Consider the following 264,463-nt stretch of genomic DNA (forward strand, 5'->3'; position numbering starts at 1 on the left):
AACATTTTGGGTGAAACCCTTCGTCTGGTCTGGTTTGTATCTGGGCAGCAGAGCATCAGATAAAGTTTGCCTTCAGTGAAACTTTGTTTCAGTCCCCACAGATGTTACCTGACTTGCTAAAATTTTCCAGTCTTTTTTCATTTATTGCAGCAACAAACAATCTGCTGGAGGAATTCAGCATGTCCAACTGTAGGAAGAGAGGAGTCAAGACCCTGGTGCAGGTTTCAACCTGAAATATCAACAATTCCTTTCCCTGTACAAATGCTGTTCAGCTCGGTGACCTCTCCAACTGATTATTGCTCCAGATTCCAGCATCTGCTGCCTCTCTTTTTCCATGCATTAATTTAGCTGCTGCTGTATTAAAGAGGCATTAACTCCAAAAAATACTAAGGAAGTTATCCCCAAAACCAAAACAAGGCCACAGGAGCCTCTGATGCAAAACACACGTTTCAATCCCTCATTTGGCCAAGTGCAGCTACCTACACTCCAGCTTGGGCACTAGCCTATAAAGCACCCAGGACACCTTTGGGGAGCGGTGTCTCAGAAAGGCAGTGTCCATTATTAAGGACCTCCAGCACCCAGGACATGCCCTTTTCTCGCTGTTACCATTAGGTAGGAGGTAGAGAAGCCTGAAGGCACACACTTATTGATTCAGGAACAGCTTCTTCCCCTCTGCCATCCGATTCTTAAATGGACATTGAACCCTTGAACACTATCTCACATTTTAAGTATAGTTTTTGCACTATTTTTAATCTATTCAATATACGTATTCAAAGTACATGTTTGGCACAGCATTGTGGGCCGAATGGCCTGTATTTGCTGTAGGTTTTCTGTGTATACTACAATTGATTTACTAATTTAATATTATTTTTTCTCTTCTATATTAAGTACTGCATTGAACTGCTGCTTCACGATACATGCGGGTGAATGATAAACCTGATTCTGAGATGCAAACGCTGCTAATATCAAGCAGCACGTTTGTAGACAATCTACAGCGAGGCGAGGCCAATGCAGGTTCGTCCGACTCCAAGTGCCGACGAGGAACAGCATCACATGGAAGCAGAAAAGTGCCACCGCATGGCTTTACCTAACTTTCGTTTATATTATTGGGCAGCTAATATATGTTGTGCTACCTTTTGGTCTTTCTTCCATGGCCAACCCGAGTGCCCTAACTGGGTGGCGATGGAGCTGAGCTCCACCAAAGAATTATCTATCTCTGCACTTCTTGGCTCTGCACTCCTTAGTAGTCTGCCCAGATCAATAGCTAATCCTCTTGTTAGACACACATTGCGCATATGGGCTCAGATCAGGAAATGCTATGGTTTCCAGGGGTTTTCCGTTTCCAGCCCTATTGCTCATAATCACCTTTTTTTACCTACTACATACGATTCAGCATTCCAGGTTTGGTATAGGAAGGGCATTAGATATTTTGAAGATCTTTTCATTGATAATCGCTTCGCTTCTTTTCAGCAGCTCTCTGTTAAGTTCAATCTGCCCAATGCTCATTTTTTCAGATATCTCCAAATCCGACACTTTATTGCTCCTTTAATTCCTAACTTCCCTGAAATGCCTGCGAAAAATGCTATGGACCTATTTCTTTCCATGAATCCACTAGGTAAAGGCTTAATATCAATCATCTGAGATAAACTAGCGGCCTTACGACGGGCCCCCATGGATAAAATCAAAATGGCCTGGGAGCAGGATTTAAATATCTCCTTATCTGAGGAGAGCTGGGATTCAGTTCTCAAATCGGTTAACTCAACCTCTCTTTGTGCTTGCCACTGGCTTTTACAGTTTAAGATTGTTCATAGAGCCCATATGTCTAAATCTAAACTATCTCGATTCTACCCTGACATTAGTCCGCTCTGTGATAAATGCAAGAGGGGCGTGGCCTCTCTCATCCATATGTCCTAGCTTGGAGAAATTCTGGAAAGATGTCTTCACTACGTTATCGTGTATTCTGAATCAGCACCTAGAACCAAACCTCTTAATTGCTCTGTTCGGTTTTTGGGACAAGACAGATTTATGTCTGGGTCCGACCAAATGCCGAATATTATCCTTTGCCTCTCTTCTGGCTAGACGCTTGATCCTCCTCAGATGGAGAGATGCTGCCCCGCCCACTCATGCTCAATGGCTTAACGACATCATGGCCTGTCTGGACCTCGAAAAAATTCATTATTCAGTTCTCAATTTGGATCTAAAGTTCCATAAGGTCTGGGGACCTTTTATCGAGTACTTTCATAACCTTCCTCTTGACTAGGGTTTTTTTTCTCTCTTCGGTCCCTTGCTTTCAGCTCCTTTTTTTTCTGGTAGAAGGCATTATTATCCTCTGTTGCTGAGTGGATTCACAGTCTGGGAGCTTGGCTGTCCTGACTTATACTCTCTATATTGTGTTGTGGTTGGTCTGGAGTTGCTGTTGTTTTTTCTTGTGTTGTGGGGCTTGGGGAGGACACTAAACTTACTTGTCTTTAATTTAGGTGCTTTTTTTTGCTAAATTCTCTTCCTTTGTAACATATTGTTATGGTATGCTTAATTTTGCACTGTTTTAATGTTCCTCATTGGGATTTGGGGTTTTTAATTTGTAAAATGTTTTGAAAAACTATAAAAAAAATTAAAAAAAAAGAAAAGTGCCACCGCGCATGTCCCTACTGTATCCGGGACGCGCGCCTGAAACGTCTGCGGACGTACTGACACCATAGTTAAAGGGCGTACCGTTGGGAGCCATGTTGGGAAGGTCAAAACGGAAGCTCCAGCGGTGGCCATGTTGTGAAGGGATAAGCAGCTGGTCTGCCAGCGCCATGTTGTGAGAGACGGGCCATGTTGTAAAGGGCGGGGAGGCTTAGCGGCGGCCATGTTCTGAAGGACAGACTGTAAACGAACGGCCATGTTGTGAGGGGCGGGCTGTGCCTTTGCGAGGGGAGGGAGCTGCTCTCTTGCCTGGCCGCTGCACCATGAGCGGCGGATGCGCCTGGTGGTGGGGCTAGGATGCCGTTTGTGCAGCTGGAGAAAATCGTGGCAGAAAATGGATGCGTCGAGTGTGAGTGAGGTGAGAAGCATGAGGGGGCGTGCGGCAGAGGGGAGTGGGCCTGGGGCTGCGGCCAGCTGACTGAAAACCCGAGTCCGGCCATGCCCCGATCGTTGCTGCCTGTGCCCGGCCGTGTTACTGCGGCAGGAAGGTTGGTGCCTGACTCGAAATCCGTTCCGGAACAGGCATCACCGGGTCTGCTCTCCCGGTGCTGGGCACCCATTGACGGGATCGTGCGCCTGTCGCCGGCCCGGTCTCCCGCACTTGCTATGGAATAAGGTTGCTTCCTCATTACCGACACTGTAATCCAGGGGATTCCTTTCATAATGCACTGGACTTTTAATATAACTGCATGTTCTAGTTAATGGTTGAGCTGCCGCTTAGTATTCTTAGTATGCTGATGTCTATTCTATCTGATCTGTTCTCGCGCTTTCTTTTTACCCCTAATTACACTCCCGAGTTCCCATCAAGCCCTGTGCCGTTCCCCTCCCCTGTCTCAGATCTGTTTCTCAGTTGTTGGCCTCCTAACTCCTGGGCCAGTTTATGGGGTTTAGTTTCATTCTGGAGGCTCGATCACAAAGAAGTCTTCAGTACTGGATTCAGGTAATGCCGTCTTCTTGAAGTGTACTTGCTGGATTAGGCTTTAAAATACGTCTCCTTCTTATATGTTTATGAAAGGTACTATTTTGTAGAAGAGCGAATTATCTGAAGATGTGGCTAAGCAACACTCCTAAAAGTAGGCTTTCTGGTCATGATCCTGTTGAATTCCTCCGTGCAAATTGACTGTTGCATTGCCTATAGCAACGTCCTCATTTTAAACAGTTGTGAAGTACTTGGGGTGATCTAAAAGGGATATATGAAAGGCATAATGTAAAAGTATGATTTATGTTTCACACCTCCCCCTTGCTCACAGCACCCTAGGTATTCCTAATCTTGGTCACAATCCTTTCCATGTTGATAGTCCATTCATAGAATGTCTGATTTTCTCCATTCCTTTATATTTTATATGATTGCAGTGGTCACTTATAATGGCACATGATCATACTCCTACTAACTGCCCAATCTAGAATACTTACTGTACTCCTAATTGTTCATTAGAAGTTTCGCCATTATATTCACAAAATACTCTGCAGATGCTGGGGTCAAAGCAACACACACAACATGCTGGAGCAAGTCAGCAGGTCAGTCTGAAACATTGACTGTTCGTTTCCACGCTTTACCATCATACTTGCTGGAGGTTCATTGTGAAACTATGTTCTCATGTCCATCCTAAATGAGCTTTCAGTGCTTGTCTTTATGTTATTTGGGTTTCTGTGGCACATCATATACAGGTAGTAACCTGCCTCAATGACTATCGTCCGCTTACACCCTACATCCATGTGGATGAAGTGCTTTAAGAAGTTGGTGATGAAACATAAACTCCTGCCTGAGGAATGACTTGGATCTGCTCCAATTTCACCACTGTCACATGTTGACAGCAGATGCCATTTCATTGGCTCTTCACTCAACCCTAGAACATACAGACTGCAAAGGTGCCTACGTCAGGATACTCTTCATTGACTATAGTTCAGCATAAAATCCCCTCAAAACTAATCAATAACCCCTCAAGACCTCTGTCTCAGTACCTTCTCATTCAATTGGATCCTCAGTTTCCTCACTTGCAGACCTGAGTCAGTTCAGATTGGCAACAATCATCTTCAGCACAGGTTCACCACAAGGCTGTGTGCTTAGCCCCCTGCTCTACTCTCTTTACACTTGACCGTGGGCTAAGTGTAACCTCAATGCCATATTTAAGTTTGCTGATGACACCACTGTTGTAGGCTGGTGATAAATCAGCATATAGGAGGGGGATTGAAAATCTGGCAGAATAGTGCCACAGCAACAATCCCTCACTCAATGTCTGCTAAACTAAAAAGCTGATTATTAACTAGAGGAGATAGAAACCGGAAGCCCATGAGGCAGTCCGCATCGGGAGATCAGAGGTAGAGAAGGGTTAGCCACTTTTGCATTTACGTTTCAGAGTATCTGTCTTTGGTCCAGCACATAACTGCCATTACAAAAAAGGCACAGCAGCACCACTACTTTCTTAGAAGGCAAAGATTCGGCATGTTATCTGAAACATTGTCAAACTTCTATAGATGCAAGGTGGAGAGTATACAGACTGGTTACATCAAAGCCTGGTATGGAAACTCCAATGCTCTTGAATGGAAAAGTCTACAAAACGTAGCGGATACAGCCCACGCCATCATGGATAAAGCCCTCCACACCACTGAGCACATCTAAAAGGAATACTGTCATAGGAAAGCAGCATTCATCATTGAGGGCCCCCACCATCCAGATCGTGCCCTTTTCTCACTGCAGTCACGAAGAAGATGATACAAGAACCTCAGGATCCATGCCATCAGGTTCAGGAACAGGCATCACTTCTCAACAGGCTTTTGAGCCAGAGAGGATAACTTCAATCACCCTAACATTGAACTGCTTCCACTACTTACGGACTCACTTTCATGGACTCTGCATCTCAGGTTCTGAATGTTTATTGCTTATTCATTTATTATTATTCTTTTTTTTCTTCTTGTATTTGTTTGGTTTGTTGTCTTTTACACATTGGTTGATTTGTTGTGTCTTGTGAATTCCCACAAAAAGACTGAATCTCAGGGCAATATATGGTGATTTTGATAATAAATTTACTTTGAACTTTTTGTATTTTGTGTGGTTTCCTCTATGACATCTTTTTGATGTCAAAGTGCCCCCTTTTGAGGTTGTTGCTTCTTATTGTGCTCCTTCCCCAAAGATTCCCCAAGATTTCAACCTCTTTGGTATGAATTGCACAAAAGCCGCTTCTAGCTGCATGCTGCTGCTGGGTTGAAAGTAGTTTATGGTACAAAATGGGAGAAAAAATTTGAAATTAAGTAGTTTATCTGTGGTGAAGAAAGATTTCCATCATTCTGGTAAACCTGACAACAGGAACCTCTCCTTTAGAATGGTCAGACCTACTTTTTGATGGCGTTTTCAAATTCTCAGGCTGCTGTACAGATCTCACTTTTGTGTATTCTCACACTCAGGAAAGAAAGTTGCATTCAGAGGGAGTGAAAGAGAAAACTGCTATTTTGTAATTTGGCCACACTGAGCTTCTCATTGATGCTTTTCAGTATTATGAAAGAACATACGGCAACAGGATTAGAAGTTGACTTCTCTGTTACATCTTAACAAAAATGAATTTTTTTATGCAGTTACAGACTCTGATAATACAAACACATTATGGGATTAGTTGTACATATACTTTGTGTTTGGGTATTTAATTTTTTCATGGTACAAATGCCATATTTTTAGTGCTGTAGCCTCGTGCCTCCAGGCATCTGTGTTCACGACTGACATCAAGTGCTACGTGTTCATTCTCTCAATCTTTACATCCTGCTCCATCTTTCTCTGGGTGCACTGGTTTCTCAGAGACATAGTCAGTTCAGTGGCTACTTTTTTATGGTAAAAAGAATAAAATTGGGGTTTATGGGCATGTGTGAGAGAAGGACTTCATTGCAAGAGTACAGGGAAATAAAGAGAAGGAAAATGGGATTTATGGGACATCTCCCCTGTTCTGACTAATCACTGGGAAGTGAGGGAAATTCTTTGCTGTGAACTTCTGCATGTTGCAAGGATATTGTCAAAAACTGATAGTCGTCTAGGTCATGCTCCCAAGCTTAGTCTCAGTTTGATAATTCTGACTTTCAGAAATATTTAAAATTAATTTTAAAGTTTTATTCCGAAAAAAAAAACAAAAACTTGAAAGCTGGCTTAATAGTTAAATATAAATTAATGCTTTAGTAACATCTTGCACTAACTTAAGTCATTGCCAGCTCAGACCTGTGGAACATTGTATCTCTTACCTGAAGCACCAGTAACTATTCCTTTCCATTTGGATCAAGAGTAGAGTGCCTGTAGCTCCTTCAGGCACATTCTCTGGTGGGTGTATGCTGTTCAGCCCAAGTTTCACCTCTCAAAGTTCAACATTGTGCAGAGCCAGAAAGTCATAGAATTTGTGTTGAAAACGCTTGTTTGGAAATCTCAGAATTGCTGTGTTAAGAGAGTAATGGCAAGAAATGAGACAATTGCGCTATGATTATTTGACAAAATCTGGCCTGTTAAAAGTAAAGCATTTAGTTCTTATCCAAATATTGTTGTAATTTTGCTATGGCTTTCATAGTATAGGTAAACGAACAAACTATTTCCTACTCAGCAAGTACTTGGGAGAAACTTATAAAAAATGTCCTCCCCTACTGTGTTAGGATGCTCAGTGAATGGCACCTGGTATATGTCACGTTTAACAAGCAGCAGACCAGCTCTCAGTCACTGCCTTGGAAACTTTTCAGCTTCTACAGAAGGGATATTAGATGAAGCAAGAGGACTTTGAACCTGTAATTTCTCCAAGAAGTTGTGGAGCCTTTGCCCAGTTTATGTCTGAAGTGAGATTAGTTTTGCTGAGGTAGTTCCAGGAAACTCCGTAAAGGAGGTAAAAAAGTTTTATTAAAAGTGTGAGCAAAGAAAAGGTCAGGATAATAAAGAAGAAATTGAAAAACAAGTGGAAATACAATGATTAACATTTTTCTGCAGTGTTTTGGGAACATCGTGTGTTTTACTAGATTAATTTGGATTTGTCTTGTATTTATATACTTTATTTAAGGGCTTAAGTTGTGCTCTAGTTTAACATGTATACAGGTGTGCGCTACTTAACGTCCATTTGGGCAACATCCAATCACATATACGTCCGTTAATCCTGATCGGAGAACGTGACATAGCGGATGTAAGCAAGCTCGTGTATCGCGCGTCACTTGAGTGTAGTAGCATTATTGCTCTGTTTAATTTTCTTTCAGAAATATTACTATAAAGTGCATCATGGTTTCCAAACGCAGGAAAACTACTCCTAGTGATAGCAGCAGTTTAAAAAATAAAAAAGATTCAAAAGTTTAAAATGAAATTAAAAAGTTATTTCTGAATCCAGAACAAATCCTGTGCTTCTCACTATTAAGATTTGTCCATGGCCTTGTCTCGGAAGAGCAGATTGCAATATAAAATGCATGGAAGGAATGGTGTCAGCTTTCGCAATTGAGGCTGCGTTCATCTTGAGGAAAAGGTGTTTGTTTTCTTGGATTTCTGTCACACATTAGTTACATTCTAGGAAGGAGGAACAGGAGAGAGTTGATGAGGATCACCAAGGCTTTTTACACATCTAGAATAAACATACAAAGTTAGGGGACTGGGAATAGTTTCAAATTGATTTTAGTAGAAATCTGCAGATGCTGGAAATCTGAAACAAAGATAGAAAATGGTGGATGCATCTGAGGAATCAATATTTCAGGTCAAAAACCCCTAATCAGAACTGGAATTCTGAGAAGGGAAGTATATGTTAAATTGCAAAAGGATGAAGGGAGAGAGAATGGGTGATGCCACTGACAGGGTGAAGATGAGTTGAACAATTACCTTTGGAAACTTCAGTTCGAGACCGAAAAGTGGGAAACATATTAAAGCAACCTGTCTGAAATGTAACACTTGCTTATCTTCCCTCCTTTCCAGTTCCATTGAAAGTCTTTGACATGAAACATTGACCCAGCTTCACCTTCCCAGATGTTTCTTGGTCTGCTGAGTGCTTCCGGCATTTGTTATAAATTTGAATTACTATAAGTGTCCATCAGACATCAAGATAAATAGGTCCCATTGGTGCTATGCTTTGCTATGGCCTTTATAAACACAAAAATAGTTTACTTGTGCCCTGCATTCTGAACATTTTAAAAGATAAAAAGCTTTTAGGTAGCATGTTTAAGAAAGTGTGATTAACAAATAGCTTAAAAACTAGATCTGTATGTGTTTCTCTTTTCCACTCTTTTTATGAAATCAGTATATACTAGTGGTCACCAACCTTTTTAAGCCCAAGATCCCCTACCTTGGCCTTAGAGAAAGACAAGCTCAATCCCAAAATCGATTAGTTATACGCATCCGGGCAGAAAAGACCGGATGTAAAACCCTGCAACCCGGAAGTAGAAATAATGTATGAACACCAGGGGTCACCACCCTTTTTTGCACCACGGACTGGTGGGTGGGTTGTTAAAGATGACCGGAATACAGCGATACTCGAAGCAGGTTCCTTATGTCCAGTCTATTCCGCAATTTAGTTTACGTGGCTATCAGCACTTAGCTGCTGTCCCGCTTGCTCACGTTTTTTCTGCTGAAAAATCTCAATGGGTTTGTCTTTAAGCGCAGGGTGCTTGGACTCAAGGTGCCGAAGCAGTTTTGAGTGCTTCATTGCCTCATTAGACAGCCTCCGGGCCCAAACTCCAGCCTCCCGCCCATCGCCAGGCACCCTGGCCAGGTGCAGCTGTTCCTGTACCGGGGCCGTGGCGGTTGCAGTCTGGAGAGAGCAACAGGGCATGTGTCCACCCCCCTTGTAGGATCTATCGGCCGACAAAAGTTTGTCTCGAGGGATGATTTTCTGTAGATTGCAGCGAGGTAGCTGCTCTGATACTTACAGAACCCTGAGCCTGAATTAAGTTGTCTGCGAATATTTTAGCACCGGGTTCCCCACGAACATTTGGTGTGGTAAATGGGTTTAGAGGCGGCACCCATCTGTCCATGCTCCAGGCCAGTAGTGATGGCGCTTCCCTTCGGCCGGTTACCCGAGGTCAACCAGTGATCCCTGGTGCGAGGGTATCACTGTGGTTAGGTGACTGATGACCTCGTGTGCGTTCAAGTTCAATAGTGGGCGTGACAGGGAATGAGGAAAGGTGCAGCTGACTCATATCGTTTCCGTGCGGCCTGGTGGTTGGGGACCACTGAAGTACACTGTAGTGCGTGGGGAGGGGTGGGGGAGCTACGCGCATGCGCACTGGGCAGAAAGAACGGAACTAAAACCCTGCAACCGGGAAACAATCTCTCAACAGTATTTGTGTATTTCTTTTTCTTTTTTTTTCGGGATCAGCTGGGAAAGTCTCAAAGATCGACCGGTTGGCGATCACTAGTATATGCAGCGAATTCTGATTATTGGGCCATCGGTTAATCAGCCTTCATCGTTTATTTGGGACAAATCTTAAAGAACAGAAGAAGAATTGAGAAAATAGCCAGGATTCATTGTGTTTATTTGGGGCATTATACCACTTAATTGGGACAGGATACTTGCTGAAGTTTCAAACTAGTGTCAGTTGTGTGCACTTGTGAGGCTGTTAGATACTACACTGTGCTAAGAGTGAACAGTTTTTAAATAGTGTCAGTTAAATATGTTTGTGTTCAATAAATAGTGAATTTTGTCACTGATGGTTGGTGAGAAATAAGCAGCAAGACAGTTCAGAACATTTTTTGCTGACTGTGGTTTCAAGCATTCAGGCTTGGATATGCTAGAAACGGCTGGGAGTAAAAATTTAATTATTTCACTACTTCAACAGCCATTTTGAATGTTGCAATGAAAATGAAGATTGGAGGATGCAGTTGTTGAAAGCTTTGTATGAAGGTATTTAAAGAGCAAACACGAGGAAATCTGCAGATGCAGATACCTCCTCTTATTTACCCCTTGATAATGACCCCACTAAGGAGCACCAGGCCACTATCTCCTATACCATCACCAACCTTATCAGCTCTGGGGATCTCCCATCCACTGCCACCAACCTCATAGTTCCCACACCCCGCACTTCCTGTTTCTACCTCCTACCCAAGATCCACAAACCTGCCTGTCCAGGTAGACCTATTGTCTCAGCTTGCTCCTGCCCCACTGAAATCATTTCTGCATACCTTGACACTGTCTTATCCCCCCTTGTTCAATCTCTTCCCACCTATGTTTATGACACTTCTCATGCTTTGAATTTTTTCAATGATTTTAAGTTCCCTGGCCCCCACCATCTTATTTTCCACAATGGACGTCCAGTCCCTATATACCTCCATCCCCTACTGAGATGGTCTCGAAGCTCTTCGCTTCTTTTTGGATTCCAGACCTAACCAATTCCCCTCTACCACCACTCTCCTCTGTCTAGTGGAATTAGTTCTTACTCTCAATAATTTCTCCTTTGGCTCCTCCCACTTCCTCCAAACCAAGGGTGTAGCCATGGGCACCCGTATGGGTCCCAGTTATGCCTGCCTTTTTGTTGGCTTTGTGGAACAGTCCATGTTCCAAGTCTATACCGGTATCCATCCCCCTCTTTTCCTTCGCTACATCGACGACTGCATTGGCGCTGCCTCCTGCACGCATGCTGAGCTCGTCGACTTCATTAACTTTGCCTCCAACTTTCACCCTGCCCTCAAATTTACCTGGTCCATTTCTGACACCTCCCTCCCCTTTCTTGATCTTTCTGTCTCCATCTCTGGAGATGGCCTATCTACTGATATCTACTATAAGCCTACAGACTCTCACAGCTACTTGGACTATTCCTCTTCCCACCCTGTCTCTTGCAAAAAAGCTATCTCCTTCTCACAATTCCTCCGTCTCTGCCGCATCTGCTCTCAGGGTGAGGCTTTTCATTCCAGGAGGAAGGAGATGTCTTTCTTTTTTAAACAAAGGGGCTTCCCTTCGTCCACCATCAACTCTGCTCTCAAACGCATCTCTCCCATTTCCCGCACATCTGCCCTCACCCCATCCATCCGCCACCCCACTCGGGATAGGGTTCCCCTTGTCCTCACCTACCACCCCACCAGCTTCCTGGTCCAACATATAATTCTCCATAACTTCCGCCAGCTCCAACGGGATCTCACTACCAAACACGTTTTTCCCTTCCCCCCACTTCTGCCTTCTGCTTTTCACAGGGATCGCTCCCTACAGTTATAATAGTATTGTTAGTGTTCCATTTGTTTTGTATTTCCATTTAAATACATCATTTGTTACTCAGTTAAATCTCCATGTGGCAAACCTGGTTCTCACCCTCAAAAATTTTTCTTTCTCCTTTTTCTCCTATGGTCCACTCTCAACTATCAGATTCTTTTTTCTCCAGCCCTTGACCTTTCCCACCCAGCCAGCTAGCCTCTTTCCCCTCCCCTCACCATTTAATTCAGGCAACTTCCCCCTTCTCTCTCAGTCCTGAAGAAGAGTCTCAGTGCGAAAAGTCAATTGTTTACTCTTTTCCATAGATGTGGCCTGAGGCAGGAACCGGGTATTGATAGTAGATGATCAGCCATGATCTCAAAATGGCGGTGCAGGCTCGAAGGGCTGAATGGTCTACTTCTGCACCTATTGTCTATTGACTTGCTGAGTTTTTCCAGTATTTTGTGTGTGTGTTGCTAAACTGTAGCTTGTCTTCGTAATACCTTATTAACTATTTCCATTAAAATGGTTGTTTGGGGCAGTCACTTAATTGGGCCAAAATGTACTGGTCCTGATTTGTTCCAGTTAACTAGAATCCACTGTACTTGGTTGAGAGGCAGTGGAGTGGTATAATTGATTAATTATGAATTCACTGAAATAAAGCAAATCTACATGTAAATTGTTCTGTCTTTCTCCATTGTATATATAGTATGCTTTATATTTCATTTGTAGTAAAGTGAAATAGCAACAGTGACCCTGAGGAACAGATGGGTAGCATGTTTTGGAAAGGTGCAAAAATGTCATGGGGACAAATTTGTTAGATGTATCCAGGAAGGACTCTTGATACTATGTAGACAGGCTGACTAGAGGAGTGGCCATATTGGATTTGGTGCCAGGCAATGAACCTCGTCAGGTGTCAGATCTCTTGGTGGAAGAGCAATTTGGAGACAGAGCACAACTCCCTGACATTTACTTGGACAGGAATGGAAGCAGACAGTATGGGAAAGTATTTAATTGGGGAATGGGGAATTATGCTATTAGGCAGAAACTATGGATAGATATACTCAGGGAAAAGCATAAAAAATGTGGGGGTTCTGGATACGTTTGTCCCATTGAGCAGGGAAAGGATGATGGAGTGAAGGAGCCATGCTTGACAAGAGATTTGGAACATCTCGTCAAGAGGAAGAAAAAATCTTACTTAAGGTTTAAGAAGCAAGAATCAGACTCCCAAGAGTTACAAGATAGCCAGGAAGGAGTTGAAGAATGGATTTAGGAGAAATACAAGGGGCAATGGGAACACCTTGGCAAGTAGGATTAAGGAAAATCCCAATGGCATTCAACAGAAATGTGAAGAACAGGATGGCCAGAGTGAGGGTGGAACTGATTAGGAATAGTAGAGGAAACGTGCCTGGAGTCAGAGAAGATAAGGGTGGTCCTTAATGAATACTTTGCTTCAGTATTCCCCAATGGCAGGGAGCCTGGTGTTTGTGAAGACAGCGTGAGGCTGATATGATTGAACAGGTCGGTGTTTAGGAAAAGATATACTAAAACTTTTGGGGGGAAAAGACACATTAGTTCCCAGGGCTTGCTAGGAGATAGCCCAGGTTACCTCAGGAAGTGAGGGAAGGGTTGGTGCCCATATGGTGATGATCTTTGCACCCTCACTGGCCTCAGGAGTAGTACCAGATACCAGATGATTGGATGGTGGTAAATATTAATCCTTTGTTCAAGGAAGGGAGTAGGAATTACCATGGGAATTATTGAATAGTAAGTTTTATTTCAGTGGTGGAGAGGATTATTGGATAGAATTCTTAAAGACAAGAGTTTATCATTATTTGGAGAGCCATAGCCTGATTAAGGATGGTCAGTATGGTGTTGTGAGGGGCAAATCATGGCTTATGGGCCTGATTAAATTCTTTGAGGATATGACAAAGCACATTGATGAAGTTAGAACAGTGATTGTGGTGTTTATGGATTTTATTAAGGCTTATAATAACGTTCCCCAGGGTAGGATCATTCAGAAAGTCAGGAGCATGGGATCTTGGAAAACGTGGCTGCGTGGATACAGAATTGGCTTGCCCATAGAAGACAGATGGTGGTAGTAAATGGAGTATTCTGCTTGGAGGTCTGACCATCGTCGTTCCACAGTCATCTGTTCTGAGACCCCTGCTCTTTGTGATTTTTATAAATGACTTCGAGGAAATGAAAGGATTGGTTAATAAGTTTGCAGATGACATGAAGATTGAAGGAGTTCTGGAGGGTTATTATAGGTTGCAACAGGTATTTTGGCTGGATGTAGAACTGTGTTGAGAAGTAGCAGATGGTGTTCATCCCAGAAACATTTGAAGTGATTCATTTTGGAAGCTTTGAAGGGAGAATGCAGAAATTATGGCAGGATTCTCGGCAGTGTGGATGAGCAGAGAGGTCTTGGGGTTCACATCCATAAATCCCTCAAAGTTGCAACACGAGTTGATGGGGTTGCTAAGAAGGCATATGGTGTGTTGACCTTCATTAGTAAGAGAACTGAGTGTAAGAGTGGTGAGGTGATGTTGCAGCTCTATATAACCCTGGTTGGAACACTTGGAATATTTGTGTTCAGTTCTGCTCAAGTAGGAAGCTCATGGAAGCTTCAGGGAGGGTGCAAAGGAGATTTGCCAGGATGCTGCCTGTACTGGAGGGCATTTTTATGATGATCAGTTGAGCAAGCTAGGGCTTTTCTCGTTGGAGTGAAGGAGGATGAGAGGGGACTTGATAGAGGTGTACAAGATGATAAGAGGCATAGGTTGAGTGGATAGCCAGAGACTTTTTTCCCCAGTTTGGAAATGGCTAATACCAGGAGGCATAATTTAAGGTGCTTGGATATAGAGATGATATCAGAAGTAGGTTCTTTAGACAAAGAGTGTGGGTGCATGCAATGCCAAGTCAGGAGTAATGGTGGAGACAGATCCATTAGGACATTTAAGAAAATCTTAGATAGGCATATGGATAATAGAAAATAGAGAGTTATGTAGGAGGGAAGGGTTAGATTGATCTTCAGTAGGTTAAAGGGCCTGTATATTGGCATAATGTTCTATGTTTTATGTTCTTAAATGCTGTGTTACAGCTGGTAGGTTTTGTAATTCTTTAGGAATATGGTAAATTTTGTATAATGCTATAACTAAATTGTTTTATTGTTTTGGGTTTCTGTGGAGGTGTGAAAGCTGATGCATTGGAAGAACCGTCAATTGATTTTGATCAGTACAGTGAGGAAGTCTGACGCAGGATTGATGAAATGCGTGGGTGAAGTAACAAAGGACTGCTTGCACTGGCTGTTAATATCTTGAAGTATATTTAAAAATTACAGCTTGAAACAATTTATATTCCTTGCCATATCCCTGGTCTGAAATAATTTTTCTGCATTCATGTTTCAACAGGTATTAAGCTTAGCCATTTTTGACTGAGAATTTATTCTGCACAGGTCTAGACATTCAGTTTCAGCACAAATCAGGAAGTATTTAAAGACATGGACGTCTGTTTTGTTAATTAGCATCTGTATAGTCGACATAAATTGAAAATGGTGAATAGCCAATTTAATTTGCAAAGGATGAAAGCCAGTTTATCCACAAAGATTATGCAGCCGTACAAATTGATGTCATGTCAATAAAGGTATTCTGCATGAGTAGATTTTACTGGATACTCCAAGGTTCCAGTTGGTCACTTTTGAGTGTATTTCTCATCATGCTGCTAAGTGTGAGGTGAAGGATTTATGCTAGTGATAGCCAAATAAATGCCACCAAAAGCCTTAATGTATGCAATCAATTCTACCTGGACAAATGTTTTTTTCCTTAAAATTAAGTGAGCATTCAGATCTAAAAGTGCTGTTGATACAGTAGTGCTAGAAAGTTTGTGGATGCTGTAGAATTTTCTCTATTTCTGCATAGGTATGATCTAAAATGTGATCAGATCTTCACCTGAGTTCTAAAACTAGATAAAGAGGTCAATTAAATAAAAAACATGAAAAAACATTATATATGTTCATTTATTTATTGAGAAAAATGATCCAATGTTACATGCATTTGTTGGAAGAAGTATGTGAACCTCTGGGGTAATACTTTCTACAAAAGGTATTTGGAGTCTGGTGTTCCAATCAATGAGATGAGATTGGACGTGTGCGTTGTAGAGGTGCCCAGCCCTATAAAAGAGACACACAAAGTCAGGTTACTGACGAAGCCAGCTCTTCTCAAGAAAGATCTGTTTATATACACCATGCCTCAATCAAAACATCTTAGAAGAGAACCTTAGAAGAAGAATTGCGAGATGCATGAAGATGGAGAAGGCTACAAAAGGCCCGAGTGTTCTTCAGTCCACGGTAAGAGAAATTGTCTACAAATGGAGAAAACTCAGTACTGTTGTTACCTTCCCTCAGAGTGGGCATCCTGCAAAGGTCACATCAATGGCACAACGTGAAATGCTGAAGGAGGTGAAAAAACCCAAGGGTAACAGCAAAAGACCTGCTGAGGTGTTTAGAACTTGCTAAAGTCTCTGTTCATGTGTCCACTATAAGAAAAACACTGAACAAGATTAGTGTTCATGGAAGGACACCTCTGCTCTCCAGAAAAAAATTGCTGTATGACTCAAGTTTGCAAAAGACCACCTGGATGTTCTGCAACACTTCTGGGACAGATGAGACTTTGCAATCGTTGTGGGAACAATGAATTCAAAATTGTATAAAGACATTTTACAGGAGTATGTCAGGGTAGCAGTCCATCATCATTAAGCTTAATTGAAGTTGGATAATGCAACAAGACAATGTCTGAACGACAAGAGTAAATCAACAACAGAATGGTTTAAAAAGAAGAAAATTTGTGTTTTGGAATGTCCGATTCAAAGTCCTGACCTTAATCTTATAGAAATGTTGTGAAAGGACCTAAAGCAAGCAGTTCATACAAGGAAGCCCACCAGCATCCCAGAGTTGAAGCAGTTTTGCAAGGAGGTATGGCTCCTCCAAGACAATTTGCAGGACTGATCAACAGTTACTGGAAACGTTTTGTTGAAGTTATTGCTGTACAAGGGGGTCATAGCAGTTACTGAAAACAAACGTTCACATACTTTTTCTAACAAATGCATGTGATATTGGATCATTTTTCTCAAAAAATAAATGAACAACTATAATGTTTTTGTGTTAATTATTTAATTGGGTTCTTTTTATCTAATTTTAGGACTTGAATGAAGATCTGATCACGCTTTAGGTTATTTATTGCAGTAATAGAAAAAATTCTACAGGGTTCACAAACTTTCTAGCACCAATTTATTCTTGTCCATGGGAGATGAATTATTCCAGTTTTTCATAAAAGTTATGAAAATTGTGACTGTAGTATATGCTGTAATGTAGTTCATAAAGCCAAAGTGCTTAATTGTCCAGTATCATTGCATGTACATTTACTGTGCCCCTTTCCAGTGCTCTTGCTTTTCAACTGATAGAGTGTGTTTATCCTGCACTCCTCAGCCTTTCGACTTCTACTGCACATTGACAACAGTGCATTCAGAGCAACTCCGTCACAAAGCAAGACTCTAGGTTGAAACCCTCTGTCTATTTTAGAACTGTCCTATGCATGTCTATGTTAACTGTCTGGCTGTTTTGTTAAGGCTCCAACCCATTACAATAAAGGAAAACGCTCAAAGAATGTGTGTGTGTGAGAGACTGACTCACTCACTCCATTGGTAGTGTCCCAGCTGTCTATGTGATGCACAGGCCACAGCTGTACATTATGGAGAGCAAGCTGTTGCCTGTGTAGCAACCTCCCCCTCTCTACACAGCTGATGGATCCAACGGAAGGGCCTCACAGAAATTGCCAGCCAGTGTTGCATTCAACGGTAGGACTGCCTTCGGGACTCCAGCTCTGGAATTTTCCTCGGGGTGTACTTCCCATGACTGGATATAGTGGCAAGGTGTGGAAGTTTGAGATCAAGAGTTTTCCTTCTAGATGAGTTGCCAACCACGGCTTTCAAGCCCTATCTGCCCGAAGTGACTGGTTTTAAGGTGCCGGTAACCTGCCTTTACTCCTCCTGTCAGTCTTAGTAGCTGAGCCACATGTGAAGACCAGGAGCTGGACTTGGTTGTCAGAGGCTATTTGAGAGGCATACCACTGAGTGCATTTAATATCCTCACTATCTTCGATGGCTATAAAAACCTTAAACAACCAATATATCATTATGTTAAGAGTGAAAGGATAGCTAGGGTGAGAGCAGGTCTCCTTAAGTATTGGTATTGTATTCTATGGGTGGAGCCATAGAAAATAGGCAAGGTCTCAAATGAATACTTCTCACCTGTATTTACCCTGGAGAGGGACATGGACGGCACTGTGTTCAGGGGAAAGAACAGTGATATTCTGGAGCACATTAATGTTATAAAGGCAAAGTTTCTGGAGTTCCAGAAAAGCATAAATATTGGAAAAAAGTCATTGGGCCCTGATCAGGTGTAGTCGGCTTTTCTTATCTGCAAGTTCCACATGCGCGAATTCAACCAACCACGAATCGAGAAAACCCTCACGTCTCGTTTGTTCACTGCTTTGTTCCTGTGAAAAAATGGCTCCTAAAATGCCATTACGTGGTCAAAGCAAATCCTCAAAGGCTAAGAGGGAGTGTAAAGTGCTACCTCTGGCCGAGAAAGTAGATGAGAGCAAGAGAAAAGAGTTTAAGGCTAGTTAAGGGATAGCTTAAAGCGATACAACCTCAAGAACATAAAGATCACGGGAGAATCGGCATTGGCTAATGCTGAGGCCACAGCAGCATTCCCAGAGGAGCTCAAGGAGCTCATAGAAGAGAAAGGGTACTTTGCAAGATTTGTTTGATGATGCAAAGAAAAAGAGAAGACAGCTTCCTATAACAATGTTTCTAACTGAAGCATCTGCAATTCTGAAGTCTCAACATTCAACGCTAGAAGATCCTCAGCTCTCAACCTCCACAGTTCCTGACTTTAGCCTCCTCCAAAGCATCCTTATTCCATAAACAAAACAGTAACAACTACTATACAGGTATTTCAAGTTTTATTTGTTGTTTGATCATTGTTCACCTCGCGTCTCGTTCGTTCGTTGCTTGTGTTATGAGCGAGAGGAACATGTACAGTTTTTTGTCAATATTCCCTAAACATTACAGTATAACAACTATTTATATGGTATTTATATTGTATTAAGTATTATAAGTAATCTAGAGATGATTTAAAGTATACCGGAGGATGTGTGTAGGTTATATGCAAATATTATATAAGGGACTTGAGCATCTGTGTTTTTTGGTATCCGCGGGAGGTCCCGGAACCAATCCCTCGTGGATAAGGAGGGCTGACTGTATATCCTAGGGAAGCAAAGGAAGAAATTGTTGGTGCTTTGGCAGAGATATTTGTAACTTCTTTGGTTATAGGTGAGGCACTGGAAGACTGGAAGATAGCTGATATCAAACATTTATTTCAGAAGGAATATACCAAAGAACTAAAGGTCAATGGTAGGAAAGTTATTGAAAGAGATTCCAAGAGATGGGATTTTTATTTGTAGTTGGAAAGCAGTGTGGGAAATAATATCCCATGAATCATGGACCTTTAAGACCTTTAATGAGACGAAGGTGATAGATAGCCTAGTGTCTTGGTGTGAGGACAATAGCTATTTCCTTAGTGTCATCAAAACAAAAGACACTGATTATTGGCTTAAATTGGGGCTAAGCACATACCCCTGTTTGTGTCAATGGTGCTGTGGAGAAGGTGGTTGAAAGTTTCAAGTTCTTCGGTATAAATATCAACAATAATTTGCTGTAGTCTAGCTACATAGTCACTTTGGCCAAGAAAGTGCATCAGTGCCTTTACTTCCTCAAAGGCTCAGAGCCTCACTAATTTTTATAGGTGCACCATAGAGAGCACCCAAGCATCTGAGCTTGGTATGGCATCTGCTCTGCCCAAACAGCAAGAAATTACAGAAGGTTGTGAACGCAGCCCAGTCTATCAGAAAAAAAATTCCATTCCTCTGTTGACTCTGTACATCCCACTTCCTCAGGAAAGCAGCCAACGTAATCAAAGACCCTCTTCCCACCCTGGTTATTTTCTCTTATCATGCCCTTCTGTTGGGCAGAAGATACAAAAGCTTGGGAATGCATATCATAAGGCTGAAAGACAGTGATGAACTGACCTTGTGTTCAATAAATAATTCTAAATTTCTCAATCTACCCTATTAGACGACCTGCACTGTTAACTGTTAACACTGTATTCTGCATCCAATTACTGTTTTTCACTTTCACTACCTCAGTATACTTATGTATGGAATATTCTTTATGGATGGGATGCCAACAAAGCTTTTCATTGTATCTTGGTACTTGTGACAAAAACAAACCAATTAGATGGTCCTGGATAGTAGGCTGGTCTGGAAGTTAGATCACAAGGCAGGATATACACAGTGAATGTCAGGGCCCTGGGGAGTGTTGTTGAACAGAGAGACACAATAGAAGGTACAACAGTAAGTACAAATACATAGTTCTCTGAAAGTGACAACAAAGGTAGGCATGATGGTGAACAAGGCCAATGGCATGTTCGCCTTCATCAGCTGAGACATTAAGTACAAGATAATGGTTAGGACATTATCATCACCTGAAAAAGATGTGATTAAGCTAGAGAAGGTGGAGAAAAGATTCACAAGAATGCTGTCTGGATTGGGAGGACTTGAATTATAAAGCAATTGGTTAGTTTGTGTCTGCTTTATTGGGAACAAAGGCTGAGAGGTGACATGATAGAAGTATATAAAATAATGAGAGGCATAGATAGCTACACTCTGTTTCCATGGTAAGGATGTCTAAAATAAGAGGGAATAGTTTTATGGTGAGAGGAAGGATTGTAAAGGGAACCAAGGGGTAAATATTTCACATACAGTGGAAAGTATTGGAATGAGCTGCTAGAGGAGGTGGAAGAGGCAAGAATCGTAACGACATTTCATATGCATCCAGGCACATGATTGAATGTGTGACACAAAAGGATATGGCAGCACTGGGCTGAGGAGCCTCATTATGAGTTGTTTCTTGACGTCATCCCTCTGACTAAGCTTTTGAATTACCCTCTTGCAGAACTGTGGCATGACCTGCATCTTGAAATATTTCTCAGATCAAAACTCTACAAAGACTGTAATGTAATTTCTTATCACACATGATTTTATTCTGACGTCATAGTGCAGCTGTGTATAAGCCCGCTTGACTACTGGGTTAAAGTCTTACTGTAATTAAAGGATCTGAAGTCTATTAAGGCAAATTCCTCTGAAGAATCTATTGAAGTTAATTAAGAGGAAAAGGAATTGTAATAGTGTAGGCTTTGTGCCTCCAGAACATTGTTAAATTTTCACAGCTAATTGTTGTCACAGCCATACAGATATATAGAAGGTTAGCAGTAAAAGAAATAACAACTTACATATATGTTTTAATATTGTTTTGCATTTGTGGGTCTGGTAACTTTGCATATTTAATGTCTTGAATTAGGTTCTGTTTGAAGATTATCTTTTGAAAGAATTTTTGCACATGCAATGTGTTGACTGCAAGCATTGATTATTACTTTTAATATATTGAGACTTGTTTGGATGTAAGTTATTTCCTTGAAGTAAGGCCATTTGTGTATTTATAAAGATGCATCTTCATTTTCATAAATTATTTAATGCATAAATAACAGCTTTAATGTTTGTATGAACTGCTTCACACCTGTGGACATGGCAAACTATCATTGAATGTTGCTGCAAGTAAACAGGCCTTTTGGTCCCTGAGCCCCAACCAACCATCAAACCTCCATCTGCACAGATCCAACTAACCCCATTTTATCTCCAAATATTTTGATAAACTCTTAAGTTTTTACCACCCACTAATGCACTAGCAGCAATTTATAGAGGCAGGTTAACTAATCAACCTACTTATATTTGAACAGTGGGAGGAAATTGTAGTACATGGAGGAAATCAAGTAAGTCACAGGATAAATGTGAAGATCTCACACACATGTATTGGAAGCCAGAATTATTAAGAATTGATACTAGTTTTATTTTGCTGGCCCTTTTGAGAGAAACCTTTCTTATGAAGTATTAAATGTACACATCAGTGGCAGGTATTGTTGTCTCTTCTGATTAAATGAATTTTACATTTATTTTACATTGTAGCAAAGTGGGAAATAGTTTTATCTTGTATGTCTTGCTGTCTGGTTGTAAGTTGCTACTGATGAAGGGTCTTGGCTTAGATTGTCAACAGTTCACTGCCCTCCAGTGATGCTGCCTGACCCACTGTGTTCCTCCAGCATTTTGTGTGTGTTCCGCAAGATTTCCAGCATCTGCAAAATCTCTTGTCTTCATTTAGTTGCCATAAGCTAATGGATATGCATATATGATTTTAGGGTATTAATTTTCAATTAATTAATTTAATTTTCACGATGATGTTGAAGGTTGTCATTGTTTCCAGTAACTTGATAGATAGGACAATAAGAAAGAGTCTTGGATTTATATAACTTCTTTCATAGTTTTATTAGTGTGAGCTGAATCTAACAGTATTTGACAGGCAAAAGAAAATCTGTAGATGCTGGAAATCTGAACCCTTCGGGTCCTGCTGAAGGGTTTCGGTCCAAAACATCAACTGTACGTTTTTCCAGAGATGCTGCCTGGCCAACATTTTGTGAGCAGGATCTGGCAAAAGCAGATTGGGAGCAGGTGCCTGTGGATAAATTGACAGTTGATAAGTGGAGTCTTTTAAAGGAGAGAGTGAGTTCAGGACCAGTATGTTCTGGTAAGGGTATAAGTCAGAGAAGACAGGATTAGAGAATTGGATGCCAAAGTATAGTGATGGTTTGATCAGAACAAAAAATCAGATGTAGGCAACTGGGATCAAGGGAGCCTTTCACAAACAAGAAAATCTGCTGCAGATGCTGGAAATCCAAGCAGCACACAAAATACTGGAGGAACTTAGCAGGCCAGGCAGCATCTATGGAAAAGAGTACAGTCAATGTTTCGGGCCGGTCTGCTGAGTCCCTCCAGCATTTTGGGTGTTGCTTGGATTTCCAGCAGATGGGGTCATGAAGTAAGATGAAGAAAAATCCTGAGACATTAAATGTTAATGTTATGTGACTCAGAGGTGTTGATATTTCTTCAGGGCTGGATGTTGCTATAGGAAGTAAGGAATGAGATAGCTAGCACCTTGATGGATCAGATCAACACAAGTATATAGAGTGGTGCAGAAGGCATACTTGCCTTAAGAGCTAACAACATAGAGAACATAAGGTGAGATGTTATGTTGCAACTTAACAAAACACTGGTTAGACTCAGCTTGGAGTATTGTGTGTACTAGTTGTCATATTATAGGAAGGACGTTATTGCACTGGAGTAAGTGCAGAGGAGAATTACCAGGATGTTGTCTAAATTGGAGGACTTTAGTTATTAGGAGAGTTTCAGTAGGGTTTGTTTTCCTGAAGTGAAGGAGACTAACTTGATAAAGGTATATGAGATTTTCAGAAGTATACTTTTAAGGTGAGAAGAAAGAGTTCTAAAGGTATTTTTAAAGGAATGTTTATCTTTACATAGTGGTTGATAGCTGGAACTTCTTGCCAGAGGAGACAATGAAGTCTGATACATTCAAGTACATTTAGCAAACATTTTTACAGGCACTTAAATAGATAAGGCATAAATGGAGACAGACCTAAGCAGGGTTAGTGCAATTGGTCAAAAAGCACAACCTGGTTGCAGTAGACTGAAAGTCCTGTTTCCATGCATCACAATTCTGTGATCTCTGGATATTTCCAAGTCTTCCAATGACATGCTTTAGAGGTGTTATCTGTGTTTTGTTTATCATTAGCAATAGTATATAGTTCACATAATAAGTTATTTTCATGAATGATATTTAAGAGTACTGCAACATAGATATTTTACAGTTAGTTGGGGGGGTGGGTGTTAATGCAAGGTCTTGTTCCAAAGTGTGGTACCTCCAATAGTGCATGCTCTCCATTGTAAAGGATATAATAAGACCTTAAGATATAGGATCAGAACTAGACAATTTAGTCCATTAGATTTTTTTAAACCTCATTCTCCAGCCTTATGCCCATAACCCTTATCCCTGCTTACCAATCAAGAACCAATCACTATCTCCCCAGTCCTTTGCAGCATTGAATTTCACAAAATTCACCATCCTCTGGCTGAAGAAATTCCTTATCCCAGTTCTAAAGTGACGTTCTTTTATTCTGATAATGTGCCCTCTGATCCTAGACTCTCCTGCTGATGAAAACATCCTCTCCATTTCCAGTTTATTCAGGCCTTTCAGTATTGGGTAGGTTTCAGTGAGATCAACTGCTCACACCCGCTCATCCTTCTGAACTCCAAATGCAGGTGAAGAGACATCAAACATGTCAAGCCTTTTGTTCCTGGGATCATTCTAATGAACCACCTGTGGACTTTCTCCAGGTCCAGCACATCCTACCTTAGATATGGTTCAAAAATTACTCACAATATTCCAAATGCAGTCTGATCAGTACTTTGTAAAGCCTCAGCAACGCATCTTTGCTTTTATATTTTAGTCCTTTCAGAATGGCCACAATGCCATCAATTCCTTCATCAGATCAAGGAATAAAATCCTTTTCCTTCTGTAGCAATTGCTATTTGCCAGATTGATATTTACTACACATTACTCAATGAAAACTAACCTGTGAATAAGTTGAAGAATTCTATGTTGTTACTCTGGGATTTAACCACTTTTCTAGATTTGCAATTCTTTTCAACATCTGATTGTGGTTCTGAATTCCGTTGTGCTAATATAGCTTTAAAATAGTTTTGATACTGTGAGAAGTCAAGCTTAGCATTAAAAATACATTTATGAATAGATAGCAATGTTACTCATCCTGACAACAATGACTAAAAATCACTTAAAATTTTTGGGATGTAATTCCGTTAGAAATTGTCAGTATTCTTCAGCATTTGTCTAATAAATTTCTGATGAGTGAATAGTTGCTCTGATGAATTCTTCAAAATGCAACTGATAAACACTGGTTGTATTGAATATTTTATAATTATCCCTTTCTTGGATGTTGAATTAGTATCTGAATGTAGGGAAATGACTGCACATAAAATTTATCTTAATGCCTGTTTTGTATATTGTGTAGTCATTTCTTGATTTAAAGCCATGGATTGTTCAAAGCATCTAATTATGAATTCAGTGCACATTAAGTAGCATTAAGAGTGGGCTGCAAACGTTTTATGTAGCTTTAATTTGATGTTTTGAATAACTAGGACTGGTAACTTTCATGTTGCAGAATTTATTCACTAATGAAGAAGTATTTTCGGGTTTATTATGAAATTCTCTGCAGCTGTTTAACAGGAAGCATAATACGTTATACTGATGTTGCTGCTGATGGCAATGGAGTATTTTAGTTTATAGAATAATTACAAGTTTTTGGCTCTGCTGGCTAAAGAAGAATGCCCCAGCTTAATCCAGGTTTATCTACCCAAGTCTTTTTGATGTATAGAACATAGAATAGTACAGCACATTACAGGCCCTTCGGCCCACAGTTTTATGACGACCCTCAACCCTGCTTCACATATAACCCTCCCACCTTAAATTCCTCCATATACCTGTCTAGTAGTCTCTTGAACTTCACTAGTGTATCTGCCTCCACCACTGACTCAGGCAGTGCATTCCACGCACCAACCACTCTCTGAGTTAAAAACCTTCCTCTAATATCCCCCTTGAACTTCCCTCCCCTTAACTTAAAGCCATGTCCTCTTGCACTGAGCAATGGTGCCCTGGGGAAGAGGCTCTGGCTGTCCACTCTGTCTATTCCTCTTAATATCTTGTACACTTCTATCATGTCTCCTCTCATCATCCTCCTCTCCAAAGAGTAAAGCCCTAGCTCCCTTAATCTCTGATCATAATCCATACTCTCTAAACCAGGCAGCATCCTGGAAAATCTCCTCTGTACCCTTTCCAATGCTTCCACATCCTTCCTATAGTGAGGCGACCAGAACTGGACACAGTACTCCAAGTGTGGCCTAACCAGAGTTTTATAGAGCTGCATCATTACATCATGTCTCTTAAACTCTATCCCTCGACTTATGAAAGCTAACTCCCCATAAACTTTCTTAACTACTCTATCTACCTGTGAGGCAACTTTCAGGGATCTGTGGACATGTACCCCCAGATCCCTCTGCTCCTCCACACTACCAAGTATCCTGCCATTTACTTTGTACTCTGCCTTGGAGTTTGTCCTTCCAAAGTGTACCACCTCACACTTCTCCGGGTTGAACTCCATCTGCCACTCCTCAGTCCACTTCTGCATCCTATCAATGTCTCTCTGCAATCTTTGACAGTCTTCTCGACTGTCCACAACACCACCAACCTTTGTGTTGTCTGCAAACTTGCCAACCCACCCTTCTACCCCCACATCCAGGTCATTAATAAAAATCACGAAAAGTAGAGGTCCCAGAACAGATCCTTGTGGGACACCACTAGTCACAACCCTCCAATCTGAATGTACTTCCTCCACCATGACCCTCTGCTTTCTGTAGGCAAGCCAATTCTGAATCCATCTGGCCAAACTTCCCTGGATCCCGTGCCTTCTGACTTTCTGAATAAGCCTATCGTGTGGAACCTTAACAAATGCCTTACTAAAATCCATGTAGATCATGTCCACTGCACTACCCTCATTTATATGCCTGGTCACCTCCTCAAAGAACTCTTATCAGGCTTGTTAGACACTATCTGCCCTTCACAAAGCCATGCTGACTGTCCCTGATCAGACCATGATTCTCTAAATGCCCATCGATCCTATCTCTAAGAATCTTTTCCAACAGCTTTCCCACCACAGATGTAAGGCTCACTGCTCTATAATTACCTGGACTATCCCTACTACCTTTTTTGAACAAGGGGACAACATTCGCCTCCCTTCAATCTTCCGGTACCATTCCTGTGGACAATGAGGACATAAAGCTCCTAGCCAGTGGCTCAGCAATCTCTTCCCTCACCTCGTGCAGCAGCCTGGGGAATATTCCATCGGGCCCCGGGGTCTTATACGTCCTAATGTATTTTAACAACTCCAACACCTCCTCTCCCTTAATATCAACATGCTTCAGTACACCAACCTCACTCATATTATCCTCATCATCATCAATTTCCCTCTCATTGGTGAATACCGAAGAGAAGTATTCATTGAGGACCTCGCTCACTTCCACAGCCTCCAGGCACATCTTCCCACTTTTATCTCTAATCGGTCCTACCTTCACTCCTGTCATCCTTTTGTTCTTCACATAATTGAAGAGTGCCTTGGGGTTTTCCTTTACCCTAATCGCCAAGGCCTTCTCATGCCCCCTTCTTGCTCTTCTTAGCCCCTTCTTCAGCTCCTTTCTTGCTACCCTACATTCCTCAATAGACCCATCTGATCCTTGCTTTCTGAACCTCAAACATGAGGAAATCTGCAGATGCTGGAAATTCAAACAACACACACAACATGCTGGTAGAACACAGCAGGCCAGGCAGCATCTATAAGGAGAAGTGCTGTCGACGTTTCGGGCCGAGACCCTGATGAAGGGTCTTGGCCCGAAACGTCGACAGTGCTTCTCCTTATAGATGCTGCCTGGCCTGCTGTGTTCCACCAACATTTTGTGTGTGCTGTTCTAAACCTCATGTATGCTGCCTTCTTCCACCTGACTAGATTTTCCACTTCACTTGTCATCCATGGTTCCTTCACCCTACCATTCTTTATCTTCCTCACCGGGACAAATTTATCCCTAACATCTTGCAAACGATCCTTAAACATCAACCGCATGCCCATAGTACATTTCCCTGCAAAAACATCATCCCAATTCACACCTGCAAGTTCTAGCCTTATAGCCTCATAATATGCCCTTCCCCAATTAAAATTTTTCCTGTCCTATCTGATTCTGTCCTTTTCCATGATAATGCTAAAGGTCAGGGAGCTGTGATCACTGTCCCCCAGATGCTCACCCACGGACAGATCTGTGACCTGACCCGGTTCGTTACCTAATACTAGATCTAGTATGGCATTCCCCCTAGTTGGCCTGTCAACATACTGTGACAGGAATCCATCCTGGACACACTTAACAAACTCTGCCCCATCAAAACTCTTGGAACTGATCAGGTGCCAATCAGTATTAGGGAAGTTAAAGTCACCCGTTATAAACAACCCTGTTATTGTTGCACCTTTCCAATATCTGCCTCCCAATCTGCTCCTCGGTATCTCTGCTGCTACCAGGGGGCCTGTAGAATACCCCCAATAGAGTAACTGCTCTCTTCCTGTTCCTGACTTCCACCCATACTGACTCAAAAGAGGATCCTGCTACATTACCCACCCTTTCTACAGCTGTAATAGTATCCCTGACTAGTAATGCCACCCCTCCTTCCCTTTTTCTCCCCTCTCTATCCCTTCTAAAGCACTGAAATCCAGGAATATTGAGAATCCATTCCTGCCCTGGTGCCAACCAAGTCTCCGTAATAGCCATTACATCATAATTCCACGTCTGTATCCAAGCTCTCAGTTCATCACCTTTGTTCCTGATGCTTCTTGCATTGAAGTACACACACTTTAGTCCTTCTACCTTACTACCTTTACACCCTTTATTCTGCTTCTCTTTCCTCAAAGTCTCTCTATATGTTAGATCTGGCTTTACTCCATGCACTTCTTTCACTGCTCTATCGCTCTAGGTCCCATCTCCCTTGCAAATTAGTTTAAACCCTCCAGAACCATGCACCCCCTTGAGTTCAGGTGCAACCCATCCAATCTGTACAAGTCCTATCTTCCCCAGAAGAGATCCCAATGATCTAAAAATCTAAAACCCTGCCTCCTGCACCAACTCCTCAGCCATGCATTCAACTGCCATCTCCCCCAACTCTTACCATCACTATCACGTAGCACTGGCAGCAATCCTGAGAACGCCACCCTTGAGGTCCTGTTCTTCAGCCTTCTGCCTAGTTCCTGAAACTCACACTTCAGGACCTCTTCAGTGTCTCTTGCATCAGCCTTGTACCAGCACCTGCAGCAGTACATTTTAGGCATCTACCATTCTGTTTTTTAAAAAAACTATTTCTGCCATCTCTGCCGAACTTCCCTCCACTCAACTTAAAAGAGTGTCCTCTGGTTTAGACCTTTGCCACCCTGGGTGAAAGGTGATGGCTGTCTGTGCTCTCATAAACTTATAAACCTCTATCATTGCCTCTCTTAATCTTATACATCTTTATCAAATCGCTTCACAGACTCCTTCACTCTAAAGAGGAAAACCCTAGCTCCCTCAACCATTCCTCAAAAGACATATTCTCTTATCTTGGCAGCATTCTGGTAAATCTCCTCTGCATCTGCTGTAGAGCTTCCATGTTGTTCCTATAATGAAGTGACTAGAACTGAACACAATACTCCCAAGTGATTTCTAACCAGAGTTTAAAGAGCTACAGCATTACCTCACGGCTCTTGAAATCAATCCCCTCACTAATGAAGGCAAGCACACCATAGGCCTTCTTAACCACCCTATCAACTTACGTGCCAGCTGTGACTTGCACCTCAAATCCCTTTGTTCCAACACATAGCTAAGAATCCTGCCATTGACCTTGTACTCCGCCTTCAAATTCAACCTTCCAAAGTGTATCACTTCTCACTTTTCAGGTTTGAACCCCATATACCATTTCAATGCCCAGCTCTGCATTCTGTCCATAATCCCATTGTAATCTTCTACACTCACCACAGTACCATCAACCTTATATTCCTGTGGAACACCACTAATCACCAAACTCTTGGCAGAATATGCTCCAGTTACTACCACCATCTGCCTTCAGTAGACAAGCCGATTCTGAATCCTTGCATCCCATGCCTCCTGACTTTCTGTGCAAGCTTACCATGGGGAATCTTATTGAATGCTTTACTAAAATCCATATACATCACATCCACTGCTAGACCTTTAGATGTGCTTTGTCACATCTTCAAAGAATTCAATCAGCCTTGTGAAGTATAATCTACCCCAAAATCAAATTATGCTTCTCCAAATGCTTGTGAATCTTGTCCCTAAGAACCCTCCCTAATAGTTGGCTCACCATTAATGTAAGACTCACTGATCTGTAATTCCCAGGATTTTACCTGTCACCTTTCTTGAATAACATTTGCCATCCTTCAATCCTCTAGTACTGTTGTTGTGACACAAAGATCATTATCAGTGCCCCAGCCATCTCTTCCCTCATTACTTGTGGTAACCTGGGGTACATCCCAGCTGGCCACAGGGACTTGACTAATATTTTCCAGAATCTTCAGCATTTCCTCTTTCTTTACTTTCGACATGCTCTAGCACATTGGCCTGTTCTGTGACAAATTTGAGGCAGTCCTCACATTTGCCAAAGTCCCTCTCCCTGGTAAACACTGAAGCAAAGTACGAGGGGTGAATGATATGTTCATGGTCTAAGGTAGAAGGAGTCAATTTTAGAAAACCTGGCACATTTATTTTTCAACATAGTCCCCTCCTACATTTACACATTTAGTCCAGCGGTCATGGAGTATACAGATCTTGGACCTCCAGAAAGTGTCCACAGATGGGTGGTTGATAAGCTGGTAGGCTAAGGTAGAAGGGGATGAGTTATACAGCTGTCATTACAAGCACATGTAGGACAACTCTTTGAGTGATTATGCAGAAAGTTTGAAGTTAATAACTCATTTCCTTCTACCTTGGGCCAAGGACTTACCAATCACCCGGTTATTAACTTTTGTTTGGTCATTTGACTTGAATTGAATTGACTTTTATTTCTTACATCCTTCACATACATGAGGAGTAACAATCCTTACGTTACATTTCCGTTTAAATGTGCAATCAAAGTAATTTATAATAATTTATCATAAATAGAACAAAGTTCTGTAATAAGAGAAACCAAGTATTAGAAACAATTGGAGAAATGTATTATGAGTAAGAAATTGTTCGTGTTGCTTTTAGTCTTATAATGTTTGACAGGTATGTCTAATTACCTTGTAAGTTTTGTATAGATCCACTTCCTTGATCTGTGCAACTTCAGAACTTCTTCATCTCTCTTCCTTAGGGAGGATTAGTCAACTGTGGGTGACAAAGGAAGTTAAAAACAGCATTAAAGCAAAGGAGAGGGCATATAATAGAGCAAAAATTAGTGGCAAATTAGAGGATTGGGACGGTTTTAAAAACAGACAGAAGACAGCTAAAAAAAGAGCATAAGGAGAGAGAACATGAATTACGAAGGTGTGGCGGTCCACACACATGGGACTTGAACTGCCATCGGGAACCACAGGCAGACGCGCGGCTCGCCTGGGGCAGACCTTACAGGGACAGTCTGACGTCGAGTCTGCCCCGCTTGTCGCAGGGACCCATGGGAGGCGTGAGTTTGAATCTGTAAAGTCATTCTGAGTTCAGCTCTCTCTACCTCTGTGTGTTCCTTTAGTAGCGCTTTGTGGAGACAGTGGAGCAATAATGGCAGTTATTTCTGGGAGTAATGCAGAAGGTGCAGCATTGGTTCATTCCAAAGAGGAAGAAAGATCCTAAGAGGAGTAAGGGGCGGCTGTGGCTGGTGAGGGAAGTAAAGGACAGTATAAAAATAAAAGAGAAGTATAACATAGCAAAGATGAGCGGGAAGCAGGAGGACTGGGAAGCTTTTAAAGAGCAACAGAAGATAACAAAAAAGGCAATATGCAGAGAAAAAATGAGGTACGAAGGTAAACTAGCCAGGAATATAAAGGAGGATAGTAAAAGCTTCTTTAGGTATGTGAAAAGAAAAAAAATAGTTAAGACCAAAATCGGGCCATTGAAGACAGAAACGGGTGAATTTATTATGGGGAACAAGGAAATGGCAGATGGGTTGAACAGGTACTTTGGATCTGTCACAATCTCCCAGATGTAATAGTGGCCAAAGGAACTACGGTAATGGATGAACTGAAGGAAATTTATATTAGGCAAGAAACAGTGTTGGATAGACTGTTGGATCTGAAGGCTGATAAGTCCCGGGACCTGATGGTCTGCATCCCAGGGTACTTAAGGAGGTGGCTCTAGAGATTGTGGACGCATTGGTAATCATTTTCCAATGTTCTATAGATTCAGGATCAGTTCCTGTGGATTGGAGGGTGGCTAATGTTGTCCCACTTTTCAAGAAAGGAGGGAGAGAGAAAACAGGGAATTATAGACCGGTTAGCCTGATGCCAGTGGTGGGAAAGATGCTGGAGTCAAATATAAAAGAGGAAATTACGACACATTTGGATAGCAGTACATTTGGATCAGTCTGAGTCAGCATGGAGTTACGAAGGGAAAATCATGTTTGACTAATCTTCTGGAGTTTTTTGAGGATGTAACTATGAAAATGGACAAGGGAGAGCCAGTGGATGTAGTGTACCTAGACTTTCAGAAAGCCTTTGACAAAGTCCCACATAGGAGATTAGTGGGCAAAATTAGGGCACATGGTATTGGGGGCAGAGTACTGACATGGATTGAAAATTGGCTGGCTGACAGGAAACAAAGAGCAGCGATTAACGGGTCCCTTTCGGAATGGCAGGCCATGACCAGTGTGGTAGTGCAAGGTTCGGTGCTGGGACCGCAGCTGTTTACAATATTCATTAATGATTTAGGTGAAGGGATTAAAAGTAACATTAGCAAATTTGCCGATGACACAAAGCTGGGTGGCAGTGTGAAATGTCAGGAGGATGTTATGAGAATGCAGGGTGACTTGGACAGGCTAGGTGAGTAGGCGAATGTATGGCAGATGCAGTTTAATGTGGATAAATGTGACATTATCCACTTTGGTGGCAAGAGCAGGAATTTAGATTACTATCTAAATGGAGTCAAGTTAGGAAAAGGGGAAGTACCACAAGATCTAGGTGTTCTTGTACATCAGTCAATGAAAGCAAGCATGCTGTGAAGAAAGCTAATGGCATGCTGGCCTTTATAACAAGAGGAATTGAGTATAGGAGTAAAGAGGTCCTTCTGCAGCTATACTGGATTTTCAGAAGGCCTTTGAGGCACGTGATAAACAAGATAAGAACCCATGGTATTACAGGAAAGGTACAAACAAGGATAGAACATTGGCAGGAGGCAAAGATTGGAAGTAAGTGGTTACTTTTATGGTTGGCTGCCAGTGACTAGTCTTACTCCATAAGGGTTGGTGTTGTTTATTTGGATTTTTAAAAGACCTTTGACAAGGTGCCGCACATGAGGCTGCTTAACAAAATAAGAGCTGATGGTGTTACAGGAAAGATACTAGAAGATTGATTCACTGGCAGGAGGCAAAGAATGGGAATAAAGGGGTCTATTCTGGTTGGCTGCCAGAGACAAGTGGTGTTTTGCAGTGGTGTTGGGACCGTTTCTTTTCAGGTTATTTGTCAACAGTTTCGGTGAAGGGTTTGATGGCTTTGTGGCCAAATTTGCAGATGATACAAAGATAGGTGGGGGTGTGGGGTTGGCAGTAGTATTAAGGAGACAGGTCTGCAGAAGGACTTGGACAGATTGGGAGGATGGGCAGAAAAGTGACAGATGGAATATAGTGTATGGAAGAATATGGTCGTGCATTTTTGTAGAAGGAATAAAGGAGTAGACTATTTTCAAAATGGGGAGAAAATTTAAAAAACCAAAGGTGCAAAGGAACTTGGTAGTCCTCATGCACCTGAAGGTTAACTTGCAGGTTGAAGTCGGTGGTGAAGAAGGCAACTGCAATGTTAGTATTCACTTTGAAAGGACTAGAATATGAGAGCAAGGATGTGATGTTGAGACTTTATATAAGGCATTGGTCAGACCGTACTAGTATATTGTGAGCAGTTTTGGACTTTATCTCAGAAAAGAAGTGCTGGCATGAAGAGGGTCCACAGGAGGTTCATGTGAATGATACCAGGACTGAAAGGGTTAACTGATGAGTGTTTGATGGCTCTGAGCCTATACTTGCTGGAGTTTAGAAGAATGAAGGGGGATCTTATTGAAACTTATCGAATGTTGAAAGGCGTAGTCAGAGTGGTTGAGAGTGGGTGAGTCTAGAACCAGAAGGGACAACCTCAGAATAGAGGGACATCCACTGAGAACAGAGATGAGAAGGAATTTCTTTACCAAAAGGGTGACGAATCTGTGGAACTCATTGCCACGGTTAGCTGTGGAGGAGGCCATGTCATTGAGTATATTTAAAGTGGAGGTTGGTAGGTTCTTAGTTAGGGAGTCAAAGGTTATGAGGAAAAGGCAGGAGAATGGGTTCGAGAGAGATAATAAATTAGCCACAATGTATTGGTGGAGTAAGCTCGATGGGCCAAGTGGCCTAATACTACTCCTATGTGTTGAGGTCTTGCATTATATTATTAGGAAACTGTAGGCAACTAGGAATCTAATGCAGCCAAGGTCATTTACCAGAATACAGTACTGCCAGTAAATGTGGTCATGAAGGCTTCACATTTCTTACTTAATCGATGACCTCATGTAGTTTAGGAGAGGAATTCTGTGGTTCTTATCTGCCATGTTTGTGATGGCTTTGCAAGCATGTGGCTGACCGTTAATTATTCTCTGAAGTTGATTAGAAAGCTACTAAGTTACAGAAAACTTACCACCAATAAAATAAGCTGGATCAGCAGTAGATATCAGCCTTACCAGTGATGCCCACAGCCTCATTTCTTTCTAAAGAAATTAACTATTGAAGATATTTCAGCATTTTAGTTTAACTATGCTGAGGATTTTTTGCCACCAACTCCTCATAATATGAATCACAATTTCAAATAAAAGTATTTTACTGAATTTCCAGAGCTGTCCAAAATTGTATTTTTTCAAACATGGATAATTTGCAGCCGCAAGTACTAAGCAGTGCATGTTTTTCAGACTCTCAGCTTCCTATGGTTCAAAACTAGTGTGTAGGTGGAATTTGCAAAGGGACATAGATAAAGTGTGCGGGCAAAGCTCTATCAGATGGTTTCAGTTTAGGGAAAAATTATGTCATTTATTTTAGATTCAAGAATGAAAAATCAGACTATAAACTGTAGAGGAACAAAAAAAATTGCATGTCCATGTCAAGAAATTACAATGTGATCTGATGTCTTTATTTTGCTCTTGCAGTGTGTGCAATCTTAGTATTTATTGACCATTCTATTGTTGACATTGTGGGTTAATGAGTTATTAAGCTAGGCAGCATGGAAAAAGCCCTTATAAACTCAAGCCTTCTAGTCCCTGTAACGTCTTCATGGTTTTTTTCTGCACCCTTTCTAGCCAAATGACATTTTTCTTATATAGCTGGGTGACCGGAACTGCTTGCGTTAATCCCAAATGTGGCCTCTCCGAAGTCTTATGCATTTCTACCATGATGTCCCAAAACCCAGATGTTATTGTTTTAAGATGAGGGGGGTTTATGTGATTATTGGACTGTATTTCATATTGATTTCCTTTAGTTTTTCGATGTTTTCTTTCTTGTGGTCGATTGGCGGGTGGGTGATCTATGAGTTCTTTGTGTATGTGTGGGTGGTGGCGGGGGGGTTGGTGCTACTATCGCTGTTCTTTTCTGCGGAGCGACAGGGTCGGGGATTGCTATTGTTGCTGATTTTTTTCCTGTAAGTGACAGGGTTGGGGACTGTTATTGTCACTTTTTTCTGTGAGTGATGGTGTCTGGGATTGTTATTGCCGCTGTTTTTTTTTGCTGTGGGGGTGGGGGGATTTTTGGAGTCGAGTCTGCGAGTTTTGTTTCTTTTTTTTGTGCCGGGGATGGGAGTTGGTGTCTTTCTGTATTTAATAGCTATCTGGAGTAGACAGATATCAGTTTATTGTACATGCATATTTTGACAATAAAATGAACCTTTTGAAAGTTTAGAGGAGAGTTATCAAGCAAGATGTTTAACACAAAGAGTGATAGAGTGCTTTCATGGGTGGTGCTGGAGGCAGATAGAATAGCAACCTCTGAGAGATGTTTAGACGGATACGTGAACAACCAAGTTTAGTAATCAGGATAGCCAGGGGCATAGTGAAGGCAGGGAAAGAAGTACAGGCAGTCCCCGGGTTGCGTACGAGTTCCATTCCTGAGTCCGTCTTTAAGTCAGATTTGTACATAAGTCGGAACAAGTACATCCTGTATTATTTAGTGTCAGTTAGCCAAACGTTTGTCTTAGTATATAGTATATATTTTACCTATACATATAAAACACTCAAGAAACGTAAGTATTCCAATAATTGAACCACTTCATTGCTTAGTAGTAATCGTAGCTTTCATCTGGGCAGGGCCTTTCACATGCTGTATTATTCTCACTTTATACGTTATCCTTTAAAATTGTTCCATTTGTTGACCATTTGTAGCCTAACGCTTTTCCAGTGACCGATGCCGTTTCACCTCTTTCCAGACGCTTTATTGTTTCCACTTTATTTTCAATCATGATCGCTTCCTGTCAATGGAACAGAAATACTGTGGGCGGCGGGTCCTGAGCTCTGCTGGCTCCTGAGGTTCGCTGGGTCCTAAGGACCACCGCATTGAGACAGGCTAAATGGGACAAGTGGGGGCTATGCTGGGTTTGGGTATTTGATCCTCCACAATATTCCATGTGGGAATTTAAACTGGAGGTGACAGTGGTTTTTTTTACGAGGTCGAGTTGCAAGCTCAACATCAACCTGGCACGGGAGTGGTCTGTCACTGGATCAAACTCAGGATCCTCCATTCTCGAGCCCGGCGCTGATCTCACTGCGCCACCAGCTGACCGGAACGCTGGGGGGGGGGTGGGGCAGGGTCAGGGTGAACCTTACTAAGAAAATTTTAAGCCAAATACAAAGTTAAACACTGAACACAGTGTCAACGGCGACGTCTTAAAATGGCGGACAGCGTTCTCCTTCCTCGGTTTGTTAGTACGAGTTGTCCGTAAGTCGGACGTTCGTAACTCGGGGACTACCTTTACTCAGTAAAAATGTATTTATTTCAATGCACGAATACAAGGAGATGATTATTGACTTCAGGAGCAGGAAACCAGAGGTCTTTAAGCCTGTCCTCATTAGGGGATCAGCAATTTTAAATTACTCTGAGTTATCATTTCAGAGCATCTGTTCTGCATCCAGCACTTACGTTCATTATGAAGAAAGCACAACGGTACTTCTTCTTTGTTAGAAGATTGCGAAGATTTGGCATGACATCTAAAACTTCGCCAAACTTCTATAGATGTGTGGTGGAGGGTATATTGGTTAGTTGCATCACAACCTGGTATGGAAACACCAATGCTCACCTGTGGAAAAACCTACAAAAGGTAGTGGATAGGGCCCAATCCAACATGGTAAAGCCCTCCCCGTTCACTGAGCACATCTATACAGAGCATTGTGGCAGGATAGTCAGGGATCCTCACCATCCAGGTCATACTCTCTTCTTGCTGCTACCATGAGGAAGGAGGTACAAAAGCTTCAAGACCCACACCACCAGGTTCAGGAGCAGTTATTACCCCTCAAACCATCAGGCTCTTGAACCAGAAGGAATAACTTCACTCATCTTCACTTGGCCTATCACTGAACTGTTAACAGAACCTATGGGCTCACTTTCAAAGACTCTTCATTTCATGTTCTGAATATTTATTGCCTTTTTGTTTATTATTATTTTATTATTGCTTTTTATTTCCTTTTTTTGTATTTCCTTAATTTATTGCCTTTTGAATACTGATCTTTCATTGATTCTATTGTTGTTATTTTTGGATTTTGAGTATGCCTGCAAGAAAATCAATCTCAGGGTTATATTTGGTGACATATATGTAGTCTGATAAATTTACATTGAACTTTTGAACTTTGAGGTCAACTTGGTGAGCTTGTTTGAAGGGAAATGAGGAAGTGGCAAGTTGGGAGGCTTTTAAGACTGATGTCTAGAGTCCAGGTACAGCATGTTCCTGTTACGGTGAAGGGTAAACCTAGCAAGTTTAGGTAACCTTGGCTGATAAGAGGTATTAAGGCTCTGATCCAGAAAAAGAAAGAAATGTACACTGAGTTTAGGAGGTCAGGGATGAGTGAATCTTTTGATTATAAAAAAAGTTTTAAGAATATTCTTAAGAGGGAAATCAGAAGGATAAATAAATGATATGTGATTGATCTGACAGGGAAAGTTAAGGGAAATGCCAAGCAATTCTATAGCTGTGTTAAGAGTAGAATGGTGGCTAGGGAAAGAGCAGGTCCCCTTGGAGATCACCACAGCCACCCACGTCTAGAGTGACGAGAGATGGCTGGAATTTTTAACAGATTTTTCCTCTCTCTGTTTACTGAATAGAAAATCATGGTGACTCCGGAGATAAGAGAAGCAAATATAGATGATTTAGAGGACATTTGTATTAGAAGGGAAGAGGTATTTGCTGCTTTACAGAACATTAAGGATAAATTTCCAGGGGCTGACTGAGTGCGTCCTTGGACTTTGTGGGAGGCTGAAGAAGAAATTGCTGAGGTCCTTGTGATAGTATTTGCTTCAATATTAGCCAATAATGATGTACTGAAGACTGGAAGATAGCTAATGCTTTTTTATTGTTTAAGGAGAGCGTCAAATTCATGTAATTCCTTCTACTAAATTGCCCACCACTGATGTTGGGCTGACCAGCCTGTAGGGTTAGGGTCTGATTAGGAGGTGTCAGAATGGTTTTGTGTATGGGAAGTAATGCTTGATGCACCTTTTAGAGTTTTTTGAGGGGATAACCAAAGTGTAGTGGAAGATAGGGCAATGGATGCTGTCATTTGGACTTCAGTAAAGCCTTGAGCAGTGTCCCACATGATTAGCAGTTCTGGAGGGTTAGGTCTCATGGAATCCAGGAGAGTTAGTTATGTTGATGGTTGTTTCTTGAAATGGAAACAGGTGATTGGTATGGTGTTGCAGTGGTGGGTATTGGACCCTTTCCGTCTGTTATTTATAGAAATGATTTGGATGCAAGTAAGTAGCTAATAGGTGATAGCTTCTTTGATAACAATGTGCTCATTTTGGACAGGGAGGATAGGTGGTTTGAAAGAGGGGTTAACGATGCCATCTTTGTCAAACTGCAAAACCTATCCTGAACAGAGGGGATGGGGTACAACAACACCTATCAGCAACTTACAATCTTGTCCTAACATTCCTACCCAGGCCTCACCACGACAGTTCTCACCTCCATTCATGCAAAGATAAGACCAATGATGCTCTCATTATGTCTTTTAGACAACACCGCAAGTCCAGTTACCTTGATTATTACTACTTGATGTCAACCATCATTCCTAATGATGATATCCTGAATTGTAATGGCTCCTTAAGGTTGTCCTAGCTGGGAGTGGAAGTGAGGATAAGCTCCACTACCTATTAAATGCTCCCAACTGAGCCTAGCTCTTGGCCTTCATGTGTGACTTACCTATTAAGCACAGCAGAGCCATTTCTACTGACAGGAGGAAGGGCAAAGGTGAGTTACGGCGTCTTAAGACTTGTTGCTTCAAGCAGATGAGGCTCATCAGCCATGGTGGCAGCTCATTTAGGAGAGGGAAAACTTTGATTTTAAACTTCCATTGCCTTGTGGTTATACCTGCTCATGGGGAAGACTTTGGGAGCAAACCACAAGGAAAATTCTGGAGTTGGAATCCCTGAGGCAGCCTTACATTGAGTTGAACACTGATTGGCAACTACTGCAAGGCCGCTGGTTCCAAACTGTATCAGTCCCTATAATTCCTTTGGATTCATGAGCTTCATGGAGAGGGAGAGCCTGCTACACGGGCAACAGCTTGCTGTCCATATCATACTCCCCTGCCGCGTATCATATACACAGTTATGACATAACATCCGTGGCCAACCCTGTTCAATGGAGAGCGTCAAATGGCTCAATACAATCTCCCTGGGTCATGTAATACACAAGGAAACTATTGAAGTCGTCATTCATCTTGGAAGAAGCTATCAAATTATTTTTGTTATCTCTTCTCTTACAGCTAGTATATTGATTTTGTTTTTTTTCTACACAGATATCATATTCTCATTGTTGAACCTTTGGAATATTCTACCTTGGAGAGCTGTGAACTCTGAATTATGAAGCCTTTTGAAGCCCTATGTAGATTTTTGAACTACAAAGGAACTAAAGGTTACAGGAATTGAGTAGGAATGTGGAGTAATGATCTAAATTTACCAGGCTGTAGAACTATCATAAGGAGTGTATAAACTATTCTTATAGTTCTTAAACACCATTTTTTACAGACATACATTCCTGATAATTTGCAGCAAATAAAATTACTTTCAACACCTCTGCTTTACTTCTAAACTAAAATAAGCCATAAACTTAACAAATATCCATCTATAAATTTGTTGGTGATCCAGCCATTGTTGGCAGAGTCTCAGATGGTGACGAGAGGATGTACTGGTGCAAGATAGCCCAGCTGGTTGAGTGGTGGTGTAGCAACAACCTTGCACTGAACATTAGTAAGACCAAAGAGCTGACTGTGGACTTCAGAAAGGGTAGAGTGAGGAAACACAAACCAATCCTCATAGAGGGATCAGAAGTGGCGAGAGTGAGCAATTTCCATTTCCTGGGTGTCATCATCTCTGAGGATCTAAGTTGGTTGCAACATTTTGATGCAACTACGAAGAAGACAAGCCGGTGGTTATATTTCATTAGAAGTTTGAGGAGATTTTCTTTGTCACCTAAAACATGCTGAAACTTCTATAGAGGTACAGTGGAGACCATTCTGAATAGCTGCATCACTGTCTGGTATGAGGGGGTGGGGAGGGTGGTTGTTGCTACTGCGCAGGATCAAAGTAAGTTGCAGAAAGTTATGAAATTGGTCAGCTCCAATCATGGATACCAGCCTCCATAATATCCAAGACATCTTCAAGGAGCGGTGCCTCAGGAAGGCAGTGTCCGTCATTAAGGATCCTCCACGCAGGGCATGCCCTCTTCTCATTGATACCATCAGAAAGGACGTACGTACGGAAGCCTGAAGGCACACACAGCGATTCAGGAATAGCCTCTCTACTGCTATCTGATTTCTAAAAGGACATTGTACCCATGAACACTAACTCGTTCCTTTTTTAAAATTTATTTTTGTTTTTGCACTACTTGTTTTAACTATTTACACACACACAACACACACACACACATATACACTTACTGTAAATCACAGTTTTTTCTATATGTATTGCACTACATGTCACAAAGTTAACAAATTTCAAAGCATATGCTGGTGATATTAAACCTGATTCTGAATATTATTTAGGAATGCATAACATTTAGAAAATTGCAGTAACTACAGATGTATAACCGCAGTCTTTTCAGTAAGGACGTGTCTCGTTTTCTCCTTTTTAGGTAAATGGTCATCAGATGGTGGATGAACCTATGGTGGCAGATGAAACCTATTCGCATTATGTAAGTAAAGTTTCTGCAAAACATTTTGTAGTTATGTTGTATTGTCTGTAATATAACAGTTAATTTCAGGAATTCATTGGACAAAAGAAAATGTAATGCAAATGGTCACAGTATCAAAACCAATACTTTCCAAGTTCCTTTTCTAAATAATCTGTTGTCTTTTCCACCTGTCCCCAAACCTCTAAAACAAAGGTATAACAATTAACTGTGTCAAATCTTTGAGCTACGTTTTCCGATAACTTGGTTGGTTTTGTTAAACAGGTTGAACTACTAGTCAGCTGCTGTGTAATTGAATGATGGGACGGATTTGAGAGGATGAATAGGTTATTCCTATAATATCTAGTAATATCTGAATATCTAGTCATATATCTTCTGTTCCAAACTGAAGTTGCATCATTATCATAGTTGGGCTAACTTAACTGTCCTTTTGAATTAATCTAATTAAGATTGCGGGAAGTGCTTCGACTCTTTGAGTCCCCACACATCTTTTACTTGTTTTCTTGCCACCTTCGTCTGACCATCTGCATTTAACCATTTCTGCTTAATAGATGTTTTTATTTTAGGTAAAATGAGTTCTTTTGAAACTAATTCACGGTTCACAATTTTTTTTCAGTCTCATCTAAACGTGATGAATTATTTTCCTTTCTTAATATATATGCAGTATGGTGGTTCAGTGGTTAAAATACCAGACCAGCAATCTGAAGGCTTAACAATCCAGAGTCTCAATTGAAATCCCACTTTGGTTTTTGCGGGGTTTAGGTAAATCAACCAAACTTTTCCAAAAGATGGAGAAAAAGTAGTCTTGGTTATATAACCATGAAATTATCAGACTCTGGTTTAAAAAAAACAAAGATGTTTCTTTAAGTGTAGCGAATCATATTAGTAGTTCATTAATGGCCTTCATAGAAGAAAATCTACCACCCTTATGCCTTTATGTAATGTATAAAATAACAAGGTGCTGGACTCTAATCTGCCTTCTGTGGACTTATGTAATGTATGGTTTTTACATCCTGTGGTTTCACCTGTTTTTTTTTGGTCTGTGTGAGGAGAGGGGGTTTGCTCTTTTGTTTTTTGTGCAGGGGCGGGAGGGTTTGGGGTCAATGTTCTTCTGTTCAATTTATTTTGTGTGGTGGAGGGGAATTTGAGGTAATTGTTTTTATGTTTTATTATTTTTTGTGTGGGTGGTTCATGTTCTGTTTTGTTAGTTTTTTGTGTGGGGGATTGGGGTCAATGTTCTTCCATTTTTTTATTGTTTTGTGCAGGGGATGGGGATTTGGGGCCGATTGGGTTTGATGTTTCACTTTGAATAATTTCTGTGGTTTTTCTTTGAGATTTGTCTTCTCCAGATAGCCACAAAACAGAGTTGTGCACTGGATACGTACTTTGATATTAAGTGAAACTTTGAATCTTTGTAATGACCCAGGAATCTCTGTATTTTGATACATAGCCACTATATCAAAGCACCTTAGTATAATTATGACTAGGTCAGCTGGAATCAGTCTACACTCAGTCTATTTGATCTTTCAAAGTCCTCTCACAAACCTCTGGGCACTGGTGTCTTAATTATAGAAGCTGTCCCGCGGATAAATCCAGGCACACAAGATTGGAAACGTGAATAGAGTCAACCTGCTCCTCATGCCTGCTCTGTCACTTATTAAGATCAAGGCTGATCTTTTACCTCACACTCACTTTGCTTGCATTATACCCGCTTCCCAAAATTCCAATAAAATCTTAAGATCTATGGATTTCCAACTTGAATATAAAGCAAGAAATAAATTGCTAGAGGCAAGTAAGGCAGCATCTGTGGAAACAAAGAGGTGGTCAATGTATTAGATTGTGACATTGCATCAAGGCTGAGTGAGTAAAGGAGAGATAGCTAGTATAAAGAGGGAACGGAAAGATCAAGGCAGGAGCTGATGGGTGATAGGTGGATCAATGTGTAGTGAGATTGATGGGCAGATAGAGCCTGGTGGGAGAGAAGAATGGAAAATAATAGAGGCTAGGAGGTGATAAGTGGAAACGAAGAGCTGCAGATTATGGAACCTGGTAAAACAGAAGTGATGTGTGGAATCAGATAAAGGAAGAATGGTGGGAATGGTCAGGAGAGGGGTTAAGTATCTCAGTGGGGAATGTGTGGGTGATAGGCACCTGAAGCCAGGTTGGAGAGGGTAAAGAAACTGGCTAACATGGGACATGATGTTTCGGAAAGAAGTAGGTGTGTGAGAGAACCTAGGGAAAGGAACAGAAGGGGTTCAGTTTAAGAATTTGATATTCGTACTGTTTGTTTTAAACTACCAGACAGAAAATGAAGTGCTAGTCCTTCTGGTTTGTATTAGCCTCATCCTGACAGTGAAGGATGCCTAGGATAAGCAGTCATGTATGGGAATTGGGAGCTTTTGCTTCTTCATGACCATTGGCGATGTCCTGCAGGCAGTTAACAAAATTACTCCTTTCAGACATGATTTGCTACTAAGCTGTGTGCAATCAGAACCTGTGGTTTATATTTTGATGGTGTGTTTTTCGGCTGATTCAGCAATCTGGCACTTTGTTGTTTCTGAAGGAGTTCGGTGAGGTTTAGAGTAGAGTGTGCGGCCTAGAAACTTGAAAGCTGGGAGGCGGAACTTGAGACCATGATCAACTCCATTGCTTTTCTCCGATGAGGCGTCGAGCAAAGTTGAAGTCGACAAGAATGGAAGATGGCCAGGTGCTCGGCATCTTCTGCCTGCGTTTGACCGGTCTTCCTCTCCCTCTCACTAGCTGCTGTCGGAGGAACGTGCAGGAGTCTTCTGATTCATTTTGTATGTGTTCCTGAATTCTGGTTACTCTCTTTTTTGCTGTTTAATTGGGGTGATCTATGCAGACTGGGGCACTTCATCGAAGAATGACCCTGTGGCCTATAGTGGGTTAGTGGCATGACACTGAATGGACTAAACTGAATACTACTGGATTCCTGGTTTGGTTTTTGATATTCCATGTTTTGTTCATTGGCTTTTGCTGTATGTGCAATTTGTTCTTTTTTTGCGTGTTTGGTGTTTGATGTAAATTTTGAACGCGTTCCATGGTTTTTCTTTATTTCATGGCTGCCTGTGGGAGGATGAATCTCAGGAGTTGTATTTTGTATTCAAAATAAAGGTAAAGGTAAAGTAATAAAGGTATAAAGGTAAAGTAATAAAGGTACTTTGAACTTTGAGCTCTAGAAGTAAAAATAGCTTGCAACCAGAAGCTCAAGAAAGCCACTGCAAACAGAGCATAAATGTGTGTTAGTCCCCGAAGGAAGGAACAGTGCATCTCAGAGCAGTTGGGTGCAGTCTTATAAAGGTAAAGATAAAGGTAAAGGTAAAGGTAAAGTAATAAAGTAATAAAGGTACTTTGAACTTTGAGCTCTAGAAGTAAAAATAGCTTGCAACCGGAAGCTCAAGAAAGCCACTGCAGACAGAGCATAAATGTGTGTTAGTCCCTGAAGGAAGGAACAGTGCATCTCAGAGCAGTTGGGTGCAGTCTTAATGCTGCTTTTCACTGATGTGAACTCAGAGGCCCGCTGACAGTTTGCTGAAGCTCGAAGTACTGAATGTTGAGTATCATCATTGAATGGTGTTATCTTTTTCTGCCAAAGTAGAAGCCATCTCATTTTTCCACTTTAGGTTCCATTTGCTAGATCCCTGCACGGTGGGCTGTCTGGTCAAGATTAAACTGGTTTTGTTACATTGCCAGGGACCCAGGTTTAATCCTGACCACAGGTCGTATCCATGTGGGGTTTTCATGTTCTTCCTGTGACCATGAGGGTTCCAGCAGACACTTTAGTATTCCCCACATTCCTAACTGCATGGAGGATGGTAGGTTAATTTGCCACTATAAATTTCCCAAAATTTGTTTGATATTGATAGAATGTGGGGAGAGTTGATCAAAATGTGTGGAGGATGTAGGTTTGATGTACCTGTTTATGGTCAACACAGATTTGGTTAGCCTGTGTAACCATTTTTGTGCTTTATGTTGCGATGCCTCTGCATTTTCTCATCAATATCCATTTAAAGTCCCTCTGCATCCTCATTGCTGCCCACATTGTCCCTTAGCTTTTTAACGTTCCAAGTAAATTTATTATTAAAGTACATATATGTTACCATATACCAGCTTAAGATTCATTTTCTTGTGGGCATACTCAATAAATCCATAATAGAATAATAACCGTAATATAATCAGTGAAAGACAGCACCACTTTGGCATCCAACCAGTGTGCACAAGGCTGCAAACTGCAAATACAAAAAGAAAGAGAAAATAATAAATAAATAATCAATATTTTGAGAACATGAAATGAATAGCCCTTGAATGTAAGGCCATAGGTTGTAGGAATGTTTCAATGATGGGGCAAGTGAAGTTGAGTGAAGTTATCGCCTTTAGTTCAAAAGTCTGGTGGTTGAGGGGTAATAACCGTTCACGAACCTGGTGGTGTGAGTCCTAAGGTTCCGATGTCACTTGGCCCATTTCTGACACCTCCATCCTCTTTCTCGATCTCTCTGACTCCATCTTTGGAGACAAATTGTTGACCGACATCTTTTATTAACCTACTGATTTGTATGATTATCTTGACTATAGTTCTTCCCACCCTGTCTCCTGTAAAAATGCTATTCCCTTCTCTTGGTTCCTTAGTCTCTGCAGTGCATTTTTCCCTTCCAGGACATCAGAGATGATATCCTCCTTCAAAGTAAGGGGTTTTCCCCTTCCTCTACGGTTCATGCTACCTTCATCCACATCTCCAATTTCCCAAATATCCACATTCACCCTATCTTCCCGCTGCCTTAACAGTGGTAGAGTGCCTCTTGTCCTTAACTCCATTCCATGAACCTCCCCATCCAACACATCATGCTCCACAACTTCCACCATCTCCAAGGGATCCTACCACTAAACATACCTTTACCTTCCCTTCCGCTTTCTGCAGGGATTGTTCCCTCTGTGTTTCACTTGTCCATTCTTCCCTCTCCACTAATCTGCTTCCTCCTCCATGACCTAGATCAACACATTGACATTGAATGGAGGCTTGGGTGCTTCAAGGACTCCATATCAGGTGATGCCAACTTAGTGCCACCCACGTTGGAACGGCTGTGGATGAGATGCCAAACAAAGATCGATCCAACCCCTGCTGCTGAATGGATAGACTTGCATCTGCCACTCCCGGGCCACTTCAGTTAGAGGTGTGAATACCATATGAAGCAACAACACCTCCCTCCTGGCATTTAATCCTGCTAATGGCCAAAGTGCTACATCTGCCTGTTAGCTCCTCCATCACCTCCAATTTGGGCCTCAAGCAGTCCTTCCAGGTGAGGCAATATTTCACCTGTGAACTTGCTGGGTTGTCTGTTGTGTCCGCTGCTCCCATGTGATCTTCTGTACATTGGTGAGACCCATCTTAAATTGGGGACCACTTCATCGAGCACCTTTGCTCCATCTGCCAAAAGCAGAACTTTACGATGACCAAACATTTTAATTCCAATTCCCATTCCTGTTCCGACATCTCAGTCCATGGCATCCTCTTGTGGCAAGATGAGGCCACCTAGAGGAGCAACACCTTGTATTCCATCTGGGTAGCCAACGACATGATCCATAAATATCAATGCCTTCTTCAGGTTTTAAAGAAAGCCTCCCACACCCCTCTTCTATTTCCTGCTCTGGCCTCTCACCTCTTAGTCTGCCTATCACCTCCCCCTGGGTGCTGTCACCCTTCGCTTTCTCTTACGGTCCACTCTCCTCTCCTATCAGATTCCTCCTCCTCTACCCTTTTACCTTTCCCACATGCCTGGCTTCACCTCTCACCTAGCTATCCTCCTTCCTCTCACCCACCTTTTTATTCTGGTGTCTTCCTCCTTCCTTTCCGGTCTTGAAGAAGGGTCTCAACCTGGAATGTCAACTGTTTATTCACTTCAATAAATTCTGTCCGATGTGTTGAGTTCCTCTAGCATTTTGTGTGAGTTGCTTTGCGTTTCCAGTGTCTGCAGACTTTCTCATGTTTAAGATCCTGTACATTCTTCCTGATGGCAGCATTGAGAAGAGAGCATGCCCTGGGTGGTGGGGTCCCTGATGATGTTGCTTTCCTGCAACGATGCTTCATGTAGTGGTGAGGACTGGGTTGTATCTACTACTTTTTGTAGGATTTTCTGTTCAAGGGCATTGGTATTTCCATACCACTCTGTGATACTCCAGTCAATATACTCTCCATTGCATATCTCTAGAAGTTTTTCAGCTGTCATGCCATATCTTTGCAAACTCTTAATGAAATAGAGGTGCTGTGGTGCTTTTTTCATAATTGTACTTTGTGTTGGTCCCAGGACAAGTCCTCTGAAATAATAACACTGAGGAATTTAAAGTGATATGCAAACTCCTATAAAACTTTAATATTATTTCTGTACAGCTTGGTCCCGGCACTGATCCCTGCAGCACACCAGTAATCACAGCCTCCTAAATCAAAAGTGGCCTTTTTATTCTCATTGTGTTTTCTTTCACAATATCCATGCCAGTAGATTGTGTTCTAATTTTGTTTTAATATTCTCTTATGTGGTTGCCATATCAGGATGCTTTACGGCTTGATATGGGAGATGCCTGTAACAAACTGTAGAGTTGTGGACACAGCGTTACACCTCATTGAAAGCAGCTTCCACTCCTTGGATTCAAGTTGCAATTCTCATTGCCTTGATAAAGCAGCCAGTGTAATCACAGACCCCACCTATTCTAGACGTTAGTCCTCCTCTCATCAGGCAGAAGATACAATAACCAGAAAGCACATTGCACCAGACTCAAGAACAGCTTTTATCCTGCAGTGAAAACCGTTTAATGGTTTCCTAGAAAGATAAATGCCTCTTGACCTCACAATCCACCTGATTATGACCTTGTGCCTTACTGACTTCTTGCACTGCTTTTTCTCTGTAATTGTAGCACTATACTCTGTATTCTTTTATTGTTTTACCATGTACTAACTCAATGCACTATTGTAATGAATTGATCTGTTTGAACAGCATGCACAACTGGTTTTTCACTGTATTGGACAAGAGTACCAAGTTAGCATCAAATGCCTTCTGAAAGCCTGAAAGGGCAATGTAAATCAAATCTGTCTGTCTGCAGTCCAGTGTCTACTCTTAATCATCAATATGGTAATGAAAGTTATTGTTGATGTAGCACTCAGCCACCAATGACCTTCTGAACAATCAGGTTCCCCAAGATAACTTTGCTCCAGTTCTCCTCACAGATGGGGCAGCCCCATAGGTGAAGGATAACTTCTGGTTTTACAGATTATAAGATGACTGATGACAGTGGAACCTGCTAATTTTGGAGCTGATATAGTATGATATAGGTGTAGTTCCTTCTCCTTTTTGGACTTCTACTTGCACCCAGCAACATCCTCAGTGCCATCCTGGATGCTTGCCCGTTTTGAGTGGTTATAGGTGTAGGACCTCCTCAATTTGGTGAAGATGATAAACTTTTCTTGTAGACTTTGATACCATTTTTGAAGTACTTCCTTTGTCCTTGCAGCAATTTCTCACTGATTCTTAGACTAGTGTGCCTGTTTTGGACATTCGGTATCTGGCAGGAGAATAACGTGGATGTGTGTGACTAGAACATGTTTTTACTGCTGCCTAGTCAACTAAGAGCTTTATGCTAAGTTTGAAGTAATAAACTTTGAACACTCAAATTATACTGGTGAATTTCATTGCTGTTTGCTTTTGTTGGTAGGTGCTTCCAAAGATGAAAGAAAATATTTGCAATTTCCAGTGTCTTGTGAGCCTTTATTGTTAGCAGGTTGTGCTATTCTATGAGGGGGGATTGGCAGACACTCCTTGTTGAGGATGTTTCGTGCTATATTCTCGTACTTCAACTGACAAGTTGACAATAATGTAGAGTTTGGCCACTGACTGTGCACATAAATATATTTTTACTGTTACACGGTCATTGAGATTGGAGTGACCTTAGTTTTGAAGTGGTGTGACATACATTGAGCAGTTTACATTGGTGAAAAACTTATTTCCATATTGCTTTCAATAGGAAGCCATTTGACCCTTCAAGTTTATGCATGCTCACCGATTTTCCAATAACATTTTGGAGATAAGAAGTGCCATGCTACAGTAACAAAGATAGAGAAAAGGGATAGAATAATGATTGTCCTGTGTGACACTAGATGCATTAAAATTGGATCTGTGGTAAAGTTGTTAGTTGCAGTTATGAGAATCAAGCAATGCAAAAAGGAAGCTGCTTGTAGTTTTTAAGGGCCTGTCACCTCAAATCCGGGGCATGATGCAATTGTTCTTCTGGCAAGTCATCATCATCTGTATCATCAGTAACTTTCCTTTTGTTATTGGGTTAAAAGTAAGACTGTATAAATTCAAATTTAATTTGCAATCCATGCCTGCAAGTAGGACCACCACTGCATCACAACCTATTCACTCCAAAGGTAACAAACTCAGCCTATCCATTATCTATTAATAATTGAGACCAGGCAACATACTGGTGAATATTTTCCGTACCTCTCCAGTACAACCACATCCTTCCTATAGTGTAACAAACAAAACTGCCCATAGTTCACCAGCTGTTGTATTACTAATGTTTTATTTGGTTAAGTTGCATCCTACCTGCATTTACATTCAATACCTAGGATAATAAGGCCAACTCTCCAATGATCTTATTTGCCTTTTGCTGTGACCTATAGAGTCTTGCCATTCATTTTTATTCAAGATGAAATTCCATCTACCATTTTTCTGTCCATCTTACCAACAACACTGAGCAGCCAATAATTAGTCTGTTCGCTTTCAATACCTTTCCAGTCTTTGTCTTCTGAGAACTAACTTGGCATAATTCCTCCACTCACATCCAGATTATTAACGTATATAACCAGCAAGGGTCCCAATACTGATCCCTGTGATAAATTACTGTTTACAGACAACTGCGTCATTAAGCCAATTTCAGATTCATTTTACCAAATTGACCAGTATCCCATGGGGTCTTACTTCCTGAGGGCAATTCTCCCCCTCCCCTCTCATCTGGGACCTATCAAAGGTCTTATGGAAGTCCAGTTAGATTCCATTAACCATGCTGCTCATTGATACACTTAAGTTAACTTTGCTGAGAAGTTTGACTTAGCTGTATTTTATTGGTAACATTCTTGCCTCTCAATGTGGAAGTTCCACGTCAGGAACAGATCACATAATTCAAAGTTTATGTTTTTTAATTCAATGCTGAAGTAATAATATAACATCACTTTTGACTGAATTTTTCATTTGTGACTTGGGGAATGTATAACATCACATGTACCATTCAAGCATAAATTGAGAATTCTGGCAATGCTCTGTCCAGTGCTTGTACTGCAGCCATGGCATCAAATATAACTGGATATTATTACATTACTAGTTTTTTGGAATGCCTTCTCATGCAGAGTGAATATGAAAATAGTTTAAAAAATAAATTGCTTATCAATCAAATATGGAGGTACATTTCAACTTTTATTTTTATATAATTGTAAGGAAATGTCTGTCTGTAGTGATAAAGATTTGTTCTTCCAGTATTTATGTCTTTTTCCTTGTTTCATGCAAGAAAGTCTATCTAATCCAGTGGATTCCAGTTAATTGGCACTTAATCGGACCCAGTACATTTTTTGGCCCAATTAAGCAGCTGCCCCATTAGTCAAAGTTTCAGGGAAACTATTGCCTGGACTGACACCAACTTACTGCCCTCTACTGTGCCTATTGTCTTGTTTATTATTTATTGTAATGCCTGCACTGTTTTGTGCACTTTATGCAGTCCTGGGTAGGTCTGTAGTCTAGTGTAGTTTTTTTTCTGTGTTGTTTTCACATAGTTCAGTGTAGCTTTTTGTACTGTTTCATGTAGCACCATGGTCCTGAAAAGCGTCTTGTTTTTTTACTGTGTACTGTACCAGCAGTTATGGTTGAAATGACAATAAAATGTGACTTGACTTGACTTGTAAACATGTAAAAAAGACAAACTGAGTCACAAACTATGTATTTAAATTAAATTCCATAGAAAACACATTGGAAAACTACCAGTATACTGCAATACTAAATAGGAGGAATTCATGTAGTGTTTGCAATGAACAAATTCAGTGCAGACACCTAGTGTAGATTATGGACTACCTCCATACAGTGCTATCAACAAATAGTTCCTCCAAATCTTCATTTCCATTGTAATATTCAAGATGATTGTCGATACCTTTAAATTGCTCATAGTTCCTCTGTTGTTGAAGTAGTGAGATCATTTCATTTTCACTCCTGCTTGTTCTGGCATCTCCAAGCCTGAATGCTTGAAACCGCAGTGAGCCAAACAGTTTGGAATTCTCTTACTGCTTATTTCTCACCAACATGTAAGTGACAGAAAGCACTATTTTTTGAACACAAACTCATGCAACTGATCCTATTCAAAAACCGTGCGCTCTAAGCTCGGTGTAGCATCTAAAGGCCACGCAAATGTGTGTGACTGATGCTAATTAGAACCTGTTTGGCAATAGTCTCCTGCCCCAGTTAAGCGGCATAGAGTCCCAAATAAACAAAGGAAATCCCGGCTATTTTCTTGATTAGCTTTTGATCTTTAAGAGTTGTCCTGGACAAGCAGCTTCCTTGATCAACTGATGGCCCAATTAAATGAAATCCACTATATACAAAATTGAATAATGATGCAGGTGCATATTTTGTTGTCTAAATGGGATTCACTGAGATTTTTACTTTTGCACTGAAATAACTGCTTAATTATTAACTTGTTAGCATTATTTGTGGAAAAGAAAGTTTTCCTGTTGTCTTTGATCAATACCCAGAACTAATTGTCATAACTATTTGTTTGATAATTGTTGTAACTTACTTTTTGTGAAATAGAGTCACTTAAAATCAAGGCATTTAAGGATAAGGCATAATAATGTGATGTTTTTTGTAATTTATGCACAAGGTAATGACTGTATGTTGTAATTTCCTAGTGTGTGGGTGTCATGTAGAACACTTAAAAAACAGAACTCGTTATTATTGACACATTTCCAATGGCCCATCTGCTGGGGTCAGTCAAAATGACGATGGTAACAGAAAAATCCAGCACAAAGCTTTAATTATCGTTGCAGTTTGTTGGGCTTTGGTGCATTTGAATTAGTTGTCTCTAGATAATAACACTACCAACAGTTAATAAAATACTGCAGTGACTGTAATGAGCTTATTCACATCCAAAGATCATAGAAAGCAGCATATCAATGCATGTTCTTCTTCTTTTCTGCAAAGGTTTCATTCGTACTTTGCTAGATGCTATTATTGATAATAATGTGAAGTGCAAAAGTTCCAATTTTATAGCGATATCATTGCATGTTTTTTTCTGAAAACTGAATGGTTTTTGAAATTCTGCATTTTCATCAAGCCTGGCACATAGTGTTAATTTGTGAATGGGCCATTTTCAGTTTCTCTGCATCTGTAGTTGGTTGACATTGATCAGATTTTACTGGGATGGGATGTCATTTGCAGAATCAGACAGTATTGGTTGATTTGGTTCAATTACACACTAAACCCCGAATGACTTATTAGATAGATAGATAGATAGATACTTTATTCATCCCCAAGGGGAAATTCAACATTTTTCCAGTGTCCCATACACTTATTGTAGCAAAACAATTATTACTATTAAGTTAAATTATTACTACGAGATAATTATTTTAGGGAGCCTGGTATTTGGAAATTTGCTGTATGATGCTGAGATACTTTGTAGGATGATCATTATCAGTGATAAAACCTGAAGTCATTGGGTATTTCAGGTCCTTCAACTTCAGACAACCTTACCAGGGTTGATCAGGCCCTGGTTTGTTTGGTAGCAGCATTGGTCTGCGGGTCACATCTCTTGATTTATAGCTATCTGGAGACTCGGGTCAGCAGCCTCTGTGGTGGTCCTGATGGTTTTTTTCTTTGCAGTCCCCATAATGCCAAAAGTGGGTTCTACATAGTGAGCAACCAGCAAAGCCTCTACACACCACTTCTATAGGCTCACATCATGTCCTCCAACCCTATCTCTGGTATTGCTCCGCCAGCTCCTGTTATTTGGTTGTCTTACTCTTTAATGTCTCCTCAATCCAGTCTTCCTAAGGCACTGTCGGTTCTGCCATAACCACCTGCTTTAAGGTTTCAGACAGAGTTACCATGATATGCCTCTTTGATAATGATGCGATGAAGTCAAGGATCTTTAATTGCCTGCCAAGATTGACTTTCAGTTGCCAGTCAGTCACCATGGCATGTAAACCTGCTGGTTAGCTATCTGGGTTGAGGCTGTATTTGGGCTCCAGCTTTGACAAAGGCTATAATGGGCTTTCTGGGCTGACAGAGGTGCATACTGTTGTTAAAGGCCAAGGAGATAACTTACTGCCACCTGGTCCTGGAACCAGCGGTAGCGTCCTTCTACCAAGGCTTTTGGGCAGCTGCTGAGGATGTGTTCCAGGGTACGTCTGCCAGGACAGAGAGGACATGATGATGCCTCACTTTTGCCCCAACAAAAAGGTTTGCTGGACTAGGCCTGGATCATGAACGATGCACTGAGGTTCTGCCTGTCATATGTTGGACTAGGAGTCATCTGCTTCAGTGCACCCTCTCACCTTGTCAAACTCTCTGCTGCACCATTCCAACCATTCTATTTCCTGACCAGCTGCCCAGCCCCACCTGCTTGGTGAATCCATAGGGGTTTGTAATATTCCCTCCTCCCCCAGGATGCTAGAGAGTTTGGCAAGTGGTGGTCTCTCTTCTTCCCTCGATACCCCCATACTGTTTAGCCAGGGATCGGATGCAGCTGGTGTATTTTGGTTGCCCTTGTGTAAAGGCCTTTGCTGGCTTTCTCCACTAGGTCGTTTCTCTCAGTAGCAAAGCTGGCAATGATAGTTTACATGTTCTGGAGTTGTCTATTGACATTTCCTTTGGCTATTGCCTCAATGATTTGGACTATGCCCTCAAGCTGCACCCACTCCCTCCATTGGTTTGCTGGAGGCAAACTAACTCGATGGTGTTCTGCTAGTCTGCCTTTAGTGGGAGTTTCTTGCACTTGGAAGTTCTGGGCACTGTGGAGTGACTCCAGGCTGGGCTCCTCCTGTGTTTCACTAAGAGTAAATCCTGAGTGCTGCGTTGCTCTCCTCTGGAGGTATGTCTAGGGTATGAATTGTGTAACCAACCTCAAGTTGCATTGTATCTTTGAAGGAATTTTGCATTTTATGTCATTCTTAATATTAAATTACTTCAGTATTCAGGAATAATGAGTTGATTTCAGATTAATATTGCTAAAATGTTTTCTACCTTTTTGTTTCTCTTGACCATTACAAGTCCTGCCATGTTGGACCAAGGCCTTCAAATATCTTGAAACTACTGATTGAAGTTTAGTGTTTAGTCTTTAAGAAGGTGTTACTCTTGGAAAAATGCATATGTTTTATTTTTATGGAACCAAAAGATTGGGTCCTAATTTAGAATGATGAGTTGGCATACATTTTGTGATGCTTTCTTGAGTTCATTTGACCTGAATAATCTTATGTTGTCAGCTGCAAGTCAAAAGTATATAAGTGAAAGTGAAATAGATTTATTTTGAAGTATATCACACTGAGGTTAGAAAAGGTGGGAGAAAGCTTGTATGGAGCACAGTCATCAACATAGATCCATTCAGCTGAATGGTTTTGGAGTAGTGGAGAAAACAGGCATTTCAAATTATAGTTGGCCTCTATAATGTCCATGAAAAAAATTCTGAAAATACATTTTTTTATATTACATCCCTTCCAATAGAAATAGTCTTTTAGTAAATCTGCATTTATGATTCAAGTTTGTAGTGGGCTGTAATGTGGGTGTTTGTGCTTTTATTTCCAGATTTGAGTCATGAATCCTTCAATCCTGAAACAGCTGTCTGTTTGTTCAATTTGCTTTTCTAAGTAGAAGGTATTTAGTGCATAGTGGCTAGAATTAACTCCTGCCTGAGCAAAGACCTGGACCCATTGCAGTTTGCCTACTGCCACAACAAGTCTTCATCAGACAGAATCTCACAGGCTAAAGCACTTGGACAAAAGCAATACATACATCAACTTGCAGTTTATTCATTACAGCTTGGTTTTCAACACCGTCATCCCATGAGAACTAATCAACAAGCTTCAAATTCTGGACGTTTGTACCTCCCTCTGCAGCTGGATGCTTGACATTCCTTATTGGAAGACCACTGTCGGTAGGGATTGGGAATAACATTATCTCTTTGCTGGTAATCAACACATGTCACATGTGCACCTCATGGATATGTGCTTAGCCCACTATTCTGCTCTACTCTACACTCATGACTGTGTGGCTAGACATAGTTCAAACATTATCTGTAATTTTGCTGATGATACTACCGTTAGCAGAATCTCATATGGCAACAAAGAAACATATAGGAGCAAGATCAGCTACTTGTGTGGTGTCACAAAAAAAAACTTGCACTGAATGTCAGCAAGGCCAAGAAATTGACTGTGGACTTCAGGAAGGGAAGTCAGGAGAAAACGCAACAATCCCCATTGACAAATCAGTGGTGGAAATAGCAGCTTCAAGTTCCTGGGCATCAGAATATCAGAGAATCTATCCTGGACCCAATATATTGACACAGTTACAAAGATGCATGTAAGCAGCTCTATTTTATTACAAGTTTGAAGAGAATTGGTTTGTCACCAAAAGAGTAACAAATTTCTGCAGATGTAGGTGGAGACATTCTGACTGCTCCACTGCCTGGTATAGAGGCTCCAATGCACATGATTGAAAGAACCTGCAGAGAGTAGTAGACTCAGCCAGCTCAATCATAGGCACAAGCCTCCACACCAATAAGGCCATCTTCAAAAGGTGGTATCCATCATTAAGGCCCCTCACCTTCCAGGATACACCCTCTTCTCGTTCCTACCATCTGGGAGGAGGTACATAAGAGCCACACTCAATGTTTTAGGAAAAGCTTCTTCCCCTTCACCATCAGATTTCTCAATGGACAATGTACCTCTTTTACTCTGTCTCTCTTGCTCTTGCTCTAGTCTGTCAGTCTGTCAACTGCAATTTATAGTGAGTTATATGTCTTGAACTGTAGTGCTGTCACAAAACTAAAAGTTTCATGCCACATGACAGATAATGAACCTGATTCTGTATAGTGTGCACCATTATGTAATGGAATTTTGTTTGTTTTGACATGGTATTCAGATTTTCCTGTGTTTGCTTCTGCATTTTCATTCAGTGTTAACAGATATTGTGCTTCGAAAAGTGCAATAAATCACCAGGAATAAAGCACAATGAAGGAAGTGCACCTTTATTGTAACATGGGACAAATAAACCACCATCTGTTAAACCACCAGCCATCTTTTTTTGAGTAATATATAACCTAGAAAGCTTACTAGAGATTGGTTAATCACACTGGATAATAATTTTTTTCAGAAGTGTTGCTTCCTCAGAATTTTTCTGTTTATGATAGACTGCTTGAAGATGAACACAAATAATTTCAGAATAATTATATCACATAGGAATTTGGAGAAACAACAAATTAACTTCTATTGAATATAATGTGTTTAACTGCATAATGCTGCTGATGCCTTGCAATAGTTCAACTAAGTTAAAGATATTTTGTTAATGATCTTCATTTGTATTTAGTGTCTGAGGCTTCTCGCCTCAGTGTCCAACAATAATTCACCACCATTGATGGATTACAGTTGGGATTGTGGCGGCTCATTTCCTAGCGTATGCGAACCGACTCACAATTAGATAGCCTACGGGGGTTTGCGAGCACAGAGCTTTGGAGCCTCTTCGCCATGGGGGGCCGGTTGACAGAGGCTTAAAAGTGAGGCTGAAGTTTTCGAATAAAGTTTTTCCTTCGACTGCAGTTACCGACTCCGTGTCGTAATTTTAGCGCTGCGTGTAGCACACCGCTACAATTGGTGACCCCGACGGTCCAAACGATTTTTGGACCAGAAATGACCGACGCCGCCTCTGTTCATGCGGTTTCGTTGAAACTGCCGGGTTTCTGGACACAGCGCCCGGACCTATGGTTCCAGCAAGCCGAAGCCCAATTCCACGTTCGCCGGATCACCTCAGAAGACACCCGCTACTACTACGTGGTGGGCTCCCTCAACCAGGACACAGCTGCCCAGGTCGCGGAGTTCGTACAGTCGCCCCCGGCAGACGGCAAGTACACGGAATTCAAAGCTCTGCTCCTCAGGACTTTCGGACTCTCACGGCGCGAGCGGGCTGCCCGTTTACTGCACCTGGATGGCTTGGGTGACAGACCTCCATCGGCTTTAATGAATGAGATGTTGTCTCTGGCCGAGGGACACACAGGCCTCATGTTTGAGCAGGCATTCCTGGAGCAGCTGCCCGAGGACATACGCCTGCTGCTGTCCGACGCGGATTTCAGTGACCCCCGGAAGGTGGCAGCCCGGGCGGACTTGCTGTGGAACGCCAAAAAGGTGAGCGGGGCGTCCATCGCACAGATCTCCCAGCCACGCTCCCGGCAGCAAACCAGTCCAGGCCCGGCCGCAGAGCCCACTAACCCCAGGCCCAATGACCACTGGTGCTTCTACCACCAGCGGTGGGGCGCAGAAGCCCGCCGTTGCCGCCCGCCCTGCAAGTTCCCGGGAAACGCCAGGGCCAGCCGCCGCTGATGGCTACGGCGGCTGGCCATCGGGATAGCCTCCTGTATGTGTGGGATAGCAGGTCGGGACGCCGCTTTTTGGTCGATACTGGGGCTGAGGTCAGCGTTTTACCTCCGACGAGTTACGACACCCGCAGCAGGGCACCGGGTCCCCCCCTGAGGGCCGTGAATGGCAGCACAGTAAGGACCTATGGCACCCGTCAGGTGCAGCTACAGTTCGGCTCCAGCCAGTTCACGTGGGACTTCACACTGGCCGCCGTAGCCCAACCGCTTCTGGGTGCGGATTTTTTGCGAGCTCACAGCCTGCTGGTTGACCTGCCCAGGAAGAGACTGGTACACGCCGAGACCTTTCAGACGTTCTCCCTGGGCGCGGCCCAGTTGCCAGCCCCTCACCTCGGCTCCATCACGCTGTCCGACAACAACTTCACCAGGGTCCTGGCGGAGTTCCCATTGGTTCTGGCACCGCAGTTCACAGCAGCCATGCCCAGGCACGGCGTACAGCACCACATCCCGACACAGGGACCACCCCTCCATGCCCGTGCTCGGCGGCTTCCCCCGGACAAGCTCCGACTGGCGAAGGAGGAGTTCCAGAGAATGGAGGAATTGGGGATCATCCGGCGGTCCGACAGCCCCTGGGCTTCCCCCCTGCACATGGTGCCCAAAGCGACGGGGGGCTGGAGACCGTGCGGCGACTACCGCAGGCTGAACGAGGCTACCACACCGGACCGCTACCCTGTGCCGCACATTCAGGACTTTGCGGCAAACCTGCACGGCGCCCGGATCTTCTCCAAGGTCGACCTTGTCCGAGGGTACCATCAAATCCCGATGCATCCTGACGACGTCCCCAAAACGGCTCTCATCACCCCGTTTGGCCTCTTCGAGTTCCTCCGCATGCCGTTCGGCCTGAAGAATGCCGCACAGACGTTCCAGCGGTTAATGGACGCGGTGGGACGGGACCTGGACTTCGCGTTCATCTATTTGGATGACATCCTCATAGCCAGCAGCAGTCGTCAGGAGCATCTGTCCCACCTCCGTCAACTCTGCGCCCGACTGAGTGAGTACGGTCTTACAATCAACCCTGCCAAATGCCAGTTCGGACTTGATACCATTGACTTCCTGGGCCACAGGATTACTAAAGACGGGGCAACCCCTCTGCCCGCTAAGGTAGATGTGGTCCGCCACTTCCCCCGACCCACCACGATCAAAGGCCTTCAGGAATTCGTAGGTATGGTCAATTTCTACCGCCGCTTCCTCCCTTCAGCTGCCCGGATCATGCGCCCCCTGTTCGCCCTGATGTCGGGTCCGAGCAAGGACATTACCTGGGACGAGGAGTCCGCCGCCGCTTTCGTTCAAATGAAGGAAGCTTTGGCTGACGCCGCAATGCTAGTACATCCCAGAATGGACACCCCTACCGCCCTCACAGTGGACGCATCAAACACGGCAGTCGGTGGGGTGCTGGAGCAACTCATCGCAGGTCGCTGGCAACCCCTGGCGTTTTTCAGCAAACACCTGCGGCCACCCGAGCTCAAGTACAGTGCTTTTGACCGGGAACTGTTGGCGCTCTACCTGGCAATCCGGCATTTCAGGTACTTCCTAGAAGGCCGGCCCTTCACCGCGTTCACGGACCACAAACCGCTTACCTTTGAGTTTACGAAAGCATCCGACCCCTGGTCATCCCGCCAGCGACGCCACCTGTCCTACATCTCTGAATACACAACGGATGTCCGGCACGTCTCGGGTAAGGACAATGTCGTGGCGGATGCGCTCTCTCGCCCTACCGTTCATGCCCTTTCCCAAGGGGTAGACTTTGAGGCACTGGCAGAGGCACAGCAGGTAGATGAGGAGATTCCGAGTTACAGGACTGCAGTCTCTGGTTTGCAGCTCCAGGACTTCCCCGTGGGCCCAGGTGAGAGGACCCTACTCTGTGACGTCGCCACCGACCGGCCCCGTCCGGTCGTCCCCGCAGCCTGGCGGCGACGTGTTTTCGACTCCATTCATAACTTGGCGCATCCCTCCATCCGGACAACTGTCCGGATGGTTTCCAGCAGGTTCGTTTGGCACGGACTCCGCAAACAGGTCAGTGAATGGGCCAGAACGTGCATGCACTGCCAGACGGCCAAGGTGCAGCGGCACACCAAAGCCCCACCGCAGCAGTTCCATCCCGCCCACCGGCGTTTCGACCACATTCATGTGGATATCGTGGGCCCCCTGCCAGTGTCGCGCGGAGCGCGGCACCTCCTGACTATCGTGGACCGGTTCACAAGATGGCCAGAGGCGGTCCCGCTCACCGACACCACCTCCGAATCTTGCGCCCGAGCCCTGCTCGCCACCTGGATATCCCGCTTTGGTGTACCAGCCCACATTACCTCCGACAGAGGCGCCCAGTTCACCTCCAGCCTGTGGTCAGCTATGGCCAGCCTTTTGGGGACTCAGCTGCACCACACCACTGCCTACCACCCACAGTCGAACGGGCTAGTGGAGCGTTTCCACCGTCACCTGAAGTCGGCCCTCATGGCCCGCCTGCGAGGAGCCAACTGGGCGGACGAGCTTCCCTGGGTCCTACTCGGCATTCGCACAGCGCCCAAGGACGACCTGCACGCCTCGTCGGCCGAGTTGGTATATGGCGCGCCCCTGGCCGTCCCCGGGGAGTTCCTACCAGCCCCAAGGGGGCAAGAGGAAGCTCCCGCAGCAGTCCTGGGCAGACTTCGCGAGAAGCTCGGTAACCTGGCCCCCATACCCACTTCACAGCATGGGCGGCACCCGACCTGCGTACCCAAAGACCTACGGAACTGTAAGTTTGTGTTTGTACGAAGGGGCGGGCATCGGCCGCCGCTGCAGCGGCCATACGAGGGGCCGTTTACGGTGCTCCGGAACAACGGGTCCACGTTCGTGCTGGACGTTGGGGGGAAGGAGGAGGTTTTCACGGTGGACCGCCTCAAGCCGGCCCATGTGGACCTGGCGCAACCGGCCGAGTTTCCGGCGCCTCGGCGCAGAGGCCGACCTCCCAAGCAGGTTCTGGCCCAGGCTGTGGACATTGGGGGGTGTATCACCGGTTCTGGGGGGGGGTTATGTGGCGGCTCATTTCCTAGCGTATGCGAACCGACTCACAATTAGATAGCCTACGGGGGTTTGCGAGCACAGAGCTTTGGAGCCTCTTCGCCATGGGGGGCCGGTTGACAGAGGCTTAAAAGTGAGGCTGAAGTTTTCGAATAAAGTTTTTCCTTCGACTGCAGTTACCGACTCCGTGTCGTAATTTTAGCGCTGCGTGTAGCACACCGCTACAGGATGGTATTTTTTCTCCATGACCGCAATATCCTGGTGAAACTTTTCACCATGCTCAGCACTAATAGCACCAAGATTTGCAGGGAAGAATTCTAAATGAGAATGTAGAAAATGAATCCTCAGTGATATGTTGCATTTCATGGTTTTATATGCTTGAAGCATGCTTTCTATCAGCTGCATGTAGATTGGTGCTCTGTAGATGCCGGGAAAAATTTCAACGACTTCCTTGAATGCCTTCCATGTGATTTTCTCCAGTCCCACTAGAAATTCTTCAAATTGCCTGTCATTGATGACCTGTTTGATTTGTGGATGCTTTCCTTAATCTTGGCATCAGTTATTCTGAGAAGCATCTGTCTCAAATATCAAAATCCTTCATAGAAATTTTTGTGCCTAGTGATAGCAACCTTACAGTCCTGAACCCAATAATTATTACTAAAACCTGTCCTGCCATGCAGCAGCTGCGCTGCCTAAGCATGCCTGGACAAGGTTGGAAACATTCCAGCTTACATTATAGGCAACATTTTAATTGACTTGAATTATGAATTAAAATAATAAACATAAGTTTATTAAAAAATGGTGCATGATAGGGAAATTTCATGGTAATTTTCATGATCAGTAGCCCAAAATTCATAAGATACACCTAAAGGTATTCAGGAAGCAATATCTTTGTTGTCCAATGTCATTAGAATGACAAAATTATTTTTATCTAGGGCTTCTGCATCCTTTCATAACATCTTAAAGAGCTGAGGGATAAATGTTGGCGAGGATGCTGAGGGTTGATAACCCCAATGCTTTGTTTAAATTGTGTCAATCTTGCAAGTGAAGGAATAGACTGGGCCTCAACTAAAGGTTGGCATCTCTGACATTGTAGTGCAGTATCATCTTAGATGTTTGTATGAAAGTGGGATTTGAATCCAGATTTTTCTGTCTCAGATGAAAGTGTTATCAGCTAAAATGTGGCTGATTAATTACCATTGGGATATTGGTCCAAATAGCTAATTTGTAAGTGAAATGTTTCCCATCCTTTCATTACTCTTCATTACAGTTTCCCATCCTTTCATTTCCCATCCTTTGTTTCCCATCCTTTCATTACCCTTCATTACAGTTTCATTACAGTTTCCCTCATTTTGCTTTGTTTCACAGTACTTGTGGTTAGCATAGTTTGCAATATTTCAGTCAAAGATGAATCCCATTGCCAAAGGTAAAGCTACAGAAACAAGAATAATCTGTGTATTGCATTTTATTTTTGAATCCTGGTCCTGGCTCTTTAATAAAGTTACTTCTGATTTTCTAGATGTAATGTACTCATTAGACAGTCCCCGTAGGATCTGAAAACTCCCACCGATGGGCAGAAGATGCATTACTGGATTGGGAGGTAGTATAGGAGGTGATAGTTCCCTCTAATTTTACTGGCCTTGCACCTCCCAGTGAAGAAGTTCAAGGTTCCTTGTGCCCTTCTGGAGGCTGCTCTTTAATTTTGCTTGGTCACAAGTCAGGAATCCCATGAGCCAGCAAAAATATTACATTTTTTGCAAGGAGGCTTTGAGAATGTCCTTAAAACTTTTCCTTTCCCTCATAGTAATCTTAAGCTGTGATGGAACTTGTTTTCTATTGTCTTTATATTGAGCATGCATGTGATGTGGTCTGTCCACTGTCAAGTCAAGTCGAGTCACTTTTTATTGTCATTTCGACCATAACTGCTGGTACAGTACACAGTAAAAACGAGACAATGTTTTTCAACGAGACAACTGGAGCTAGGTGAATCCAACTTGAGCCTTGAAGCTGGGATATCGGTCAGGGAGAGGACATTGATATTGGGTTACTTATTCTGCCAGTGGATTTGGAGAATGTGGTTGAGATAGTATTGGTTGTATTTCTCCAATTCTTCGAGAGGTATCTCCTTTTGGTACTCCATGTTTGTGAAGTGTATGGGCAGCAGAAATTCTTGCTATCTGTAGACTAAAATCTGTCTGCCAGATTTAAAACAACTCAGTGCTGTGTACTTATGCTTAAAAAATGTTATACCATCTTTATTGGAATTGCTGTTTTGCCATTTGCTTTTTCCTCAGACATGATCCGGATGAATAGGTTTTGAGGGAAAGATTGGGTTCCCATATATTAGAAGCTACTTGATTAAATAAGGGCTGACACTTTCACAAAGCTGTAAGAATGGCATCTTTATCCATTTCCTGTTGACACCGGTAGACATGAATCTTACCTCAACTTATTGTTTCTCCCATTTGAGTCTGGGCACCCAAATGTTCTTGAGCAAAGCTTAATTTGTCCGATAGTAGGTGGCTGTGAGAATGTTGGAATTAGAGCAGCAATATTCAATGACCAGTGTTTCTTTCTAAGAATATGAAAGGTAGTCTTATAAACTTATTTCTTTTTTTGTGTGAACTTGCTTGGTGCCTGTATAAAATATTCTTCTCTTTTTAGGCATTTTTCACTCTAACAAAAACACATTCCAATCTCTTAATTTTGCAGGAATTTTTGTTTAAATATGGTTCTTACCTGTTAGGATGTTTAATCATGTTCTAAATTTTGTTTTTCAGGATGAAGGAAGATTCAAGGAGATTCCAATCACACACCACGTGAAGGAAGGGTGTGAGAGGGCTGATCCCACACAGTTTGAGTTGTTGAAAGTCCTTGGTCAGGGATCTTTTGGAAAGGTCAGTGTTTTTTGCAGATTTAGGTACAGTACGTTAAAGAGAAAAATTTCCTTCACTTGTTAAATAAGAACTTAAACTTCTCCACCTGATTCAATTCTATAAAGTTTACTACACAATTTATTTTCAATTGTGTACTTTATAAGAGGGAGCATAAACAAATAATGAGTTGTTTTAAATGTTTTTTAATATTGTTGCTGCAGTGGAACTGTGTGATACTGATTGTTAAAGCAGATACAACATTAAAATGACAGTAGGTTGAGAAGCAAAGCATGGTGTTCAATTTAATCAAAAAATATTGCTAACTGCAAACAATATCCTGAAACATTTGAACCCCTAATGTTTAAAACTTGTATAGCTTAGTATGTGGGACTATGGTAATGTGCTGGAGCATGCTGATTGGCTTGGAAAGAACAAGTACATTAGATCAATTAGGAATATGCTTTTGAAGGATAGCAATTGCGACAGGATTCTTGACAATTCAGGTTACCCTCCAGAGTAACTCAGTCTTTCAGAGAATAATGAAGGTTAAGGATTAGCTCAAAATGGTACTAAATAAAAATGCAATGTATTTTTATAAGGAAGCAGAGTAAGATAGCTCCAGAAGTAGGTAGTCACCAGGGACTTCAAATTGATAAAGTAAAAAGTATGGTGAGAGAGAGGGGAGGTAAAGAGAACCCTCACTGTTATTACTCAGGTTTAATTTTTTAAAAATGGCTGTGACATTAGTCTTTGTTAAGCTCTCACATAATATTGAATTTAACATATTTAATAAATCTGTACTTTAAAAGAAGATGTATATGGTAATTGTTGTCACAAATAAGTCATTAGGTTACATTAGAATTGAATTGGCCAGTCTTATATAATTATATTACTAACACTTCAGCTTTTGAGAAGGTTCCCTGACTTAGATTTTTCTTCTTTCGTTGGGGAAGCTAGTACAGTTGACCACATGCATTACACCCATTTGGAAAATGGAAATTCACCGTTACGGAATTCCTAAACCACTATCCAAAATTTGAGGTATAGAGTAAAACTTGCTCTCATGAAGTAAATACATTTAAATAAATATGTACTTAGTTTTAACTCATGTTTTTGATTCACGTGCAGATGAAGCAGGTTTGCATTAGAAAAACATGATATGACCGATTTCTAGAAACATAACCCCTCCGTCCCTGTAATGTGGGGGTTGCTTGTATGTAATTTTAATGAATCATAACCTAAGTGGGGTTATCTGGTGCAGACTAAACTCATAATTTTTCCAAATTTTTCTCTTGCCTGTATGCAATTAGATGTTTGTTTAAAAACAGTTGTATAATGCAGTAAAATACAGGTCAGGCATTATTTGTGGAGAAACAGTTAATGTTTTGGGTCCAGGACCTTTCACCAAAACCTTAATTTTCCAGAGAATCTGGCTGATCTGCTGAGTGTTTTCAGCATTTTAGTTTTTGTTTCTAATTTCCAGCATCTATAGGTTTTGTTTTTAAATTGTGTATAATGCAGCTTTCTGCCTTCACAGGAATTTGTGCTATAAAGGGTTATTGGGGCACTGTATATGGAAAGATGCTCCGTAGGAGACTGTCTTTGTGGTTGGGTATATTGCTCTATGCAAGTTTTGCATGCATAAGAATAATTCTTGAGTCCAAGAGTACAAAATCATCAGGCTTCTAACCAGTCCATGTGGATCTTGCACCTCTAGTCAGATTGTTGCAATTATTATAATTATTGATCCTTAATACTCTCTAGGATTCTATCAATTGTGATATATATTCGATCCTTATTAGCCCCCACCATCCTACGATGTATTACCTCGCACGCAATGCAAATAAGTTTTATTTACTGTTGTCCTACCCAGTTTACCAGCTGATCATTATAATGAAGCCTTCTATAATTCCCATTTTTAACTGATTCATATACTTGTGTTAATATTGCCTGCCATATTTTGAATTTATCTTTCAGCAAAATTCTAATGTTTTGTCTTTGAACTTTTCTATAATTAGGTGTTTTTGGTTAGAAAGGCAGTTGGCCCTGATGCTGGACAATTGTATGCAATGAAAGTATTGAAGAAAGCTACCCTAAAAGGCAAGTCTGAATTATTTCACTATTTAAAAAATAAGTGAAAATGTAGTGATTTCTGACATTCTTTATTGGAAATATTTTTAAGTTTCTAAAGGCCTTTATCCCTTCCCAGGTTTAGCTACTTAGTCATAAAATTATGAAGTTCACAAGTCCATATTATGTCCAATTCCAAAGACTTGAAGGTGAAGTGAACTCTGACATGGCATTTGCCTGATTGATGGGGTCATTCACTCATGATATTGTTGACACTTCACTCTCAGCTGCACATGCATTTTAGCAATCATTGGATGAGGATCTTTGATAATAAGATTTAATGAGCACTACTTACCTTATTTTTATTTCAGCAAGTTTTAGTTCTGGATAGGGTTGAGAATTTGGTTTAGTGTAGAGCACTTTATCTGAAGAGTGAAGGCATTGCAGATAAAACAAATTGAATGTTCACCAATTGTGATGTCTTTCTGCTGCTTAGCGTACATGTGTAGTCACTGAAAATCATAGGTATATTTTTAATTTTCAGTTCGGGATCGTGTTCGCACAAAAATGGAACGAGATATTCTAGTGGAAGTAAATCATCCATTTATAGTTAAATTACACTATGGTAAGTACCAAATGCTCATCAGATTAATTTTTTATCTTTTAGGCTGCTTTCACATTAGTTATTTTATTCGAACTAAACATTCAACTGGGTTAAATTTTGCTGTCCTTGAGTTGAACTGTTATTTAACGTGTGTTCTTTTTTTGCTTATTACCTACAATTATTCATACACTTAGTGTTGTGCAACAAGTGTATTATTTCATTGGGGAAGAGTCAGAACTTGGATGAAGGATAGAGAGAGAGAATGTGTATTGAGCAATTAATCTGTAAAGAGCCACAGCTGACATACCTACAGTTGATGAAAATCTGTATTATATTAAGGGTCATGAGAAGAATAACAAGAAAATTTGCTCTTCCTATAACTAGTCTGCTGAATCTTAAACCAAGGAATCCTTGATATTTAGGAATTATCTGATGTATTGTAAATAACCTGGTTAATGGTGATTCATCTCCTGCTCCAGACATAACATGGCTGGTCCAAAAGAATTCTTTCACAATCTTTCCATTTTGGCTGCCTATGATTTTGGTTTTTGATGTTTGCTTGAAATCTGGTCTAAAAATTAAATGGTGAGGAAATTTATTTAGGAAGAAGGAAGCAGAAAATGAAAAAAATTCATCAGTAACTGTTCTCTTTTTTTCACTTTCTAGAAGATTTTCATGCACGTTACAAAACTAACTGGTATAAGATGAAGAATAGAATAAAAATAGTGGAGTAAATTTTCCTTTGCTATATCTGAATCAGGTTTAATATCACTGGCTTATGTTGTGAAATTTGTTGTTATGCAGCAGTAATCCATAATTTAAAAACTAAGTTACTGTAAGTATAAATTAAAATTAAAATGTTAAGTGTGTAAAAAAGAGAATAAAAAAGCAGTGAGGTGTTCATGAGTTCAATGCCCATTCAGAAATCTGATAGCAGAGGGGAAGAAGCTACTCATCAATCATTGAGTGTGTGCCATTAGGCTTCTGTACCTCATCACCAATGGCAGCAATGAGAAGAGGCTATGTCTTGGTTGAAGAGGGTCCTTAATGATGCTGCCACCTTTTTTGAGGTGTCACTCCTTGAAGGTGTCCTGGATGCTGGGGTGGCTAGTGCCTATGATGGAGCTGACTGAGTTTATAGCTTTCTGCAGCTTATTTCAATCCTGTGCAGTAGCACCCCATACCAAATGGTGATGCAGCCAGTCAGAATGCTCTCCATGGCACATCTGTAGAAATTTGTGAGTTTCTTTGGTGACATACCAAATCTCCTCAAACTCCTAATGAAAAATAGCCTTATTTGTAACTGCATAGATACACTGGGCTCAGGATATATCCTCAGAGATGTTGACACCAAGGAAGTTAAAATTGCTCACCCTTTCCATTTCTGATCCCTCTGTGAGGACTGGTGTGTGCTCCCTCATCTTACCCTTTCTGAAATCCACAATCAGTTCTTTGATCTTACTGGTGTTGAGTGCAAAGTTGTTGCTGTGACATCACTCAACCAGCTGACCTACCTCGCTCCTGTACATCCTCTCACCACCATCTGAAATTCTGCCAACAGTAGTTACATCAGCAAATTTATAGGTGGCATTTGAGCTGTACCTAGCCACACAGTCATGCGTAAAGAGAGAGTAGAGCAGTGGACTAAGAACACACTCATGAGGTGCACCAGTGTTGATTATCAGCCAGTGGAGGTGTCAGTTCTGATCCACACAGACTGTGGTTTTCCGCTGTGGATATCAAGGATCCTGTTGGAGAGTGAGGTAGAGAGGGTAGGTTTTGGAACTTTTTGATCAGACCTGTAGGAATGATTGTGTTAAACGTTGCGTTGTATTCAATAAACAGCAGCCTGATGTAAATATTGTCCAGGTGATCCAAGCCACATGAAGAACCATTGAGATTGCATCTGCTGTTAACCTCTTGCGGTAATAGGCAAATTGCAGTGGGTCTAGATTCTTCTTAGGCAGGAGTTGATTTTATTCATAACCAACCTCTCAAAGCTCTTCGTCACCATAGCTGTGAGTGCTACTGGACAATAGCCATTAAGGCAGCTCACCCTATCAGGTACACCATTGAGGCCTGTCGCCTTGTGAGGGTTCCCCCTCTTTAAAGAAGTTCTGGCATCAACCTCCAAGTCTGAGGTCACCAAATGCTGCAAGGTTCCTCATAGCTGTCGTTTCATTCTCCCTTTCAAAGTGTGCATAAAAAGTGTTGAACTCATGTGGGAGTGAAGCATCACTGCTGGAGGGTTTGGCCCGAAATGTCGACTGTACTCTTTTCCATAGATGCTGCCTGGCCTGCTGAGGAACTCCAGCATTCTGTGTGAGTTGCTCGGATTTCCAGCATTTGCAGATTTTCTCGTCTGCCATTCATGATGTAGGAAGTAATGGCCTGCAAACCCTGTTCTAATTGATGTGCATTGATTCTGCCTCTAACCTCAATCAAAATTTTCTTTTGCTCTTAAGTAAGTCGTTCCTGGTCACCTTGTATAGTGCTGGATCAGCAGTCTTGAATGCCACAGATCTAGTCCTCAGCAGACTATGAATCTCCTGGTTCATCCATGGCTTTTTATTTGGGTGTGTACAGTATGTTCTCTGTATGAGAGCACACTTATCCACACAGATTTTAATGTCATCAGTGACAACTGTGATGTATTTATTCAGACTTGGGAAGATGAATCCGTGAATCCGTACAGTCCACTGATTTCAAAGCAGTCCTGTAAGTCCTCCAGTGCCTCCCTTGTCCATACCTTCTTGGTCCTCAACTGATATGTTGCTGATAATTACTTAGAGACCTTTTCAAGGTGGCCTAGTTAAAATACCCCAAAACGATGGGTGCGTGGGGAGGAGTTACCGGTGTTTTTCATGAATCGATGGTCATCTAGGTAAATGTAGAGAAAGAATCAGTAGTTTTGAACCAGTTATATTTGCCAAGCAATCGTGCACTGAAATTATTTTGATTTAACAGAAATGGTTTGGGTAATTACTTAAATATTGCTGAGCTGTGAGTTTATTAATTATTTTGTCGTTGCATGTTCAAAATACCTTGCAGCTTCACTGCAAACAAGATGATGTGTCCTGTTCTTTCTAGTATTATGAAAATTTACTTAATTGTGTTTCCATTTGGTTGTACATCTTTTTGCTGCCATTGGTCTGAAATCAGCATCGTCCAGAAATTTACTAAATTTTGAGCATGAGCAAAAGTTAATGCAAACTGTGTTTCTACTACCTTCTGTGCTAGTTTAAATAAAGTGATTGGGTCTCCATCTAATAAACTGGTCACATTGGAGAATGAATTAGTCGCTGTTGGCCGTTTTTGCCAGTTGAGTTTGTTACAGAGTTTGAAAGATGTACAAGGACAAAAGTAGATTTATTTTAGAAGCTTGTAAATATAAATTGTTCTGTAAATTTGTTCAAAGTCATTTTCAGTTACTTAACACCTAATAGACATTTAACACCAGGGTCATGTATTGATGCTCTGGATTAAAATTGCTTGAATGCTCTGCTGAATGCATTTTCAAATATTTTAATCAAACCTTTGAGTATATCATGGATTTATAAATCTTGTTTCTAAAATACACTAATGGCAAATACTGCTTTCAGTAATAAGTAAATAAGTTTAAGCAGAAATGAGAGAAAAAATCCTCAGTTACTTGTGAAATTTTGCCGATTTCAGTCAAAGTGAAAATTCTAACTTTGTATTTTTCTTTTTGTCACATCATGTTTTTATACTTTTGATCAGATCTCCCCTGACTTAAGCATCTCTTTCAACCAATAAAATTGATACATGGAAATGCACAGGAGTGAAAATTGCAAAGGTGTTGGGCCAAAGTGGCTTGTAAAACAATGAAAAGCTATAACAAAATGGGTATTTTTGGAGTAAAATGTTTGATAATTAATATGTATAACTGGAGAAAAATAAATTAAAATACATTTATAATCTTGGTTTATAAAATAAAAAAATCCTCGAGGTTTGTTTGTAAGTTTGGCCTGGTCTTGTATTTTGTATGTGTAGAACTCAAGATCATACCAGCAAAATATGTTTAAATAATTAAATTCTGGAATATATTTGAAAATGAAATGTTGACCACAATAACTGGACAAAGAATAGAACATTCCAATAAAACATAGCCAAATCACTTTCTGAAAGTGAAAAACAAAAGAGATAAATGACAGATGTTTTGACATTCATAATGTTCATTAAAATATTTCCAGTGGTGGAAACTCTTCTTTTATAGATATTTCCAGCATTTTCATTTGTTGCTGATGTGCAGTGTTTATGAATTGTATATTTAAAATTAAAAACCAACTGAAAATATTTTGTTGCTAGTTAATGCATTTCTTTCATTTCATGATTTTGCAAGATTTCCCCTAATTAGTCAATTAGTCGAATACTGCTGTCATTGGTCAAGCCAAATAGGGAAATCTTTTGTGTTGAGGGGAGTGGGGTAAAAGTGTGGTATTTGAGTATTCTGTGTAGTGAGAGAATAGGACCAATCAAGTGTGACAGTGGAAAAGTGTGTATGGAACTGGAGATGGCAGAGGTACTTAATAAATACTTCAGTATTCACTACGGAAAAGGATCTTGGCAATTGTAGGGATGATTTGCAGCAGACTGAAAAGTTTGAGCATGCAGATATTAAGGAAGAGGATGTGCTAGAGTTTTTGGAAAGCATCAAGTTGGATAAGTCACCAGGACTGGATGGGATGTACCCCAGGCTACTGTGGGAAGCAAGGGAAGAGATTATTGAGCCTCTGGCAATGATCTTTGCTTCAGCAATGAGGACGAGAGAGGTTCCGGAGGATTGGAGAGTTGCATATGTTGTTCCCTTATTCAAGAAAAGGGAGTAGAGATAGCTCAGGAAATTATAGACCAGTGAGTCTTACTTCAATGGTTGGTAAGTTGATGGAGAAGATCGTGAGAGGCAGGATTTATGAACATTTGGAGAGGCATAATATGATTAGGAATAGTCAGCATGGCTTTGTCAAAGGCAGGTCATGCCTTACGAGCCTGATTGAATTTTTTGAGGATATGACTAAACGCATTGATGAAGGTAGAGCCGTAGATATATATGGATTTCAGCAAGGCATTTGATAAGGTACCCCATGCAAGGCTTATTGAGAAAGTAAGGAGGCATGGGATCCAAGGGAGCATTGCTTTATGGATCCAGAACTGGCTTGCTTACAGAAGGCAAAGAGTGGTTGTAGACGGGTCATATTCTGCATTGAGGCCGGTGACCAGAGGTGTCTCTCGGGGATCTGTTCTAGGATGCCTACCCTTTGTGATTTTTATAAGTGACCTGGATGAGTAAGTGGAGAGATGGGTTAGTAAATTTGCTGATGACACAAAGGTTGGGAGTGTTGCGGATAGTGTGGAGGGCTGTCAGAGGTTACAGCGGGACATTGATAGGATGCAAAACTGGGTTGAGAAGTGGCAGATGGAGTTCAACCCAGGTAAGTGTGAAGTGGTTCATTTTGGTAGGTCAATTATGATGACAGAATATAGTATTAATGGTAAGACTCTTGGCTGTTTGGAGGATCAGAGGGATCTTGGGGTCTGAGTCCATAGGACACTCAAAGCTGCTACGCAGGTTGACTCTGTGGTTAAGAAGGCATACGGTACATTCATCAATCGTGGGATTGAGTTTAAGAGCCAAGAGGTAATGTTGCAGCTATATAGGACCCTGGTCAGACCCCACCTGGAGTACTGTGCTCAGTTCTGGTCGCCTCAGTACAGGAAGGATGTGGAAACCATAGAAAGGATGCAGAGGAGATTCACAAGGATGTTGCTTTGATTGGGGAACATGCCTTATGAGAATAGATTGAGTGAACTTGGCCTTTTCTCCTTGGAGCGATGGAGGATGAGAGGTGACGTGATAGCGGTGTACAAGATAATGAGAGGCATTGATCATGTGGATAGTCAGAGGCTTTTTCCTAGTGCTGAAATTGGTAGCACAAGAGGGCATAGTTTTAAGGTGCTTAGAAGTAGGTGCAGAGGAGATGTCAGGGGTAAGTTTTTTTATGCAGAGAGTGATGAGTGCATGGAATGGGCTGCCGGCAGTGGTGGTGGAGGCGAAAATGATAAGGTCTTTTAAGGGACTCCTGGATGGATACATGGAGCTTAGAAAAATAGAGGACAAAGGGAAAGCTTAGGTAGTTCTGAGGTAAGGACATGTTCGGCACAGCTTTAAGGGCTGAAGGGCCTGTATTGTGTTGTAGGTTTTCTATGTCAGATGCAATGCAATGCAATGAATAATCAATTGTCACTCAAATCAACTTGTCATTTGCTCGAGCAAAATGGGAACATGTAACAAAGATACAAGACCAGTCTGAATTACTGCACCTTAATTCAATCATTTAGTGGTTTCAAATGTTCTGCAGAGTATTTAGGCTTGATTGTAATTATTTTAAAATGAGTTTTTACATGATGCTCTTGAGCTGAAATTATAACACTTCAGTTTAACAGAACATTTTGAGTCCAATTTCATGCTAAATATGGCATGTGATAGAACTCTATGCAGTTTAATCAGCAAATTCATTTGTGTAATAAAACAGTTTGAAATATTATTCATAGAGTTTAATTGTCAAAATTGTTAAGTGTCTTACGAGTCGGCTGCCTCAGTTCTGGGTGGAGGCGACTGAGAAGTACACTGGTGAAGACTTTCCATTGAGAAAGAAAAATTGTTCAGGAGGACTACATGGTTAAATAAAAGTTAAATCTAGTATTGTACTTCAAATGTATGCATCAGTGGTTTGTCAATATAAGAGCAGCAAAGAATGATGGAAAGAATTGAAGGAAGGAAAAATTGAAAGATTTGCTTATTAAACACCTAGGTTTCCTCGGCTACATAAATATAGGGAAGGCAATCTTCGGTCCTGCCAAACATGTGAGATTGAGGTGCAAGCCCACACCAAGCCCCCTGTTTGTGTGGATGCTGAGTAATTTGTTGCCCTGTTACAAATGAGTGCCATGAAATAACAGAGAGTTCACAGCATACAATTAAAAGATTTAACTTTATAGTTCTTAATTTGACTAAAGGGTCTATTTTAATGAAGCAGTCTAATGTGAACAAGTTGGAGCTTACAGTTTCTCCAGATCACCGTTCCTCGATCGATCTCAACCCGGGCTTCATTGATCATGGTCCTGCTCCGCTTCTCTCTTCATCCTTCTCGAACCAAAACAAAACCCCAAGCCCAGCCTTAGTGTCCCTCACCAGAGAAACCTCCCCTTAATTTCAACCATCCTAATTGGATGGCAGACATTGCTCTTCATCTCTGATCATCAACAATAACTCTAACTTGAGCTGAAAACAAGCAGCTCACACAGAACAGCACAAAATGAGATACCTACAGCATAACTGTAAAAAATATCAACCAGGGCATTACACACTGCAATGCAGAAAGTATTTTCAGCCATTGGGTCTATACCAGTTCCCATCAGTTGTTATTCTCTTGTATTTTCCTGCTTCTTCAATTTATTCCCTGCCACATGCTCATCACCTCCTATTTATTCAAGGAGTTATAGTACCAATCATGAAAGCATGCCCTTTAGCTCACTCAGTCTCTGCTGTTCTTCAAATATCCATTTGTACACCAAACTTCATTCCCCCTTACATTCCTGCATTACTGTCAACACTGCAGTTTGCTTCCCCCCAACCCCCCAATCATATTCTGCTGCTATGACTCATCTGCACATTTGGAACAATTTACACCATCCAGTGAATTTACCAGCCAGTCTTTAGTGTGTCAGAGGAAACTGAAGCACCTAGGGGAATCTGAAGTTTCCACAGGAAGCGAAGTCATTTGCACATATTCGAGATTCCACGGATGCTGGAAATCTTGACAAAATGCTAGAGGAACTCAGCAAGTTAGGCAGCATCTTCAGAAGAGAATAACAGTCAACGATTCGCACAGAGACCCTTCATCGGGACTGGAAAGGAAGGGGGCAGAAGTTGAATAAAAAGGTGAAGGGAGAGGGGAAAGTACAAGTTAGCAGTTGATAGATGAGATCAGTGAGAGGGAAGGTGGATGGATGAGGGAGAAGGATGAAATTAAAAGCTTTGTCTATCCTGCTTGCTTTTTCTTCAAAAAATTACTACAGGTTTGTCAGGCAAGATCTTCCCTTAAAGAAAACCATGCTGACTATGGCCTATTTTATCATATCTCCAAGTACCCTGAGACCTCATCCTTAATAATTAACTCCAATGTCTGAGTAATTTCCTGTAGTGGAATTACAGGAAAGATTCTAGCATGGAGGCAAAGAGTGGGACTAATGGGACCTTTTCTGGTTGGCTGCTGGTAACTTGGTGGTGGTTCAGGGGTCTACATAAGAAATAGGAGCAGGCGTAGGCCATCAGTCCCCTCTAGCTTGCTCCACTATTCAATAAGATCATGGCTGATCTGACTATGGACTCATCTCCATAACCCTTAATTCCCCTACTATGCTCTATCTATCCAACTAAGGTAGCCTCCACTGCTTCACGGGCAGAGAATTCCACAGATTCACCACTTTGAGAAAAGAAGTTCGTCCTCATCTCCATCTAAATCTACTCCCCTGAATCTTGATGCAATGTGCCCTAGTTTTCATTTCACCTACCAGTGGAAACAACTTTTCTGCCTCTATCTTATCTATACCTTGCATAATTTTATATGTTTCTATAAGATCTCCCATACTTCTGATTTTCGATGAGTACAGTCCCAGGTGACTCAATCTCTCCTCATACACTAACCTCCTTATCTCTGAAATCAACTTGGTTAACCTCCTCTGCACCACCTCCAAAGCCAGTATATCCTTCTTCAAGTAAGGAGACCAGAACTGCACACAATACTCCAGGTGTGGCCTCACCAGTACCCTGTACAGTTGCAGCATAACCTCCCTGCTCTTAATTTCAGTCCCTCTAGCAATGAAGGCCAATATTCCATTTGCCTTCTGGCTGCACCTGCAAACCAATGTTTTGTGATTCATACACAAGCACTCCTAAGTCCCTCTGCACAGCAGCATGCTGCAATTTTTTTTAACCATTTAAAGAATAATCTGTTTCATTTTTCCTTCGAAAGTGGATAACCTCGCATTTACCAACATTGTACTCCATCTGCCAGACCCTTGCCCACTCACTTAATCTATCTATATTTCTCTGCAGACTCTCCATATCTTCTGCACAATTTGCTTTTCCACTCAATTTAGTATCATCATCAAACTCACTATACTCAGCCCCCTGTTCCAGATCGTTAATGTATATTGTGACCAGTTTTGCAGGCCTAGCACCGACCCCTGTGGCACACAGCTCACCACTGATTACCAACCAGAGTAACACCAATGTATCCCAACTGCCTGCTTTCTATTAGTTAACCAGTCCTCTGTCCATGCTGACACATCACTCTAACTCTATGCATCCTTAATCTTATGGGTAAGTATTTTATGTGGCAACTTATTGAACACTTTCTGGAAATCCAAGTAAGTAACATCCATCTCTTCCCCTCTGTCCAGTGCGCTCAACGAACTCCAGTAAGTTTGTCAAACAGGACCTGCCTTTGCTGAATCCATGCTGACTCTGTCTGATGGATCTATTTCTTTCCAGATACCCCGCTATTTCTTCTTTAATGATAACTTCAAGCATTTTCCCAACTACAGATGTTAATCTATCTGGCCTATGTTACCTGACTTAAATACATCAATTTTTGAACAGTGACGTGACATTTGCCGTCTTCCAATCTACTGGGACCTGCCCAGAGTCCTGAGAATTTTGGTAAATTATCACTAAAGCCTCTACTATAACTTCTGCCATTTCTCTCAGTATCCTGGGATGCATTCCATCAGGATCAGGGAACTTAACTATCTTCAGGCCCACAAGCTTGCTCAGCACTACTTCTGTATTGAGGTCCTCACCTCCAACCGCATCCGTAACATCTCCCTTTGGCATGTTAGATGCGTCCTCCACTGTGAAGATTGATATAAAATAGTCATTCACTTGGCCATTTCTTCATTACCCAATATCAATTCCCCCTTCTCGTCCTCCAAGGGGCCTACATTCACTTTAGCCACCCCTTTCCGCTTTACATAATTAAAAAAAAAATTACTATCCGTTTTTATATTTTGTGCTGGTGTATTTTCATAATCTAGCTTCCCTTTCTGTATTGCTCATTTAATGGTACTTTTGTAGCGGTGTGCTACACGCAGCGCTAAAATTACGACACGGAGTCGGTAACTGCAGTCGAAGGAAAAAACTTTATTCGAAAACTTCAGCCTCACTTATAAGCCTCCCTCAACCGGCCCCCCATGGCGCAGAGGCTCCAAAGCTGTGTGCTCGCAAACCCCCGTAGGCTATCTAATTGTGAGTCGGTTCGGATGCGCCAGGAAATGGGTCGCCACATAACCCCTCCCCAGAACCGGCGATACACCCCGCAATGTCCACAGTCTGGGCCAGAACCTGCTTGGGAGGTCGGCCTCTGCGCCGAGGCGCCGGAAACTCGGCCGGTTGCGCCAGGTCCACATGGGCCGGTTTGAGGCGGTCCACCGTGAAAACCTCCTCTTTCCCCCCAACGTCCAGCACGAATGTGGACCCGTTGTTCCGGAGCACCATAAACGGCCCCTCGTATGGCCGCTGCAGCGGCGGCCGATGCCCGCCCCTTCGTACAAACACAAACTTACAGTTCTGTAGGTCTTTGGGTACGCAGGTCGGGTGCCGCCCGTGCTGTGAAGTGGGTATGGGGGCCAGGTTACCGAGCTTCTCGCGTAGTCTGCCCAGGACTGCTGCGGGTTCTTCCTCTTGCCCCCTTGGGGCTGGTAGGAACTCCCCGGGGACGACCAGGAGTGCGCCGTATACCAACTCGGCCGACGAGGCGTGCAGGTCGTCCTTGGGCGCTGTGCGGATGCCGAGTAGGACCCAGGGAAGCTCGTCCGCCCAGTTGGCTCCTCACAGGCGGGCCATGAGGGCCGACTTCAGGTGACGGTGGAAACGCTCCACTAGCCCGTTCGACTGTGGGTGGTAGGCAGTTGTGTGGTGCAGCTGAGTCCCCAAAAGGCTGGCCATAGCTGACCACAGGCTGGAGGTGAACTGGGCGCCTCTGTCGGAGGTAATGTGGGCTGGTACACCAAAGCGAGATATCCAGGTGGCGATCAGGGCTCGGGTGCAAGATTCGGAGGTGGTGTCGGTGAGCGGGACCGCCTCTGGCCATCTTGTGAACCGGTCCACGATAGTCAGGAGGTGCTGCGCTCCGCGCGACACTGGCAGGGGGCCCACGATATCCACATGAATGTGGTCGAAACGCCGGTGGGCGGGATGGAACTGCTGCGGTGGGGCTTTGGTGTGCCGCTGCACCTTGGCCGTCTGGCAGTGCATGCACGTTTTGGCCCATTCACTGACCTGTTTGCGGAGTCTGTGCCAAACGAACCTGCTGGAAACCATCCAGACAGTTGTCTGGATGGAGGGATGCGCCAAGTTATGAATGGAGTTGAAAACGCGGCGCCGCCATGCTGTCGGGACGACTGGATGGGGCTGGCCGGTGGCGACGTCACAGAGTAGGGTCCTCTCACCTGGGCCTACGGGGAGGTCCTGGAGCTGCAAACCGGAGACTGCGGTTCTGTAACTCGGAATCTCCTCATCCGCCTGCTGCGCCTCTGCCAGTGCCTCAAAGTCTACCCCTTGGGAAAGGGCATGAACGGTAGGGCGAGAGAGCGCATCCGCCACCACATTGTCCTTACCCGAGACTTGCCGGACATCCGTTGTGTATTCAGAGATGTAGGACAGGTGGCGTTGCTGGCGGGACGACCAGGGGTCGGACGCTTTCGTAAACGCAAAGGTAAGCGGTTTGTGGTCCGTGAACGCGGTGAAGGGCCGACCTTCTAGGAAGTACCTGAAATGCCGGATTGCCAGGTAGAGCGCCGACAGTTCCCGGTCGAAAGCACTGTACTTAAGCTCGGGTGGTCGCAGGTGTTTGCTGAAAAACGCCAGGGGTTGCCAGCGACCTGTGATGAGTTGCTCCAGCACCCCACCGACTGCCGTGTTTGATGCGTCCACTGTGAGGGCGGTAGGGGCGTCCATTCTGGGATGTACTAGCATTGCGGCGTCTGTCAAAGCTTCCTTCGTTTGAACGAAAGCGGCGGCGGACTCCTCGTCCCAGGTAATGTCCTTGCTTGGACTCGACATCAGGGCGAACAGGGGGCGCATGATCCGGGCAGCTGAAGGGAGGAAGCGGCGGTAGAAATTGACCATACCTACGAATTCCTGAAGGCCTTTGATCGTGGTGGGTCGGGGAAAGAGGTGGACCGCATCTACGTTAGCGGGCAGAGGGGTTGCCCCGTCTTTAGTAATCCTGTGGCCCAGGAAGTCAATGGTATCGAGTCCGAACTGGCATTTGGTGGGGTTGATTGTTAAGACCGTACTCACTCAGTCGGGCGCAGAGTTGACGGAGGTGGGACAGATGCTCCTGACGACTGCCGCTGGCTATGAGGATGTCATCCAAATAGATGAACGCGAAGTCCAGGTCCCGTCCCACCGCGTCCATTAACCGCTGGAACGTCTGTGCGGCATTCTTCAGGCCGAACGGCATGCGGAGGAACTCGAAAAGGCCGAAAGGGGTGATGAGAGCCGTTTTGGGGACGTCGTCAGGATGCATCGGGATTTGATGGTACCCTCGGACGAGGTCTACCTTGGAGAAGATCCGTGCGCCGTGCAGGTTTGCTGCAAAGTCCTGAATGTGCGGCACAGGGTAGCGGTCCGGTGTGGTAGCCTCGTTCAGCCTGCGGTAGTCGCCGCACGGTCTCCAGCCCCCCGTCGCTTTGGGCACCATGTGCAGGGGGGAGGCTCATGGGCTGTCGGACCGCCGGATGATCCCCAATTCCTCCATCCTCTGGAACTCTTCCTTCGCCAGTCGGAGCTTGTCCGGGGGAAGCCGCCGAGCGCGGGCATGGAGGGGTGGTCCCTGGGTCGGGATGTGGTGCTGTACGCCGTGCCTGGGCATGGCCGCTGTGAACTGCGGTGCCAGAACCGATGGGAACTCCGCCAGGACCCTGGTGAAGTCGTTGTTGGACAGCGTGATGGAGCCGAGGTGAGGGGCTGGCAACTGGGCTGCACCCAGGGAGAACGTCTGAAAGGTCTCGGCGTGTACCAGTCTCTTCCTGGGCAGGTCGACCAGTAGGCTGTGAGCCCGCAAAAAATCCGCACCCAGAAGCGGTTGGGCTACGGCGGCCAGTGTGAAGTCCCATGTGAACTGGCTGGAGCCGAACTGTAGCTGCACCTGATGGGTGCCATAGGTCCTTACTGTGCTGCCATTCACGGCCCTCAGGGGGGGGAGCCAGTGCCCTGCTGCGGGTGTCGTAACTCGTCGGAGGTAAAACGCTGATCTCAGCCCCAGTATCGACCAAAAACCGGCGTCCCGACCTTCTATCCCACACATACAGGAGGCTATCCCTATGGCCAGCCGCCGTAGCCATCAGCGGCGGCTGGCCCTGGCGTTTCCCGGGAACTTGCAGGGCGGGCGACAACGGCGGGCTTCTGCGCCCCACCGCTGGTGGTAGAAGCACCAGTGTTCATTGGGCCGGGGGTTGGCGGGCTCTGCGGCTGGGCCTGGACTGGTTTGCTGCCGGGAGCGTGGCTGGGAGATCTGTGCAATGGACGCCCCGCTCACCTTTTTGGCGTTCCACAGCAAGTCCGCCCGGGCTGCCACCTTCCGGGGGTCACTGAAATCCGCGTTGGATAGCAGCAGGCGTATGTCCTCGGGCAGCTGCTCCAGGAATGCCTGCTCAAACATGAGGCATGTGTGTCCGTCGGCCAGAGACAACATCTCATTCATTAAAGCCGATGGAGGTCTGTCGCCCAAGCCATCCAGGTGCAGTAAACGGGCAGCCCGCTCGCGCCGTGGGAGTCCGAAAGTCCTGAGGAGCAGGGCTTTGAATTCCGTGTACTTGCCGTCTGCCGACTGTACGAACTCCTCGACCTGGGCCGCTGTGTCCTGGTCGAGGGAGCTCACCACGTAGTAGTAGCGGGTGTCTTCTGAGGTGATCTGGCGAACGTGGAATTGGGCTTCGGCTTGCTGGAACCATAGGTCCGGGCGCTGTGTCCAGAAACCCGGCAGTTTCAACGAAACCGCATGAACAGAGACGGCGTCGGTCATTTCTGGTCCAAAAATCGTTTGGACCGTCGGGGTCACCAATTGTAGCGGTGTGCTACACGCAGCGCTAAAAGTACGACACGGAGTCGGCAACTGCAGTCGAAGGAAAAAACTTTATTCGAAAACTTCAGCCTCACTTTTAAGCCTCCCTCAACCGGCCCCCCATGGCGAAGAGGCTCCAAAGCTCTGTGCTCGCAAACCCCCGTAGGCTATCTAATTGTGAGTCGGTTCGGATGCGCCAGGAAATGGGTCGCCACACTTTGTTGCTTTTTAAAGTTTTCCCAATCTTCTAGGTTCCCACTACTCTTAGTGATTTTGTATACATGAGCTTTCAATTTGTTGCCTCCTTTTATTTCTTTAGTTATCCAAGGTTAGCTCTCTCCACCTCTCCAACCTTACTGTCCTTGCTTTTAACTGGAATATACTTTTGTTGAGTACTGTGAGAAATCTCTTTGAAAGTCCTCCACTGTTCCTCAACTGTCCCACCATATAGCCTGCGTTCCCAGTCTACACTGGCCAAATCCTCCCTCATCCCATTGTAGTCTCCATTGTTTAGGCATAATACATTGGTTTTAGATTGGACTCTTGCACTCTCCATTTGTTTTGAGAAGTCAATCATACTGTGATCACTTTTTCCAAGAGGATCCCTAACTACAAGGTCATTAATTGTACCTGTCTCATTGCACAGGACCAGATCTAAGATAACATGTCCTCTTGTAGGTTTGGTAACTGTGAGATGATTTTTTTATGTTATATATCAATGACTTGGTTGATCTGGCTTTGTTGCAAAGTTTGCAGACAATGCAAAGATAGGTGGAGAGGCTGGTAGTTCTGAGGAAGTAGAGAGGCTACAGAGAATTTAGACAGATTAGATGAATGGGCAAAGAAGTGGTAGGTGGAGTATGGTGTCAGGATGTGTATGATCATACCCTTTGGTAGAAGAAGTGAAAGGGTTGACTATTTTCTAAATGGAGAGAAAATACAAAAATCTGACTCACAAAGGTACAAGAGTCCTTGTGCAAGATTCCATAAAGGTTAATTTGCAGGTAGAGTCTGTGGTGAAGAAGGCAAATGCAATGTTTGCATTTATTTCAAGAGAATATAGAAGCAAGGATGTAATGTTGAGATTTTATAAAGCATTAGTGAGGCTTTACTTGGGAGTATTGTGAGCCGTTTTAGGCCTCTCATCTTAGAAAGGATGTGCTGAAACTGGAGAGGGTTCAAAGGAGGTTCACAAAAATGATTCCAGGATAGAACGGCTTGTCATTTGAAGAGCTTCTGATGGCTGGAATTCAGAAGAATGAGGGCTGACCTCATTGAAACCTAGCAAATGGTGGAATGCCTTGATAGAGTTGATGTGGAGAGGATGGTTCTTATGGTGGGAGTGTCTAAGACCAGAGGACACATCCTCAGAATAAAGGGGTATCCTTTTAGAACGGAGATAAGGAAGAATTTCTTCAGCCAGAGAGTGGTGTATGTGTGGAATTTGTTGCCACAGGCAGCTGTGGAGGCCAGGTGTTTATGTACTTTTAAGGCAAAGATTGATTGGATTTTGATTGGTCAGGGCATGAAGGGATAGGGGGAAGGCAGGAGATTGGGGCTGAGAGGGAAAATGGATCAACCATGGGGAAACAGAGATGACCCAATTCTGCTCGAATATCTTATGGTCTTAAGACCTCAAAACCCAGCACAGTATTATGGTCAGCTGGACAGGAGAGATTCCAGACAACATCCCCAGCAGTGGGGCTCTATTTAAATTGCACTATTGGGCTAACTGTATCATCTGTGTGCCTGTCATCCGACTCTGCAACAGACGCCCCCCACAACCCCACCCGAAAAGAATTAATAGTAGAGTTTACTATATGGACAGAGGAAAGATGCAAGAATATTCTCAAAGCCTTCTTCAAAACAAAAAAAATGCATTATTCCCATTGATTCCTTGGGAGTCCCTGGCCTGAGCTGATTCAAAATGGAGAAGAAACATCTGGGATGGCACTGAAGACCTTGAGTGCATGTGTCATGAACACGTGGAAACTCCCATGTAAACGACAGAAGTAAAACACCACCTAACAAATACTGCCTGGGCTTTCAGCCACTCCTGCCTCATCATTAGGTTCCACATTGGCTTCACAAGTCACCTTGTGCACCACAGAATTAGAGTGGAAGCACGTTGTCGTGCTCAATCCAAAGACACTGCCCACTAAGAAGCAATGTGCGGTTCTGGTCCATGATGACAGCACCAGATTTCATTTCTCTTGTCTTGATTCTCTATCATATTCCCATTCAGGTGCCTATCTTATTCCACAATTTCAATGAATTCAAACTTAAACTCAATGAACACAATCTTGTCTTTCAACTAATCCTATTTCACCTCTTGGGACAAAACATTGAATTCAACCATTTCAAATGACCAGTCTTCCCAGTTTGTATCAGAACTGCCTGGTTTTCTCCCACTGCAGATGTTTCTCACCTGCTGGATTTTTCCATACAATCAAACATTGAGTTTTGCATGTTATAGTTGCAGCATTTTTCTCTTTTTCTCTTCACCTCCTTGAGATAGATCTGATGCAAACATCAGATCTGATGAAACAAGCCTTCACCATCCTCTTTCTAACTGCACCAACACTATGTTAGGTAGTATTCATAGGTTTTCATAATATCCCACACATTCCCTTTCTTCCATCTCTCCCATTTTTTTTTGTAATCTAATCTATTTCACTATGTGTTGCCACATTAGCACCATTTGGACACCACTTCAAACATGCTTCTTTCCTAGCTGTTCCTGGTTTTGATAAAAAGTCACAGACTAGAAATGTTATGTTTTCATCTCACTTATTGGTCATTTTAGGACAACTTTTTGAATATTCAACTAAGGTTTCCCAAAGACTACAGTCTACTCTGATGTTTTTCAGCATTTACCTGAAATTACAATTTTTATCAAAATCCAATTTTCAGATCTTTTTAAACTTTATACATATACTTTTAACTTAAAAGTGTTAACATTTGTCGGTTTTCAGTAATGTTAAAATTAGCAGGGTTAGAATGCAAAGCTTTGGTAGGGTGCCTAACTAGTAACCGGTTGAGTGACATTGAATGAATATTTTGTAATCTGGTTGGATACTTCGTGAGGCGCCATCCAGATGAGTTTTTATCTTGCTTCAAAATTGCAACGAATTGCATGGTAATTGATGACACAAAATGAATTAAAGCATTTTGGTTGGGACCCCCACTTCCTCCAAGTGGTTTTGCCCTTTGTTTCTTTATGGGCAATTGATGATTTGTGGATATTCTAGCAAATATTAAATGTTGAGAATTAAAACACTATTTTGTTTTAAATCTGCTGCTGTTATAAAATAAATTTGGTACATCTTTGCTCAAATTGGTACTTTCCATTTCAGCCTTTCAGACTGAAGGAAAACTTTATCTAATCTTAGATTTCCTCAGAGGAGGGGATGTATTTACACGTTTATCCAAAGAGGTGAGAGTTCAGATTTATTTCCTGTTATTTTTGTACCAAGGAAAAATGTAATTTTTTTGTCCTGCTTCTCTTTTCATTTCCATCCACTCTCAGTTATGGGGGCTGTATATATTTCATTCTGTTGTTATCACAATTAAATCACATTTGTGCCTCTGTCAGGAGCATTTGGCTAGGGAAAGAAGATCAAATATATTCTTGATTAAAACTGTTTTACTCTTGTGCTTATAGATGTACAGTTTAATGTTCTAAGGTCTTAGAAACTGATAAAAACAATATAGATTCTCATTTAGGTCATGTTTACTGAGGAAGATGTCAAGTTCTACCTCGCAGAATTGGCCCTTGCTTTGGATCACCTGCACAGCTTGGGAATAGTGTACAGAGATCTAAAGCCAGAAAAGTAAATCAATTTTTTAATATTTATATTGTATATTTTTAATAATGTTCTCTATATATATTAAAACAGTAAACTTGCACATTTAGTAATTATTTTACTGATAAATACTGTGTATATTAACAGATTGCGGTTTGAAATTTTAATTCCAAATTGAAGTAATATTAATATAGACTGATATACATTATTGATTGTTCATAAATATTTACCAATAAAATTATGAATATGCTGATATGTTTTAGTATTCATTCAAACTTGTGTACATGTATTGGAGATTGTGAATTTTAATTTCAGCATTTTACTTGATGAAGGAGGACATATCAAGTTAACAGGTAGGTACATTCATCAACCAATGCATCAGTTATATGGATAATTGTTTACATAAATGAACTAATTGAAAGGTGACCAAATGTTTTGAACAACACACAAAGTGCTGCAGAGTGCAGCAGGCCAGGCAGCATCTATGGAAAAATGTACAGTTGACGTTTTGGACCGAAACCCTTCATAGAAAAAAAAGCTGAGGAGCAGATTTAAAAGATGGGGGGAGGGAAGAGAGAGCCACCAGATGATAGGCGAAACCTGGAGGGGGAAGGATGAAGTAAAGAGCTGGGAAGTTGATTGGTGAGAAAGGGAAAAGGAGATGGGAAATGGTGCATGGGGGGAGGGGGTTGCATTACCGGAAGTTTGAGAAATCGACGTTCATGCCATCAGGTTGGAGGCTACCCAAACAGAATATAAGTGGAGGACATATTGGAATGGGAAGTGGAATTAAAATGGGTGGCCACTGGGAGAACCCGCTTGTTTTGGCGGATGGAGCATAGATGCTTAGTGAAGCAGTCTCCCAATCTATGTTGGGTCTCACCAATGTACAGGAGGCCACACCAGGAGCACTGAGCACAGTAAATGAACCCAACAAACTCACAGGTGAAGTGTCGCCTCATGTGGAAGGACTGTTTAGGGTCCCTCCCAGCTCTTTACTTCATCCCTCCCCCTCCAGGTTTCACCTATCACCTGGTGGTTCTCTCTGTCTTCCCCCCACCTTTTAAATCTACTCCTCAGCTTTTTTTCTCCAGTCCTGCCAAAGTGCTTGGGCCCAAAATGTTGACTGTACTTTTTTCCATTGATGCTGTTTGGCCTGCTGAGTTCTTCCAGCATTTTGTGTGTATTGCTCGGATTTCCAGCATCTGCAGGTTTTCTCTTGTTTGTCAATTGTTTTGACATGTTTTTAAAGGAATGCTGTCTAGGATTTGGTTTAGACATGTGGCAGAAGTATTCAGATTCAATTTGCTACTGATGTAGTTTGAATCCAGGCTGCAGTATTTTATATGAAAATGGAGGGAACTTAAGCAAACCTGCCAATAAATGACATAGCTATAAATACCTTTCTTTTACTTCTTTCTCAATAAATATTAAATAAACTGTCACTGTCAATCCATTTAGGTAGTACATGATTTAAAAAGATCCTGTCTATAGAGGTTATCAACAGGGAAGGATACAGTCACAAATTCATATAACTAACCCCTATTCATTTTGACTTTTAAAACTCAAGCTCCAATGGTAGGAATTAATGGAAGGAATCACATTATAAATAAGTTAGTTGATCAAAATTGTGTTAAATCATTGTCTTATGATTTAAACAAAAGCAGGAAAAGATCCTAAGCTGCCTGTTGTATCTGACTCTTTTAAGATAATGAGCTGATGAATTGCAAGTATTTTTATTCCACATGCATTTTATTTATTCTACTTAACACTTCCTTGTTTTGCTGGGTAAAGTTGACCATGTGACATTACTGAAATGACCACCCACTGCAGCCATTGCACCTGTGTGATGGACACCCTTACACAACTCCCTGGAATTGTTCAAAGCGATCATTTTCCCAGACTTTGCAGAATGTCTTAATGAGCCTTGGAGGCAAAAGTTATCAATACCTAGTCAATGAAACATTAACACCAGACAAGTAGTTGCAAGTAAGATGTATCATGAGGTCTCTATGAACTCTGTCAGCATTACTGTTGGCTCGAACCATAATTAAAATGGTTAGCCTTTCAGTTGACCAGTATCCACATCAAATATATTCAGCACAGGTAGGTGGAAATGTTCTTTCCGTTTGTAAGCTGTTTTTCAGGTGGCAGTATTTTTGATACTGAGACATGGTAGATCTTCCAAAGTTGAAGCTCAGCAACTGCATGTCATTGAAATTCTATCATTTCCTTTTGTGTGCTGTTGGGCACAGTCTCACCGATCAGAGAGGTCCAGTGGAGCTCCAGGGGGCAGCTTCATCCTCAGTGGTGAATCACTGACCCCAGGCCATAGTGCCCCAACACTATAGCATTTCGACTTCATTGTAATAGTATTATTCTCCAGACCTACCAGGCTGTCACCCTATAAATGGAATCTTCCATACATATTGAGGTCTCCTGTAGGTCTTGGACAGTTTATCTTATTGAAAAATTACAATACTGTTGTAACATGGATTAGATAACTGGTATAGCAGCAGGCACTGGGAAAGTCCAAGACTTGTCAACTTGCCTTTCCCACTCTCTGGGCTATAAGGACACTAACAAGCCTCTTTATTGCAACTCTAGAGGTAGTGTATAATGGGGGTGATGGAAACCAATAACTTATCAGCTGCTGAACAAGACATGTTGATTGGTAGGTTAATTTACTACAATACATTGGCCCTACGTGGTTGTGAGTTGTAGAATCTTGGAAAGTTGGAGAGAAGTGCAGAAAAAGTGATTTATTTATGATAAGTGTAAAAAGGTGGTTGTTGGTTGGTGCAGTTTCATTGGGTTTCTATACTGCTATCTTTTGTTGTCTCTATGACTTTATTAAAAAGCTCATAAGTGCCAAAAGTTATGTGAGTAAATGCCAACAAGCTTTTCAAGATTGCCCCAATAAATTTCATGCCATGGAATCAAAAGAAAGCCATTGCCTTTTTCTTCATGGTGGCAGTACGAAAGATATATCAGCAGCTGTCAAATCTGGAAAACATGAATTACTCATTAGATTACCATTGAATGATAACAGCATGAGGAGGCTATACTGCTTATTCTATCCATACCAGCCCTTTGTAAGGGGAATCCGGCTTGTCAGGTTTTTTTACATATTGTACGTATACTGCGCTCTTCTGAAAACTGCAGATGAATTTGCTTCCGCCTCTCCATGATACTGTATTTCAGACTCTTAACAGTCAGTGCTTGATGAAGCAGTATCATCAGGCAAGCAATTGCTAATATGTATCACAGTTTCTTTGTGAACTCCTGTCAGAATTAATGCTAGCTTTAACTACAATACTCAATTATTGGTGAGTCATCTACCCTTCCTTCAAAAGTTCAAAGTAAATTAATTATCAAAGAACGTATATACATATGTCACCATATACAATGCTGAGATGCAATATACTTGTGGGCATGCTCAGTAAATCCAGTTAACATAATGGAATTGTGAAGGGTCACACCCAACCAGTGTGCAAAAGACAACAAACTACAAATACAAGAAATAATAATAGCATTAATAATAATAAATAAATAATAAAATTGAGAACCTGAGATGAAGAGTCCTTGAAACAGTCCATAGGTTGGGGGAACAATATAGTGATGGGGGCAAGTGAAGTTATCCCCTCTGGTTCAAGAGCTTGATGGCTGAGGTGTGCTAACTGTTGCTGAACCTGGTGGCGTGGGTCCTGAGACCCCTGTATCACCTTCCTTACAGGAGCAGCAGGAAGAGAGTGTAGCCTGGGTGGTGGCAGTCCCTGATGATGGATGATGCTTTCCTGGAAAAATGCTGTATGTAGATGTGCTCAGTAGTGGGGAGGGCTTCACCCATGCTGGACTGGGCCATATCCACTACTTTTGTTGGGTTTTCCATTGAAGTGCATTGATGTTTCCATCTCAAACTGTGATGCAGCTAATCAGAGTACTCTCCAACACACACACACACACACTTACACACATATAGGTTTGTCAAAGTTTTTGATGCAATGCTGAATCTTCGCAACCTTCTAAGGAAATAGAGGCACTGCTGTGCTTTATTCATTATTGCACTTGCGTGTTGGGTCGAGGACAGGTAATCTGAAATGTTAACACTGAGAATTTTAAGTTGCTGAGCTTCGCCACTTCTGATCCTCCAATGAGGACTGGCTCGTGGCCTCTGGCTTCCTCTGCCTGAAGTTCTTTTGTCTTGTTGATACTGAGTAAGAGGTTGTGGCACCACTTAGCTAGATTTTCAAACACTCCCTATATACTGTTTTGTCACCACCTTTGATTCGGTCAATGACAGTGATGTCAGCAAACTTAAATATGGCTTTGAAGCTGTGCGTAGCCATACAGTCATAAGTATAAAGTGAGTAGAACATGGGGCTAAGCACACTGCCTTGTGATGCACCCGTGCTGATGGACATGTGAGGAAGTGTTGTTGCTAATCTGAACTGACTAAGGTCTGTAAGTGAGGAAATCGCTGTTGAATTTAGAAATTATTTTGTACGTAAGAAATATTGGAACTTACTTTCCATGTAGTTGCTGTATTGTTACGGCATGTTTTTTTTAAATTCATGCTCACCAAAAGTCACTTGGTAAAGTTTGGCACATAATGTTTCTCTTGTAGTGTTATATAGGCTAATTTTAGTAAAGGGCAAATAAAAATACCTTGTCTTTTCCTAACTGACATAACCTCCCTAACTCACATCATAATCAATACCAACAGTAAGTAGCATCTGGATCTTTAATCTAGTCATAATTCATGTTTAATCAGTTGTGACGCTTGAAAGAGTTGAAAGCTGTTAATGCACAAAGTATTCACATTTTGACATTATTTTGTTTATAGATTTTGGGCTAAGTAAAGAATCAGTTGACCAAGAAAAGAAGGCATACTCATTTTGTGGTACTGTGGAGTACATGGCACCAGAAGTAGTAAACAGGAGAGGTCACACACAGAGTGCAGATTGGTGGTCATTTGGTGTGCTAATGGTATGTGTGAGATTTTGCTTTAACTTAGTATTGTTCTCTTTGGTGCTTTGATTGATGAAAATGGCTGTCTATTCTGGTATTAATAAAATCAGTTTAGTTCCATTTGTATGTCACTCACTCTATTTGGATGTATTGGTATACGTTGGGTAGAAGGCAAAACCTTTATGGAAATTTTGGTTGGAAACTTGAATTGTTTATGCTGAGCAAAGGGTTTGCACTTCTAGTGTGGAATCCCTAGTTGGCTGTGGTTCTAATTTTCCTGAATGCTTGGGTTACAGACTAGACCAACTTTAGCACCCTGGCAAAGTTGAGCTGTTTCAGAGCATTGCTTAATTGGAAGTGCAAACTCTCTGGGAAAATAATAATGAATTATTTCCCATTAAAGATGGAACCATGAAGTTAGTAATGAAATGCACATATTTTTATGCTATCAGTATGTTTATAGTTTATCACATTTGTATTTATTCATTGAGATACAATGCAGAATAGGCCCTTCTGCCCTCTAAGCCACTCTGCCCTGCAAACTCTGATTTAACCTTTTTCTAATCACAGGTTAATTTACAATGGCCAGTTAACCTACTAATCTGTGCGTCTTTTGTCATTGGGAGGAAACTGGAGCACCCGGAGAAAACCCACACATTCCACAGGGAGGACGTAAAGAGTCCTTACAGATAATGTCAGAATTGAACTCCGAACTCCGACTCCCCGAGCTGTAATAGTGTCTTGCTAACTGCTAGTGTCCTATATATGTCATATCTAAACATGCTGTGCTGATGTCATTATTTATGTAGTAATTATTACACTGTTAGTGATTAAGGAAGATAATTACATTCACTATAAATATTGAAGCTTGATATAGCTTCAGTGTCAATGTCATTATTTTGCTTTTACTTTTTAGTTTGAGATGCTGACTGGTACATTACCTTTCCAAGGTAAAGATCGGAATGATACAATGAACATGATACTCAAGTAAGTTAATTCTAATTTCATGTGTTTCATATTTAATGGTTTGCTGATTCTGCTGAACACTATTTTGTGATTTTTTGAGGAAACAGAAGTTTTAATATTGGCAAGAACTTTGAGTGAGTATGTCGTAAACATATTGGTTATCTGTCGTTTCCGACAATGACGTTACCTCTGAGGGAGGAGTTTTATAGTGAAAAGGCTATTGTGCTGGGGCAGTTCCACTCTCCCGACCTCAAAAATCTTGATCCAGTGCTACAAAAACTCATCACAACTGGAGACTTCCCCGGCATGACACCTTCTGTGCCTTGTCACGCCCTTCATTCTCCATGAAGAATTGCAGCACTGCCTTCTTGGCCGTGAATCTTGCAGTTGATCTCATTCGCCCAGTCTGCTGGAACTAACTTCACATGCTGGGGTAGGCATATCCCTATCTCACTGGGGTTGGAGGTTCCCAGCTACGCTCACCCGGTTTAGCCCACCTGTTGAAGCAGTGTACCAGGGTGAGGCCACTGTTGCATTTACTTGGAGCTACAGTAGAGAGCTGGGTTGCAGGTGAGGACCAAAGGTGGACGTGCTACCCCACCCTGGGCACTATAAACATGTACGTACAGTTATAAAGTCATATAGTACAGAAACAGACACTTTGGCCCACTAGAGCCATGCTGACAATCAAGCATCCTTTCCCAGTAATCCCATTTTATTCTGCCCACATTCCCATAAACCTCCACAGATTCTTCCAGTCATTACAGACTATGGGCGTTTTACTGTGACCAATTAACTAACCAACTTGCACATCCTTGGGGTGTGGATGAAAAGCAGAGCACGTAAAACAAAGCAACTTATCAGGTCAAGCAGCATCCATGGAAATGAGCAAACCTTCGACATTTCAGGCCGAGACCTTTCTTCAGGACCAGAAAGTAAGGGGGAAGAGGCCAGAATAAAAAGGTGGGGGCAGTGGAAGAGGGATAGCTAGAAGTTGATAGGTGAAGCCATATGGGTAGGAATGGTAGGAGAAAGGGAAAGAGGAGGAGATCTATGGGAATTTGATAGGCAGGTGCAAAGATGTAAGAGGGCAGAGTGATGAATATAAGGTGGGGGGGGGGGGGTTTGACCAGAAGGAGAAGTCAATATCCTTGCTAAGAGGTTGGAGGTTACCCAGATGGAATATAAGGTGTTGCTCCTCCACCCTGAGGTTGCCTCATCATGGCACAAGAGGAGGCCGTAGACACCTAAAATAAAACCATGTAGTCATATAATAGAGCTAGAATTAGTGAGAAATTAGAGGACTGGGAACCTTTACAATGCAACAGAAGGCAATTAAAACAAGCTATAAGAAACAAAAAAAAATGAACTATGAAGGTGACCTAGCCAATAGTATCAGAGAGTATCAAAAGTTTTTTTTCAGATATTTTAGAGAGACGAGAGTGGATATTGGACTGCTGGAAAATGACACTGGAAAGGCAATGATGTGGGACAGTGAAATAGTGACAAACTAAATAAGTATTTTTGCATCAATCTTCACTGTGAAAGTTCCGAGTAGTATGCTGGAAGTTCAAGAGTGTCAGAGGGCAGAAGTGAGTGCATTTGCTATTCCTAGGGAGAAGGTTGGGAAGCTGAAAGGTCTGAAGCTGGACCAAATGGACTACATCTGAGGGTTCTGAAAGAGGTAGCTAAAGAGATTGTGGATGTACTAGTAATGATGTCAAGAATCACTGGACTCTGATATGATGCCAGAGGACTGGAAAATTGCAAATGTCACTGTACTCTTCAGGAGGGGAAAGAGGCAGAGGAAAGGAAATTACTGGCTAGTTAACTTAACCTCAGTGAAGTCAATTGTAAAGAATGAAGTTTCAGGGTACTTGGAGGCATATGATAAAATAGGCCAAAGTCAGCATGGTTTGCTCAAAGGAAAATCTTGTCTGACAAATTTTGTCCAATATCCACTTTCATCTCTCTTTTAATATATCTCGAAGGAAATAACACCCAGGATAGACAAAAGAGTATTAGTGGGTGTTGTGTATTTGGATAAAGCAGTGGCTGATTGGCAGGAGGCAGAGTGGGAACAAAGGGAGCCTTTTCTGGCTGGCTGTTGCTGTTCCACAGGGGTCTGTGTTGGAACCACTTCTTTTTACCTTGTATGTCAGTGAGCTGGATAACAATTGATGGCTTTGTGCCAAGTTTATGGACGAAACAAAGATAGTTGGAGGAGTAGGTCGTGTTGAAGAAGCCATAGAGGTACAGAAGGACTTAGACAAATTAGGAGAGTGGGCAGATGGAATGTAGTGTCAGGAAGTGTATGGTCATGCATTTTAGTAGAAGGAATAAAAGTGTTGACTGTTTTCTGAACTGGGGGAATATTCAAAAATCTGAGGTGTAAAGGGACTTGGGAGTCATTGTGCAGGATTCCCTAAAGGTTAACTTGCAGGTCGAGTTGGTGGTGAGGAAGGTCAGTGCAATATTAACATTCATTTCGAGAGGTCTAGAAACAACGATGTAATGCTGAGGCATTACAGAGCATAGAATAGTACAGGACATTACAGGCCCTTCGGCCCACAATGTTGTGCTGACCCTCAAACCCTGCCACCACCTTAAATTATATAACCCCCCACCTTAAATTCCTCCATATACCCGTCTAGTAGTCTCTTAAACTTCACTAGTGTGTCTGCCTCCACCACTGACTCAGGCAGTGCATTCCACGCACCAACCACTCTCTGAGTGAAAAACCTTCCTCTAATATCCCCCTTGAACTTCCCTCCCCTTAACTTAAAGCCATGTCCTCTTGTACTGAGCAGTGGTGCTCTGGGGAAGAGGCGTTGGCTGTCCACTCTGTCTATTCCTCTTAATATCTTGTACACCTCTATCACGTCTCCTCTCATTCTCCTCCTCTCCAAAGAGTAAAGCCCTAGCTCCCTTAATCTCTGATCATAATCCATACTCTCTAAACCAGGCAGCATCCTGGAAAATCTCCTCTGTACCCTTTCCAATGCTTCCACATCCTTCCTATAGTGAGGCGACCAGAACTGGACACAGTACTCCAAGTGTGGCCTAACTGGAGTTTTACAGAACTGCATCATTACATCACATCTCTTAAACTCTATCCCTTGACTTATGAAAGCTAACACCCCATAAGCTTTCTTAACTACCCTATCTACCTGTGAGGCAACTTTCAGGGGTCTGTGGACATGTACCCCCCCAGATCCCTCTGCTCCTCCACACTACCAAGTAGCCTGCCATTTATGTTGTACTCTGCCTTGGATTTTGTCCTTCCAAAGTGTACCACCTCACACTTCTCCGGGTTGAACTCCATCTGCCACTCCTCAGCTCACTTCTGCATCCTATCAATGTCTCTCTGCAATCTTCGACAATCCTCTACACTATCTACAACACCACCAACCTTTGTGTCGTCTGCAAACTTGCCAACCCACCCTTCTACCCCCACTTCCAGGTCGTTAATAAAAATCACAAAAAGTAGAGGTCCCAGAACAGATCCTTGTGGGACACCACTAGTCACAACCCTCCAATCTGAATGTACTCCCTCCACCACAAACATCTGCCTTCTGCATGCAAGCCAATTCTGAATCCACCTGGCCAAACTTCCCTGGATCCCATGCCTTCTGACTTTCTGAATAAGCCTACCGTGTGGAACCTTGTCAAATGCCTTACTAAAATCCATGTAGATCACGTCAACTGCACTACCCTCATCTATATGCCTGGTCACCTCCTCAAAGAACTCTATCAGGCTTGTGAGGCACGATCTGCCCTTCACAAAGCCATGCTGACTGTCCCTGATCAGACCATGATTCACTAAAAGCCCATAGATCCTGTCTCTAAGAATCTTTTCCTACAGCTTTCCCACCACAGACATAAGGCTCATTGGTCTATAATCACCTGGACTATCCCTACTATCTTTTCTGAACAAGGGGACAACATTCGCCTCCCTCCAATCCTCCAGTACCATTCCCTTGGACAATGAGGACATAAAGATCCTAGCCAGAGGCTCAGCAATCTCTTCCCTCGCCTTGTGGAGCAGCCTGGGGAATATTCCATCAGGCCCCAGGGACATATCCGTCCTAATGTATTTTAACAACTCCAACACCTCCTCTCCCTTAATATCAACATGCTCCAGAACATCAACCTCACTCATATTGTCCTCACCGTCATCAAGTTCCCTCTCATTGGTGAATACTGAAGAGAAGTATTCATTGAGGACCTCGCTCACTTCCTCAGCCTCCGGGCACATCTTCCCACTTTTATCTCTAATCAGTCCTACCTTCACTCCTGTCATCCTTTTGTTCTTCACATAATTGAAGAATGCCTTGGGGTTTTCCTTTACCCTACTCGCCAAGGCCTTCTCATGCCCCCTTCTTGCTCTTCTCAGCCCTTCTTAAGCTCCTTTCTTGCTACCTTATATTCCTCAATAGACGCATCTGATCCTTGCTTCCTAAATCTCATGTATGCTGCCTTCTCCCACCTGACTAGATTTTCTACTTCACTTGTCACCCATGGTTCCTTCATCCCACCATTCTTTATCTTCTTCACCGGGACAAATTTATCCCTAACATCCTGCAAAAGATTCTTAAACATCGACCACATGTCCATAGTAGATTTCCCTATGAAAACATCATCCCAATTCACACCCGCAAATTCCAGCCTTATAGCCTCATAATTTGCCCTTCCCCAATTAAAAATTTTCCTGTCCTCTCTGATTCTATCCTTTTCCTTGGTGAAAAGGCACATAAGGCATGGTGAGGCCTCACAGAGTACTGTGAGCAGTTTTAGGCCCCTATCTAAGAAGTATATGCTGACATTGGAGATAGTTCAAAGGAAATTCACAAAACTTATTCTGAGATGGAAAGACTTACATATGGGGTGTGTTTGATAGCCCTGGGCCTGTACTTGCTGGAACTTAGAAGAATGAGGGGGGATCTTAATGAAGCATGTCAAATGTTGAAAGGCCGAGAAAGAATGGATGTGGAGAAGATGTTTTCTATTGTCGGAGAGTCTAGGACCAGAGGGCACAACCTCAGAATAGAGGGACATCCATTTAGAACGGAGCAGTGAGAGCAAACTTTACTACATATACCACTATGCCACCCTAGATGATTGTTCGGTCCTTCACAACAGAAAAGCAATTATAAAATGAAAATGTTCCCTTTCATTCTTAACTTTTTTGGAAATTATGTGTTCTATGTTGGTATAATTGGCATTAGTTCCTAGCTAAAAAAAAAATGGTCGTTTAAAGGAAATGTGGAACATTGGACAGGATCTTGCTGCTTTCTGGAATAAGGATACAATCATTCCAAATTCACTTTGCATGTACAGAGAAATTAAAATGCAAGTCTAGGCAGTAGGTTTCAATGAACTGTCCTTGCAGATTGTGCTTGACCTTGAGACATTGGTCCCTTTTAATCAGATTTGAATGTTATATTGTTGGTTTGCAAATTGCAATTCTAAATAGTTGGTCTGTGAAAAACACATTATTCTGGTCTCGAGAACAGTGAAGTTTTTAGATTGTGACTTCGCTATTTGGAACTCTCTGCATTCCCACCATCCCCCACTTCCGCTGTACCCTTTTGTCTTTCACACGTTAATCTATCAGGAGACACAGTTACCTAATTTATATGACAAAAAATTTGTTATTCTAGATCAGAATTGCAGCTTATTCTATAAACAGATTTAAATGGCACCAAATTACATATTTATCTGAAATCACAAAATGAGAATGAAATTTCAAAATCCGTCACTGCTGCCTGCTCTTTATAAAATGTTTTTTTTTTGTCTTTTTTGTAAGACAGCAGCTGCTTAGTTGGATTTCCATGCACATCTACATAATTGATTCATAGTGGTTTTGTACATGAGAATTAACTATCATCAAGTCATTCTTGCAAACTTACTCAGAAATAATCCCAATCAATTTTTGTCAAGTGAATGTAATTCACTATGATTTATGCTGCACAGTGGGTCTTAAGTTTTTTGCATTTAAACTGAAGTTATTATGAAATGTATACATTTGGTGATTTTGCATCATGAATACTGTGCTTGAAAATCTTTTTCTTGAGAGTAACAGTTGAGCCTGTTTTCGAGTAACAGTTCATTTCAGGACCTAAGAATTATAGTGAAAGCAAAAATACTTACAGTAAATTACATTCATACATTATTTATATAAAATAATGAATCTGTCTGCTTTTCCCAAGAGCTAAATTAGGAATGCCTCAATTTCTTAGTCCGGAAGCTCAAAGTCTTCTCAGAACACTATTCAAGCGAAATCCTGGGAATCGATTAGGTACTACTTCAACACTTTTATCATTGTCCTTCTCTGTAGTAATGCATGTTTCTAGTTATTGTTGGATATTTAATAGTTGTTAATTGTCTTATATTTGAATTCATGTATGCATGTTTAAATTGTCATTACTCTATGCTGAAAGTAGTTTTTTCAGTTTCATCAGTTTTAAAACCTTTATAGTTTCATTTTTTAGATTATTGATCCAGGAATATGAAAGTAGTGTTCAATTTTCTGGTACCTATTGTGTTCCTTTTACAAATATATCTGCTTGAACACCACTTCTTTAACTCAGGGTTACTTAACAATTTAAAGTGTCAAAATGTGTGTATGTGTATTAGAGAGTGAGACTGACTGAATGAGCTGGACTTGGTGCAGACTTTGACGCTGCCTGTGACAGTGAGGCATTGGTGCATGAAGAAGGTGTGCAGTCTTAACAGCGAGTGATCACCTTAGTTGCTTTTCTTGTGATTGCAAGACTTTGTTGATGTGAAATGCTGCAAGCCCAGTTAATTGGTTTATTGGTGAATGGCGAAGAAACTGCTTGGCTTAAGTCATAGTGTGGACTAGGCCTCGAGCTGTGGTGTCACCTGTTTGCAGCCACCCAGAGGAAGGTGCTGGAGTTGGGCACTCCTCAGGAGTACTGGAGTCATGCAGCCGCCAGTGTTAGCTAAGCAGAAGCTAAGCTGCATTTTGTTCAACTGCAGAATGCTGCACATTCAAGGACTCAAAGAATTAGACTTTTTTTTATGTGACTATTTTACTACAGTCTATATGTGCCTTGTGTTGTGTGCGACTGTTGGTACTGTGTTTTACACCTCGACCCTGGAGTGACACTGTTTTGTTTGGCTGCATTTATGGGTATTCATGTTTGGTTGAAAGACAGTTAATCTTGAACACAGATTTATTAACATAATTTGTTCTATACGTTTCTCCTTATGTATGAAGTAATAAAGTCTAATTTTGCTTGAGTATATCCTAGTTATATTGAGCCTTGTGTGGATTGGCACACTAACCACGCAGAGTTAGAGGTTTAATTTATTTCATTGGGCACCTTGAATTTATTGCAATATTTGACATGGTATTAATGCAGTTGAAATTTCTTTGTCTTTTTAAGAATTGACTTGAATCTAGTTATGAATAAAAACATGCATTTTCTTTAGTGTTTAGATGTTATTGGAGTATTTTCCATTAAAACTGATAAATTGGTTTATTATTGTCACATGTACCTAGGTACATGAAAAACTTTTTTTGCATGCCTTTCATCACATTGAGTTGAGTTTGGCCTCTGCCCTCCTGCAGCAATGACTACAAATAAACATCACGTAATCTTAATTCTTGTAGGAGCTGGCCCTGATGGAGTTGAAGAGATCAAAAGGCATCCATTCTTTGCCACCATTGACTGGAATGTAGGTGTTTCCCATTCCAACAAGCAAGATCAAGGTCACAAAGCTGTTAAATGTAATGTTTTTTACTCCTGACAAAACAAAGTTAAAATCTAAATTTTCATGGATTTAATTTACTTAAAGAATTCCTCTACTGTTATTAAACCACCTATGTTAATACATTTTCTGTGCTGGGAGTACAAAGCTTAGTCTCTGTATGTTTATTATTGAGATACATGGAGAATAGACCATTCCAGCCCTTCAAGTCATGCTGCACAGCAATCCCTGATTTAACCTTAGCCTAATTTCGGGACAATTTACAATGACCAGATTGTCTTTGGACTGTGGGAGGAAACCGGAGCACCTGGAGGACACCCACGCAGTCATGGAGAGAACATACAAACTCCTTACAGACAGTGGCAGGAATTGAACCCCAGATCACTGGTTCTATAAAGCGTTGTGCTAATTACTACGCTGCTGTGCCATCCGAAATGTATGTTCTTGTACATATAGTATAAGTCAATGATTAAGTGTATTTAATAAATACGATTTTATTTTGATGTACACTGAAGAACCAGTTTGAAGCACGTATTTATACACACTGTACGCACTGTAATTCAAGTTGTAATGATTGATGCATATAAAAAACAATCATTCTCTATTTCTTAGAAACTGGTCAGAAAAGAAATTCATCCTCCATTTAAACCTGCTTCTGGTAAGCCAGAAGATACTTTCTGCTTTGATCCAGAATTTACAGCTAAAACACCAAAAGGTAGAGATGATTGCTTTCATTATTGTTATGACATTTGTGTAAAATGTAAGTCTGCACCTTCCCAGTTCTGAAGGGTTTTTTAGCTTTTTGGTTTACAATTCATAGCATGAATACATATTGATGGAAGTTTAGTGATTGTTACAGAGATATAGATGTCTCTGAGATACATGTTTGTAGATTGCCTGCAGAACACACTGGGAGATACAACTAATGCTACTGCAAAATCATCCATATGCTTTGGGAGGATAAGCAAATCAACATCAGGGTCTTTTCCCTCCTCAGCGTTCCAGTACTGAGGCTTTAATTACGATCAGTCAGTTGTAAGCAACATGTCACTTATGAATGCGATTACAAACAGACATTCTGCTGTGAGCATTATTATGGCAAGAGATTACTATGTGGATAGAGTAAAAGAATATAATTCTTAAGTTGCAATATGTATAACCCCACAGACTTGTGAAAATACCTGCTCCATGACCATTCAAACTGTGTGTTGTTCTTGCAGAAACATGGATCCTATCCAATTTACCATCAATCTTTAGGCCATGCCACTCAGGGACTTGCACTAATATTATTTTGTGACTGAGTGTGCTATTTTAGCTGTATGTGTTTTATGTGACTATGTAATGTGTTTTGCACCTTGGCCCCAGAGGAACTGTGTTTAGCTGTGTACATGAAAGGTAATTAAACTTGAATTTGAAGCAGAGTATTTGGGGCAGTATTGACTCAAATTCCATTTACTAAAAGCATACTGAAACCTAGCATCAGTAGAGAAAGAGCCCACCACCTCCCAAACTGCTCACTCACCCTGTCGGGCAATTTGTGGCAGAGTCTGTAGATCCACTTCATGAGCTATCTCAGAGCTGATGGAATGAAAATGGGTGCAGTGTGCACTGGATCCTGTGGGACCACCCAATAAGGAGGGAAGTAATTTATTTTATAACTGGAAGATAAATTTCTCATAGTGAGTCATAGAGATACTGCATGGTAACAGGCCCTTTGGCCTACCTGGTCTACACTGACCAACAAGCACTCATATGACATTAATTGTGCCATAATCCAAATTCTCCCCACATTCCTGTTACAAGGATTACCTTTTAGTAATGATGATCGGTTAGGCGTAGTGAGAATCTGTGTTTGCTGACAAATATCTTCACGGTCTCAACTGAAAATTTATGCAACTGAATATCTCTGTGTGAAATCTACTAAGTTTCCCTGACCGTCCATGAACAGTCGAAGAATAGAAAAGGTAATACCAGGAAAGGAGACTACGCTGGCCTGATCTAATCTCCATGTGTCTGACACAGGGCTGTTTAATTAAGCGATCTGCAGTGGTTCATCTCTGGAGAGTTATCACTGCTTTGCATTCAAAGCCTTTCATTTTTATACTCTTTCCTCACCAGTTCAAATGCCGTGCTTCAATCTTGTCATCTCATAGACACCTAACTGACCTGGGTCACTTTCTTATTGGCTCTGGTCGAGGGCTACAACCAGTATTGTTCTGTGGCCTTTGCCCTCAGTCTCAGCCTTTTGTTCTTTTCAGCTCTGACTGAGCCAAACAAGGTGACCTGGTCTGAGCTACCAAGATTACAGAATGCTCCTCCAGCAAGCCTGTCACTTTACATAATAAATAGCTACTTGTCTAAGAATGGTCTCAGGTTTAGCAGGTTATTAACACAAAACTCCTTGCATCCACATTCTATTGCTTTGATTAACTTAAATTATCTCAGAGCAAGAAATCAGTTCAAACAGTTCACAAAATGACTGCAAGGACAGTCTCACAAATTGGCCGCCTCCATTCTTGTTCACTGATTGTTGTTCTTTCTGACCCACATTCCCATCAAGCTACTCCCGGATTTTCCCATTCATCCGTGCATGATGGGAAATTTACAGTGGTCAATTAACCTACAAGCCTTCACATTTTTGGGATGGGTGAGGAAAGCAGAGAAGCCAAAGAAAATGTGCAAACTACAAACAGACAGTAGGTCAGGACTGAGTTCTGGTATCTGGAGCTGTGGGTCCACAACTTCATCATTATAGCATCCCAGTTATTTGTGATGCTGACTAACAGTGAGGTTTGTCTAACTGGTCTATAATTTCCTTTCCTTTGCCTTCCTCCCTTCTTAAAGAGTGGAGTGACATTTGCAATCTTCCATTCCTCTGGGACCATGTTAGAATCAAGTGATTCTTGAAAGATCATGACCAATGCATCTGTTGTGTGTATGCCTTCAGCAACCTCTTTCAGACTGCGGGGTGTAATCTGGTCCAGGTGACTTATCCACCTTAAAACTTTTCAGTTTTCAGTTCCTTTGTAATCACTCCTGCTCCCTGACACTCACAGACCTCGGGCGCTCTACTTGTGTCCTCCACAGTGAACACTAATGCAAAGTATTCATTAAGTTAGCAATTTCTTTGTCCCCCATTACTACCTCACCTTCATCATTTTCTAGTGGTCTGATACCAACTCTCACCTCCCTTTTACTCTTTTATAGAACTGAAAAAACATATAGTATCCTATTGGCTAGTTTGGCTACTTTTCTCTTCTTATATCTTTTTTAGTTGCCTTTTGTTGGATTTTAAAAGCTTCCCAATCATCCAACTACCCACTCACTTTTGATATCTTATATGTCCTTTCCTTGGCTTTTATGCAGTCCTTAATTTCCCTTGTCAACCATGGTTGCCTAGCACTACAATTTTAGAACTACTTGTTGTGTGGGACGTAACTATCCTGCTCCTTGTAAACTATTCCCAGAAACTTCAGCCACCTCTGCTCTGCTCTGCTGTTGTAGTCGGGGGGGAAAAAACAACTGAGGGAGAATATTGTTTGTAATCTGGTTGTATCAACATAAATAAATTAGTAACAAACAGGAAATGGAAAAGCAAGTGATTATAAGCATTTACCCCTTTAAATTAGATTCAGATTCTTTCTGGAATGCTGTTTATAAATTATTTATAATGATGAAAGTTTTCAGACATAGGTTTAAATTTAGAGAAGAGTGCAACTGGGGTCAAAAGAACCCAGTCTCTCCAAAGAACAGTTCAACAAAGTGAATTTTACGTCAGTTTATGCTATTTTACACAATTTAGTGTACTATATTATGGAGTCATGGAGTCATACAGCATTGAAACAGACCAGTTAGCTTACCAAGTCCTTGCCAACTATCTAACCCTTTAACTAATCCCTTTTTTTTGTTCTCCCCAATTTCTTCCCACCAGTTTCTCCCACTCAGTAGGGGCAACTAACCTACTAATCCTCTCATACTTAAGGTGAGGGAAGAAGCCTGAGTAGTCACAGGAAGGATGTGCAAACCAGTGGTCAGGATTGAACCTGGGTCACTGGTGCTATGTAATGGCAACTCTACTGACCACTGTGCTTGCCTATTTGTAGTGAATGAAAATCCATCAGGGCCAATGTACAGCAGACATATTCCTAGTATAGTATTGATTTTATTGGATTTAAAAGCCAAAGATCATCTGTTAAAGATCCAACACAATTATTATTTTGTGTATAAACTCTTTCTACATTTTCATGGACTTCTTCAGCCCAGTGCTTTTGCAAAGCTATAACCAATATAAAACAAATTATTTAATTCCTCAGTGAAAATACTTGACAAGTTTAATCAGATTAGATACAGCAAAAGGCATTTATCTGTAAATTTTTCCACATTATAACTTGAAGGCAGAATCTCCAAAGTGGAATCAGTGGTGGTTAGCAGTTTATCATTAGAGATCATTGATTGTTAAACTGTTCTAAAAGCTCCAAGTGACAATTCATCAGAGATTACCATAATATATAACTTGTATATATTTGCAGTCATGGTTAAAGCTGTATGAGGCCATGGACAAAATTATTTTTAATCTGTGGACAGAAATATTTAAACTAATACGTGATTATAAGTAAACTTAAAATAACATTTATTAAACATTTGTATTATAAAGTTGTTGTTCCATTTTAATATCACGGCAAGACTGAATTTATTTTATGCGATGTAGTTCACTGCACTGCAGAGATATTTACTTATTGAGATACAGTGTGGAATTGGTCCTTCAAGCTGTGCCACCCAGCGATCCCCAATTTAACCCCAGCCTAATCACAGGACAATTTACAATGACCAGTGAACCTACGAACCAATACGCCTTTGGACTGTGGGAGGAAACCCACGTGGTCATGGGGAGAACATGCAGGGACAGGAAATGATCTAGGATTGTACTGCAAATTTTTTTGTCTTGAAAAAAATTAAGAATTGAATGTTTTTTCTTGATTTAGATTCACCTGGTATTCCACCAAGTGCTAATGCACATCAGCTGTTCAGAGGGTTTAGTTTTGTGGCAACCAATTCAATGGAAGTAGGACAAAGCACCCCTCTCGCGATAGTACAACCTATAGTGCAGGTATGGCACATGACAAATAAATATCTCATGTGATTGTAATGATAAATAAGTTATTGCCAATGTTTGACAATATTGAGTTTTAACATTAAAGCTAATGTCTTTCGTGTAATGGAATGCCAAAGTGAAGAAAAAATCTAAAGATTTAACTAATTTCTTTCTGGTTTAAATAGCTGCATGGCAACAGCATTCAGTTTAATGATGGATATGAGCTCAAAGAAGATATTGGAGTTGGCTCCTACTCAATCTGCAAGCGCTGTATACATAGAGTTACGAACATGGAGTTTGCTGTTAAGGTAATGAATGAATAAGTGCACATTCAATTTATTGCTGCATGTCCACTGTAAAGCTTTAAAAATTTATCCTCTTGGAGAAGGGAATTCGGTTGTATTCAACTGGTTTTAGCAGCAAACTCTCCAGCTTAACTGATTTATAGTTTACCAAAGTTATTGGTGAGTTGTAGGTAAAGGGAACAATGTGTGAACCTATTGCCCCTATTCCTCCAAAAAACACAAGACCTGTTTGGTGAAGAACGCATTCAAGACAAACTTGGTCTTGCTAGTTGAGATCATTGATCATGAATTGTAAGAGTTTAAAGAAAAGCCCAGTGCTGTGATACTTTGAGTCATTTGTAATACGTTGCACATACTTTATACAATGTATAAGGATTAAACATGTGTGTCTTAGAAATCCCAGATGAAGCCAGACATGGTATCTATTTGTTTAAGACTTTAGAGTATTGGGTATTCTGTTACTGAGCTCTTGCTTTGGCAACCATTGGTTTGAAGGTGACTCAGTTTCATTTGAAGCTTCTGTCAGTTTACTACATCGCGAGGTAATTCCATGGAGCTGGAACGTAATAAATAAATGTTGCAAATTCTACAATATGCTAGTAAACCTGAGAATATCATCAAAGTTCATGGTACAAATGCAAAATAATCTGGACAGGCTCATCTACTGATGGAATTATCTATCACTGCCATCTGCAACTGAGACTTTTAAAGGGAGTCATATGGCATGGAAGCAGGTCCTTTAGGCTGAATCACCTATGCTGATCAAGATGCCTATCTATGTTTGTCCATTTTTCCTGCATTTGGTCCATATCTCTCTGTTCTTTTTCTGTTTACCTGTCCAGGTGCTTTTAAATACTGTAATTATACCTGACTCTATGGTCTCATCTGGTAGGTTGTTCCCATATACCTACAAGCCTTTGCCCTACCCTACCCTAGACCATTTATGCCCCTCATAATTTCATAAGCGTCGCCATATAATCACTAATTTCTGTACATTCTTCTAACCATGGCAGATTTTACGCCCTTCTTCTCACATCACAGTCCTGTAAATTTTCATTCCCATTCTTTAAGAAAAGTATATCCCTTCTTGGATGAAGACCTCAAAAAGAGTTCAGTTTCACCACACACTTACTACTACGGAGAATCAAATGTAGAAAATCTAAAAGAACTGCAGGAAATGCTGAAGAGTCAGCAGGTCAGGCTACATCAGAGTTTCATTTCAAGACTTTTCATCAGAACTGGGAAGGTGATGAAAGAATCTCATTAACTGCAGGGAGTGTGGGGGAGGGGATAGGCTGTCATCAAAGTTGTTTGGTGAATGAGCAAACGGAATGGTCAGTGAAAAACGTAGACAGAAGAATGTGGGTGTTGTGAAATGCAAGGAAGCAAAATGTCAGTTCTCGAAAACCTGAATAATTAAGATATCAAGAATTAGATTAAGGAAAAATAGGGTAGCTTATTACAGGAATAGAGATAAGGAATTCCTATAGGAATATTCAAAGTATTAGGCAAGTAATTAGGAGGACAAAAAATATACACAGAATAAGCAATATTTGACTTCCTACTTTTCCTTGCTGATTGTGTGGAAGGTTGTCTTAGGCTAAAAAGAAAGTAATATTTGTAAAATGGGTGAAAAATGGCGGATAGTGTTAAATCCAGATAAATATGAGGATATGCATTTTGGGAAAGTTAATAATGCTATGGCATATACCATGAACAGAGGCACAGAGTACATGTCCGTAGATCCTTAATAGATAAACACAGGTAATAATATGGTTAGGAAGGCCTCTGTATCTGTTTTGTAATATTTTGCAAATTTTGCTCTCTGCAAATTTATATTCATCCCCAAATTTAATAGGTACATCATTGCCAACTGAATCTTCAACATACAGGGCCCAATCCTAATATTTTCTGCCTAAACCTCTCCAGCAATCTTGTTCTTTTTTCCTTTTGAAGACAATCCCCCTTCCAAACTCTGCTTTTTTTCCCCATGTGCTCTTATGAAATGCTAATGGACATTTTGCTAATGGCTCTCTTTCAGTGGATGAATTGGGTTTGTGCTATAACTTTCATCCATGTTGTTCATGATAGCAAATGGTAGTACAATCTGTCATTTGCCGACCAGTCATCTGGTATGCTAACTAGTTGCTTGCTAGTCAGATCCTGCCAGTCAGTGCCTGTCCATTGAGTTACTCTTATCCTTTTGACTATTTTTATCTGCCATTGAAATCATGTTTTAAAACTCAACTTTAAGACCTCATAGATTTGTCAGGCATTTCTAATCATTACAAATCCATGCTGGCTGTCAGATCATCAGAATATTTTTACAGTAGTCAGTTACTTCATCCTTAATTAAAGCCTTTGAGATTTTTTAACAACAGATGCAAGGATAACTCTGTTTTCTCTTTCATGTCTTTTTAATAATGGATTGATATACATAATTATTCAGCCTCATGGGACAGTTTCTGAATGATGCCAAATTCCATTTCCAATTCATATGTGATTGTCTAAATCCAGCAGGAAGTTTTCAACCAATGCTTATTTGAGTTTGTTCTGTAATATTTCTACAAATTCAGCTATTTAGAAGTTTTGCTTAACTGAATTTACATAATTTATGCATTTTAATATTTCAGGTCGATGACTCTTTCATGACCTGAGTATTCCCAGCATTTTCTCTTTGTATTTTGGATTGCCAGCATCAACAGTTTTTCACCTTTTTTTTATTGCCCACAATTAGACAATTAAGTTGCAGGGTATGATTATAAAAACAAATGCTACAAACGCAGACCAAATGCTGTAAACAAGGATTTTTATTACTTCTCAGTGACCTCCTTTCAAGGTGTAATGATCATATGATGATGGATGTAGAGCAATCAATGGGATAAAGGACAAAAACAGGTCATTCTGCTTAATCACTTCATGTTGGCATTTAAAAGTTACACATACGTTGCAGCATACACTAAACACTTCGATTGCAGCAGTGACCAACACAGTCTAACCACACTGTGGCAGTCCTATATTTTACCTTGTTTCTTCTGGATATCAACGTAGCATGGCTCTAACTTTGTAAACCTTAACAATCTGTGCGTCTTTGGAATGCGGGTAGAAACAAAAGCACACTCCATTTGAGCCTTCACTTCTTTTCATTTAAAACTGTTGGTTTAACACTCATTTTCCTTCTCATATGCTTATCCCTCCCTTGAATGTTCACTCCATTCTGTGCTGTTCGTTTAACCTGCTTCCTGTTGTAGCGAGTTGTCCATTTTCACCACTCTTTCAATGAAAGGTATTTATTTTGAATTTCTGCATTGGATTTTTAGGATAGCATCTACTATGTACTTAACCATGTGTAAATATTATTTTTACATCCATTGTTTTGAAACCCATCGTACTCTTAAAGACCTGTATCAGGCCATTCCTTGGGCTTCTTTCCTCAAGAGAAAAAAGACCCTGTCTGTTCATCCTTTCCTGTAATATGTTCCAGTACATTTCAGAAATCATCCTTTAATTTATTCTGCAATGCTTCAGTACCTTTTCCATAATAAGGTTAGCAGTGTTGAATGCAGTAGCCTTAAGTGTGATTTAATCTAAGTTCAGAAAAGGTTTAGCATAACTTCCCAATTTTCCAATTCTGTCTAGGAAAAATTCCTAGTACTGCATTTTCTTTGTATATTCTTTACCTATAGTACAGTTTTGCACTTTCTGTATTGAGATTTCTCTGTTATCCTACCCCAGCTAGTTTGCAGTTTCAAGTAATGTGACCACTATGTTCTTCCTATCAAAATATACTACTTTAATTAATCCATGCTGTGTTTGATTTGTTAATTATTTTTCCATTTCGCAAGCAACACTCCTCCTAATTTGATCTGCCTTGCAATTTTAACATTATGTTTATTCCAGAGCCTTAATCATTATGTAAATTGTGAACAGTGCTCTTTGTGGAACATCAGTACCCACCTTCTGTGAATATCTGTCCTCTATTTCCATGTTCTGCTTTCAGACCTCATACCTGTAATCCTTCCTTCCTTCCATTTGCTTGCACTTGGCCACCTCACCTGATTTCACTTGCCCCTTAAGGACAACGTTAACCAGACAGTCAAGATACTGAATGCTGCCATCAGCAAACAAGAAACTGCCCACCCTGACATGTTTCAAATCATGACTTCAATCAGGCTTGTTTGAATAAACCTCTGCTCAATTATCGTTAGCATATAACCTGCAGCACCCCTGGTCCCAACACACTCAACCATGGCTATACTACGATCAGGAATGCCTACTGTTCCATGCCTAGACTGCATTTTGGGAAATCTGATCACTTGGCTGTCCTTCTCCTACCTGTATACAAGTGAAGGCTAAAGAGCAAGGCTCCACAGATAAGGGCATCAAAGAGGTGATAGTAGGAGGCAGAGGAGCGGCTGTGGGATTGCCTTGAGTCGATGGACTGAACTAGTTTCAAGAACTGATCAGAGAATCTGAATGAGTACAGCACAATTATCATAAACTAACAATTGTAGATGAGTGTGTTCCAACAAAATCATTCAGAGTCTTCCCCTGGATAAACCATGACAACCACAACCTGCTGAGGGGTAGATCAGTGATATTCAGGTCTGGCGACCAAGCAAGTTACAAGAGGTCCAGGTATGATTTCTGGAGAGCCATCTCATGTGCCAAGTTGCAATTCCAGACCAAGCTTGAGCCACTGGAGGATGCTTAACAGCTGTGGCAGTGCTTGAATGCTATTACCTCTTACAAAGTGAAACCAAGCAACGTTGGTGACAACAAGGCCTTTCTCCCAGAAGAGCTCAATCCCTTCTATATTCGCTTTGACCATCAAAAAACAACTCCCACAGCCCCAGCATAATGGGTCCATGGCAGACGCTGTTTCATTATGGAAGACTCTAGCAGTGAGTACGAGGGAGAAGGTGCTCAAAAAGCTGAAAGACCTAAAGATACTTCAGTCACCCAAACCAGATAAACTGCACCCTAGGGATCTGAAAGAGGTAGTAGTAGAGATTGTGGAGGCATTAGTAATGATTTTTAAGAATCATTGGACTCTGGCATGGTGCCAGAAGGCTGGAAACTTGCAAGTGTCACTCCATTTTTTAAGAAAGGAGGAAGGCAGTAGAAGGAAGATTATAGACCAGTTAGCCTGACCTCAGTGTTTGGAAGATGTTGGAGTCAATTGTGAAAGATGAGGTTATGGAGTACTTGGTGAAACAGGACAGGACAAAGTCAGCATGGTTTCCTATGGGAAATCTTGCCTGACTAGTGGTGTTCTGCAAGGGTTAGGATTGGTGTTGGGACCACTTTTTATTCCATATGTAAATGATTTAGATGATGGAATAAATGGCTTTGTTGCCAAGTTTGCAGATGATACAGCGGACTGAAAAGCTTGAGCATGTAGATATTAAAGGAGGATGATGTGCTGGAGCATCAAATTGGATAAGTCATTGGGACCGGACAAGATGTACCCCAGGCTATGGTGGAAAGCAAAGGAGGGTATTGCTGAGCCTCTGGCGATGATCTTTGAATCATCAGTGGGGACGGGAGAGGTTCCAGAGGATTGAAGGGTTGCAGATGTTGTTCCCTTATTCAAGAAAGGGAATAGAGATAGCCCAGGAAATTATAGACCAGTGAGTCGTGCTTAAGTGGTTGGTAAGTTGATGGAGAAGATCCTGAGAGGCATAATATGATTAGGAGTAGTCAGCATGGCTTTTGGAATTAGGTACAGAGGAGATGTTGGGTAAGTTTTTTTTTTTACGCAGAGAGTGGTGAGTGTGTAGAATGAGCTACTGGCGACGGTGGTGGTGTTGGATACGATTGGGTTTTTAAGAGACTCCTGGATAGGTACATGGAGCTTAGAAAAATAGAGGGCTGTGGATAACCCTAGGTAATTTCTCAGGTAAGGGTGGGTTGATGGGACTGTATTGTGCTGTAGGTTTTCTGTGTTTCTATGAAAGGAATATTGGTGGAGGGGCAAGTAGCGTAGAGAAAAATGAAAGGCTGCAGAAGGACTTGGACAGATTTGGAGAATGGGCAAGAAACTGGAAAATCAAATGCAGTTTTGGAAACTGTATAGTCATGCACTTTGTAGAAGAAATAATTGTGCAGACTGGTTTCTAAATGGGGAGAAAATCCAAAAATCTGGGATGCAAAGTGACTTGGGAGTCCTTGTGTAGAACAACCTAAAGGTTAACTTGTAGGTAGAGTCAATGTTGAGGAAGACAAATGCAAGGTTAGCAATAATTTCAAGAGCTTTAGATTACAAGTGCAGTGATGGGATGCTGAAGCTTTATAAGGCACTTGTGAGGCCACATCTTGAGTATTGTTAACAGTTGTGGGCTAATTATCTAAGAAAAATTGTGCTGGCGTCGGAGAGGATTCAGAAGAGGTTCACAAGGATGATTCCAGGAATGAATGGGTTATTATATGAGGAATGTTTGATGGCTCTAGGCCTGTACCTGCTGGAATTTGGAAGGACGAGGGGGAATCTCATTGAAACCTTTCGAATGTAGAAAGTCCTAGACAGAGTAGATGTGGAAAGGCTGTTTCCTACAGTGGGGGAGCCTAGGACAAAAGAGCAGAGCCTCAGGCGTGTCCATTTAAAACAGAGATGCGAGGAAATTTTTTTCAGCCAGTTGTGGTGGATTTGTGGAATTTATTACCACAGGAAGCTGTTGAGTTCAGGTCCTTGGGTGTATTTGAGACAGAGATTGATAGGTTCTTGACTGGCCACAGCATCAAAGGTTACAGGGGAGAAGGTCAGGGAGTGGGGTTGAGAAGGGGAAAGGGAAAAGCTTCAGCCATGATTGAATGGCGGAGTAGACCTGATGGGCCAAATGTTTTAATCCTGCTCCTATGTCTTATGCTCTTATGGTGTCATGGTCAATGGCTCTTCACTCAACTCTGGAACATCTGGACAACGAAGATTCATAAATAGGAATGCTCTTCATTGACTAGTGCTCAGCGTTCAACACTTCCATCTCCTCAAACCTAATCAATAGGCTTCAAGACCTTGGCCTTAATAGCTCCATGTGCGATTGGATCTTCGATCTTCTTACCCGCAGAGTCCAGTCAGTTGAGATTGGCAACATCGTGCCTCCTACAATCTCCATCAACCAGGTGAACCATAAGACAGTGTACTTAGCCCCGTGCTCTACTCACTTTATACTTATGACTGTTCGACTTAAGCGTAGCTCCGATGCCATGTTTAAGTTTGCTGATGACACCAATGTCGTTAGATGAATTAGTGGTGTCATTGGTGGTGACGAATCAGCATATAGAGGGAGACTGAAAATCTGGCTGAGTGGTGCCGCAATGACAACTTCTCACTCATTGTCAGCAAGACCAAGGAGCTGATTACTGACTTGAGGAGGAAACTGAAGGTCGATGACCCAGTCCTCATCAGCAGATAAGTGGTGGAGAGACTCAGCAACTTTAAATTCCTCGGTGTTATCGTTTCAAAGGATCTGTCCTGGACTCAGCTCATAAGTGCAATTACAAGTAAAGTACAGCAGTACCTCCAATTCTTTAGAAGTTTGCAATGATTTAGCATTTCATCAAAAACTTTGACAAACTTTTATAGATAAGTGGTGGAGAGATTATTGATTGGTTGCATCACAGCCTGGTATGAAAACACCAATGCCCTTGAATGGAAAACTCCTGCAAAAAATGGTGGATATGGCCCAATCCTTCACGGGGAAAGTCCTCCCCACCATTGAGCACAGCTGTGTAGTGTGCTATGGCAGGAAAGTAATATCCATCATCAAGGACCCACACCATCCAGGGCATGCTCTCTTCTTACTATTGCAATCAGGAAGAAGGTACTGGAGGTTCAGGATCCACACCGCCAGGTCTGGAACAGTTATTACCCCTCACCCATCAGCCTCCTGAACCAGAGGAGATAGCTTCACATGACCCATCGCTGAACTGTTTCCACAGCCTATGGACTCACATTCAAGGACTCTTAATCTCATGTTCTAAATATTTATTGCTTTTTTTCCTCTTTCATATTTGCACAGTTTGTTGTCCTTTGCACATTGGTTGTTTGTGCATCTTGTTGGGCAAGGTCTTTCATTGATTCTTTTGTATTTCTTGAACTTGCTGTGTGAGTATGCCCGCAAGAAAAGGAATCTCTTTCATATAGTGACATATATGTACTTTGATAATAAATTTACTTAGAACACTCAACAGACCCTGCCTCACTCTTCCATTTCACCTCTTTACACTGGCTTTCTTTTCTGAAGGCTCTCAGTCCTGAAGTGGGGTCTTGACTCAATGTTAACTAACTACAGATGTAGCTTGACGTGCTGAGTTCCTTCAGCAGTTTTTTTTGTTCCAGATTTCACCATCTTTGTGTCTCTACTACTTTTCTCTTGAGTCTGAAGTTTGTACTTTATTAGAACATAGAATAGTAGAGGACAGTTGTTGTGATGGAAAATAACTGGTTCTTTGAGTCTCAACAGTAGAGGCTTGGACACACACAGTTTTAATAATAAGGAATTTATTTACAAGGGGAAGTCGGGTCAACACAAGCAACTACAATGCACAGGAAGCGGTGTGGGGACAGGGTATGGTTACACAAACAAAGAACAAAGGAAAAGCACAACAACAGCTATCCCCCTTGACCTTGGATAGCTGCGGCTCCCTTACCAGGACAAACGATAGACCTTCCCAAGCATAAATCAATGCACTTACCTCCAATGTGGTGGTCTGTAAGAGAGGGCTAGCCAAGGCCAAGTCTCAACTTTTAAAGCATGGGGCTGGGCGAGATAATCCAATTAAGGTGACCAATAATTTAGGTGTGCATTGATTAGTTGGGAGGGACCAAATGTTGATTGGCATGTGGTGTGTCCTCCGACCAGCCAGGTGGCAGTGCATCTGTCACGTGGCTGGTATCTCTGGATACAACAGTGTAGGCCCTTCGACCCACAATGTTGTGCCAAACATTTAACCCACTCCGAGATCAATCTAAAGTTTCCCTTCCGTATCACCCTCCATCCTTATTTGATCCATGTGCCTGTGTAAGAGTTTGTTAAACCACCTTAAGTGGCTTCTCTACCGCAGTTGGCAGAGCATTCCATACACTTGCTAATCTCTATGTGGGGAAAAAAAAACAACCTCAGATATCCCCCCATACACCTCTATCAAGTCAGCCCTCATTCTTCTTCACTCCAAAGACAAAACCCATAGCTCACTCCACCTTTCCTCATAAAATGTACTTTCTAATCCAGCCAGCATTCCCATAAATCGCTGCACCCACTGTAAAGCTTCCAGATCCTCTCTTTAATGAGGTACCAGAACTGAGCACAATACTGCCAAGTGTGCTATAGCCACGGTTTTATAGAGTTGCAGTGTTACCTCGTGACTCTTGAACTCAATCCCCTGACGAATGAAAGCCAACACACTATATGCCTTCTTAATCAACCTATAAACTTGCACAGTAACTTAGAGACCTTTGGACACGAACCCCAATATCACTCAGTTCCTCCACATTGTTTGGAATTCTGCCATTCACCTTGTACTCTGTCTTCAAATGTGACTATCCGAGGTGTATCACAGCACACTTGTCTCGATTCAATTCAGTCTGCTGCCTGTCAGCCCGGGTTTGCATCTGATCAACACCCTGTTGTAATCTACAAGAATCTTCTGTGCTGTCCACTTTGTGCACTTCGTGATAACTGCAGACTTACTAACATGACCTTCCACTTTCTCATCCAAGTAATTTATTAAAAATCTCAAAGAGCAGGGGTCCCATATTGGATCCTTGCAGAACACCGCTGGTCACTGACACTTCACGTATTACCATCCCTATGCCTTCTAGGGGCAAGCCAGTTCTGAAGCCATGCTTCTCTGGATCCCTCGCCTCCTGAGTTTTTAAATGAGCCTACCATGAGGAACTTTGTTGAACATCTTCCTAAAATGCTTAAAGTACCATATCCTTTCATCAAATTGATTTGTTACTACCTCGGAGAATTCAGTCAGGCTAATAAGGTGTGACCTATTCCTCATAAAGCCATGTTGACTATGCCTATTTAGACTGTGCTTCTGCAAATGCTTATAAAACCTGTCTTTAAGAACTCTCCCCAATACTTTGCCCATCATTGATGTAAGACTCACTGGTCTATAATTCTCAGGATTATCGGTATTCTATTTTTTAAAGCTATGAAGTCTCCCACCCACCAATCTTCTGGTACTACTCCTGTGGCTAGTGAGGACTCAGAAATGATTGCCAAAGGCCCAGCAATCTCTTTCCTTGATACTTTTTGTAGTAACCTCAGGTATATCTTTTCTGACTCCAACGACTTAACTGCCATAGAGTCATAGAATACTGCAGCCCAGAAACAGGCCTTTCTGCCCATCTAGTCAATGCCATGCTATTAATCTGCCCAGTCCCGTTGATGTCCTAATGTTTTTCAAAATTCTGCCACATTCTCTTAATGATGATATATTTCAGCATATTTGCTTGATCTATGCTGTTGTCACTTTTGTCAAGGTCCCTTTCACTAGTGCAAGGGTCGGCAACGTTTACCACTGAAAGAGCCAATATGGACCCATTTCCCACAGAAAAGAAAACACTGCGAGCCACAAAACCCGTTTGACATTTAAAATGAAATAACACTGCATACAACGGTTTTTTTTTGCCTTTATGCTATGTATAAACAAACTATAATGTGTTGCATTTATGAAATTGATGAACTCCTGCAGAGAAAACAAAATTACATTTCTGCATGCAACAAAAACATTTTGAACTCCGAAAAAAAGACGTTCAGTTGAAGGTTACTCCATAGTTAGCCTACCTTGGATCGAAGAATTAAAAGAAAGCGTGCACTGGCGGGTGTCAGGCATTGGCAGTGGTGATGTATATTAATAGCGATAAAAAACACGTTGTAGCGGTGTGCTACATGCAACGCTAAAATAAAGACACTGCAGTCAAAAGTAAATTTATTCGAACTAAACAGCCTTGCTTTAAAGCCTCCCTCAACCCGTCCCCGTGGGCACGGATGCTCCAAAAGACACGTACTCACAAACCCCCGTAGGCTATCTCCCTTAGCCGGAATGGTGGCTAATTGTGAGCCGGTTCGGATGTGCCAGGAAATGGGGTCTCCACAACATTTTTAGATTGTACAAGATCACCATAATCTTCAAATTTCGAATTACATTTCAAAAACTAACAAACCACGGGGAGCCGCAGCACAGAGATGAAAGAGTCGCATGCGGCTCCGGAGCCGCGGGTTGCCGACCCCTGCACTAGTGAGTATTGAAACAAGATATTCATTAAGGATCTCACCTACCTCCTTTGACATCAGGCACATGTTTCCTCTTTTATCCCTGATTAATCCTACCATCGTTCTAGTCATCCTTTTACATACAAATAGAATGCCTTTAAGGTATTCCTTAATTCTATCACCAAGGCCTTCTCATGTCCCCTTGTAGCTCTCCTAAGTCCTTAAGCTCCTTCCTGACTACCATAAACTCTCAAGAATGATCCTTGCTTTCTAAATCTTAAATATTTTTCTTCTTCCTCTAGAATCAGAATTCGGTTTAATATCACCGGCATATGTTGTGAAATTTGTTATTTTGTAGCAGCAGTAGAATGCAAAACATAATAATAACAAAAACTAAATTACAACAAGAAATATATTTTAAAAATGTTAGTTAATTAAATAGTACAAAAAGAGAGCAAAAAATGAAGAATAAGTATAGTGGTAGTATACATAGGTTCATTGTCCATTCAGAAATCTGATGGTGGAGGGGAAGGAACTGTTCTGAAACACTGAGTGTGTGTCTTCAAGCTTCTGTACCTCCTTGATGGTTGTAATGAGAAGAAGGTGTGTCCTGGGTGATGGGAGTCCTTAATGATGGATGCCACCTTTTTGAGGCATTGCCTTTTGAAGGTGTCCTTGATGCTAGAAAGGTTAATGTCATGATGGAGCTGGCTCAGTTTGCAGTTTTCTGCAGCTTTCCACAACTTTCTTGACTGAACATTCTACCTCCATAGTCAATGCTACCATCCTTTCCCTCATCAATCCAGGTCACCATGCATGTGCTCCCTAGACAACCTCCACATTTCCTCTGTATATTTCCAGGTACATCTGTTCCCAGTTCATGCTCCCAAGATCTTGGCTAATAGCATCATAGTTCGCCTTCCTCCAATTAAGTACTTTTCATACTGTGTGCTCCAGTCCCTGTCCATGGTTAGGTTGAGAGTCAGGGAGTTATGGTCACTGTCTTCAGAATGTTTATCCACTGAGAGATCTGTCACTTGACCAGGTTTATTGCCTAGTACTAGATCCAGTATAGTCTCTCCTCAGTCAGCCTCCATTTATTGTATAAGAAATACTTACTGGGCACACCTACCAAATTCTGCCCCATGTAAATCTTTAGGAGGTGCCAATCAATGTTGGGGAAGTTGAAGTCACACATAAGAACCCTATGTTTGCACCGTTCCAAAATAACATGTTTTGTGCATCTCGACCTCTTTGTCTTTATAGTGAAGATAACAGACTTCTGCACTGTAATGCTGCTTTTTTGAAATACAAATGCACCATTGTTTGTCTTTTAAAGACCAAGTCATTCTTTTAAATGACTTGACCAAGTCAAGTCATTTAAAAGACAAATACACACCCAGCAATTCAGGAGCAGCTTCTTCCCCTCCGCCATCGGATTCCTGGATGGTCATTGAACCTTTGGATGCTATCTCACTTTTTTATTAGATATTTCTGTTTTTTTGCTGTTTTTGGTCTATTCAATATATGTATACTGTAATTGATTTATTTATTATTATCATTTTGTTTTTTCTTCTATATTATGTATTGCATTAAACTGTTGTTTACAAATTGCATGATACATGCCAGTGATAATAAATCTGATTCTGAGTGTTTTATATAAAGTTTCAGGCAAGTAGTTGGAAGATAACACTTGTTCTGGAGGTTTCTCCTTATGCTGAGTGTAACGTGAACTGTATATATTCATCAGCAGCATTTCAAAAATATTTCTCAGTAAACTATCGAAGTCAAAATTCTAATGGTTCCAGGCTCTTTAGCATTTCTCCAACTCCTCCTTGTACTTCTACTCATTGCTCCTCTTCCGTTGGTTATGCCCACCATTTTAATTAATAGCTCATTTCCTTCTCCATTCACTTCCAAACTCACTTCTTTAAAAGCCTTTCACTGTCTGCTCCTTTCACTCAGCGTTAAATTTGTCTTTGTGGTTTTGAGAATGTTTTAGCAATTGTATTGTGGCTTTGTTTTGTTGCAATTCCCTATAAAACCACACGAGGACAGTAAAGAAACAATTGCATGATTGAATAGAAACTGCAGGATTTAACTTAATTTTAGGGAGTCATTCTATGGAAAACAGTTGAAAGCAACTTAAATTTCTTTCCTGGACATTGATCTGAATATCTTACCAGTAATATTACTATGTAACATCAGTCACCTGTTTGCTGAACTTGTCTCTACTGCAGTCCTACCACCTCTGAATAACTGCACTCTCCATTTTTTGTGTTTGTTAATTAAACTCTCTTAAATTTGCAGATAATTGATAAGAGCAAACGAGACCCTTCTGAGGAGATTGAAATACTAATGCGCTATGGACAGCATCCAAACATCATTACTTTGAAAGATGTAAGCTATTTGCTGAATTATTCTGCAATATATCTCATCATTATTTTTGAGCACATTTGGCAGGTTTATTCCATCGTGAGTTTGTCCATTAAATAGAATTCTTCCAACCTGAAGCCATCAGATTTCTGATTGTCTAACTGCGGGCTTGCTAGCATACTGTTTCTGCTGTTGAGTGCCAATGTAATAAATCTACCACATTACTAATTGAAGTAATTTTGTACAAATGGGCCTCATGGAACAGTGTTTGTACTTAAATGGAGAAAATTAGGAAGTGTGTCATTCATCTTAATTTTTGACCTTTCTTGATCTGGCACTCCGGAAGCTTATGATTGGAATCCCATCGTTTTCTGAGCCAGATACTATTTTGACTTTGATAACTGTCACTACTCTGGAAATCCCCTGCCAGGTGGTGCCTTTGTGGCACTGCACACTTCATGAAGAAGACACACCATCCTGTCAATAGTACCTTTTAAATAATATCTACTTAATAATAGTATCACCTCGTCAATGGATACAATAGTACTTAACTGAAGTATTGAGAACTGCAATGAAAGAAACTCAGATGGACAGATAAAAGTACACATATTTTGCCTTTGAGAGAACTCCATACATCTGTATTTGCATGTACATCCGGGGATTCCCAACTTTTCCTAAAATATTTTAAATACAAGACTAGCATAATTTTCAAAATATTTAATCGCTATATAAAATTGGATTCTCTATCTGGCAAAGTCACTGCAGGTTGATACCCTTCTACAGCAGCGGATAAATAGAAAAGATACTTTGTTTGTATATGTATATATCAAAGGGACATGCAGCCCTTGCAGTTTGTTCCGCCATTCATTTTGGAAGATGGTATTTTCCCATTTTCCCTAATATATTGAATTCTCAGATTTAAAATATTGTTGAAGCTTCAGCTGTCATTTTCAAGTTTCTACCTTCACTGCATGCTCTAAGTGATTTTTATTTAGCTCCTGAAAGACCTTAATTTAATTTTTAAGGTAAACCTCGGATCCTACAATCTCCGCAGAAATTGTTTCTTCCCTTCTTCTGAGTCAGTTCCATTCAATATTTTGATATTAGTAGTCAGGCCTCCCTTAACCTATATTTTTGGGATAGAAAGAATTCTATATATCTTAAATTTCCAAATGTTTCTTGCCAGGTTCCTAAACAACACCAAGTCCTGTTCACTTAACAGCACAAGGCCTGCTGATCTACACTGGCCTTAGTTAATGATGTTAAAATTCTCATTCTCATTTTCAAAACTCTTCATTACCATGTAATACCATATTTCTGTAGTCATCTTCAGTTCTTCATCTCCTTCAATTTTGGACTGTTTATTTTATGATGTCATCGTTTGTGTTGGCGTCTTCAGCAGACAAACCCCTTTCCCAAAATGTCAACAACTCCTTCCTCCTCTATCTCTTTGACTAAGTTTTCAGTCATTGCATTGACTTTGGAACTATTTAACTGCTTTAAGGTGCTATATACGTGGAGATAATTGTTTGTTGAAAAGTTCTATGACTTAGGAAATGTCTAATTGTTTAATGTATAGTTTTAAATTGCACTGTTGTATTTGTGTAAATAAATTGTATTTGTATAGATTTAGAAATAAAGGCAAATGCCAACTTTTTGTGTGGTATTTAATGCTTGAACATTAACCATGATAGGATTTAATTTTATTTGTTCAGATGCTCTAATGAGATCTCTGTAATTACTGTTAAATTTGACATGTATACTCCAAGGATTTTGTTGTTAAGAAATTTGGATGTAATTCTTTCATGGCTGCACATACAGGTATATGATGATGGCCGGTATGTTTACCTTGTCACTGAACTATTGAAAGGAGGTGAACTACTTGATAGACTCCTTCGACAGAAATTCTTTTCAGAACGAGAAGCCAGTGCTGTGCTCTTCACAATAACAAAAACTGTGGACTACCTTCACTGCCAAGGGGTAAGTCGTCATCTAAAGCAGATTGTCATTTTTCAAGTCAGTGATCTTATTCTGTTTAGCTTTATGTTTTGATATAAAAATATAAGCCTACATATGAAGAGCTATGACTTGATTCTTTTTAATTGAACACTTGAAATACAGCACTTTGATTTCAACTGAGTAATATACTCCAGTTTTTGATTCAGCTTTTTGATGATTATTGAACCAAATGGTTTTATTGTGAAATTAATTTTATTTTGGTTTATTCTTTTAAAAGGCCATGAGAAACCTCTTTTATACACTGCAAACACTTGACCCTTTGTGAATCTTCAACATTCAGTAATTAAACATATAGCATAAGCTCCATACCAAATTATGGAGCTTAGCTTAAACTCCAAATTTTCAAGTTATAGAATGATGCTCCACTTCAGAAATTTGAACAGACTGATTATAAAGAACGGTTCAGTATACTGGGGATCCAGTTTAGAAATCACACAGGGTACTGTCACTTGGAATCTGAACAGTCAAAGTCAAAGTGACTTTATTGTCATATGTGCAGGAGCAGTGAAAACGGGTATTTGCGGCTGTAAGTTTTTCTTTACGTCCAAGCAATGTGCAGAGGTTACCAATGAGAGTTAGTGTTAGCAGACTGGCATAAGTAGTTTGGTCGCTCAACATAGTGATACTGGATTCCAGAGTGCATCTGGGTGATGTGGCCTGGCAGCTGTTGCTGTTGAATGTGACTTGAATCTCTCCTGTTGGCTACATGGCTGTCCCAGCCTGTGTGGCAACAAGCTCAATGGTTGCTGCTGCCTATTGAGATTGCTGCCATGGAGGAGCATTTGGGCTGGGAAGGGTTATGCAATCAAACAGAGAAGGGGAGAGAGCATTAGTAAGATCCAGTTGATCTGTCAGCCCATTCCCCAGCCATGGTCAAACTCACTGTGCTGACCAGCGTACAAGCCTGCACCCTGCTTCTCAATACTGAGCAACTACAGTGTTTCCCTCAGCCTGTCTGCCTTCTGTGCACTCTGTCAGCGACGTACTGCATACTGTGCCGTAAGGTGATGAGAGCTCTTAATCGTTGATGTAAGACAGTAGGCAGAAGGCTGGGCTCTCTGTCAAATTCAAAATGGTGCAGCAGGTAGGAAGGCAGAAGTGAGTACCTGGTTCCAGGCACATTGACAGTGTCAGTAGCACCTCCCTGCTCCCCATGTAACATACAGTTGTCTCTTTCAATGAGGATTTCATTAGTGCTGTTGTTCCTGGGAATGCATCCAGGACAAAAAAAAGGCAAAATATTTATCATCCAACTGTTCAAATTTTCTTCAAAGGTATCCCCCTTCGATAAAATTTAATGTGAATATCTTTCTATGTTATAAAAAAGCTTTTCATGTCCCAGGTAGATGACACAGGGCTGCTGCCATATAACTCCAGCAGCCTGACTTCCACCAAGATCATGTGGAGTTAACCCATTCTCCCCTGGTTTCCCCCAGATCCCCAAAGATGTGCTGGCTGGAACATTAGTCATGGCATTGAGTTCAAGATTCAGGAAATCATATTTCAGCTTTATAAAACTGATTAGACCACATTTGGAGTATTGCATTCAATTCTGGACGATCCATTATAGGAAGGATATACAGGGTCTGGAGAGGGTGCCAAAGTGGTTGGCAGGGTGCTGCTAAATTAGAGGGCATGTGCTAAAACAAAAGGTTGGATAAACTGGCATTTTTACTCTAGAATAGCGGAGGCTGATGGGAGACCTGAAAGAGTTTATAACATAATTTGAGATTTACACAGCTGGTATTCTAATGTCCAATACTAAGCAAGAACCTATCAAACTCTGTTTTAAATATACTCTATGTCATTCTAAATGGATGCCCCTCTATTCTGAAGCTGTGCCCTTTGGTCCTAGAGTCATCCACTGTAGAAAACATCCTCTCCACATCCACTCTGTCTGGGCCTTTCAATATTCGATAGGTTTCAGTGAGATCCCCTCATTCTTCTAAGCAACAGCAAGTACAGACCCAGAGCCATCAAATGCTCATCATATGTTAATCTTTTCATTCTCAGAATCATTATTGTGAACCTCCTCTGGACCCTCTCCAATGCCAGCATGTCTTTTCTTAGATAAGGGGTCCAAATTGCTCATAATACTTGTAGTGCAGCCTGACCAATGCCTTAGAAAGCCTCAGCATCACATCCTTGCTCTTACATTCTAGTCCTCTTGAAATGAATACTAACATTGAATTGTGTTCCTTACCACCAACTCAATCTGCAAGACAATCTTTAAGGAATCCCGCATGAGGACTCCCAAGTCCCTTTGAACCTTTGATTATTGAATTTTCTCCCCATTTAGAGAATACTTTAAGCCATTATTCCTTTTCCCAAAGTGCATGACTATACTGTACACTTTCCTACACTACATTTGATCTGCCACTATGTCCCCATTCTCACAATCTGTCTGAGTCCTTCTGTGGTCTCCCTGCTTCCTCAGAGCAACCTACCCCCCACCTATCTTCGTATCACCTGCAAACTTTGCCATAAAGCCATCAATTCCATTATCCAAATCATTGACATATAGCATGAAAAGAAGTGGTCCCAATACTGAACCTTGCGGAACACCACAAGTCAGCGGTAGCCAAACAGAATTGGCTCCCTTTATTCCCACTCTTCGCTTCCTGGCAATAAGTCGATCTTCTACCCAATCTTTCCTGTAATACCATGGGTCTTGTTAAAAACCTTGACAAAGGCCTTCTAAAAATCCAAATAAACAACATTCACAGACTCTCCATTGTCTATTCTGCCAGTTATTTCCAGAAAGAATTCCAGTAGATTTGACAAGCAAGGATTCCATGTGGCATTTGGCTATGCACCTCATAGTACCCCATAACTTCATCATTAATAATGGAGTCCAACACCTTCCCAACCACAGAAGTCAGGCTAACTAGCCTATAATTTCTTTCCTTCCACCTCCCTGGACTGACGTTTGAAATTTTGCAGCCTTCCAGAACCATTGCAGTATCTAGTGATTCTGAAGATCATTACTAATCCCTCCACAATCTCTTCAACTACTTCTTTCAGAACCCTAAAGTGGCTTCCTCCTTCAGATCTTTCAGCTTCCCAATCCTCTAACTTCCCAATATTTTTTTTAATATTGTGTTACGTACTCTTTGCTTTTATGCTGTCTTTGGCTTCCCTTGTCAGCCACAGTAGCCTGAACCTCCTGTAAAACCATAAGACATCAGAGCAGAGTATGGCTGTTTAACCCATTAAGCTTGCACTGCAATTTCATCTGTGTTGATCCATTTTCCTGCCTTCTTACTGTAAGCCTCAACATTACATCCTTGTTTTTATATTTTAGCTCTCTTGAAGTGAATGCTAACATCGTATTTGCCTTCCTCACCACAGACATAACCTGCAATTTAACCTTTCAAGAATCCTGTACAAGGACTCCCAATCCCTTTGCACCTCAGATATTTGTATTTCCTCTCCATTTAGAAAATAGACAACCCTTGCATTTCTTCTACCAAAGTGTATGACCATACACTTCCCGACGCTGTATTCCATCTGCCAATTCTTTACCCATTCTCCTAACCTTTCCAAGTCCTTCCGCAGCCTCCCTGCCTTGGCAACACTACCTGCCCCTCCATCTATTTTTGTATCATCCACAAACATGGCCACAAAGCCATCAATTCTGTCATCCAAATAATTAACGTATAAAGTAAAAAGAAGCGATACCAACACTGACCTCTGCAGAACACCTCTAATCATTGGCCGCCAACCACAAAAATCTCCCTTTATTTCTACTCTTTGCCTCCTGTCAATCTTCAATCCATGCTAGTATCTTTCCTGTAATGACATGGACATTTATCTTGTTATGCAGCCTCATGCGTCGCACCTTGTCAAAGGCCTTCTGTAGTATACAACATCCACCGATTCTTCTTGTCTATCTTACCTATTATTTATTCTAAGAATTCCAACACATTTGACAGCTAAGATTTTTCCTTAAGGAAACCATGCTGACTTTGCCCTATTTTATCATGTGCCTGCAAGTGCCCTGAGACCTCTTCCTTAATAATGGACTCCAACATCTTCCCAGGTCAGGATAAATGGCCTAAAAATTTCTTTCCTTCAGGCTTCCTCCCTTCTTGGAACAGTGGAGTGGCATTTACAATTTTCCAGTTCTCCAGAACCATGCCAAAATCTTGTGATTTTAGAAAGATCATTACTAATGCCTGCACAATCTCTTCAACTACCTCTTTCAGAATCCTAGTCCATCTGTTCCAGATGTCTTGCAGTATTGTACAAAAGTCTTAGGAACATGTGAAGAAAATCTGTAAAGCAAAGATACTGTTCGAGCCAAAAAAATTCAAATTGGATTTGTCAGTTCAAGCACTTGCTAACACGAGAAAGTCTGCAGATGCTGGAAATCCAAAGCAATACACACAAAATGCTGGAGGAGTCGGCAGGCCAGGCAGCAACTATGGAAACAGTCAGCTTTTCGGGCTGCAACCCTTCTTCGGTACTGAGAAAGAAGGAAGGTGGGGGTGGGGGATTGGAAAGCAGCTAGCTGGAAGGTGACAGGTGAAGCCAGGCGGCTGGGAAAGGTCTAAGACTGGAGACGAAAGAATCTCCAAGGAAAGGAGAATGGACCGTAGGAAAAGGGAAAAGGAAGGGGGCCCAGGGGGAAGTAATAGGCAGGTGAGAATAAGTCCGGAGTCAGCGGGAGACACTCATGGAGTGAGTACTGTTTTGGATTCGCTCCATAACCTTCACTTTTTTTTTAACCTTTGATCACCCTTATTCAGCTTATTTTTACCTATACCGAAAGTTTCTTTGTTATTTTTTTTGAACTTACTGCCAAGAGTTTGTTGTGAACTTTTGAAGATATGCAAACAGAAATGTCTCTCAGGTCTAAGGGACAGGATCCCGGACGCAATCCGAACGGTAACGGAAAGAAGCAGGCTTCGCCACAACAAACTCAATTAACATGAATTGTTTATGGAGGTTTTGGATAAAAAATTTGATGAACTACAACAATTTTTTAAAGAAGATATAAAGGCTTTTCAAGAGTACATGGTTAAGACGGATTCAGTAATTAACCAGCAACAAGCTCTTATCGCGTCTCTGCAAGAAGATGCTCGGAAGCGAGATTTGACTATTGAAAAACTGCAACAGGATTTAATTTCGACCAATAAGCTGATGGAAGCCCTTAAAGCCAAGAGTGACGGTTTTGAGAATCGGTCCAGAAGACAGAACCTACATATACTTGGTCTTCCAGACGGCATAGAAAAAGATGACCCTTCGAAATATTTTGCTCAACTTTTAATAGAAGCGTTTCCGACGATTTTCCCGAATAACCCTCCTTTATTGGATCGGGCACATAGAATTCAGCGTCGATTACCGAGTACTACAGACAAACCTTCGGTGGCAATTGTCCGGTTCCATTATGTACATGACAAAAAACAACTTATACGTGCAGCTCGTCGGGCAGGAATGATTAAATTCAAAGATTACTGCTTCCGCCTGGTTGAAGACTTTAGCCCTGACCTTTTAAAAAGAAGGCTTCTTTTTAAACCGTTGATGGCTGAATGTTATGAGAAAAATCTGAAACCTGCGCTCTTATACCCTGCGAAGCTTTGAATATCTCCGTCGAATGCTCCACGCCAGGTTTTTTTTTCAACTTCAGAAGCGAGAAATTATTTGGAGAACTTCCCTACTGCTACAGACACCGGTCTCTAATAAATGAACGATTCTGATCGTGTAAGATGGTTCTCGATTTCTTAAACCAGAATTAACATCTGGTTATTGGTGTAGGTTCATCCTACACTTTATACTTAAGTTAAAGTGCGTTTTCGTCATATTAATTGTTTTGCCTTATACACTTTAACCATTATACTACATTATTGTCCATTAACTTTGTTCCTTCGAAGGTATATTTTTAATTCTTTGAAGGTGAATTTTTCTTTGATTAAGATGGTGGTTTTTTGAAAAAGATTTTTGGTTTTGCTTAAGATGGCGTTATTTTTTTCTTTCTTTCGTCTTCTTCCTACAATGCATCGCTTATCATAGCTTAAATACTTTTTGTTTTGTCTGGGCTAGAGCCCAATTTATAATTTTTTTTAGTGACTATATTCTTATTTTTTTTTACAACTAACTATACTTAGAAATATGGTTTTTATTATAGCGATTTTAATTTTTAAAGTTGGGGTGATTCTTTTTTATATATCCTTTATATATGGAGTGTTCTTCAGCTGACATGGGGGTAGAATTAGTCTTACTTTTTCCTTTTTTAAGTCATATTTTGGCTTTTTCTCTTTTTCTTGGGGGGTGGGGGGATGGTCTGTTTTCTAATTCTATTTTTTTGCATCAGTTTGTGTTAGTTTTTTTATTTGGGCTGTTTTTGAACTTCAAATATGTCTGTGTTGTCGTCACTTCCGGGTCTTCTCTTTACTTTTGTTCCTCTTCCGGGTGCATGAGTTTATAAGTTGGTTAACCCTTTCTATACCAAAGGGTTGATTTTAGAATTATGGCTCAGACTATTAATTTTGTATCTTGGAATACTAATGGTTTAAATCATCCAATTAAACGAAAGAAGATTTTCAAAGTATTCCAAAGACTTAATGCTCATATCATTTTTGTACAAGAAACTCATGTGAGGAAGGAGGACAAATTTCGTTTTTTTAGATTTTGGCAGGGTCAACAGTATCACACAAATTCGAATGCTAAAGTAAACGGAGTTTCAATTTTTATTGATTCCTCTATTCCATTTGTTCAACATGATATTTTTTCGGATCCGAATGGTAGATTTTTGTTAATTATGGGTTTACTGTGTAATAAAAAGGTTGCTTTGGTTAATGTTTATGCTCCAAATGTGGATTGTCCTGACTTTTTTAAGTCCTTATTTACTTCATTACCCAATCTAAATGAATATAAGTTAATAATGGGTGGTGACTTTAATTGCTGTTTAAATCCTTTGATGGATAAATCTTTATCTATTCAGACTTTACCTAATAAGTTGGCCACTTATATTAACTCTTTTTTGACTGACAATGGAATTTTTGATATTTGGAGATTTCGGCATCCTAAAGACAAAGAGTTTTCTTTTTTCTCACATGTTTATCACTCTTATTTGAGAATTGATTATTTTTTTGTAGACTCTTGTTTTATTCCATTGGTAATCGGTTGTAACTATGATATTATAGCTATCTCTGATCATGCTCCATTATTACTTTCTATGAAATTTACGGATACAGCTTCTAATGCCAGACAATGGCGATTTGACTCTATCTTATTGCAAGACTCAGACTTCATAAAACTATGGAGGAGCAGATCGACTTCTTCTTTTCAACTAATTCTACAGATGATATCTCCTGCGGAACACTTTGGGACACTTTTAAAGCGTATATACGTGGACAGATTATTTCTTATTCTGTTGGTCTGAGGAAACGTACTAAAATGGAAACTCTTTTATTGGTTGATAAAATTAAAGAGATTGATAAGAAATATTCGATTGCTCCTAGTAAGGAGCTTTACAAACAAAGGTTTGAACTTCAAATGGAACATAGTTTATTACTTACATACTCGATTAAAAATCAATTAATGAAAACTAGATCTGATTTTTATATACATAGTGATAAATCTGGTAAACTGTTAGCTAGTCAATTGAAGAATGCTTTGGTTAAACGTCAAATCACTAAGATTTGTCAGCAGAATGGGAATCTGACAGTCAATCATGATGAGATAAATAAGGCATTTCAAGACTTCTATACCTCCCTGTATCAATCTGAATTTCCTCAAGATCATAATACCATGTGTGATTTTCTTGGGAAATTAAATTTTCCAAGATTATCATCTGATGATCTTTTAATATTGGATACTCCTATTACGGATGTAGAAATTAAAGGGGCTATTTCCTCAATGAATTCTGGGAAAGCACCGGGTCCAGATGGTTATACAGTTGAATTTTTAAAAGTTTTTTCCGCTACTCTTTCCCCTTGGTTATGTAAGGTTTTTGAGGAAGCCATTAGATTGGGGAATTTGCCACAATCTTTTTATAGAGCTTCCATTTCTCTAATATTGAAGAAAGATAAAGACCCTACTAACTGTGCTTCCTATAAACCAATATCTTTATTGAATGTAGAGTCCAAGATTTTTTCCAAGTTACTGGCATCTAGATTGGAGAAGGTATTACCCAAAATTATTTCAGATGATCAAACCGGTTTTATTAAAAATCGCTATTCTTTTTTTAACATTAGGAGATTGTTGAATATTGTTTATACTCCCTCACATGACACTTCAGAATGCGTGATTTCGTTAGATGCGGAGAAAGCATTTGATAGAGTTGAATGGCCTTACTTATTTAATGTGTTGGAGAAGTTTAATTTTAGTCTGATATTTTTATCATGGATTAAATTGATTTATCATACTCCAGTAGCCTCAGTGTTTATCAATAATCAAAGATCTCCCTTTTTTTGCCTATTTCGGGGCACTAGACAAGGATGTCCTCTTAGTCCATTACTACTTAACATTGCCTTAGAACCTTTGGCAATTGCCATCAGACAACCACAGGATATTTTGGGTATTAATCGTGGGACAGACATTCATAAGTTATGTTTGTATGCAGATGATTTATTACTATTCATTTCTAACCCGGAGAAATCCATCCCAGCAGTTTTATCATTATTGGCTCAATTTAGTGAGTTTTCTGGGTATAAGTTAAATCTTAATAAAAGTGAATTGTTTCCTTTGAATAAACGGGTCCCAATTTATGGAAATTTACCTTTTAAATTAGTTAATGATTCTTTTACTTATTTAGGGATCAAAATCACAAGAAACCATAAAGATTTATTTAGATTTAATTTTTTACCCTTAATTGATCAGATTAAAGGTTTGTTTACTAAGTTGTCACCATTATCTTTATCCCTAATAGGTAGGATTAATGCTATTAAGATGGTTATTTTACCTAAGTTTTTATATATTTTTCAAGCGATACCAATTTTTATTCCGAAATCTTTTTTTTACTAATGTTGACTCAAAAATTTCTTCATATATATGGCAGAATAAAAATCCCAGGTTAGGTAAAATATATTTACAGAAGACAAAAAAGGAAGGCGGGTTAGCATTACCTAATTTCAGATTTTATTATTGGGCAGTTAATATTAGATACTTGTTATGCTGGTTGAAAGATGGGGGTGGATCTTTCGGCCCTTGTTGGGTGAGTTTAGAAATTAAATCTGTGTCAGCTTAAGCTCTGGGTTCTATTTTAGGGACTTCTCTCCCTTTTGCTCTTTCTAAATTGCCGAAACGAATTGACAACCCGATAGTTAAACATACTTTGCGTATATGGTTTCAATTTCGGAGATTTTTTGGGTTGACTCAATTCGTTTTAAATAGTCCTATTGTATCTATAATTGTTTTTTCCACCCTTCCATTATAGATCAAGCTTATTCGGCTTGGAAAACTAAGGGATTACTAAGATTTTCTGATTTATTTTTGGACAATTGTTTCATGTCTTTTGAGCAATTATCCAACAAATATAACTTGCCTAGATTTCATTTTTTTAGATATTTACAGGTTAGACATTTTTTAAGTTCTGTACTCCCTACGTTTCCAAATTTTGTGCCTTCAGATATTTTGGAGAGTTTATTTGAATTAGACCCTTTTCAAAAGGGCTTATTTCAAAACTTTATAATATAATTATGAAGATACGTTCAGATCCTCTTTATAAGACCAAAAAGGATTGGGAAAGAGAGCTTAGCCTTATTATTTCTAATGAGAATTGGGATAGAATTCTTCAATTAGTTAATACATCATCGATATGTGCCAAACATTCATTAATACAATTTAAGGTCGTACATATGTCCAAGGATAAATTAGCTCATTTTTACTCTCACATTAGTCCTATTTGCGATAGATGTCAATCTGAAATTGCGTCTTTAACTCACATGTTTTGGTCTTGTTCATTTTTGGAGAAATATTGGAAAGATATTTTTGATATTATTTCTGCGGTTTTGAATATTGATTTACAACCTCATCCTATTACCGCAATTTTTGGTTTACCAATGTTAAGCTCACTGCATTTATCTTCTTCTGCCCGTCAAATGATTGCATTTCTAACTCTGATGGCTAGAAGATCTATATTGTTGAATTGGAAGAAAATTAATCCTCCCACTGTATTTAATTGGTTCTCTCAAACTATGTTATGTTTAAATTTAGAAAAAATTAGAAGTGGTGTTTTTGAGACCTATTAAATTTGAAAAGTTATGGAGACCATTTATTCAACATTTTCATATGATGTAATATGACCCTGTTCCACGTTAATTTGATTTCCCAGCTTTTAGCTTATGTATGTTGAGAGGACCGGTAGTGACGACATTGATGAATATTTATTCTTGTGAGATATTATAAACAGCCCCCTTTTTTTTTCTTTTTTTTTGCTTCTTTTTTCTTCTATATTAGTTATTAGTTATTAGATTAGTAGACTAGCTAGTTTTGCATTATATATACATTTTTTCTTTCCTTTTTCTGTTTTTTTTATATCATATATTATGAAATATTTAGACTTACCATGTTCATACATATATTGTATGGTTTATGTCTTGGTAAACTCATTTATATTGTAACTATTATGTATGTTTTTTTTCATATGCAATGGAATTTGTATGTTTGTAATTTCTTTATCAATATATCATTTGTATTCTGTCCATATTACTAATAATAATAAAAAGATTTAGAAAAAAAAAGAAAGAAAGAAAGAGAATAAGTCAAGAGTGTGGAACAGAGGAAGAGGGGGGGGACTTTGTTTACCAGAAGGCGAAATTGATATTCATGCCATCAGATTATATTGTAGACAGAATATAAGATGTTGCTCCGACATCCTGAGCGTGGCCTCATCTTGGCACAAGAGGAGGCCCTGTATTGACATGACGGAACGGGAATTGGTATTAAAATGTTTGGCCACTGGGATGTCCCGCTTGTGGCTGATGGTGCGGAGGTGCTTGCTGAAGGTCCTCCTATTTATGACGGGTCTCACCAATGTACAGAATGCCAATGCCACATGGGGAGCACCAGACAATAGCTACTTCAACAGATTTGCAGGGTGAATTGTTGCCTCACATAGAAGGACTGTTTGGGGCCGTGAATGGAGGTGAGGTAAGAGGTGTATGGATAGGTATAGTGCTTCAGCCGCTTGCAAGGATAAGTCCTTGGAGGAAGGGACAAATGGACAAGGAAATCGCAGAGGGAGTGTTCCCTGTGAAAAGCGGAGGGGAGGAGGTAAAGATATGTTTAGTGGAAGATCCCTTTGGAGATGGCGGATGTTGCGGATGATGGATGTAGTGGCTCACGGGTTGGTAGATAAGGACAAGAGGGACTCTATTACTATTAAGGTGATGGGAAGATATGGTGAATGTGGATGTATGATAAATTGAGGAGATGCGGGTGAGGACAGCATCAACAGTAGAGTAAGGGAATTCCTGTCCTTTAAAGGAGAACCTGGAACAGAAAGCTGCGTCCTGAGAACAGATGTGGCAGAGGTAATGAAACCAAGAAAAGGGAATAGTGTAGCGATATGCTACACACAGTGCTGAAATAACGATACGCAGTTGTAAGTCATTTCGAAACTAGTTTATTCAAACTTCGCGGCGCTAGCATTTAATCCCTAGCGCCCGCCCTGATGACATCAGAGGTGCATTACCAAAGTCTCCCCCCCCCCCGCGCGCTGGCTATTTGTGAGCCAGATCGCCTGCGCAGAAAGTGGGTCGCCACATAACCCCCCCGAACCGGCGATACACCCCCCAAAGTCCATAGTCTGGATCAGCCTCTGTTTGGGAGGTCTGTCTCTGCACCAAGTCCACATGGGCCGGTTTGAGTTGGTCCACCGTGAAAACCTCCTCTCTCCCTCCAATGTCCAGAATGTACGCGGACCCGTTGTTGTTGATCACCTTGAACGGCCCCTTGTACGGCCGCTGTAGTGGTGTCCGGTGTCCGCCCCTTCGTACAAACACAAACTTACAGTTCTGCAGGTCTTTGGGTACATGGGTCAGGGTCCGTCCATGCTGTGAAGTTGGTACGGGGGCCAGGTTGCCGAGCTTTTCGCGTAGTCTGTCCAGGACTGCTGCGGGTTCTTCCTCTTGCCCCCTTGGGGCTGGTATGAACTCTCCCGGGACGGCCAGGGGTGTGCTGTACACCAATTTGGCCGACAAGGCATGCAGATCCTCTTTGGGCGCTGTGCGAGTTCCAAGCAGGACCCAGGGAAGCTCGTCCACCCAGTTAGGTCCTGTCAGGCGGGCCAGGAGAGCCGACTTCAAGTGACGGTGGAAGCATTCCAGTAGTCCGTTCGACTGTGGGTGGTAGGCAGTAGTGTGGTGCAGCTGCATTCCCAACAGGCTGGCCACAGCCGACCACAGGCTGAAGGTGAACTGAACGCCTCTGGTCGGAGGTAATGTGGGCTGGTATCCCGAAACGTGCTACCCAGGTTGCAATCAGTGCTCAGGCGCAGGAATCGGCAGATGTGTCAGTGAGCGGGACCGCCTCTGGCCACCTCGTGAACCGGTCTACGATAGTTAGGAGGTGCCACGCTCCTTGGGACACTGGTAGGGGGCCCACGATATCCATATGAATGTGGTCGAACCTCCAGTGGGTGGGTTCGAACTGCTGTGGTGGGGCTTTAGTGTGCCGCTGCACCTTGGCTGTTTGGCACTGCGCGCACGTTCTGGCCCATTCACTGACCTGCTTGCAAAGTCCGTGCCACGCGAACTTGCTGGAGACCAGCCGGACGGTTATCCTGATAGATGGGTGCGCCAAACCGTGAATGGAGTCGAAAACTCGCCGCCTCCAGGCTGTCGGGACGATGGGGCGAGGTTGGCCGGTAGCCACGTCGCACAAGAGGGTCCTCTCACCTGGGCCTATGAGGAAGTCCTGCAGTTGCAAACCCGAGATTGCGGTTCTGTAGCTGGGCATCTCGTCGTCTGCCTGCATAGTCCACCCCCAGGGACAGGGCCTGGACAGCTGGTCTGGAGATTCCGTCTGCCACGATGTTGTCCTTTCCCGAGACATGCTGGATGTCCGTTGTGTACTCGGAGATGTAGGACAGATGTCGCTGCTGGCGAGCCGACCAGGGATCGGACACTTTCGTGAACACGAAGGTCAACGGTTTGAAGTAACTGAAATGCCGGATTGCCAGATACAGTGCCAACAGCTTCCGGTCGAAAGTACTGTACTTGAGTTTGGGTGGTCGTAGGTGCTTGCTGAAGAACGCCAAGGGTTGCCAGCTCCTTGATGAGCTGCTACAGCACCCTACCGACTGCTGTGTCGGATGTGTCCACCGTGAGTGCGGTCGGAACGTCCGTTCTGGAGTGCACCAGCATTGCGGCATCTGCCAAGGCTTCCTTGGCTTTAACGAAAGCGGCCACGGCTTCCTCGTCCCAAGTAATGTCCTTGCCTTTACCTGACATCAGGGTGTACAAAGGGCGCATGATACGGGCTGCTGAGGGGAGGAAACGGTAGAAGTTCACTATACCAACAAACTCCTGTAGGCCTTTGACAGTGTTGGGCCAGGCAAAGTGGCAGATCGAGTCTACCTTGGCGGGCAGAAGTGTTGCCCCATCTTTGGTAATCCTGTGGCCCAGGAAGTCGATGGTATCAAGACCGAACTGGCATTTGGCCGGGTTGATTGTGAGGCCGAAATCACTCAGGCGGGAGTAGAGCTGGCAGAGGTGGGACAGATGCTCCTGGCGACTACTGCTGGCTATAAGGATGTCGTCCAAATAGATGAACGCAAAGTCCAGGTCGCGTCCCACCGCATCCATTAGCCGCTAGAACATCTGTGCGGCATCCTTCAGGCCGGATTGCATTTGGAGGAACTCGAACAGGCCGAACGGGGTGATAAGTGCTGTTTTGGGGATGTCTTCAGGGTGCACCAGGATTTGATGGTATCCCAGACGAGGTCTACTTTGGAAAATATTCTTGCCCCATGCAGGTTTGCTGCAAAGTCCTGTATGTGCGGCACGGGGTAGCGGTCTGGAGTTGTAGCCTCTTTCAGTCTGCGGTAGTTACCGCATGTTCTCCAACCCCCGGCTGCTTTGGGCACCATGTGCAGAGGGGAGGCCCATGGGCTGTCGGACTTACGTACAATCCCCAATTCCTCCATCTTCTTGAACTCCTCCTTCGCCAGGCGGAGCTTTTCCAGGGGGAGCCTTCATGCGCGGGTGTGGAGGGGTGGTCCCTTGGTCAGGATGTGGTGCTGAACCCCATGTCTGGGCATGGCTGCTGTGAACGGCAGTGCCAGAATCGATGGAAAGTCCGCCAGAATTCTGATGAATTTGTTGTCCGACAGCGTGATGGAGTCCAGGTGTGGGGCCAACAACTTGGCATCACCCAGGGAGAACGTCTGGAAAGTCTCGGCATTTACTAGTCTTTTTCCTTGCAAGTCGACCAGCAGGCTGTGTGCTTGCAAGAAGTCCGCCCTCAGGAGTGGTTGGGCCATGGCGGCCAGTGTGAAGTCCCACATGAACCGGCTGGCGCCAAACTGCAGCTGCACTGTGCGGGTGCCGTAAGTCCGTATCGTGCTGCCGTTTGCGGCCCTCGGTGGGTCCTGGCTTCCTGTTGCGGGTGTCATACCCCGTCGGGGGCAAGATGCTGATTTCCACTCCGGTGTCAACCAAGAAACAGCATCCCGACTGTTTGTCCCAGATGTACAAGAGGCTGTCCTGGTGGCCAGCCGCCATAGTCATTAGCGGCAACTGGCCCTGGCCCTTGCAGGGCGGGCGACAACAGTGAGCTTTTGCGCCCCACCGCTGGTGGTAGAAACACCACTGTTCACTGACCTCCTCACTCCTGCCTCTGTGTTGTGTGTGCCCCCCTGCCAGGCCTGGTCTGGTCCGCTGTTGGGCGCATAGCCTGGTAATCTGACTGACGGATGCCACACTCTCCCTCTTGGCTTTCCACAGCACGTCTGCCTGGGCCACTACCTTCTGGGGGTCGCTGAAATCTGCGTCGGCCAGCAGCAGATGTATGTCCTCGGGCAGTTGCTCTAGGACTGCTTGCTCGAACATGAGGCAGGGCTTGTGTCCGTCAGCCAGGGCCAGCATCTCGTTCATCAATGCTGACAGCAGTCTGTCTTCCAAACCGTCCAGGTGAAGCAGGCGGGCACCCCGCTCGTGCCGAGAGAGGCCAAAGGTCCCAATGAGCAGTGCCTTCAATGCTTCATATTTGCCTTCTTCCGGGGGTGACTGTATGAAGTCCGCAACCTCGGCAGCCGTCTCCTGGTCAAGGGTGCTCATCACGTGATGGTAACGCGTGGAATCAGAAGATATCTGCCGAATCTGGAACTGGGCTTCTGCTTGGCTAAACCACACGTGTGGTCGCAGCGTCCAGAAAGTCGGCAGTGTTAGCGAAACTGCGTGAACAGATGAAGGGTTGGTCACCTTTGGTCCAAGTCCCGTTTGGACCGTCGGGGCCACCAATGTAGCGATGTGCTACACACAGCGCTGAAATAATGACACGCAGTCGGTAAATCGTTTTGAGACTAGTTTATTCAAATTTCGCGGCGCTAGCATTTAATCCCTAGCGCCCGCCCTCTCCAGGTGGAAATGACATCAGAGGTGCATTACCAAAGTCTCCCCCCACGCTGGCTATTTGTGAGCCAGTTCGCCTGCACAGAAAGTGGGTCGCCACAATAGCATATTTACAGCAGGTAGGGTGGAGAGAGGTATAGTTGAGATAACCATGGGAGTCTGTAGGTTTAGATAAGATGTTTTTTGACAGTTTGTCTCCAGAGATGGATACAGAGAGATTGATAAAGTGGAGGGAGGTATCCAGAGAGGGAGCAAGAACTCTGGCTGCTATTGTTCAGCGTCGTAGTCCCTGTGTTTTTGTGCTTAGTTGAGTCTCTAGAATTTGTTTCCACTTTAGAGGAATGGCTTTTTGACAGCAACTCTTCCATGAAGACAACTTCTGAAAAATCTTCTCCAGACTATAGAAAGATGTACTTGGGTTCCAGTGGCTTCTGTGAGTTCAGAGCTGATAGCAGTGCTGGACTTCTTCCAGTTTTTGAAGGGACATCAGTTTGATGTCTCTCATTTGCAACCACTGCCATTTCTAGTTCTCAACCTTGCCCTTTTTTTGTGCTTTGTCAGAAGAACTTGGACTGCACATCTTGAAGCTTCTGTCTACTGCAAAATTTCTGCTTGGGAGAGATATTGCTGATGCAGGATGACCACCTTATGCCTTATTACTATGCTCACTCTTGCCATGGTGCAACAAATAATTATTAGAAGGTTAAACTGTCACATCTGCCACACTCACTTTTAATTTGGTTGCCCTTCACCCAGTTTGATTTGTTCTACACCCGTTTTGTTAAGTTAATTGGTTTAGTTCATTCAAATGTCGCTGATCATTGTGATCTTTGTTTGTCATTCATTGGCTATATACCTACAGAGTAATCAAGTTTTTATTTGAAAAGTGGTCTTTTACTTAATATGTTACTTTCATTAATGAAAGACAGATTTCTCCAAAATTTAATTCTTTTTGAAAATTAATGATTGGAAATCGATAGTTTAATCTTCTAATGCATAATACAAAAATAAACATCGAAAACAAAATTTATCTTTAAAAAAACTAGGGTGCCCAAGACTTTTGCACAGTACTGTATCTAACCTCAGACCTTTCATCACCTTCTCCCTAGTATCAGCAACTGCACTCCTGCCCCTGACACTCTTGAACTTCTAGCATGCTCCTAGTGTCTCCCACAATGAAGACTGATGCATAATACTTATTTTGTCTGTCATTGCCTTGTCCCCTATTACTACTTCTCCAGCATAATTTTCCAGTAGTCTGAAACCTATTCTCTCCTCTCCTTTATATATCTGAAAAAAGCTTTTTGTATCCTCTCTGATATTATTGGCTAGCTTACCCTCATATTTTATCTTTTCCTTTCTTACGGCTTTTTTAGTTGCCTTCTGTTGTGTTTTAAACATGTTCCAATCTTCCCACTAATTTTTGCTCTATTATATGCCCTCTTACTTTTATGTTGATTTGACTTCCGTTGTCAACCACAGTTGTGTCGTCCTTCCTTTAGAATATTCTTCATCTTTGGGATGTATCTATCCTGCGCCTTCCGAATTTTTCCCAGAAACTCCAGCCAGTGTTATTCTGCTGTCATCCCTGCTAGTGTTCCCTTCCAATCAACTTTGGCCAACTCCACTCTCATGTATTGACTTGTATACCAAATACCCCATTCTCAACTCTGTCACTTCGATTCCCATCCTCCTGCTAAAATAGCTTCCCAACAGCTTTAGTAATCCTGCCTGCCTCGTGTTCAGGTGTAATCTGTCTTTTTTGTACATGTTCTACCTTCCCCAGTGGAGATTCCAATGATCCAGAAAACTGAAACACTACCACCTGCACCACTCCCTCAGCTACTCATTCACGTGTACTAAATATGATAGAGGCGTTTAGGAGGCTCTTATTTCGGCACATAAATGTACAAAGAAAGGACAGATATGGGCTTTATGTAGGCAGAAGGGTTTAGTTAGGCCTTTAGGTGCTAATTAGGTCTGTGCAGAATCATTCTGAAATGCATGAGAGAATGAGACAGATGGGATTGCTCTTAGAGTTGGCATTGACTCCTGAGTAAAAGGGCATTTTATGATATTGATAAAAATGTGACATATGAATCCTATGAATAATTTTTGTGCTTTATTTTTGTTTAGGTTGTGCATAGGGATTTAAAGCCAAGTAACATTCTGTACATGGATGAATCTGGTGACCCTGAATGCATTCGAATATGTGACTTTGGGTTTGCTAAACAACTGCGTGGTGAAAATGGCTTGCTTATGACACCATGTTATACAGCCAACTTTGTGGCTCCTGAGGTAAACCAAATTTCCACTTTATCTACTGTATATTGCTGGAGAGCAAGATATGTTGAAAGCAGTCGATGTCTTTACTTATAAAATCTAATGAGGTTTAATTTTCTGTTTTGAAGAACGGACCTGCCAGAAGATTTTCCAATAGCAAATGGAAGTAGATCAGTTCTAGGTTTAGGACAAAATGATCTTCCAAAACAAAGCCATCATGCAGCTTGAGCACTGATTGTTTTTGAATTGCAGTTTGCCTTGATTGTTTCAGTAATTGGAAATTTATGTAGCAAAATGCAGCAGATTAAATTATATCAAAGTTCCAAACAGTTGAACCCCTTACGTACTGATGTCAGTTCTGTCCTTGTTTAAGACTGGGTTAATTACCAGTTCAAGAGCAAATACTATACAGTATTAAAAACGATGCTGCAATAAAAAGATGCTGTTCTTCAGATTCAGTTTTATAGGTTCCAGAGGTCTAATCTGTGCACTCAATTAGAAACTTCCCATCATGCCAAGTAAGGAAGAGGAGTGTTCTTCCCAATTAATGTTTATTTAGAGGTACAGCACGGAACAGGCCCTTTCAGCCCAATTGGAGAGTTTACAGTGACCAGTTAACCTACTAATTAGTATGTCTTTGGACTATGGGAGGAAACCTGAGTGCCCTGAAGAAACCCATGTGCTCACGGGAAGGAATTGAGTTCTTAGCAACGCCCTAGGCTGGAATAGCGTCACACTAACCACAATGCTACTGTGGAGCCCTATACTGCCTACTGACTGAAATTCATCCCTCAATTGACATCATAAAAATATATTGGGAATTATTTTCCTATAAAATAATTGCATGTTTGTAAGTTGACTGTTAAGTTTAGACAATGAAGAGATACATGAGTTGTGAATACTGGAAATCGCTGGTTACCTTATGCAGCCCTCCACTGCCTCAGCCACCACTTTCTTTTTGAGAGCTTTCCAGATTCAAACGTTAATGGACAATTAAACTTGCTGTCAAAAGTTAGGTTTCATAATTAAGAGCCTGAGCACCCGGATAACAACTAAGTAATTGAAAATATACGGCCCTTAATTTTCTGGCTCAGAGATTTGTTGTTTAATCTGATGCATCACTTTCTTTTAGGTAATGAATTGTTAAACATTTAGCGATTGCAATAATTTAAACATTTATCCTAACCTTCTGATTCAGCTCACTCAATCTTTCTGCTTTAATTAACTCAGCTTTCTCTTTGTCATTCTTGTTAATCTTGTTCACTGAGGTTTCAGAAACCCTGCTGTCAAAACACTGAATTAAGGGACATTGTATATTGCTCAAGAAGATTTGGTTTTTATCATATTGTTTGTGGAATCTTGCTGTGTGCAAGTTGATCTGCTGGATATTGCAACCTTGATTATCACTTAATATAAAACCAGTAAACACGGAAGTGGATGTACTAGAAATCTGAATTAGATCTATGCAACTTGGTGCTTATTAGACAAGATCTGTGAAAAGAAAATTTAGAAAAGTTAGAAGTAAAAGATACAAAAGAAGTAAGGAAACAATAAACAAAACTATGTATTAAGATTTAAAGTAGGCAAGGTTGAAGTAAGTTAATGAACTGAAGTACTAGATGAAAGAGGGCTTGGTGGGAATAAGAAAAAAAATAATTGATTTGGACAAGGTTTTAGCTGAATCACTTTCTAACTTTACCAAAGGATGCTAGAATTCTCAATGGAAGCAAACTGCTGTAAATAAACAGCTAGAATGAGTAGCTCACTGTTGAGGTTGTATTGTGTTTAATCAGAAGGTGTGGTGCTGTTATTCTTATTTCCATTATGTTTCATTGTAACTATGTAAGCAGCTATGCTCAAGGTGGGATGGAGAATTTAAGTGACAGGCGATCAGAAGCTTACAATTTTCTTAGAATCTGTTTTCGAGATGAGAATATTAAACTGTGAATACTATATTAGAAGTACTTATAAATTACTGCCTTATCTGGAAAAAGTACAGTGGATTCCAGTTAATTGGAACATATAATTGTCCCAATTAAGCAGCTACCCAATTAGGCAGTCTCATGAAAAATGCTAAAAGGTATAAAAAAGACAAACTACCATTTAACTGAGTAACAATGTACATATTTAAATAAAATCCCAGACAAATTAGAACACTACCGACAGCTCTACAATACTATAAAAATGTACTAGTTCCAAATAGTTATCGACAGAGGAATTCATTTGCTGTTTCCTGTTGATTGAAACTAAATAAAATCAGTGCCGGTACCTAGTCCAGATAATGCACTGGCTTCATACAATGCTTTCGATGATTGCATTCTCCAAACCTTCATTTGCATTGTAACACTCATGATGCTTTTCAATATTATTCTTAATTCCTAACTTGTGGAAGTAGTGAAATTGATTCCTTTTCACTCCCAGCTGTTTCTGACATCTCCAATCCTGAATGTTTGAAGCCACGGTGAGCAAAACAGTTTCAAATTGTCTTAATGCTTATTTCTAGCCAACTATCAGTGACAAAAGTTGCTTTTTGAACACACACACACACACACAACTGCCAATATTTAAAAACTGATCACTAGAAGCACGGTGTAATGCCTAACACCCATGCAAGTGCACGTGACTAATGCTAGCTAGAAACACTTTGGCAATATTCTCCTGCCCCAGTTAAGTGGCATAGTGTCGCAAATAAATGGCTGTTGATTAACGGATGGATTAATTAACTGGAATCCACTATATATAGGAAACTGCTGTGGGAATGAAGAGATTAAAAAACCTGGGTTGCATTGGTGTTTTGGGGAGAGGAATGCATGCTGGTGGAGACAGAGATATGAAGCTTTGTCCCAACAGCTCTTTGAAAAGCTCAGAGTGGTGTTTACTGTGCTTCTAGTAATTGTAGCATATTGGAGTTGATGAAATATCTAGAAGGCGATCTATTGAAACAGGAAGTTGATGGAATATAATTTGAGGGCAACAATGGTCTTGGCACGATTTTGGGCAGGGAAAGGAGCAGTGAGGGAAGGAAATGGAAACGGGTGCAATCGATGGCCTGGATGGAGACAAATCCACATAGTATTTGGTACATGCGTAGCATTGTGAACGCAGATCTGTTGGAGAAACGGACAAGAGGAACGAACAAGGTACCTCCAAGAAGAAGGGTAGTGGAAGAGAAACAGTGCGGGAGAGAAGGCTTGCAGTTGATAGCAGTTAGTAGTCTGTCATTTTCCTAAACAGGAGATGGAAAAGTTGTGAAAGGAGAAAGTTAGTGAAGGGCCAAATGAAAGTGAGAGAGAAGTAGAAATTAGCTTGAAGGTTGAGGCAGGAAGTGCCCTTGGTACAGTCAGCAATGTGCTGAGGGTAAAAAGGTGAAGCTGGAGATCTGAATAAAACTAAAACAAAGCATGGTCTACATCCAATCAAGAAATTGACATATCAAAACAGGAAATGTTTTGAATACTCAGCAGATGCAGCTAGAGCAATTTTAGAAATTGGAAAACTTAGAAATTAACAAAATTAAAGTTTCAAAGAAAGAAGAGAAAGCAAGGGGATAAGTGGAAGATCTGCTAGACAATAGTATCACCTTTATCAGTGGTTTAATGATGGTTTGGGAGTAGGTAATATGCTGCAGGTTTAGATATGGTTAATTAGAGTGAAGTCACACCAGCAGTGGAAAAATATTTAGAGTGGCTAAGAGGGTATAAGGAGCGTTTTCAAGTGCTTTGAGAACCCCGTACCCTTGATGTTCATTACCACCACCCTCGCCGCCTTGGTGAGATGGAAGGGGAGTGATCATTGTCGACCAAAAAACGATCTGGATTAACCATATAAGTATAGTGCTTGCAAGATGAATGTCCTGAAGCAAGTATTTCACTTCTTGACAAGGCATAAACAAACAGTATAGTGGAATACTAGCTTGTATGAGTGCAAAATCAGTAGCGCTCAAGAAACTGAACAGCAGAGACAAAGCAGTGCTAGCATCAGCATTCCATCAACCACCCAAAATTAATTTGCTCTACTACTGGCATACAGTGTAAACCATAGACGAAGTGTTCAGCAGTTGCTCATTCAGACTAGTCCAACAGCATCTGTGGCCTGTTACCTCGAGCAGCATGCACATTGGAGCATTACTACCTACAGGTCCTCCTCCAAGTTCTGCACCATCTTGGAAATATATTGCTGGTTTTTTGTTGTTGCTGCCTCTAAACCCTGAAACTCCCAACCCAAAGAGAATGTCGTATTAACCTCACCAGAAGGGCTGGACTGGTTCAAGAAGACAACTTACCATTACATTCTCTAGGGTAATTAGAAATGTCAGTAAGTGCTGACTAGATTCCAAAAGTGAATATACAAAAAGTAACACAAGAGTTAACTGCAGGGTGAAGATACGTGGCTAAAGAAATGGGCACAAAGGTGAAGGCTATGCTTGAGCAATTTAGGAAGATGGGCTCATAAGTTGAGGATTTAAGGGAATGAAACTCAGACCTGATAGTAAAAACGTAGCAAGAGGTGAAATTGGAAGGAAAGATGCAGTCCAATGAGCAATAAGAAGATAATTCGGAGGAGCAATTTATATGCAGTAGCTTGTGAAGATGTGGTCCTTGACATTTTTTTTTACTGTTAAAATAATTAATTGGTTTTAAAACCCATGGGAATATCCCAAAGTGATGAAATGCACCATTTAGTGCATGCTCCTTTTTTTATATAGATTCTAGACAACTAACTTCTTTTTCCTGTTCTATATTTTCTTGTTTTGTGTTATAATTTCAAGAGTTTTACAGTTTGGAAAAGACCATTTGAGCACTGTTGCCTCGATGCATTGCTTTGCATGCAATGATTTTCATATACTTAAAGTGGCTGAATATGTTTATTTCATCAGGAGCTTAAAACTATCATTTAATTTTATCAAGAGTGAGGTTTGGAAGTTGAAGCAAAAACGCAAGTACACTCTGGTCAGCAGAAGACAGACAGAGTTTTAGATTCAAGGACAAACTGATGTTGAAAGGATCAAAAGTTCATTTATTAGCAAATATGTATGCAATATACAGCTCTGAGATTCTTCTTCTTTAGGTAGCCATGAAACAAAGAAAACTTTGAAAGTCAGTTCAAAGAGAGACGTATACTCATTCTTGCGCACATAAACAAAAAAAGTAGCATGATCATCAACCCCCCCAACCCCCTCCACTCAAAAACCACAACAAGAACATTGGCCCCCAAATCCCCCACCCCCTCACAAAAAAAACTAGAACATTGATCTCACCCTGCACAAAAAAACAAAAGCATGAGCTACAACACAGATTATAAAAACCATAAGACTGAGAAAGTCCATAGTCCAGATGCAATTTTGCAGATGAATTGTCAGAATTATTTAAAGAGCCATGTAATAACCATTACTTATGAAACTTTGCTGCTCGACCTACTAAATTTCTCCAGCAGATTTTATTTTTAATTTATTTTTATTTAGATCCAACATGGTAACAGGCCCTTCTAGCCCAACAAGCCTCCGATACCCATTTACACCCACTGTTACTCTAGATTCGAGCAGTCTGTTGTGAAGTGGAATGATTAGGCCTTGAAAGAAGTATAGAAGATGGTCAAATGGGAGTTGTGATATTTTCCTGAAACAATTTGGCTAAAATTAGGGATTTAAAAATATCAAGACAAATTGAACACTTCCCCACTTCTTTAAAGCAAATTGTAAAAGTCATGTGATCAATATTTTCAAATAAAGAAGCAGAAAACAAATTCTACAGATATTTTGCATGAAGCTGCTTTTACTTGTGATTGAAATTCATCAGCCTTGCCTCTTGCTGTTTTTGTTCATAGGTTCTTATGCGAGGGGGTTATGATGCTGCATGTGATATCTGGAGCCTTGGAGTCCTTCTATACACCATGCTAGCTGGGTATGGATATTTATAAAGCATCAGCTTTCTGCAATCACTTTTGAAAATCAGTATTAGGTTTTTTTTTACATTATTATTCCTCAGGTTTATGAGCTTATATCTTTAGAAGTTTAATTAATCCCTAAATTCAACTTAGACTTTCATGATTGCTCATGAGCAAACTACAGTTTAGCAATGTGAACGATATTAGAAAAAGTGGTGCATGTATTTATGAAGCCAGTCTTCATTCCCACATTGGAGGTATGATTTTCAGGCAGATATCAGTGGTGCTGTTGATGGTGAGGAGGATTGTCATGGGCTACAGGCTATTTGTGATCAATTCATAAATGGGTGATACAAATGAATTAGTTTGGGAGGATTAATTGGAGAAGAACATTTACAAGGGTAGAACCCTTGGCAATATTGAGCAATAGGGGGCTAGAGTTTATAAGTCTAATGATCTATAGCGGTGACGGCACAAATAGATAAGATGCTGAAGAAGGCTTATGGGATGCTGGCTTTTAATAGCCAAGAAATAGAACGCAAGAGCAGGGAGTTTATGGTATAACTAAAGAAAGCATTGGTTAGGTGTCAGCTGAAGGGCCTGTTTTGTGCTGTAGTGTTCTATGACATATGAAATGCGTGCAGAGTTCTGCTTGCCATACTGTAGGAAGGATGGGACTGCAGTGGAGAGGATTCACATTTACCAGGATGTTACCTGGATGGAAAGTTTCATTGATGAGAAAAGACTGAGTTTCTTTTGCAACACACACACAAAATACTGGAAGAACTCAGCAGGTCAGGCATAATCTATGGAAATGAATAAACAGTTGATGCTTTGGGCTGAAATCCATTTTCAGGACTGGAAAGGAAGGAGGAAGACACCAGAATAAAAAAGGTGGGGGAGGAGAAGGAGGTCTTGCCAGACGCTGGTATGTAAAGTCAGGTGGGTAGGAAAGATAAAGGGCTAGAGAGGAAGGAAACTGATAGGAGAGGGGAGTGGGCCATGGAGGAAAGGGAGGAAAGGAAGAGAGATGTTAGGTGAGGAGAAGAGGTAAGAAGCCAGACTGGGGAATAAAAGAAGACGGAAGGATGAGAGAATTTTTTTTTTATTGGAAAGACAAATTGATTTTCATGTCATTGGGTTGGAGGCTACCTGGACGTAATATAAGGCATTGCTTCTTCACCCTGAGAGTGTCCTCATTGTAACAAAAGAGGAAGCCATGGACTGGCATATGGGAATGGGGATAGGAATTAAAATGGTTGGCTGCCGGGAAATTCTGCTTTCTGCAAATGGAGTGGAAGTGCTTGACAAAGCAGTCCTCCAATTTACATTGGGTCTCACCAATGTAAAGGAGACCCTTTAGCAGAGGCATCAAGCACCATATACAATGGAGGACTCCCAACAGATTCACAGATGAAGTATTGCCTCACCTGGAAGGACTGTTTGGGGCCCTGAATAGAGGCTTTCTTGATGGAAGGTAGATGGGGGACTGGACATCCATCCATGGTGAAAATGAGGCGGTCAGGGCCAGGGAATTGAAAGTTGTTGAGGAAATGGAGAGCATGTGAAGTGTTGTGGATGTAGGTGGGGATGGACTGAACCAAGGGGGATAGATTGGAGAAAAGGTGTGCAGACATGAATTCAGTGGGGCAGCAGCAGGCAGAGACCTGGACAGTCAGGTTTGTGGAGCTTGGAAAGGAGGTAGAAGCGAGCAATGTGGTGTAAGGGAGCTATGTTTGGTGACAGCGAATGGGAGCTCTCCAGAGTAGATGAGGTCAGTGATAGTGTCGGAGATAATTTTCTGATGGTCCAGAGTCGAGTCCTTTTCAAGGGGTAAGTAGGAGGAGAGTATCAATTGTCCCCTAAGGCAGTGCTTCCAAATTCTAAACATTTTCTGGATGAAGAGGTTTTTTTCTCAGTGCAATGAGGAATTTAATGTTGGAATTTAGAGGCTGAGTAGGGACTTATTCGAGGTATTCAAAATTGTGAGATAACTGATAAAATTGATAGCAGGAAATTAAAATTTGAAGGCATATATTTCAGAGTGGGTGGTATAAAGCTCTGAGAAAATACTTTTTCATCCAGAAGTTGATTGGAATCTGGAAGCACATCCTTGGGGGGCAGACGTGATACTCCCACAACATTTAAGTAATATCTGGATGTTCACTTGAATTGCAGGGGCATAGAGGATTATAAACCTAATGCTGGCATAGATTGATACTTGATGGTTAAAATGAGTTTCTTGGCCTGAAGGACCTGTTTATGTGGCTGTTATGATGTATTTGTTTAACATGATGTTTAAATCTTTGCCTTATTTTCACATTTGTGCCTTATATCATCTTTTCATTTGGTGAATTCTATTGACTACCTTCAGATTATGTAGTCAAGAATGAAGTCAGAAAGACTTTTAATGTTGGAGCACTGTCCACAGTGAGAGAGTGGAGCAAAAAATGAAGATTCAAAGTGCAATGTGGAACTTAATGTTGGAATTTAGTTGTAAAAATTAGTTCATGAAAATATCTGGTTTTGCCTTGTGTAAATTATTTTAATTACCTAAATTGTATTTTGGAATTGAGTACTTCTAGTGACTGCCAGGTCCTTCCACAATAAATTATTAAAATAAATGTTTCCTTCTGCACCTCAATATATTTATCTATGGCATCTGTGCATTTCCTTCAGCCCCACTGATTGGAGTCCAGCTAATTGGAAGGCCTTCTAATTTCTTTTTCCAACAGTCCACCATCAAATGACACCAAAGTAATTATATCATTATTTATGTGCTATCCCCTTTATCTTCATGTTATAGTTATTACAGATCCCTCATTATCAAATGGTTTTCCATGTCTTTCTTTTGTTTCCTTAACTACCTAGCAGAAACTTACTCTGGTCTATTCAATCAATTTGTGCTGTAATCAAAATGACATTTAAAATTTACACTCTCAAGTCTGCCCAGGTCTAGATCATTCTTAAGTGGCAAGTGTTCAGAAAGTTAGTTAGTCCGAAACTGAAAATGGATTATATTAGTTGTAATGACACTACATTAGTTTGCGTAAAGATAGGCCGGGGACAACATTTTCCCCATTTTTCCAAAGAAAATACAATTACTTTTTATTCCTTACAGGAGCTGAACAATTCTAAATTAAGTGTCAAATTAGCATATATTTTCTAATCTAGAAAAAAATGGATGAATTATAAAACAACTATTGGAATTCTAAAAACGATTATCTATGTTATATATTGGATCTAGTTTTTAACAGTACACTTCTTGCAAGTTTTCACACTTCTTATAAAACTGCCCTTATATAAGCTCAGTAATACGCGGTTTAACTTCTTTCAATCATGAAGTCAAGTGTTTGATTGATGCAAGTTACTTGAGTGAATTGACGCTATTCTATATGAATACATTAATTCTTGGCCCATACATGAAAATAAGGTTCACCTCATCAGGTATTCAGCTTAAAGGATTTAATGTACAAATGAGTTAAAAAAATTATTTACCCATACTAATAAAGGTTTAATATGCTGGTATGATACTCCTGATGTTTTAATAATTAAGAATCTGTGTGTCTATTAAAATAGTTTAGAGGAGTTATTTATTTGAAATGCTGCCACTGTTCTTAAACTTGGAATAATTTATTACTGAGAAGATTGTAACAAGTTCAATTGCTTTTTTTTTAGCAGAAAAGTTAGAAAGAAACCTTACTTCCAAAGCCATAAAAGACTTTTCATCACTGTTTTACTAACCAATCTGTGTGTAGAAAGATGACTGACTTGCTGGTTGACAGCACGTAAATGATAGTATTTATACTAGGTTGTGTAGGATTGGTAGATTGGTCACACTTTCTGCCACTTATTAAATGTAATATGTAGGTGTCATAACATAAGCTTTAGGTTCAGCCTGATGCTTACCCATAAGATAATAGTCTTAATTCTGAACCACAGCAGTATGAGGGAATGTTGTAACAAGAAAATTGGAAGATGGGAGTTACTATTGGAAGATTGTAAGTATTATTCAACTCACTGATTCACTTTTTCATGTTTACCTTACGGGCCAGTTATACTCCTTTTGCCAATGGACCAAATGATACTGCAGAAGAAATTTTATTACGGATAGGAAGTGGTAAATTCTCACTGAGTGGAGGCAACTGGGATACAGTTTCAGATGCAGCTAAGGTAAAATAAATTTATGTAATTATAGTAATATTTCAATTTCTAAAGCATTGTTTAAGGCCATAAGACATAGGAGCAGAATTAGGACACTTGCCCATCAAGTTTGCTCTGCTATTCCATCATGGCTGATTTATTATTCATTCTTTTGCCTTCTCCCCTAACTTTTGATGCCCTGACTAACCAAGAACCTGTCAACCTCTACTTTAAATATACTGAGTCACTTGGCCTCCACAGACATCCGTGGCTATTAATTCCACAGATTCAGCCCCCTCTGGCATAAGAAATTCCTTCTATCTCTGTTTTAAATGGATTTTCCTCTAGTCTGAGGCTGTGTCCAATGGTCATAGACTCACCCACTACAGGAAGCATCCTCTCTACATCCACTTTAACTGGGCCTTTCAGTATTCAATAGGTTTCATTGAATTCATCCGCATTCTTCAAAACTCAAGTGAATACAGTCCCAGAACCATTAAACGCTCCTCATATGTTAACCCTTACATTCCCAGAATCATTCTCATGAACCTTAGGACCTGCTTCAATACCAGCATATCTTGTCTCAGATAAGGTGTCCATAACTGCTCATAATACTCCAATTGCAGTCAGACCAATACTTTGCAAATCTACAGCATCCTTGTTCTTATATTTTAGTTCTCTCAGAATGAACGCCAACATTGCATTTACCTTCCTTACCACAGACTCAACCTGGAAGTTAACCTTTAGGGAATTCTGTACAAGGACTGCCACGTTCATTTGCACCTCTGATTTTTGAATTTTCTTCCAATTTAAAAAATAGTTTATGCCTTTATTCCTTCTACCAAAGTGCACGACCATACACTTCCCTACACTGTATTCCACCTATCACTTCATAGACCATTCTTACAATCTGTCCAAATCTTTCTGCAGACTCCCTGTTTCCTCAACAGTATCTGCTTGTTGGATTCTGGTGTTTTAAATCCAAGGTTCTTTTAGAAATTAAGAATGAGGCATAAAGCTTGTTGCTTCACGATCATTTTATTAAGAGTTGATAGAACAAAGAAAATGGGAACAGAACATTGACAAAGGGTCTTACTACTTGAAAAAGAGAGAACTAAAGATACCACCTAGCATAAAACAGCTACTTTTATACACAAAAATAAGGAACGTTCCATTCAAATCTATAGATAAGGATAAACCAATTAGAACTTATTTATTCCATACTGTAGTAAAGTTAACCAATGAGAAAACAGTTAATAATTAATGAAGTACAGAGATGTTTTTAGAATTACACTTTGTATAGCCATTAGAGGCATATTAAACTGTTATGCATATAAAGGCTAATTAAAATACAATCATTTAATTTTTAAACCGCAAAGAAAATGACAGTTAAAATTAAGCAGTTGGATCGAGCAATCACCCCTTTGATTCTAAATCACACATTTAGAATCATTACATCTAAAAATTTAGAGGTAGACAAGCTGTTGTGGTATCTACAGTACGTTTCATATAAAATAATTAAAAATACTACTTGGGTAATAAAATATCAAAGGGTATATAGTCTTCAAAGTATTCATAAGATTATGTCATGGTTAGGCAGATTAGTAGGCACACTTATGTGAATTTGAACTATGCTGTTAATAATTGCCTTTAAATAAGTAAAACAAAGTTATGATAAGCCATATTGGTATGAATAACATGACTCATAATATCGAGTAACCCCAGCTTCTGAGATTTAAATTAATTCAGTCAGAGAAGTTCCATCCATTGGATTGATATATTTTAGCTGCATCTTTACAAATATGGTCAGCCAAATTAGTTATATCCTCAGACTCATCAAGTATGTTTGTAAGTACAACACTCCTTGTCTATAACTGCACATGCTCCCCCCCTTAACTGCTAAGAGAAGATCTAATACTATACAATTTTGAAGGATTATCTTGCATATGGCAACCATTTCACTTGTTATTTTTTCCAAGACATCTGCAGTGTAATTGCTTACTCTTTCTAAGGCTACAGCAACATTTCTAATCTCTCTTATACTCTGCAATTTTATAAAATGGAAATAAAACTGTTGCAAAATGATCTCCTTCTGAAATGTCTTGTTTACTTCTATACTGGAGGTAAAGATTAGGTGTGTATTTGTCCTGTGGTAGGAAAACATATCCTAAATACGAAGTTCTTAACCAATTACATGGAAGAGTATGTGTAGGCTTCATTTCTGCACATATAGTAAAGTACATATTGTTCCATGTACTGAGACCATTTCTTATTACTTGACAGGAGCTTTGTTGAATTGTAATATTTCTGTTTGTAAATGAAACAAGTATAATTTATAACTCAACTCAACTGGCACATTATGACTAGGGAAAATTGGCAAAAATATAACACATAATATTAGAAAAAACTTCATAATGTCCAATAGTTGTCGACTTGTTTAATGGCTGATTAGTGATTTGCTCACTATAGATCGGCGACGTACTCATGGTGACCAATAGGTTATCTCTTTAGCTGGCATGCATCCACCTACTATTATCTTCTACCTTTGCCGCTGAGTTGGTAATTAACAGCACTTCCCATCCTACTCCCTGTAGATCCTTATGTGGTTTCTCAATCCCAAACCACTCGCCAGGAATTAGGGTGCATCCTCCTGTTGGATCTTCCCAAGTGGCAGAAACCAGTTGAGAAGCAGACAGTGCAGCTTGGGTTAATTTCACACAATAGCTTATGTAATCTTCCCTAATGTGTACATCAACCTCTTTGAGGTTGAAGGCTCCTGGTAGTGACATTAAATGTCCTCAAATGGACTTAGTTTAGTTTTCTTGTTTGGAATTGCTTTGATGACCTACGTAAGACCATAGGAAAAGCTGTAGGCCATGGTACTCCTGTGTCATGATACTTAGTCGTTGTTTGATAGTTCCATTCATAGAAACATAGAAAGCCTACAACACAATACAGGCCCTTCAGCCCACAAAGTTGTGCTGAACATGTCCCTACCTTAGAAATTACTAGGGTTACCCATAGCCCTCTATTTTTCTAAGCTCCATGTACCTATCCAAAAGTCTCTTAAAAGACCCTATCGTATCCGCAGAAGCCTGAAGGCACACACTCAGCAATTCAGGAACAGCTTCTTCCCCTCTGCCATCCGATTCCTAAATTGACTTTGAAGCTTTGGACACTACCTCACTTTTTTAATATATGGAATTTCCGTTTTTGCACATTTTAAAAATAATCTATTCAATATACATAATTGATCTACTTGTTTATTATTTTTTCTCTCTCTCTGCTAGATTATGTATTGCATTGAACTGCTGCTGCTAAGTTAACAAATTTCACATCACATGCCGGTGATAATAAGCCTGATTCTGATTCTGAATACCCTCTTGAAGTCATGGCTGCGCTTTCTTACATTGTTTCAGTTCAGTTTGAAACGCCATGCAATATACATAGATTGAATTACCATAGTGTTCTTTAGCTCATTTGGTTAATGCAAAAATTTGCTCCTTATGTTTTCACTGTATCATGCTGATTTGGTTTTTTATCGTAAATTTTGTGTTTCTTTTGCTTAGTAAAATTTTTTGTCCTGTTAACTCTTTCATTTTCTCACAAGTTTGATCAAACTGACTACATGGTTTTATCTCTAAAATAGTAGCAGTCATTTCGTCTTACCCCATACTTTCACAATATCATCTAGGAGCCACATTTCATTAGATTGAACGTTGATGGTATATTTTGTCTGGACTCTTTCAATAACTTTATCAAACTTGAATGCTTTATTTAGGGAAGAGTTCCCAGTAAGTTTCACAACTTTGGATATTGTTTTGTTTTGATCTTAATTTCCTTTTCAGGTTGGCTGCCAGTGACTAGTGGTGTTCTGCAGGGGTCGGTGTTGGGGCTGCTTTTTGTGCTGTATATCAGTGATTTAGATGATGGAATAGTTGGCTTTGTTGCCAGGTTTGTAGATGGTATGAAGATTGTTGGAGGGGCAGGTCATGTTGAGGAAACAGGTAGGATGCAGAAGGACTTAGACAGATTAGGAGAATGGGCAAGAAAGTGGCAAATGAAATACAATGTTGGAAAATGCATGGTCATGCACTTTGGTAGCAGAAATAAATGTGCAGACCATTTTCTAAGTATGGACAAAATCCAAAAATCTGAGATTCAAAGGGACTTGTGAGTCCTTGTGCAGAACACCCTAAAAGTTAACTTGCAGGTAGAGTCTGTGGTGCAGAAAATAAATGCAAGGTTAGCATTAATTTCAAGTGGTTTAGATTACAAGAGCAGGACTGTGATACTGAAACTTTATAAGGCACTTGTGAGGCCTCATCTTGGGTATTGTTAACAGTTGTAGGCTAATTATCTAAGAAAAGATGCGCTGGCATTGGAGAGGATTCAGAGGAGGTTCACAAGGATGATTCCAAGAATGAAAGGGTTATCATATGAGGAATGTTTGATGGCTCTAGTCCTGTACTCACTGGAATTGAGAAGGATGAGGGGGGATCTCATTGAAACCCTTAGAATGTTGAAAGGTCTAGAGAGAGTAAATGTGGAAATTATGTTTCCCATGTTGGGGGAGTCTAGGACAAGAGGGCACAGCTTCAGGATAAAGGGACACCCATTTAAAACAGAGATGCAGAGTAATTTCTTTATCCAGAGAGTGGTGAATTTATGGAATTTGTTAGCACAAGCAGCTTGGAGGCCAAGTCATTGGGTGTATTTAAAACAGAGATTGATAGGTTCTTGATTGGGCACAGCATTAGAGGCCAGTGAGTGGGACTGAGGAAGGGAACAAAGGATCAACCATGATTGAATGGTGGAGCAGACTCAATGGGCCAAATGACCTAATTCTGCTCCTATGTCTTATGGTCTTAATTTATATATACTTTTTATTACTTTGACTTCGATCTTGAATTTTAAGTTTGCTGCTGAAATTTTAAAACGTGTCCTGCAACTCGAATTTAACTCTTTTTTTCCCCCATGCTCCATTAACTTGCATGTATTTAAGTTTTCTTATGCACTCCACTGGTTTGCATGCTTTTAGTTGTTTTTCTCTGTGTCCCACTGCTTGTGCAACCTTAATTTTTGATGCTCCACCAGCTTGCATATTTAATTAGCATTCTACTGGCTTGCATTTTTTACATATCTGTATTAAACTAGTACTGCAGTAGTCCTCAATTCTGGTTCCCATCTCATGTTCAAAGTCAGAACCCATTGTTCTCTCAAACGATAGGGGAACATAAGAGGAAGTTCTTGACCATTTTGTTGCACATGTTTTGTCTTTGAGTGTAAGAAATTCAAAATTTGCTTATATTTTCACTGACTACAGTGAACTGTTGGATTCTGGTGTTTTAGAAGTCAAAAAACAAGACAAAACTTGTTGCTTCATGATTGCTTTATTAAGAGTTGAAAGAACAAAGGGAAGAGGTATAGAACATTGACAGGAGGTCTTACTACTTGAAGAAGAGAGAAACTAAAAATGGTGCCTAGCTACTGTTATACCCAAAGAGAAGGAAAATTCCATTAAAATCTATAGATAAGGATAACCAGTTAAAATACTTATTCAATACTGCAGTAAAATTAACTGTAACCCTTTCACTATGTGTTCGTAATGAGATATCTATGATGGTACCTGTGAATGAGGTATCTGTGAATACAAGCTAATAGCAACGAATAATGATGAAAAGATCATTTCGATTAAATGAACACAGGTAGGGTAAATATGATTCGAGTACACAACCATAAAAGTTTGAGTGAACCTTCTAAAGGAAAATGAAGGCAAGTACTTGCAGGATCACTGACACAGCCATGCAAATTTACCATTTGCCAGGAAACTGTAATTTAACTCACACCAGTATAAACTTGGACTGAAATTGTATTGTCAAAACATTCTAAACTATAACAAACAAAATAATACTATCTAATGTAAAATAAAGGCCCATCGTATATATAAATATTAGTCTATAACAGTGCACATAATCGTTGGAGCTCATTGTTGTGTAATCAATCCAGTTTGCTTCATTTTGTGTACTCTGAATTATGAAATGATTTTGCACTGAAGAACGTGTTTCAGCAAAACATAAACTTCCATACTGTGTCCAAGGAAAGAGGTGAACTTTTTCCAATGTTATGTGGAGACAGCTAAATAAAGGTTATCTTCATGTTCTCCGAGAGCCCATTGTCTGCATGAGGATTTTCCGACAGCAGTAACTGTCCTTTCCAATGGGTTCTCTGAGCGTTTCATCATGCTCTTTTATGTCCTTTGTCTGTTTCCATTCTCCTTCATCCTCCTCCCTCAATCCCATGCTCCATCTAGAAAATGGCTCTCCCGTTCTTCTCCCATGCTGTCTCCCAAAAAAATGTTAACAAGACAAATCCTATTGCTAAATTCAACAAGCCTAACTTAATCAACTATATTTTATTTTAAACAGCGGAAGTGAAATACTTGATTGTATAATGTAATTAAAGGAACACATTGCATTTTGAGAAAATCTGCAGAAAATAAAATAGTCAACAGCATAACTTCATTAGTAAAATAAAGCATGGTCTTAAACCAGGGTATTACATAACCAATGAGGAAATACTTATTCACTTAATGAAGTACTGAGGTGCTTTTAGAATTATACTTTGTATAGCCATTAGAGGCATATTATACTGTTATTTATATAAAGGCTACTTGAAACATAAGCAGGTAATTCATTGTTAAACTGGAAAGAAAGTGACTATTTAAATTAAATATCCAGCTCCACCACCCTCCTCTTATCTTCGTATTGTCTTCAAACCTGGCAACAAAGCCATCAATTCCATCATCAAAATGTCTTATGTAACATGAAAAGATGCAGTCCTAATTGTGACCCCTCTGGAACACCACTAGTCACTGGCAGCCAACCAGAATAGGCCCTTTTTATTCTGACTCTTTGCCTCCTGCCAGTCAGCCAATCTTCTATCCATGCCAGTATCTTTCCTATAATACCATGGGCTCTTGTTAACCAGCCTCCTGTGTGACACCTTGTCAAAGGCCTCCTGAAAATCCAAGTAAACAATATCCACAGATTCTCCTTTGTCCATCCTGTCTGTAATTTCCTCAAAGAATTCCAACAGATTTGTCAGTTAAGATTTCCTTTTAAGGAAACCATGCTGACTGTTCCTACTTTATCATGTGCCTCCAAGTATTCTGAAATATTATTCTTAATAATGGATTCCAACATCTTTCCAATCACTGAAGACAGGCTAATTTTTATTTTCTTCTGCCTCTCACCCTTACAGAGTGGACAGACTTTTGCAAATTTCTTGTCCTCTGGGCCCAATGCAAAATCTAATGATTCTTGAAAGATCATTACCAATGCCTCCACAATCACTTCAGCTACATTTTTCAGAACCTTATGATGTAGTCCAACTGGTCCAGGTGACTTATCTACCTTCAGGACTTTCAATTTCCCAAGTGGCTTCTCTTTAACAACAACACTCGATTCTGCCCCCGACACTTGCATTTCTGGCATTCTGCTAGTGTATTCCACAGTGAAGGCTGACACAAAATACTTATTAGGTTTGTCTGCCACTTCTTTGTCCCCCATAACCACCTCTCTGGTGTCATTTTTCAGCAATCCAATATGCACTCTTGCCTCTCATTTGCTCCTGATATATTTGAAAATACTTGTGGTATCCTCTTTGATATTATTAACTAGTTTACCTTCATATTTCATCTTTTCTCTCCTTGTAGTTTTTTAGTTGCCGTCTATTGGTTTTTAAAAGCTTCCCAATCCTCTTATCATCCCACTAATTCTATCTATATTATATACACTCTCTTTTGCCTTTATGATGTCTTTGACTTCCCTTGTCAGCCACAGTTGCCTCTTCATCTCTGCAGAATAATACTTCATCTTTGGGATGTTTCTAGCCAGCATCTGCTGAATTGTTCGCCAGAAAATCCAGCCGTTGCCATTCTGCTTGCTGTCATCCCTGCTAGTGTCTCATTCCAGTGAACTTCGGCCAGCTCTTCTCTCGTGCCTCTGTAATGCCCTTACTCAATACTGATACATCTAACTCTATCTTCTCCCATTCAAACTGCAGAGTGATTTCTATCATACTTTGATCACTGTCTCCTAAAAGTTCCTTTACCTTAAGCTTCCTAATCAAATCCGGTTCATTACGCAGCACCCAAACCAGAATTGCCTTTCTCCTACTGGGCTCGACCATGATCTGCTCTAAAAAGCCATTTCACAGGTATTCTACTAACTCCCTCTCTTGGGATCCAGCACCATCCTGATTTTCCTGAGTTCCTGCATATTAAAATCTTTCACAACTATTAAAGCATTGCCCTTATTTCATGCCTTTTCTGTTTCCTGTTGAAATTTATATCCAACATTCTGACTACTGTTCAGAGGCCTGTGTGTAACTCCCTTCAGTGTCGTTACCCTTGCAGTTTCTTAACTCTACCCACAAGGATTCTACTTCGTTTGATCCTATGTCACCTCTTTCTAAGGATTTGATTTCTTTTTTTTAAAAGAACAAAGCCACCCCAACCCCTTCTGCCTACCTGCCTGTCCTTTCAATACAAGGTATATCCTTGGATGTTAAATTCCCAAATCTGATCTTCTTTCAGCCATGATTCAATGGTGTCCACAATGTAACACCTGCCAGGCTCTTAACTGTGCTATGAAATCATCCACAGGACCTTATTCTGAATACTTAATGCATTCAATTATAACACTTTTAATGCTGTATTTATTACCCTTTATGATTTTGCCCCCATAATCCACTTCAACTTATCCCATATTTGCCCTATCATCTGCTTGCCTTTCCTTGTAGTCCTACTACATACTGTCCCATCCTTAGCCTTACTACACCGGTTCCCAAACCCCTGGCCAAATTAATTTAAAGTAAACCCTCCCTAACAGCTCTAGGAAACCTGCCCACAAGGATATTGGTCCCCTTACTTTCCTCCAGTCACCTTAAAATTATGTCCCCTTGTATTAGCCATATTCACCCTGGGATGAAGTCTCTGCCTGTCCACTCAGACAATGCCTCATCATCTTGTATACATCTTTCAAGTCACTTCTCATCTTCCTTTGCTTCAAAGAGAAAAATCATAGTTTGCTCAAACTATCACCATAAGACATGCGCTCCAATCCAGGCAGCATTCTGATAAATAGGAGCCTCCCAAAAGCTTCCATATCCTTCCTGTTATGAGGTGACAAGATCTGAACACAATATTCCAGGTGTGTTAGGGCTTTATAGAGCTGCAATATTACCTCGCAGCTCTTGAACTCAATCCCTTGACTAACGGAGGCCAATACACAATAAGTCTTCTTTACAACTCTTATAAACTTTTGTGGCAACTTCAAGAGATCTATGAGCATAGATCCCAAGATCCCTCTGTTCCTCCATACTGCAAATAATCCTGTATTCTGCTTTCAAATTCAATTTTCTAAGTGAATTACTTCCCATTTTAATTTTCTCAGCCCAGTTCTGCATCCTATCACTATCCTGTCGTAACCCCTTGATAACCTTTTACACTATCCACAACACAACCAGCCTTCATTTGCAAACTTACTAATCCAGCACTCCACTTCCTCATCTAAGTCATTTATAAAAATCACAAAAAGCAAGAGCCCCAGAACAGATCCCTGCAGAACACCACTGGTCACGGACCTCCAGGCAGAATGCACTCCATCTACTGCCACCCTCTGCCTTCAGTGGACAAGTTAATTCTGAATCTACAGAATCATGTTTTCGTGGATCCCATGCTTCCAGACTTTCTGAATAAGCCTACCATGAGGAAGCTTATCAAACACCTTACCAAAATCCATATGCACCACATCCACTGCTCTACTTTCATCAATGTGCTTTGTCACAACCTTAAAGAATTCAGTCAAGCTCATGAGACATGACCTAATTCTCACAAAGCTACGTGGACCTATGTCTAATTAAACTTTGTTTCTCCGAATGCTCGTAACTCCTGTCTTAAGTATCTTCTCCAATAATTTGCCCACCAGTGAATCTAGGCTTACTAGTCTATAATTCCAGGGTTATCCCTACTCCTTTTCTTGAACAAAGGAATAGCATTTGCCACCCTTCTATCATATGATACTACTCCTGTGGCCGTGTTGGCACAAATATCATCGCCAGAGGCACAGGAACCTCTTCCTTTGCTTCCCATAGCAATCTGGGATATATCCCATCAGACTCCAGAGACTTAACTGTTCTAATGTTTTTCAAAAGATCCTGTATATCCTCTTCCTTAACATTGACTTTTTCTAACATATCACGCTGTTATACACTGCCGTCATTAAAGTTAAGGTAACTGTCATCGGAATACTGAAGTAAAGTATTCATTAAGGATCTCCGCTACTTCCTCTGACTTCAGATACACTTTTCATCTTCTATGCCTGATTGGTCCTACCCTCATTCCAGTCATCCTCCTGTTCTTCATGTATATGTAGAAAATTTGGGGGTTTTCCTTAATCCTATTGGCTAAGACCTTCTCATGCTCTCTGAAGTCCATTCTACTTTGTCACCTAGTATAAACCCTCCCCAACAGCTTTAGCAAAACTGCCCGCAAGGATATTAATCCCCTTTTTGTTCAGGTGCAACCTGTCCTTTTTGTACAGATCATGGCTTCCTTAGAAGAGATGCAAATAATCCACAAACTCAGAACCCTGCCCCCCTGCACCAATCTCTCATCTGCACATTCATTTGCCAAATCAGCCTATTCTTACTCTTGCTGGCACTGGCACAAAGACTACTCTCCTTGAGGACCTGCTTTTCAGCTTCCAACCTACAATAGTGCCCTGTATTCTCTCCTCTGACACTCCTCCTTTTTCCTATCTATGTCATTGGTACTGATATGTGCCATGAATTCTTGACTGCTCCTTCCCCCTATAGAATTCTGTGGACCCAATCAGACTTCCTTGATCCTGGCACCCGGGAGGTAACATATCATCCAGGAGGGTCATTCATGTCTACAGAGCCTCCCCTCTGCTCCCTTAACTATTGAATCCCCGATCACTGCTGCAATCCTCTTCGTTCCATTCCCTTCAGAGCCACAGAGCCAGACTCAGGTCCCAAGACCTGGTCACTGTGCATTTCCTTTGGCAGGTCGTCCCTTCTCTCTTCCCCCACCCCCACCCCTAACAATATTCAAAGTGGAATACTTATTCTTCAGGGGAATGGCTACAGGGGTCTTCTGTAGTGTCTGTCTATTCTCCTTCCCTCTCCTCTGATTGTCACCCAGCTAGCTGTCTCATGTAACTTAGGGGTAACTCCCTCTCTTTTGCGCCTCTCACCACCTCATTTTCCTATACGAGCTAAATGTCAGTCAGATGCAGCTCCCGGTGTCTAAATCAGTCTGAAAGGGGCTGCAGCTGGATATACTTTGCACTGAGACCTTCTCAGATCTCCCACATCTGGCAAGAAGAACACACTACGTACCTTGGATCCATTCTCACTAGTCTAGCCAGGCACTAATACACAAAAAAAGAAATAAACCTTCCAGAAACTTACGATAGCTTTTGCATCTCCTTGCCAAAACCTCAACTCTAGCTCTGTTCACTCCAACAATAGCTGCTCTATTTAACCTAACTGCTTTTTATTGGCTCTTGCCAATTGAATAATAAACTGCAATATTTCAAGACTGTCAAATTATTCTTACATTTGTTTTAAGTAAAATAATTCATGTGAAATTTGAAATCCTCCCACATCATACACACATGGTAGGTTAATTGGTGTCTGCAAATTGTCCCTAGATAATGTGAATAGTAGAATTCAACAGAAACTGAGGAGAATGTGGGGAATAAAAATTGAAGGACCTGTGCTACATCCCTCTCTGACTCCATAACTGTGTTAGTAAGTCCTTTCATTTTCAATAGAAGCAGTGGCTGTGTGGCAAAGGTTTTAATTATATTTACTTTTTTACTCTTGTAAAAAATTCAGGGGCATTCATGGTCATTTGCAGCCAGGTAAACTGTAGGCATGCCTTGACCAACGGTCATTTCTTGTTCTACCTGAAGCATCCCTTATATTTTTGTGTTGTCCAAGGCCTTGTCAATTAAAATTGGTACAATGCTTCAACAATAAGTTTACCTGGATGGATCTGCAAAATGCAAATATACTCTCATAATAATAATTCACCAGAAACACGTACAGCTCTCTGCTGGTAGCAATCCCTACATAGATTGTTTAGTGAAGAAACCAGGGATTACACAAAAAACACTCCTACCATTGTAATCTGAATGCACAAACTCAAAGGGTTGTAGAAACGAATAAAGGATAACTTTTAGAAGGGAATCAGATGAATATTTGAAAGGGTAGGTCGTCATGAATGATAATAGGGATTACTAAAGTGGATCAGATTAAGAAACACACACAAACTTGGAGGAACTCATCAGGGCAGGCAACGTCTATGGAAATGAATAAACAGTCAACATTTTGGGCCAGGACCCTTCTTCAGGACTTCCAATTAATAAATAATGCCAGTGATGGCTGCCTATGCAGTTTCTTCCATTATTCAACTTGGAGTCAGGCTCCCATATATAGAAGGATTATTAGTTTGGATAGACTGAATATGAGGAAGAGTTCAATAACTTATCTTAATAATAAGCAATTACTTTTATTTCAAATACATTAAATTCCTTCACCTCATTCTGTACACCCTTGTAGTGTATTCAGATCACAGATTTTCAGCTTAGATCTAACTTAAATAAATATTCCCAGAGTAAAAGTAAGTTTATCCCACTTCATTTCTGACTTAATAAATTAGTTCATAATTTTATTTTAATTTGTATACATCATGAGCAACTATTCTGTTTTATAACCATGTCCAAATATTTTCTTTTTGTGTTAATTAATTCTTTATCTAAATGTGTATATTCATTTTGCATATCCAGGATGTACTGTCCAATATGCTTCATGTTGATCCTCATCAAAGATTCACTGCTGAGCAGGTGCTCAAGCATCCTTGGATTGCTTGCCGGGATCAACTACCACATTTCCAATTAAATCGTCAGGATGCTCCTCATCTAGTAAAAGTAAGTATTTTCAAAGAATGGGAACACAGCCAGATGTAATGAAACTCGCCATGGTAGCTTGCACTTTGTATGAAAATTTAAAATTGAACATGCCCATCTTCTAAAACTGAAGTCCATTCCAAAATCTGAAATCCTCAACTAGCAATTTTCTCTTCATAGAAAATCTCGCTTCTAACACAGCTGAAATATGCTTACTCTGGTTAGTAATGTTTTCCTTTTGAAATGTGAAAAGCTGGAAGTTAGGTGTCAGCTCACCTGCTGCACCCCTGACCAACGATGAAGTATAATCATACTGAGCAGATGGTTTAGACTTCTCAAACAGCTGTTCATTTTTGCAACTTCGACAGCTAGTTTAGTAACATTAGACCACTCATTTGAATGGGATAACTGTCCATGATTGAAAGGGTGACTTTTTTTTCAATTAATTACAAGCAGCTGTACCTAATAAAGTGACCACTGAGTATTTCAAGTTACATGTGCCCAAAATCTTTCTGTCCAATCTTGTGTTTAAAGGAAATGTTTATAAAGCTATTTGAAACCTATAGTAAATGTTCATTCTAAGCTTTATTCAAGTTGCCTTATTACAGTGGACTGTTTCAGGTAGAACTGGTGAAATTTCAATGTATTGATGGAGGGAGCTGGCTTTCATGGTGTTGCACCACAACAGAGTTGCCATCTACTGACTAGCAGATAAAAGTTAAAGGATAAGGACCATTTGGGACATTTTGCATGAAAGAAATCGTGAGGAGCTGTTTGATTGTGCGATATGGAAGTGAGTTTTTAAAAAGCCAGTGGGACCAGTCATGACAATATGCACGCCGGAGATTGTGGGGTAGTTAGGCACTTGGTAAGGGCCAATAAAAAGAAGTTAGGTTTGAGTGAAGTAACCATTCACTTAATGACCATTGTTGGAGTGGGACGACCAAGATATCCCTGATCTTGGCACCTGGGCACCTAACAAAGTTAGACTGTGAATTTGAGGCTTCGGCTTGAAGGGGTGGAGGCTCTTTGAGCCAAAGCCTCAAATTCACAGTATAACTTTGTTTCTTTCCTCCTTTGTGACCCCACAGACAATGCTGGACAACGTAGTGCAATGTTCCTGTCGTGGGATGTGGGAAGGTTGGGAGGCCTCCAGTGTCCCTGAAAACCCCAGCTGCAGGAAGTGCAGTCAGCTGCAGCTTCTTACAGAGCATGTTAAGGAACTGGCGATAGATTTGGATGAACTATGGATCATATGGGAAGCTAGGGGTTGATTGATAGGTGATACAGGGAGGTAGTTACACCTTAGGGGCAGGAGTGATTGCCAGGAGGGGAAAAGGTGAATAGGTAACCAGGGCAGAGCACCCACATGGCCGTTTTCCTCAATAACAAGTGTGCAGCTTTTCGTACTGTTGGGGGCGGGGAGGGGTGTGCCTGACCTAGCAGAGGAAAGTCACAGCAGTCAGCATGAAGTCTTGCTCAGTATGGAAGGTGGGGAAGAGACGAGCTGTACTGATGGGGAATCATTGGTTAGTTAAACAGGCAGTAGGTTCTGTGGATAAGAACAAGATTCCCAAATAGTAAGTTGCTTCCCAGGTGCCAAGATCAGGGATATCTTGGATTGAGTCTGTAGCAAGGGTGAGCAACTGGAGGTCATGGTCCACATTAATACCAATGACAATGGTAGAAAAGGCAATGAATTTTACAAAGTGAGTTCAGGGAGTTAAGTGCTATATTAAAGGACAGCATTTCAGGGATGTAGTCACCGGTTTCTACCTGTGCCATGTGCTACTGAAGCCAGAAGTAGGTAGTTAATACAGTTTAACACACAGCTAAGGAGATGGTGCGGGGGGGGGGGGGCTTCAGATTTTGGGAACATAAGGCTCTCTTCCAGAAAAGGTGGACCTGTACAGTCTGTGCCTGAACTGGAGGGAGAATATTGTGCTTGCAGGAGGTTTTTTAGTGCTGTGGGGATGTGGGGTTAACCTACAGTTCAAGCCAGATAAGTGTGAGCTGGTTCATTTTGGTAGGTCAAATTTGATGACAGAATATAGTATTAATGGTAAGACTCTTGGCAGTGTGGAGGATCAGAGGGATCTTGTGGTCCGAGTCCATAGGACACTCAAGACTGCTGCGCAGGTTGACTCTGTGGTTCTGAAAACAAACAGTGCATTGGCCTTCATGAACCATGGGATTGAGTTTAGGAGCCGAGAGGTAATGTTGCAGCTATATAGGACCCTGGTCAGACCCCACTTGGAGTACTGTGCTCAATTCTTTTCGGATGTGGAAACCATAGAACGGGTGCAGAGGAGATCTACAAGGATTTTGCCTGGATTGGGGAGCATGCCTTATGAGAATAGGTTGAGTGAACTCGGCCTTTTCTCCTTGGAGCGACGGAGGATGAGAGGTGACCTGATAGAAGTGTATAAGTTGATGAAAGGCATTGATCATGTGGATAGTCAGAGGCTTTTCCCCAGGACTGAAATGGCTAACACATGAGAGCAGAGTTTTAAGGTACTTGGAAGTAGGTACAGAGGAGATGTCGGGGTAGCTTTTTTACGCAAAGAGTGGTGAATGCGTGGAATGGGTTGCCGGTGGCAGTGGTGGAGGCGGATATGATAGGGTATTTTACGAGACTTCTGGATGACTATGTGGAGCTTAAAAAAAATAGAGGGCTGTGGGTAAAGCCTAGGTAGTTCTAAGGTAGGGACATGTTTGGCACAGCATTATGGGCCAAGGGGTCTGTATTGTTCTGTATTTTCTATGTTTCTAAGGAGTATTCTAGGTAAGGCTGATGAGCTTAGAGCATCAATCAGCATGTGGAAATACGACAGTGTAGCATTTAGTGAGATTTGTTTGTAGGAGAAGCAGGACTGGCAGCTCAATGTTCCAGCATTTATGTTGCTTTAGATGTGATAGAGCAGGTGTGATTGAAGTGGTGGTCAGGGGCATTACTAGTCAGGGAAAGTGTCACAGTAGTGCTCAGACAGACTGGAGAACTCATCTACTGAAGCTAAGGGGTGGAATTGAGGAATAAGAAAGGGATGAGCACATTACTAGGATTATATTGTAGACTTCAGAGGAAGATTGCTGTGCCAGAGGGACATCAGAGACTGCTGTGTTCTTTGCTTCACAGAAACATCCACCATTTGGACGCGGCTCAATGGCTTCATTATACTCGGCAAAGATGGGACAGCTCAGTCTCTTAAAGGTAGAGGAGGTGGAGTAATCTTTAGGATTAATTTATTGTGGTGGCTCTGTCTCAGTCCTGCTCAGCTAACCTGAAATATCTAGCAGTCAAATGTCATCTCATTTTATCTGCGAAGGGATTTTTTTGCCATCTCCTGGTAATGGTATACATTCCACCTCAGGCCAATGTCAGGCAAGCTCTGGAGGAGTTGAGCAATGTAATCAGCAGACACGAAACAGTGCACCCTGATGCCTGCACTATCATTGTGGGAACTTGAAGAAGTCTCTGAACATTTACCACTAACAGTGGAACCAGAGGAACCAACACTCTTGACCACTGTTATACCACTATCGAGAACATCTACCTTGCCATCCCACGCCTACAATTTGGAAAGTTTGATCACTCCCAGGCAGAAACTAAAGTCCGCAGCACCGGTAGTGGGGATCAAGAATGTATGGTCAAAGGAGGCAGAGGAGCACATATGACTGGACAATATCCAGGGGTTCATCTTTGAGTTTGAATGAATATGCGGCTGTTGTCACTGACTTCATCAAAACCTGTGTGGATGAGAACCAAATGGACATACCCAAGTAAAAAGCCGTGGATGAACCAGGGAATTCATAGTCTGCTGAGGGCTGGCTAGATCTGTAGCATTCAAGACCTGTGATCCAGATCTATGTAAGAAGTCCAGTTACAACCTATGGAAGGCTATCTTAAGAGCAAGAAAACAATTCCAGTTTGAGTTTAGAGACGTAATCGGGTGCAGGTTAGCTCTGGCTTCGTTTGCAGGCCATTACTTCCTACAAAGTGAAACCTAACATCATGAATGAAGTGGTGGTTCACTCCTGGAGGAGTTCAATTTCTTTTATATATGCTTTGATAGGGAGAATAAAAGTACATTTATGCAAATCCCTGCAGCATCTAGTGACCCTGTGATCTCAGTTTCGGATGCCAACGTCAAAACATCTTTCAAAGGGGTGACTCCTGACAAGGCGTCAGGTCTTGCAAGGTGAACCTGATAGGGCTGTAACAAAAAACATGTGTTAACCGACTGGCAAGAGTGTTCAAAGATACCTTCAATCTTTCACTGATGTAGTTGCATCTGATTCAAAAAGGCCACAATCCAACCAATACTCACTTTTTGGCAGGTTGCAATCAGCGCGAGAAGTTTAACCAGGAGATTGTATGCTTTTGGCTTTTTCAACAGGTTGCAGTCAGTGCGGGGCCAACAAAAAGAAGGGAGATGGAAGCAGAGCGGCTGTTATGTGAGTGGGCTAGTGTAAGAGTGGTTGAGCTTTGGTTCAATAGGCTTGGCAAGCACAGGCATAGATTTTAAGTAAATTTCTAGTAAGCATTTTTTAAATTATTTGTGCATAGTTAGTGTGCTGAGAATGGGTCCAAAGGTACTGGTATGTCCTTTGTGTGAGGTGTGCGAACACTGAGAGGCTTCCAGTCTCCTTGATCATCAGCAGAAGGTGCGCCAAGCTGCAGCTCCTTTGAAACTGTGTTGAGGAACAGGAGTGGCAATTGGATGACTTTGGGCTCATGCAGGAAAATGAAGAGGTGATAGATAGGAGCTACAGGGAGGTAGTCACCTTTAAGTTGCAGGGGTCAAATACCTGGGTGACTGTCAGCAAAGGAAAAAGAAATAGACAACCAGTGCAGAGTACCCTGTGCCCACTCTCCTTAATAGTAAGTAGCGCTTTGACTCCTTTCAGGGCAGGGATGACCTACCAGGGGAAGCCACAGCAATCGGGTCTCTGACTGTGGCTCAGCAGGGAAGTAGGGAAGAAGAGGACCACAATAATGACAGGGAATTCCATAATTAATGGAGCAGAAAGCAGATTCTGTGGAAAAGAAACACCCAGATGGTATGTTGTCTCTTGGGTACCAGGGTCAAGATGTCTCAGATCTGGTCCATGACATTCTAAAGGGAGAGGGGGTGAGCAGCCAGAAGTCATGGTACATATTGATACCAACGACATAGGTAAGAAGAGGGAGGAGGTCCTAAACAGAAAATATAAGGTGATAGGCAGAAAGCTGAAACGAATGACGTCCAAGGTAATAATCTCTGAATTGCTGACTACGCCACATGCCAATGAGAGTAAGAATAGGAAGCTCTGGCAGATGAATGTGTGGCTGAAGAATTGATGCGAGGACAGTGTTTTAGATTGTTGGATCATTGGGATTTCTTCTGGGGATGGGATGACCTGGACAAAAGTGCAGGTTACTCCTGAACCTGAGGGGAACCAATATCCTTGTGAGCAGCTTTCCGAGAACTACTGGGGAGAGTTTAAACTAATTTGGCTGGGGGATGGGAACCAGAGTGATAGGGATAAGGATGGGGCCATTGGTATACAGGTAGATGCAGTGTTTAGGGAGACTGTGAGGAAAGACAGATGATAAGGTAAAATTGCAGTCAGTGGGATGCGTTAACTTGTAAGAGCAGACTAAAATCATAAAGGATGATGAATACAAGACTGAAGGTATTATATCTGAATGCACACAGTATACATAATGAAGCATCTTACAGTGCATTTAGAGATTGGCAGATATGAACTTGTGGGCATCCTTGAGTTGTGCCAGAAAGATAAAGTTGAGAGCTTAACGTCCAAAGATACACCTTGTATTGAAAGGACAGGCAGAGTAGTCAGAGGGGCTGACATGGCTCTGTTGGTTAAAAAATTGAAATGAGATCCTAAGAGATGACAGAAGATCATAGAATCTTTGTGTGTGTGTGTGTAAAGAAACTGCAATGGTAAAAAAGACCCTGATGGAAGTAATATATAGTCCTCCGAATAGTTGCCAGGATGTGGGCTACTAGTTACACCCTATCCTCATTATATGCGGGGGATACATTCCTCGTAGTCGACACATAATGTGAATAATTATTTAAATGGAGAAAATAGGGATGCCTTCCAGAGGGCTTCCTAAGTATGTTCTATCTGTAATTTATTCACATTTTCATACCAATACGACACAAAAGCAGTACCACAAGGCAACATTCGTATTATATTTCATCAATTTAAGGTAATATTCAACGTAATAAATCATAGAAAGTTAACATAGTAGGGTGTACAGTACTCACCAACAGTGGCAGGTGTGTTTGCTCTGGGAGATGAGTGGTTATTTTGGAGTCGGGATCATTAAGCACAGCAAGGGGTGAAGGAAGACTCACAGAAAAACTGCTGGCAGCAGGAGATGACACGGGATGAAGAAAGTAGTGAGGGTTGTTTGCTTGACAGCATTTTGTTTTTCAGCATAAATTTGCTTGTAGGGAAGAAGGGTTGATGGCAAGGAATGATTGAAATGCTGACTCCATTCTAAATTTGGGTCCATGTCCTTCACCATTTGTGCCAAGTGTTCCGACTTCCACCATTCCGTCACCGTTGGTAACCTCCCAGGATTTTCAAAATCAGCTGCTGCTTGCAGCATCTGAGAGATAGTCAGCCGTTTAAAAAAAAATACGCCTTGAATGTGGGTCACACCTTGGTCGAGCGGTTGAATCAACAATGTTGTGTTAGGCGGCAGGAAACGCACTGTTATGTTAGGATGAATGTTGTCCAAATGTTTAGGATGGGCTGGCGCATTGTCAAGCAACAAAAGAACTTTAAAGGCAAGATTCGGTTCTCGGCAGTAGTATCCCAGAGCTTATAACTGTTTATAATTTCCAACTTTTTTTCAAGTGTTAAAGCAGTTCTCTGCCGCTCGGCTGATGGCCCAGGACTTGTCATTGGACACTTAGGAGGCATAGTTAAATATTTCAAGCACAAAATCACTGCACTGTAGGTGAAACCAACGAAAGTTTAAGAGCGCAAGGTCGCACAACCACACCTTGCCAAAACCAACGCGAGACTGGCAGGAGTGAGACTGTGAGGCACGCTCACCTGACTTGTATTGGCGGGAAAGCAGTGCTTCTCGTCCCAACAGTGAGACTGTGAGGTGTGCGCACACATTGGCAGGAAAGCAGTGCTCCTCGCACAACTGTGAATCTGCATTGTCTGAAGACGCATATAACGAGGATGGTGCACAATGGGAGGTAGAAAAGGCATGTCAAAAGGGCAATGTTGTAATAATCATGGGGGATTTCAATATGCTGGTAAATTGGGAAATTCAGGTCGGTGCTGGATTCAAGGAGAAGAAATTTGTAGACTGCCTACAAGATGGCTTTTTAGAGTAGGGAAATGGTTATTCTGGATTGGTTGTGATGTAATGACCCAGACTTGATTAGTGAGCTTAAGTGAAAGAACCCTCAGGAGGGAGTGATCATAGTATGACGGAATTCACCCTGCAGTTCGAGAAAGAGAAACTAAAATTGGATGTATCATTATTACAGTGGAGTAAAGGTATTGCAGAGCATGAGAGAGGAGCTGGCAAAAGATGATTGGAAGGGGACATGATGGCAGAAAAGAAATGACTGGTATTTCTGAGAGAAATTTGGAAGACGTAGGAAAAATACATCGCAAAGATGAAGAAGTATTCTAAAGGGAGAATGAGGCCAACCTGGCTGATAGGGGAGTGAAAGACAACATAAAAGCAAAGAAGAGGGCATATAATATAGCAAAAATTAGTAAGAAGGTAGAGGATTGGGAAGCTTTTAAAAATCAACAGTTGGCAACTACAAAAGTCATAAGAAGTAAACAATGAAATAATGAAGGCAAGTTAGTTAATAATATAAAAGAGGATACAGAAGGTTTTTTCAGCTGTATGGCAGTAAAGTGACGAGAGTGGATATCAGAACCCTGGGAAATTATGCTGAAGAGGTGAAATGGGGGATAAGGAAATGGAGAACAATCTTAGTAAGTCTTTTTTTGTCAGTCGTCACGATGGAAGATGCTAGTCAAATGCCAGAAATGCAAGAATGTTAATGGGCAGAGGAGAGTGCCATTGTTATTACTAAGGAGAAAGTGCTTGGGAAGCCGAAAAGTTTGAAGGAAGTAAGTCACCTGGACCAGATGGGATTACACCCTCGGGTTCCGAAAGAGGTAGCTGAAGAGATTGTGGAGTCATTAATAATGATCTTTCAAGAATCATTAGATTTTGGAATGATTCCTGAGGACCGGAAAATAGCAAATATCACTCCACTCTTTAAGGTGGGGGGGTGGGGGGGTGTCAGAAAAAAATGACATTATAGGCTAGTTAACCTGATTTCAGTGGTTGGGAAGATATTGAAGTCTATTATTAGGAATGAGGTTTCAGCAGACTTAGAGGCACAAGATAAATTAGGCCAAAGTCAGCATGATTTCCTTGAGGGGAAATCTTGCCTGACAAATCTGTTGGAATTCCTTGTTGAAATAACAGACAAGATGGACAGAGTAGAGTCAGTGGATGTTGTTCACTTGGGTTTTCAGAAGGCTTCTGACAAGGTTCCCCATGAGGTTGCTTAACAAGAGCCCCTGGTATTACAGGAAAGGTATTAGCATAGATAGAAGATTATTTAGAGGACTAGAATATAAGAGCAAGGATTTTATGAGGCATTGGTCAGACAGCACTTTAAGCAGTTTTGGGCCCTTTATCTAAGAGAAGATGTGCTGGCATTGGAGACAGTCCAGAGGAGGTTCACAAGAATGATCTGAGGAATGAAAGGGAGGAGTGTTTTATGGCTCTTGGTCTGTACTCATTGGAATTTAGAAGAATGAGGGGGGAGCTTATTGAAACCTATTGAATATTGAAAGGCCTAGATAGAGTGGATGTGGAGAGGATGTTTCCTATAGTGGAGGAGTGTAGGAACAGATGACACAGCCTCAGAATTGAGTAATGTCCACTTAGAACAGAAAAATATCTAGCCACTAGGTAGTGTACAGACAGCTGCAGGCCAAGTCATTGGGTATCTTTAAAGTGGATGTTGATAGCCTCTTGGTTAATCAGGGCATCAAAGGCAGGAGAATGGGGTTGGAAGAGATAATAAATCAGCCATGATGGAATGGTGAAGCGGATTCCAGAGGTCGAATGGAGTCAGCTCCTGTGCCCTATGGTCTTAAGACCGGGGTGAGCTGCCTCAACTACTATCCACCCAGTGACACTCACATTTGCTGTGATGAAGTGGTTTCAAAGGTACATTTAATGGCAGAGAAATGTATACAATATACATTCTGAAATGCTTTTTCTTCGCAACCATCCGTGGAAACAGAGGAGTCCCCCAAAGAATGAATGACAGATAAATATAAGAACCCCAAAGCCCCCCCCACCAAGCTCCCCTCCCTCCCGCACGTCTGTGGCAGCAAGCAACTATCACCCCTCCCCCCACCAGCAAAACAAAGCATCAGCACCCACCACTTAGCACTCAAGCATGCAACAAGCAACAGCAAAGACACAAACTTGCAGTACTCCAAAGACTACGGTACTCGACATACCCCAGGCTCTCTCTCCCTAATATGGGAGAAAGAGGTGTGTCTTTTTCACAGTGAGAGGGGACACATAACAAGTAACTTGTTTTTTCTGAGCTCTGTACCCAAGGATCTCAGGTCTCTGGGCATACAGCCATAGATTTTCCGACTCCCACAACACACCAATCTGCCCAGACACCAACCTTTAATCTGCCCTTCTCCAGAGCCATGAGATCTCAGCCCTCCGAAAGCAAGCTGAGCTCTTAGCCACCCTCTTGGCATGTTGAATAATGGCCAGTTGTGAGACCCCGAGAGCGGGTCCCATTCCTGCAAAGAACCGAAGTCAGCGTGTAACTCCAAGTCAGGGTCTTAAGAGATAATAAAGATGGAGATAGAGCTGTTTCCAAAGATGCAAGCAAAGGAGTCGCCATTGGATGCCATTGTCTCCTCCTAAGCTCCTCCTCCAGCTTTGAGAGGTTGGTTATGACTAGAATCAACTCCTGCCTAAGGAAGGACCTGAAACCACTGCAATTTGCCTTTTACCATAGTAGGATACAGTGGACACGATCTCACTGGCTCTCAGCTTGGCCTTGGATCACCTAGACGACCGTATTAGTTATCTCAGGCTGCTCTTTATTGACTACAGCTCAGCATTCAATGCAATCATGACCTAAATTCATATCAAAAAACTCCAAAACCTGGTCCTCTGTACCTCCCTCTGCAAACGGATCCTTCACTTCCTCACTGGGTGACCACAGACTGTGCGGGTTGGAAATTACATCTCCTCACTGACAATCCACACTAGTGCACCTCAAGGATGCATGCTCTAGCCCACTGCTTTACTCTCTTTACACCCATGACTGTTTGCCTAGGCACAGCTCAAATGCCATCGATAAATTTGCTGACGACACAATTATTGTTGGCAGAATTTCAGATGGCGAGGAGGTGTATAGGAGCAAGATAGATAAGCTGGTTGAGTGGCAGCACAACTTCACTCAACATCGGCAAGGCCAAGGAATTGATTATGGACTTCAGTAAGGGGATGTCGGGATCAGAAGTGGAAAGAGTGAGCAGTTTCAAGTTGTTGAATGTCAAGATCTCTGAGGATCAATGCTGGGCTCAACATATTTATGCAATTACAGAGAAGGCAGGACAGCTGCTATATTAGAAGTTTAGGAGAATTGATATCCCATCAAAGACACTTCCAAATTTCTACAGATGTTCCATGGAGAGCATTCTAACTGGTTGCTTCACCATATGGCATTGGAAAAAGCTGAAAATGGTGAAAACTCATCCAGCTCCATCATGGACTGTAGCCTCCTCTGCATCCAAGACACCTTCAAAAGATGGCATCTGTCAATAAGGACCCCCCCCCCCCCCCCCCACCTCACCTAGGACCTTCCCTCTTCTCATTGCCACCAGCAAGAAGGAGATACAAGAGCCTGAAGACATATACTCAATGTTTTAGGAACAGCCTCCTCCCCTCCACCATCATATTTCTGAATGGACAATGAATCCATGAGAACTACCTCAGTATATTTTTCCATCTCTTTTAGATCTACTTATTAAATTTATTATATAAACTTATTGTAATTTATAGTTTTTATTTATACATATTACCATATACTGCTGCTGCAAAACACCAAATTTCATGACATACGATGGGGTGATTGATAATGAGCTGAGTTATACAGCTCTCGTTACATGCACATGCAGTTCAACTCTGAGTGATTATGCAGAAAGTTTGAAGTTAATAACATCACGGGTGATTGATAAGTTTGTGGCCTAAGGTAGAAGGAGATGAGTTATTAACTTCAAACTTTCTGCTTAATCACTGAAAGAGTTGAACTGCATGTGAATATAACGAGAGCTGTATAACTCCTCCTTCTACCTAGGCCACGGACTTATCAATCAACCCTCATATGTCAGTAATATTAAACCTGATTCGGATTCTGATTCTGACCACCCAATAGTCAGCGTGATCTCGAGTAACAAAATTTGTAGATAGGTCACAGACAGTTGCAAGAAACATGAAGTTGTGATAGTTGGTGTTTTTAACATATTGACTGGGACTCCCATACAGTAAGAAGGTTGGATAAGATAGAGTTTGTCAAATGTGTTCAATATATAGAGGTCCTAACTACAGAGAGTGTGATACAGGTGGCCCCCGTTTTTCGAATGTTTGCGTTATGACAACTTACTGTTATGAAAGACATATATTAGTACCTGTTTTCGAACCAAAGAGGATTTTCGCTTTTATGAAAAAAAAGACGCCTGCTTTATACGTGTGTTTACCCTGAGAAAGACTACCATGACCGTGAAGCCTTGTGTGGGCAGTTGTGTGTGCGTGCGTGTACGTGCTGATTTTTTTTTTCCTCTCCAAATCGATTTTGGCTCACTGTCTTCCCAATTTTGATAAGTGAAACTACACCGCATATACAAGCTTTCTACTTTATATAGACTGTATATTTATCATGTCATTCCTGTTTTTACTATATGTTCATGTTATTTTAGGTTTTATGTGTTATTTGGTATGATTTGGTAGGTTATTTTTTGGGTCTGGGAACACTCAAAAATTTTTCTCATATAAATTAATGGTAATTGCTTCTTTGCTTTACAACATTTTGGCTTTCAAACAGTTTCATAGGAACGCTGTACCTTCGGATAGCGGGGGAAACCTATACTGGATCTCCTTTCTGGTAACGAGGCAGGGCAGAAAATGAAAGTGTGTATAGGAGAAAACCTTGGATCTAATGACCAGAATTCCATTATTTTCAAGATAATTATGGAAAAGTCCTTGGGTTGAGATTCTAAATTGGAGAAAGGCCAACTATGATGGTATCAGAAAGTATCTGGCAAGTGCATAGTTGTTAAGTGGGAGGCCTTTGAACATGAAATTTCGAGAGTACATTTGTGAGTAAGAGAATAAGAGGCAAAGCTAATAGGTTTAGGGAATCTTAGTTTTCAAGGGATATCGAGGCTTTATTTAAGAAGGAGGAGATAATTGCAGATATAGGCAGCAAGGAACAAATAAGGTACTCCAGTTTAAGAAGTGCAAGAGATCACTTAAGAGGGAAATCATGAGGGCAAAGCAAAGACACGAGGTTCCTCTAACGGACAAAGTGAAGGAGAATCCCAAGGCCCTCTATAGATATAGTAAAAGCAACAGGATAGCAAGGGAGAAAATTGGCCCTCGAAGATCAGCGTGGTCATCTGTGCATGGGCTGAAAGAGATGGGAGAGATCTCAAATGGATTTTTTTGCAGTATCTCTATTTGCTTGGGTGATAGACACAGTCTGTAGAACTGGGGCAAAGCAATAGTGAAATCATGCACTGTATGTGGTTAATAGAGGAAGAGGTGTCCTGAGGCAAATTAAGATGGGTTAATCCCCAGGCCCTGACATTGTGTCCCCTAGGACTTTGTGGGAGCCCAGTGCAGAAATTTTAGGGCCATAGCAGAGGTATTTAAAGTGTCCTTAGGCACAGGTGAAGTACCGGAGGATAGGAGGACAAATAATGTTGTACCATTGTTTAAGAAAGGCTATTACAATATGCTGGGAAATTATAGGCCACTGAGCCTGATGTCAGTAGTGGGCAAGTTATTAGAAGGAATTCTTTGGGACTGAATTTGTATAGACAGGGACTGATTAAGAATAGTCAGCAATAAGTAAGTTGTGTCTAACCAATCTTTTAGAGTCTTTCAAGGAGATTACCGGGAAAGATCATGAAGGAAAGATAATTGAAAAGCACAAGTCAGGAGATGGATACAAGAAAATTTCCTAATCACAGAATATCCTTTGGAGTACAGTTAAGTCAGTCATCAAGAAATAGAAAGAATATGGGACAGCTGTTAATCTGCCTAGAACAGACCATCCTCAAAAACTGAGTGACCTTGCAAGAAGGGGACTAGTGAAGGAAGCTACCAAGAGACCAATGACAACTCTAGAGGAATTACAAACTTCAGAGGCTGAGATGAGAAGACTATGCATACAACTGTTGCCCAGGTGCTTCAGCAGCTGCAGCTTTATGGGAGAATGGCAAAGAGAAATCCACTGCTGAGAAAACTTCACATGAAATCTTGGCTAGAGTTTTCCTGAAGGCACGTGGAAGACTGAAGTCAGCTGGAAGAAGGCAAACACGAGGAAATCTGCAGATGCTGGAAATTCAAGCAACACACACAACATTCTGGTGGAACACAACAGGCCAGGCAGCATCTATAGGGAGAAGCGCTGTTGACGTTTCGGGCCGAGACCATTCGTCAGGACTAACCGAAAGGAAAGATAGTAAGAGATTTGAAAGTAGGAGAGGGAGGGAAAAATGCAAAATGATAGGAGAAGACCGGAGGGGGTGGGGTGAAGCTGAGGGCCAGACAGGTGATTGGCGAAAGTGATACAGAGCTGGAGAAGGGAAAGGATCATGGGAAAGGAGGCCTAGGGAGAAAGAAAGGGGGAGGGGAGCACCAGAGGGAGTTGGAGAACAGGCACCTGTCACCTGTCTGGCCCTCAGCTTCACCCCACCCCCTCCGGTCTTCTCCTATCATTTCACATTTTCCCCTCCCCTTCCTACTTTCAAATCTCTTACTATCTTTCCTTTCAGTTAGTCCTGACAAAAGGTCTCGGCCCGAAACGTCAACAGCGCTTTTCCCTATGGATGCTGCCTGGCCTGCTGCGTTCCACCAGCATTTTGTGTATGTCAGCTGGAAGAAGGTTCTGTGGTCTGATGAAACCAAAATTGAGCTTTTTGGCCATCAGACTAAACGCTATATATCGTGTAAACCAAACACCACACATAATCAAAAACACAATATCCCTACCACGAAGCATGGTCGTGGCTGCATCATACTGTGGGGATGTTTCACTGCAGCAGGCCATGGGGGCTTGTGAAGGGAAAAATGAATGCAGACCTCGCTTGGAGTACTGTACTCAAGGATATGGAAACCGTAGAAAGGGTGCAGAGGAGATTTACAAGGATGTTTCTTGGATTGGAGAGCATGCCTTATGAGAATAGATTGAGTGAACTCTGCCTTTTTTCCTTGGAGTGATAGAGGATGAGAGGTGACCTAATAGAGGGTGTGTAAGATGATGAGAGGCATTGATCTTGTGGATAGTCGAGGCTTTTTCCCAGGGCTGTAAAAACTAGCACGAAAGGGCACAGTTTTAAGGTGCTTGGAAGTAGGTACAGAGGAGATGTCAGGGGTAAGTTTTTTATGCAGAGAGTGGTGAGTGTGTGGAATGGGCTGCCAGCGACTGTGGTGGAGGCAGATATGATAGGGTCTTTTAAGAGACTCCTAGACAGGTACATGGAGCTCAGAAAAATAGAGAACTATGGGTAACCCTAGGTAATTTCTCAGGTAAGGACATGTTCAGCACAGCCTTGTGGTCTGAAGGACCTGTATTGTGCTGTAGGTTTTCTATGTTTCTAATATACAGGGAAATCCCGGAGGAAAAACTGATGCTGGCTATAAGAGAACTGTGAATTGGGAATAGATTTATTTTCCAGCAGGACAATGACCTCAAGCATAAACCCAAAGCTACACAGGAATGGCTTAAAAACAAAAGTTAATGTCCAGGTGTGGCCAAGTTAGAGTCCAGACCTCAATCCAATTGAGAACTTGTGATTGGACTTGAAAAGGGTTGTTAACGCATGATCCCCATGCAATCTTGACAGAGCTTGAGCAGTTTTGTAAAGAGAATGGGGAAAAATTGCAGTGTCCAGATGTGCAAAGCTGATAGAGACCTATCCACACAGACTCAGGGCAGTAATTGCTGCCAAGGGTGCATCAACTTAATACTGACTTGAAGGGGGTGAATACTTAAGCAATCAATTATTTTGTGTTTTATATGTAATTAATTTAAATCACTTTGTAGAGATCTGTTTTCACTTTGACATGAAAGGGTCTTTTTCTGTTGATCAGTGTCAATAAAAAGCGAATTATATCCCCTGGGATTCAATGTTGTACAACAATAAGGCATATAAACTTTCAAGGGGGTGAATGCTTTTTATAAGCACTGTATATCAATGATATGGATGATAATATGATAAACTGGATCAGCAAATTTGTGGATGACACCAAGATAGGGGCTGTAATGGGTAGTGAGGAAAGATATCAAAGGGATTTCGACCAGTTGGGAATTGAGGCTGAACAATGGCAGGTGGAATTTATTGCAGACATTTTGGGAGGGCAATCAGAGTAATATGGTGGACAGTAGGGCACTGACGTGTGCAGTACAGCAGAGGGATCTGGGATTACAGAATAATAATTTCTTGAAAGTGGCATCACAGCCACAGGTACACAGGTTGTAAGGAAAGCTTTTGAGACATAGGCCTTTATAAGTCAAAATCATGAGAACAGGAGTTGGGATATGATGTTGAAGTTGTATAAGATGTTGGTGAGGCTTAATTTGGAATATTGTGTGGATCTCTGGTCAACCTACCAGGAAAGATATCAATAAGATTTTCTGAGTACAGTCGGCCCTCCTTATCTGCGAGTTCTGCATGCACAAATTCAACCAACCGCGAATCAAGAAAACCCAGAAGTGCTCTTCCAGCACTCGTTCTTCAAGCATGTACAGACTTTTTTTCTTGTCATTATTCCCTAAACAATGCAGTATAACAATGATTTACATAGCATTTACGTTGTATTAGGTATTATAAGTAATGTAGAGATGATTTAAAGTATACAGGAGGACGTGTGTAGGTTATCGTGGATCGGGATGGAAAAAATCAGAAGTTCTGTTACTAAGTCGGGACAGCTACATCCAGTATTATTTAGCGTCAGTTAGTCAACATTTGTCTTAGAAAATAGTATATATTTTATCTTTCTGCATATAAAACACTTAAGAAATGTATGTATTTCAATAATTAAATGACTGCGTTGCTTAGTAATAATTGCAGCTTTCATTGGGGCAGGGCCTTTCTCACTTTATCCTTTAAAATTGTTCCAATCATTGACTGACTATAGCCTAACGCTTTTCCAATGACTGTTGGCGTTTCACCTCTTACCGATCACTTTATTATTTCCACTTTATCTTCAATTGTGATCATGATTACTTTTGTGAACAGAAACACTGCGGATTCAGAGCTCTGCCGGGTCCTAAAGACCACTGCTCTGAGACAGGTTAAATAAAGTCAGGGGTTCCACTTGGTCCTAAAGTCCACCGCACTGAAACCGGTTAAATAAGGGACTTGCAGACTTGTCCGTGAGGGATCCCCGAACCAATCCCTTGTGGATAAGGAGGGCTGACTGTACAGAGAAAACTTTCAAGGACATTGCCAGGTCTAGACCTGTGTTATAGGGAAAGGTTGAATAGGTTAGGACTTAATATACTGGAGTGTAGAAGAATGAGGAAAGAGTTAAAGGTATGCAAAATTATGAGGGGTATAGTTAGGGTAAGTACAAGCAGGCTTTTTCCACTGAGGTTGGGTAAGACTACAACTAGAGGTCTTGGGTTAGGAATGAATGGTGAAATGTTTAAGGGGAACATGTGGGTAGGGTGGTGACAATTGGAATGAGCTGCCTGTAAAAGTGGTGAATGCGAGTTCAGTTTCAAAATTTAAGAGAAGTTTGGATAAGTACATGGATAGGTGGGGTATGGAAGAGAGCTATGGTTGAAGTGCAGGATAATGGGACTCAGCAGAATAAGGTTCAGCAGAGACTGGATGGGCCAAAGGGCCTGTTTCTGATTTAAGAAAATAATACCAAGCTCTTTCCTGCATTTCATTCCATGTGTTAGATTGCAGTAGTTTTCTTGAAGTATAATAGAAATTAACATAAATGATGGTTTTAGTCCAGTGGATGGTATAATTCTGATAAGCAACTGTGTTCTCAATGAAATACTCACTAGCGCTTCTGGCCTGCCTTCATAATAGTAAATGTGGGGGGGAATGCAGTGCTCTTTGAAAACAGACAACAAATTAACTTTATTCTAAGGTAAATAAAGTTTTTTTAAAATTATGCTTCCTAATGAAAGTGTATCCTCATTCCTAGGGAGCCATGGCTGCTACATATTCTGCCCTCAACCAGAAGACCCTTCGTCCAGTGTTGGAACCAGTTGCAGCTTCAAGTTTAGCCCAGCGCAGAGTTATGAAAAAACTTACCTCAACAGACTTATGAATTATGTAGGAACCAATATTGTATGACTCTTTCAATTCATTTGAATGGCTGCAAGCTCCTGGAGGATGCACAAACCTAGAGTTTTTGCTTTTCCTTTTTTTGACATTGGGGGTTGGGAGATTGGATACCAAATCAGGACATGAAAAATTCGGTTGATGAAAAAATGCAATGATATGATTATATCAATTACAAAAGAGTTATGGAATATAATTCATTGCACTCACATTGCAGTTTTGAAAAGGGCATAAAAATTTTAAACAGGACAGCAACGAGATCAGCAGAGTAAGGAAGTGGGTCGCTGGTGGCCTATATTCAAAGCTATTTTGCTTTTGTGATCTTGTTCTAAAATATTGTTTAATTAAACTTTCTATTTTATTTATTTACTTTCATTTTCAAGAAATACAGTGCTTTCAGATAAAGTTTTATTTTGAAGTCAATTTATATATTGTCATTAAAATGTCACATTGCACAACACTATTCTGGATTGAATTAATGTTGTCCAACAGCCTTAAAGTTATTCCTTAACAAATGTTCTTTATTTAGTTTTGCATTTTTTCTGAAATTGGAAATATGTAAGGAGTTTCCAAGGGAAACACTAGTTAATATTTTATTTTTGTTATTGAAATCTTTAAAATTGTTTAAGGAGCACACAGTAATTGCACCAAGGCAGTAGATCCTTAAAGTTACTTCTAAATGGGCATAAGGAAAGTAGCATTTTAGTGTTGATGTACTTTATCTTCATAAGCCCCATAATAGCTTAATTCTGTTTTGTGTGTTTTATGAAATGGAAAGTAATTGATACAGTGAACTGAAACTGCCTTTGTTTTTCTCAGAATTAGCTGCACACATATCCAAGAACACTATTTGTATTTGATTGGATTTGAATTTCAGTTCTAGCAAAATAGGAAACTACAACTAAGATGAGACATTTTAATTGCTTCACTTTTTTAAAATACGTACTCTTCCATTTATGAAGATCATACACAATTTTTGTCAATTACTGCTATAATATCAGGTTTGATTTATCAAATCTATCTTTTTCTCTGTGTAATTCAATAATGTTTAGAAGCTGACAGATACAATACGCCCAAAATATCTTCAAGTGAGATATTTTGCAACTTTTTATAAGTTCTTAAGAGTTTCTTAAATTTGCACATAATGTTGGTGAATTTAGGATTTAGAAGTAGGCACATTAGTGATTGCAAACTGGATAACAAATGCTAAATTTTGATGTACTTTAGCTTTATTATGTTTACTGCAGAAACAATCTGCTTTAACATTACTTCTACTGCATCTTTAATGTATTAACAACTCCCAAGGAGTTTCACGTTGGTAGTATTGAATGCAGTTTGCTGAGGAGTAAGTCAGGCTTTTAGAGCAGGTGTCAAATAAGTAGTTTCTTAAGGAACATTTTAAGGGAAGAAAGATGAGAAAATGTAGAAATTACTTTTCAGAGTATGACACCTTTGCTGCCAAAAAACAAGATTACTCGTAGTAGCAGAGCGATTAAATTGGAGAATAATCAACAATGAAATTTCTGGCTGTGAATAAAAGCTGAGATTAAAACAAACCTTCAAAATCACTTCTTCAAAGAAAGCAACCTTCCCTAAAATTCTGCTATTTTGAAGTTATTTGTTCAGTTATGGTGATTTGAATCTTTCGGGTTGTTTCATGAATGCAACTAAGATGCATCTGGATTCAGTTCCTAGGGATTTACATTTCCCTCTTCATGCACAGATACATAAAGATGGGACTGATGATATATGGCAATGTTTTGTAGGCAGCTCACAAAACTATTAGATATACATGTGCTGAATTGTTATCACTGCAATCTGCAGCCTGTAACTTCCCTTGAAGCAATGCACTTTTGAACTGTCTAAATGCGCTAATGGTTTTACAAATTTGTGAAGGGCTTGGTGAACTTGACTCCCAGGTATCTCATCTGGAAGAGCCAGATAACTGCCGTCACAGGAAAAGAGGAACCACGGGGATCTTCAAGCCAGACTGTGAAGTGACCGGGAACATGACCACCGCTCCGCAGCATCTTCCTGCACGTCTTGAATTATTTTCCACTTAACGTCCCATGCCTGAACATTGTTTACGTCTTGCAGAGGTTTAGTCTTGGAAGAAATGTAGATGAATATTTCCAGCATTTGACATTACTATTTAATGTTCTAGAAACTAGAGAGGAATTTTTGATTACATATTAGGTATTCATAATCAAGAAAGTGAATTCCTGAAGAAGGGTCTCGGCCCAAAATGTCGACTGTTTATTAATTTCTGTAGATGCTTCCTGACCTGCTGAGTTCCTCCAGCATTTTATGTGTGTTGTGTTAAAATGAATGCTATGTTTAATTTCAAGATTCTACCCACGGTGCTCCCTATTTGTGTGAGGTTTTAATTTCAATTAATACCAATCTAATTCTTCAAATGAATAAGTGGATCAGGACTCAAGTATTGCTGGCGATATCTTCCACTAAATAAAAGAAGATCTGGATTGAAACTCCAGAATCAAGAAAGGTTTGTTTCTTCTATTGAGAACAAAGATTGAAGCTGGCATCATTAATGCCCCTGTCACAAATGATTTATTTATTGACATACAGCACGGAGTAGGCCCTTCCAGTCCTTCAAGCTGTGCCGCCCAGCAACCCCTCAATTTAATCTAGCTTAATCACAGGACAATTTACAGTGACCAATTAACAATAGACAATAGGTGCAGAAGTAGACCATTCGGCCCTTCGAGCCTGCACCGCCATTCTGAGATCATGGCTGATCATCTACTATCAATACCCGGTTCCTCCCTTGTCCCCATATCCGTCGATTCCCCTATCCATAAAATACCTATCTAGCTCCTTCTTGAAAGCATCCAGAGAATTGACCTCCACTGCCTTCCGAGGCAGTGCATTCCAGACCCCCCACAACTCTCTGGGAGAAGAAGTTTTTCCTTAACTCTGTCCTAAATGACCTACCCCTTATTCTCAAACCATGCCCTCTGGTACTGGACTCTCCCAGCATCTGGAACATATTTCCTGCCTCTATCTTGTCCAATCCCTTAATAATCTTATATGTTTCAATCAGATCCCCTCTCAATCTCCTTAATTCTAGCATGTACAAGCCCAGTCTCTCTAACCTCTCTGCGTAAGACAGTCCGGACATCCCAGGAATTAACCTCGTGAATCTACACTGCACTTCCTCTATAGCCAGGATGTCCTTCCTTAACCCTGGAGACCAAAACTGTACACAATACTCCAGGTGTGGTCTCACCAGGGCCCTGTACAAATGCAAAATTTCCTTGTTCTTGTAAATTCCCTATGTAATAAAGGCCAACATTCCATTAGTCTTCTTCACTGCCTGCTGCATTTGCTCATTCACCTTCAGTGACTGATGGACAAGGACTCCGAGATCTCTTTGTATTTCTCCCTTACCTAACTCTACACCGTTCAGATAATAATCTGCCTTCCTGTTCTTACTCCCAAAGTGGATAACCTCACACTTATTCACATTAAACATCATCTGCCAAGTATCTGCCCACTCACTCAGCCTATCCAAGTCACCCTGAATTCTCCTAACATTCTCATCACATGTCACACTGCCACCCAGCTTAGTATCATCAGCAAATTTGCTGATGTTATTCTCAATGCCCTCATCTAAATTGTTGATGTAAATCGTAAACAGCTGTGGTCCCAATACCGAGCCCTGTGGCACCCCATTAGTCACCACCTGCCATTCCGAGAAATACCTATTCACCGTTACCCTTTGCTTTCTATCTGCCAACCAGTTTTCTATCCATGTCAATGTCTTCCCCCCAATGCCATGAGCTCTGATTTTACCCACCAATCTATGTGGGACCTTATCAAATGCCTTCTGAAAATCGAGGTACACTACATCCACTGGATCTCCCCCGTCTAACTTCCTGGTTACATCCTCAAAAAACTCCCTATAAATTAGTCAAGCATGATTTGCCCTTGGTAAATCCATGCTGGCTCGGCCCAATCCTATCACTGCTATCTAGATATGCCACTATTCCATCTTTAATAATGGACTCTACATCTTCCCCACTACTGATGTTAAGCTGACAGGACGATAGTTCTCTGTTTTCTCCCTCCCTCCTTTCTTAAAAAGTGGGATAACATTTAGCCATTCAACTGATCCTGAATCTAAGGAACATTGGAAAATGATTACCAATGAATCCACAATTTCCAGGGCCACCTCCTTTAGTACCCTAGGATGCAAACTATCTGGATCTGGGGATTTGTCAGCCTTCAGTCCCATCAGTCTACTCATCGCCGTTTCCTTCCTAATGTCAATCTGTTTCATTTCCTCTGTTACCCTATGTTCTTGGCCCATCCAAGCATCTGGGAGATTGCTTGTGTCTTCCCTAGTGAAGACATCTAAAGTACTTATTAAATTCTTCTGCCATTTCTCTGTTTCCCATAACAATTTCACCCAATTCATTCTTCAAGGGCCCAACATTGTTCTTAACTATCTTCTTTCTCTTAACATACCTAAAAAAGCTTTTGCTATCCTCCTTTATATTCCTGGCTAGCTTGTGTTGGTACCTCATTTTTTCTCCCCATATTGCCTTTTTAGTTCAGTTCTATTGTTCCTTAAAAATTTCCCAATCATCTGTCCTCCCACATGCCTTAGCTCTATGTCTTTGGACTGTAGGAGGAAATCCACATGGTCACGAGAGGAACTTAAATCTCCTTAGAGGCAGTAATGGGTCACTGGTACTGTAATGCATTGTGCTAATTACTGCACTACTGTACGGCCCTAATGTTGTGACCTTCATTGTAATCACCTTATCCTTTAATTCATATTTTAAAATTCTATTTGTCAAATGTCACGATTCAGCTATTTTTGGGCTAGCTTAGCACATGCTTCCACTTTTATAATGTAATTTTTACACAGCCTTAGTTCAGAGAGGATTTAAAAAACACCTTACCAGCCAATCACCTGTTTTTCTGTGCTGTCACCCTCCAGCCCCTGGCTTTAATGGCAGGGTCCTTAGTAATGTAAAGGAACAAAGGGATCTTGGGGTCCAAGACCCATAGATCCCTCAAAGTTGCTGTGCAGGTTCATAGGGTGGTTAAGAAGGCATATGATGTGCTGGTCTTCATTAGTCTGGGTTTGAGTTCAAGAGCTGTGAGGTGAAGTTACAGATCTACAAGACTCTGGTTAGTATTGTGATTATTTCTGGCCATCTCATTATAGGAAGGATGTGGAAGCTTTAGAGAGGCTGCAGATGATTTACCAGGATGCCTGGATTAGAGAACATAAGAGAGGTTGAATGAACTAGGGCTTTTCTCTTTGGAGCAATAGAGGAAGAAAGGCCACTTCATAGCTGTATAATTATGAGATACATAGAAAGAGTGGACAGCTGGAACTTTTATCCAAGGGTGGCAGTGCCCAAAACCAGAGGATATCTGTTTAAGGTGAGTGGTGGAAGATATCAGAGGAGGTGCTTGGAATGCACTGACAGTGGTAGTGGCATAGGCCAGTGTGACTTGGTCATTTAAAAGCCTCTTAGGCACATGGATATAAGAATAATGGAGGGTCATGGACTGTAGAAAGGAGGGTGAGTTTGATGGTGTAGTCGGTTGATATACGTCATCAAAACACCTGCCCTGTTCTATGCTCTATGATTAGCACATATTCATCTTAAATTAGCCATTGCTGCTAACTTAAAGTCCTAAAGAGTTAAAGGAATTTGAACTAATCATTGTGAAGAAAGAGTGATGTAGATTCTGGTTGAGAGGGTGTGACAAATGTGGTGACAACTGTTCTTAAGCATTTTATTTGCTGTTCTAATTGTTGGATAGTAGGAGTTTGTAAGGTATTGTTGGGTAAGTTTAAAAGGTGGGTAGAACCTTCAATCTTGTTGAGATGTGGCCTTGTGCATTCAGTTGAAGATTGCACTTTGTTTTTGCTGGGCTACTGATTCAATAATTTTATGGAGCCAGATTTTTTTGAAGATATGCCTGCAAGCCAAATGTTTAGTGTGAAACAGCTTTGAATATCCTGGTTGCTTCTCCTTCAACTTTCTGTGATTTTCATGAGGTTGTTACATAATTGCAATTAGATTAGAAATAATTCATTTCAGGTAGTCCCTTGGAATCCAAGGGTCACTTACTTGAATTCTGTGGCATCTGAGGTGTTCTCATGAGTGTGAAACCACAGACTTCCCCATAGATGGGGTAGAATGGTAGTTGATGGGTCAGTCATGTGAATAGTTTGTGAAGCTACCTGCTCCTTCTGCAGTTTACAGAAGGCTCTGCTTTCCAAAGCATGGTCACAAGTCTCTCAAAGCTATCCCGAATGTAGCTTCTGCATACTAAGTGTTCATGAGGCAGAGATTCTCATGAATCAGAGGATGTGTAACAGTTCTTCATTAGGGCTTTTTTTGTTTTAATTCGTTCTATAGGCCTGTTGACAGAACCTGGAAATGGGTATGTTAGAGGAAAGGACAATAATTTCCAATGAACTTGGAGGATTTTAAAATGCAATGTTGAATCTTACCAAAGGAGTGGAGCTCATCTTCAGAATTAATGGAGGCTGTTCAACTGAGATGACTACACTCCAGAATCAAGACTGCTCAGACTTAATTCACCAAGCTGCAGTATTCAGACATCACTTGGATTTGTGCAAGCTCCGAACATGGAATTCAGTCCATTGATGACATGTTACCAAAGTGTGTAGGAGAAAGACTTTTCAAGATTCTACCTCACCATTCCTCTTGCACTATTTGTTTTATTTTTATTGTAAGCTTTAGTAATCTTAGAACTGTACTGCTGCCACAAAACAACAAATTTCATGACATATGTCAATGATAATTAACCTGATCTGATTCTGATTCCCTTTATAAAGATTTGCTGTTCTTGAGCAATTGTACAAAAACAATTCTGAAAATTGACATTAATATGTTGGATCCATTTTACCACTTTCTATTCTTACAGCCAAGGTGTTGATCTCACATTTTTGCTCATATTACTATTTTTTGCCCATTAGTCTATCCTTTATTCCTTTCCAGACTTTGTGCCTTCCTCACAATTACTCTTCCCATCTATTTCTGTACCATCTGCAAATGTGGATGCAGTAATAGTTCTGTTACCTAACTCATTAATGTAGACTGTTAATTTCAGTTCTGATCTGTAAGGTACCCCATTAGTTACAGCAACGTTAAAATGACCTGTTGGTTGGTACTCATTTTTCTACACTCTTTCATATTTTTTCATATTTCACTTTCATATTTTCACATTCATATGATCAACTTTTCATATTTCTTTACAATGGGAGAGAGGGGGGCCATTCTAGCCCATAGGACCTACGCTGTTTCACAGAAATTCATTCCTCTCTAATTTTATCTGTAACCTATTCTACTCAAACTCATTAAATACCTTTGAGAATCTAATTACCCAACATAACTTTGCATTCTTTTATCCCTTGTTGCTCACTTGTCAAAGAGCTCTAATAAATATGATTACATTAGATCTTTTTCCTATGTTAACTCTCCCTAATCCTGTACTTTGTTCCCTTAATAATGAATCCCAGCACTTCCTCAACAACTGAAACAAGACTATCTGCCCTTTAGTTACTGCCCTCTCTTCTGTCTCCATCATTTATTGAACGAATGAACAACAAATTTAACAAATGGTTGGGACCTTTTCAGAATTTGAGGATAATGATTTTGGCAGCCAGTATTTTAGAACCCTAGGTTACAAGCAAACATTTCTGGAGGATTTATTAGCCCTTACTCTAGTTGATTTGCTGAGTACATTTTCTGTAGAGATTTTGTTTCAAGTTCCTCTTTCTGTAGCCACGTGGTTACTACTAATTTTGATACATTTGTATGTATTCTGCAGTGAAGAAAGAAACAATATTTTTTGGTCTCTTTGTTTTCCTGAAGTATTGAGCCAACCTTTGAGGAACCAATCTTTGCTGCACTCTTATATATCTTAAATCACTTGTTCTTCTTTTTTGTTTTGCTATCATTTCCTGACTTCTAAATTTCTCCCAGTCTCTACCTATTCAATACAACTGCATAAGCCTTTATCATTCTATATTCAAGATTGTTTATTGTCATTTGTCAGGATGCAAGTGTAAAGGAAAACAGATTGATTGCTACTCTGGATCTGTTTGAGCATAAAAATAACTATGCATAAAGGACACAATACATATAAGTAGATAAGATTAGCCTATATTCATAGACTGTATGTACATACTATAAAGTGACACTAGGTGCATAAGGTGACTCAGACATGAAACGATGAAGTGGTAGTGGTGGAGAGTGGTTAAGTGCATTAATGGGTGGAGGTATTCATCAGCCAGATTTTGAGTCTGTTGGTCCTGGTGTAGATGCTGCCTAGCTTCTTCCGTGATGGGAGTGGAAAAAACAGTCCTTGAGCAGAGTGTGTAGGGTGTTTCATGGTATTGTTGGCTTCTTCCTGTCACCTCTGTATTTATGTCCTTGATGGTGGATAGACTGGTGCCAGTGATGCACTGGGCTGTTTTGTTGCAGACACCCACCACCCCCCCCCCCCCCCGCCACAGGGCAGTTTCTATACCACACAGTGATGTTAAGATGCTCTCAACCATGCATTTATAGAAGGTTGTGGATATTGGTGTCCATAAACCAGCTTTCTTCAGCCTCCTCAGAAAGTAGGGGCATTGGTGAGCTTTCTTGACTCTGGAGGATGTGTTCTGGGCTCATAAGAAGTTGTGAGATGTTCATTCCCAGGAATTTGAAACTGTTCATTTTCTAAAGCTGTGCTGCCAATGTAAAGAGTGGTGCGAGTTCTCCTGAAGTCAATGACCATTTCCTTGTTGACGTTGAGGAAGAGGTTACTTGTGCAGCACCAGGCCTCGAGCTCTTCCTCTTGTCTGTGGGCAGTCTCGTCATTGTTGGTGATGAGACCTGCCACTGTTGTGTCATGGGCGAACTTGACAATGTGATTGCTCTGGTATTTGATGATGCCATTTGGTCATTGATTCACATACCATGCTTTCAATTAGTCAAAGGTGGGTAATTTTTTTTTCTGCATTCTTTGTCAACAGCATAATACTCTTTAAGATTTATATTGTGGCTCTCCAGGGATGTGGTCAGCAGCTCACCACAACATTCCTAGTGGCCAGCACTATATATCTCTCTTGTTTTTGAAATGTATTTGTGGTGTGTGTGTGTTTTTCAGTAGAATTATGGTGAAATGTTCAAATTCAGTTATTGTTACATTTTAGCTCAGGCCATACGGTGTTTGTGTGGCATTCTGAATGTAACAGAGGTGTGTAATAATAACCTTCCCTGTCTGAACGTGACTGAGTTAGGTCTCACTGAGTTGTTGCACTCTGTTATCGTGCTTGTTCTATTAAAAACAGTTGAGATAAATGAGCTTTACTTGTCCGTCTGGACCAGACGCTTGCCACATTGGTGTCAGAAATTGATGGCAAAATAGAAGAGCTGCAACATCGAATGGAGCGCCTTGTGTCTTGGGGAATAAGTCAAGAACCAAGCGGTATGCTCCCCAACAACCCCATCCCCGGGCTGGGCTCCTGACGACAGGACGCTGAGCTGGAGGTAGAACCTGGGAACAGAGTATTGTGGCTTCTCATTGAACCCGGATGGGACGAGCGTACCCAAGCTCCCCAGCCCAGGATACAAGGCAGAGTGCATCACCCACTTCCCTCACGGCCCTGGCCAGGGACACCAAGACACCACAGCCATGACAGAAGGGCAATGCAGCAGGCACCACCAATGCCACCAGAGAAAAAGGAGGGCCAATGGGCCCCAACAATTAATGTCACAAGATCCACCTTATGCTCCCCAGATGCAATGGTACTGGAACCCTACCCGATGCAAGTCAAACTTGCCACTTGGCACAATGGGTAGAGTCCCACCAAGACAGCAGAGCACTTTGCCCTGGCGCTGGAGGGAGATGCCCTGCAGACCTTCTTTGACATAATGCTAGCTGTGTAGCATTACTACAGTGTCTTCATAGTAGCGTTTCGAGCAGAGGTCATTAGAGGAAGTATTGATGGAAGAACTGGGCAGCAGGTGTGTGCCATGTGGAAGAAAGCCTGGGGTGTTGCAGCAGATCTCCAATGTGCTCAGCATGACTTCTCCCAGTTCCCTCCCAAGACCCAGAAAGACACCTTTGTGAAGGTACTAATGCTGGTAGCATGATTGCCTGACAATCACCATCATCACTGATGGGTGGGCAGAAGCAACTTTAGCCCCCTAAGGTGTTCCAGCATTGCCCTGCATGTGGAGGAGGAAACTTATGAGGAGGAGCCCATGAGACAGGTCTGACCAGAGCTGTGCCAGCCCTGCTATGTGCCACAGAACGATCTCTGCTACCAGTGTGGCGACACAGGTCATATGACCTAGAATTGTCCTGCATCAGCGCATGCCACAACCTAGCGCAGCCATTGGGATACACCGAGTGGGTGGCACCATGAGGGAAGCACCACCTGAGACCTCAGCAGAATCCTCCATTGGTGCCTCTCCAGATGGGCTGTTTGGGTGAAAAATGGGGCTTATACGTATGTGGACTGCGTAGTGGAAGGCATCAGATGCCATGCATCAGTGGACACTCGTCAACCATCACCTCACCAACACGGACCAGCCAACCCTGCCTTGGTGGATAATGACAGCAGTCTGGCTGGCTATGGACACCGTTGACTGTGCATTAAAGACAAGGAAAGGGTATATAATGTAGAATCAGTGAGTGGGATGTTGGGTGATTGGGAAGCTTTTAAAATGCAACAAGAGGCAACTAAATAAGCTATAAGAAGGGAAAAGATTAAATCTGAGGGCAAACTAGCCAGTGATATAAAGCAGGATACTAAAAGTTTTTTTCAGTTATATAAAGAGTAAAAGGGAGGTGAGAGTTGATACTGGACCACTGAAAAATGATGCTGGTGAGGGAGTAATGGGGGACAAAGCAACAGCAGATGAACTTGTTATGAAATCCCGTAACTGGATCACTTACCAGCAAAGATAGAGAGGTCCGTTAAAGTCTGATGGTACTATTTTTAAAAGTCTTTATTTATAAAGGGGCACAAAAATAAGATTAATACAAACACTCAGCTAATATACATCGTCACTACTCAATCTAAAAGCGCGGGTCTAATAATAACCATCAATAAGAAACAGCTCGATCGTTTGTCTAGGGGATAATATATTGTCCGATAGAAATATAAAAGTCACTCAGTTCCTGCAGGCTTCAGCCTTTGGGGACTGCTGGGTTTTCACTTGTTGGAGAAAGAGAGAGATTGGTGAGAAAAGAAACTTACCCGGGTCTTTTATGAAGCAGATCCGTTGAATCAGGGGATTGGGCTTCCCTGTTGTTAGCTAAAAGCGGTTTTCCGTGATTCCAGCCACGGATTCCAGCCGCGGAATCGAACGCACGTGACTTCCTTCAAATGGCTTCCCGCCACTATGGGATCGCTAGCATTTCTTCTGGTGCGTCTGAAGGGGATGTTCCCCCAGACCCTCTTTTATACTTCCTCACGGGGTCTCAGATGTCAATCAGGTTGGGATGATGCAATCTCTCTCTCAACCAGCCCACTTTGCCCGAGGGCTTGCACGTAGCATAGTCCCCAATCCACAAACGTGGTCTCCAGGAGACAATGGTCAATGTCGCATTATTTTGCATCGCGGTGGAACGAGGTATTCGGCACGTCTCTCTCTCCCATTTCCTGGGTCTCCTGAATGGACTCAATAGTGAGCTTGCGATTCTCACAAAGGAGGGGGCTACCCCGCACCCTTCGGCCCCTCAGAGCTGTGGTACATTCATAACACCCCCTTTCTTCAAAGCGTTTTCACCAGCGGTGAAAACAAAGTAGTACATAGTCCTACAGGGTTTTAGAATCTAACACAATACAAAAGTTTTTTTTTACAGAGTAATACAGTTATACATTCAATTCAGTATCTAAACAGTTAACGATTACAGTGTCACTTTCTTTAATATCTTAACATCGCGTACCGTACTAAAGTCTTGTAGCATCAGACTTCAATTTAATAACCACCTATTTTTATTTCTTTCCTTCAGCAACAAAACTAAGGAGGTGTGATCTTAGCTTATGTGCATCTACAAAAGTTTATGCGAATACTAATTGTTTCGGTCATTTTACTTAACCGGCAGGTCTCCAAGGGGCTGTCTTTGTTATTCACAGGCTTTGGCGCAATCCCGTACAACCTGCTTTGCTGTTCAAAATGGCATCCCCATTAACCGTCGCCCCTTTTCCGGTGAGAACCCCCCCCCGTGGGGAACTTGAGTAATTTGGCGGGGTGAACTCCCGCCCGCCTCGTTCATAGGGGTTATTTTATCAACACTTAGACCCAAACTTAGACCATTTCCACCCAATTCTTTAATTTTACCCAGGTGGCTGGCCCTTTTGTCAGGACCCTTCAGGCTATTGGTTTTTAATGTGAACTCTTTGTTCAAGTAGCATTTCGAATTCGGCCTCTTCACACCCCATCCTGGCATAACAATAGAGTGCCCCCCCCCCCCCCACTATCTCCGGCTCACTCTGTGAGCGATCTGCCAGGTTTAAAATTTCTTCATTCGACTTGGGAACTACAGACTTTCCGTTTCCTTCAATAATAATCCTCATCTCCCCATTCTTAAATTCTGCGTTAACTTTGAACACACTTTCGAGGACAAACACTGGGGAACTCACACTTCCCACGGTTACCAAGGTTAACCCTTTTTCCACTGAACCGAGTCTATCTGATGCACAAGGACGGCCGCCCCGTTCCACTGAATCAAATACCTCAGACTTCTTCTGAGCTCCGTTACCAGGTTCAGTACCACGTGCATCCCCATCTCGGACACGCTCATTGGCCTCTTCCAGGCTTTCAATACCCGTACCCTTTTTAAATTCTAAGTTCCCCCGTTTCTCCCAGGTACTCTCTGGGCAACTCCCTTCCGGAGTAAACTCAACCCCGCGGACTGAAACCTCATCTGCCAACCCAGCAGACTTCTTCGAGGTAAGGGCACCCTTTTCATCTAGGGCTGCCCTCATTTCATTATCGGGAACACCTTTAGAAGTTTCAACTTCCTCAAACAGATCTGCCAAACCAGACAGATTATCCATGTCCACCTCTGGACCTCTTAACCGCTCTATCGGTTCCTCATCTTTATTTTTTGCCTCTAGAACCTTTCTCCTCGCTAAGGCATATCTACCTCCGTTCCCTTACCCTCTTTCACTTTACTACTCTTCGTTTTACCACCCCCTAAACCCTTGTGGTACAGGGTCGGTAGAAACGTCTCGGCCAAATCAAAACTGGCCCGATTTAAACTGCTCTCGTTCTCAGCCGCCTTTCTCGACAGGCTGCGAGTGACCGTGCATGCGGGATGGATCTGGGACTCTAGGGGTGGGGCCACCGCACTCACCAGTCGCCAGGTCGGCATCATGCCTGCCCAAACCTTACCACCTGCTAAATCGTTACCGAGAAGGATGTCCGCGTCAGTTCTCGGAACTCTGATGGCACCCCTATTTCAACGGGTCCAGACACCAGCTCACAATCCATAACGACCTCATGTAAAGGCCACCATTTCTATTCCTTTGCTGATCCCCTCTACCACTACCATGCCCGTTTTTCGACCAAATTCTAGTACCTTACTGCTGATCAACGACAGCTCAGCCCCCGTGTCTCTCCAGATTCGTACGGGAATTGGTGGTTCCCCCTTCCTCAAAGACCACGGTTCCGTGTGTCAGATAAGTCTCAGAGCCTTCTCGTACTCTGTCTACCCTCGGCTCTCTTGTCGATTTACTGATTACCACGACACACCCGATAGGGACTGCGGCTTTCCCTCTTCCTATCCCTTTCCTTGGAGCAAAGCATCGAGATGCAATGTGCCCCTCCTTTCCACAATTAAAACAGGTCAAACCCGGAAACCTCTGGCCGTCTTGCCTTTCCCCCTCAACCTTACCACTAGCTCCCGGTGGGACCTCTGCCTCACTTGTCGGACTCTCTCGATCGTTCCCGCGGTCTCTCGGGGAACTTTTATTCGAGGAAAACTTTGTCTTGTGGGTTAGGACATATTCATCCGCGAACCTAGCAAATTCTGAAATGGACTTATTCGGCTTTTCATTCAAATACATCTGGATGTCCTCCGAAACACAACCTTTAAATTCCTCAATCAAAAGTAACTCCCTGAGACGCCCATAATCCTCGTCCACCCTTTCCGTGGTGCACCAACGGTCCAAGAGCACCCCCTTCTCATAGGCAAACTCGGTACACGTCAGATTCCACCCTTTTCGTAAATTTCTGAACTTTTGTCTATATGCTTCAGCTACTAGCTCGTAACCCCGGAGAATGGCCGCCTTTACTTGGTCATATTTCTCTTCCCCTTTCCCCTCCGTGGACAACGCCGCATATGCCCGCTGGGCCTTCCCTCTTAACACACTTTGTAACAACGCCACCCACTGCTCTCTGGGCCACTTCTGATTCCCTGCCACCTTTTCAAAAAGCAAGAAGTAACTATCAACATCCGTCTCTTCGAACGGGGGTACTAACCTCAACGCCCAACTGCCATCAAACCGCTCCTCTCGGTCCGACCCCTGACTTCGTTGCTCTTGCCTTAACTTCTCCATCTCCAAGTCATGTCTCCTCTGTCTCTCTACCTCCTTCTCCTTCTCGGCCCTTTCCTTCTCCTTCTCAGCTGCTTCCAGCTCTTTTAGCTGAAGTTCATGCTCTCTTTCTTTCTCGGCCCTCTCTCTCTCTATTTCCAGCTGTTTTAACTTAATTTCATGTTCTCACCTTAATTTCTCCACCTCTAACTGAGCTGCCCCACTAGCTGGTACCTTTTCAGGGATATTTTCCAATACCTCAGCTGTAAACACATTCTTCTCAATATAATACTGAGTTATTGCCCTTCACACCTCCCGCTTTTACATTGACAACCTCACCCCTGTGAGGTTTAACTCCTTCGCCAATTTTATCAAGTCCGATTTGGAGGCCACCTCCAACGCCTCCAGAGTCGGGTTTTCTATAAAATTCACCCACGTCCATCTTTGCTGGTTTCCCGTCTGGCTACTCGTGTAACCAAATCCAAGTTTTGGACCTACAAGCCCGATTCCCTGGCCCTCTAATTTGGAGTCAAATCCTGAGATAAGAACCCCAACTGTTACGAAATCTGGTAACTGGATCACTTACCAGCAAAGATAGAGAGGTCCGTTAAAGTCTGATGGTACTATTTTTAAAAGTCTTTATTTCTAAAGGGGCACAAAAATAAGATTAATACAAACATTCAGCTAATATACGTCATCACTACTCAATCTAAAAGCGCGGGTCTAATAATAACCATCAATAAGAAACAGCTCGATCGTTTGTCTAGGGGATAATACATTGTCCGATGGAAATATAAAAGTCACTCAGTTCCTGCAGGCTTCAGCCTTTGGGGACCGCTGGGTTTTCACTTGTTGGAGAAAGAGAGAGATTGGTGAGCAAAGAAACTTGCCCGGGTCTTTTATGAAGCAAATCCGTTGAATCAGGGGATCGGGCTTCCCTGTTGTTAGCTAAAAGCGGTTTTCCGTGATTCCAGCCACGGATTCCAGCCGCGGAATCGAACGCACGTGACTTCCTTCAAATGGCTTCCCGCTACTACGGGATCGTTAGCGTTTCTTCTGGTGCGTCTGAAGGGGGTGTTCCCCCAGACCCTCTTTTATACTTCCTCATGGGGTCTCAGATGTCAATCAGGTTGGGATGATGCAATCTCTCTCTCAACCAGCCCACTTTGCCCGAGGGCTTGCACGTAGCATAGTCCCCAATCCACGAACGTGGTCTCCAGGAGACAATGGTCAATGTCACATTATTTTGCATCGCGGTGAAACGAGGTATTAGGCACGTCTCTCTCTCCCATTTCCTGGGTCTCCTGAACGGACTCAATAGTGATCTTGCGATTCTCACAAAGGAGGGGGCTACCCCGCACCCTTCGGCCCCTCAGAGCTGTGGTACATTCATAACAAACTTAATGGGTACTTTGCATCCATCTTCACAGTGGAACACACTAGCAGTGTGCCAGAGGTCTGTAAGTGTCAGGGAGCAAGAGTGAGTGCCATTGCTATACAATGGAAAAAATACTAAGCAAACTCAAAGGTCTTATGGTGGGTAAGCCACCTGGCCCAGATGGACTACGTCCCAGAGTCCTGAGAAAGGTTGCTGAAGAGATAACAAATGCATTGCATCTTTTAAGAATCACTTGATTCTGGCATGGTCCTGGAGGACTGGAAGATTGCAAATGTCACTCCACTCTTTAAGAAGGGAGGAAGGCAAAAGAAAGGAAATTATAGGCCAGTTAATGGTTGGGAAAATGTTGGAGTTCATTATTAAGGATGAGGTTTCAGGGTATGTGGAGACTAATGATAAAATAAGTCAAAGTCACCATGGTTTCTGCAAAGGGAAATCTTGCCTGACAAATTTGTTAGAGTTTGTGAAAGACCAGGTTAAGCATAAAACTGGGAGAGCAGGTAAAGGTGAAAAAAATAGGAGTTTTATTTACCCAAAATGTTTACAAACTCAACAGAACTGTTCCAGAGTCCAAATTTGAATTGGGTAAACAGAACAGAACTGGGTTACAACAACATAATAAAATACTCCTCAAACCAAGAGACACCACTCATCTCCTGACTGTGGGTTTATATTCGATGCTGGCCAGTCCATAGTAGATTGCAGGGGAGAGAAAACATTCCTCTCCTTAAAAAGATACGGCATAAATGAAACAACTCCAGAGAACACCCCTCTGACTGTAGCAGAATGGCACAAACCAATTATCCAGCCCCATCTACTGAGGCTGGTGTAATGCAACAGCTCAGGCGTTTACCAGATTATCAGGAGGATGGTCAGCTACAGGACACTTTAATATGCCCGGTTGATGGTGTGGCTGGTAATTGCGGCTGGCACACACTTCCCTCCTGGTATCACACCCTAACAGTGCGCGGGAATGTGCTGGATGGTGAAACGATACGGCTGCATCGCCAAATACCAGCAGGCGATATGGCTATTAGCATCCTTCATCCTTTCCATCCAGCTTGGGCTTTATGGTCAGTTTCCAGGATGAACTCTCTTCCCAGGAGATAATACTTGAGGGAGTCAAGCCCATTTCAGTGCCAAGCATTCTTTCTCCACAGTGGAATAACGAGTCTCCCTCAGGAACAACTTCCTGCTGCTGTAAGCCAGTGGGTGACGAGCAATGGGCTGTCCCTGCAAAAGCACCGCTCCCAAACCTCGCTCTGAGGCATCCATCTGCAACACAAAATCTTTAGTAAAGTCAGGACTATACAACACAGTGTTCTCACTCAGCGCATCCTTGAGGTCCTTGAAAGCACATTCCGCCTCCTCACTCCATTGCAGCTGAGTAGGGCTGATCCACCAAGACATATCTGTGAGAACAGCAGCACGAGAGGAATAGTTAGGCACAAATCATCTGCACCAACCTGACATTCCAAAGAATGATTTCAGCTGGGTCATTGTGGGCGCGGACAGGGCTGAGTGGCTTGAAGTTTGCGGGTCTGAGGTTTGATAACCCCGTTGCCAATAATATAGCCAAGATATTCAGTCTCAGTCTTGGCAAACTGACACTTTGACAGTCAATCCGGCTTCCTAGAGACATCCGATGATTGCTTTCAGGTGACCTTTATGCTCCTCCCAGGTAGCACTGTGAACAACAATATCGTCCAAGTAGGCTGCAGCAAAATCGGATAATCTCAACAATACCTGATCCATTAATCTTTGGAACGTAGCTGGGGCACCATGCAGTCCAAAAGGCATTACAGTGAACTGACACAGACCCCACGGCGGATGGAAGGCTGACAGCTCACGGGACTGTAGAGTCAACGGCACCCGCCAGTAACCTTTGCAGAGATCAATGGTGGTTAGAAATTTTGATTTGTCCAACCGATCAATTAAGTTCATCAATGCGAGGAACTGGATAGGAATCAAATTCAGAGATTGCATTCAGATGACAAAAATCTATACAGAATCTTATAGTACCATCTTTCTTTGGAACCAAGACAATGAGGTTACACCACTCATTTCTTGATACCTCAGTGATGCCCAGGGACAGCATTGGTTCTATCTCCTTTTTTAGGGGCACCAGGAGGCACTCCGGGATTCTGTAGATCCTTCTCACAGCAGCATTCTTTTTAAGCACAATGTTATGTTCAATTAGTTCTGTTTGACCAGGAATTCCTTTAAAAACTTCCGGGACACAGAGTGCACTCACTTGGGTCTGCTGATCAACCATGAGGTGGATGAGATTGGGCAAGGCAGGGGCAGGTACTGGAAGGTATTGCTCCTCATCGTCGTCCTCTTCTTCCACACGTCTAATCAACAACACCTCTTTCTGGTCAGACCTGGGAAACCATTCTTTCGGTAAGTTAACATGCAAAATTCTCTGTGGGCGTGCCTGGCCAGGAGTTGCGTACGTAGTTGGACCCACTTTCCGTGTTATGTCATAGGGCCCTTGCCACTTAGCTGAAAGTTTGCTCTCTTGTGTGGGGAGCATTACCAAAACTTTCTGTCCAGGGGAAAAACTCCACTCCCGGGCAGTTTGGTCGTACCAGGTGTTTTGGTTCTGGTGGGCCTCCATCACATTCTGCTGAGCCAATGCAGCCATTTTCTCCAATTTCTCCCTCACGTGGACAAACATGGGCTATAGCACTCTGTGGCTCAGCTATTTTGTGACTCTTTTCCCGGTGGGGTTTAAGTAAAGTAAGTGGGCCTCTTACCTCATGTCCATACAAAAATTCAAAAGGTGATGCCTGAGGTACTTCCCTATAAGCAAAAAGCAAATAGGGTAACTACTGGTCCCAATCAGATTCTGTATCATTTATGAACTTTCTGAGCATTTGTTTAAGGGTTTGATTGAACCTCTCTGTCAACCCATCAGTCTGGGGATGATATGGGGTAGTCCTGATACCTTTAATCCTGAGCAGTTTGTACACATCGCTCAGTAACATGGACATGAAGTTAGTCCCCTGATCAGTGAGAATTTCCTTAGGAAACCCCACCCTTACAAAGAATTGCACCAAACAAAAAGCAATTGACTTAGCCTTGACAGTTCTAAGTGGAAAAACTTCTGGATATCTAGTAGCATAGTCAGTAATTACCAACATAAAGCGATTTCCTGACTTGCTTCTTTCTACTGGGCCCACAACATCCATACCCAACCATTCAAATGGAGTGGCAATGACGGGCAAAGGCCGAAGGGGAACTTTAGAAGGAAATCTGGCTGAGGTTTGTTGACATTGAGGGCAGCTTCTGCAATACTGGGCCACAGCAGCACGTAGACCCGGCCAGTGAAAATGTTCCTGAATACGGTCAAAACTTTTGTGTTTCCCCAGGTGGCCTGCCCAGGGAATAGAGTGACCCAACTCAAGTACAATTTCTCTAGCAGAGTTAGGCACCATCATCTGCTTCGCTGACCCTTGCTGGTGGTACAGTATCCCACTTTCTATAAAATACCCATGTCCATTCATCAGTTCAACTTTTTCCCCTTCCTTAAAGTGTCTAATATGACTAAAATAAGGAGTTAGACTAACATCATTCTGTTGCATTGCCTGTAGGTATTTGAAACCCCAAAAGCTGGGGTGGGTGTGGTTCAATGGATGAATTCACGTCAGTATTTTGAAACTTTTCCCGTCTTTTCTGGCTACGAGTTTTACGATCCCTTCCAGGCTTAGTTTCAATTTCAGCATTATAAAAAGCAAGTTCACTGAGAGGTGGGGTAGAGTGTTTGATGTCCTTGGCTTTTGCCCGTGTAAGGGCAACATTACAACATTGGATGCAAAAGATCAAAAGTAACAGGCAAATCCTGACCTAGCACCACCGGAAAGGGGATGATCAGCAACTCCTACGTTCAGGAGATAATTCTGGCCTTGCACTTTGATATGAACATCTGCTGTGGGATAAGGTTTGTCATCTCCATGTACACAAAAGATGGGCACAGTCTCAGTCATACACCCACTATGAGGAGGAATGAATTGTCCATGAACAAGAGTCTGGTCACTGTCACTGTCAATAAGTGCCTTTAACTCACAGCCATTCACCTCCACCATGATCTCACTCTGAAATTGTCGTGGCTCCCTCTGACTTCAGGTCACCTCTGGGCACATAGCACATCTGGGTTAGTTTCACAGAATTCTTGGGGCAAACAAATTTAGTGCGCCCCTCTTCACCACACATGTAACAAATAAGTCTCTTGGAAGATCTAGAAAATGAGTTAACCTCTGTAGATTTCTCCTTTACAGGAGCCTTACCCCTGGCTGAATCCACCCTTCGTATTGACCGGGAGACAGCTGGCCCTTTGTGATCCTTAGTTAACTTTCAGGCAATGAAGCTCCACAGCTGCCTCTTCTGTCTGGCAGCAACAAACACATCAGCTAGGCCAGCTGCTTCTCCAGCCATTGCAGGGTTATGCTCCTTAATCCAGACCCATAGCTCAGGGGAAAGCATTCTCAGATATTGTTCCAAGACAATAACTTCTCCAATTTCATTCACCGTCTTCTCCTTCAGGTGAACCCACTTCCCATAAAGCTCCTTTAACCTGACATATAGTTCTTTTGGGCCTTCATCTGGTTCAACCTCAAGGCTGCAAAATCTCTGTCTGTATGTTTCTGGATTTATATCATATTTTAAGAATAGCACTTTTTACTTCCTCATAGTCTCTAGAGCATCATCAATGTCCATATGAACATAGGCACTCCTAGCTTTGCCTTGTCAATAATGGAATGAGCCTAATGGCCCAATCTCTAACTGGCCATCTGCATGCTGATGCTATTCTCTCAAAAGTGACAAGAAAATGTTCAATATCATCAGTGTCAGTCAGCTGCTGAAGCTTTGACTCCTGCGTAGATCTCAAATGTACCGCCGTAGAGCCATCCTCATGGGAGACCCCAAAGTTTACCTGGGCAGGAGGGGGACCTGCATCTGAACCCACAACATCTGTCTTACCAGAAGGTTGATCAAATGTTGGAGGGGTGCGGGCCTGCACCTCTGACTGAAGCAGATTGAACTGGGGCTGCAGTACTTTAAATTGCTGCTCTTGGCCTCACCAACTGAGCATCTTGTACCTGCTGCTGCCCCACATACATGCGAAGAATATTGGCCAGGTTGATAATGGTGGGCTCCCAGGGCTCCTCTATTTCTGAGGCCCTGGCCCCACTTTCCACTCCAGCTTTAGACTGCTCCCCCAACTCCAGCTGCTGCTCCTGATCGGCCGGTGTTTTCCCTCCTCTTGCTGCCTTCTTCATGTTGGAAAAAAAATTCAAAACACCTTTCCTGCACCTCCTACCGCTGATCCCACCACTGCCACCTTCTGTGAAGGACCAGGGTGAGCATAAAACTGGGCGAGCAGGTAAAGGTGAAAAAATAGGGGTCTTATTACCCAAAATGTTTACAAGCTCAACAGAACTGTTCCAGAGTCCAAACTTGAATCAGCTAAACAGAACAGAACTGGGTTACAACAACATAATAAAATACTCCTCAAACAAAGAGACACCACTCATCTTCTTTTTCCTTGAGTTTTTACGGCAGGTGGCATCCACACTGTTGCATTACTGCCATCTTCAGGATTTACTGTCCCTCATTGTCCATTCACTTGACTGCCTAAAGTCGTCTTTCCAGTCCCATCGCCCTTAAAAAAACTAAACAACCATTTCCTCCCCGATCACTCTCCCCACATTCCAATAAACCTTTAACACTGTTCTCTACCAGTCCTATTCTGCGTAATTGTTGTAGCATTTGTTGTCTTCCCTGTGCAAATTTCCTGCATGAAATAAGGATATGCTCTACTGTTTCAGTCTCCTGACATAGATCACAAAAACCTGTCGGATGTTTATTTATGACGGCCAGAGTACCATTAAGGTTGCTGTGCCCAATTCTCAGTCTGCTTATAATTACTTGCTCCTTCCGCTTTACCCCCCTACTCTTTCCAATTTCTGGTCTGTTCTGAATTGAACGTAAATGTCTTCCTTTTATTGCTCTATCCCAATGCTGCTGCCACTGTTGATTTATCCTTCTCCACACTATGCTCTTCCCCTCTGATTTTGATAGCTTAATATTGACTCTACAGATCCTTTTTCAACTGCTGCATATCTGCTGTCTCATTTCCCATAATACCTGAATGTGCTGGAATCCAGATGATTGCCATATTTTTGCCTTGTCTAGCCAGTCTTGAATTTGCAAACAGGATTTCATAAAGCAGATCCTGGTGTCCTCTAGCCGCACCCGCCTTAATGCTTGCAAGGGCCGATACGGAATTGCTACATATCACAATATTATTACAATCAACCTGCTCACTCCATTCTAGTGCTAACAATATGGCAAACATTTCAACTGCATAAACACTCAAGCAATCCGGTGTTCTCTTGCTAATTTCCAATTGATAACTTGGCACAGCAATTGCAGACCCTGTTGCACCCATTTCTGGATTCTTTGATCCATCTGTAAAAATCTGTACGTCTTTATATTTACATTCCCTATAAATATAATATTCACTGAGTATATCAGCTGTTTTATTACTGCATTTAATCTTAAGCAATTCCAAATCTACGGAGAGATTTTCTAATACCCATAAAGGTCTGACAGGCCACACCACACTTGGACAAAACTCTTTATCATATACACCCATACCTTTTGCTGTTTGCTCTCCTGTCCAGCCAAAACTTTCCTTCTCCCAGCATGTCTCCAACAATCTTTTTGTAGGATGGCTATCACCATGCCCCATTAAGTTAATCCAGTAATTGGCCTCCAGCTGTTTACGTCACAGCCCCAACGGCATTTCATTTGCTTCAACTTGGAGTGCACACACTGGGGAAGTTGTAACCGCTCCCAAGCACGCCCTTAGAGCACGAGCTTGCATGATATCCAGTTCTGATAACACAGATTTTGCTGCTGACCCGTACACAATACTTCCATAATCTAATCTTGATCTTATTAATGCTACATAAATATACTTATATATATTTAAATATATGATTTTCTCTACTTTTTGGTGCTGCCCCATGCTCTCATTTCCTTTTGACCACAAAGCCTTGTCATCATCCATATTGACATACTGCAATGTTGCTTTGTCATTTCTCTTTAAATTTTTAAATCCCTCAACTCTATTTATTTAGTTTAAAGTTTTCATACTCCTGGTTAGTGCCAGATGCTCCCCTGTTATTCTTGCACTTCCTGCAACTCACCAGCCAAAATTTCCAAGACGATGGTGTCAGCAGCGGGTACCAGCAAGTGCTGATCATGGTCCCAGTCTCCTGCTTTGTGAGGAAATTGTTCATCAGAAGAGTAGGATATGCTTCTCGTGAAACGCTCTGTTGGTCGGGCTCAACCATAGATCTGATGTCCCACCTCTCTAAGGGATACGCAAGCCTGGGCAGTACGATATGGAGAGCAAGCTGTTGCCCATGTCGCAGGCTCCCCCTCTCCATGGAGCTGATGAATGCAAAGGAAAGTAGAGACCGATACAGTTTGTCACCAGCGGCTTTGCAGGAGTTGCTCGTCAGCAGTGAACTCAATATAAGCTGCCTTAGGGACTCCAGCTCTGGATTTTTCCTTGGGGTTTGCTCCCGAAGCCTTAAGCTGGTGTAGCTACAAGGTAGCAGAGTTTTCTTCCTCAATGAGCCGTCAACCATGGCTGACGAGCCCCAGCTTCCCGAAGTGACTGGTTTTAAGATGCCAGTAACCTGCCTTTGCCCCTGCTGCTGTCAGAAGAAACTGTTCTGCCAGGCTTAGGAGCTGAGCCACATGTGGAAGCCAGGAGCTGGACTTGGTTGTCACAGGTTATTTGAGATGAACGCTATTGGGAGCATTTAATAAGTAGGGGGAGCTTTTCCCCATTACCCTCCCACAGCTATAACAACCTTAAGGAAACTATGTCTTAAGTCAACAGTTTCATACCCTGAAATTCACTGAAAGTAAATCAGGATTTGTACAGTTATCATCCTCAGTTTATTTATTTTTTCTGGCCCAGCACATCGGTCCAGGGACAGGAACAGGTAGGACTCTCATCCCGCCAATCTTCAAATATCGATATCCAGATTCACCAGATTTCAGCTCTCCTACTTCACTGCAGCCTGGCTTGATGTTTTCTATCTTGTCATCTACAGATTCTTCTGTCAAAATTTCCTGTGGATTATGAATTTCCTGCAAATAACAAATTATTTGGATAATTTACTTTGTTTGTTTAGGGATACAGTGCAAAATGAGATGCACCAACCAGCAAGACACCTGTTCAACCCTAGCCTAATCACAGGATAATTTACAATGACTAGTTAACCTACTGACTGGCAGAAAGCTAGAGTACCCACACGTATCATGGGGAGGACATCCTTACAGAAGAACTCCGAAATCCAAATCCTGAGCTGTAACAGTGCAAATCACTACGTTCCCGTGGTTATTAACAGAAAATAGTGTTTCATTGTTGGTATTATGTATCTGAGTGTAATAAAATTTTATGTGTTTTCATCCATTTAAGTTATTGGATAAGTTATTCAATATTTTTTGTTTCAGTGCAGCTAGAATTGTTATCTGTTAATGCTAAGATCAGGAGCAGTATTAATACTCAGGTTAAGGAGTCAGCTTGGTCTCATGTCAGGAGTTGAACCGGTCACAAAGTAATGTATGTGCCTGTGCTAACATTAGTAGGGATGCGAGTATTAAGGTCTCTCCATGAGTCTGGAAGTTTGGAAACTAAATTGCTATTGAGGTTAACATTTTTCTTGATGCTGAAGTCAACATTTATACCAATAGGGAGATCAACAACTTTGCTTCTGCTAACACCAGGGGTTACTCTGGTACTAAGAGCTTGGAACTCCTCTGTTGAAGTTGATAACAAACTGGGCTTAATAAATAATCTGTCAATTCCAAATATTTGCATATGCCAATAGTTAATTGTTAATATTAATTTGATTCTTGGATCAATGATGTAAAGCAGACAGAAGTTTTATGCAGTTGTATGACTTTACATCACTTAACATCCCTGCTAATATTGGCAAGTTCTCTTGATTTCTTGTTCAACTTGAAGATTGACTTGTTCCGTTCAGTGAATGGGAAGCTTACTTCCATTTCATGTAGATGTATTGGATGTTTTGTTGGCAGCCTTTTATTTGGGCATCTAGGCTTTTCAAAACTTTGGTTTGACTGAAGCTTTGATTGTTCCAAGCTGAAAATAGCATCCAAATCTGTAATCGAAAATGATAATATTAGTTTCTTATTGGGCAAATGTAATTCAGACTTTTCAAACAAAAATGTAATTTATTTATTTTAAATAAACTAGCTTTAAATAAAGAACAGAAATGGACGTTAACATTGCATTGTCTGTAACAAAAGAATCTTGAATACACTCAAACTAAAAATAAAATTTTCCCTGATTCTTGGCCTATTTCTGCTCCCTGAATTTACTTGGAAAGTCATTGATATTCAGGTTGCTAGATAAAGGGAGCTGTAGATGTGCTGTATGAAATCATCTTGCAGCCCCTGCAACTACCTACCAAGCTTCGATCTCTGCACTGTCTGGAAGGAGTTTCTGTGTTCTCCCCACGACCGCGTGGGTTTCTTCCCGGATGCTCCAGTTACCGTCCACTTTCCAAAAAGACGTGTAGTTGGGGTTAATAAGCTTTGGGCATGCCATTTTGGCACTGGAAGTGTGGCAATGCTTGTAGAACTGCCCCCCGCACAAACCTTGATTTGATTTGACACAAACAATGTATTTCACTGCAATATGCACAAAATGTTGGATGAACTCAGCAGGCCAAGCAGCATCTATGGAAAAAAGATGCCCGAAATGTCAACTGTGCTTTATTTCCATAGATGTTGCCTGGTCTGCTGAATTCATCCATTGTGTGTGTGTTGCTCAGATTTCCAGCATCTGCAGATTTTCTCTTGTTAATGTATTTCACTGTATGTTTTTGTGTTTTGATGTATGTGTGGCAAATAAAGGTAATCTTTAATTGTATAGCACATCTTTCTTCAATTTATGGTAACATATAGTGCAGAAGGATGATTCATAAATTACTCATTGGCATTTATTTGGTATGCCACATATCACAGTATATTTCTTCATTGAGTATTGTGATTAGTTTATGGAAAGGAATGTGAAATTTTCACCTGCTGTTGGTCAGTGGAAGCAGTATGTCACATAATGGGACCCCAAAGAAAATGAGAGCACCTATTACGCATCACCCACTACCATCCTCCACCCTTAGTAAGTGATTCATAATAGCCTCAATCGTACTTGTATTTAAAAAAGTAAGATAGGCGAACAGTAGAATTGCAAGCTATGGTTTTATGCCAGATAATCCATTATTAATAGAATAAATATAGGCAGTACAAGGCACTTGTATTAATAGAGACAATTGAATGGATTCAAGGTAGCTGAAAGGAATATTATCTCATGGGCCATAATAATGTGAAGGACAACTTTCCCCATAATTTTAGAAAAAAAACTCTCTGCCAAGCATACCTAATATTGTTTTTTGATCAGAAGAGATTTCCAAATATTTGTCCTTGTTGCATGTTTGAAGAGAAGCTGGAGGTTTGCACTCAATGGAATCTTCTTCCATGCTAATTTCTTTAAATTTAATCTCTGTGATTAAATGGCTTTAAGTTTCTTGTCCACTGTGATTACTGGAATATGCCACCACCTGGGGAGAGTACACAAATATGTTGCAGAAATCACTGGAGCAAAGCTTGTACTTCCAGATCAATGCTTAGAGAGGATCTGGTAATATTAGCGTACAAGTTCTTCATGTGATGCTTTTACCAATAATATTTTCTACACTTCAATTGCACTAATAAATTAATCGTTCTGGTTGACTTCTTTCAACTTCTAGTTCAGGCTAAGTTATACAGTATAGTCTATCAGTTTTTGGTAAATTAGTCAGAAGACACAGAACAACATTTTGAATAAAACAACAACATGCATGAACACATTTATGAACAGCAAATTCATAACTGCAATGTCACTGTGAAATTCCCCATAAATATAATTTTATCATAAAGAAATTAGCTCATTTATAGACATCTCACCTTTAGCTAAAAGTATATTTTAATTTACTGGCAGATGAAAACGCAATCCCATTTCGGGTTTGGTAAGCAATGATGTTCATTATTCAAAATTATTTCTTATGTAAAGTCGAACTTTGTGATCTCATAATAACATTTGTCAGTGAGTTCACAATCACTTTTAGATTCTCCCTTTAAAGTTCCATTGTGCCTTTCCACATTTCATTTATGACTCTGAATGGTAGCTATAGCAGTGGCTGGATATCACCTTAGCTTTTAGGTACTAAATAGTGAGATTTTTCCCCTTGTTTTCAGAGAATTCTCAATGTGAATGCTGATTGTTCTATATATTTTCAGTATTCGTGATTCCAAAGAATCAAAGATTCTAAGTATGTTTATTATCAAAGTATTATTATTAAATAATAATATTATTTAATTATTTATGGTTTCATATTGCTATATTTCTACACTGTTCTTGGTTGTTGTGGCTGTAACAAAACCCAATTTCCCTCAGGATCAATAAAGTATGTCTGTCTGTCTGTATGCATGCAGTCTCCAACCCTGAGATTTGTCTTCCCACGTTAGCCATGAAACAAAGGAAACTGTGGAACCCATTCAAAGAAAAACATCAAACCCCCAAAGTGCAAAAAAAAAATCATGCGGCATAAAACAAGCGAAAAACAGAGAATGTCATGCTGAAACATCAAACCGCAATGTCAATGAAATAGTCCAGGAATGACCAGAACGAGAAACACATGACATGAACTACAGAGCTGAGTCCACAAACCATGTCGATTGAACCGGACAGAGAGAGAGAGGAGAAAGTCATATGTAGGCACCTTCCTCTGGCAGGAGGGAGAGAGCCACCAGCCACTTGCAGGCAGATGGCACCGAACACTCACTCACCTTCCATCAATCTTCCTCATCGTTTTATTCGGCACGAATTGGAATCAATCATGGGCTTGCACCCTGTCTCCAGGCTTCTTGGCCTCTAGTCTGCATACTTCTCTCGAAACCTCACCAAACTCCCTCGAAGACAGCAAAGGGCTAGATCACTCAATCGGACTGAAAACACACCATCAAAATGTAGATTGAGGCTTCAATAGCTGAATCGTATTTAAAAGTAGAAGTAAAAGAAGTAATTTTGTGAACACTTTGAATGACATTGCCTTTGGTCACATTGTTCATTGTCACCAGCTTCTCCAGCAGGAATTTCCCTTTGGCTATCAGACCTTTTAGACATTTATTCACATGAGGAATTGTCACATTAAAAAAATTTAAATATTTTAATATCATTATGGAGACAATTTAGCAATTATTCTATGGTGTAGTAAAGTTAATTTGATATTCCATGTGGTTCTGTTAACTTTAAATCTTTTTGCCATTAAACAATGGAATATAATATGAGAAAATTAAAAATTGTTTTGACAGGAAAAATAGCAAGAAACAGATTAATCTAAATGGTGAGACTTTACAGAATTCTGTGGTAGAAGGAAGTGGGTGTCCTAATGCATGATCTGCTCATATGCAGAAACATAATAAAATGCAGCTGAATATTATTGTTGTGAGGGGAAGTGAACATAAATGTAAGGAAGTTATATTTCAGTTCTAAGGGTCATTGGTGAGACCACATCTTCTGTTTAAAGAATTGGTCTCCGTAGTTAAGGAAGGAAGCTAATACAGTAAAAACAGTTCAGAGAAGGTTTTTTAATAGCAAAGTGAAAGGTTACTTGGCATAGATGAGAAAAAGAATTGAAGTTACAGTCAGATTAGTTATGATCTTAATGTGAAGTAGACCAAGTAACCTGGCTTGTTCTCAATGACCTGTCACCTTTTATATCCTGTCTAGCAATTTTTCATCTTGAAGCAAGTCAACCTACAGTTTGCACTTCCTTATATAGTAACTTGGAAACCAGTACAAATCTACAGTCTACATTCCTCCATCTCTAATATGGCAGGGGAATGGGAACCAGTATGATAGAGCTGAGGATGAGCCAGATAATGTCATATGTAACATAAACTTAAGGAAGGACAAGCCAATGGTGGGGAACAACTGCAGACAGAGCAAGCATTAAATTGTACCACAGAGGCAAAATTCATACAGGAGAAGAATGCTGGACTGAAGGTGCTGTCACATGCATGTAGCATTCAGAATAAGCTGGACAGACTCATGGCGCAATTAGAGATTGGTCTGTATGACATTGTGGGCATGACTGAGTCGTGGCTGAAAGAGGCCATAGTTAGGACTATAATGTCAAAGGATATGCTTTGTATAGAAAGGGCAGGCAGGAAGGCATAGGCAATGGTATGGCTCTATTGGTAAACGATGGAATTACATCTTTAGAAAGAGGTGACATGGGGTCAGAGAATGTAGAATCTGTGGGTGGAGTTAAGGAAGTGCAATAGTAAAAAAAATATAATGAGAATTATATATAGGCCTCCAAATAGTATCTAAGACATGGGAGTTGAGATTGCAAAGGGAGCTGGAAAGGGCATTTATTAAGGGTAATGTCACAATTGTAGCGGGGACTTCAATAGGCAAGGGGATTGGGAAAATCAGGTTGGTGTCGGATCTCAAGAGAAGGAATTTGTTGAATGTCTATTACAGGAAAAGCTATCTTAGACTGGGTGTTGTGTAATAACCCAGATTTCATTAGTAAATTTGACATAAAGGAACTCTTAGGAGACAGTGGTCATAATATGATTGAATTCAGACTACAATTTGAGAGGGAGAAGCACAAATTAGATGTATCAGTATCACACTGAAGTAAAGGAATTATAGAGGCATGACAGAGGAGCTTGCCCAGATGAGTTTGAAGGAGAATACTGGCGGGGATGACAGCAGAACAGAGCTGGTTGAAGTTTCTGGGAATAGTTCACCAGGCGCAGAATGGATATATCCCACAGAAGAAGCTGTTTTCAAATGGTAGAGCTAGGCAATTGTGGCTGATAAGGGAGTAGTGAAACTGTGAAATGTCCTGCCACAGTCTGCATTGCTGGCCAAGTCCATGGGTATATTTAAGATGGAAATTGATAGGTTCCTGATAGGTCAGGGTACCAAGGGATATGGTGAGAGGGCAGGTTGGCATCCAGGATCAGCCATGATGAAATGGCTGAACAGACTCAATGGGCTGAATAGCCTAATTCTGCTCCTATGTCTTATGGTCTTATGTCTTATCTCACTCCCACCTGTGAAGTTAGGAGAAGATGCAAAATTCTCAGAACTAAGACCTTACCTATAGCCCATAAAGGTGAGAGCTACTAGGTATAAACAACATTTATGCAGAATCAGTTCAATAAAGAAGCAATCTTCTGCCAATGATGTGCCAAGGTGTTTTAACATCTTTCCTGTCCTCATGGAATGGAAATGGGAAGCAATCATCATAGCAAAGCAAAAGGTATTGGGATAGAAACAATGAATAACGACTGCTGAAAGTAACAGAAGAATACAAGGACCATAAGATATAGAAGCAGAAGTAGGCCATTTGGCCCATCAAGTCTGCTCCGCCATTCAATCATGGGCTGATCTGATTCTTCCAGTCATCCCCACTCCCCTGCCTTCTCCCCATACCCTTTGATGCCCTGGCTAATCAAGAACCTATCTATCTCTGCCTTAAATACACCCAATGACTTGGCCTCCACAGCCACTCGTGGCAACAAATTCCACAGATTTACCACCCTCTGACTAAAGTAGTTTCTCCACATCTCAGTTCTAAATGGACGTCCTTCAATCCTGAAGTCGTGGCCTCTTGTCCTAGACTCCCCTACCATGGGAAATAACTTTGCCATGTCTAATGTTTTCAGGCTTTTAACATTCAGAATGCTTCTATGAGATCCTCCCTCATTCTCCTGAACTCCAGGGAATACAGCGCAAGAGCAGCCAGACATTCTTCATACGGTTCTTCACCCTCTCTCATTCCTAGAGTCATTCTTGTGAATCTTCTCTGACACCCTCTCCAATGTCAGTATATCCTTTCTAAAATAAGGAGCCCAAACCTACACACAATACTTCAAGTGTGGTCTCACGAGTGCCTTATAGAGCCTCAACATCATATCACTGCTCTTATATTCGATACCTCTAGAAATGAATGCCAACATCGCATTTGCCTTCTTCACAACTTACTCAACCTGGAGGTTAACCTTTAGGATATCCTGCACAAGGACTCCCAAGTCCCTTTGCATCTCTGCATTTTGAATTCTCTCCCCATCTAAATAACAGTCTGCCCATTTATTTCTTCCACCAAAGTGCATGACCATACACTTTCCAACATTGTATTTCATTTGCCACTTCTTTGCCCATTCCCCTAAACTATCTGAGTCTCTCTGCAGGCTCTGTTTCCTCAAGATTACCTGCTCCTCCACCTATCTTTGTATCATCAGCAAATTTACCCACAAATCCATTAATACTGTAGTCTGAATCATTGACATACATTGTAAAAAGCAGCAGTCCCAACACTGACCTCTGTGGAACTCCACTGAGCTAACCAGAATAGGATCCCTTTATTCCTACTCTCTGTTTTCTGCCGACCAGCCATTCTTCACCCATGCTAGTAACTTTCCTGTAATTCCATGGGCTCTTACCTTGCTAAGCAGCCTCATGTGCAGCACCTTGTCAAAGGCCTTCTGAAAATCCAAGTAAACCACATCCACTGCATCTCCTTTGTCTAGCCTATTTGTAATTTCCTCAAAGAATTGCAGTAGGTTTGTCAGGCAGGATTTTCCTTTTAGGAATCCATGCTGGCTTTGGCCTACCTTGTCATCTGCCTCCAGGTACTCTGTAATCTCATCCTTAACAATCGATTCCAACAACTTTCCAGCCACTCATGTCAGGCTGACAGGTCTATAGTTTCCTTTCTGCTGACTCCCACCCTTCTTAAATAGCGGAGTAACGTTAGCAATTTTCCAGTTATCCGGTACAATGCCAAAATCTATCAATTCTTGAAAGATCATCGTTAATGCCTCCACAATCTCTCCAGCTACATCCTTCAGAACCTGAGGGTGCATTCCATCAAGTCCAGGAGATTTATCCACCCTCAGACCATTAAGCTTTCTGAGCACCTTCTCAGTCATAATTTTCACTGAACTACTTCACTTTTCTGACACTTTTGAATGTCCGGTATACTGCAGACATCTTCCACTGTGAAGACTGATGCAAAATACGCATTCAGTTCTTCTGCCATCTCTGTGTCTCTCATTACAATATCTCCAGTGTTATTTTCTATTGGTCCTATATCAACCCTCGACTCTCTTTTACCTGTATATACTTAAAAAGGAATATAAAGAATGTCTCCTTTCACCCGGTAATTTTTTTCCCAACTTTTGAACTGAAAGGGTGTGGCTCTTTAACATATTTGCATTGATACCTCAGGTGTAGTCATCAGGTGTCAGACCTGGCCTCTTGTTACCATCATCCAGGAGGAGGTGCAAGAGCCTGAAGATCCACACTCAGTGATTTAGTAACAGCTTCTTTCCACCTGCCTTTGGTTTTCTGAAAAGTCCATGAACTCACTTCAATTCCACAGACCACTCCCACTCTGACATGTCTGTCCATGGCCTCCTCTACCGTCAAGATGAGGCCACACGCAGGTTGATGGAGCAATACCTTATCTCCTGCCTAGGTAGCCTCCTACCTGCCAGCATGAACATTCAACTCACAGACCTCCGTTGATACCCCTGCCCCCCCTTACCCCCATCCCTATCTATTATTTTAGTCTGGTTCTCTTTCTCTCTCTTTCTCCCCCCCCTTCACTATAATCTCCCCCCAGCCCTACCTTTCTTTCTCTTTTATTTCCCATAATTCTCTACCTTCCCCCTAGCCCATTTCCCTCCAGCCTATCACTTCCTAGCTCTCTACTTTATCCCTCCCTCCACTTCTTGTCCCCCCTCGACCATCCCATGTTACTTCACTCCTGATGAAGGGTTTCAGCCCGAAACGTTGTCACTACCTCCTCCCATAGATGCTGTCTGGCCTGCTGAGTTCTGCCAGCATTTTGTGTTTTTATTAACTCTACCTTGTTATTCCTTGCTGTAGAACAAGTTTCATGTGATTCTGATTCTGATTTGACTTAGTTTAGATTCACAGTGTGAAAAGAGGCCCTTTGGCCTAACTCATCCACGCCAACTTACTGAGCTTGTCCCATTTGCCTGAATTTAATCCTTACTTATTTGCTGCATATTACACCATTGGGCAATGAAGGTTCTCCCATCACTGGTGTTGTTCAGGGCTTCCTTCATTGTGTCAGTAGCTTGGTTTTTACTTCTGTCAGTCATGCTTTTCTTGGGTGGAGACTCAGGAACACCAACCACCTCACTCAGACGTAGGAGGATTCTGCATTGCTGTGTTCGTAACAATTTTGTTTTTCCAGTCAGTGTTGTTAGCCCTGACCTGAACCCCTGAACCTGGAGGACCAGTGGACCACTCTTAGTCTGGCTTCTACCCTTTGACCTGTTTGGCATGGATGACCCTACCAAGAGCCCTGACTCCAGTCCACTTAGCTATCCAGGTCATTGAGGCATGCAGGCCTCCAAACCACAACAAAGTTGTTGTCCTCTTGGAGGGAATTTGCCCAGTATCTCTATAATCCTTAACCTGTCCAAATGCTTGCCACTAACGGCTGAGTTTTTCGTCTTCCTTGTAGAATTCGGACCTATATATTGCTAAATCCATATCAGAATCCAGAAACTGCAGATGTTGGAAATCTGGAATGCAAACAGAAAATTCTGGTAGCAGCAGATCACATAGCATCTGCAGAAAGTGAACCAGTGCACAGTTTGGATCAAAGACCCTTTGTCCTCCAAATCATAAGCTTTGCTTTTTTTAACAAATACTGCCTCAGTGTTCCCAGCAATTCCTGCTTTTATTGCTTATTGGCAGTTCCCCTTATGTCTGCTGCTGATCAGAATCACTCTTTCTATAATGATATTCTTCATTCACTGCTCCCCTCCCATCTGAAGGCAAAAGAGATTGCAGACGCTAGAATCTGCAGTGACAAAAACAAAGCTGGAAGAAGTCAGTGGCTCAGGTAACATCTGCCCAGATTTCAAAAAAAGTACCACCAGCATACCAACATTTTGGGTTGAGACCCTAGATCAGGATGAAGAGGGAAGAGGAAAGATTGCCAGTACAAGATAGGGTGGGTTAGAAGCTGATGGGTGGAATCAGATGGGGATGGGGTGATGGGTAGATGAAACAAATTACCAGAATGTAGCCAGGACATGAGGCTCTGAGTTACAGGGAAACAGTGAATAGGTTAGGACTTGAATTCCAGCAATGTTGGAGACTGAGGGGAGATTTCACAGAATTATACAAAACAGAGGAATATCGGTAGGGTGTTGTTTTTTCACTGAGCCTGGTAAGACTAGAGATAGATAGAGGTCATAGGTTAAGAGTGAAAGGTGAAATATTTATGGGGCACCTGTGGGAAAATTTCTTCACTCAGAGGGTGGTTAGAGCGTGGAATGAGCTGCCAGCAGAGTTGATTTCAACACTTAAGAGACTTTGGAAAAGCACTTGGATGAGAGGGACCTGTAGGGCTATGGTCCAAGTGTGGGTTAATGGGACTAGGCAGATTAACACTTAGGCCTGGACTAGATGAGCTTGTTTCTGTGCTGTAATGCTCTATGACTCTATAATTTGACACAAGATTTTTTTTATTGATTTAAGCCTTTACTTGGATTACAAAACTGTGAACTGGAATTTGTGAAAAACACCTGTATTTGATTTAACTCTCATTTTCACTGCTTCACCAACAGAAAATCTAGTCAAGTGTTCATCCCTAGATGGCAGTAGACAATCATTCTTCGGCAACTAAACTGTATTTCAGCATGGTATTTGCAAGTAGATCTTCAAATCTGCCTTCGGTTTATATGGAGGATCTGATTTCATGTGCTAACACATTTAATCCTGGAAATCATTCTGATAATAGCAGATCCATTCTCATATGTTCATTTACCATTAACACTTTTTAAAATACTTTCAAAGAAGGACTTGAGAAAGAAAGTCCATCTTCTTGAAAGTTATTCTTATCCAGGACATTGGAATTTATTCTACCAGGCGTGTGGATGATGGAGATTTTGACAAGAGAGGAGATGAACTACTTACAACAGAAGCCAGCCTCTCGCCTGTTCATGTTCATCTGGTTGGATATCCAGCTATAGATAATCCATGTAACTGATTGGAAACTTGGCAATGGTACTGCCATCGAACACAGTGGAAAGAAAATTAGGCAACCTCTTACTGGAAAAATGAATGTTTTGTGGTATGAAAGTTATAGGATGAAGTTCAGAGATTTTCCTGATTGTATTCTGTTGCTTCATTACATGTGGATCGCAAGGGCAGCTATCATCAGCATAAAGCACTATTTCAGACATGAAAAAGCAAAATCTTGACAAATTTGTTAAATGCTTGAATGTTGGACTCAGCGTAGACTCTGACTTGAGAATGAGAAAGCATGCAGATATTTCCAACTTCTTAAGAGTTTAAGAGTTCGGCACGGACTAGGAGGGCCGAGATGGCCTGTTTCCGTGCTGTGATTGTTATATGGTTACAAACACAGCCATCGTGGAATGATTTCACCTACTGGAAAGTTTCCCGAAGACTTCCATTAGACTGGGTTTGCCTCTTCACTCGGACACCCAGCAAAACCTTCAGTCGCTGTCATGGCTCAGTTAGTGTGGATCTTTGGCTTAATCAGGCAAGCTGAACATCCAATCACACTGAGGAACTTACACACAGCAAACAATGATGTAAGCAGCATTGTTGCCGTCCTCTGTGGCAATTACATTTGGGCAGATCGAACAGCAATCACTGCCCAAAGTAGAGAATTACTGACTGCAGCCTCTAGACTTCTAACAGCAGATGTGTGTGCCCTAGAAGTTTGTGTCAATGGCAAACACAAGTAGCTTCCCTACTATGACCACATAATCTGGATCATTGACAAGTTCTGATCAGAGTTTCTAATGACACAGTCAACAACTTCCATTTATTCAGTGCTTTTAATTTAGCAAAATCCTCTTAATATAATCCTTGGAAATGGACCAGAAAAACCTTGGGCAACGCGGTGAATGTTTGGGAAGAGGATTAATGAAAGAGAAAGCAGAGAGATGGAGAGATTCAGGGAGCAAATTCCAGAGCCTAAGGCTTTTGCAGATGATGGCAGAGGAGCCAATGGTTGAGCAATTAAAACAGAGCCGATCACGAAGCCAGGATAAGGGGAGCACAGATGTCTTGGAGAACTATATGCTTGAAGTAGCTACAGAGTGTAAATTGGGTTAGATCACGGAATGATTTGAAATTAAGGATGAAAGTTTTAAAAGTAAGATTGTGAGTCAGCATAGGTCAGATGGGACAGAGATGATGGGAACCAGACCTGGTGAAAATGAGTTCATGAACAGCAGAGGTCTGGATGTCTTCAAGCTTGCAGAGAAGAGAATAAGAATAGACAGGTCTTGTGATAGGGTTCAGCTACTGCACTGGGGGAGCACCATGGCCAAGCATCGTACTATATATAGAAATAGAAATATTAGTGATGGCACAGTTATGAGATCCCTAGCTTATTTTGGGTATCAGACTTTGCACCTAGATCATGACTAATCTGGTTCTGTTTTAAATGGTTGCCAGGAAAAAAGATCATGCCACTGGCTCAGAAAGGAGTTTGGCCGAGGATCTGGGATTGGCCTTGCTGATGAAGAAATTTCTGCTCTTCCAGCAAAGCCAGACCACTTGTCCAATAGCCAACTTAGAATTGGTAGGGAAGCCAGGACAGGTGGAACCTGTATTATATTTCTGAGGGGTAACAAGTAGGTAGAAATAGAAAGATGCCGATAAAGGATCCTCATGGGAGACTGGATATAGTAGTTTGGGTGCAGGATTTGTAACCTTAATTACTGATTTGATGAAGTGCTGTCTTAATGCCAACTTGCTTGTGAATTTGGCTCCATCATGAATATTAGGTATTAGGCTGTTGTGAGATATTCAGATAAAGAATGCTGGGATTTGCTGATGAATAAGTCTGTCCAGAAATATTATTGATAACCTTTCATTAATATGCCAGTGATTAGGAAATATGTAATGATGGGTAGGTTTTTTTGGCAGTATGATACTTGCCCTGCAATCTGTTTGTCAGGCAGGTACAGGATTTGTGATCCATGCTGAAAACTTAGTTTCAAGGAGAAGAGTCAGGATGCTGTTTCCTTTCCTGCATGCACCATACACTTTGAGGCGTCACAGGGAGTGAACTGATTGGCTGGGACTTGTTGCTTGCTTGCAGTGCAATATATGTAGTTAACAGACTTCCTTGGCTGGAAAAGTGGTGATATCAGGTAATTTTAGCAAGTTTGAGAGGGACAGGTGGACAACTGCGCTTGCAAGGAGTAGAAATGCCCCTGAGCTGAATGGTAATTCATCATCAGAGGAGAAGGAGGGTCGGACTGAGGTGTTGATTATAATGTCACCAGCTTCATACAAAAACACGATGAAGGCCCTGACAGCTGTAGGATTTTGAGAACGACAGATTCGCATTACCGACTTGATGATTATGTGGTTGCATGGGTAATTCACAGATAGAGTGAATCTCAGGTAGGGTGTAGCACGATTGCTTATTCTGATTGGAGAATTCAGGCAAAACATTTGATATGCTGAACACAGTGTCCATGGGACTCCTAGAATAGCTGCTAGTTTGCAGATGGTTTTAAAGATGAAAGATGGTTTTACTTAGGGCCACAATTGTGAGGGACAAACAGGCAACAAGTTCCTGTCTATCAACTCAGCCATGGACGACTGCAAGTCCTCTTCTGGATCTGTTCTGAGCCCCAGCCGGATCCATGGGAGACAATCATGTCAACACTCTTCAGTCAGGCAAGCTCCTTAAGGAGTGGTGGAACGCCATGGTGTGATATAGCTTAATGCCAAGGTCCTGGGCCATCGTAGCCCTGAATATGATATGAATTGGGGACTCTGGTCAGAGGAAATATCAGATGGAGTGCCAAACCAAGCAGCCCAGGTGCTGATGACTGTCCCGAACCATATCAGCAGCCATCGCTGATGCTAGAGAGACAACCTCTGGCCAGCTGGTGGTATGGTCTACTAAGGTAAGGAGGTGCTTGAAATATTGTGTGGGAGTTGAAGAAGATCAACACGGTCCACAGTGACATGGTCAAACTGTCGCTCAGAGATCTGAAAAGGTGCCAATAGTGCCTGAATATGACGGCTAATTTTTGCCCACTGGCACTCCACACGCGTTGCAGTCCAATCACACATGTCCTTTCTAAGGCCATGCCACACAAACTTTAGCGCGACCAGTTTCTGTGAGGCTTTTCGGCTCGAATGTGAGAGGCCATGTATAGAGTCAAAAACAGTCCTTCTCCAGTATGCAGGCATGACGGAACAAAGGCGAGCAGTTGGAACATCGAACTGGAGAGAACCCCAAGTTCCCCAAACTTAATGTCAGCCAAACGCAGGCCCATGACTGCTGTTCAGTAAGCTTGGACCTCTGGGTCAGTAACCCGGTTGGCTGCCATGCTGGCACAGTCGACCCCTATGCATACGGTCTCAATGGCTGGCTGTGAGAGGCAATCAGCCATGGCATTATTGTTTTCCCTTTATATTGTATATCGGTTGCGAACTCTGATATGTCGGCCAGGTGGCGTTGCTGCCATGCAGACCAAGGGTCTGATGTTTTGGCCATCCTGTGCACGAGGGGTTTGTGGTCAACAGATGTTGTGAAATGGTGACCTTTTAGAAGAAAACAAAAATTGTGGACAGCCAGATAGAGACTGAGAAACTCATGGTCAAATGTGTTGTATTTCCTTTCGGGGAACTGAGCTGCCGGCTGAAGAAGGCGAGAGGCTGCCACTCAGATACAGCACCCACAGCACAGTCTGAAGCATGGTTAGAAAGAGCTTGTTTGCTATCATCAAATGCCCTGGTCGTGTCCATGATTAGGGGTATTGCTTTTAAGCACACCATACAGGGGTGTATGGGGTGTCCAAGGAGGGGTAGCCCCTCTGGTGGTGGACTTGTTGCGCTCTGCCCAGGGGAAGCTCGTTCACCTTTGGGCCCCACTTGCCACACAGCTCTCATCTGTGGGTCCAAGTGACTGCATGCGACAGTGGCCTCACCCTGGTACACTGCTTCAACAGGTGGGCTAAACCGGGTGAGCGTAGCTGGGAACCTCCAACCCCAGTGAGATAGGGATATGCCTACCCCAGCACGTGAAGTTAGTTCCAGCAGACTGGGCGAATGAGATCAACTGCAAGATTCACGGCCAAGAAGGCAGTGCTGCAATTCTTCATGGAGAATGAAGGGCGTGACAAGGCACAGAAGGTGTCATGGCTATCCACTGCAGCCAAGGAAGTCTCCAATCGTGACAACTTTTCGTGGCATTGAACCAAGATTTTTGAGGCCAGGAGAATGGAACTGCCCCAGTGCCACAGCCTTTTCATTATTCTTCCGAACAGGTTTTTCTCTGTGTAGCTCTTTAACGTCATTGTCGGAAATGATGGACAACCAACAACAGGGGAAACACAAGTTCAGCAGCTCATGGAATGAAAGAAATTCACCATGCCTAAAATCCTGTAGTTTTTTCGTAGTGCGGGGTGGTGGCAACGAGAAGGGGTTTCACACCACCTTTGGATATGCGATGGCCGAGAGACCCAAACTGGCATTTAGTAGGGTTAATAATCAACCCATGTTGGCTTAAGTGCTCAAAAAGTGTGCAGAGATGAGGTACATGTTCAGATTTGGATGCATTGGCAATAAGAACATCTTCCAGGTAAACAAAAAGAAAATCTAAGTCTTTTAAGACAGAGTCCATCAGTCATTTGAAAGACTGTGCTGTATTTTTCAGTCCGAATGCCATGTGTAAAGGCTCCAAGAGGCCAAACGGGGCTACCATAGCCATTTTGGAAATGCCCCTTGAGCACACAGGCACCTGATGGTAGCCCTTATCTAGATCAGCTTTGGAAAAAATGAACTTTCTAACTAAACGTGCCGAATAGTCTTAGGTGTGTAGGATCAGGTAACGATTGAGGGTTGAGGCCTCCCTAAGGTATCGGTAAATACTACATGGATGACAACTACCATTGGACTTGGGGACCATAAGGAGGGGCAAAAAAAAGGAAGTGTGACAGAGCTAAGGTGAGTGGGAGGACAGATGATTGGGGTTTTTAAGGAACAACAGAACTTAACTAAAAAGGCAATATGTGGAGAAAAAATGAGGTACGAACGCAAGCTAGCCAGGAATATAAAGGAGGATAGTAAAAGCTTTTTTAGGTATGTGAAGAGAAAGAAGATAGTTAAAAACAATGTTGGGCCCTTGAAGAATGAATTGGGTGAAATTGTTATGGGAAACAGAGAAATGGCAGAAGAATTTAATAAGTACTTTAGATCTGTCTTCACTAGGGAAGACACAAGCAATCTCCTAGATGTATGGATGGGCCAAGGACATAGGGTAACAGAGGAAATGAAACAGATTGACATTAGGAAGGAAACGGTGATGAGTAGACTGATGGGACTGAAGGCTGACAAATCCCCAGGTCCAGATGGTCTGCATTCTAGGCTACTAAAGGAGGTGGCCCTGGAAATTGTGGATGCATTGGTAATCATTTTCCAATGTTCCTTAGATTCAGGATCAGTTCCTGAGGATTGGAGAATGGCTAATGTTATCCCACTTTTTAAGAAAGGAGGGAGGGAGAAAACAGAGAACTATCGTCCTGTCAGCCTAACATCAGTAGTGGGGAAGATGCTAGAGTCCATTATTAAAGATGAAATAGTGGCATATCTAAATAGCAGTGATAGGATTGGGCCGAGCCAGCATGGATTTACCAAGGGTAAATCATGCTTGACTAATCTATTGGAGTTTTTTGAGGATGTAACCAGGAAGTTAGACGGGGGAGATCCAGTGGATGTAGTGTACCTCGATTTTCAGAAGACATTTGATAAGGTCCCACATAGGAGATTGGTGGGTAATATCAGAGCTCATGGCATTGTGGGGAAGACATTGACATGGATAGAAAACTGGTTGGCAGATAGAAAGCAAAGGGTAATGGTGAATGGGTGTTTCTTGGAATGGCAGGTGGTGACTAATGGGGTGCCACAGGGCTCGGTATTGGGACCACAGTTGGTTACGATTTACATCAACGATTTAGATGAGGGCATTGAGAATAACATCAGCAAATTTGCTGATGATACTAAGCTGGGTGGCAGTGTGACATGTGATGAGGATGTTAGGAGAATTCAGGGTGACTTGGATAGGCTGAGTGAGTGGGCAGATACTTGGCAGATGTCGTTTAATGTGAATAAGTGTGAGGTTATCCACTTTGGGAGTAAGAACAGGAAGGCAGATTATTATCTGAACGGTGTAGAGTTAGGTAAGGGAGAAATACAAAGAGATCTCGGAGTCCTTGTCAATCAGTCACTGAAGGTGAATGAGCAAATGCAGCAGGCAGTGAAGAAGGCTAATGGAATGTTGGCCTTTATTACAAAGGGAATTGAATACAAGAGCAAGGAAATCCTTTGCATTTGTACAGAGCCCTGGTGAGACCACACCTGGAGTATTGTGTACAGTTTTGGTCTCCAGGGTTAAGGAAGGACATCCTGGCTGTAGAGGAATTGCAGCGTAGATTCACGAGGTTAATTCCTGGGATGTCTGGACTGTCTTACGCAGAGAGGTTAGAGAGACTGGGCTTGTACACGCTGGAATTAAGGAGATTGAGAGGGGATCTGATTGAAACATATAAGATTATTAAGGGATTGGACAAGATAGAGGCAGGAAATATGTTCCAGATGCTGGGAGAGTCCAGTACCAGAGGGCATGGTTTGAGAATAAGGGGTAGGTAATTTAGGACAGAGTTAAGGAAAAACTTCTTCTCCCAGAGAGTTGTGGGGGTCTGGAATGCACTGCCTCGGAAGGTAGTGGAGGCCAATTCTCTGGATGCTTTCAAGAAGGAGCTAGATAGGTATCTTATGGATAGGGGAATCAAGGGATATGGGGACAAGGTAGGAACTGGGTATCGACAGTAGATGATCAGCCATGATCTCAAAATGGCGGTGCAGGCTTGAAGGGCCGAATGGTCTGCTTCTGCTCCTATTGTCTATAGTCTATTGTCAAAGCTCAGGGGCTCTTCGACTGGTGTGCAATGGCAAGTCTTTCCACGTGGGCAAAATCGGCCTCCGCGGTTAGGGATTTTCTAGGTCTAGTCTACGTGTGCAGGCATGGACTGGCGGGCCAGAGGCAGAAATGTGTTGCTAAACCCCATGTTTTGTGACTGTTGTGGAGAACATGGGCTCTGTGTTCTTTGGGAATTCACCCAGCAGTCGAGTAAACTCACATGAGGTGGTGATTGTGCTTGACAGAGTTGTTGTAGGGAACCTACTGGGGGAGCAGGGGAATGACCCAAAGTCCTTGACATGCATAAGTCGGCAGTTCTCAAAATCAGCTAATGGTCCTTGGGAACGCAGGTAATCTGCACTGTGCAGAGGTCTGGCCACTTTAGCCAGGCGGAAGTCCCATGTGTAACTTCGCCCACTGAAACAGAGAGTCACTGTCCTGTCGTGTCCTGCCAGTACAGTTCCTGCTGTCGGCGGCCTCCTGCGAGGTTTCCTCACCCTTTGCATTCTCATCAATAGGCGATGCTGGCAGCACACTCACTTGAGCTCCCGTTACACACAGGAAGCGTCACCCTGAAAGGGTGTCTGTAATGAACAGTGTATGACCCTGGCAGTTGGAACCCCTGGTGTTCACAGATCTCTGATGTCCGGATTCTCTGGCACTGTCGATGTTGCAAGATGGTTGGTGCTTTGTAGTGTTCATAATAAAATGAGTGTGGTAAAAACATAGGCCCAGCATCACCTGGTTTACAGCCATGGGCTGGTGGCCTTGCTGACCAGGCCTATTCATACAGGGAAAGGAGGAGAAATAATGCACCACTGTCTGGCTAAATATAGACTATCAACCATCTTAGCAAGCTCCCTATTGTCTTTCACAGGTGCATTAGCGAGGGCTATATGAACCATTTGCGGCACAACGAGTTCTTTCAAAATAAAACAAGGATGGTGATTTCCCAGGAGAGACAGCGTGTGGTCCATTAGCTCTGAAGGCCTAGCCTTGCCAAGACTGGGTAAGGAGAGAGACTGTTCGGCACGCTCAGACTCCGGCAGTGCAAAGACTGTAAAAGGTGAGTTTTCAGTGATCAGTATTTATCGTGTTCAGACAGGTGTTCAAGCAGACATAACAATATTGGAGTTGTCGGTGGTGATTTCTCACGGTGTGAATTTGGCCTTGGCTTATACAAACCAAGCAATGGCATTTTACTCCCAAAACTCCAGCCATTTCAAAGCTATTGCATTGGCTGACATGTTCAATTACTCTGGAATTGTCCTAGAGCATTAGGGTCACCAATATAGGTGTTCACAAATAGAAATGGAGGAGGTGTTTTATGTTTGAAACAAACCACAGTGGCTCATTTATTGTATTCCAAAACCTGAGCGCAAAGTGTAGTTAAAAAAATACTTACTGTAATTAACATCATCCTTTAAAAGTGAACCTCAACTCAAAGTTGGTGTCTGTGAATTACGTACATTTCCACTAATTACATTCCCCTGTAGCGTGAGTCCTGAGAACCAGAATTGGAATCAGGTTTACTGTTGCTGACATGTGTCGTTCAATTTGTTAACTTAGCAGCAGCAATTCAATGCAATAAATAATATAGAAGAAAAAAAACTAAATAAATAGGTAAATCAATTACAGTATATGTATATTGAGTAGATTAAAAATCGTGCAATAACAGAAATAATATATATTTAAAAAGTTCGGTAGTGTTCACAGGTTCAAAGTCCATTTAGGAATCTGATGGCAGAGGGGAAGAAGCTGTTCCTGAATCACTGAGTGTGTGCCTTCAGGCTTCTGTACCTCCTACCGGATGGTAACAGTGAGAAAAAGGCATGTCCTGGGCATTCCTCCTTCCTGTTGGCAGCAGTGAGAAGAGAGCAATGAATGGTGGGATCCCCGATGATGGATGCTGTGACAGCAATGTGCTCAATGTTGGAGAAGGTTTTACCCATGATGGACTGGGCTGTATCCACTACTTTTTGTAGGATTTTCCACTCAAAGATAGTGGTGTTTCTATACCAGGCTGCCATGCAGCCAGTCAATATACTCTCCATGACACATCTATAGAAGTTGTCGAAGTTTTTGATGCCATGCTGAATCTTCACAAATTCCTGAGGAAGTAGAGGCACTGCCGTTCTTTCTTTGTAATTACACTTGCGTGCTGGGCCAAGGACAGGTCTTATGAAATGATAACACTGAAGAAGTTAAAGTTGCTGACCCCCTCCACCACTGATCCTCTGATGAGGACTGGCTCATGGACCTCCTCCTGAAGTCAATAATCAGCTCCTTGGTCTATCTGGCATTGAGTGTTTGTTGTTGTGGCACCACTCAGCCAAATTTTCAACCCACTCCTATATGTTGATTCATCACCAAATTTGATTTGACAAACAACAGTGGTGTCACCAGCAAACTAGAATATGGCATTGGAGCTGTGCTTAGCCTCGCATTCAAAAATGTGAAGTGAGTAGAGCAGGGGGCTAAGCTCACAGCCGTGTGGTGCACCTGTGCTGATGTGAATTGTGGAGGAGATGTTTTTGCCAATCTGTACTGACTGAGATTTACAAGTGAGGAAATTGAGGATCCAATTGCACAAGGAGGTATTGAGGCCTGGTCTTGAAGCTTATGTATTAGTTTTAAGGTGATGATGATACTAAATGCTGAACTGTAGTCAATAAAAAGTAGACTGATGTATGTACCTTTGCTGTCTAGATGTTCCAGGGTTGAGTGAAGAGCCAGTGAGTTGGCATCTACTGTGTTCCACTAGGCAAATTGAAGCTGATCCAAATCACTTCTCAGTTAGGTTGATATGTTCCATGACCAACCTTTCAAAACACTCTGTCACCAGTGATGTAATTGCTACTGGACAATAGTCATTGAAACAGGTTACCATGTTCTTTGTAGAGACTGGTACGATTGAAACCTGCTTGAAGCAGGTCCGTACCTCTTACTGGCAAAGTGAGATGTTAAAGATCTCAGTGAACATTCAAGCCAGTTGATCAGCAAAGGTTTTTAGGACTTGGCCAGGTATGGACCAGATGCTTTTTATGCGTTCATCCTTCTGAAAGCTGCTCACATGTCATCACCAGGGGCGGTGGAAGCTCATAATGGTTCTCCCATCTTTTGAAGGTCTTAGTGAGCACAGAAGGCATTGAATTCCTTTGGAAGCACAGCCCAGTTTTCGCCTATATTACTTGATTTAACTTTATAAAGGGTTATAGTATTCAAGCCCTGCCACAACCTTCGAGCATCTTTTGTTGATTCAAATTTAGTCTGGAACTGCATCTTCACCTGTGAGATGACTTTCTGAAGGCTGGACTTGGACCCCTTGTAACTTTCTTGTTCACCACACTTGAATTTCTCTGATCTGGCCCCTGTTAGTTTGTGGATCATATGGTTCATTCTGGTTGGGGAAGTCTCTGAATGATTTTGTGGGGACACACTTGTATACAACTGTTTTAATAAAGCCCATGACAACCATGGTGTATTTATTCGGATCCACAGATGAGTCCTTAAACATGGCCCAGTTCACCATCTCGCAGCAATCCCTTAGGCACTCTTTGTTGTCCTCATCTCTGGAGATTTGCTCTTTCGCCTCTGCCTGTATGCAGGTGGGAGAAGGACAGCCAAGTGATCTGATTTACTGAAAGGCCGACTGGGCATGGATTGGCCAGCATTCCTTATCTTTATATAACCATGGTCCATTGTTTTTGGGACCTCCAGTGCTGATGGTAATTGGCAGGGTTTTCTTCAAACAAGTCTAGTTGAAGTGCCCAACTGTGATTTGAAATGTGTTGGGACGGACTGTTTCTTATTTGGAGACAACATCATGCATTTTGGATGGAATTACAGTGGTAATCCGTCTTGTGCAGAAGGAGAGGGTTAAGCAGAAAGGAAAACTGAACAGTTAAGCATATGACGTGCACAGCAGAAGGTAGACCAATGGTTTGGAAAGATTAGGTTGTGTCTCAGGAACAATAAGAAACAATTGTACAACATAGGTCCGAAAGCTATGGATATACTGCAACTGTACTACCTCATTTCTGGTCACCCAGCTGGAAAGGGTGGCCTGAGGGGCTTGAGTTAGATGGAGAGATTGGATAGGTTGGGCTGCTTTCCCTGGAGTGGGAGAGGCTGAGAGGTAACCATAGGTAAGTACACTATATAAAATCTTAGGAAACAGAGATGAAGGAAGTCTAAAATTAGAGTACATACATATAAGATAACAGGGGAAAGATTTATAATGGACATGAGGGGCAAGTTTCTCCACACAGAGAGCAGTGGGTATATGGAACAAACTACCAGAAGAAGTTGTAAGAGGGGTTCAATTACAGGCTGTTTGAAAGCTCAGAGTATCTTCCGAGGCAAGAATGAACTTAAAGTCAGTCCCACACAGCATAGCCAGAGTGGGCAAGCAAGGCCAAAATCATTTAGTTGTCAGCTTTGGTAATAATCAGAGAAAATGAGAATCCAAAATGATTTTTGATTCCAAAATGGACATTATGAAAAAGCGATAATGATCTACTGACTACAGAAAGTCAGAGTGGGAGTGGGGGAACAAAGGAATGTGAAAACTTTGGGATTGTTGTGACTGTTGATGGTGTAATACACCAATTACATGGAGGAAGTTCTGGTTTCCTATCTTTATCATTCAAAACTTCCCACCCCAACCTAAGCAATATATTGATCATTATGCTCTTAGCTGTTGTTCCAGAGACAATGTTCAATGTGTCGACAATTAAGGCCACATTGGTAAATAGTCGTCCCCTATTCCAATGCTTCAAAGAAAAACTGTGCTATGCAGAAATAAGCAGACATAGTTTTCCTAAAAGTAACATTTCTTGCAGTTTCAAAGTTACCATAGGCTATGAAGTGTTTGGAGAAGTTCTAGTGCAGTGAAAATGCTATTGGATTGAAGTGATTTCTTTTAAATTAATACACACAAAATAAGGAAAGAAAAGATAACTCTAAATAGGGATTTTATTAAATCCCTTTGCAATTAGGCACCATGCACTAACCACATCTTTTTCTGAATTTGGTTTCCTATTAGCAGTACCATGGAAGATCAATGGGTTCACAGTCTCCTATATATTGAAATATTTATTTCTCTGCATCTTGGTCTCCCCGTTGAGAGAAAAATGCTGCCAATGTTTCTCTACAACTGATTTGTTTGAAGCTTTTGAGTTTCATCTTCTGATTCTTGTTAAAATTTTCCCTCTGGGTAGTGTCCCCTCCCACTTAGCACATCATTCCAATACCCTGGCTGGGATTGGAATTTTGCAGTTTGAAGATATGCAACTGTGACTTAGCATCGGACCATTTCAATATGTGGTGCATCTGTGCAAAGCCAATTTACTGTTTTATTGCAAGTTGCAACAATGAGAAAATCTGTAAGATATTTGGCTGGCAAACTCCTGGGCTGTATTTTCAGTTCAAATCCACATCTTCATTGCACTCTGTATCTTGTGTTGTAGACATTAACAGATAATAGCATTCTAATTTCGGGTTTATTCACTAATGACAAAAGAGAATTACGAATAGCCTTCAGGCATGAAATTCAAACAAGACAAACTAGTGAGTCAGAATTATAAACAGAAATAGAGCCGAGTTGCTTGGATTCCATGTAATGCTGCTAGTGGTCTATTCACTCCTGCTTAAGGAAAATATAGAAGGAAATTGTAAGTAAATATGTAAACAGTATAGAAACAAACCCTTCAATCCAAATGGTCCATGCTAACTGCACATCCTCAACTGCAAGAACCTCTCAACTTGAGCTTTATATACACCCACAGGTGACCATGGCAATGAATTCCACAGATTCATTACCCTCTGGCTGAAGAAATTCCTCCTCAACTCTGCTTGAAAGGGACGTCCCTCTATTTTGAGGCACTGCACTCTGGCCTTGGACTCCCCCTCTTTCGGAAACATGGTCTCCACATCCACTCTATCAATGCCTTTCAACATTCGATAGGTTTCAGTAAGATCCTTCCTCATTCTTCCGAACTCCAATGAGCATAGGCCCAGAGACAATGAATGGTCCTCATACATTAATCCTTTCATTCCTGGAATCATTCTCATGAACTCCTCTGGACCCTCTTCAATTACAGCACATCTTTTCTTAAATAAGAAGCCCAAAACTCCTCACAATATTCCAAGTAGGGTCTGACCAATGCCTTATAAAGCCTGCAGTTTTAGATTCCTTCTTTTATATTCTAGTCCTCTCAAAATGAATGCCAACGTTGCATTTGCCTTCCTCACCACCGACTCAACCTGCAAATTAACCTTTAAGCAATCTTGCATGATGACTCCTAAGTCCCTTTATCTCTTCACCACCTGATAGGTAAAACCAGGAGTGAAGTTAAAGAACTGGGAAGTCGATTTGTGGAAGAGATAAAAGGCTGGAGAAGGGGGAATCTGATAGGAGAGGACAGAAGGCCATGGAAGAAGAGAAAGGGGGAGAAGAACCTGAGTGAGGTGAGGTGAGAGAGGGACATGGGACTGGGAAATGTGAATCAGAGGAGGAGGGTGATTACTGAAGGTTCAATAAATTGATGCTCATGCCATCAGGTTGTTGCTCCTCCAGACTGAATGTGGCCTAATGTAATGGTAGAGGAGGCCATGGACTGACATGTTGGAATAGGAATGGGAAGTAGAATTGAAGTAGCTGGCCATCAGGAGATCCTGCTTTTTCTGGCAGACGGAAGGATAGGTGCTGGGTGAAGAGGTCTCCCAATCGGTGTTGGGTCTCACTGATATACAGCAGGCTACAATGGGAGCACTAGATACAGTAGATGACCTAAAGACTCACAGGTGAAGTGTCGCCTCACCTGGTCATATTTGACAAATCTTATTGAATTTTTTGAAGAGGTTACGAGGGAAGTTGACGAGGGTAAAGTAGTAGATGTTGTCTATATGGACTTCAGTAAGGCTTTTGACAAGGTTCCACACGGAAGGTTAGTTAGGAAGGTTCAATCGTTAGGTATTAATATTGAAGTAGTAAAATGGCTTTAACAGTGGCTGGATGGGAGGTGCCAGAGAGTAGTGGTGGATAACTGTTTGTCAGGTTGGAGGCTGGTGACTAGTGGTGTGCCTCAGGGATCTGTACTGGATCCAATGTTGTTTGTCATATACATTAATGATCTTGATGATGGGGTGGCAAATTGGATGTAATTGGAAGTAAGTATGCAGATGATACTAAGGTTGGTAGCGTTGTGGATTATGATGTAGGCTTTCAAAGCTTGCAGAGAGATTTATGCCGGTTAGAAGAGTGGGCTGAACGATGGCAGATGGAGTTTAATGCTGATAAATGTGAGGTGCTACATTTTAGTAGGAATAATCCAAATAGGACATACATGGTAAATGATAGGGCATTGAAGAATGCAGAAGAACAGAGTGATCTAGGAATAATGGTGCATAGTTCCCTAAAGGTGGAATCTCATGTGGATTGGGTGGTGAAGAAAGCTTTTGGTATGCTGGCCTTTATAAATCAGAGCATTGAGTATAGGAGTTGGGATGTGTTGTTAAAATTGTACAAGGCATTGGTAAGGCCGAATTTGGAGTATTGTGTACAGTTCTGATCACCAAATTATAGGAAAGATGTCAACAAAATAGAGAGAGTACAGAGATTTACTAGAATGTTACCTGGGTTTCAGCACCTAAGTTACAGAGAAAGGTTGAACAAGTTAGGTCTTTATTCTTTGGAGCGTAGAAGGTTGAGGGGGGACTTGATAAAGGTATTTAAAATTATGAGGAGGATAGATAGAGTTGACATGGATAGGCTTTTTCCATTGAGAGTAGGGGAGATTCAAACAAAAGGACATGAGTTGAGAGTTAGGGGGCAAAAGTTTAGGGGTAACACTAGGGGGAACTTCTTTACTCAGAGAGTGGTAGCTGTGTAGAGCGAACTTCCAGTAGAAGTGGTAGAGGCAGGTTTGATATTGTTATTTGAAGTAAAATTGGATAGATATATGGACAGGAAAGGAATGGAGGGTTATGGGCTGAGTGCACTTCGGTGGCACTAGGTGAGAGTAAGCGTTCGATATGGATGAGAAGGGCAAAGATGGCCTGTTTCCGTGCTGTAATTGTTATATGATTATATGGAAGGACTGTTTGGGGCCCTGAATGGTAGTGAGGAAGGAGGTGTAGGGGCAGATGTAGCACATGTTCTGTTTCCAAGGATAATTGGGGGGGTGGGGGGAGGATGTGTTTGGTGGTGCGATCCCGTTGAAGATGGTGGAAGTTACAGAGAATTGTGTGCTGGGCGTGGAGGGTGGTAGGTGAGGACACAAGGAATCCTATCCCCGGTAGGATGGCGGGAGGATAGGGTGAGGGCAGTCATGTGTAAATTGGAAGAGATGTGAGTGAGGGCAGCGTTGATGGTGGAGGAAGGGAGGCCCCTTTCTTTGAAGAAGGAGAATATTTATTAGTTCTGAATGAAAAGCCTCAACCAGAGAGCAGATACAACAGAGACAGAGGAATTGAGAGAAGGGGATGGTGTTTTTTCAAGTGACAGGGTGGGAAGATGTATAGTCTAGGTAGCTGTGAGAATCAGTGGGTTTATAAAAGATATCAGTGGGTATCCCATGGATAAGCTGACTCCAGAGATAAAGATCGAGAAAGGGGAGGGAGGTGTTGGAAATGGACCAGTAAATTTGAGGGCAGGATGGAAGCTGGAGACAAATTTGATGAAGTTGACAAGCTCGGGCATGGGTGCAGGAAGCAGCACCAATGCAGTCATTGAGATACCGTAGAAAGGGTTGGGTGGTAATCCCGGCGAATGCTTGGAACATAGATTGTTCCATGTAGCCAACAAAAAGGCAGGCATATGAATAAACAAAATCCTTGAACTGAAATCAACAAAGGGGATGCTCCTCTCATGTTTTTTATGTTTATTTATTCACTGGATTGAATTATTATTTCCTCAATATTCTCACTCTTGGTAACTTGGAGAGGATAATTTGTTCTTCCTAAAGGGAACTCATGTATTATTCATATCAGAGAGTGGGACCAGTTATCCTAAGCCAGTAGGTGAGGCAGAGGTATCACAGGAATAGGAATCAGCCTTGAGTCTGTTCAGCCTTTCAAATGGATCGTAACTGGGTTGGGCCAGCTAAATGATCTACTTTAACAAATGTTTTTTTTTGGTGACCTTGTATCAGGAAGACCAAATAATTTTTTTTTAAAAGAAAAACATACTTGATCAAATTTTTTGCAAGATGATTTCATTCTAAATTCCAGTAAACCCATTAGTTCTCATTCAAAGCATCTAAACACAGAACTGTTAAAAGTGGGGATGTCACTAAGACATAGGAACATATGACATGGAAGCAAGCTCTTTCACCCAGAGTCTGCATGTAAGATTAATAAACATATCTTACACTAACACTGGTTTTCATTCTCTTCACAATCCATCAGCTCCCACCATTTATCTCAGTTTTATAGTGGCAGATGAACTTATCAACTTTAGAATACAGGAGGAAAGCAGAACACAAGAGGGAGCCTCATGCAGTTACACAGAGGGCATACAAACTCAACGTGGACAGCACTGGAGGTCAGGATTGAACCCAATTCTCTGCGAGGGTGAGACAGCATCTCTCTGAGTTATGCTATTTTACCCAAAAATTGCAGTTGCAGTTTTTTTCAGATCTCATGGTAATTTAATATATTTCTTATAAAACTACAATCAATGATCTCTCTTTAAGGGTTCTTTAGCTCATTATCTCACGTTCTTGTTATTTATTTATATTTGCATTTACACAGTTCATTGTCTTCTGCATGCTGGTAGATCTTCCATAGATCCTGTTATCGTTGTTATTCTATACATTTGCTGAATATGCCCACAGGAAAATGAATCTCAGGGTTGTACATGGTGATATATATGTACTTTGATAATAAAATTAATTTTGACCTTTAAGAGTCAAACCATTTACAAACCAAGTATCTCAGAGGTGGTGACAATGTAATGTGATGTAAGGACATTTACTGTAGTTGTTGTCAGTCTTCAGTAAAACAGTCACACATGTTTTCATGAAGCTCTTAGTGTCTCCTGGAATTTATCTAATATAACATAGCAGTACTCCTTTCGTGCTGCACACACTACTCTCTAGTAATCTACAGTTGGTGTGAGAATTAAATTTATTTGCAGGGAGAAGATGGTGCAACAAGTTTTCCAAAACACTGTTCACATGAAATATGAGCAAGTTAAGTGACAGTTGTAGACCTTGTATCAAAATTTATTAAAAAGAAAAATTGCTACAGTAAATAAACTTTCACAAAACTGTTGGCACTGGAAATCAGAAATAGACATTTAAAAAGGGTCCTTGATGTGAAAGATTAACCCTGTTTCCCCTTCTGTAGGAACTGCCTGACTTGAGTGTTCATCTGCAGACTGTATAGTGTATACTCCACACTGTTTGAAATAGTGTGTCACTTGTGTATGACAACGAAAGGTATAAACTGTTGACAAGATGCTGATACCTGCTTAACTGTCTTTAAGTCTCTCCAGTTCAAGTTCAAGTTCATTTTATTGTCACTCAGCTGAACACTTGTATACCACCAAATTCCTTCAGGCCAAGGTACACATGAATCATATTACCACAAATAAATTAACAAACAATAAGGTGCATTTACCATACAAGTTTTAAAAAGTAAACGGTACAGCTCTACTGGCGCTTCATATGTGATGAGACTTGGGTGGTGGCTGGGAGTTCAGTGTGCACAGAGCTCCTGATAAATATCTCTAATGGGTGAAAGAGGGACCCCGATGATCCGCACAATGCTTTGTAGGTCGATGCAGCTGGTCAAGACCCTCTTGATGCTGCTCCTGTAAAAATTGGTTAGAATGGTGTGTGTAGGGGAGGGGGAGCCTCACTTGCCTCAATCTCCTTAGGAAGTGGAGATGCTGCTGTGCTTTCTTGACTGAAGAGGTTGTGTTGAGGGACCAGATGAGATCGTTTATTATGTGCACTCCCAGAAACATTTTATTCCATGGAGGAGTTGTGTCTGTGCAGTGAGGAATGGTTAGTCTGAACCACCCTAAAGTCCACAACCATCCCTTTGGTCTTGTGCATGTTGAGACTCAAGTTGTGCTTTCACCATTCCACCAGCTGCTCTACCTCGTCTCTGAACACCACCTCATCAGCGTTGTTGACAAGGTCAACCATTGGTGTGTCATCAGTGAATTTGGTGATTCAGTTCAAACTGGATCTAGCAATGGAGTCATGTGTCAGCAGCGTCATCAGCAGCACGCTGAACGTGCATCCCGGGGGAGTGCCAGTGCTCAGTGTGATGGAGCTAGAGATGTTTTTACCAACACAGACTGATTGTAGCCTTTCTGTCAAGAAGTCCAGGATCAGCTGAGGCAATGGCATCATCAGTGGCGACGGGAGGGGCAGAACAGGCTGCTCAATGTTCCAGGCTTCCGATGTTTCAGACGTGGTAGAGGCAGAGGGATGGGGAGGGGCAGGACTGGCTGCTCAATGTTCCAGGCTTCCGATGTTTCAAACGTGATAGAGGCAGAGGGATGGGGAGGGGCAGGACTGGCTGCTCAATGTTCCAGGCTTCCGATGTTTCAAACGTGATAGAGGCAGAGGGATGGGGAGGGGCAGGACTGGCTGCTCAATGTTCCAGGCTTCCGATGTTTCAGACGTGGTAGAGGCAGAGGGATGGGGAGGGGCAGGACTGGCAGCTCAATGTTCCAGGCTTCCGATGTTTCAGACGTGATAGAGGCAGAGGGATGGGGAGGGGGGGGGGGGGCGGGTGGCATTGCTCGTCAAGGAAAATGTTAAAGCAGTGCTCAGGCAGGACAGATTAGAGAGTTTGTCTACTGAGGCCATATGGGTGGAGCTGAGAAACAGGAAAGGTATTGACAGGGTTATATTATAGACCACCCAATAGTCGACGAGAATTGGAGGAGCAAATCTGCAGGGAGATGGCAGACAACTTCAGGAAACATAAAGTTATGATAGTAGGGGATTTTAATTTTCCACACATTGATTGGGACTCCCATTCTGCTAAACGTCTAGACAAGTTAAGAGTTTGTAAAATGTGTTCAGGAAAGTTTTCTAAATCAATATATAGAGATACCAACTAGAGAGGATGCAATATTAGATCTCTGATTAGGAAACGAGTTAGGACAGGTGACAGAAGTGTGTGTAGGGGAACACTTTGGTTCCAGAGATCATAAAACCATTAGTTTCAACCTGATCATGGATAAGGATAGATCTGGTCTGCGGGTTGAGGTTCTAATCTGGAAAAAGGCCAAATTTGAGGAAATGAGAAAGGATCTAAATGCATGGATTGGGACAGGTTGTTCTCTGGCAAGGATGTGATTGGTAAGTGGGAGGCCTTCAAAGGAGAAGGTTTGAGAGTGCAGAGTTTGTTTGTTCCTGTCAGGGTTAAAGGCAAAGCGAATAAGAATAAGGAACCTTGGTTCTTGAGGGATATTGGAACTGTGATAAAGAAGAAGAGAGAGATGTATGACATGTATAGGAAATAGGGATGAAATAAGGTGCTTGAGGAGTATAAAAAGTGCAAAAAAAAACTTAAGAAAGAAATCAGGAGGACTAAAAGAAGACATGAGGTTGCTTTGGCAGTCAGGGTGAAGGATAATCCTAAGAGCTTCTACAGTTATATTAAGAGCAAAAGGATAGTGAGGGATAAAATTGGTCCTCTTGAAGATCAGAATGATCGGTTATGTATGGAACAAAAGAAATGGGGGAGATCTTAAATGGGTTTTTTGCGTCTGTTACTAAGAAAATTAGCATGGAGTCAATGTAAATAAGGCAAACAGGTAGTGAAGTCATGGAACCTATACAGATTGAAGAGGAGGAGGTGCTTGCTGTCTTGAGGCAAATCAGAGTAGATAAATCCCCAGGACCTGACAGGGTATCCCCTCGGACCTTGAAGGAGTCTAGTGTTGAAATTGCAGGGGCCCTGGCAGATATATTTAAAAAGTCAGGTACAGGTGAGGTGCTGGAGGATTGGAGGATAGCTCATGTTGTTCCTTTGATTAAAAAATGCTCTAAAAGTAATCTGGGAAATTATAGGCCGGCAAATTTGACGTCAGTAGTAGATAAATTATTGGAAGGAGTACTAAGAGATAGGATCTGCAAGTACTTAGGTAGACAGGGACTTATTAGGAAGGGTCAACATGGCTTTGTGCATGGTAGGTCATGTTTAACAAATGTATTAGAGTTTTTCGAGGACGTTACCAGGAAAGTAGGTGAAGGGAAGGCAGTGGATATTATCTGCATGGTCTTCAGTTAGGCTTTGACAAGGTCCCGCATGGGAGGTTAATTAGGAAGATTCAGTCTCTAGGTATACATGGTGAGGTAGTAAATTGGATTAGACATTGGCTCAATGGAAGAAGTCAGAGAGTGGTAGTGGAGGATTGCTTCTCTGAGTGGAGGCCTATGACTAGTGGTGTTCCACAGGGATTAGTGCTGGGTCCATTGTTATTTGTCATCTATATCGATGATCTGGATGATAATGAGGTAAATTGGATCAGCAAATTTGCTGATGATACAAAGATTAGAGGTGTAGTGGACAGTGAGGAAGGTTTTCAAAGCTTGCAGAGGGATTTGGATCAGCTGGAAAAATGGGCTGAAAAATGGTGGATGGAGTTTAATACAGACAAGTGTGAGGTATTGCACTTTGGAAGGACAAACCAAGGTAGACCATACAAGGTAAATGGTAGGGCACTGAGGAGTGCAGTAGAACAGAGGGATCTGGGAATACAGATACAAAATTCCCTAAAAGTGGCGTCACAAGTAGATAGGGTCATAAAGAGAGCTTTTGGCACATTGGCCTTTATAAGTCAAAGTATTGAGTATAAGAGTTGGAATGTTATGGTGAGGTTGTATAAGATTATACTGTGTGCAGTTTTGGTCACCAAATTACAGGAAAATATTAATAAGGTTGAAAGAGTGCAGAGAAGGTTTACAAGGATGTTGCCAGGACTTGAGAAACTGAGTTACAGAGAAAAGTTGAATTGGTTAGGACTTTATTCCCTGGAGCATTGAATAATGAGGGGAGATTTGATAGAGGTATATAAGATTATGATGAGTATAGATAGAGTGAATGCAAGCAGGCTTTTTCCACTGAGGTTAGGGGAGAAAAAAAACGGGTAGAAAAAAAATTACTACCACTTAACATGGGTTAAGGGTGAAGGGGGAAAAGTTTAAAGGGAACATTGGGGGGGTTTCTTCACACAGAGAGTGGTGGGAGTGTGGAATGAGCTGCCAGATGAAGTGGTAAATGAGGGCTCAATTTAACATTTAAGAAAAACTTGGACAGGTATATGGATGTGAGGTGTATGGAGAGATATGGTCCGGGTGCAGGTCAGTGGGACTAGGCAGAAAATGGTTCAGCACAGTCAAGAAGGGCCAAAAGGCCTGTTTCTGTGCTGTAATTTTCTATGGTTCTATGGACCAATTTGAGCGGTAAGTGAACTAGAAGGATCCAAAGTAGCAATTTTCTTAGAGAACATAAAGGACCTTGCTGAACTCACTCTTGATTTTTATCTCTGCTCCATTGTTTGGTTCTCAAGCAATTCTTTGTAATTAATTTGTCATTAAAAGTTTCTTCAATGTGCTATTGTTGATGGACACTTCGGCCTTTACAAACAAGATATGATCAGTATTGCAAACTTGTTGAATCTCACCAATATCCAACTTCTGTCTGCCATACTTACTCATCTTCTCTTGTCCCTTATTAATTATAAGCTCACAAAACATTGTCTTCTTTTAATTGCTGGTCTTCCAGCCTTTTCCAAGTTTGGCTTAATATGTTTAAGCTGAAAGCAAACTGCAGGAGGAACTTAGCAGGTCAAGGCGACATCAGTGAAGGGAAATGGACAGTCAATATTTTAGATTCAGATCCTTCACATAAACTATTTATTAAACCATATAACCATATAACAATTGAAGCACAGAAACAGGCCATCCTGGCCCTTCTAGTCCGTGCCGAACACTTACTCTCACCTAGTCCCACTGGCCCGCACTCAGCCCATAACCCTCCATTCCTTTCCTGACAATATACCTATCCAATTTTACTTTAAATGACAATATCAAACCTGCCTCTACCACTTCTACTGGAAGTTCATTCCACACAGCTACCACTCTCTGAGTAAAGAAATTCCCCCTTGTGTTACCCTTAAACTTCTGCCCCCTAACTCTCAACTCAGGTCCTCTTGTTTGAATCTCCCCTACTCTCAATGGAAAAAGCCTATCCACATCAACTCTATCTATCCCCCTCAGAATTTTAAATACCTCTATCAAGTCCCCCCTCAACCTTCTACACTCCAAAGAATAAAGACCTAACTTGTTCAACCTTTCCCTGTAACTTAGGTGCTGAAACCCAGGTAACATTCTAGTAAATCTTCTCTGTACTCTCTCTATTTTGTTGATATCTTTCCTATAATTTGGTGATCAGAACTGTACACAATACTCCAAATTCGGCCTTACCAATGCCTTGTACAATTTTAACATCCCAACTCCTATACTCAATGCTCTGATTTATAAAGGCCAGCATACCAAAAGCTTTCTTCACCACCCTGTCCACATGAGTTTCCACCTTCAGGGAACTACACACCATTATTCCTAGATCACTCTGTTCTACTGCATTCTTCAATGCCCTACCATTTACCATGTATGTCCTATTTGGATTATTCCTACCAAAATGTAGCACCTCACACTTATCAGCATTAAATTCCATCTGCCATCATTCAGCCCACTCTTCTAACTGGCCTAAATCTCTCTGCAAGCTTTGAAAACCTACTTCATTATCCACAACGCCACCTATCTTAGTATCATCTGCATACTTACTAATCCGATTTACCACCCCATCATCCAGATCATTAATGTAAATGACAAGCAGCATTGGACCCAGTACAGATCCCTGAGGTACACCACAAGTCACCGGCCTCCAACCTGACAAACAGTTATCCACCACTACTCTCTGGCATCTCCCATCCAGCCAGTGTTGAATCCATTTTACTACTTCAATATTAATACCTAACGATTGAACCTTCCTAACTAACCTTCCATGTGGAACCTTGTCAAAGGCCTTACTGAAGTCCATATAGACAACATCCACTGCTTTACCCTCGTCAACTTTCCTCGTAACCTCTTCAAAAAATTCAATAAGATTTGTCAAGCATGACCTTCCACACCCAAATCCATGCTGACTATTCCTAATCAGACCCTGTCTATCCAGATAATGATATATATAATTTCTAAGAATACTTTCCATTAATTTACCCACCACTGACGTCAAACTGACAGGCCTATAATTGCTAGGTTTACTCTTAGAACCCTTTTTAAACAATGGAACCACATGAGCAATATGCCAATCCTCCGGCAGCATCACCGTTTCTAATGACATTTGAAATATTTCTGTCAGGGCCCCTGCTATTTCTACACTAACCTCCCTCAAGGTCCCAGGGAATATCCTGTCAGGACCCGGAGATTTATCCACTTTTATATTCCTTAAGAGCGCCAGTACTTCCTCCTCTTTAATCGTCATAGTTTCCATAACTTCCCTACTTGTTTCCCTTACCTTACACAATTCAATAACTTCTCCTTAGTGAATACCAAAGAAAAGAAATTGTTCAAAATCTCCCCCATCTTTTTTGGCTCCACACATAGCTGTCCACTCTGATTCTCTAAGGGACCAATTTTATCCCTCACTATCCTTTTGCTATTAATATGACTGTAGAAACCCTTTAGATTTATTTTCACCTTACTTGCCAAAGCAACCTTGTATCTTCTTTTAGCTTTTCTAATTTCTTTCTTAAGATTCTTCTTACATTCTTTATATTCCTCGAGCACCTCATTTACTCCATGCTGCCTATATTTGTTGTAGATATCTCTCTTTTTCCTAACCAAGTTTCCAAATATCCCTTGAAAACCATGGCTCTCTCAAACTTTTAACCTTTCCTTTCAACCTAACAGGAACATAAAGATTCTGTACCCTCAAAATTTCACCTTTAAATGACCGCCATTTCTCTATTACATCCTTCCCATAAAACAAATTGTCCCAATCCACTCCTTCTAAATCCTTTCGCATCTCCTCAAAGTTAGCCTTTTTCCAATTAAAAATCTCAACCTTGGGTCCAGACCTTTCCTTCTCCATAATTATATTGAAACTAATGGCATTGTGATCACTGGACCCGAAGTGTTCCCCAACACATACCTCCATCACCTGATGTACTTCATTCCCTATTTACTTATTTACCATACAGTGTGGGGTAGGTGCTTCAAGCCACACCGCCACAGCACCAACAAACCTGATTAACCCTGAGCTAATCATGGGACAATTTACAATGTCCAATTAACCTACCCGGTCAACACATACAAACAAGCTGGATGAACTTGTTGGGCAGCATCTGTTGAAATGAACAGTCAACGTTTCGGGCTGAGACCCTTCGTCAGCACTCCACTGCAGATGCTGTGGTCAAATCAACACATACAAACAAGCTGGATGAACTTGTTGGGCAGCATCTGTTGAAATGAACAGTCAACGTTTCGGGCTGAGACCCTTCGTCAGCACTCCACTGCAGATGCTGTGGTCAAATCAACACATACAAACAAGCTGGATGAACTTGTTGGGCAGCATCTGTTGAAATGAGCAGTCATGAGGGTCATGAGAGAAATGAGGGTCCCAGCCCAAAACGTTGACTGCTCATTTCAACAGATGCTGTCCGACCTGCTGAGTTCATCCAGCTTGTTTGTGCATGTTGATTTGACCACAGCATCTGCAGTGGACTTTGTGTAACCTACCCGGTTTGCCTTTAGACTGTGGGAGGAAACTGGAGCATCCGGAGAAAACCCATGCGTTCCACGGGGAAGACATAGAGAGCTGTGCCAGAACTGAACTCCGAACTCTGCAATGCCTCAAACTGTAATAGCTTCATACTAACCACTATGCTATTGTGCTGCCCAACGAAGGTTCGCAACTGGAAACCTTGACTGTCCATTGCCATGAGAGACGCTGTCTGATCTGCTGAGTTCCTTCAGTAGTTTGCTTTTATTTTGCTCCAGATTCTAGCATGTACAGTCTCTTGTGTCTCCCATTTTAATACACACTACTCTGCAACACGTTAGCAACTATGCTGGGGTCACTTCTAAGATAGAATTTGGTGTTGTACAATACTTGAACAGGAAATTAACTGAGTGATGATTCTTGGTTAGACTTAAACAATCTTGAAAAGCTTGTCTCTTTGAAGATCCCTGAAGAATTTATACCGACTCTTTAAATGTACTGTTAGAAATGGAACAGTCAAATGATTAACGTATGTTTCATGCCATTCCTTTGAATGGAGCCTCTTGTATAGATATAGTGTGAATTAAGGTCTATCATCTGAGATCAGTTCTTCAGGTATGTCATGAATTTGGAAAATTGACCTCAGTTCCTCAGTCGTATTCTCAGCTAACGATCCAACCTTCAATCTTTTCAAAATGAATGTTAAAGATAAATAGAAAGTTATTGTTTTCTGTCAAAAATCAACGTGGATGTTCTGAAATATTTCTGTTGGCTTCTCTACATCTTCAGGGAGGACTGTGGGACTTGTCTGCTCTCTTGAAAGGTTGTGAAGTAAAATCTTGTAGGTGTTTGTCAATACAGTACTTGCTTCTGGTAATAGTGTACATTACCAGCATTTTCTAAATGTAATTCATCTAAAATTCATCTTTTTGGAACATTGGGGATGAGTATTCTGTGTCTGCATTTACATTATTAATCAGCAGAGAATTTGAATCTACTTAAAAATGATTGTATAGCTGTGTCTGGCACTCAGCTAATTTTGAAAGTGTGCCAGTGGTCTCCTTTCGGAAAAGTATGTTTCTATGTTCTCTTAGGAATTTGCTTAGCTGTAACTGGGAAGTCATCATCTACTAGATAAGAGGTCAACATTATATTCTTGCTAATCCTGTCAGAATCTGTACTATAGGTTAGATGGAGTTATGTCTTTGGAAGTCTGATGCTACAGGGTGTGGTCTTATTGAATAAACTCTCTCTAATTGAGAGATACATTTCTTTGCTAGTCATTGCCCAATTGTACCGAGTCACTTCTGCTCATTGGCTATTACATCACCCAGTGCATTTCATTTGACCCAGTACCTTCATTGAATTAACTTTCTGTCAAAGGTGGATGCTTGCAGTTCCTGCTGCTGGTATATCTTTGTGGATGCCGGGACTAAGCTCTATGGTATCTATGTACAATTTCACTAAATGCCCATTTATGTCTGCCTTCTACTTGAAATCATGCTGCTTCTTGCTTTTTCCACCAGCAGATTAGATACTGTACAAGTCAATTTTATTTCATGTGGATGAACTCAGGCTTCCTCTATATATTTGATTTTTGGATGCATTTCTTGCTGATGCTGCTCTGGTTAGCTGCATTGGTTTTGAATTTTTTACTGTTGCTTCAGGTCCCTTCTTTTGATGTAGGGGAAACTCATCTCCTCAAACAAAAAAGAATGTGAACTTGCCACTGAATCAGTAGCAGGAATTTACATCCATTTGAGCCATATGACATTTTCCCTGTTTCAAAGTCTCTAACTTTATAATTTATAATCTGGACTTCTTGCCCTTAACACCACGAAGTGGAATCTACATCAAAAAAATTCCAAAGTTACCATTTCTCGATAAATCTTTTAATGCTACAATATATTTACTGATCTTCCTCCTGTTCAAAGATTCTATTTGCCAAACTTTTAACTTCAAAGGTTCATATGTTAATTTATTATCAAAGCACGTATCCATATACAACTCTGAAATGTGTCTTCTCAAGATAGTCATGAAACAAAGAAAGAACATGGAAACCATTCAGAGAGAAACATCAAACCAAACTCCCATACAAAGAAGAATGGCATCCTGTTCATCAAAGCCCAAAACCCCCTCCCCTGCAGAAAATGGAACAGAACATTGCCTTCTGAAAAACAACCCCTCTCCTGCACAAAAATCTAATGTCAACCCCCAAAACCCTCCCCCCACACAACAAAACAGAAAAGGAATGGGTGATAAAAACAATTAGTCTGAAAAATGTCCACAGTCCATAAACACAACAGTCTAATCCATAAACACAAAACCGTGGTAACATCCTATGATATCACCAACGTTCATCAAAAGGGAGGGACACCACATGAGCCAGAGAGGCCTACCCACCTGCCACAGTGAGCCTCACAGCGACAGGCCGCTCACAGACTCCTCCGGCAGCGATCAAAACAAAGTCAGTCAGCGCTGAACTCTCGTTCACTTTCTGCCTTCGCCTCGATGTCTCAATTTTCATGGATGCACTAATTGGCAATTAACGGGTACTTTAATCAGCAAAATGGAGTGAATGTCGGCCTGCATGTATCTTGAAGTTTCTTCGCATTGCAGCCAACCGAGTATGTGCTCACTTTGTGGAATCTTCTTGGAGACAGCAAAGTGCTGGATCACTTAAACAATCTTCAAACTGTAAATCACAGGCTCTAACAGTCCCAGAATCACTTTTAAGGTGAAAAACAGACATAAAATAAGTAAAAAACAATGACTATGCTTTCAAATGATGTAGCCTACATACGCAAAATGCTGGAGGATCCCAGCAGGCTAGGCAGCATCTATGGAAAAGAGCACAGTGATGAAAGGTCTTGGCCTGAAACGTTGTCTGTACTTTTTTTCCATAGATGCTGCCTGCCCTGCTGAGTCCCTCCAGTATTTTGTGCGAGTTGCTCGGATTTCCAGCATCTGCAGATTTTCTTGTTAGTGTTTGGGTTTCAAATAATTGTCCAATTTCGACACGCCTACAGTAAGTGAATATAAGACCTGTGACTGAGGTTTTTTTCTGGAAGTTTGATACTACGGGCTTTGGTTTTCTGTGGAGATACTGGATCAGGAAGTGCATGCTGGACGTCAGGGATAGTCTCCAACAATAGAAGAACTTCTGATACTGTTATTGGCAGAAAGCAGTGCTGACACACTCTCCGTACGATCCTTACCTTCAACAGAATGCACTGTGAAGCATATACCGTATGGTTGATTATCCTTCTTACAGCTTTCCTTGTATTTGCCATCCTGTCCCTTTTCCTATCCTGTCATAAGAACATTATAAAATAAGTACACATTTAAGCCAATCAAACCTAAAGCCTACTCTGCCATGCAGTATGTCAGTGGCTGATCTGTCCTGGGTGTCATGTCCTCTTCTGAACCAATTCCAATGCCCTCAGTTCTCTCATCTTTCAAACCTTTGTATTCTTCCAGAGGATCATCACTCTCTATAGGAAGTATCTACATACTCAATTTTAAATGACAGCCCCTTCCTCCCGCTAATAGCGGAGTTAAGGGATACGGGGAGAAGGCAGGAATGGGGTACTGATTGCGTATGATCAGCCATGATCACATTGAATGGCGGTGCTGGCTAGAAGGGCCGAATGGCCTGCTCCTGCACCTATTGTCTCGCACTAATCAGTGATGTTTCTGCACTCTCAGTATTCAAGTCTGATTCTCACGCGTTCAATTCTTTAGCATTTCCTCCAAGTTATTGGTCTCATTCCTGATCTCTCACTGCGCAGCGGGTTATGAGGAACCTTCGAAATGCCGATGCTTTAGCACTGTTCACAGGTGTGCTGTCTGCCAAAGAACTAACAGTTATCAAAACCTTTAACCTTCCAACCACTTCCCCTTTCTCCTATGAAACTTTCGTCCAACACCCACCCTTCTGAAATTCCTCTGGGGTATTCCTGGGGTATGTTGTGAAATTTGTTGTCCACCTGCAGCATTTGTTGTTTTGCAGTAAATTATAATAAAAAGTCTACAACTAACAACAAGAAAATGAATACAGTTCTCATTTCTGAGGAATGAGTTCTTTTCCCTTTCACCTCTCCACCTCTCTGTCCTTCCAAATCTCAGCACCTTCCATCTTTGTATTTGTGTCCGCTTTCCCATTCCATCCACCCTGCCCACTCTTCCCCATCACCCATCTCCATTTCCCTCCCTCTCCATCCACCCACTACACTCACAGGCTTTACCCCTCCCTCCCCTCATCTGATTCAACTTCGTCTACCCCTCACTTCCCATTATCACTTCCTTGACTGATCAAAGTCCAGCCCTGGTAGCCCTTTGTGCTCCTGCTGATATCCTCCTAGCAGCGGTCCCTCCTCACCCTCTCCTCCCCGAACTTCTTCCATTTGCCTCTCTGTTCATCTTTGATTCCATGCATCCACCTACCTCTGGTTTCCAGCTCTCCCCTCCCCTACATACCTCAACCTGCCCATCATCTTCACCCCTCCTCAGTCCACCAGTCTCCCTCTCCCTCTCCCCTCCCTCTCCCCTCCCCTTCCCTTTCCCCATCCCCTACCCTTCCCCCCTAGCCCCTCCCTTTACCCCTCTCCCCCCTCCCTTTCCCCCACTCCCCCCTCTCCCTGCTCCCTCCTCCCCACTTAACCCCTCTCTCTCCTCCTCTGTCCAGCTCTTAGCAATAGTCACCACCAGAGAGGATTCCCCTATACACAAAGAAATTGCCCTTTTTTATATTCTCTTCAAGACCCCTTACTCTGATTCTTTCCCAGATGTACATGCTTTTACCATGATCTACTCTCAAGGCTGCAGACTAGAACTCACTGTAAGTTCTCAAAACATTACTGTAGACTGATTCCCTTGTGTGGTGAACTACATATACCTGTCTGGACACGCCCCCTGCTGACTGCTCCTGTGGCTCCTCCCACAGACCCCTGTATAAAGGTGATTGAGGCCTGAGCCCGGCCTCTCAGTCTCCAGGATGTAGTATGGTGGTCAACTTCTGCTTGTTCCTTCTTCCAGTCAATAAAAGCCGATATCTTGCCTTTACGTCTCAGAGTGAGTTATTGATGGTGCATCACCTTGTACTTTCTTAACATATTCCTACATCCCAAACTAACGCTATTTGGTCTTACAAACTTCCATTTCCTCCTACACATTTCAAGTATTCTATGGAGGAATCAAAATGAACTCTTGCCTTACACTCAGTTACATCTTGCACCATCAGAAAGGAAGCCAAGTTACTCATTCTCCACAGGCCTGCAGTAGCGTGGGCATTCTAAAATCCCGTAACTGGAACAAAATGAAACAGTCTTCAGTCAAGTTGAAAATTAGGTGGCTGATGCATTTGTTTGCTCAGGAGGGACAGGCACTAGAGCTGCATTCCTCGTGCTCAAAGAACAGGCTGTAGCCTCTTGTCCATTCCAATTTTCCACAGACAAATCAAACTTTACAGCAGATCACAGCTGTGCAGTAACAGGACAGTTGGCAATGTTCATTGTGGCTGTGAATCTCAATGAGAGCCTTACACATGACACTGATTGTGCATTTGGAAAACAGAGTTTCTTTATGATGAAAGGACCATGGGACCAAACATTACAAAGGAACCCTCTACCCATAATGAAAGTCATCATTAATGATTGAGAAAATCAGCTGAACCAAAGTTAGAAGGTGGCAATTCCCAGCAGTACAGTTGGTATTAATATTTCCTCCTTGATACCAGATTTTCAGGTGTGGCATATTGACAGATAAATGAAGAAATGCCTGTGTAAAATAGGTACACATTACCAGCTGGATTGCAGTGGTTCATCCACACTTTCTTGTGCAATTAGAAATGAGGCACTAAAACGCTGCAATGTGCACATCTGTGAATGACACTTTTAAAAAAAAATGTAGCTGCTTCCATTTCGTCTGAGGTCTATTCAAATTTCTGTATTTCAAGGGTGCCCTGTTTACTTCTGTACTGGAGAGCGGTCCGTAAATGCAGTTGTTACACACGCACATTCACACACATGCAACCTTTGCCTTGTTATTCTACTGTTGTACTGTCTTCCCTGGTACGTTCTCGCAATGGGTCCTAAACTGAGCTGATGCGCTCAGGTTGGCTTTGTGTATCATTCCCATCGTACACAGTGGAATATTTCCATTTCTTTAGTAATGAGGATATATAACTGTGTATATATGGTTTATATACTGTATTTAGTGTAGATAATTCTATTTATTTTGTAATATGATTGTAACTACACTGTGGGGCGCATCATATTCTAGCTGATATCTAGTCTTAAGTTAACTTTGTTGGTAATTAAAGATGGTATGTCCTGGTGCCTAACAGAAAGGTTTCATCCTCAGTATGAGAGAGATTGGGGCTTCCAGGCATTCACGCTGGACAAGGACAAGTACGGGACTATTATTTATAATACTTGAGGACCCATTTTGAGACTTCCAGTTTAAGATGGTGCTTTTGAAGGTGAGCAGCAACTTACTGACAGTTAACTAAACAAGACTTACAACTAAATACTTTATTAATATTAACATTTTTTCTGTCAAAAATTAAGGTAAATAGTCACTGCAAACAACGAAGAGGTGAGTGAAGGCAAGGCTGAGTCAAGGGTTGGGGTGAAGTTGGGGCAAGGTCAAGGCATATTTGAGATGATGTTGGGGCAAGGTCAAGGCATATTTGAGATGAAGTTGAGGTGAGGTCAAGGTATATTCGAGATGAAGTTGGGGCAAACAGAGGACAGAAAAGTTGGAGAAAAGGAGGACAGGTGGATTCGAGGCCTGTCCACTGACTCCAAGAGCAAGGTTTAATTGATCCAATTGCTGGGACTTTTTGAAAAGGTTGGGTATGGGCCGACATGTGATACAGGGTCCAGGCCCAGAGTGTATCGAAGTGATCGGGCCTGGGTCCCAGAGCAACGAATGACCTGATGTTTGGATGATTTAAATGCCAGGCCAGATGGATTGAAAAGGCAGGGTGTCGGGACCAGACGTGAGGACTGGGCTGGTTCTGCTTGCAGTACTGCAACGTTTACTTTGCTCTTCGTTAAACTGAGACTGCTCTCTGGCTGCTCCGGGCTTTGTGTCTGAGGACTCACTTTTGTTCTAAACACTGTTTGGTTACTTTTATTGTTTGCACAATTTGATTTTTTTCTCTCTCTGCACATTTGTTGTTTTTTTTTGTGGGTTCTTTTGGGTTTCTTGTTTCATGGCTGCCTGTAAAGAGACGAATCTCAAGGTTGTATAATGTAAACATTCATTGATAATAAATGTACTTTGAACTTCAAACTCTATGTTTTCTAGTAGATATCTGTAAATATTGACAGTTTTCTTTTCATTATTTTTGTAAGTTTGATTTGTGACACACCTAATAAATGCCCTTACACCAAAGTACTAAGCAACTTCAGCCATTTTCCCTTTGGTCATAGCCTACTCATCTAACAACTTCTTTTGAGATTAGTTGTTAAAATTAGATAAATTGAACTGTTCAATTCTACTTTTCTTATTGGGAGTCCTGCTTCTCTAATACAAATGACCAAGATTAATTCTCTGAACTCTTCATCAGAGTTCAAAGTAAGTTTATTGTTGAAGTGTGTATATGTTATTATACTACACTGAGATTCATTTACAGAAAATAACAAATACAACAGGATTTATGAACAAACCTGTACATAAGCTGACAATGATTGACAACCAGCATGCAAAAGAAGACAAACTGCAAATAAGAATTAATACTGAGAATCTGAATTGTAAAGAGTTGTTGAAAGTGAGTCTTCAGGTCCAAGAATCAGTTCACGCCGGTTCAGGATCTCGATGACTGTAAGGTAATACATACAAAATGCAGCAGGAACTCAACAGCATCTCGGCAGAGGAACAAACATTTGGTGTTTGGGCCAAGACCCTTCATCGGGACTGGAAAGGGAGAGGGGAAGAAGCCAAAATAAGAAGGTTGGGGAAGGGAAAGGAGTACAAGTGGAGGGCGGAATTTAGTTGCGATGGTGCTAAACAACAAATCCCTTGCTTGCATCTTCAGAACCAGATCTATATCTAACTTTGATATCTCTTTTCTTTTCTTTTTCCTTTTCAAGGTCCTTTTGAAGACTCTGACCTGGAGTTACTCTCTGACTTTGGTTCTTTGTGGGAATGGAACCCACTCTCAGGGCCTCACGACCAGCCGCTTTTCAATATCCCAATGACGCAGTCTGGAAGACCAGCGTGCCTTCAGGGTTTCAGATTTCCGTGGCTCTGGAGACGGGCTGATTCAAGGCTGGTGCTGCTGTCTGATGCATCGCAGGACACAGAAGATCGGAAGCAGTGGGCTGGCTGTGTGCCCAGAGGCACAGAGTTCGGAAGAAAATGAAGCAACAGACTTTTAACACCGTAAATCAGCGAGTTTTTGTTATGTCTCCCCTCTCGCTGTGAAACTGACACCTCTTCTTCCCTTATTAGGAAGAGAGAGAGCCTGTGGTATGTCGAATTACCAGGTGAACAAGTAGTCTTTAGTGTACTGCATGGCCGTGTCTTTATTGATGCTTTGCTGCACACTTGAGTGCTCGGTGGAGGGTGCAGATGCTTTTTTTTTGCTGGTGGGGGTGCGAGGATGTTGTTTTACTGCTGCTTCTGTGTGGGAGGGAGGAGCTGGTGGGGGGAGTGCTTTGGGATTCTAGCATTTAACTCTCATTCATTCTTTGGGGCACTCCTCTGTTTTTGTGGATGTTTGTGATGAAAAAGCATTTCAGGATGTATAATGTATATATTCCTCTGACATTAAATGTACCTATTGAAACCTATCAACAAGTGGGCAGGTGATAGATGAATCCTGGTAAGGGGGAAGGTGGGGGGGTGGGGAGGCGGTTTGAAATAAGAAGCTGAGAGCTGATGGGTGGAAAAGGTAAAGGGCTGAAAAAGAAGGTATCTGATAGGAGTGGATGATGGATCATGGGAAGAAGGGAAGTAGGAGAGGCACCAGAGCGATGTGAGGGCTAGTGAGGAGGAATAAAAGGGGAAACATAGAAACATAGAAAATAGGTGCAGGAGTAGGCCATTCGGCCCTTCAAGCCTGCACCGCCATTCAGTATGATCATGGCTGATCATCCAACTCAGAACCCTGTACCTGCTTTCTCTCCATACCCCCTGATCCTTTTAGCCACAAGGGCCATATCTAACTTCCTCTTAAATATAGCCAATGAACCGGCCTCAACTGTTTCCTGTAGCAGAGAATTCCACAGATTCACCACTCTCTGTGTGAAGTTTTTCCTCATCTCGGTCCTAAAAGGCTTCCCCCTTATCCTTAAACTGTGACCCCTCGTTCTGGACTTCCCCAACATTAGAAACAATCTTCCTGCATCTAGCCTGTCCAATCCCTTTAGAATTTTATACGTTTCAATAAGATCCCCCCTCAATCTTCTAAATTCCAGTGAGTATAAGCCTAGTCAATCCAGTCTTTCTTCATATGAAAACCCTGCCATCCCAGGAATCAATCTGGTGAACCTTCTCTGTACTCCCTCTATGGCAAGAATGTCTTTCCTCAGATTAGGGGACCAAAACTGCACACAATACTCTAGGTGCAGTCTTACCAAGGCCTTGTACAACTGCATTAGAACTTCCCTGCTCCTGTACTCAAATCCTTTTGCTATGAATGCCAACATACCATTTGCCTTTTTCACCGCCTGCTGTACCTGTATGCCCACTTTCAATGACTGGTGTACAATGACAACCAGGCCTCATTGCACCTCCCCTTTTCCTAATCGGCCACCATTCAGATAATAATCTGTTTTCCTGTTCTTGCCACCAAAGTGGATAACCTCACATTTATCCACATTAAATTGCATCTGCCATGAATTTGCCCACTCACCTAACCTATCCAAGTCACCCTGCATCCTCTTAGCATCCTCCTCACAGCTAACACCGCCGCCCAGCTTCGTGTCATCTGCAAACTTGGAGATGCTGCATTTAATTCCCTTGTCTAATTCATTAATATATATTGTAAACAACTGGGGTCCCAGCACTGAGCCTTGCGGTACACCACTAGTCACTGCCTGCCATTCTGAAAAGGTCCCGTTTACTCCCACTCTTTGCTTCCTGTCTGCCAACCAATTCTCTACCCACATCAACACCATACCCCCAATACCATGTGCTTTAAGCTTGCACACTAATCTCCTGTGTGGGACCTTGTCAAAAGCCTTTTGAAAAATCTAAATATACCACATCCACTGGCTCTCCCCTATCCACTCTACTAGTTACATCTTCAAAAAATTCTATAAGATTTGTCAGACATGATTTTCCTTTCACAAATCCATGCTGACTTTGTCCGATGATTTCACCTCTTTCCAAGTGTGCTGTTATCACATCTTTGATAATCAACTCTAGCCTTTTCCCCACCACCGATGTCAGACTAACCGGGAGCAAGAATGGGAAATGGAAAAAGAGAGGAGGAGGAAGGGGAAGAAGTTACCTGAAGTTAGAGAAATGGGTGGGTTGAAAAAAATCTACGTTGAGTCTCACGAATTCGAGGCTGAACTGCAAGCACCAGCTACAGTAGATGATGCTGACAGTCTCGCAGGTGAAGTGTTGCCTTACCTGTTTGGGGCCATCTCTAACACCTCTTTTTCCCCTTCTCAATCTCTGGAGACAGACTTTATATTTTTATATCATTTATAAACCTACTGACTCTCATAGCTATCCCAACATGTCACTTGAAAAAATGCAATTCCCTTTTCTCAGCTTCCGTCTCCACTGCATCTGTTCTCAAGATGAGGCTTTCCATTCTAGAAGATCTGAAATGTCCTCCTCCTTCAAAGAGTAAGTTGTCCCTTCTACTACTATCGATTGTGCCCTCGCCCTTTCTTCTCACCACCATAGGAAGGATGATCCTGTAGCGCAGTTACAGATTGGTAGCTATGAATTTGTGGGCATCACTGAGCTGCGGCTGAAATAAGATTATAGTTGGGAGTTTAATATCCAAGGATACACAAAGAATCTAAAGGACAGGCAGATAGGTGGAGGCGTGTGGATGGCTCTGTTGGTAAAAATATCAAATTCTTGGAAAGAAGTGACATAGGATTGGAAGATGTAGAAACCTTCTGCGTAGAGTTAAGAAACTGCAAAGGTAAGGAGACCCTGATAGGAGTTATATACATGCCTCCAAACAGTGGCCAGGGTGTGGACTACAAATTACAATAGGAGATAGAAAATGCATTTTAAAAGGGCAATGTTATGATAGCCATGTGGGATTTCAAAATGCAAGTAGATCGGGAACATCAGGTTGGTAGTGAATACAAAGAGAGAAAATTTGTAGAATGCCTACAAGATGTTTTATCAGGGAAGTGTGTGGTTCAACCCACTGGGATATCAGCTATTCCAGATTGGGTGTTGTGTAATGAATTGGATTTTATTGGGAAGCTTAAAGGTCAAGGAACCCTTAGGAGACAGTGATCATAATATGAGAAAGCTGAACTTGGAATTTAAGAGGGAGAAGCTAAAGTCCAATATCAGTATTACAGTGGAGTAAAGGGAATTACATAGACATGAGAGATGAGCTGGCCAAAGCTGATTAGAAGGGGACGCTAGGAGGGATGACAACAGAGCAGCAATGGCTGGAGTTGCTGGGAGCAATCTGGAAGGTGCAGGATGGACACATCTCAAAGAAGAGGAAGTTTTCTAAAGGTAGGATGATGCAACCCTGACTAACAAGGGAAGTCAGAGCCAACATAAAAGCAAAAGAGAGGGCAGATAATAAAGCAAAGATTAGTAGGAAGTTAGAGGATTGGGAAACTTTAAAAAACCATCAGAGGGTAATGGAAAAAGCCACAAGGGGGGGAAATTAAATTTGAAAGTAAATTAGCCAACAATATCAAAGGAGATATCAGAAGTTTTTTTGATATATAAAGAATAAAAGAGAGGCAAGAGTAGATATTTGACCTCTGGAAAATGATGCTGGAGAAGTCATTATGGGGGACAAGGAAATTGCAGACAAATTGAACAAGTATTTTGCATCAGTCTTCACTGTGGAAGACATTAGCTGCATTCCAGAAACATGAGAGTATCAGGGAGCAGAAGTGAGTACAGTTGTTATTACCAAGGAGCAGATGCTTGAAAAACTGTAAGGTCTGAAGGTAAATAAGTCACCTGGACAATGGACAATGCCACAGGTTCTGAAAGAAGTAGCTGAAGAGATTGTGGAGGCAATGGTAATAATCTTTCAAGAAACACTAGATTCTGGAATGGTTCTGGAGGACTGAAAAATTGCAAATGTCACTCTTCTTTTCAAGAAGGAAGGGAAGCAGAAGAAAGGAAATTATAGACCAGTAAACTTGACCTCAGTGGCTGGGAAGGCATAGGAGTCAATTGTTGAGGTTGTGGTTTTGGGGTACATGGAGGGATATGATAAAGTAAGCCAAGGTCAGCATGGTTTCCTTAAAGAAAAATCTTGCCTGACCAATCTGTTAGAATTCTTTGATGAAACAACAAGCAGGGTAGACAAAGGAGAATCAGTGAACATTCAGTGGATTTTCAGAAAACTCTTTACAAGGTGCCACACATGAGGCTCTTTAACAAGATAAGAGCCCATGGTACTACAGGAAAGATTCTAGCATGGATAGAGCATTGGCTGATTGGCAGGAGGCAAAGAGTGGGAATAAAGAGAACCTATTCTGATTGGCTGCTGGTAATCTAATGGCAACTAATGGTGTCTACAGGGGGTCTTTGTTGGGACCACTTCTTTTTATTTTGCATGTCAATAATTTGGATGATATAATTGATGACCTTGTGGCCAAGTTTGTGGATGATATGAAGTTAGATGTAGGGGCGGGTGTTGTGGTAGTTAATTGGTTAATCCTATGCTCCTCAGTTAGCTTGTCCCACATGTGAGGAGTTCACATATTGTACAAGCAGAGTTATCAATTAAGTTCAGTTGAATATCCTACAAGCAACCCTGCTAGCATGTTCTGCACTATCCCTTAATATTGAACATAATATGGTCTCAGAAATGGTTGATCGTTGATGAATTCAGATTACAGACCAAAGGAAATTCCCAATGAGCAAGAATTTACGACTGTTACGACTGTTCTTGTTGGTACATACCCATACAAAATATCCAAAGTCTTATCAACCTAAACTTCTAGTCACTAACTGAATACACTGAGGTTGAGCTGGGGCTTGGCCAGGGTTGCTAGGCAATGCCTTTGAGTGGTATCCAAACGTGGATACTGTATATTGTAATAATCTGTGAGCCACTATCCTGGGGAAGTGCACAGACACACAGACACAACAAAGGTTGGTCTAACTTACAAGGAGAGAAAAGAAATTTTTGTAGTCCAAATAAATAAAATAATAGACAAAAAGAAAATGGAGCAATACCTAGAGTACCTACATCTACTTAGCCAAATAAAGCCTGCTGAAACATTTGATTTCTCTAAACCAGGAGACTTTGAGAGATGGCTCTGAAGCTTTGAAAGATTTTTAGGGTTGTAAGCAATCTCACTCAGGCTTTAGAAGAGCATCAAGTAATCACACTGATATACTGCATGGGTGACAAAGCAGATGACATCATGGGTGGATTAGGGCTGACAGATGATCAGCAAAAAGGAGTAAAAACAGTGCAGGACAAATACAATTTCACAGGAAAGTGAAATGTGATATATGAGAGGAAACAAGATTCAGTCAGAAAGATGTGACAGTCGAGCTCTGCTCAAACAAAGCAGACAAGCAAAGCAAAGAGAAAGTAGAATGTCCAACTGCAGGAGATGGGCAAGTCTCCCTTCCATGTCAAAGAGAGCTGTCCAGCAAAGGAAGTGAAATACCATCAACGTAACAGAGATGGCCATTATAAAAGTCAGTGTCACTCAAAAGCCGTTCTACAGGAGGTCAAAGAAGATCATGATTCAGACAAAGTGATAGCTTTCCTTGGGGCTCTAGATTCAAATAAACAAGGCTGGTGTACTATGATTCGGTTGCAAAATGAGGCAGTGATGTTCAAAATGGACATTGTCACTGCCATCCCAAAATGTCTGTTCACAAAACTGGTGAAGAAAACAGGCATTATGCTAAACCCAACAAAGAAAGCTGACAGGGGAACAGTATGAAAGGAATATTTACTACTTCCATCCATAAATCTGTAAAACAGTTAAAAGAAGATCTCTATGTTGTTCAGAATCGCTTCTTACCAGTACTGGGACGAGATGACATTGAGAAGCTGAACCTCATTGCAAGGTTGGATTTGCTAATCAATCAACGTTCAGTGGCAGGAGAAATACCCAGAGTTGTTCACAGGCATGGGAGTACTGAAAGGAGAGTATTTTATCCAACTGAGGCTGAAAATGATTTCCTAATCTCTGACCACTGTGAGGCATTGATGTACAATTCCATTGATGTACAAAGTCAGAGTTGAACTTGAAAGAACAGAGGCACAAAACTAAAGTGAATAGACCTACTGACTGGTGTACGGGTATCCCAGTCGGCAGTAATGGACAGAGATTGCAGAGCCCGCATACCTTGGGTGGAAAGACTACACGATTGACCACTGGGATGATTGAGAGCTTTGCGACATGGAGCCATGAAAACAACTTTTCTCTCAATGTCAGCAAAAGTGCGGGTCATTGGCCAGGAGAAGGGGTTGTGCACATGCTGCAGGCTTCATCAACGGTGTTGAGATTAAGAGATTGGGGAGTTCACCAGTCGCCCCTCCTGGTCTAACCACATTGATATCATGGCCAAGAGAGCTGAGCAGCACCTCCAGAGTCATAGAGACAAAGAGTCATGAAGAAGCACAGCATAGAAACGGGCCCATTGGCCCATCTAATCCATGCTGAAACTATCTAAACTGCCTACTCCCATCGACCTGCACCGGGACCATAGCCCTCCATATTCCTGCTATCCAAACTCCCCTTAAACATTGAAATTCAGCTCGCTTGCACTGGCAGCTCATTCTCACTCTCATGGCCCTCTGAGAGAAGAAGTTTCTCATGTTTCCCTTAACCGCTGACATCTGGTTGTAGTCCCACCCAACCTCTGTGGAAATGTTTGCTTGCATTTGCTCTATCTACACCCCTCATAGTGTTGTATACCTCTGTCAAATCGCCTTTCAGTCTTCTACATTCCAATGAATACAGTCCTAACCTATTCAATCTTTCCTTATAACTCAGGTCCTCCAGACTCGGCAACATCCTTGTAAATTTTCTCTGTACTCTTTCAACTTTGCTTACCTCTTTTCTATAGGTTAGTGACCTAAACTTCACAAAACCCCAAATTAAGCCTCAGCAAAATCTTGTATTTCAACATAACATCCCATCTCCTCTTCACAATATGTTGATTTATGAAGTCAACTGTGCCAAAAGATTTCTCTACGACCCTATCTACCTGTTTTGCCACTTTCAATGAACTATCTAATGCCTTTATTCTACCACATTGCTCAGTGCCCTACCATTCACTGTGTAAGACATACCCTGGTTGGTCCTACCGAAGTGCAAAACCTCAAACTTGTCTGCATTAAATTCCATTTGCTATTTTCAGCCCATTTTCCAGCTGATGCAGATCCCTCTGCAAGCCATGATAGCCTTCCTCACTGACAACTATGGCCACAATCTTAGTATCATCTGCAAATTTACCTATCCAGTTAACCATCCAGATTGTTGATAGAGATTTTGATCTACTTCCTCAGGAGTTAAATAAATTTGGCCTGTCCTTGTTGGCCCTCGCCAACTTTTATCAGTGCATCATAGAAAGCATTGTATCTGTGGCTTGGCATGGCAACGGCTCTGCCCATGACCACAACATAAATTTCAGATAGTTGTGGACATAGTTCAGAACATGATGGAAACCAATCCCCCTTCCAGAACTCTCACAACACTTCTTGCTGCCTCGATAAAGTGGCAAGCATAATCAAAAGACCCCACTCATCCAGGACATTCTCTATTCCTCCCCTCCCATTGGACAGAAGTTTCAAAAGCCTGAAATGTACTAAAGGACAACTTCTATCCTGCTGTTATAAGACTATTGAATAGTTCCCTGGTACAATTAAACGAGTTCTTCACCCTACAGTCTACCTCTTTATGATCTTAGACCTTATTGTCTACTTGTATCACAATTTCTATGTACTGTAATACACAATACTGCACATGGTTTGTGTTTTACCTTGTACTACCTCAGTGTAATGATTCAATCTGTATAGATGATATGCAAGACAAACTTTTCACTGTACCTCGGCACATGTGACACTAATAAAGCAATTTATCAATGCATTTATTATAGAGTTAAGTCAGGTTGATAATTGGAGACCTGCATCCCCAAAATATTCATTGCACAGCTGAAGAGCTAAGAAGACATGTAGGAGATGTGGGTGAAATGGACAGCAAGGTGTCTGTCCACTGCCTATGGTGGTGATGCACCAGTGATCCTTGGAGTAGATTGGATGTAGGGAGACCAAGATGACACTGATGTTCTGTGATGTATTTGTCCAGTTTGAGAACACAACTGCTGAGAAGATTTTGGCAGAATTGAGAAGACTGTAGCAGGCAGACGATTACAGACAAAGGTTAATGGTGTACTTAAAGGAAAATAGCTGAGAATGACTATAATTAATCTACCGCTGAAGGAAAAGATATTAAGAATTTACAAAGCAGCAGCTCAATTATTGGAAGATTGAAATGATAAGTACTAAAACAAGAACTAAGAGGAGCTTGGCAGCCTTCATTACAATCGTGGTAGATCTACCCAATTACTCAGCTTTGCCTCCACAGATTTGCACAGCCATAAATTTCCTGATTTTTCAAAAATGGACCCATGTCCGCTTTAACTACTTCCAATGATTAGCCTCCACAACACTGTGATAGAATATTCCAAACATTCACTCCCCTCTTTCAGTCGAAGATTTTACATGAGCATAGTCCTTGAATGTGGCATTGGCCAAGCCACTGGTGGGGACAGTGGAAGATTTAGCGACCAGAAGCCTGTGACCCATGGAGTATTGGAACCTGTGTTGAGATCCGTACTGTTTGTTAGATACAACAGTGATTGCACTTCAGTAAGTGCAGGAAGTATGACTGGCGATAAAATCTTTGGAAGAAGAATTACCTTAAATTGGATATTAACTCAGTTGTCAAGTGAAGCCGGTAAGCTTAGAAAAGTTTACAAAAGAGAGGGAGAGGGAGAGGGCAGGGGCCAACCAGGCATTAGTAACAGTTGCCCATATACCAGCTCAGCTGCTGGAGCTGTTTGAGCCCCAGCAGAACCCACAGGAAACAATTATGCCAACACTCATCTATCAGGAAGCCCTCAGATCAGCCTTTAAGGGGCGGTGAAGCCACTCGCATAGGGCATTGGTCTGCAGGTGATATGCTGTGTGTGATGCAGCTTAACATCAGGGTTCTGGGCCATCGCAGCCCAGAGGTCCGATTTGAATTGAAGACTGCAGTCAGAGGAAATATCAGATGGAGTGTCAAATTGAGCAAACCAGGTGCTGATGAACACCCAAGCCACATACATGGTGCTAGAGGAATGATCTTTGGCCACCTGACGGTACAGTCCACCATTGTAAGGAGGTGAGTGAAATTACGGGTGCAGGCAATAGGACCAACAAAGTCCATATTGACATGGTTAAACCATGGCTCAGGGACCTCAAAAGGTGTCAATGGCACCTGGAAATGATGGTTACTTTTTCAATCGCAAACAAGGGAAAAGCTGCAGACGCTGCAGCTCAAGGCAGCACACACAAAGTGCTGGAGGAACTTTGTGAGTGTTGCACAGTTAATTTTTGCCCACTGGCGTTCCACACAGGCTGCAGCCCATACATGGGTGCTTTCTAAAGCTCTGCCACATAAATTTTAATGCGACCAATTTTTGTGAGGCCTTCCTGTTTGAACGCGAGAGGCCGTGTATGGAGTCAAAAACAGACCACCTCCAGTTCACGGACACAATGTGGAGAGGGCTACCGGTTGAGACATTGCACAGAGAGAAACTGCAGCTTCCCCAAACCTAACGTCAGCCAACCGCAGGCCCATGACAGCTATTCAGTAAGCCTGGACATCTGGGTCAGTAGTTTGGTCAGTTGCCATGTCGTCACAGACAACCCCTATGTGTATGGTCTCAATGGCTGGCCATCAGAGGCAATCAGCCACAGCATTATTTTTCTCCTTGATATGTTGTAGATCAGTTGTGAACTTGGAGATGCAGGCCAGGTGGCGTTGCTGCTGTGCAGACCAAGGGTCTGATATTTGGCCATTGCGTGCTCAAGGGATTTGTGGTCAATGAACACTGTGAAATGGTGACCCTCTAGAAGAAAATGAAAATGGTGGACAGCCAGGTTGGGGTTGGAAAGCTCACAGTCAAACATACTGTGCTTCTTTTCAGAGGAATAGAGCTGCTGGCTGAAGAAGGTGAGCAGCTGCTATTTGCCTTCAACCAATTGATCATACTCAGCACCCACAGCATAGTCTGAGGCATCAGTAGTAATGGCTATGTGGAGTGAGTGTGCCAGTAGGGTCGCATTAGAAGGAGCTTGTTTGTTATCATCAAGTTCCCTGGTCATGTCCGCTGACCAGTCAAGCACATGATTACTGGTATTGCCTTTAAGGGCATTATACAGGAGAAACATAAGTTCAGCAGCTTGTGGAGTGAAATGGTGATAGAAATTCACCATGCATAAAAACTCCTGCAGTTTTATAGTAGTCAAGGTGGTGGAAAATTCATAATAGAGGCTACTTTTGATGGGAGGAGTTTGCACATTCTGATGAGATGTGATGGCTGAAAAAGTCAATGGTTAACAACCCAAACTGGCATTTAACAATGTTAATAATCAACATTTGTTGGCTTAGGCTCTGAAAGTGTGTGGAGATGAGATACATGCTCAGATTTGGATGCACTGGCAACAAACATTGGCCGTATTTAAATGTATGTAGCGTGAGGAATAAGGTGGATAAACTTGTGGCTTAATTAGAGATTGGTTGGTATGACGTTATGGGTTCACTGAGTCGTGGCAGAAAGAAGATCATAATTGAAAACTTAACAACAAAGGATACACTTTATATTGAAAGGACAGGCAGAAAGGCGTAGGTGGTGGTGTGGCTTTGTTGGTAAGAGACGGAATTACGTCTTTAGAAAGAGGTGACACAGGGTCAGAGAATGTTAAATCTTTGTGTGTGGATTTAAGAAACTGCAAGGGTGATAAAAACGTTATGGGAATCATATATAGGCTTCCAAATAGTAGCCAAGGTTTGTGGTTGAGATGGCAAAAGGAGCCGGAACATGCATATAATAAGGATAATGACACACTTGCAAAGGGGGACTTCAATATGCTAGGGGTTGGGAAAATCAGAATGGTAACAGATTGCAAGAAAGGGAACTGGTTGAATGCCCATGAGATGGCTTTTTAGAGCAGCTTATGCTCGTGTCTACTATGGGAAAAGTTCTCTTAGACTAGATGGTGTGTAATAACCCTGACCTTATTAGGGACCTTAACATAAAGGAATCCTTAGGAGGTAGTGATCATAATATGATTGAATTCAACCTGCATTTTGAGTGGGAGAAGCATAAGTCACATACATCAGTATCAGAATGGAATAGAGGGAATTACAGAGACATGAGAGAGGAGCTTACCTAGGTGGATTGGAGGAGGATATTAACCATATAACAGTTACAGCATGGAAACAGGCTATCTCGGCCCTTCTAGTCCGTGCCGAATGCTTACTCTCACCTAGTCCCACAGGCCGCACTCAGCCCATAAACCTCCATTCCTTTCCTGTCCATATACCTATCCAATTTTACTTTAAATAACAACATCAAACCTGCCTCTACCACTTCTACTGGAAGCTCATTCCACACAGCTACCACTCCCTGAGTAAAGAAATTTCCCCTCATATTACCCTTAAATTTTTGCCCCATAACTCTCAACACATGTCCTCTTGTTTGAATCTCCCCTACTCTCAATGGAAAAAGCCTATCCACGTCAACTCTATCTATTCCCCTCATAATTTTAAATACCTGTATCAAGTCCCCCCTCAACCTTCTACGCTCCAAAGAATAAAAACCCAACTTGTTCAACCTTTCTCTGTAACTTAGGTGCTGAAACCCAGGTAACATTCTAGTAAACCTTCTCTGTACTCTCTCTATTTTGTTGATATCTTTCCTATAATTCGGTGACCAGAACTGTACACAATATTCCAAATTCGGCCTCACCAATGCCTTGTACAATTTTAACATTACATCCCAACTCCTATACTCAATGCTCTGATTTATAAAGGCCAGCATACCAAAAATTTTCTTCACCACCCTATCAACATGAGATTCCACCTTCAGGGAACTATGCACCATTATTCCTAGATCACTCTGTTCTACTGCATTCTTCAATGTCCTATCATTTACCATGTGTGTCCTATTTGGATTATTCCTACCAAAATGTAGCACCTCACACTTATCAGCATTAATCTCCATCTGCCATTGTTCAGCCCACTCTTCTAACTGGCCTAAATCTCTCTGCAAGCTTTGAAAACCTACTTCATTATCTACAACACCACCTATCTTAGTATCATCTGCATACTTACTAATCCAATTTACCACCCCATCATCCAGATCATTAATGTAAATGACAAACAACATTGGACCCAGTACAGATCCCTGAGGCACACCACTAGTCACCAGCCTCCAACCTGACAAACAGTTATCCACCACTACTCTCTGGAGTCTCCCATCCAGCTACTGTTGAATCCATTTTACTACTTCAATATTAATACCTAACGATTGAACCTTCCTAACTAACCTTCTGTGTGGAACCTTGTCAAAGGCTTCACTGAAGGGATATTGGCAGGGATGATGGCAGAGCAGAGCTGGTTGAAGTTTCTGGGAATAGTTCACAAGGCACAGGATAGATATGTCTCACAGAAGAAGTTGTTCTCAAATGGCAGGGGCAGGCAACCATGGCTGATAAAGGAAATTAAGAACTGCATAAAAGCCAAGGAAAGGACAAAAGTGAGTGGAAAATTGGATGATTAGGAAGCTTTTAAAATCCAACAAAGGGCAACTAAAAAAGTTATAAGAAGGGAAAAGATGAAATATGAAGGCAAACTAGCCAATAATAGAAGGCAGGATACTAAAGATTTTTTTCAGTTATATAAAGAGTAGAAGGGAGCTGAAAATTGATATTGGACCACTGAAAAATGATGGAGGTGAGGCAATAATTGGGAGCAAAGAAATGGCAGATGAACTTAATGGGTACTTCTCAGTGTCAGACACAACCAGTGTGCCAGATGCCCGAGAGTGTCAGGGAGCAGGAGTGAGTGCCATTGCTATTACAAAGGAAAGAGTGCTAAGCATACTCAAAGGTTTTAAGGTGGATAAGTCACCTGGACTACATGGACTACATTCCAGAGTCCTGAGAGAGGTTGCTGAAGAGATAACCATAAGACATAGGAGCAGAATTTGGCCATCTGGCCCAATGAGTCTGCTCTGCCATTCAATCCTGGCTGATCCTTTTTTTCTCTCCTCCTCAACTAGTTCCCGGCCTTCTCCCTGTAACCTTTGATGCCATGTCCAAACAAGAACCTATCAATCTTTGCCTTAAATACGTCAAATGACTTGGCCTCCACAGTTGCATGTGGCAATAAATTCCACAAATTCACCACCCTTTGGCTAAAGAAATTTCTTCGCATCTCTGTTTTGAAAGGGCTCCCCTCTATCCTGAGGCTGTGCTCTCTTGTCCTAGACTCTCCCACCATGGGAAACATCCTTTCCACATCTACTCTGCCTACGCCTTTCAACATTCGGAAGGTTTCAACGAGACATCCCCTCGTCCTTCTGAATTCCAGTGAGTACACACCCAGAGCCATCAAACATTCCTCATATGAGAACACTTTAATTCCTGGAATCATCCTTGTGAACCTCCTCTGGACACTCTCCAATGCCAGCACATCACTTCTAAGATGAGGGATCGAAAAATGTTCACAATAAGGTGAGGGCTCACCAGTGCCTTATAAAGCCTTAACATCACATCCCTGCTCTTATATTCTTTACCTCTTGCAATGAATGCTAACATGGCATTTGCCTTCCTCACCACCGACTCAACCTGCAAGTTAACCTTTAGGGTATTCTGCACAGATTTTTGGATTTTTTCCCCACACATTTATTTCTGCTACCAAAATGCATGACCATGCATCTTCCAGCATTGTATTTCATTTGACACTTTCTTGCCCATTCTCCTAATCTGTCAAAGTCCTTCTGCATCCTACCTGTTTCCTCAACATGACCTGCCCCTCCAACAATCTTCATACCATCTACAAACCTGGCAACAAAGCCATCTATTCCATCATCTAAATCATTTGTAGACAGCATAGAAAGAAATGGTTCCAACACTGACCCCTTTGGAACACCACAAGTCACTGGCAGCCAACCAGAAAAGGAAATTAAGATCAAATCAAAACAATGGCCAAAGATGTGAAATGTACTAGGAACTCTTACCTAAATAAAACATTCAAGTTTGATAAAATTGGAGTCTGGCATGGTGCTAGAGGACTGGAAAATTGCAAAATGATACTCCACTATTTAAGAAAGGAGGAAGGTAACAGAAAGGAAATTATGGACCAGTTAGCCTGACCTTAGAGTTAGATGTTAGATGTTGGAGTCAATTGTTAAGGATGAGGTGATGGAGTACTTGGTGACACAGGACAAGATAGTGCAAGATCAGCATGGTTTCCTTTAGGGTGAATCCTGCCTGAAGAAACTGTTGGAATTCTTGGAGGTGATTACAAGTAGGATAGATGTCCATGTGCCTGCAGTTCTTAAGATCAACTAATAGTCTTTGGGCACACAGGAAATCTGCACCGAGCAGAGGTCCAGCCACTTTAGACAGGAAGGAATCCCATATATGTCATCACCCACTGAAGCAGAGTGTCACTCATCGTGCCCCACGAGTCTGGATCCTGCTGCCGTTGGCAGCCTCCAGCCAGGTTTTGTTGCTCTTTGCCTTCCCATCAACAAGTGATTCTGGCAGAACTATCTTCTGGGCAACCTTGTCTGACAGGAAGCGTCATACTGAAAGGTGTCTGTAATGAACAGTAGACAACCCTGTCAGCTGGTGTTCACCCCTGGTGTTCACAGATCTCAGCTGTCCCAATGCTCTGGCACTGTTGAAGCTGCAAGGCGGTTGGCACTTCCTAGCAATCATACCAAAGTCTGAGTGGTCAAAACACAGGCCCAGCATCATCTGTTTCCCTGCCGTGGGCATCCTTATGTTGGGAGCCTTGCTGACTGGGCTTATTGAGGTTGAGAAAGGAGGAGGAATAATGCACCACTGCCTGGCTGAGTGTAGACTAGCAGCCATTTTAGCAAGCTCTCTATAGTCCTTTAGGGGTGCATTAGTGATTCTGACAGCTCTGAATCAGAATCAGAATCAGGTTTATTGTCATTGGCATGTGACATGAAATTTGTTAACTTAGCAGCAGCAATTCAATGCAATACATAATATAGAAGAAAAAATAATAAAAAATAAGTAAAACTTATTCAAAATAATTTATACAGTATAAGTATATTGAATAGATTAAAATCATGCAAAAAAACAGAAATACTATATATTAAAAAAAGTGAGGTAGTGTCCAAGAGTTCAATGTCTGTTAGTCAGATAACTGTGGGGAAGAAGCTGTTCCTGAATCGCTGAGTGTGTGCCTTCAGGCTTCTGTACCTCCTACCTGATGGTAACAGTGAGAAAAGGGGCATGCCCTGGGTGCTGGAGGTCCTTAATAATGGATGCTGCCTTTCTGAGACACCGCTTCTTGAAGATGTCCTGAGTACTTTGTAGGCTAGTACCCAAGATGGAGCTGACTAGATTTACAACCTTCTGCAGCTTCCTTCAGTCCTGTGCAGTAGTCCCTCCATACCAGGCAGTGATGCAGCCTGTTGAATGCTCCCCATGGTACAACTATAGAAGATATTGAGTGTATTTGTTGACATGCCAAGTCTTTTCAAACTCCTAATAAAGTATAGCTGCTGTCTTGCTTTCTTTATAACTGCATCGATAAGTTGGCACTGGATTAGATTCTCAGAGATCTTGACATTCAGGAAGTTGAAACTGCTCACTCTCTCCACTTTTTTTTAATAATTTTTTTTATTGAATTTTCAAATAGGTTACAGAAGGAAAAAAAAATCATAAAAAAATTATCAACATTTCCCCCCTCCCCCCTAACATATCCCTATAGAAAGAGAAAAAAAAAGAGAAGAAAAAAGAAAGAAAGAAAGAATGCCTGGATATTGGAAGATCCCCACATGCTCCATGGAGTTCATAATAGCTTTAGTATATATATTTATTTATTTCCCCAGATAACCAATAATTTTATCTTCAGAGCCCCTATATATTTAATCCTATCTTTTGTAAATAAGGGTGCAAAATTTTTGGAAATATTTCATATTTATCTCTTAAATTATAAGTAATTTTTTCAAGTGGAATGCAGCTAAAAATTTAACTCTTCCAACAATCTATATTTAAGTATGAATCCGATTTCCAAGTAACTGCAATAGCCTTTTTGACTACTGCCAATGCAATTTTTATGAATTCTTTCTGATATTTATTGTTTGGATTTCAGTTTTATCCCTTCAATATCGCCTAGTAAAAATAATGTTGGATTATGTGGAAGTTGTGTTCCAATAATTTGTTCCAATAAAATTCTTAAATTTGTCCAAAAAGGTTGAATTTTAAAAGGAGTGTAAAATAGTAACAATTTCTTGATTACATCGAAAACATTGATCAGATAAATTTGGGTTTAATTTATTTATTTATTGTGGTATAATATATAATTGATGTAAAAAATTATATTGCACTAATCTTAACCAGACATTTGTTATATTTGTCATACTGTCAAGACATAGTCTTGACCAACTTGTTTCTTTAATTTTAATATTCAAATCAGTTTCCTATTTTTGTCTTGACATGAATTCCTTGTTTAATTGCCTGTTTTTGAATCAAACCATACATAGAAGAAATACATTTTTAAATTTTTCCTTTTTGAATTAAAGTTTCTATTTCATTAGGTTTCGGCAATAACATTGTTTGACCCAATTTATCTCTTAAATAGGCCCTTAATTGGAAATAACAAAAAAGAGTGTTGTTGATATTTTGTATTTATTCTTTAATTGATCAAATGACATTAATGTACTTCCTTCAAAACAATCTCCTATATATCTAATCCCTTTTTGAAATCAATTGTATAAAAGTTGGTTATCCATTGTAAAAGGAATAAGTTTATTTTGAATTAAAGGTCTCTTTGCTAATAAAGATTTCTTTATCTCATCATCAACATTTATTTTATCCCATAGATCAATCAAATGTTTTAATATAGGAGATTCTTTCTTTCCCCGTATCCATTTAGATTCCCACTTATATATAAAATCTTCTGGTATATTTTCTCCTATTTTATCTAATTCTATTCTAATTCATGCCGGTTTATCTTTATCAAAAAAAGATGCAATAAATCTAAGTTGATTTGCTTTATAATAATTCTTAAAGTTTGGAAGCTGTAACCCTCCTAGGGCAAATTTCTATGTCAATTTTTCCAACGATATTCTTGACATCTTACCTTTCCAAAGGAACTTCCTCACACATTTATTTAACTCTTGAAAAAACTTCTGCGGTAATTGTATTGGTAGTGATTGGAATAAATATTGTAATCTAGGGAATATATTCATTTTTACATCATTTACTCTGCCTACTAATGTTATTGGTAATGTCATCCATTTATCAAGATCTTCTTGAATTTTTTTCAATAATGGTAAATAATTTAATTTATATAAATTCTTTATATCATTATCAACTTTTATACCTAAATATTTTATACCATTTATTGGCCATCTAACTTGAGTTATTAGTGGACATTGACTATAATCTCCTTTAGTAAGGGGTAGAATTTCACTTTTATCCCAATTTATTTTGTAGCCTGATATTTTCCCATATTCTTCCAATCTAGAAGATAATTTACGCATCGAATACAATGGGTTTGTTAAATAAAGCAAAACATCGTCAGCAAATAAATTAATCTTATATTCTTCCTGGTTAACTCTGAAACCCATAATATCTGGGTCCGTTCTAATTAATTCAGCTAATGGTTCTATTGCCAACGCAAATAAAGCAGGTGATAATGGATGACCTTGTCTAGTTGACCTTGTTACCTGAAATGATGTTGAAATTTGGCCATTTGTCACTAACTTTAGCTTTGGGATTAGTATTTAAGGTTTTCCTAATCCATGTTTTTCCAATACCTTAAATAAAAAATCCCATTCCAATCTATTAAATGCTTTTTCTGCATCTAAGGCAACCGCCACACTCATTTCCTCCCTCTTTTGTGCCAAATGAATTATGCTAAGTAACTGAGTTACATTATCTGCTGATTGTCTATTTTTGATAAATCCTATATGTATTAATTTTGGTAAGTATTTAGATAATCTATTAGATAAAATTTTTGCTATTATTTTATAATCAGTATTTATTAAAGAAATAGGTCTATATGATGCTGGCTTTAAAAGATCTCTATCTTTATTTAGCAATACTATTAAAATAGCTGTCAAAAAAGATTCTGGAATGTGTTCTTTCCGCTTGGTATATTAACTCCATAAAAGAAGGAATTAGTAAATCTTTAAACTTTTTATAAAATTCGGGTGGAAAACCACCTTCTCCTGGGGATTTATTACTCTGAACTGATCCGAGAGCTTCTTCGACCTCTTTTAATGTAAAAGGCATATCTAATCCCTTCTGTTTTTCCGAATTCAATTTTGGAAGAGTTATTTGTGATAAAAAACGTTCTATCTCGACATTATCATTTTGTGATTCTGATTGATACAGTTTAGAATAAAAATTCTTAAAAGTTTCATTAATTTCTAAAGGTTTATAAGTAATTTTATTTACACTTGTTCTAATTACATTTATCGTTTTGGAAATCTGTTCTGTTTTTAACTGCCAAGCTAGAATCTTGTGTGATCTTTCACTTAGTTCGTAATATCTCTGTTTAGTTCTCATAATTGCTTTTTCTGTTCGGCATGTCTGAAGTCTATTATATTGTAATTTCTTGTTAACAAGTTGTCTTCATTTTTCTTCTGTCATACATCTTTGAGATTCTTTTTCTAATTTTGTAATCTCTTCTTCCAGTTGATCTATTTCTACCATATATTCCTTCTTAATTTTAGAAGTATAACTTATTATCTGG

The 264,463-nt window shown here is 41.6% G+C and overlaps 1 protein-coding gene across 5 annotated transcripts; it reads left to right on the forward strand.

Annotated features, from left to right (window-relative positions):
- The first annotated feature begins 2,888 nt into the window (after window positions 1-2,888).
- On the forward strand, window positions 2,889-177,794 carry LOC132398279 (ribosomal protein S6 kinase alpha-6). Of its 5 annotated transcripts, XM_059977465.1 has the most exons (23): window positions 3,008-3,046; window positions 41,011-41,070; window positions 46,076-46,382; window positions 63,528-63,644; window positions 65,642-65,723; window positions 66,238-66,318; window positions 83,804-83,883; window positions 84,174-84,280; window positions 84,569-84,606; window positions 89,100-89,242; window positions 90,141-90,211; window positions 96,403-96,491; window positions 97,833-97,897; window positions 98,543-98,645; window positions 102,913-103,037; window positions 103,208-103,330; window positions 116,866-116,955; window positions 118,753-118,911; window positions 136,608-136,769; window positions 142,578-142,654; window positions 146,693-146,810; window positions 159,662-159,802; window positions 177,285-177,794. In XM_059977465.1, the coding sequence occupies exons 3-23, from the start codon at window positions 46,311-46,313 to the stop codon at window positions 177,408-177,410; spliced, it is 2,169 nt and encodes a 722-aa protein (XP_059833448.1). In that variant the 5' UTR covers window positions 3,008-3,046; window positions 41,011-41,070; window positions 46,076-46,310; the 3' UTR covers window positions 177,411-177,794. The 5 variants fall into 5 exon arrangements, with proteins under 5 accessions (XP_059833446.1, XP_059833448.1, XP_059833450.1 ...); XM_059977463.1 differs by lacking the exon at window positions 46,076-46,382 and having other exon boundaries at window positions 2,889-3,046; XM_059977467.1 differs by lacking the exons at window positions 3,008-3,046; window positions 46,076-46,382 and adding an exon at window positions 3,233-3,304.
- Window positions 177,795-264,463: the final 86,669 nt, after the last annotated feature.

Source organism: Hypanus sabinus, chromosome 8, assembly GCF_030144855.1.
Source record: "Hypanus sabinus isolate sHypSab1 chromosome 8, sHypSab1.hap1, whole genome shotgun sequence".
NCBI lineage: Eukaryota > Metazoa > Chordata > Chondrichthyes > Myliobatiformes > Dasyatidae > Hypanus > Hypanus sabinus.

Bases quoted from the DNA above. Each gene is read 5' to 3' on its own strand.
- LOC132398279 (XM_059977468.1), top strand. From the start codon at position 57,700: ATGGCTACGGCGGCTGGCCATCGGGATAGCCTCCTGTATGTGTGGGAT. The intron at 103,038-103,207 runs GTATGGCACATG...TGGTTTAAATAG, and splicing joins TAGTACAACCTATAGTGCAG to CTGCATGGCAACAGCATTCA. The intron at 136,770-142,577 runs GTAAACCAAATT...TTTTGTTCATAG, and splicing joins CCAACTTTGTGGCTCCTGAG to GTTCTTATGCGAGGGGGTTA.